Consider the following 246646-nt stretch of genomic DNA (forward strand, 5'->3'; position numbering starts at 1 on the left):
TTTATATCTTTATATCCTAATTCTTAAGCCTTCCAAGTTTACCATTCCTACTAAATATGATAAATTAGTCAGTGTTCCTGCTGTGTATATGTTTAGTTTAGTTCTGTGTCTTTGTTCCTCTATTTAGTTATTGCTTCTCATTTCCTGACATTGCTTCTCACTGTGCCATTTATCTCTTGTCCAGTCTGTTTGGTTTTACTTCCTCCCCTGCTTCTTTGTGTTGTCTGCACCTGTGTTACTTTGCCCCAGCTGTCTGCACTTCCCTCCTACCTTATGTGCATAAGCCGTCTGCTGGTTAATTACAGAACAATCACCTACTAAAGAAGTACAGGTGAATGAGCTTGTCCCTTACTGCCTCGCTTCAAACCAAGACATTCTGCTCGAAAAGCTAGTTGAGCTCAATGCAATGATGCAATTCATTTGTTGTCAAAATGAGTTTTCATCTGCAGCTCCTCACACTGTCGAGGGCCCAGATGTCCCCTCTGCTCACTCCATCTCCTCCACACAGAGCCCTCTGAAACAGCTCTGCCTTCACCTGAAATCTTCGCCGCTGAGCTGGAAAAAGTTCAAGGTTTTTTAACGAATGTATGTTAGTTTCCAAGCAGCTTCACTGAACGTGTGAACCTCAGATTTTGCTAAACTAACCTATAACCTATACAATCTCTTGACAGGCAGAATCCTACAATGAGCACAGGTTGTCATAAACTCAAATTCTGAGTTGTCGTATGCCAAATTTATTAACAAAGGGTGTGTTTTTTAAAACACCTACTTTGATGTAACTGCTCACTGCATGTACAATTTGCTGCAGCAAAAGCAAATTGTGGTGGATTATTCAGTGGACTGAAGGGTGGAAGGAAAAAACACTTGTGATGCTTTCTTCCATGGCCTGAGTAACCTGCAAAACATTTACCTGTTGCCCTTGATTAGCTTGTTTCTTTGTATGTCAGGCTTGATGACAACCTCCGAGAACTGCTGCTCCCAAGCCGCTTCCTTAAGAGCAACGAGCCAGTAGAGACCACCCGGTGGATGCCTTTAATTGTCTATGTTAGCTAGATATATTGCTAAGATTTGCAACTGATAACAAATGAGTGTTCTATGTCTTGTGTTTATTATTATTATTACTTACTATTAGTTACTGTTGCCTTTCTATCATATCAAAGCAATTTGACTATTCTCCTCTGACCTCGGGCATCAATAAGGCCCAGAGAACTACTATTCAGTGAATATTTTTTCTTTACTTTGGTGATTCTCTGTAAACCTGAAAGAAATCCCAGTTTCTGAAATATTTAGACCATTTAGCACCAGCAACCATGACACACTGAAAGTCACTTAAATCACCTTCCCTCCCATTACGGAGCTTGGTGTGAACTTCAGCAGGTGGTTTTGATGTAAAACATTTCTTAAAATGTATTTTCACTTTTGTTACATTTTAGATACCAAATGTAGATTAGTAATGTGTGAATATGGGAGTGCCAATTTCAGGAAAAATGAAATTAAACAGACTGTAAAATACACATAAAAGTGAAAATTTCCCTCTTGAAGGGAAAACTAGTTTATCTCTTTTTGGTACTTTGGATTTACATGTCAGTTAATACTGCTGCTAAAATCAATAAACACCACTTAATTCAACAGTACAAAATGCAAAATAAACATTTATTGAACATGGTGCAAAAAACTAAAAACAAAAGGAAAACAAAGTGTAGGTATCCAACTGCTCCAGCACATGACGGAACATTCGTCACATCATTATGGCTGGAACCTACAGGACCCTGTCCAAAATATGGAAGCTCCTCTTTCACACACTTGAGGAACATAATATTCCTCCTCTGGATGCTCTATGGTCTTCAAGGAGATTAGTAATCCACAATTTTTCCATCATTTCAGCTGCAACACTACCTGCAAGACATGAAGACCATTAAATCATTACGACTGGGTTGGGGACTTTGTGTCAACTTTGTTTTCCCTGTGCCTGGGTGCGTTCTTCTTGGTTTGTCACACAGGCCAAAGACAAGCGTGTTACGTTAACTAATGATCCTAAACTGGCAGTAGATGTGAATGTGAACACAAACTGACCACATGTCGAGGGTGTATCTGGCCTTGTGAGCTGTGTGAGGCTCTAGCCCTCTCGTGACACTGAATTCGATCAAGCAGTTAAGGAAATGGATGAAAGAATGGAAGTGCAAATATTTACTGTTTGCACAATAACTTTGGAAATAATTTCACACCCAAGATACTTGCATATGTTTAAATAGATGCTGCAAAGGGCTATACTACCATATGCACTCCTAAGAAAAGTGTATATAGTAGTGTTATAGTAGTGTGTATATATCTCTAATGCATTTAATATGTTTTACCTTATTAGCAGACTCTAATGAACTGATGAGCATGCCTAGCTCATCTCTGTTCATCTCCAAAGTGACAGGCCGGAGGACTCCATTTTCTCGCACATCTAGACTGAGACTGAGCAGAGGCGTGTGGAGAGATGATATCTTATCACTGGACAGAGCTAACTGAAGGAATAGACGAGAAAAACAACATAGAAGAGATGAAATGTCTGTGCTTACAAGGAAATCTGACAATGAGTATGATCTTTGTCAAACCGATGCTACCAGAATAAACAACAATATTAAGAATTCAGCTCACTGACTCATGCGGCTGTCTTTGACCAATCAGTGGGATAAAAATTGCCTTCTACAAACACGAATGAAACATGAGCTACAAATGATCCCAGTGTTGCTGACAGGTCGACAGGCCACTGTGCTCTGCCAATGTTTGTTTAGAATTATTTTTGCTTGCCTGAATTTGTGATTGCATAAAATTATCCATATAATCCCTTATCAGTAAAGTTTTATATGGTGGTAGTGATGAACATGAACAACTATCTGGAAAGGTTAAGATTTCATATTATCATTTGAAATAGTGATAACCACCTCTGCGGGAAAAAAAACTTCTGATTTCTATATGATCGAAAACCTCAAAGCAAAACTACTAAAGTTTGGACACACCTACTCAATCAAAACTAAGATGTCAAAACTACAAAATAAAGATAAAACATTTAGCTAATTTATTTAAAACGTAATATTTCAGATTCTAGATGACCCGGTTCACGAGGCTGGGTTTTTTCAGTAACTAAAACATGTTAAGTTTTAGAGCCTCTGCCATTCTCAGTGTAGTTAAGGCCATCACTTGTGTTTTGTAGAGGGAGTGTTGGTACACATCACTAACAACAACTACTACAGAAACCCATGACTACACTACCAGTAACATGTTTGTTGGAATTTAACAAATATTTTATACAATCTGTAGAAGAATTAATGCAAAATTTCAGCTTCCCAGTTGTAACTATTAAAAATAGCCCTATTGATTCATCAGACTCATTTTTTATTGAAGAGGTTAATGAAGCAGAGGTCACAGAGGCTATTAAGAAATTATCAGATTCTAGGGCAAAGAATATTTATTGCTTGGATACTTGTTTTATTAAAAAATATAGAGATTTCTAGACAAAACCATTGACACATCTTATAAATTTATCAATAAGAAATAGGACGTTCCCAACTGACTGGAAAAGGGCTGCAGTTACTCCGGTCTTTAAAGGAGGCGAGCGTGATTTGATATGTAATTATCGTCCAATTTCCATACTGCCTGTTCTTTTGAAGGTGCTTGAGAAGGTTGTGGCAGCACAGTTAATTGATTACTTAGAGACTAATCAACTGCTTCATCCAATGCAGTTTGGTTTTAGACCAAAATTTTCCACAGAAATGGCAAATTGCTGTTTTGTTGAAAATATTAAGTGTAATCTGGATAATGGTAGTGTTGTGGGTGCAGTGTTCAACCATGACATACTTCTTTCTAAGTTGATAAAATTTGACTTTTCAAAGAAAGCAGTTGACTGGTTTGAGTCCTATCTCCACAAAAGAGAGCAGTGTGTGAGGGTTGATAAAGAAAAGTCGTCCATGTTGGAAAACAGAATGGGTATTCTCCAAGGATCTGTTCTTGGCCCGTTGCTGTTTAGTTTGTTTATAAATGATTTGCCTACCAGCTGCCCAAAAGCCAACTGCCAACTTTATGCAGATGATGAAGTTATACACGTACCAGCTAAGTCACCTGGTGAAGCAGCAGACACCTTAACGGTACATCTAAATGGTGTCCAGCAATGGCTGGAACAAAATCATCTCGTACTGAATTAAAAAAAAAAACAAAACAGTTTCTATGTGTTTTTCGATTAGGAAACGAAGTTCATCTGATGATTTTAAAATCAACCCAGGGAACGAAGAAATAAAGGAGGTCAAAGATTTTAAGTTTTTTGGAATAATTTTAGATTCACATCTTAAATTTGACAAGCATGTAAAGAAGATCTCTAAGACGGTCAACGCTAATCTGAATTGTTTTAAGTTAATTCGGCACTATATACCCACTTCAGCAGCTCAGTTATTCATGCATTCTATGATATTTTCGCATTTTTCATATTGTATGACAGTTTGGACCCAAGCAGCACCATCTACACTTCAGCCTGTGGTGTCCTTATATAATCAAACCTTAAAAATAATGGATAAAAAAATCGGTTCGGTGGCATCATTGTCACATTTTAAAGAAATATAATCTACTTAGTTTTAATCATTGGTGTTATCTTAAATTAGTTTTTAAATGTATAAATAGGATGGCCCCAGAGTGTCTCAGTAGATACATTCAGAGACAAGACAGTAATCGTGTTACTAGGAGTAAGGTGAACGGCAACTGCAAGATATTATATCGCAGATCTACATTCGGTCAGTCAGCTTTTTCTATAAAAGGCATCTGTGGAGCACACTTCCAACCGATATCAAACTGATTACAGACATTAAAGGATCTAAAGTGTGGTTAAAGGGAAACCAAAGTTGTAGTCATTTTATCTGATGATTTTAATTTTATTTTAAATTATTGTCTATCAATTGTAATTGTATTTATGATGTAATTTGGTTTTATGAAAATATGTTTTATTGTAATATGTATTTATTTAGATTGTGAGCCCAACAAGGGACAATTGTTGTAAATTAGCAGTAGCTATAAACCTGTGTGCGGTACATCAGTCTCATGTCTTGCACTTGAACTATGTTTAACTGCACTGTCCCTTTTAAATAAACAAATTCAAAACTATGAATGAACACATATGGAAATATGTAGTAATCAAAAAAAGTGTGAAATAACTCAAAACATGTTTTATATTTTAGACTGAGAAGCAGTTAAAGCTGAACGAGTCTCCTCCTCCTCTACTGCGTAGTACTCACAGGAATCAGACTTTTTAAACAGAGAGCTGATTCCAGACATTCCTGTGCTGGGAGTGCCAGGTCGAGATCCACAGCTGTAAATATTCAGATGCTTTTGCTTCTTTTCATTCAGTTTTGAATGTTAAGCTACGATGTGATATTTAAATTAGAACGATATCTGCAGTAAACAGTAAGTCAGTTTCACTAGCTGGCACCACATCCTGGCTAACGATGGGCGATGAGGAAGTGTGACTGGTGCTGTGGTTTGGGGAAGGCCTCGAAGGGGACTGGCGACGGCTCTCGGGCCGGGCAGATCCCCATGTACTAATGAGAAATGAATGAAGGAAAGGAAGAGAGGAGAAGACAGGGAAAAATGGGGGGGCAGGGTGGGGCATGAAAATGAGAACAGCAGGTATTGGAGAAGGGGGGCTTTTATAGCCTGAGGCCGGAGGGGGCGTGAAGGAGGAGTGGTCCCGCTCCTGAAATTCAGATGATATCTCCACTACATGCTGAAAAATAACGAGTCACCTTAAGTTGCCAATCAAAGTCCTGCAGAGTAGCAGAGGAGATGGAGTTGGTTCTGTCCAGCAGGGCGCAGCGGATCTCCTCTTCTCTTGCTCTGAGCACACTCAACACAACCTCAGCTTGGCTGCTGCTCACATCTGACAACTGGGACAGCACCTGCACACAATCGGCCAGAGAAGACCTGAAAATCTCACCTAAAAGAACCCCACTCACCATGCATCGAGCTGGACTGTACCTATTATTAAAAGTAAAGACAATTTCTTCCTATATTAAACTAGGGTCACGCTGATGGTTGAAACCAAACATTTAAAGTCTCCGTTTCATAAAAGCTGACTCGTGACATGTAACATTTGTAAAATCTGAACAGAATCAGCTGTTTAAAATAGATTAGTTCTGACATAGTGCTTGTCTAACCTACATGAGCTTTACAATGCTTTATACAACATGCTTCAATTTCATATTCACCTTTCTCGCTTTTGATCCAGTGACTGCATCAGAGAGAGCAACTTGGGGTTCAGCACCTTCCCCAAGGATACTTTAGCACGTAGACTGAAGCAGCCAATCACCAACCTTCTCTACTTCCTGACTACAGCTCACTCCCACACCTGCTATTCCCACCTGGTCATTCGTCATGTTTTTTTAGCAGCAACTTTGATCACAAATGGCTGTATTATCATGCTGGATGGATGGTAATGCTGAGTGAATGACCAATCGACTGCATGCACCAAACTGTGGCTAGTTTGTTCAGTCCCTATGTACTCAGAAAATATCATTGCACCAGAAACCACACACTCCAGTTCATATCCTTTCCAACCTGTTTCACTTTCTCACCACTTCATCAGAGATGTTGTTGACCACTGCCAAACGGAACAGAGCTGTCAGCGAGTCCAGCAGCTGCAGCCACTCCTGCAGGCTCCAGGTGGCGCTGTAATCCCCCCTGTGAGGAGGCTCCCGCCCACACAGACTATCCACCACCCTGTGGCACAGCTAAACACAAGGAAATACTGTGAGGATCCTAGTTTGGCGCTTGGTAGTGCGACACATGAAACATTCTACTAGGCCTATTCATTTACATATTTGACATTATTGTGTTGTTCTTTTGACTGCTTCCCTGTAGGGGTTGCCGCAGGAGATCATGTGCCTCGGTTTCACCCCATCCCTAACCTAATCCTATCCTCTGAGGTCTTTCTGTTTGGTAGTGTGTCATCAGTCACAGTAAGTAGGAAGGATGGAAATGCCCTTCATTTTCTTTGCACTAATAAACACTGCCATCTGTAAGCTGCAATCACCAACGAGTTTTATTTTTTTATATTCAGACATATCATCATTATTGCAAATTTCTTTGAAATATTGCGATATGATTTTGTGGCTATATTGCCAACCCTTATATAACAACCCTCATGTAATAATAATAATAATATTACTTTGTACTTTCTTACTTTGAGCCTGCACTTTTTCCACTTTTACTTTAAAGTAAAAACGTTGTTCAAGTACTTTAGGTGTTACTGAGTGTTTTTTCACCCAGGCATCTGCACTTCTGCTGAAGTAAAGAAAGTTTGTACTTTTGTCACCTCTGGTGATGACGAGCCAAAAACATTAACAGCACCAAAGAGCCTCCTCTGTTCCTCTCAGCACGGATGCAAATGAGTCTAAAGTTGCACTTCCCCACAAATATAATTTGACACCTTATCACCAGCTACATCAGTCATGTGACTTTTCCTCCAGCAATCCACCCACGGGCTTTCACCCTTTGTGCTTGATACACGCATCAACGCTTCGGTATCATCTGACCCATCACTACTCAAAGCGCTCTTCACACAAACACATTTTTTCCTACGACCAACCCTTTGATCAGTATATGACAGATGTCGTGCCAAGGTAGGTCGCTTCCCCGGCGTCGGGAGCGCGCGCTGGACAGGGAGCGCGGATGCAGTTGACTTCGCCTCCATTGGAAGTTTTACGTTAGTGAAACAGTGAAAGATGAGTGTCGCTGCGTTACCGTTACGTTTGTGGGTTACAACTGAAAATAACACATTTATTGTGTTCACGTGTTATCGGAAAACATATTTCAGCTGATAATTATTTGTTTCCTCCTGTAACTTTACTGTATAAAGAGCTAAAACCTTCAAAATTTCAGGAGTAGTCAGTCATTATAAGAAGTGTTTGTGAACAGAAAATCAAGAATGAGGGACACTGTTTGCCCGACATTTGGACAGCCCGGCGCGTGCTCCCGACGGAGGGGGACCACATTGTGTCGGGGATACCTACCTTGTCACGACACCTGTCTCTAATTCCTAAGCTGCAGCCACCCCATTATTAGTATGGTGCTAGAGGTATAGATGCTCATTCAGATAACACGATGTAGCGAGAACATTCAGAAGCAATATGTGGGCAATGGATGGGCTGCTAAACAAATGCCTTCGCTGAAATATCGGAGCTCTCATGGAGAAATCTAAAACATATCTTAGTATTTACCGAGGTAAAATCGCCCGTGGCTCTGGTGGACATTTAGAAAACTAAATCACGTTTCACGACTTACTTTTCGGCAGTCCTTGTTAGCTAATGCACTCAGTAAAACCACCATGTTTTCAGTTAGTTCCGCCATCAGCACTACTGATCAGCTGATGTCAGTCACGTGACTTACATGGTTGCGTTCAGAACGCTTCGGGGAAAATAAACCCAAACATCGCAATCGCCTCCAAAGAGTTCAAGCAAATAGTTAATAGACAGAAAACCCAGGAGAAATGTTTTATACGGATAAATATCAAGAGTAAAACTGTCACATTGATGACAGCCTAATAATGTAGTGTAGCCGCGACTGCTGAAAATGTGGAAACATTTTCAGGGAATAGCTGCAAATGTGAATTCCCACAGTACTTCCGTCAGATCATTTGGATGAAAAAACGGACACCCCCTGGTTCATAGATTAAAGATGGTTCGCAGACTATTTCAGTTAAAGCTACTAACATGCTCCTGCCATTGAAGACAATATGACATTTGTGCCTTTGCATTGGGAATTCGGTTGGACGACACTCCGCTGTAGAGCGAAAGGTTTCGTGGCTGAGCGACTATTTCTCACATCCTGCTTTGTTTCTCGGTACTGTCTGTCGACGATGTGACCGAATCTACAGGCTGCATTTACTGCTGGTAGTAACTTAAAATTGGGCGGCGTGAGGAAATAAACAGCAGGTACGTGTTTTCTGTCGATAACTGCTGGAGAAAAATGTCTGTTTTTCAGATAGAGGCGTGAACGCACTCGGGGACTTTGTCCATTCATTACAGTAGCAACAATATAAGCAACGAACAACTGTAGGCCTCTAAGTTGCTGGACGGAGACACTTTCTTTTGTAGTTGGCTGAGTATCGATACTTCGTGTAATCGCTTAACACAGCTTGAGTGTACAGCTGATTGTGGTAGCTTAAAGCTGTTTCCACAACTTCGAGTATGGAGTCGTTTAAAGTCTTTACAGTCTCTTTCACTTCTAAGCAGAGGCAGACATTGATACACCCGGGGCTTAGCCTTAAATGGTAGTATGCATGTGTGATGGGGGGATTAATGAAAAGAAAATAAAGATTAATTGGCTGTGTTTTGAGTTTTCTTCAAAAAAGAATGACTTCATATAGGGAAAAATATATATCACATGTGCAGGACACCTTAAACTAGTTTTTTAATTAAGCAGCAAGGCAGAACAAAGTCAGGCCTGCATCAAGACACGAGGACTAAACCCCAATTCAACCAGACCCAGAACTGATCCGGAATTAAAACAGGACTACAACAGTTCAAAATCAGGACTACTGAGGACTTAACCAAGACAGAACCAGAATCAGAACTAGATGATAGTAGCACTAAAAATCATCATAGACCTGCACTACACTTATTTTTTTAATTCTACCAAAGTACAATATTTAGATTGAGAAAAGTTTATATAATTATTTATCCTTGTTGTGCAAACAAGCCTGCAGAACTTAATAAATGTAGAATTTGAAAAATAACAAACCTAAAAAGAAACACTAGGTACGAGATACATGAGGACCTATGATACGGTGATACTTTTGGTAAACGACCATTTGACTAACATGTGTGTCTCACCTGCTCTTGTTCCATCTGTGTTCCTCTCTCTCTCTGTGCTGACAATCAAGCCAATCACCAACATCATCAAATATACAGTTGAAACCAGATATTTACTCTTCAGATAAAAACACTTTAATTGTAACATCAAATCAGACTAAATGTTTATTTTTTAGATAAATATAAAAAACATATTTGTTAACTTTAAGAGTAAAGAGAGAAACTATCTGTATTTCTTAATTGCAAATGGCACCAAATTGTATTCAAACTTGAGCCACACTTATGGAGCTCCACGATTCTTTTCCTGGTGTTTTGGTTGACATCTCTTGATTTTCCCATGTCACAGAAACAGGCTCTGTGTTTTGCCTTATATGCATCCACAGCTGTGCCACCAATTTACTCACATGGACTCTACTAACCTATCAGAAGCTTCTTCAGCTCAGGATGGAATCGTCTGCAGTTTTCTTATTAATTAACAATAAACTTAGTGTATATGTACTCCTAAATTTGATGAAAGTGATAAAAATAGAAGCTCTGTCTCTCTTTATTCTGACATTTAACTAATTCAAAATATATTTCAATATTTATCTAAAACAAAAGTTTACTCTAAATTGATGTTTAACAGTAAAAAAAAAAGTTTTTATGTGTTTTCCATAAAGTGTATGTAAATATCTGGTTTCAACTGTGAATATACTGCTGTGTATTGAAGTTCCTCTTGTTTTGCATAGAAATATACTGAACAACATACAAAGCATAATATATAAAATAACATCTACCTGAGTTTTTTCTTTGAAAGAAGCTCCTTATGTCCATTCTTGTATATCAGTGCATTACTGAAACCGATTTATTTAGCCGTGGAGGGAAACAACTGAAAATATGAAATAAACACACATGTAAGCTAAGACTCTCTAAAGAAACAGCATTGTTGTTGTTCGGCTTTTCATTTCACCTTTTGTTGATTCACTTGAAGAGCAAGTAACGTGATATGGGTCAAGTGATCAGTTTGACATCAATCTTTTGTGATACACCGTCATATTTACATTATTTGTACAGTACGAATGATTTGCTTTGGTACCTGGTCAAACTTCAGCTCTCCTCTGTCTGCCTGGCTGCGTTTCTCCAACAGCGCACTCGCAGGCAGCAGCGGCCCCGCCCCCTCGCTCAGTCGCTTAGTGCCTGAGCTCGGATCATACCAATATCAGGGGGGATTTACGCACAGTCGTAAATTCCCACAGTGTGCACTATGTGCTTCGAATATTGTGTGTAGTTTTTGTTTTATACAGTTGTCAGCCAGGCATCCAACTATGAAAAAATTACTCTCCAAAAGACCCCGGGCTTCTGACAAAACAACCCGGGCTAAGTTGTGCAAACAGGCGTGGCTTAACGGTGCCGTGCAGTAAACGTTAGTTTTCTATTTGACGTGCTGTAAAGACTTAAATGGGGACTTAATTAATTTGTGGTGTAAAGGTTATTAGTCGTAAAACCGATGGTCATTAGGGTCAATTGTTTAAAACAATTACCACAACTCATGTTCTGGAAAGGCCGGAAACGGGTCAGTTATTTTTGCAGAAGTATTGTAGAAAAACCGCTGTATGGTTCGCACCAGGATGTGCACACCATAGTAAGCTGAAGCTTGATTTAGACTTCTGCGGGAAATCGACGTCCTAACTCCGTAACCGGAAACTGCTCCGTACACCGCAACCTTCCACGCCTTTAAAGTCATTTTTGTGTGCTGTGACCTGACGTGTAGCTACATTTCTGTGGAGGTGCATGTCAGGTCACGTAGAAGGTTGCAGTGTAGGGTTTAAATGAGTTACAGTTACAGTGAAAGTTACAACGTCAGAGTAATAATAACATGTGTGCCTTCTGTGCCTCACCGGCCTTTTGTTTTTCATTTGGCGTGTACAACAATGTACACGAGCAAAATGTGCCATAAAACCCTCATACAACAAATCAATTAAACTGAGCCCTTTTCAAAGTGATCAAACATTAAATTATTTTCAGGATTGTAACCATTTAAATGCCAGTTTTAATAAAAAGCAACTGTGCGAAAGAGGTGGAAAAACACCATAGCTCAACAGTGTTTCAATATCAGAATCTGACATTGTTTCAATGTCAACAGTATTAGAAAATATAACGTTGAATCAATTACAGGTTTCAACATTGATTCAACATCAAAACATGACGTTGTTTCAACATTAACAACGGGTGCAAGAGTGACGTTAGGTCAACGTCACACTTCAACGTTGATTCAATGATACAGCCTGATATTGACTCAACAGTGTTTCAATGTTTCCTTGCTATCTGGGATTTGAATTGTTAGTATTTTATTGAAAAAACTCACAAAATCCGAACTATTTTCCATATAATAAATAGTTTGGTGATGGGGTATTGGTGGCGACTAGAGTCTTGGACATGTCAAAGATGAGCAACACAATTAATTTGGTTGCATTACTATTTTTTTGTCTAGTGCTCTCCACACGTTTCTGGACAAAAATGCTCCATTCACTCCTGTTCAGTATAAAACCATGCATTCTGTCATGTCAGGGTTTCATTTCAAAGAAAAGTGGTGATATTTGACATTTTTACTGTGTTCCACCAGTTTCAATCATTTCCCCTGGTGGGCCAATGTATGACATTCTTGTATTTTTGCCAGTCATATTACGGAGCCGTGTGACCACCAGGGAGCCCCGAGAGTGATTTGGAAAGATTTATTGTGCAAACCACAACAACACTGATAACTTCAATAACAGAACCTGTGAAGTGTGAACAAATTTGATGGGCTTTGAATATGTGTGTGTTTGAGAGAAACAGATAAATGGATTGAGAGAGGATGTGTGTGTCTGTGTGTGAGTGTTTGTAGAAAAAATATTGCTATATGAGGATTTTATGGTAGATTTTGTGTGTGTACATTTTTCTTCAGGAAGGTGTGGAAAGGATGCAGAATTTAAGGATGACACAAGGATTAATAATAATAATTCACAATAATCCTTAACATGCCCGGATCATCCAGTTAACTTCAGTAATTAACTTTCTCCAAACCATATTTCAGACCCCATTCTTACAAGACTGCTCAAAGGAGTTCTACCATTAATTAATCCTTCAATCTTAAATATGACCTATTTATATCTATTAATGGGCAACATACCACAGACCATTCACTTAATAAGCCATAACTTTACCCAGCAGCCTTGGCCCAATAAATTCTTGAAAGAGTAGTTATAAAACAGCTTAATGATTATCTGCAGAGGTTTTAGAACTCATTAGAGTACAAAAAGCATTAGTGAATGTTAATATGATCTTATGGGCAAGAACAGTGGACTCATCTCTATGCTTATCTTGGTAGACCTCAGTACAGCATTTATTACTGTTGACCATCATATTTTATTACAGAGATCAGAGCATATTAAAGGTCATTAGCTAACGTGTTTGAATCATATTTGGCTAACAGATGGCTAATATCTAAACCAGTTTGTTCATGTAAAGGAGGAGTCTCCTCCAGACACTAAGTTTAATTATAGAGGGTGCTGCGCTAGGCCTAATTCCTAATAATGTACATTATACATGCTCCCCTTAGGCAGTATCATTCAAACGCATAGCACACATTTTCATTGCTATGCAGATGACACCCAGCTTTGTCTGGTGACACACACTGATTGAACTAGAAACATGTCTGAAACACATTAAGGCCTGGATGACGACCTGCTTATAAGAACTAACAATCTGTGATAAATGTTGAAGCAATAATGTGCAACTAAAAGCGTGCTTTTGAGGTGAGTCCACTTAGAAAATGAATAAAAACATTTCAATGTATTTAAAATGCATTAATAAGTAAATAAACACACATTTTCTTTGTCGGGGCAGCAGGCGCTCTGCTGCTGGTGGCAGCCCGGCTTCTTCACTTACAATCAGCCAAAGTCGCTCCTACAGTTACAGTGGGGCAAAAAAGTATTTAGTCAGCCACCGATTGTGCAAGTTCCCCCACTTAAAATGATGACAGAGGTCAGTAATTTGCACCAGAGGTACACTTCAACTGTGAGAGACAGAATGTGAAAAAAAAATCCATGAATTCACATGGTAGGATTTGTAAAGAATTTATTCGTAAATTAGGGTGGAAAATAAGTATTTGGTCACCTCAAACAAGGAAAATCTCTGGCTCTCACAGACCTGTAACGTCTTCTGTAAGAAGCTTTTCTGTCCCCCACTCGTTACCTGTATGAATGGCACCTGTTTGAACTCATCATCTGTATAAAAGACACCTGTCCACAGCCTCAAACAGTCAGACTCCAAACTCCGCCATGGCCAAGACCAAAGAGCTTTCGAAGGACACCAGGAAAAGTATTGTAGACCTGCACCAGACTGGGAAGAGTGAATCTACACTAGGCAAGCAGCTTGGTGTGAAAAAATCAACTGTGGGAGCAATCATCAGAAAATGGAAGACATACAAGACCACTGATAATCTCCCTCGATCTGGGGCTCCACGCAAGATCTCATCCCGTGGGGTCAAAATGATCATGAGAACGGTGAGCAAAGATCCCAGAACCATACGGGGGGACCTGGTGAATGACCTGCAGAGAGCTGGGACCAAAGTAACAAAGGTCACCATCAGTAACACACTACAACGGCAGGGAATCAAATCCCGCAGTGCCAGACGTGTTCCGCTGCTGAAGCCAGTGCATGTCCAGGCCCGTCTGAAGTTTGCCAGAGAGCACATGGATGATACAGCAGAGGATTGGGAGAATGTCATGTGGTCAGATGAAACCAAAGTAGAACTTTTTGGTATAAACTCAACTCGTCGTGTTTGGAGGAAGAAGAATACTGAGTTGCATCCCAAGAACACCATACCTACTGTGAAGCATGGGGGTGGAAACATCATGCTATGGGGCTGTTTTTCTGCCAAGGGGACAGGACGACTGATCCGTGTTAAGGACAGAATGAATGGGGCCATGTATCGTGAGATTTTGAGCCAAAACCTCCTTCCATCAGTGAGAACTTTGAAGATGAAACGAGGCTGGGTCTTCCAACATGACAATGATCCAAAACACACCGCCCGGGCAACAAAGGAGTGGCTCCGTAAGAAGCATTTGAAAGTCCTGGAGTGGCCTAGCCAGTCTCCAGACCTCAACCCCATAGAAAATCTGTGGCGGGAGTTGAAAGTCCGTGTTGCTCGGCGACAGCCCCAAAACATCACTGCTCTCGAGAAGATCTGCATGGAGGGATGGGCCAAAATACCAGCTACTGTGTGTGCAAACCTGGTAAAGACCTATAGTAAACGTTTGACCTCTGTTATTGCCAACAAAGGTTATGTTACAAAGTATTGAGTTGTATTTTTGTTATTGACCAAATACTTATTTTCCACCCTGATTTACGAATAAATTCTTTACAAATCCTACCATGTGGATTCATGGATTTTTTTTTTTCACATTCTGTCTCTCACAGTTGAAGTGTACCTCTGGTGCAAATTACTGACCTCTGTCATCATTTTAGGTGGGGGAACTTGCACAATCGGTGGCTGACTAAATACTTTTTTGCCCCACTGTAACCTCTGGAGTAGCTTGCACATCATCTTGCTGTACATTGTCTCAACAACTTTTTCAGTGTTTTCCTGAATTGGCTGAACCAAAAAAAGAGAGAAAAAAAATTATATTGCATATTTGTTTGTTTGTGTTTTCATTTTTCGCTATCATTGCGAACCCTCCTTCAGCTTGTTGTATTCGTTTTGTATCATTTTGCTGTTGTGAGGAGGAATGCTTCCAGCTTTACATCCAGGTACAGAGTGTAGATGTGCCAGTCATTCCACTCAAAAGTGTTATTTAATGTTTCATACTTTTTTATACAGCAAATGGGGAACTGAGATCCTCTGCTGTTGGCAATAAATCTGCCATTCAGATGTGCTACTAGCATGTCAGGCCTCCTCTTAGATGCTCAGAGTTTCCGTGTATTTCCAAACTGACATTGTATCATCATGAAACATAAGGGGAACTTCTTTAATGGCAGGATTCTCGTGGTTTCACATTACTGGCATTGTGCTTTTACCCCATTGATAAGAAATACAGTTTTCCTTTATCATCTATATTTTTACTCAGTCAATATGTGAACGTCTGTATTTATCAACACAATACACTCAAAATTGACTTCATCTGGTTATCATGCATAAGAAACCTAAAATCTTTCTATTGCTTTCTTTTTGCCTGCTCCACTTTCCTCACACAAAGACAGTTTGTGTACACACACACACACACACACACACACACACACACACACACACACACACACACACACACAGGTTTGAATGGTTTAAACATCAGAATTATTAAATTCTAACGCTTATATTCTTATTCAGTTTTACTGAGTCTTGATTAGATTCCTGATTTGATTAAAGCAGGATTAACTATCAGTAGAAACTCACACAGTCACAGCACTCTGTGTTACGTTACATCCACAAAATCTGGATTTGATCAGAATCAGAATACTTTAATAATCCCTAAGGAAATGATGCGGGTTACAGTGGCTCCAAGACAACAACAGTAACACACTAAACAAATTAAACAATACAATATATTACAAAGTTTAGAGCTATTTCTTATATTTTGTAATATATATATATATATATATATATATATATATATATATATATATATATATATATAAACCAGTAGATCAATATAAATATCAAGAATATTACATAGGCAATTGACATTTAACTCTAATCTGTAAAATAATAATTTTGTCGTTTCTCCTTCTAGGATGGTGACTTTGTAAAAGATCATCGTGAAGCACACAGAAGCCAAAGGCCATAAAAAGCCTGGCCTCGGTACCCTCACAGCCTACCTAGCACATCTGCTGCATAGATGGAGCGGCTGCGCTGGGTGCAGCAATGCTGTCGGCAGCTGCTAGCAGGAGACTCAAGGCGGGGTTGGTACTCTGATGGGCTGTCCAACAGCAGCTTGCTGAACACCCACAGCCCTCGGGGGAGGGTCTGTGGGAAGCAGAGGACGGTATTTCCCCGCAATGGGCGTCACCAACAGGATTATGAACGTGTATCCAGAAACTACAAAAGCAATGCAATCTCCACTACCAAATACACCTTCCTGACTTTCATTCCCATGAATCTGTTCGAGCAGTTTCACAGGTCAAACCTGACAGTTATTTTATTTTTCAAACCTATTATTGAGAGCTGGTCTTAACCAAAGGTTTTCAAGTAATTGCCACTGAAGTAATTATATATATATTTATATACACACACACGTGTGTGTGTGTGTGTGTGTACGTATATGTGAGAACCTGAAGATGACCATTTTTGCTTATCAGCACTGTACTTTTCATTTCTTTGATTTCCTGACTTTTAACAATTTTAGTTACTACAGAGGATGAATTCAAATTCTTTACAATTTGAGATTTAGATAATGTTGAACTTCTGAGAGGCTCACCTCTTTGTTAGCTGTGTGATATGTTTTGTCTATTACACATCTTTTCAATGTAGTCTTTGTGGATTAAATTGAGTCAACTGTTGTTGGTGCTATATAAATAAAATTGAATGAAACTGAACTGAATTGATAGGTAAACTGGATTAACAGAAGATCCGTACTGGTTATCCAGTACACCACATCCATCATAACTGGTCACCACTCATTTGGCTTCACTACTGCAGTGACTATATTTCGTTACTTCCATGTACTAATTTGCTCTTCTCTCTGTAGGGTTGCAAACCTCTATTTCCTGTTCTTGACATTGCTAAACTGGGTGCCAGTGGTTGAAGCCTTTCAGAAGGAAATTACTATGATTCCTCTGCTGGTGGTTCTCATAATTATCGCCATCAAAGATGCCCTGGAAGACTTCAGACGCTACTTGTTTGACAAGAAGGTTAACAACAATGTAGTTCGAGTATTCTGTGGGTAAGTGAACCTTTTAGTTTAAGGACCAGTTCATCAGGAAATGCAATTTTCTTACTTGCATTAATATAGATAAGAATAATCCGTGGACTAGAATAGAATAGGCCTTTGTCATTGTACATTTACAGCGAAATAGTGGGTGCCCCACACCAGCTGTGCTGGAATAAAATATAAATAGCAATCAGGAGAAATCTTTACAATCAAGAGGGATATGTGAGGCACACATTAGAGAAAAAGTTGCATACTGCTTGGAAGTAGTGCAACAAAAAGGAGTCCTTATGTGAGCGGCCTGAGTGATGAGGGTAGCTCAGATCATCAGGATTCAGATTGGTGAGATGAGTGGGCAGGGGTGGGGAGTGGGGGGATAGTGTTTGGTAACCAGAGGAAGAAGCTGTTAGTGAGTCTGGAGCTATGGGACGTGATTGACCTGAGGCGCCGACCGGAGTCCAGCAGATCAAACAGGTGGTGGGCGGGGTGTGAGGGTCGCCTGTGATGGCGCTGGTTTTCCTGAGACAAGAGGAGCTGGCGATGGCCTCAGTTGTGGCTCCTGCGTAACATCCAGGCACCCTAGGAGGAGAGCACGCTCTCTCCACTGAAGAGCCGTAGAAAGCCAGCAGCAGCTCCTGGTCCAGGTTACTCCTCCTCAGGACACGGAGGAAGTGCAGCCACTGCTGGGTCTTCTTTACCAGGGCGATGGTGTTTGTGGGTCCACCTAAGCTCTGTGGAGATGTGGGTGCCCAGAATCCTGAAGGTGGAGACAGATTCCACCCGTTCTCTATTTATAATGACAGGAGCACAGATTGCAAAAGTACAGACTTTGTTTACTTAAGTAGAAGTACAGATACCTGTGTTAGAAAATACTCAGTAAAAGGTACTGATCAAACTTCTTTACTCAAGTAAAAGTGAGTACAGGCTCTGAAATGTAGTCAAAGTAAGAAAGTAAAAAGTAGTTCCTTGAAGGACAATTCTTCTTTTAGTAAGTGAACTTTGTGCTATATTAATATAAAACAATATTAGCACATGAGAATACAAATATTATTCTAATCTAAATTCTAATTCTCATGCAAGCTTTAGTCTGTTGTGTAGGGAGAAACGTTTTGTCACTGATCCAGGTGACTTCTTCAGTCTCAGCTGACTGCAGCTTTCAATCTTATAAACAGTACATTTGCATAATGACTGAAACCAGCCCACTGAAGGAACAATGGGAATTATGCAAATTCTCATGACCACTGATCAATAACCATGAGTCCCATTCACAGAGAGTTGGGGAATGGCTGCAATCACAGCATTGTAAGATGGTGACAGATGTAGTAGTAGTAATAATAATAATAATAATGGATTGCATTTATATAGCGCTTTTCAGGGCCCTCAAAGCGCTTTACAATTCCACTATTCATTCACTCTCACATTCACACACTGGTGGAGGCAGCTGCAGTTGTAGCCACAGCTGCCCTGGGGCAGACTGACAGAAACGAGGCTGCCATATCGCGCCATCGGCCCCTCTGGCCAACACCAGTAGGGTAAAGTGTCTTGCCCAAGGACACAAAAACCACGACAGAGAGCCCGGGGATCGAACCGGCGACCTTCTGGTTACAGATGAGCTTACCAACCCCCTGAGCCACGGTCGCCTCGATTCAGAGATGGTCTTTCCCTTTTCATGTAAATGGCCTCCTTGACTCCTCCCTGTCCAGGATGTTACATCCTCATCATTGAAAGAGTGTCCACTGGCCTGTAGGTGTAAACAGACTGCAGAGTCCTGGCCTGACGAGGTGGCTCTTCTGTGTTGTGCCATCCTCTTAGCCAGAGGTTGTTTGGTTTCCCCGATGTATAAATCCTGGCAATCCTCCTGCACTTAACAGCGTACACTATGTTACTCTGTTTGTGTTGGGGGACCCGATCCTTGGGGTGGACCAATTTTTGGTGCAGTGTGATTTGGGGTTTAAAAACCACAGAGACCCGGTGTTTAGAAAAAAATGTGCATCTCAACTGCTCCGATACTCCTGACACGTACGGGATCACTACAGGTTTTCTCTTGGGCAGCGGTTGTCCTTCTCTCCCTGATCATCTGCAGCTTTCTTTAGGAGCCTTCCCAGCTTTGACAAAAGTCCAGCTGGGATAACCACATTTACTCAGGGCCTTCTTGATGTTCTTCTGCCTCCCTGGCTGCTGTGTCAGTGGGGATGGTGTTCGCTCTGTGTCGTAGCGTCCTGATGACACCCAGTTTGTGCTCCAGTGGATGATGAGAGTCAAACCTTAAATACTGATCCGTATGTGTAGGTTTACGGTACACGTCAGTTTTAGATGTCCCCCATTACTGATGGAAATCTCACAGTCTAAGAAGGCTAACCTGCCACTTTTCATATCCTCCCTTTGATGTCTTGGTCCACCAAGTTAATGTGATCAGTGAATTGTGCAAATGTACTGTTTATAACATTGGGGAAACCTGCAGTCAGCTGAGACTGAAGAAGTCACTTGGATGAGTGACGAAACGTCCCATTGACGTATCAGTCTTTACTTTGAATTCTCTGCATTATTGCAAACTAACCTGTTTTTCCTGCACAAAACTTCTGAGTACTTTCATGCAACATTTCAATAACACAAGTTTGTATATTTTGGTATGCAGGACATTTCACAATATGAAAAATGATCAAAACAGATAATAAACAAATCCCACGTATGATCCATCTCTGAGTGAAGTTAGCGCTCTTTCTTTTCTCTCCCTGTCAAATACAGCAACTGGACCTTTACCTAGCAACACACTGTGCGACAAAAACTGCAGACAGTTTGTGTGTTTGCTGATGTTTGTTGAGCTGATAGAAACGGTGAATTTAAAATGACCTGACACTTAAAAAAAACATCACTCCCCTCATACTTCTTCCTCTTCTATCCCGCTAGCTAGATTTTGTAGTTCCGCAAACACAACAGGACACCTGCACTCATTCTGGCCCTCTAACTCCAGGGTATAAACGCTGTAAGTGATGCAGCTGAACCAAAAGTAACCAGTCTGTTTTGAAGTAGAAAGTACAGATATTTGTTTCAAAATGTAGGCAGTAAAAGTAAAAAGTTAGCAGAAAAAAGTAAAGTACAGATGGCTCAAAATTTTATGTACATACAGTAACCAAGTATTTATACTTTGTTACTTCCCACCTGTCTGTGCCTCCTGAAGTCCATTATGCGTTCTTTTGTTTTAAGGACATTCAGCTATACTAAATGAATGAACTTGTTAAAGTGCTGCCTGTAAAGGTGTGAGCTGGGCAGGAAGTGAAGCTTTCTGTATTCTAATCCCCATCTGGTCAAGCCTTCCTGTGTGGAGTTTGCATGTTTGCTCTGCCCACAATCAGCTGTTTTTGCAGCAGTATTAATTTTCTGTGCAAATCTTATAAAGCTAAGCAGTGACAGTGCTCAAGCCCTCTGACTGCTTTCTTAAGCCTGTGCTCATGGCAACCATAGCATTCATCGCTGAAAGCTTTCACTGCACTGTCATCAGTCAAATGAAGACATGCTCAGTCTCTTATATAACCAAGGTGTGAAAAAGCTGAGCCTGGCTCTCAGTCACAATATACATTTAAAAAATAGATGGTTTCTGTAACCTCTGCCAATGGGGACATGGGTGCTGCCAGTGACTGCACTGTAGATTTCACATTTTACAGTCAAACATGGAAAAACAATATAAAACTCCTTCTGCTCAGTGGACAAGGACTCATCTGATCTTAAGGGGACTGTCAGGAAACAATCTTTGCTTTGTGACTCTGCTGTCTGATGTATCTGATCTGTGTTTTCTGGCAGTTGTAAAACTTGAACTTTGAGTTTCTTTACAGCATTGCTTCCCTTTAGAGGAGTGGCAGTGAATTCTGTAAGACTGTCAGCTGTCTTTTGATCATTCCCACCTTGCCTTCCACAGCTGTGATAGGTATGATTAGGAAAAGGAAAACAGTTCTACAGCAGGATGAGTAAGAAGAAAGAACAGAATAAAAGTTGAAGGAGAATATTTTTCAGATTAGAGCTGTATGCAGTCATGGAAAATTAGGGCTTTACGATTAGGGACAAATTGACAAACATTATCGGCTGGAACAGTGGACTCATGAACAGCACGGAGCAACCATCCTGCCCTCATGCTACCAAGGAGCACCACCGGATGAAGAGGACCGTGGTACCTTCCTTCACAGAGAATGAGGAACTGAAGGAGCTCCTACAGCTGTATAAAAGCAACAAGATCCGGACAACAAAGTATTCCTTTCTGTCCTTTCTGCCCAAGAATGTTTTTGAGCAGCTCCACCGATTCGCTAACGTCTACTTCATTTTCCTTGCTGCACTAAACTTTGTCCCTGTTGTGGAAGCCTTTCAGCCAGAGATCGCTCTGGTTCCTATTGTACTGGTGCTGTCATTAACAGCTCTGAAGGATATCTGCGAAGACTACCGCAGGTTTAAGACTGATTGTTTGATCAATGGGCTTCTGTGTCGTGTTTACAGCAGGTAGGGTCAATTTTATTATAATGGCCCTGAATATACTGGTCCCTTTAAAGATGGTATGTTTTGTCATGTCAAGCACTTCAGTCACTTAGCTGTAATATATTCGTAGGTAATATAGTATTAATTTCTTTTACAGTTCCTATGGTCACGGATGAACCTTGAAATATCACAGCATTGGCTAAAAACATGTACATATCAACTATATTGTAGTCTACAGGGAAATTATGCATTAGTGTATTTCACCCTGCTCTGTGCTGTTAAACCAGATGTGGTCAAAGGTGGGTCAAGACTTCCACTAAAGCAGGTTCCACAAAACAGGAACTGACAAGTCCAACAACTCTTTGGATGTTTAACTTTTCAGAAATATTCATAAGTAACTTCTAACAATGTAACTTATATTTGACAAAAAACACGACAGAGGGTTTTACAGAAAGCAGCGTTTACAGTAATCACAAATAAACTCAACTTTGTTACTCACTTCTGCTGATTACTAAGTACTAATACTAATTTTCAAGTATTTGCACTTTACTTGAGTATTTATTTTTCTGACAACTTTTTACTTTCACTCCCCACATTTCTACACAAGTATCTGTACTTTCTACTCCTCACACTTACAAAACAAGTCATTACTTTAAGTTCAGCTGTATCATTTATAGTTTATACTCAGGGCTTAAAGTGGGCCGATAGTGTTGTAGTCAGAAGTACTCGTCTAAAAAAAAGAAAAAAGTTGTGATTGCTGCACTTCAGCATCTAGCCCCACAGAAGAAGAGTGAGCTTGGAGGGAGCAACATTTTGTTTTTTGTTTTTTAACTGTTAGAACATTTCAAATGCAACATTTCTAATATTAGCTCAACATCACCAAACGACGAATTGTCTGTGTGCAGTTTGCTGCACAGTGTGTTGCTAGCTAAAGGTCTAGCTGCTGTATTTCTAAGGAGAGAAGAGGGATTACTTCACTAACAGATGGACAAAGTTGCAAGAAAGACATTGGAGGAAAGAAGAGAGATCAGATTTAAAGCTAACGGCTGCTCAGTGACAATTAATAAACCGCAGATTTAAAGAGTGCATGTAAAATAATCATTTTTCATTACACATATATATTAGGGGTGCAACGATACACAAAATTCACGGTTCGGTACTTTGGTGTAACAGTTCGATATCTTTTCGATTAAAAAAAAAAAATGTTCATGCCTTTTTAATTTGTCATTTATTAAAATTATAAATATATATTTTAACTCATAAGTACAGTTTTTAAATTTAATGTTGCTGAAACAAAAAAATAATGAGAAAAAAAATCGGATCGAGAAATCACTCGTCTTTGGAAAAGAGAGTTTATTACAGAGAAATGTCTCTTTCCAAAATAAAAGCTATGCTATAGGCTTCTTCTGGGCTATATTCTCAGCAGCATATTAAACATATCAGGTCCCCATAAGGAGAATCATGTGCTAACGGCTGTCTAAATGACTCTGGTAAAGTTTGCAGCATGCGTGCTTGTTGTTTTTGTCTGCTTCCACTTGTCTTTGCACTAGGATGATGTCGGCGTAAATGTGCAGTCATATTCGTTGTGTTTCCACTAGTGCTGTCAGCATTAATCTTGTTAAAATGACATTAACGCCATAACGCCGCAAATCTCCGTTAACAAGTTATTGCCCTGTGCGTGGGGCTGGACGGCGTCAACACGTTAACGAGCTAACTGCGCTAACGCACTAGTTTCCAAGAATTGAGCATTGCGTGGCACATCCGACATACTGTTTTACTTTTGTCCATGACGCGCTTACCATCAGGGTCATACGTCACATGAAAACCAAAATAGTTCCAAACGCCAGATCTGAATGAGATTCTGTGCAGCCTAGACACAGTAGTCGAACGCAGATCCACTGAGCACTCACAGACAGCATCGTCAGAAGAAAAGTTGATAAAATAAAATTATTTTTGTATTGTTCGATACATTTGCGTACCGAATCGAAAGCACTGTATCGAACGGTTCAATGGTGTGTTGTGTTTAGAACACCCCTCCTGACTTGACTGACAGTTTGGCAGAACTGCTTTAAGCCAACCAAAAAGTCTTCTGCCATCATCTGGCCGAAGGTTTTTGCCAGAGATGCTCTCTTGCTTGGCCTGCTGGTACCTGTCAGCAGGGTGCTGGAGCCTCTGGGTGTTCATTGGCACTTCTTCTTTAATCTCCGGTGTCCACCACCTGGTTCTGGGATTACAGCCACAAGAGGTGCCAACAAACTTATGTTTTCTTTGATTGATACTTAATTCTCTCTCTCTCTCTCTCTCTCTTTGTCCCATAGCACACAGAAATCCTACGTTGACCAGTGCTGGAAAAATGTTCAAGTTGGGGACTTTGTTCATTTGTCCTGTAATGAAATTATCCCAGCTGACATGTTGCTGCTGTATTCCTCTGACCCTCATGGAGTTTGTTACATTGAAACTGCCAACCTAGATGGGGAGACCAACCTGAAACAGAGACAAGTCGTTTCAGACTTCCCACTGCAGGTAATACATTTGACACGTCTGACAGATTGTTGTTTTTTTTGGTGAAATTTTTTTTTAAATAACTGAAAAACCGTAGAAGGTGTCACAGTTTGGCAGAGGCAGACTGTATGGAGTGATGTAGAAGACCCAAAATGCAGACAAAATGGAACAAAACTTGAATTAACAACAAGCCGTTTAATGAGGCTGGTAAAAAAGGTACAAACAAAGGGCAAGGCAAACTGAAATAAAACTAACATTAACCTAATCTGGGAGAACTAAACAAACAACATGAAAAACCTGGACATGAAACCTCGAAACATGCCGTGAATAACAGACAACCTGACAAAGAATGAACCGAAACACACAGACTAAATACACACAAGGGTGATTAGGGGAAGTGGAAACACATGGGGAAACAGCTGACACTAACGAGACAAAGGAAGCAAAGCTGACTACACTGACGTAGGACATGGACCTTCAAAATAAAAGAGGAAACATGAGACGCAGACATGACAATACAAACTTGACAACATTAGACAAACAGCATGAAACACAAAGGGCAAAGGGAGGCTAAAACACAGGGGTAGAAGACTCAAGGGGAATGAACAAATGAACTTAGATAACCTAATGAACTTAAACATAAACATAAAAAGAAAAACGAAAAGTCAAAATGCTGGGTCAGAAGACCCAGGATCGTGACAAAAGGTGGTTTTGTAGGCACACTCATGCTGCTCAGTTTGGTGTGACAACAATGTCTGCAGGACAAATGGTGTGGGGGAAATTCAGCCTAAAGGGAAGAGAGGTTGGTCTCTCCATTCAAAGTCAATGTGACTCTATCAATAGAAAAAGTGGAACATTTCAGAAAATCAAATTTCAACAGTCTGAATAGAAGCTCGCAGCACACAAAGGAGCTGTTGCTTTGCAGCAATGCCACTAATAAGAGGGACTCTTACACAACAGTGTATGCTAGTCTTTTCTTTTGTGTGTTTGTGTCTTTGCTTACTTGACTTTCTACATGTATTTATTTGCATGTTTGATAGAAAGTGTCTGTGTTGCAGGGAGAAGAGTTCACTCCTGAGAGTTTCCACAGTCGTATTGAGTGTGAGAACCCCAACAATGACCTCAGCAGGTTTAGAGGTTACATGTGAGTCTCTTTTCATTTGAGTGTTTTAACACATTTGTTTATTTGTCTGTTTGGAGTTGATGTCACCTTGTCGTGGAAACACGGTGACGATCAAAAATAGACTTTTGTCAGCTGCCTGGATGGATTATTTAGGAACACGTTGTACGGCAAATATTTTAATTTGACAAGTGAGTGTCTTTTTTTATTATTTGATGTCAGCCCTTTTTACTTTTCCCGGAGTCAATATCCATGTCTCAGGGTTTCCTCAGACCGCCTTTTAGTTTCCAGTTCAAGTGGTCAGAATGAGCACTGCTCATAGAGAGGCTGGTATTCACTGTATTGCCAACTGTTTTTGTCTTTGTATGAGTTTGTATTTTGTTTCACAGGGAGCACTCAAATGGGGTTCGTGTAGGCCTCCATAGTGGCAACCTGTTGCTCAGGAGCTGCACCATACGCAACACTGAAACGGTGGTAGGCATCGTAGTCTATGCTGGTAAGCTTGCAGTTTTATTTTGTCACATCTGAACATTAACAGTTACACTGGCTTTTTTCCAAAGTTTAAAACAAATTACATCCATAAAAGAAATGGAATTTCTTTTCATAAGAAAAACTGAAAATGTTGTTTCAACACAACATTTTACTTGTTAATTTGCGCATATTGGCCTCTTACTTTGTTTTTGGTTTTTTTCCCCATATATTTTTATTGAAATATTTATAGTACAATACAAACAAATGCTGAACACCCTCACATTCACACACCCATCCATACATCAAACCTGCCTACATCACATTCAAATGTAGAAATGAGCATCGTTCTCACAGTAATACAAAAATACAATGGGTTAGGATGGACAACATTTTCCCTTCCTTCCCTTCTTCTTCTTTCCCTTCTTTTTCATAAATGTCCTTCATCTCCACTCCCTAAAATATCCATATATGGCTTCCACATATTCACAAAGTCCAAGTGTTTGCCCTTGGCAATATATGTTAGTCTTTCCAGGCCTAGAGAGACTGCAATTTCCTTCTTCCAGAGTCCCATGGAGGGAGCATCCATACTCTTCCAACATAGCGCAATGGCTTGAAGTAGTCCATAGTCCAGTAATTTAGTTTTTTTCCCTGATTGCCTAAATTCCCTTGGATATATTCCAAGTACACAGAGTTTTCCTTTTAAAGGGATTTTTACCTTAAACACTTCAGACAGATATTTGATAACATCTTTTTAGGACACTCCCATAGACAATGAAGAAGAGTTCCTTTTTCAACTAAACATTTAGTACAGATCCGGAATATCATTGGACATATGATGAAGCTTGACAGGTGTTATATAGGTTCTCATGAGAAATTTATATTGCAGTAGTTTAAAGCGTGTGTTTTGTTTGTTTTTGTGCTTTTAAGCAAGCCTGGTTCCAGTCGTTTTCATCTATGTCCTCTTGGATCTCGCTTCTCCAAGCATCCAGCTTATCTGCTGCTGAGTCTTTGGAGGAAAGCATCAGTAAATTATAATATACAGAGAGAAAACCTTTCCCTTTTGTATTCTTAATGCATGCCTCCTCTATTTTTGTCAATGGTGGAAGTTCAGCAATCCTTTGCAGTTTTGATGACAAATAGTTTTTCAATTGTAAATATTTAAAAAAGTGCTTTGGGGGTATTAAATATTTTTTACATAACTGATCAAATGTGAGCAGCATGCCGTCTGCATATAGGTCTTTCATTTTTTGAATGCCTTTATTTTTCCAAATTTTAAATCCTCCATCACTTTTACCTGGTGTGTACTTTCAGCCACAGGAGACCAATAATACACAACCAATTGGCTGCAACAGTATACAGGAACATCTGCACCTCGTATGCACTAAATTTCCCACTGAGAGTCAACACCAAAGGTAGTTGAGAACAACAGGGCTAAGGTCCTGACGATGGAAAAACTGGAGAAGTGTGGCTCAAGCAGATTTCGAGATATCATAAACTCTTTTTATTTGAAAAACTTGTATCTTTAGTTATAGTAAGTTATGTGGTAAAAGCAGTTTAGCTATCTCTTTTACTTGAACCTTATGTGCTCGAAGTCATACTAAACAGAACATTAAGTTATGCTCATTCTAAATGGAGAATTTCCCACTTACAAGTTGTTATCCATGAGACTGCAGTTTCGATATCAGATCCGTCCCTGGCTCATCACATTCAGCTTTAAAACACCAAGACTGGGACAGAGAAAACGTCCAGCTCGAGGCTTTATATGGGAACCGTACTAGTGCCTCCATCTGTCTTTTCATACTTATTGTCCATGGTAACCCCACGCCCAGGAATCATCACTGTTTATTACTTTGTGAAATATAAATATATAAATAGGGTTAGGGTCAACGTTCTGTTGATCTGTATTCTTAAACTGTTCCAGGAAAAGACAATTATAAATAGCCACTGTTCATAATAAGTCTCATCTTGGCATCTCGATGCCACACATGATCAAAGAAAAGCCAGAGACCAGAAAATCTTTGCCAAAGATTTGGCTAAAATGTCCACTTGTAATGACTCGATTCAATTTTGACTGTTGGAAGTTGCTCTGTCTTGTAGAGTAAAAGGAAGTGAAGACATTTACAGTTGTGTGAAAAAATGTTTGCCCGAGTTCCTGTTTTGTTTTGTTTTTTTACATGTTTTTTACACTTGAATGGACATGTTTATTATTATGGGGAAAAAATCCAAACCCACATGGCCCTGTGTAAAAACCTACAGTAATAACTGTAAGGCCTGATTACAGCCATGCCCGTTCTCAATCAAGAAATCGCTTAAATAGGACCTGCCTGACAAAGTGTAGTAGACCAAAAGCTCCTCAAAACGTCCTTATTAATGGTTTTTAAAAACACAAATTACCTGATTTCCCACTTTAGAATTTCATGAATTTTAGTTAATAAAAAGCTGCCATGTCTCAATATTAAAAACTATTTACAGCAAAAACAATGTTATTAGTTGTACATACTTATCACTTATTACTTTGCAGAGTTTGACCAAAGCGACTGAGGAAGCTGCGTTAAAAGATTTAGAGGCTGTAAAACATGTTGACTCGTGTATGAATAAAGAGTGCTGTTCCCGTCTTGCTTATGTAGTTTCAACAGATAAAGTCTTCATAGATGGCTGTGTTCTTCTCTTGTTATGGACTCAGGTCATGAGACTAAAGCCATGATGAACAACAGCGGGCCGAGGTATAAGCGCAGTAAGCTGGAGAAACACCTGAATACAGACATCCTTTGGTGTGTGGTCCTACTCTTCGTTATGTGCCTGACTGCTGCTATAGGTCTGTACTGACACTGCTGTATCACAGCTCTCACTTGACAACAGCTTTGACTGGTCACAGTATTCTTCTGATGGAAACTTTGTAATAGTGCACATTGTATGTTGCCGATAAGAGCAGCGAGGAATGGCCAGTAAGGATTTCATTTGTGTTCAGGCCACGGCCTCTGGATGAACAGCTTTAAAGAATCCATCTTCCAGGTCGATACTGAGACGCCTCCTGCCCTGGCTGGATTCTATATATTCTGGACTATGGTCATTGTTTTGCAGGTATGTTAACTTCAGACTTGGGCCTCTCATTTGCTGCTAGTGTGGTCTTTTCTAGGATAACCAAAACAATTTTAAAATGACACAAACTTGATGGTGTAAAATCACAGGAACCTGTGCTTGAATTTTTTAGAAGGATTAATGCTTTTTGTTCAACAGGTGCTGATCCCAATTTCTCTATACGTGTCCATTGAGATTGTGAAACTAGGCCAGATCTACTTCATCCACAACGACCTATCCTTGTACAACAAACAGCTGGACTCTAGGATCCAGTGCCGTGCTCTCAACATTACCGAGGACCTCGGTCAGATTCAGTACCTGTTCTCTGATAAAACAGGAACGCTGACAGAAAATAAGATGGTGTTTCGCCGCTGCAGTATCTTTGGAGTTGAATATCCTCATGAGGAAAATGGTAGAAACCGCTATTATTGCTAGAATGCTTTGAATTTCATTGACTTCTGTTGTTAACATATTTTCAGCATTGAAGGGAATTCTGTAATTACAGTAGGAATGCAGCTAGGACGATGAGTGCTTACACAACAGCATTTATACAGACAAGATGTTCACCTTGTCTTTAGTGCCTTAAACTTTTGTACAATGTTGTCATTGTCTAGAATTTCGTTGTCACTCAATATCACAAACTAAACTTCTTCATGAAATTCCACAGACACAAAGGAGTAAAACAAAGAACACCATGAAGCAAAAACATTTTCATCTGAATGTTTTTGCTTCTCCGTAGTGTATTTGTTTTTGATCATTATCCCTCTGTGAAAACCACCTTACTGTCGTAGAGGACTGTGTGTCTTGGAGCTGTGTTGTCAGGGGCTTTGTTTTCTGTAAGGTCTCACTAGGCAAAGTTGTCCTGGGTGAAGGCCAGGTGAAAAGCAATTCAGTGACTCCTGTGAAATGAAGAAAACCAAGCAATCAGTTCACGCTGGCCAGGATACAGTTGCCACACCCCCACCCTGAGGCCAAGTTTGGGTTGGGGGCCCAGGGAGAGTGCCTGGTAGGCGGCCTTTAGCCTGTGGGGCCCGGTCAGGTGTAGCCTGAGGAAACAACAAGGGTCTGTCTATCCCCCCGGCCTGCTGCCTGGTTTTCCCAGAGGACAAGAGGGTTGCTTTCCGGCACCCTTGGGTTGTTGAATGGGAGTGGACTGTCAAGCTGAAGGAGTTTTATTCAGCTTGGTTAGCCTGTGAGACTCTGGAGGCAGCTAACAATTAAAAGCAGGCCAGGTTTGGCAATGGCTGAAATTGCTGAGCTCAGGTGTGGGAGTTCACCTCAAAGCAATTCTTTGAGGTGACTAAGGAGGCGAAAGCAGTGCTCTGCTCAAATACGCATAATGCAGTTAAGGTTCAGTTAACTTCAGCTGAGGATATAGTCAGGCAGTGGAAAGACGAGTTTGAACATATCCTCCGTCCCACAGACAACCTTCTATAGAAGAAACAGACTTTGGGGACTAGGGGTCTATGCAAGGATACTGGAGAAGAGAGGCTGTCCATTACTCTAACTTCAGATTCAGGGCAACAGTCGGTTTATGTCCTGCTTGTAGAACACTAGACCAGACCTTTATCCTCTCAAAGGTATTTAGTAGGAGTTACACTTTGTGGTCCTAGAGAAAGCATATGACCATGTCCTGTGGAAAGTGCTGTGGGTATATGGGGAATCCCACTCCCCTAATGCACCTTCCACATGCGTACAATCACACTGAGAACTTGGTCTACATTGCTGGTAATATTTCTGACTTGTTGTGGGTTTTTGGACTTCACCATTGATTGAGTTGATCATTTTTATCAGTGAGGGGAGGTAGACCCAAGACACACTGGAGATTATCTCTCTCAGCCGACCTGGAAAAGCCTTGACATTCTGAGGAGCTGGAGGAGTTGTTGGTTTATAAGCTACTCCCCCTAGTGGCCGGGATGGATGGATGGATATTCATTAATAATTTATTGGCAATTTCAGTTAAGCATTAAATAGAGCTCTTCTTCTAATTTAATGACATACGTCAAGTTTCAGTCTGCTGCTGTTGCTCCATGGTCTGTGCTCTATTGTTGTTTAATACAATGAAAGAAAGAGGGTCTAAATGGTATCAGCAGAGATTTGAAGCACTTTGAGGTGACAGTTGTTTTTTGGCACTATAATGAAACTAAACTAAACTAAAAAAAAACAAACTTAATTTAATTAAATTAACATCAAAATGCTTAAACTGGAGGAGAATAACATCCAGTAAATAAAACATTCTGACATCTGATCATAAATGTATAAAGATTTATTAGATTTTAGACAATACAGCACACATTATCCTTAAACTACAGGCATGCTAATGACAGCCTGCATGGTATCATTGCTGATGTGTTGTTATGTTTGTCAGCTCGAAGGCTTGAGGTGTACGAATCAGAAAACACCGAGACGGCTGTTTGCTCTGTGACTCTGAAGTCAGGCTACAGTGGGAAATCTCTGAGCTGTCGCTCTCTCAGCTGCAACCGCAGCTCTGTGTCTCTTCACACGCTTACTGCTGAGCCAATGGAGGAGGATCAACTGTCGGGTCACGTCCAGCCCAGGACCGGCGCCTTCTGCAGCCGCATGGTCAGATTCTCTCACACACATCAGACATCATGTTTGATGCAAAATTGCATTCTTTGTATTGTTAAAATAATACTCATGTTAAAAGATGTTTTTATAAAACAAACATTTTGTAATTTTATAATTTATGGACCCTGGGGTATATAATCTGAGGCCATGTCTACTCCAAACACAATACCGTCTGAACAAATCTAGTCAGTCCTTTTTTAACTGTGACGTTATCAAAACTTTGAAATGGCACATGTTGAGACTTGTGTTACAGTAATACAAAGTAGTTACTGTTTACTATAACAACCACACACTGGCACACTGCTTAACCAGGTGCGTGAGGATCCCCTAGGCCGGCTATTTTGGGCAAGTTTTGGGGTTCAATACCCAACGACACCAACATTCTCTGCTATCACAGAGAAGACAAACACCTTACAAATGTGGTGACAGTAGTGCATGTGGTCAAACAGTGTTGTTACCTGAAATGACTTCTAATTAAAAGATGAGCGTCATCACAAGTCAAACTGGTGGAATTTCTTGCCTGGTCAATGTATATGAGACAATCTCCTTATGCTGCAAGCCTAACTCATGGTCATGGTCCAGATAAGAGATTAGCAGGTATGACATCATCACCGTCTGACTAATCACTTACCAGAAAATGTCTAAATCTAATGTCTTTGTGTTATATAATCTACAAAATCTGGATCCTTAGCTTTATTCCTTAAATTCTTTTTTCCTATTGGCTGCAGTTTTATTCTTCTGTCGGTATTAATATACAATTCTAGGATTGGACACCTATTTGTACTTGTTGACCTAAAATACAATAAAACATAGTCTAGTCCTATCTTTGTGCTTATATTACTTCTTTACTTTCAAACTCTTGAAAAAACACCACAAGTCTGTCCTTTAAACATTCTTTTAATGAAATACTGATCGCATCACATCCTGTTTGTGAAAGACAAATATTACATTTTGATAAGTCTGTTACATAGGAAGGAAAGCTGGCAAAGGTGCTGACTGTCTTCAGATAGACTTTAATCTACACCATCTGTAGCTGTTATGCTGCTGCAGTTAAAACAGCGCAGAGTGTTTAACTGCTTTTTGCCGATAGAACAGTTTATCTTCATTTGTAAATTCAGTTGCTCTGCTGTCAGGACATCCGTCCATGTCTTGTGATTGGTCAGATGTTGGAAGTGGCAGTTCTTTAATTTGAATGTGGGAGAATCCCTGAGTAAATATGTAATAATCAGCTCTGTGTGATCATTTCTCCTGACTGCAAATATTACTGTAAGTGAATCCTGATAATCAAAAGATTCCCTCGGTATGCTGACTTCACTTCATAGTTACGGTTTCAAAAGCAGACAGTTCAACATTTATGGAATGCACATCAAAAACTCGGCTTGAAGACCTTATAAAAAGTTGGTTTTATTAATTACTGGTAAATATAGTGCTGTTTTTGCCCCCTTTTTGAATTCTTAGTTTTTTGCATATTTCTCACACTACATTTTGCATGTAGTGAACTCCACTGCTTTGACATATTATTCCTATTGTTGGCATGTTGGGTAAGCACCTGCTGCTCCTGTATTCAGGCAAAGGAGGTGGTACCAGACCCCGCACTTGGCAGGAAGCTGAACTGGCTGACAAATCACTCCTCATCCGAGACTCCATCCAGCATGGAACTCACCTACATAACTGACTTCTTCCTGGCTCTGGCCATCTGTAACAGTGTGGTGGTTTCTTCGCCCAACCAGCCTCGACATGTGGTGAGTAAATAACACATAAAAGATGTTTCCAACATTTGTTTTGATTTACAATGAAATGACTTACATGGTTTTGTTGGAACAATTTGCTCTTTTGTCTGTACTGACGAGCCTATTTAAACATTTTGCTTAGTTTAGTCTGTAGAGTGATCTCGTTCAGTGTGATGTTTAGAGGTCTTCGTAATCTTTAGAATATCAGTGAGAAAAGACTTGATATTTCCTGATTTGGATTAAAATGTTGTTCAGACATTTTGGATAGAAAAACAAATGTGTCAGGACTGTGATGATAAAAGAGAACTGATTCCCAGTAGTTCAGTTCCTTGACATTGTTGTCTGCCTGCCTATTGAATCCGTTTATCCATTCCACTTGCACTTGTGCTACAATCAGCTGATTTCAGATTGTATGCTAGAGGAGGAAAACAGTGGCACGGTCTACAGTGTAGATATAGACATGATAATAAAGTGGAAACTGCATCCACGACAGAAACAACTGCATTACGCTGCTAACACAACTTCAGCTCTTTACAAGTCCCTGCACAGACAGCACAGACTAAACCTAAGCTAGCCAAGAACCCAGATTTATGTTAAAGCTGAACAAACACCAACAGTCAAGCTGCCAGACCCTGGTGTTAAACAGGTAATAAAGGTAATAAATGGATGAGCAGTCAGGCTGCAGCCTTGGTTTCCAACTGTTCATGTTTCTACAGTAGAATCACTGTGGCAGTTAGAGGCTCGTTGTCCTGTTTTCATCTTTGCTTTGTGCTGCCGGCGTTGTGTTCATATCTAAATACCAGTGGTTTTACATCAGGACTTGTCAAATATAAACAATATTGACAATATTTAAAATGTACCAAAGTAAAGTGATTTCTCTCTTTCATGTCAAACAGCGCTGCCATAAAGCTCCTCGCCTGTCGATTAGTATGTGTATCCATCATTAACATTACTGTCATCTTGTGGCTGCAGTTACTTATACAGCGCCAAATCACAACAGCAGTCGCCTCAAGGGGCTTAATATTGTAACATAAAGACCAATAATCCAGAGAAAGCCCAACAATCAGACGACCCCTATGAGCAAGCACTTTGGCGACTGTGGGGAGGAAAAACTCCATTTTAACAGGAAGAAGCTGAAGGCTGTGGCTCTGACCATGTCTGGTCTATAATAAAACAGGGAAGTTGAGCAGGTGCAGGGTCAGCAGCACTTTTATCTTTTTTCATCTTTGTTCTGTAAAAGTCACTGCATGCCACTGCTAAGAGAAAGATAATATGTGTGTCCTGCATGTATATATGAGACAATGCGTTTCACCATTTTATGGAAAAATGCAAAAATAATGTTACAAGTAGTGTAACAGATTACTTACATCCCTTTTAAGAAAGGTGTTCTGCGTAATACATTATGTTTTTGAGTAATGACCCAAACACTGACCATAACAAACATTTGACGATACTACATGCAGTTAATATTCACGGATGTAAAGTCTTTGATACGCTGCTTACAGATGATGGTGACCCTCAAACAGAGACAGCGAGAACTGATAAGGAATCAAAATATATAAGTTACATCAATAATGGAATGATAACTCTGAGTAATGTGTTGATTTGACTGAAGACGAGTCTGGACATGACTTCAGAGTCCAGACTCAAAGTAGTTCAACATGATTTTTTTGACTCCAGACGATCGGACGTGTTCTGACAATACGGCACGCTGAAATATGTTTGCATATTAAAATAGTCCTTACTCTCTCTTAATCATCATATAAATAACTTAAAAAGCCTAAATGCCTAAAAATGTAAAGGTTGAACATGATTTTGAACATGAAAATCACGAGACATGATTTTCCACTTTACATCACCACAATATCTATTATTGAGTCTAATGGATATTTATTCCTCGTCCGTTGACACAAAATACTCCACAGTAACAAAGCTGTAGCTGGTTTTCACTTTGTGCAGAGATTCGACTAATGGGAAAGATTCTGGCTTGATTCATTTACATTTTAATTAAAAATACAGTAAAGTGTTCAGTAGTGTAAAAATTCAAAGAATAATTTCAGGGGAAACCGTCTTGACTTTTTTAGCACGAGTTCCCTTCCAGAAGCTGACTCTATGTTTTCTTGTTCCTACAGATACCTGAAGAACGGACACCTCTAAAGTCTCTGGAAGAAGTTAAGTTGATGTTTCAGCGTTTCAGTTTCTCTCCCTTCTCCGCTCTCTCCCCTTCCCAAATCAAAGGCAGCCCTCACAGCTTAAAAAGCAGGCTATTTATTAGGGGGAAGACAGGCTCGCTCACTCTCTCCACTCCCGTGAGCAACACCACAGACGTGTCAGGCTCAAGCCAGGAAAATGACTCTAAACCAGACTTATCTGCCAGAGAGGAGGAAGAACAAGATGTGGAGGACCAAGAGACAGAGGATGACTTAAAGGATACACAGACAAACCCTGATGAGGCAAGACAGAGCATGCAAGACCTGACCGATGAACTGGTGTATGAGGCAGAGAGTCCAGATGAGGCAGCTTTGGTCCATGCAGCACGAGCATACCGCTGTACCCTGAGGGATCGCTCTGCAGAGAGCCTGCTCGTGGATCTGCCAGGAATCGGCTCCCTGGCTATCCAGCTGCTCCACATCCTGCCCTTTGACTCCAACAGGAAAAGGATGTCCGTAGTGGTTCGCCACCCTCTGACGGGACAGGTGGTGGTTTTCACCAAGGGTGCGGACTCAGTCATCATGGACCTGGCTGAAAGCCCCACAGGTAATTAAAAGGAATATTTAAGATTGATTTCCTACTGATTGATGATTTTAGAACAAATGAAATTTATAATAAGAGCAATGTCTTTCATCAGTGTTCCTTTGTGTTTTATATGTGTGTTTGTTGTTCTCCGGTGCAGATCAGACGGAGGTATACAGTCACATCAAAGAAAAAACCCAAAAACATTTGGATGCTTATGCCAGAGAAGGCCTCCGCACACTCTGCATCGCTAAAAAGGTAACATCTCTGAGAAGTGAAATAAAATAGCTTTGTACAGAATGTCCATGAATACACTCTTTCACAATGTAGTATTTAATTTAATGGTTTCTCACTTTAGCTGGATGCAAAGATCTTTGATGCACTCCAGACAGCCATAAAATCAGTTTGAAGATTTAACACTTTCCTGATCTTTTGTCCTCAAGCTCCTGGTAAATTATCAAGGAAAGACATGATGGAGAACTGATAAAGCAAAAGAGAATTGCAGTGCTTAGAAATTCCAGTTAAACTTACTACACAGGTCACATGTGATGTTGAGATTTTTAACATGGATCCGCTCTTCTGAAACTGTGTTTTGGACGTGGACATGAGAATGCAAAAAAACATTGGATATGTTGCCCCGTGCATTCTTGTTGTTTGAAGCAGGTCACATAAAAGAGACTTGTGAAAAGGGAAGGTAAATGCTTTTAAATTTAGCATTTAAATTTGTTACTAATCTTGTCCAGTCATAATTTAATATCTGATCCTTCAGTGTAACTGAAGTTTTCATTTCAATTATATTTTATTTATACAGCACAGAATCGCAACAACAGTCGCCTCAAGGTGCTTTATATTGGAAGGTAGACCCTACAATAATAGATACAGAGAAAAACCCAACAATCATATGACTCCCTATGAGCAAGCACTTTGGCGACAGTGGGAAGGAAAAACTCCCTTTTAACAGGAAGAAACCTCCAGCAGAACCAGGCTCAGGGAGGGGCGGGGCCATCAGCTGTGATTGGTTGGGGTGAGAGAAGGAAGACAGGATAAAGACATGCTGTGGAAGAGAGACAGAGATTAACAACAGATATGATTCAATGCAGAGAGGTCTATTAACACATAGTGAGTGAGAAAGGTGACTGAAGAAGAAATACTCAATGCATCATGGGAATCCCCCGGCAGCCTACGTCTATTGCAGCATAACTAAGGGAGGATTCAGGGTCACCTGGTCCAGCCCTAACTATATGCTTTAGCAAAAAGGAAAGTTGCATGTATAATGTAAACAGAATTGGTCCTAGCACTGAACCCTGTAGAACTCCATAATTAACCTCAGTGTGTGAAGAGGACTCTCCATTTACATGTACAAACTGGAGTCTATTAGATAGATATGGTACAAACCACTGCAGCACAGTACCTGTAATACCTACAGCATGTTCTAATCGCTCTAATAGGATATTATGGTCGACAGTATCGAATGCTGCACTGAGGTCTAGCAGGACAAGCAGAGAGATGAGTCCACTGTCAGAGGCCATAAGAAGATCATTTGTAACCTTCACTAAAGCTGTTTCTGTGCTGTGATGAGCTCTGAAACCTGACTGAAACTCTTCAAATAAACCATTCCTCTGCAGATGATCCGTTAGCTGTTTGACAACTACTCTTTCAAGGATGTTTGATATGAAAGGAAGGTTGGAGATTGGTCTATAATTAGCTAAGACTGCTGGGTCTAGAGATGCTTTTTGAGTAAAGGTTTAACTACAGCTAGCTTGAAGGCCTGTGGTACATAGCTGATTATTAGCGATAGGTTGATCATATTTAAGATCGAAGAATTAATTAATGGCAGGACTTCTTTGAGCAGTTTTGTAGGAATGGGGTCTAAAAGACACGTTGATGGTTTAGAGGAAGTAATTATTGAAGTTAACTCAGAAAGATCAATTGGAGAAAAAGAGTCTAACTTAACATCAATGGTACTAAGAGTAGCTGTAGATAATATTACATCTGTGGGATGATTATTGGTCATTTTTTCTCTAATGATAAAAATGTTATTTGTGAAGAAGTTCATGAAGTCATTACTAGTTACCGTTAAAGGGATGGTTGGCTCAACAGAGCTCTGACTGTTTGTCAGCCTGGCTACAGAGCTGAAGAGAAACCTGGGGTTGTTCTTATTTTCTTCAGTCAGTGATGAATAGTAAGATGTTCTGGCTTTGCGGAGGGCTTTCTTATAAAGCAGCAAACTATTTCTCCAGGCTAAATGATCATCTTGTAATTTTTCTCTTGAAGTAAATATAACCAGGTTAAAATTTTCCTGTAACACTAATGATTTTAACTAAGCTAACACAAGACGAAGGCTAAGTTTATTTATATAGCACATTTAAAACAACACAGTTGACCAAATTGCTGTACATTCAGACTGTGTCACTGCACAGTCTGAAGAGGATGGAGGAGATTCCAGGAGACAAGCAGTTAATCTAGTAAAGCTGCACAGGGCCTCCTTGCACTAGCTGTTCCCTCGTGCAAGGAGGAACGGGATGATAGCACCGCCAGAGGCCTTAGAAACGAGCTCCAGCAGACCACTGGCGTGAAAATCTTTGACCCAACTGAACTGTCTGTCTCAACTGGAGCTTTGTGATTCTGTTCCCCACTGTTGCTTCTTGGTCTCATTTCCCATTCATATTGAAGGATCCCACAGTCAGTTTGAATACATGACAGACAGCCAACTACTGACTTTGTAGTTACTAATATTTGCTTGATCTGTTATTGATTACCTGCAGGTTCTGAAGGAGGATGAGTATGACTTGTGGCTGAAAGCACACATGCTGGCAGAGAGCAGCATAGAGAACAGAGAGGAGCTTCTTCTGGAGTCAGCTCAGAGGCTTGAGACCAACCTCACTCTGTTGGGTAGTCACTGCAGCTCAGACTTAAATCATTCGATATCAGAGCTGAAATACCAGCACTTAAAGCATATGCGTGTGTTTTCAGGTACCACAGGGATTGTAGACAGACTCCAGGAGGAGGTTCCAGAGACCATTGCTGCTCTTCAGAGGGCTGGGATTAAAGTTTGGGTTCTCACTGGAGACAAACAGGAAACAGCCATCAACATCGCTTATGCCTGCAAACTTCTATGTGCCAGTGACAAACTGCTGACAGCTAACTGTGGAAGCAAGGTCAGTGAGTGAAAAAATCTTTATTTTACTGTAGAGCATGTGCAAAAGGGTGTAAGGTCTTCTTCACACACTGTGCCCCTCTGCATTAGATGGAGGAGTTGTACAGGGAGATGGGTGCGTTTGGCTCATCTCAGTCTCTCACTAAACATGCTCCTGTGACTACCCAGCAGTCACACCATGACACCCCAAGTATGACGGATGGAGTGTTGAGTGCGAGAGAAACTGACCTGAAAGATAGGATCATGGTAAAGCTGGACCCTCCGTAGTGGGTTACCAAGAATATGTTAAGTACCCTCTGAAGGTCTACTAGAAGATGTAAATGCACCATAATGGAGAGTCCGTACTGCAACCATCACCAAAAAGAACCAGCTGATCTACACCACAGCAGCAGTGATCACGGAGATGCTTGGCTATATGATGAACAGCCCAAAGGAGCAGTGCAGTTCATGGAGAAGGAGTCGAGAGGCCAAGATCAAGGTAGCACGGAGGGAAGTTGAAAGTAGAAAGTTGAAGAAAGAGGTACCTAAGAGCTGCCCGTGCCTTGGAAACTCCCAAACAAAGACTTACAGCCTTGGCCAGCCACTTGAAGAAGCATACCACAGAGACAGAAGGCAGGAGAGTAAACCAGCTGTAGCTATACCAAGTGACAGCAACATCAGGAAGAAGGAAAACCAGAAGCTGGAGAAGTGCCACGGGCTGAGAGAAGAGCTCGAGAAGATGTTGAGGGTGAAGGTGACGGTGGTCCCCGTGGTAATCGGAGTACTCGGTGCGGTGACTCCCAAGCTAGGCGAGTGGCTCCAGCAGATCCCAGGAACAACATCGGAGATCTCTGTCCAGAAGAGCGCAGTCCTGAGAACAGCTAAGATACTGCGCAGGACCCTCAGGCAGAGGACCCGAGCTTGAAGGATAGACCACCCACAGGGCTAGAGGGAAACTTTTTATATGATTATTTTATTATTTTTATATATTTCAGTCATGAAACCCTCAAAAACCTTTCTTATAAATCCTGTCCACACTCTTATAAATGCTTATTAAAAAGTCATTTGTTCGTGTACACAGTGAATCAACTGTGCGTGAGATGAATGTAGTGTACAGCAAAGAAGAGCATTAGAGCATGTCCCCTTTCTTTTTGTTGGTGAGGAACATAGTGATGGATTGTTTCGTCTGGACAAGGTTTCTATAGACATTTGTAGACTCATCCATCGACCAGTACTTTTACCAGTGCTAATGAATGTGTTCTATTTTTATATATATTGTTATTCATTGTTTTAGGAAAGAAAATGCTTATTTTACTGCATAAAATAATAAAAATCTAAACAAATACAAGTACCAATACGCAGCAGAAACCGCTTTCTGCAACTTGGATAGTTAGTCAATCATTGGAGCTGCTGAAAGATTCGAATTACAGCAAGCTGTCCATGCCTGAGGGCTTGCTTAGTGATAGGTTTGTAGCATAAACCTATTCGCTGGAACGTTCAAGACAATTTACTACACAGCGAAAGCAAGACACGTGCAGCCTCAGGAGTAGGAGTGGGTTTAAAAACATCAATTTCCAGATTCAAATTTATTTTATATTGAATAAAGCGATATCGATTCATTAAATCCTGACATCGATTTTTAAATATAAATGTATTTTGCCAGAAACACCAGAATCTCAGCTTAAAGCTCACAAAACTATTTCAACAACCGCCAAACGGCTAAAAGAGCAAAAGAGCAGGTAAACAAATTCACAGTGAATTTCAACTTTTACATATTATGCCAAATTACAAAACGCTTAGCTGTGTCTCTAACAAAACCTCTGTAACGATGCTCTGCTTCACTTCACTGGGGGTTATCTACTATAAAAATCCAGCCCAGGAAAATCTCCTTCATATTTTTCTGTGTTTTATCTTCACTTTTTTTGACATAAATGTGCTGTGATGCTTGCACCTCTGGTGAAGTCTCACAAGACTGAGATGCTCTAGCGTGACCTTAAAAAGGCGGTTCATGCTCAGAAACCCTCCAGTGTCACTGAATTGCAACAATTCTGCAAAGACAAGTGGGCCAAAATTCCTCCACAGTGCTGTAAAAGACTCGTGGCCAGTTATTGTAAGTGCTTGATTGTAGTTGTTGCTGCTAAGGGTGGCCCAACCAGTTATTAGGTTTAGGGGGCATTCACTTTTTCACACAGAGCCATGTAGGTTTGGATTTTTCCCCCTTATTAAAAAACACCAACAATCAATCAAATCCAATAAAACACTGGGCAGGAGAAGCCATGTCTGAACTCACTCGCAGGAAGCAGCCCACCAATTTCATGAAAGAAACAGTTGCTTATAGTGACTGCAATAAATTCAGCTCCGCTCTGCTCAGGTACATAACGGTCCTTTCTTTTCCTTCAGGATGCTTGTGCAGCTTTATTTGAGGATCTCATACTGGAAGTCCAGGGTGGTGAGAGTTTGACTGCCCTTACTGGAAATGGGGAATCCATGTCCAGCAGCTTCATTCTGGTCATAGATGGCCGGACGCTGGGTTGGGCCTTGGAGGACGAATTGAGGAGCAACTTCCTGGAGCTGAGCCGGCGATGCAAGGCAGTGATCTGCTGCCGTTCCACTCCACTGCAGAAAAGCCAAGTGGTCCAGCTGATCCGGGACCATCTTGGTGTCATGACCCTGGCTGTGGGTAAGAACTCAGCCAACAGAAAAGCAGCTTGGAGCTGATTGTTTATTATTCCATAAAGACATTTCATAACCATTTCTGTTAAACATTTGAAATACAGATGATCTGTCATTGCATGAGTACTGTCAGCTTTATTTATCAAATCACTGCTTGAAATAATTTGACACGAACTAGTGGAAAACAATGCTGCTGTTTCAGGTGATGGAGCCAATGATGTAAGCATGATTCAGGTGGCTGATGTGGGCATTGGGATATCTGGACAGGAGGGAATGCAGGTATTAACAAAGAAAAAAATGACAATAATACTAGTAATAACAAAAAATACTGTCAAACCGAGGTCTTTACAGAATACTATGAAGCTACTGTTTGTTAGTATCGGTTTAATTCAGCCTCCCATCCAAGACTATGACAGAGAACTCTTTGAGAGCTGTAGCTTTCTGTGGTTATATTAGAATCAGTGTGATATTGCATTCGCCCGTATCATCTGGTTTCACTCACCAGCAGGCGCTAAATGAGGCTAATGCTTGCGTTTTTTCTTCTTCTTTTTTTCATTATTTTGCTCTGTGGTCATTTTTTGTTGTTTTAAATCTTTCTCCAGGCTGTGATGTCCAGTGACTTTGCTATTTCACGGTTTAAACACCTCAGCAAGCTGCTGCTGGTTCATGGCCACTGGTGTTACTCTCGTCTTGCAAACATGATTCAATACTTCATCTACAAGAATGTGGTAGGAGTCTTTTTTGACAGCTTTATAAAAAAGGTTATAAACGGCTTGACTGACGTTTTGAATTAAGGCGGGTGTTGAACTCACAGCAGTTACACTGTCATCCCTAAACTCACCTGCTCACAAGAAAACAACAGCAAATCATTGTTTTAGTCTTACAGCAGTTTTGTCTCTGTTATGTTGCTGCATCCAAATATTTGTTTCCGGTTTATTCTGCCTATTAAACTAACGACTACATTTAATAAGACTTAATATGACTTTGGAGGGTTCCTGTTGTGGGACAGTTCTTCTCCCCGGCCACTGAGTCCAGCTCTCACAGCATGTGTCAAATCTGTGCTGAGGTCAACACTAGTCTGACATACCCAAAACACCTCACACAGGTTTGAGGCACCCAGCAGCCTTCCTACTCTAGCTTGCAATGATGCAGAGGACTTGTTGATATTGAGCTTTGCCTGTGCAGAGATTAGTAATGACACCTTAAAGTAAGAAGGTTCCTGATTAGAAAGACAGCTGGGGGCCTTTTATATGTGGACTTTGCATGTTTTCCTTACGTGTGAGCCAAAAGGACACATTATTAGCATAAATCAAACATACGATCAATGAACAATCATTTATCATCATATCACTGAAAGGATAAAGAGCTGGTGCAGTGATTTACGACCACGACAAAGCCGTGGTTCTCTGTGTTAGCATGGAGCATGGTTGTTCACTGAGCTCCTTCCCTCCTCGCACCAAAGCTGCTCATGTTCTGCCTGAAACTAAAGAATCTCCCAGAAATGGCACTCATTCGTTACAAAACACAGAAGATTTTAGAGCAATTCGTTGTTCACACAAGGATAAAAAAAGTAATAAGTAAGGAAATTCCTCACTGCTGACTGTGTGTTTCTTACCTGCAGATGTATGTGAATCTGCTGTTCTGGTATCAGTTCTTCTGTGGTTTTTCTGGGAGTGTCATGACCAACTCCTGGGTGCTCATCCTCTTCAATCTAATCTTCACATCAGCTCCTCCGCTCATTTACGGCATTCTCAACCAAGATTTACCTGCTGACACTCTGATGGAGCTGCCCGAGCTCTACCAGGATGCACAAACTTCCAAGGTTACTGCAAACACATACATGCCACAGAAATGACATACAAACTATACAAAAGGCAGTTGCTGTTTAAGGATTTCATTTGTTTTTTCATTTTTGTCAAACATTTTCTAGAGTATGGTCATTGCTCCTAACAAATGTATTTTCTGAAACAGAGCAGCTTATGAACACAAAACCTTAGCGGACACAGTTAGCATCATGAAGTCTCAGCGGGTTTGCATCACGTCGATGAAAAAAGAAAACTGCTTAAATTATGAAAAGTTTATTGATCGCTACATTTATTTGGCTTTCAAAGTATTTTAAATTACTGAATGTAAACTGGTTCTGCACTTGCTATGATGAAACTCTAATACCTACTAATGTAGGCTTCACACTAACCGGGCTGCTAACTCATAATGTGCATACACATGATCACAACAGTCCTGTATAACAGTTAAACACATAAATTCACTTTAATTAATATGTCAACAGTTACATTTCTGCGATCATTTTATTATTTACACAGAAAGAGGAAACAGAAGATAGAAAATAGGGCACTATCATAGCCATACATGTGTACATTACATATAGTAGAAAAATCACAATGCACAAAAAGAAATGCATACCGACACCACCTGCTGGTTCATATGATCATGTCCCAACATATTTCTGTTGGTCCTTTTATCTGTGTCCTACCGCTGACCTCTGGCCTAGCTCATTACCTCATTATCGTTAAGCATGGGTCATTTGTTTTTCATTCAAGTGTTGTGGCCTGTGTTAGCCAAACAAGTATTGCATGTGTGACATCAGTAACACTCATATTTGTTTAGAAAGTGTAATAGATGATTGTGATGTCTTCACAGACGTTTGTTCCATACATGTTCTGGATCACGGTCCTGGATGCTTTTTACCAAAGCCTCGTTTGCTTTTTTGTGCCTTACTTTGTAAGTACACCATGCAAATCGTTACTTATCACATTCCTTCTATTTACATGCACGTGGGTCTGTCTGTCTTCTCCTCATGTTCTAAGATTTTCATGTGAGAGTATTTTAGGGGACTTTTTTCTGTTTTCACAGGCATACGCAGGATCAGATGTTGGGGTGCTGTCCTTTGGCTCACCGATCAACGCATCAGCACTTTTCATTATTCTGCTGCACCAAGTGATCGAGAGCAACACGCTGGTCAGACTCACCACCACCACTCAAAATCATTTATACTTCAGCTGGACTGTGTCTCAGCTACTTTGCCTTTACAATAACAAGTGTGTAGCTTAAAGGTTATGTGTGTTATATTAGGGGGTACAGCAGGGGTCTCAAACTCACGGCACAGGTCACCACTACTTGTTGACGTGAAGAAATCTAATGCAGTTTGTCCCTTGAAGATTTGTTTGCTGTTGTGTGCAATCTTAAAATAAATTCTTTAAATGATTTAATATGAAGGCAACATGAGCAGAGAGCACGAACATGCTGAGGGATTGGCTGTGTTAGTTCAGTGAGAGTCGCACACTAATGTGTACACTTATGTCTGCACTTTGATTTGTTACATACGAACAAAATTAGTGCTGCACGTGTCTGTCCGCAAAGAGAGGACCAATGTGTTTATCTGGTAGTTCAATGAAAGGCTTCAGTTAGTTAAGAGTGCGGAAAACGAATCTGCATTCACGTTTGCAGTTTGTTATACAATATTTGAAATTTAAAAAACAAAAGAAAAACTACACTTTTTGTTGTTTGTTTGTTTTTTGTACGACTTGAACACTAAAGTGGCCCTCACATGAGATGACAGTGGCAGCAGTGGCCCTCAGCTCATTTAGGTTTGAGACCTTTGGTGTAGAGCGTGAGGAAAAATGTAATCCAAGTCAGAACTGAAAATGGAAAGATTCAGGAGCAGCTCTCTCTCTTTAGTTGTGCTCTGGAGTTTTGAATCTTTTTCTTTTTTGCAGACATGGATTCATATGGTCGTGTTGGTACTCAGCTGCACTTCCTATTTTGGTTTTGTACTGCTCCTCAGTGGCTTCTGTGTGACCTGCAGCCCCCCTGTCAACCCTCTGGGGATTGAGTTACTCCAAATGTCCCACTCTCTTTTCTACATCACATGTGTTCTCACTACTGTGGCAGCTCTGTTACCCAGGTACGCGCACACACACACACACACTGCAAAAACTCATGTACAGGTAGTGTATTTCCTTTGGGGGCACTTCATAACTCATTAATAATAAAGAGCTTTACTCTAATGACACCTGGAGGTGCCAATGTCGTCATCACCGACACAGCTATACACTGAATTTGTTTTGTCACTCCAGTGGTTTCCATATTTCAATTAAACAATGTGGCAGAGTGGACTCAAACGCAGGACTCGCAGGCTGGTTGAGGATGTTTATTGTGAAGGCAGGATGAACAGGACATGAGACGACTGGCTGACTGAACATAATGCACACAGACAGAGGCGAACACAAGAAAACTGGAAGCACGTGGAAAATAAACAGAGACAAAGTACAAACTGAAAACACTGAGTCAACAGCCCAGGAAACCTGACATCACTTTCATTGCTAAAACATTACCCAGATATCCAGGATCGTTTTTAAATACAAATATTTTAATTTGTTTATAACCAGACATATGCTTCAGGTAAAATAGTGCTGGTTACCATGGTTTCCAGTGGTCTTTTGGAGTCTCCAATTTTCTATTTCTGGAAACACTAATTTTAATTGGACCAATCAAAATTAATACATAAATAAAATATTGCAGTATTTTTAAAGAAACATATTATAATAAGCTGCAGGCAACAGCACTTTAAGGGATCCTGTTAGGAAAAGGTTTAAGTATTAACCTTTAATTATATGGTTGTTTTAAAACTGAAATCATACAATTCCATGTAATATATATATGTGTAAATAGTAAACACCCCTACACACATAACTACAGTTGTAAACAAAAAAAAAAGATTCTCACAGGACTGGTTTTGGCAGTTTGTTGGTCTGGCACATTCAGGTGTGCACAGAAAACTCTGTGCGATGCTCGGGGAAAAGCCCGACAGCTAGATGCAGTTCACCTTTTAATATTAAAGTTCATTACAGTAAAATTAGGCAAAGACTGAAATAGGGCTACAACAATTCATTGAGTAATAAAATCACAAAAAATTCTTTGCTACAATGTTTCGTTTCACACGAGGCCCTGTAGTGTGTCGACGTGTTAAACGACACAACCGCGAGTGCTTTACCCGCATTTGCTACTAAAAACAGACCTGCACTATAAACGTTTTGACAACATGAAGCCCACACAGCCTTCAGTTTGAAACAGAAACGCTGCTAGCAGCCGCAGTGATGATGACTCTGGGACAGTTTAACATGGAGCCGGTGTTCTGAGAAACCATCCTACTCTGGCAAAACGTCCTACCCGTATTATAATTTGACGGTGACCTGCGACTAACCCTACCCCTAACCATAACCATAAAGAAGTATTCCGGATGGGTGAGAGAAAAAGAAGTTAATTCGGCGTTGGTTTTGTGCGCATGCGCCGTGTCTGCGCAGAAACATTGGGTAGGATGTTTTTCCTGGTAGGATGGATTCCCAGAATCCATCTGTTTACTGCGGAGCCCCTCTGATGACATGGTCCAAAAAATAAATATATTGAGGCCACAAAATACTATTTCAAGGGCATGAAATAGGTATAACGTGCGCACGAAATGCTAATTTGTGCCCATGAAACCGTGATCCTTCCCAGGCCCTTGCAGTTGGTTGACAATTAAAATCTATCCCGGCGTCCAGGTCCTACTTACGTCTGTAAAGCAACTGGGCTCTCGATGTCCTGTTTAAATGTCTCTCCGTAATAATGGTTCCTTGCATTGCAGGCTTTTCAGAATGCATTTGTAGTTCATTCCCAGCCTAAAATAAAACTCAATCATACCGTCTCTGTCCACGGTGCATAGGTTTAGCCTACTTATGCTTATGTCTCTACGCAGCTGTCCAGGAATTGTATCAATATGTTGTGCGCACGTTATCTATTTCGTTGCCACAAATGCGTAATTCGTTGCCACGTTATACCCAATTCATGGCCACAAAAAGTATTTCGTGGGCACGTTATACTATTTCGAGGGCACAAAGTAGAATTTTGTGGCCACAATTTATTTATTTTATGGACCATGTCATCAGAGGGGCTCCGTAGTTTACACACCACGAAGAGGCGGAGGCGTTACCGAGAAACCGAGCTCAGGTTGAGTGAAAGAAAACGTGTTTCTGGCGTCCAAAACAGGGGCACAGTTCCAGTGATGACCATTAAAACCTTTACTGGGAAAAATCTAGAGTGCAGAGTCCTTCATCAAAGCACCTGATCAACTCCAACGTGAAGAAAAACGAACTTTGTAGCTGCTCCATTCACACACAGAGAGTAATCTGCAGTAAGCCTCAGAAGTTATGCAGATGACCTATTAACTTAATAGGTCATTAAGTTAATAGGTCATCCAAAGAGTTAAAAGCCAGAGAATAAAAATAGGTTTTTAATCTGGACTTAAAAACGGCACTGATGTAGCCTGTCTAATGTGAAGAGGAAGATTGTTCCAAAGCAACGGGGCCACAGCAGAGGACGCCCGGTCTCCCCTGAGTTTCAGCCGTGACTTAGGGACTGAAAGCAGCAGCTGCTCAGCTGACCAGAGGCAACGAGTGGGAACATGAGGCTTTCAACAAATCGGACAAATAAGCGGGTGCCAAACCATTTAAAGATTTAAAAACCAATAAAAGAACTTTAAAACGGATCCTAAATTTGATTGGAAGCCGATGTAGAGAGGCCAAAACCGGAGTGATGCGGTCGAATTTCCATCTATCAGTTAAAAATCGAGCCGCAGCATTGTGCACTAATTGTAAGCGTGACAAAGTGGCCTGCTCCTATTAAAATGGAATTACAGTAATCCAGGCGTGATGTAATAAAAGCATGAATTACAGTTTCTAATGTTAAACATCGTGTTAATTCAGTTGCATTAGAATTTAAAAATAGAGCTTTTTTTCATAAGCAAAATTTTTTTTACACATGCCATTAAACTCGTTGTTGTTAGATTGGGCCAGGGCTGGCCTAGGACAAAAAATCGGCCCGGGCATTTTGACTAGAGACCGGCCCCCCAGGTATTACAGGAAAAGCCATAAAGACTTTGAATGAAAACAGACGCTGTTGTGACAGTGATGTACAGTCTTGTTGGTATATGTATGACTTCTATACATTTTACGTCAGATAAAAACTTTGTTCGCAAGATTCAGATAATTATTTAATAACAGCGAGACATTTTAAATGAGAATAAGAAAGAAAAGTATGTCTTTGTGCCCCCCTCTCCCTGTTAATGCCCTACCTGCCCCTCCGGCAAAACTTTGCTAGACCCACCCCTGCACAGTTACCAGCTGTCAGCTACTTAGAAAAGGATCCTGGTGTTATTTGTCTCTCAGAAACAGTTCATAACTTCCCTTCAACTCAGTCATGTCACCTAAAAGGTAAACCTGTTTCTCCATCACCTGTTCAGCTCTGATGATTCAGTAAGGACATCTCCTGGTTTCATCTTCATGTTTCCCTCTCACCACATATCCAAACCGACATCATGAGCAGCAGCTTTACAGCTGTGGCTCCAGCAAACATCAGCTGATACTAGAAATTAATATTAAATAAATTCTAACAACAGCTGATCAAGTTTAAACATGCTGCTGTTGTTTAACGCGACATCCGCTGGTTTCCTGTTTCTGGCGCAAAGTGATAAACAAACAAGAGAGAAAAGCCGATCAGCTGATCATTGATCAGTTTCATGATAAGTAGCAACAGGAGAGGGAGAGGATGAGAGAAGAAGAGGCAGCTGTGCAGCAAAGACACAGAATAACTCCAGCTTTGTGTCTTTTTCATTGTAGCTGAAGTCCGGGACAAACTGTTCCTTTTCACCTCAATAAGAAACGCGCAATATTTTCTCTGAATGAGGGACGATTCAGTTTTTTACAGGACGGTTGGCAACTCTACTAACTAACCTTATGAATAAAATAAAGTTCAACATCAGTAACATAGCAGCCACCCAGCTGTATAGAAACTCCATCATGCTAGCTAGTACCCAGTACAAAAAAGTCAGCACAACGAAAATAAACTCCACCTAAACTTGGTTTATATCTGACCCAGATAGACTGCAGGTCATAACTTCTTACCTGAAGTTCAGTTCACCTGACACTCGGACCGGCGGCTGCCTCGGGTCTCTCCTCCTCCTGCCTCCCCTTTCCCTCATCCACCTGCTGCCTCTGTGGAAGCTCCGCCATAGCCACCACCAAACAACTGAGTTATTTTTACATTTTACACATCTGCCAGCATCTGGACAATCCACCACATTTTATTGTTTATACCGTTACAAAAAAACAAACAAACAAAAAAACATCGGCCCATAAAAACGAAAAATCACCATCGGCCCAAATGCCCGGTATACCCGATGGCCAGTCCAGCTACGGGTTGAATACTTAAATATTATTTACATTACTTAATGTGTTCATCATCATTACATCTGTTTTCAGCAGCACAAAAACTTGCTCCCTAATTTGAAAGTTTTTCAGGCAGACAGAGCAAAGGTACATTTATCTTATTTGATTTGACCTTTGACAGTACATGAGATTATTTATATAATTTTGCATTTAAGAAAAAGTTTTCTTTAAAAATTTAATTGAAATATGGTACGTACATACAATCAAAGGGTTGAGGGGTTTTGACAGGTGTTGTATGCAGTTCAACTTTCTCTTTTGAATAGTTATTATTTCTCATTAATAAGACAAAAGTATTTCTTATCTGATTACTTGATTAAACAGTGGAATAATAAATGGATATCTTGATTACTAAAATAATTGATAGCTGCACCCCCTACTGGTGGTGCTGAGCAAGTGTGGCTTGCTTGTAAGAGTTTTCAGGAGAAAGTCTGCTCATGTAAAGAGAACAGCAGTATGGTTTAGGTTGCATCCGAGCAAACGAGAACAGTTTGTTATGTTGCAGCTACAGGACCTGGGCACTTTGCTGTCACTGACGCTGTGCAACAGGACAGTGACCTCAAGTAAATCAGCAACTCCACTGAAAAGAAAAGAAACATGGAACTGAAATTGAAATGCTGCGGTTGGATGTTGAGAGAGCGCTGCAGAAACAAATGCCTGGAAATCTCAACAACTGAAGAAACAAAGAGAAGAGTGCAGCAGAATTCCTCCCCAGTGATGATGACACAGACTGTTAAAGGACTTTTTATAAGCCACTGAATCATGAGTTGTACTCAGTTTTTCACAGGAGCACATAAAACTATTTTAATGTGACTTTATATGATTTAAAAACATACTTTACATAGTGTGTGTAGTAAGTAACATATGCATGATGCATGATTTTACACTGATAGCCAGAAGGCCACCTATTCTGTTTTTATTTATTGCATATACGTCCAAGCCCAGCTAACCAGCTGGATTTCATGGTTTTGGGGTTTCAGTAGGGGCTCAGCCCATTCACTCCGTCTAACACAAACATATTATATCCTCCTCACTTAGTAAGTCTGAGGGTAGGCTAAACTTCCCTTTGAACTGGAAGAAAACAAACGGCTGCATCAGGAGTTCGTTCCAACAGCGGACCAGGAGTGGACTACCTCGAACGGCCTGGTCTATTTGTTTAAAGAGAAGAAGAAGTAATAAAATGTCATATATTGTGCATATTTTGTTTGGAAGGGCCAAACTTCCTTCTTTTGGTCCGCGTTTTTAAAAAACCCAGAGGGGTTTTTTGGTGTGTGTGTTCCTAAAACTGACTGGAATGAAATGGGGGTTGATCAAACTTAGAGTGGGTTAGTTTTATTTTCCCTTATCAGTGAGTGAGAGTACCTTAAGGTGACGTGTTGTTGTGATGTGTTTTTGTCTTGAGTATAGTTCTTTACTCACAAACTAACTGAGCTGTTTTCAGTCAATGTTGAGGGTGTAAGGTTTGACGTTACTTAATTGTAAGGCAACAAACCTGTAACAGCACCATCATATATGTCAGGAGCCAGACTTGGCTGGCACTCCACAAGGAACCGCTTGCTTGTTAAAGTCTAATCATAATGTCACGTTACATATTGTTTTCTAAATTAGGACTTTTATCAGCATGAAGCAGAGTCTAAACCGAACCACTGCTTTAGAGTGAAGTCGTTAATAGAAAAAAAGGCGAAATCAATGAAGTTTGAAAATGTCACGTGCAGCCACAGCTCTAGAGGACTGACTGATGTGCTCTTCTCTACAGGCTGTTTTTTCAAGCTTTATGCAACACACTGCACCCATCTACAGTTTTGAAATCAGCTCACATGGATACAGTGGACTCTGAAAATTACCGCAGGAGAATGCAGCGCTGGAACATGACCCACTCCAAAACCAACAGGCGCTCGGCGGGTGCCGACAACGCTGGCCTGGAGCCCAGCTTAGCGTGAGAGCTACGCACATGCAGAGAGTTGCACTTGATACCTCTACTGATGCACAATCTCCCCTGAGAAAAGTATACCTGAAACTGAAGGAAAGGTTTCTGTTGATGTGCAGCACTGAAGTGTATATCACAGCCAGAACTGAAGTTTTGGTTCAATAAAAGACTTTGACTCCAAAGAACACTGAATATAACTGGCTGCGTTTTGTATGAATGAGAAGTATGTATCTGCGATTTTATGAATAAAGTATGTGGAAATAATCCATCCATGTGATTCATTCAGCGTCTGTTTAAAAATCACACCCAATGTTTATCTTTATATAATCTTTCTTGAACAAACGCACTGGTGTCGTGCTTGGGACGGGATTGGAGCTCACACACAGTTCATGTGTAAGCTGTGGTGACGCGTTATCTTGTATGTCAGTTGGATTCTGATGAGATTTGGCAGAGTGCGAGAATCCTGTGAACCTGTGCGGCACATCATTTGACGTAAGAAGTTAGGTGTGTAGGCAAAAAATGGCACCAAATTTGACCACGGTCTGGAAAAATTACTGACGGCTGCTTTTGCAGCAGAGCGTGAAGCATTTATCTGTCAAGACTTAATACTAGACCGTCCCGTTATTTTCTTATGATGCTCTAATCAGCATTCAACAAAGGCTCTAATTAACCTCTGTACTTGAATGACAGTAAGACAAACACTGATCAGTTTCTCAGGTTTGACTGATCAATACCAGCATAACTAAACTAGTAACTAACTGGCAAACCAGTGAGGATGAACACGAAATCAATATTTAAACATTTATTCTATTTTTTCGTCATAGCTTGCAGCTCCTTGTTTTTATGCTTTGGATTATGTTTGTAATGAATCCAACCAGGTTTTCATCTGTCCTGCAGTTTAAACAGAAGCCCTCGTTTAAAATCACAGTATTGATGTAAGTAATTGCTGTGCCACTAAATGAATAGATACACAACCTGGAAACAAAAAAATAGATTTACATGTTTCAAAACCAAATTTCAAAAACATATTAAGGATTTTTATCGTGAAGACTTGTCTGAACCAAACTGAATTTAACCAGATAAACACACACACACGCACAAACATAGTAACTTACATATAAAATGATATATAACTTATAAAAATAAAATATAAAACAAGCAAACACAGAAGTCAAAATAAGACATACATAAAACAATTATACTAAATAAGATTAAAAGGCAGATCCAGTTTAAATACGCACTCTCCTCTTCACCTCTCCTGTGCACATTGGATGGATTCAGGTATTTAAAGTTACCTGCCTTCACTACTTCTGCTCCTTGCATCTTCACTGCTACACCTGTTTGCCTCTCATTCACATACACGTATGCTGTCGTGCTTCTGACTCATTCCTCCTCTCTCATACCTCGACCTTGTCAGACTGTCTTCCTGCTCCCAAATCTCAAGCATCAAGGAGACAGCCTGTCTATCTACAAACAAGAGGGGCTCGGAGCCAATCGTTGATGTAATCTCACCTCCATCTCCATCTGTCCCTCATACTGCACATCGCACTGTCCCCACACGTCCGTATGTCCACAAAGAAGCCAGTATCTCCTCTGTGAATGCAACTATGCTCTAAAAGCTTAATCCTGCTCTCCTGAATCAGCTGACCTTTGGCCATGGCTTCTTGTGCATGTGCACTCACGTTGATTTCTGTGTGAGGACTTTAACTGTGATCATGTTTTTTCACATGGAGAACTTTTTACATTAATAGAATTCCACAGACATCAGTCTTCCTTGTGTTGCTCCTGCTAACCCTTCCCCCTGGCGTTCACAGATGACAGGAATTGAGTATAGTTTCTTAAGTTTGTTAAATTTACACATTCTGTTTTTGTTTTGTTTTGTTTTTTTACCTTCAATTTTACTGTAAATTTCAAATTTTTAATTTGTAAATTATGTAAATTTCTTGCTAGTTTAGTTTTATGTCTATGTTTAGTTTTTTATGGTCGGGCATTGCACAGCAACAAGCCTTTTATTGCATGTCGTGCTATGTATGATTGTGTATGTGACAAATAAATGAATGGCCATAAATCAATGACCTCCATTTCCACTGTGCTGTGACCTTTCAGAGCACCTCTGGTTTATCAGCTTCATCAGAAAGGAAGAGGATGAAAGAGACACAATGAAGTGATAAATATGATAGATGTTGAATTAAAGGAATGTCCATTACAAACAGCATGTTGAAAAGAAACAGAGAGGAGAGAAGAGGGTCTGAACATAACAGAAAAGAGATAGAAAAGATGTCTGCAAGAGAAAAAATACAATCAGCGGAAAGATGAGCAGAATAGTCGAGAGAAGCCAGAGAGTAAACGTAGGCTTTCTTGCAAGAGGGTGGAATAATCCATGTGTTTCAGTATAATTTAAATCCATTAAATTATGTTAACAACAATATCACATAAAAATATTATTAATAATATTACATTGTTATATGAGTAAATTAAAGTTACATTTGTAGAAATGCCACTTTTTCACATTTGATTGGCCCAATTTTGCTGATTAGCTGTCCTGTTTTATCTAAACACTTCTCAAAAATGTGGGACAGCTGATGTTTCAGTTGCTGTATGGCCTCAACAGATCAGAGCGACCTTCTGATATTCAAATTAGGCACCGAATGAGAAATGAAAAAGAAGGGACTTTGAAAGTGGCATGACTGTTGGTGCCATGCGGACTGGTCTGAGCGGTTTAGAAACGACTGTCATTTTTCTATGGTTTACATTGGATTGTAAAGAAAGAGAGAATATATTCAGTTGGTGGCAGTTCTCTGGGCAAAAATGCTTAGTTGATGCTAAGGGATGGGGAGAATGGACAGTTTGTTTCAAGCCCAAAGGAAGGCAACAGCTAACAAATATATGAATATATGAAATGAAAATAGGATTATTCAAGACCTTGTATGTGATGACAAGGGTTTTAAATTCAATTCTGGATTTGACAGGGAGCCAGTTCCTCACAGTTTTACTGGAGACTGGAGGAAGATAATGAAGAGGAGTCTCCATTTACATGAATAAAGTCTACAAAGTCAGAGTCTATTATATAGATATGATTCAACCCACTGCAGCACAGTACCATTAATATCTACAACATGCTATAATCACTGTAATAAAATATTATGGTCGACAGTATCGAACGCTGCGGTCTAGCAGGACAAGCACAGAGATGAGTCCACTGTCAGAGGCCATAAGAAGATCATTTGTAACCTTGTTGGTTGGATTTTAGACTTTTTAACTGACAGATCTCAGTGTGTGTGAGAGTAAACGGCTGTTTTTCCAATCAGCTGAATTCTTCCACTGGTTCACCACAGCGTTGTTTTCTCTCTCCCCTGCTATATATTTTGTACACTAATGACTGTCATAGTACACAGGCTGAAAGGCATTTCATTAAATATGCAGATGACACAGTCATTGTACGCGTCCTTCATGGTGAAGAGTATTCCCATGGACCTGCTGTGGATGAGTTTGCTTCTTGGTGTGATCAGTCCTTAAAGATCAAAACCTTACAAACTAAGGACATGGTAATTTACTTCAGGAAGCCCCCCTCCAACAGTAGTAAATGGTGCAGCCATTGAACTGGTGGATAGTCATAAGTATTTGGAGGTTGCTCTTGATAAGGCTCTGTCCTTTGAGTCACATTTTGACTCTACAGTGAAAAAGGTAAAACAACGATTGTACTTTTTAAGGAGATTTTAACGTTTCATCTCAGATGATTACCTTTTTTATAAAAGTTTTATTGAATCTGTTTTAATCAGCCCAGTGCTGAGGAAGGCAACCTCTGTCATGTCATGTTTAGACCATCCTCTCTTTAGAGACTTTCACCTGTTTCTCTCAGGTTGCTGGCATAAAGTGCCGCAGGGAAGACCAAGAGACATAGAGTGTCTTTTATACAGTGGGGCAAAAAAGTATTTAGTCAGCCACCGATTGTGCAAGTTCCCCCACCTAAAATGATGACAGAGGTCAGTAATTTGCACCAGAGGTACACTTCAACTGTGAGAGACAGAATGTGAAAAAAAAATCCATGAATCCACATGGTAGGATTTGTAAAGAATTTATTCGTAAATCAGGGTGGAAAATAAGTATTTGGTCAATAACAAAAATACAACTCAATACTTTGTAACATAACCTTTGTTGGCAATAACAGAGGTCAAATGTTTACTATAGGTCTTTACCAGGTTTGCACACACAGTAGCTGGTATTTTGGCCCATTCCTCCATGCAGATCTTCTCGAGAGCAGTGATGTTTTGGGGCTGTCGCCGAGCAACACGGACTTTCAACTCCCGCCACAGATTTTCTATGGGGTTGAGGTCTGGAGACTGGCTAGGCCACTCCAGGACTTTCAAATGCTTCTTACGGAGCCACTCCTTTGTTGCCCGGGCGGTGTGTTTTGGATCATTGTCATGTTGGAAGACCCAGCCTCGTTTCATCTTCAAAGTTCTCACTGATGGAAGGAGGTTTTGGCTCAAAATCTCACGATACATGGCCCCATTCATTCTGTCCTTAACACGGATCAGTCGTCCTGTCCCCTTGGCAGAAAAACAGCCCCATAGCATGATGTTTCCACCCCCATGCTTCACAGTAGGTATGGTGTTCTTGGGATGCATCTCAGTATTCTTCTTCCTCCAAACACGACAAGTTGAGTTTATACCAAAAAGTTCTACTTTGGTTTCATCTGACCACATGACATTCTCCCAATCCTCTGCTGTATCATCCATGTGCTCTCTGGCAAACTTCAGACGGGCCTGGACATGCACTGGCTTCAGCAGCGGAACACGTCTGGCACTGGGGGATTTGATTCCCTGCCGTTGTAGTGTGTTACTGATGGTGACCTTTGTTACTTTGGTCCCAGCTCTCTGCAGGTCATTCACCAGGTCCCCCCGTGTGGTTCTGGGATCTTTGCTCACCGTTCTCATGATCATTTTGACCCCACGGGATGAGATCTTGCGTGGAGCCCCAGATCGTGGGAGATTATCAGTGGTCTTGTATGTCTTCCATTTTCTGATGATTGCTCCCACAGTTGATCTTTTCACACCAAGCTGCTTGCCTATTGTAGATTCACTCTTCCCAGTCTGGTGCAGGTCTACAATACTTTTCCTGGTGTCCTTCGAAAGCTCTTTGGTCTTGGCCATGGCGGAGTTTGGAGTCTGACTGTTTGAGGCTGTGGACAGGTGTCTTTTATACAGATGATGAGTTCAAACAGGTGCCATTCATACAGGTAACGAGTGGGGGACAGAAAAGCTTCTTACAGAAGACGTTACAGGTCTGTGAGAGCCAGAGATTTTCCATGTTTGAGGTGACCAAATACTTATTTTCCACCCTAATTTACCAATAAATTCTTTACAAATCCTACCATGTGAATTCATGGATTTTTTTTTCACATTCTGTCTCTCACAGTTGAAGTGTACCTCTGGTGCAAATTACTGACCTCTGTCATCATTTTAAGTGGGGGAACTTGCACAATCGGTGGCTGACTAAATACTTTTTTGCCCCACTGTACCTGCTGCTATTGCTATCAATAACACTAACCCATAAGTGTTGTTGCCATCACTACTACACATTGCACTTTGTTGCTACAGATAAAATTTGGGATGTTCTTCCTCTTTTGCTTGTTTGGGGGTTTTGTGTTGTTCGGTGTGTGGACATACTGCAAATCAATTTCCCACCGGGGACAATAAAGTTTCCTTTAACGCTGACCTTCACTAAAAGTGTTTAGGTTTTGTGATGAGCTCTGAAACCTGACCCAAACTCTTCAAATAAACCATTCATCTACAGATGATCAGTTAGCTTACAACTGCTGTTTTAAGGATTTGGAAGATAAAAGGAAGGCTGGAGATTGGCCTACAATTAGTTAAAACAGCTGGGTCTTTTACGTTATGGTTCAACTAATACCAGCTTGAAGGCCTGTGGTACATGTCTGCTTAATAGAGATCATATTTAAGATTAAAACATTAATTAATTGAATGACTTCCTTTAGCAGTCTTGTAGGAATGAATGGATGCCTTTATTTTTTCAGTTGCAGTTGCCTGCATCTGAAATTGACCTTGCCGACCGTACATACAAATACACCAGGGGTCGGCAACCTTTCTGATGATGAGTGCCATCTAAAATTTCCTCAGAGGTCAGTGTGCCATATGACTGCATTAGCAATAAATGTAATAACGCTCTATATTAACAGTTACACACTATATAGAAGAACTTCATAGAATTATATTTGTTCGTAGATGCTGGCAAAAAAAGACACTTTTTATCCATAACACCAAATGAACTGTACAACAGCAAATGCAAATGCTATTTATGGTCTCCTCACAACAATGATAAGAAAAATAAACTGGGCCAATATGGCATGTTTGCTACAGTTTTTCTCCATTGGTTTGGCTCATTTCTTGAAACAGAAATTACATTCTCAAAATAACACGGACAAACCTCCAAACCTCTTGGCAAATGTTCACAACCGAATGGCATTTCTCATTCATTTTATCAAATGGCAAATGCCTTAGTACATGTCTCAGTTGTCTCAGTGCATCTTTGCAAATGATTAAGTACACGTAGCCTACAGTTATACAGTTAGCTTACATTTAGCACATTTTCCAAATGAATAGATCCTGTAGATCTGAACTGATTAGTTGATTCTCAGTCTAATGATCATTCCCTCCAAAACATGTCAGCATGATGTCATTGTATAAGTACTCGCATGCACAACTGTCTGTTCAATTGTCAAAATTGGTCAAGAACATAATACCATGAATACCATATATGAATTTCTTTGAATATTTGATAAATTGATGACAGTCATTGACAGTCAGGTGAAACTAGACTAACGAAGGCGGAGCGTCACACACAGGTGTGTTCCATGATTGTGTGCTGCCAAACACAGATATATAGAGCTTGACCAGAGCCAGTCCGAGGCTCTGAACATGGATAGACAAGGCCAAGCAAACGGACAAGGGGAAGTTCTTCCTCAAGGAAGAGGAGGAAGAAGAAGAAGAAGAAGAGGAGGAGGACTGAGAATGCGTGGTGGAGGAATAGGGCGAAGAGCCTGAGGAGCGCGAAGACACTGTGCTGTCCCGAATGAAATTCGGGCCACAATTATAGACCATGTCATAAACCATGGCCTCACAATGGCAGAGGCAGGTCGTCGAGTGCAGCCTAATGTGCCTCGCTCTACAGTCTCCTCCATCATCCAAACCTTTCGCAGGGAAAACAGGTATGTACTCTATGTAATCTATGATGGAGTTACATGCTGTATAGGACAGGGCACTGTGCGTGAGGCAAAGAATGTATAACTTACTGTAGAGATTTTGTGTGCATCTGCCTACAGTAGTAGGTCTATACTAGCAGGTGGAGAGGACTAGTGGAATGTTGTGATACTAAATATGACAAGAAATATATTGAACTAATTACTGTAAACTATGGAATTACATCATTTATACAGTTTAGAGTAGTATTCCAGTCACTGTGCAATGTTGCATTAGGATTGTGGTGAAGTTACTGTGAGTAAAACAATAACACAATTACACTGGTAACTTACTGTATTCTGTTCTTTGTGTAGGATTGGACAACAACCTCATGTGGGTGGCAGAGGACAACTGCTCAGTGAACAACAGGAAAGACAGATTTGTGGCATGGTGATGGCAAATAATGCCATCACACTGAGACCGATCCGTGATGCCATCCTTCAGGACAATCATATATTCCAGAATATAAACACAATAAGCACAAGTTATTCAGCAGTTCTTGGAGAGTGTTTGGGATATAATATGTCACATGTAACAATTCTGGATGATATCCAACAATTTTGAAGCAGAAATATTGTTTCAGTGACAAGTTATAGGTGGCAATCACTTTTTGGTAGGCTTAAAATGGCATATTATGGGTATTAATGATCCTTTAAAAGTTATTCAGCATTTCTTAGAGAGTGTTTGGGATATGATGTGCCACATATGATCCTTTTGGATGATACCCAACAAGTTTGAAGCAGAAATATTGTTTCAGTGACAAGATATAGGCCACAATCACTTTTTGGCAGGTTGAAAATTGCATATTATGGGTATTAATGGTCCTTTAAAAGTTATTCAACAGTCCTTAGAGACTGTTTGAGATATAATGTGTCACATATAACCCTTTTGGATGATACCCAACAAGTTTGATGCAGAAATATTGTTTCAGTGATAAGATATAGGCCACAATCACTTTTTGGCAGGTTGAAAATTGCATATTATCGGTGTTAATGTTATTTTAAAAGTTTTTCAGCCGTTCTAAGGGAATGTTTGGGCTCCTGTGTGTCACATTTAACTATTCTTGATGATACCCAACAAGTTTGAAGCCGAAACATTGTTTCAGTGACAAGATATAGTCCACAATCACTTTTTGGCAGGCTGAAAATGGCATATTATCAATGTTAATGTTCCTTTACAGGTTATCCAGCAGTTCTAAGGGACTGTTTGAGATGTAATATTTGACATATGACCCTTCTGAATGACATCCGCCAAGTTTGAAGCAGAAATATTGTTTCAGTGACAAGTTATAGGCCACAATCACTTTTTGGTAGCGCTAAAATGCCATGTTCTCAGTCGTTATTCTAAACAAACAAGAAAGAGTCATGGTGATACTGGCACAATAGGTCTTTATTGTTTTAACTACTATTCGACAGTCTTATAACAAATATGAACAACGAGAGTAGACATACTAAACCTGTAGGCATTAATTATTCCATCATGATGCGTGTAGTCATTCGTGACTGCGCTACACACTGAAAGCAACCTTCTGATAAGCGTCATAATTCGGTTACAAGAAACGTTAAAGCTCCATAAATGCATACCTTTGCCTAATAACAAAGGCATAAATGTGTTTGGTTTTTTTCCCCCCCACGTTATATCAGTTGCACAGAAGTAGCTGGCAACGCAAGTAATCCGGGCGCTGCAGCTTTAAGCAGCTGCGCGCGCTCCCGCGGATGGCAATCACTTTCTGGCAGACAATCACTTTTGGGCACAACACCGGCTGCTTCCAAATAGAGCACATTTCATTTATAATGTTGTAAATCCAAGTCCATTATGTATTCATGATTTGAATCCTGGGTTGTGTGAAATCTCAGAAATGCACCTTAGACAAAGTGAATCTGTGAACTAAGGTGTAGGTCTGTTAGGTTAAGTTGTGGTGATCCTCGAGTTGGTGGATTTGTGTTCATACTGGAGTGCAAAATTAAAACCAATGGAAGATGGACAAGAAAAGTTCAAAGCCATCAGGTGCTCAGTTTAGAAAAAATAGAAAAGAAGAGGAGTAGAAACGAGCAAAGATGCAGGTAAGCAGATGTGTCATTGGATAGGTCATCCTGAAACTATCAGAGTCAGAATACTTTATTAATCCCTAAGGAAATTATGTGGGTTACAGTTGCTCCAAGAAGAATTGGTAAAAATAGCAACAGTAACAGACTAAACTCCAAACAATACCTTATGTTACAGATTTTAATATTAATTAGTCAGTGTCAATTGTTGATTTGTCCTGTTCTCATTGTATGATAAATTATGATGGCTGTTTGGTAGCCGTTTGCATGTAATTGTCACGGCGAGGGATGGCCGGTACCGAATAGGACTCAGGTGCAGAAACCCAGAGCGGAGACAGTAGATGATTTAACAGTTTATTACAGTTAAGTGCAAGGGAAAAACGTGACAAAGACAGAAAATGACGAGACGTGGAGCCTTGGTGTGGCGTGCCTTGGTGTGGCGTGCCCTGGGGAACGTGGCTAGGGCGAGGGAACGAGGCCTGAGATGCGGAACGGGGCTGAGTGGGGAACAGTCACACTGAGGGAAGAGGATATAGGAGTTAGGCAGGTAGTGAAGGCAGCTCAGAAGTGGCCAGTATAAGAGCGGCAGTTCTTACTTGCAGTTAGGGACCTGGAGTGTTTGAGAGGGGGGTGATGAAGATCCAGGGGAGGCTGAGTGGCATGGAAAGCTGACCTGAGATCCGGGGCTCCAGATAGAGTGTGATGGCAGGAGGGCAGGCAGGTGAGGCGCAGAGGGATTTCCAGAATGATCACTAGGTATCCTGAGTCCGGAGGTGGAGTGTGAGCCAGGGTGGGTACAGCAACTGTAGTACAAGAGAGTCGTGTTTAACAGGATAAATCACAGCAAGAATTTAACGTACACGGCCTGTTACCAACATGTGTTGATGACGAACTGGCAGTGAATGAACATCGATGTGTGGTTTAAATCCCTCTGGCTTGATTGCCTGCAATAGGCTCCAGGTGTGCAGGAGCTGGAGTTGGCCCTGCCCAGGGGCGGATCCCAGGTCAGTTCAGGAGCCTAATGGAAACTCCAGCCACCCACCGTAGACCATGACAGTAATGCATACTCTCTCTCTTCATATGTGTGTGTGTGTTTCTCTGGTGAAATTCAGTGTGGTTCCAACAACAGTTTTATGTTCATTTACAATCCTTAATATGTTTTATGTGTGTGTGTGTTTGGGGGGGGGGGAGCGAGTGTTCGCCCGGGACGCCAAACAGGCTAGGACCGCCACTGAACACCACAGTCTGCTATGTCCATCCCTTTATCATCTTCTGATTGCTGGACAATTTCACAAACTTCAGACTATCTCTTTTTTTTTAATTTATATTTTTATTGAAGAGAAAAAAAAAGGACTTGTTACAATAAAGTGCATTGACATTATTTAGTCAAAAAAAGGATAAGAAAAAAACAAAACCCTTTTTCTTAGTCCTTTTGTTTTACATTCTGATAACAAAAAAAAAAATTAACTCATTGGCTTGACAGTGTGTTACATAATGCAGCATATTTAACTTATTTACAACGACTACATTAGGTACATATTATGAAGGTGAGGGTCAACCTGACATTGTACAATACATGGGAGATACACCAATTCAGGGCTGGTCTTACCTAAATTCAGGGCGGATGGGGGACACAAAGCTAATCCATTTATTCCATATTTTATAAAATTTGTCTTTTCGAATTTTTAAAAAGAATGTCAATTTTTCCATTTTAAATATTTCGAAAACCACATTAAACCAATCCTCAAGTGTTGGCGGAGTTGGATTTAACCACTTTCTGGTTATTGATTTTTTGCTGGCCGCTAATAGCGCTTGTAAGAGTTTTGTGTCCCCTCCCCGGACCGAGCCAGCAACCAAGCCCAAGTACAAATTTACAAAATTGATGTCAAATTTTATCTTAAAAACCTCACACAAAGTTTTATGGATTCCCAGCCAGTAATTTTTTAAGTTAGGGCAGTCCCAAAAGATATGATAATGATGTGCCTCTTCTGATCCACATCTTCTCCAGCATTCTGCTGTCCCATTTTTATATTTAGTTTGATGAGGGGTTTTGAAAAATATAATAATGTTCTTCCAACAGTGGTCTCTCCAAGATAAAAAACTTGTTGAGTACCAATGAAAGTTACAAATCCTCTCCCAGTTCTCGTTTGTTATACCCATCCCCGATTCCAATTCCCATTTAATCTTAACATTTTGAGTAGTATCCTTCTTTGCTTGAAGGAGCACATCATATAGTTTGGAGATTGCCTTTCTCAGAGAACGATCATATGCTAATTTAACTATCTTAAAAATTTCTGACTCAACCATATTTGGGTTTGGGATATTGCAGTGTTTATTAAAGTAATCCCTCATTTGAAGAAACCTGAAGAAATCTACTTGTCTTAAGCCATTTCTTATTTGTAAAGACTGGAAACTCTGTAGTGTCCCTTTATGTGTGAAGGAATGGAATGTTGTTAGTCCACTCTCTATCCAGGACTGAAATATATTATCACTTTCATTTGGTTTAAAATCTGTGTCATAAGCACACCATCTAAATACTTTTAGTATTCGTTCACTACCACATATTTTAGTCACTTTATTCCATATTTTTAAAGTGTGGCTAATCCATGGTCCTTTATCTTTTAAACGGTCTGCCAATTTTTTTATCCGCAATTGAGGCTTGTAGTTGGAATTTAGGGGTTGTATTGAATTCTATGGATTTCCACTTAGCTTTCAAATTCGGGTTACACCATTGCAGCAGGGGGATGACCTGAGATGCATAATAGTAGTATTGTAAGTATGGGAGCATTGCCCCCCCCTTTTGCCTTGCTTAACTGTAAATATCTAAATTTAATTCTCAGTTTTTTCCCATGCCAAATAAAGCGCGAAATCCATTTGTCCCATTCCCCAAACTGTGTTTGACTTACTTCAACAGGCAAAGTTCTAAATAAATAGAGGAGTCTTGGGAGTACGTTCATTTTCACTGCTAATATCCTTGAATTTAAATTTACGAAAGGCACCAGATTCCACCTATCTAAATCAAATTTTATGGCCTGTGACAAGGGACCATAATTTACTTGTGATAGATTAGAAATATTCTTAGTTAGAATTATTCCCAAGTATTTAAGTGTTTCAGCTTCCCAATTTATATTATAATTATCTCGTGAAGTGTTAGATGCTGTATAGTTAAGTGTTCTTCAGACTATCTCAAACTGATTTCTTGAACAAGGCAGTGAGTTCACTAAACGCAAATGGGGGTTCCACAATCGCCAGACCTCAAACCATTAACGCACTTTTGGGATGTGGGTGGAACAGGAGATTCCATCTTGGATGTGCAGGTGACAAATCTGCGGCAGCTGCACGGTGTCGATATAGACCAATATCCCTGAGGAGTATCTCGTGTGCCTAATTCAGCGGTTGGTGAGCGTGTGTATTTCCTGTAGGCGTGACTGATCTGAGCAGTTTTTACTTCTCTATTTGGCCGCTCCACTAGTTAGACCAACACCGAACTAAGGTTAACTGAAATCTGCTGGAGAGATGAGTTCTTTCAGTGATGCATCTTTCGAGGACTTGAGTGACGAGTTAGCGAGTCTTGGGTAAGGCCAGGTTGAGAATTATAAACACCTTTCACCTGTTGGAAAACATTAAACTGCTAACAGCGATACTTTACGCGATTCTTCACCAGCGCGCACCAATTTTATGAGCAGGATAAAAAGCAAGACCATAGCTTTATACGACTGTTGTTACACGGTAAAGTCCTTTTACAAAGAGCTAACTCGTTTATCTTTAGACCATATATTGTGACATGTTTCATCGTCTCTGTCTTGTGCTGTGTATTTTGTTAGGAATGACAGGATGTGCTTCTTAAATCAGTGTTTTGTGAAACAGTGTGAAATTGAAATCTACAAGAATTGTAACTTACTAACATAAATGATTGTCATATAACGTTTTCTAAAAGCAAAAATTAAACAGCTGAGTTCCGTGCTAACAGGTTGTTACGTAAGTTATGTGTACACTTCTAATTTACTTTGCACGAGGGGAATATTGTCAGTTGTAACATGCCGAAAACAAGTTCCAGTACCGACTCACTGTGCAGCCTATTAACACTTCGCTCAGCTATAAATTCTCTCCGTGTAATGTTTTGTGGAGTTTTCTGTTGTGTTCTGGTCCCTCCTGCACATATCAGACCCACTCAGGACAATATTTCCAATTCCAAAAGAAGCGCCATGACGCGTTTCAGAGATGTCCAGGACTGCCCGTTCCGCTCCTTAAAGCAGTTTGTTTGTTTGTTTGTTTGTTTGATTTACGGAAGTCGGGTGCCGACAAAATCGCTTCGATTTAAAGCCGCACAGAGCAAAACTGCGCCCGAGACTCAACTCCGAAAACACGCAGCTGGTATTTATATATACTGGCCTAATAACTTGTGACTCTATCATACCGATGGTATGTTCTAACGTTGTTGATACTTTGTTTTTTTGAGGAAGGACAAATATAATGTTCAACCACAGGATGCTGCACACATGGTGACTGAACTTTTAGTGTGCTTATATATTTCACGAATTGTTAGAGAAGCTTTCTGTAAACGCAACAAATTCCAAATCCACAATCCTCAGGATGTATCCACAGACTGCTCTGACAAATGAGGTCTTACTATAAATGCACTGAATAAAGTCAGCATGGAGTTTCTGGAACAGTCTTATATGATACCTCAATAACGCTGCAAACATCCATCTATCCATTCTCTTCCACTTATCCTTGTCAGGGAGGCAGATGGCTACCATAGAGAAACAGACATTCACTTAAACGCCCTTTAACATTTAACCACACTATCACACATCTTTAGACTGTGGGAGGAAGCCAGAGTACCCAGAGAGAACATGCAAACTCCACACAGAAAGGCTCTGGCCAGATGGTGCATTTAAACTCAGGACTGCCACTCTGCAAACAAGAAATAGAAAAACTTAATGTTCAGTGTGGAATTTAAACTGATAATTCTGCAGCTGGTTTTAAAATATGACCAGAACCTTTTGAATCTAGCGGTTTTTCTTGAGCTGTTGTCTTCAGCGATATTTTTAAACAGTCCCAGCAACTTTTAATGCAAATTAAGAACTTTCACATCCTTTTACCAGTTCCCTTTATATTTCCATACAGTCTGAGGTTCACAGTACTGCAGAGATGACCTTGAATCATAACATAAGCCTGTTCTTTCACGTAATTTTGCACAACAGTGTAAAAAGCATACAGGTACTGCATATGAGACAGAAGTCCCAGCAGTACACTTTCCTTATAAAAGTCAGCATTTTCATTCAGACCTGGTCTTCAGGAAAAACATTAGATGAAGCCCACGGCAGATTATTTAAATCTGCATTTTTTAGACCAGGATTAATTCCAGCTTCACTCTCTGTTAAAGTCATTGTCCAAAATCGTCACATTTTAACACTCACCAATGTCGCTTATGGTTGTGAAATGGAGAAATAACATTGCTGTACAGTGTCGTATGTAAAAGTTTCAGCATGTAACACTGAGCAAGCAGCTTTAGGTCCCAAATAAGTTTTTCCAAGTCTTTGTAAATTGAGCACAAGCTCAGATGATTACTGTGATTTGTCCATGCTGTTGTATAAAGACTGCTGTTGTTTCTGTTGAAATATTAGAAATCGATTTGACACAGAATGAACTGTAGCTAAAAGATGGGCCGCGTGTCAAAATGTAGATAAAAATTAGACCTTTCATATCATTTATCTAACAATGGTTTTATTTCGTATTTTAAAAATAAAAAAATCATATTACTATTGCCTTGAAGGTGGTACCACTATGACCTGTCTCGCCATGCTGCAGAGGCCCTTCTCTTGTCCAATGGGACGGATGGAAGTTACCTCCTGAGAAACAGTAATGAGGGATCAGACTGTTTCGCCCTGTCCGTTAGGTGAGTGAACGAGGGAAGTGCACCATGGGTTTGGAACCGTAACAGACAATCAGTGACAAAACAATGATGTCACAACAGATGCAGAGTTATCTTATCTGATTATAGCTTTATTTTTTGCTTTTAGTTAAATTTGCCTTGCTCCCCATGTCTTGTCTTGCACAGTTTGGTTTCTCACTGGTGTGTTTAGTAATAACAGAGTCACCAGATCCCCTTAATGTCGAGGTTAAAGGTTTAAGTTTTTCATTGTAGTTTTCACCAAGTATTCTAGTATTAGTCACACAAAGCGTGTGTGTGTGTGTGGACGGGTATTAACATCTTCATGGGGACCAAATATTGGTAGTTTACTGTACTTGTGGGGACAAACAGCCCTCATGGGGACCAAAATCCAGGTCCCCACGAGTTTGAAGGCATTTCTGAGACTCAAAATGTGGTTTTAGTGTCAGGGTTACAATTAGGTTATGGTTAGATTTAGAGTAAGGGTCAGGGTTAGGCATTCATTTTTGATGGTTAGGATTAGGGTAAGCGGCTAGGGAAAGCATTATGTCAATGAGATGTCCCCACAAGGATATAAATACACACACATGTGTGTGGGGAGAAAGACAGAGAGGTGATAGTGAACCACCTAGAAACACTTTGTTAAAAGCAAGTATGTGAATCTTAACAATGATGAAGAAAGGAAACACGTACTTGCTAAATTTTGAAGCTAAATATCTGCAGGTCTGTGGTTAGTGTACTTCTACTTGTGAATGACTTTTAAAGTGAAACATTTATGCTGTTTGTCATTTGACATAGGGCAAAGGATTCAGTGAAGCATTTTCAGGTGACACGAAATAGCAATGGCTATGTGTTTGGTTTTAATGAGTTTCCAACCCTTCAAGACTTTGTCAACCACTTTGCTAACCAACCTCTGCTGGGCAGCGACACAGGTATGCAGACCATGATCTTCATCAAAAAACATAATGCTAGCTATGATGCACACATAAAGACTGCATTAAAACACACCCAAGAAGTATACTGACAAACAGGAATGTACGTCCATCTTTATTTCTTCCGTGTTTTAAAGTCGGCTTGCCGGGCATATAACCAACCTTTGTCTCTTAACCAGGAACCCTCATTGTTTTGAAGTGTCCGTATCCATGGCGTGTGGAGGAGCCATCTATTTATGAATCTGTGCGAGTTCACACTGCCATACAGACAGGACGCACAGAAAATGATCTGGTAGCAAATGCACCTTCGGTACGACAACCATTGCAAACACCCATGTAGTCTCATGTGAGCAACATCTGACGAATTTCGTGGGAAGGGCTCTTTTTCGTCATAAATACAAGCTCGCAGCTCTCACATGTTTAAATATTAAGTAGTGTGCTCTGATGATGCCTAAACAATTCGTAAAGTCTTTTTTTTATTATGGAGACTTTTTTGTGCTCAAATGATCAGGCTTTGCAGTTGTGATAAGCACATTTGGATTCAACTAGCAACAACTGCAATAAGTTCAGATTTCTCCCTCAGTCTTTATGTACGGACAATGATTATCTGACCACAGCAACTTTTGGTGTGATAAACCTTTTTTATTTTCTAGGTGACCTATTACTCTGTATTGTACGTCACATTACTTTAAATAAATTCTAAATATGTTGCATTATTCGTAATGGGTATTCACACAAGTTATTTTAACTTAAAGATTATATAGCCAAGACTTATTCACAGCATGCAGCTTAAACTGGAATAAACCACAGTTATTCTTGAAATGTTTACAATTTAAAATGTACTTTCTATTTTTTCAGCTGGGGACAAAGGAAGGCTTCCTGGTGAAGCAAGGGGCAATTGTGAAGGTAACAGCAGTTGACATGCAAGAACAGTTACTTAACTGATTCTCATCACAAATACTTAGGAAATCTGTTTGTGTTTCGTTGCAGACAGAAATCTTATGTAACTGTGTGAAACAAGAATAATTCAGAAACATGGCTTCAGAGTTTGACATGAAGTAACATTGAAGTAATTGATTTGATTTTGATTTTATATATGCTGTCAATCTTTTCTGCAGAACTGGAAGCAAAGGTGGTTCACGCTCAACAGATATGAACTTAAATACTTCAAAGACAAAATGGTAAGTCTGCTCAGCTCAGTGGTGCGGTGGCTAGCACTGCCATCTTTCAGAAAGCTTATGTTTCCTCTCATAGTCCAAAGATGTACATCTTATTGGTGTATCTTCTCACTGATTCTAAACTGGTTCTGGTGTAAACTCAAAAGACACGACGTTGTAGCCTCAACACAAGCTTTTCATTTCCACACCACATTTTCCCGCACACACACACAAACCACAATTCACCGCAGGCTACCGCACTCTCGCGATATAACAGAAAATAACAAGTTAACAATCTCTCTCTTTCTTGTAAAATAAAGATATAAACATACAGGTTTAAAACATATGTGTATCTATCTATCTATCTATCTATCTATCTATCTATCTATCTATCTATCTATCTATCTATCTATCTATCTATCTATCTATCTATCTATCTATATACAAAAAACAACAACTTGTCAACATTGATGAACATTCAAGAAATTCAGATGTGCTTCACTTTAACTGAAGCATACTATAACTACACAAAATAAATAACAGTGTATTTTAATGCAAAAAAACAAAGGATCAGAGTATCCAGAGTCTAGTGCTTGTAGAAGGATTAAAGGTGAAACTCCCTTTTTTGTCAGACAATCAGCAAGTTGAGATTTGGAATCTGACCAACAAACCAACAAATTCAGACGGGTTTGTCTGATTTTGTTGGCTTGTATGAGCTCTTTAGTGCTGCTCATTTCTAGCCTCAGTCTCTTCTCTGTAAACTGCTTAGTGGACTTGAGTGCATCAAACAAGGAATGATTGTCAGTCACACAGATCAACAGAACAGCATTCAGACCAGTGTTACCAGTTGTAAGCTCAGAAAAACGTGCTGCCAGGAAGACTGCACTGTCTATTCCATCTGACATGGCAAGAGTTTCTCCTGCCAGTGTACTTCTGACCACACACCTGATTTTCTTAGCCTGCCAAAAGAGAGGACAAAACTTTCCCCCTTTACCCATAAGGACGATTAATGCCCCTCCTTGAGTACAGCCATCAGGAAGGTTACCAAAAGAAGCATCACTGAAAACAACCAATGCCAAATCCTCACTGTTACCCAAGTGCTGAAACTTAAGAGTTACTTTCTCTGCCTTAGGTTTACAGATAACTTTGTTCACTTGAATGGACTGCACAGTTACATCTTTAATATTAGATGCCAGGCTGCATGTGTCAAACATCACATCTGGCCTCGTTTGTTTGGTAACCCACAAAATCTGTCCTATTTTTGACCTGAGTTGCTCCCGTTCTGTTTCGCTTAAAGAAGCCTCCCTCTCCCTCTTCTCGTTTGGCTCTCGGCGAAGGCGGTCACACTTTTCTCCTCTCTTCTCCCTTATCTTCCCTGCTTAGCTTCTTATGTCCTTGTCTTGTCTTGTGTTTTTACTTTTCCCTGGAACACTCTCTCACTGTCGTTCTCTAAAACCTAAAAGAGAATTATGGATTTGATCAACTGGTCTCTGAATGCTATTGACACCCTTTTCTCAACGAGAAGTCTGGGCTCGGGAGAGCCCGAGTGTCCTGGAGGTACCTTCCCTGCCGGATACACGATGGACGGGTGGCAGAAATGGAGGATCATGTGCCTGGCGGGACTGTCGATCGAGGACGCTGAAGATATCTACCTATTCAAAACCATGATAACAGGGTTCTTGCTGATCGGAGCTGGCTTGGCCCTGACTTATCGGAGAATTAAGAAAGCCGAACCAGCTGTTCAAACCCCCACAAGACTGTCCGCTGGGATTGAAACAATGGGACGAGGCGCGACTTCTCAGAATGGGCTCACTGAGTGCAGCATGGATAAGATCTTGGAGAAGCTTACGGCTGCTGTGAATACTCAGAATAACCTCTGAGCGAATGACAAGACCACGGAGCGCAAGTTTGATAACATCATGGAGAAGCTCGCGGCTCTCCAACGGGAGATTGAGAGACCAGTGTTGGACTGTTAAGAACAGCTTTGAAGTTCCCATGAGTTGTTCGCACTAAAGAAAAACCACCATCATAATGTGCAGAGGAGTTTTTTTTGTTTCCTGTTCTCATACTGTCCTCCCAGGAGCCCAGCATGAGTAGAGGTCTCTTTTTTTCCTCTTGTACTTTCCTATTGTAGTGTATATTTCAGTGTTTTTCTGTAACGCTACCGACCTTTATCCCCATGTGATGTCTGTGTTGTGTGTGTAAGGTTGGGGGGGGGGTGTCCCATTTCACTGTAGGGCAACCTGCATGTGGCGAATAAAGCCTTGATTGATTGATTGATTGATTTACAGCCTGTGCTGCTTGTAACTGAACCGGTTGTATGTTGTCAATGTAAAGTTGGTTACGTTACGTCATTAACTGTACAAATGTCCATACCAACATTAAAAAGAAGCTGTCATGTTCTTCACGCCCCAATAGGAAGGTAGATTTCAGTACAGGAATGACATGAGTTGCAGAGTGACTTGAACTAGCCCAAAGGAAATGATCAACATGACATGCAAGCACTCCTGTAATCTCAGATTGTTCCTTTTGCCAATAAAACACTTCGGGATCAACCTATGATATTTTACCACCAGTGCTGAGCATAATGTCTTTGACCTTATTGTACCAATGAAGTGAAGCATCTGCAAGTCCATATACACACCTTTTAAATTTCCATAGAACATTGTCCTTGTCAGCCTTAGATGGGGGGCAAAGATAAATGTCTCTTTACAGCTCCATTCCCTGCAAAAAGGCAGATTTAATGTCCATTGAATTCACTTTCCACTTGTTTTGACATATCACAGCTAGCACCAGTCTGAGGGACTCAGATGCACATGTTGGACAGTCTTTTTGTAGTTCCTGAGTATTAACTTCTTCAAACCCGCATGCCACAAGTCGGGCCTTTGGGACAACACCATTAGTAGTTTCTTTGAGTGTACAGACTCATCTAGTAGACACACATTTTTGATCCGGGTCTTTCACTTCATCAAATGCACCATTACTTTGCCAGTTCTAAATCTCCTGTTTGGCAGCATCAAAGGAGATGTTTTTGTTATGAGTACATCTGCATCTCTGGTTTCAGGTTCAGTGCAAAGACCATCAACAAGTGACATGTCTACAGCTTTCTTTTCACCTTAACTACCATCAAGCTCAAGATATTGCACATTATACCCGTTTTTGTATTGCCCTTTGGCTTTCCCTGCTCTGCCTAATACTCTGGCTGTATGTTGAACGCTGTCGTCTGTGCTAGTAAGTGATCAAGTGACGTAATCAGCTGTCCTACCCTTAACTTTACATCTGCAGAGGAGACAGGATCAGTGTATGTAGAAGACTGTGTCATTGACATGTTACTGTAGTGTTAGTTTCCCTGTCACTAGTGATCTCTTCTTCCTCACTAATACTCTGTTCACCATCGGGTGCTTCTGTCTCATCATTTTCAACTGTGTCTTTGTTGTCAGTGTCAGCATCAGTAGTACTCTGCAGTATTTGTTTATCTCCACTCTGTGTATCCACTTTACCCAACCTTGACTGCTGTACTCTTACAAGAGTCCCACCATGTCTTACCAATACAACAGCTCCATCCTGCCCAATAATTACACCTGGACCCTTCCACTCTGTACAGTCGACTCATTTGTAGTATACTTTATCTCCTGCCTTATATTTGTCATCTGTTGGCCTAAGTTGCTTGCGTAGTGCCCTCCTGATCCTTTCTGAATACTCTGCCTCAGTAAATGCTTTCCTGGAAGCATGTAATGCTGATAAATGTTCAGCTACTCCTGCACTTACAGTTGTGCCCTCTAAGGCAGGTGGTTTTTCCATCAACACAGAAGGGAGGTTGGGGTTTTGGCCAAACACAAGTTGATGTGGACTATAACCATGTAGATTAAGCATACTGTTTTTAGCCATAAGTGCCCAGTCTAGCGCAGTGTGCCAGTCACATCTTCGTTCCTTTTTTATGTAGATCCATCGCTATACATGTCGCTATATATGTCTCATTATACTCAGAAGCCAGTGGCAGACCAACAGCAGACCTCGGCTTGGTTTTGCAGCCATACTGACTGCTCGACAATCTGGTCTCTCATTTCCATTTGTCAAAACTCTTCAGCTTCTTTCCGCTATACAGTGACTCTGTGAAATTACAACCTTTGAAGGTCCATTCAAGGAAGATCACCCTCCAGCAAAAAATCCTGACATGAAAACATGTGTCCTCTTTCTAGTTTCACTCCTGCCCGCTCTGATATCAGCCCTCAGGCCAGGCAAGCCTCTTGAAACTCGGGCTCATCTGTGAAGAGTAGGCCAGTCATGCACCTAAGAGTAGGCACAATCAGGAATCATTTTGAAGAACTTGAGTGTGAATGAGCAGGTTACTAACATAACCAATAATCACTACAATGTTAGACATTAGTCCTACATAACCTTCCTCCAAGTCTTTGACGATGCATGACTCTCATGTCATGACCCTACTCCCCACTCATCCTGTGCACCACCCTGATCTGTGGAGCTTGGGCCTTTTGGGCCTTAGTGGTGTGAAGAATGGGGCATGTGTGGCCCCACCACTGTGGGGCCCTCGTAGGGTAGCCTAGAGTGTGTACATTGTCGGCCTGTCTCCATTTAATGTGGGCACACACACTATGGGCTAGTGTTGCAACAACTTACTGAGCATTTAAAATATTTGATTATAAAAGATTCTTGACACAAATTCTTTGCTTTAATGCTTGGTTTAAGGCATGGCTCTATTCTTACCATGGAAACACGAGCGTTTCACCTACATTTGCCACAAAAACAAACCATTCATTATAAACGTATTTAGGAGCAGTCTGTGAATAACAAGCTTGACAACATTAAGCACACACAGCCTCCAGTTTAAAGGATGATAGAGTCTCCGGTGGCGTATCCTCAAGCACTTCACCCAATACCTCTAAGAAGGCCGGGTACTCACAGACGACAGTCACGACCCGTTCCCCAACCGAAACGCGCATGGAACAAACCCTCTTGTCGACCAGAAAAACTCCAATGTAAGGGCAGCAAGCCACAGGGGACACCCAGATATCCACCCCAGCCCACTGCCTTACACCAAGGGCAACTCCAGAGTGGAACAGAGTCCAATCCCTCCCCAGAAGACTGGTTCCAGAGTCCAAGCTGTGCATTGAGTTGTGCATGACTATATCACCACCTCTCAACCTCACACACTATCTCAGGCCACTTCTCTTAACTAAACGTCACCTCTTTCAGAGAGGTCATGTTTCATGTCCCAGTTCCTACCACACATTGCACCCAACCCCTACGATGCCACCTGTGGGTGGTGGGCCTACAGGAGGACCCCATATCTCTGGGGAAAAAAAGTTAATTATTCAGAAGCATGGACCTATATATTGATAAGAAATACATTAAAATATGTTAATAACATAAAAATCATCTGGAAAAAAAGGCTTGAGCAGTTTCTTTCCGAGCTCCTCAGACTACAATGACCTGAGTGATTGAGAACTTTCACAGGCGTATTCATAGGGAGAATTCAAAATATGAAGGTGGAGTGTTGGTAAAACGGCTGGTTATTGAGTCAACCAAGTGATTTCTCATAGATGTTTAACAGAAAGTGGTGTCTGAGCCTGCACCTGGTCAACTTGTCTGTTTTTTTAATACTTTTTTTTGTTGACTGGTCAGAGTTGCCATCCTTATGAAATAAAGACAACAATTTTTCCACACTCCACCTTTTCTACATTACAAATGTTGGCCAAGATGGTTAGCAAGAGGAAATTTGTCTGTTAGAATGATAAATCACAGAAACTCTTTTACTTGCTAATGCCTGCTGTGTAGTGAAAGCAGAGCCAGTGCCAACTTACTTCGCACACTGGTCTCCCTTCAGTTAATAGTGAAAGACCAGCGGTTTATCCACAATTTGTTTCTCACAAACCACCAGTGAAAAACTACTGGCCTCTTACTCATGCCCAGCTGAAGTCATTATCAGCGGGAGACAGAGACTACCATGAATTGGAGACGGCTACATGCACAGTTTGTCACGATCTGCGATGGCAGACCGTGTGCAGTGGAGATCAGTGGACCCAAATGCAGACAAACGAAATATGGAAACGGAAATAGATTATAACAAGAAGTGTGGCCGAAAACTAAACTAATCACAAAATCCTAAACTGGTAAAACTAAATACATGAAAACCAGGAACACTAGGAAATACATGAACACGTGAGATAAGGGAAGGTTAACAGATGATGACATGAACAGAAGGAGACTTACATACATATATGGGTAACGAAATAAGTAGAAACACAGCTGACACAAATGAACATGACGCCACAGGGGAAGCAAAACTAAACACGCTGAACACGGAACATGGGTTTGACAAAATAAATCATGAAACATAAGTGAGACGCAGACTGTGACAACGCGAGCTAGACCATACGACATGCAACGCACACATGAAACACATGAAATACCTACATTTTAAAATATTCAATTTATAATCAAAAACAAATGTGACTGACTGTAAATAATAATAAAGCTGAGAAAACATTTATAGATACGTGTTATTATCTATCTGTCTTATGTATGAAATATTTTGAGTTACATTTTTATTTTTGGCTGTTTTACTACAAGTGCGCTGTATATTTGAATAATACCTAGCCTATGTAATCCACTTTAAATGCTCTACTCTAGAACACCTGGCTAAAATCTAAGACAACTGGAAGTGAAGAACCTGTTCTCCTCTTCAGTTTGCCCTATCATAAACTCATCATATTCTGTGTTATGATTTATTTTTATTGTGTTTGACAAGGTTTGTGGCCTTGCTGCATGTGTCACAAAACGCATCTTCACTGTTTACATGACTCCGCTTACGATCAGCCAATATTGTCAACTGAATGAGCTGTGACACATTTCGTATATCCCTATGACAGGCGGAAGAAGAAGTAGTTCCTACAAATTGTTTATACTATTCCAAAAATATAGTTACTGTACTTTCTACCATGTTCCTGGTAATAATAAAGTCCAATTTTCCCCAAGTAACTAAAATATTGATATTTTAATATGAGACTATTCTAGAACACAAATATCTTGTACTGGAGGAATTGATATTTCAGTACTGAGCTGCACACCACTAAAAAATATTAGTGATATAAAGAATACACAATCTGCCCGACACCTAGCAATGCAGGCAGATGAGCGTATACACATCTTCTTTATTGAATTACACATTAAAACATAAAAAGCAGTAACAAAATGTAAACAAACACAGTAACCTGTATTACTGATGTAATGTAACATAGAAAGCTGTTTCGATGTACAGAAAATCCGGAGCTGGAATGAGTGCCAGAGGACATAGCTAGACTTTTACTGGAAGAGCTAAAAATAAATAGCAGCTGCAGTTAAAAATTGTCCTACAAAAATAAGGCTTTGCTACATTTATGTCAGGGAAGGGTTTTTTTTGTAATGTACCTGTTTATGTGCACAGTAAGTATGTAGTATCATTTTTCTGTTGCAGTGTGAGGAGCCCATTCGAACCTTAGATCTGAGGTCCTGCTCTGCAGTCCAGTTTGACTACTCTCAGGATAAAGTCAACTGTTTTTGGTAAGTGACCCAACAACAGATTTGAGGAACGTGCCTAACTAGAACAAAGAGAAAGTGATCATTTACTTTAAGGTGGATATTGGAAAGTTAACTGAAACACAACACAGCGTTTTGTAGATGTGGCCAACACATGAACTCTCACTGCCTTACCTCTCAGCCTGATTTGGTATAATTTTACCAAATTATTAACTTGAATTTTTGTCAGAACCCACACTCATATTCAGATATTGTTATTAATAATCATAATTAATAATCATTTTGGAGGATTTACAAGCTTTGAACTTTGGTTAAAATCTGGAACCCAAAATAAAAATATAACATTAGGAAAATATGGAGAAATCTCTGTATGGAAGGTACAAGGCAAAGTAGAAATTGCTGGCTAGGCTCAGTAACACTCGGAGCCACCACAAGTTAAAAAGTTGATTTAAGAGATACTGAGCCAAAATGGAAAGCACAAATTGTACCTGTGACAGTGAAAACTATTGCATGGTTATTTTAAAAAAAAAAAAAAAAAGGTGGGGGGGGGTCTAATGTGTTTTAGCAAAATGTCAAAATTACTTCTAAAGAATATTTAGCGTGAAAGAGTCCTAAATCTGTCCATCTACAGTTGAGAACACTCAGTTTATAAATAGGTATTATGAACAGACAAACATAAGGTTATAAAGAGGATCCTAGTTAAAAATGACTTCTCACAGAAGTATACGACGCCAAAGTTTTGAAATCCATGTTTGGATGCAGAGTGTGTTTCTGAGATGTTTGGGGCCAAATATTATAGCTTCAGTTTTCCATGATTTTCTTTATATTTTATTACCAAGCAGTCAGATTTGCTCGTAATTTCTGTGAATGGTTTTGAGGAGTAGTTCTCCAGGCTTTCTGGAGGTCTTTCAATGTTTTTGTTTGTCATTGGCTGCCATTTCAGTCATTTTCAGTCAGATCATTCTCAGGTGAATGTGTTTTTCTTCTTTTGTTTAACCACTTATCATGGACCTATCAATCACTCAAGCAAAAGGCAACTAATTCAACTAAGTCAGTGGGTGAACCAGTGTCCATAAAAGACAACAAAGAACCAGTTTTAAATCTCAAAGACCTTCAAGGAATTTGAAGCTTGTCACAGCAACACCTTATGTGTTTCTGTTTTTTTCAGTTGAATCTGTGAAAAATGCCAAATACAACATAGTTTGACAGTATAAAATAATATTTTTGCATAAACAATATCCAAAGACTCTATTGGCCTACATTTTAACATATGTTGGCATGGTGTGCAATAAAACAAGAAACTGGACAAGTGGGAGACAGTAGATCTAAAAACAACAAAAAACCCTGCAGCGGATGGTGTCATAGTCCTGGGTTTGATTAAAATCATTAAGATAGGTTGACTTGTGTTCTTGTGCTGTATTAGTTTTCTGTATTAGTTCATCTGGAGCTCTGTTTTCCTAGTGCCTCTGATTTTTCATTATTTATATTTCTAGCTTTTGATTTCTTGTATTTATTATGTGTGTCTACCCTTTTGTGTCAAGTATGTCCTGGGCCCTATTTCAGGAAGCCGGTTTAGTGCAAACTCTGAGTAAGTATACCCTGAGTTAACGAAAACTCTGGGTTTTCGGTTTCACAAAGCGAGTTTAGATCAATTCCGAGTGAGTTACTATGACGACACACTCCGTGAAGCTAACCTGCCCCCTAGCAGGTTTACTTCAACTAACCCTGACTTTCTCCGCCTCTTTGTCAGAAACCTGACTGTAGGAAGTGTCAGACATGGCGTGCCCCTTCCTTGAAGAGCCAGTAGATGTTGAAGCCCAAATTCTCCGCAGAGCTCTCCGCCGGGAGAGAGTGATTAGAGCGCGTTCAGACATTTTATCATTTCCTGATGATCTCCTGTGTGAACGTTACCGTTTTTCAGCACAATCTATAATTTATTTGGATAACATCCTCAGGCCTAATATTGCTCATGTGACACATCGCGGACATTCTCTCAGTTCTGTACATATTATTTGTATTGCACTTCGGTTTTTTGCAAACGGGAGCTTTCTGTATAATATTGGTGACGCTGAGCACGTTTCCAAGGCTACCGTCTGTCGGGCAGTCAGGAATGTTACAGTTGCACTGAAACGTCTCCTGTACTCGTTTGTGGTGTTCCCCGGTCACAGACCCACAAGATTTATCAAAGAGGGATTCCACAAAATTGCAGGTATCAGGATGAACGAAACTTAATTCATGATGTGGTGATACTTGAACTACTACTTAAATTTTACATTTATTCTCAGGGTTCCCAGGCGTGATTGGCTGTATAGATGGCACTCACATTCCAATCATTGCTCCTTCAGTAAATGAAAGAGACTATGTGAACAGGAAGTCTTTCCACAGCATTAATGTACAGGTACATAGTTCCCTGTAGCATTTCAAACTAACAAATTATTTCATTATAGTAATGGATGCTAATTTGTGTTCTCTGCACCGTGAAGATCATATGTGATGCTGCCAACATTATCACAAATGTGGAAGCCAACTGCTCAGCCTCTGTGAGTGGTGGTGGTGGAGGACCCCCACCTGTTTTTCGGGCCTCCGCTTTTTTTTCTGTTGGCTATAACGGGTCACATTTGAGCATACAGAGTAAGCAAATATGTACTTGTAATGTGCTCAGATAATTTCAATAAGTGCTTACAGAGGGGAAATTAATGTAGCCTCTAACTGCAATTGATTTACAAACAGACCAAGCACTATGGCTCATAATGCAATTACACCTTACCTGTTTGGACTATATTTTTATATTTCATTTTTACTTGCTGCCAGGAACGTTTGGGGCCTGTTGGGTTGCACCTGCGCTCAAATCACATCACAAAATCAAATGTATAAAATAAAAAATTAAAGAAAATATAATAAAATAACGTGTTAAATGGGTCAATGTTTATATTAACACTCACGCATTGACTCTGTCGGCTTTGTTTTGCCATGCATGCTCCCTTTCTTTTGCAGCTGAGGCTGTGTTACTTTTTTTCCGCAAAATTTGCATGTTATCGGCATATGCTGCCATCAGAATTTCGGCCTCAAGCGCTGTAAAATACATTGACCGCGCCTTCTTTCCCTCCGTCTCCATGGTGACTCGCTTAATCTGTGCTCCACTAATCAGGGCTTTATGTATCCTCGTGCGTGCGCTTAACTTGGGGTTAAAGCAACTCCGCGTTGACTGAACTAATTGTTATCAGCCTTTCTGGAACCGAATATTCCGAGTTGGACAGTTCGGGGTTACTCAACCCTGAGTATCGTTTTTCACTCTGAGTTTTCTAAACCGGCTTCCTGAAATAGGGCCCCGGTCTTTTCTCAGTGTTTTGTTATCTTTTTATGTCTGCATAGCTGTCTACATGCAAACTAATACATTTGAGTCAACATCCATCTTCAGCCCTTCCTTGCACAGTTTCTCCACATAATGAGCAATATGCATGTCATGACTGTGTGAATGGAGTTGTTTACTCTGACCCTGAATCCTCCCTTATTTATGCTGAAATCCAGTCTTTAACCTCCTAAGACCAGAACTCTTTTATTGCATGCGTTTTTAATTTCTCTTTGCCATTTGGGCTGATTGGGACCAGATGAATGTAAAATTGTTTTTTTTACCTGATTTTTGTTTCTGAGAAAAATGAGATCCACATATGATGACATTTGCTTTAAATTTTGATAGAAGAGAGGCAGTACAATGTCCTCAAAAATGGATATCAGGCCCTTGTAGAGCAAAATTTAGTATTTTGGTCTAGACAACCCAAAATGTGATGTCCACATATGTGGACGCCAGGTCCTAGGAGGTTAAGTGATGACGTGGTGAACCCTGCTTCGGGGTCCAAACTACTCTGCGTTTAATAAGGCTGTTGTTTTTTTTTTTTTTTTAACATGTTTTAATGCTTTGTATCTTGTTCTAATTAATGCGAACAAGCCCCTAAAAACAGTCAGTGGTCACTGTCGGCTTCTCTCGGTTTTTATTGCTGCTATTGATTTTAAAGCTCAGTTTTTAAAACAACACGATGTAACTACAGCCCAGCCCATGCAGCAATGTATTAATGACTAACCTTGTATTGTGGATGGATTATCTCAGAATCAGAATCAGAAAGGCTTTATTTATCCCCAAGGGGCAATTAACATACAACAGAGCAGCATGGTTTTAAAGATAAGGACAGGGCATAAACAGGCAGTAAGAGTGAGATAATAAACACACAGAATATACATTATATACACAGTTTCAAAACTACACAGTTTTAAAATTAAAGTGACTGAAAGATGAATAAATAACTGTAAGTGAGTAAAAGTGAGTAAAGTGTCGGCAGTATAAAAAGAGTGTAGTTTATGTTTCTGGTGTGGGAAATGTTCTTATCGGCTGGAGTTAAACAGCAGAGTGGGGAGAAGGTCATGATGCTTTCCAGGAAGGGATAGTAAAAAGTCATCATGATGGCTGTGCTGACTCCAAAGGAGTTGAGTTTCCTAAGCAGGTCTAGCCGTTGGTGGCACCTCCTAAGAATCTCCTCTGTGTTGGCAGAGAATCTCAGGAGGTTGTCAAAGATGGTTCCCAGGTATTTGTACTCCTCAACTCCCTCCACTGGCTTCCCGTGGATGATGGTGGTAACTGAAGCAGCCAGATCCCTCTGCTTACTGGAGAAGGTCACCACCATCTCTTTGGTTTTGCTCACGTTCAGTTCAAGTTTGGAGCTGTCACACCACTCTACAAACTCCTGCAGAGTGGGCCTGCTGGTGTTGGCCAGAAGGGCCAACACCAGCAGGCAGTAGGGTAAAGTGTCTTGCCCAAGGACACAACGACCAGGACAGAGAGAGCAGGGGGATTGAATCGGCAACCTTCCGGTTACAGATGAGCTTCCCAATCCCCTGAGCCACAGTCGCCCCCCACTTCATTTATGTTGGAAGTGATAGCAGAGCTGTACGTTTTAATTTTTCAGAAATCTCTCAGTCAGAACATGCTATATCATGCTTAGGTGGAAACTAGCGAGCTAACTTCTAACTCTGTTAAATGTAATAAAACCTGTTTTCATGGATGCCTGGATGTTAAACTTACTTGTTACACCTGATAAAGCAGCAACGCTGATCATTTTATTACAGATGAAAGAATTTATACAGTTTTTAACTCTCAGTGATGCCGCAGTGTTCGTTTGACTTTGGGACCTGAAGCGGTGTTTGGACCCAGACATGGCTAATAATGTCAGACTTAAAGACCGGCCAGGTCTAGGCTGCTGGGGGATTCCCATGATGCACTGAGTGTTTCTTCTTCACTCACCTTTCTTACTCACTATGTGTTTGTACACCACTCTGCATTTAATCATTAGTTATTATTTATCCCCGGCTCTCTTCCACTGCATGTCTTATTTCTGTCTTTGTCCCCTCAACCCCAACCAGTTACAGCAGATGGCCGCGCCCCTCCCTGAGCCTGGTTCTGCCACCTGTTTCCACTTGTTAAAAGGGAGTTTTTTGTCCCACTATTGCCAAATCGCTTAGAATGTAAAGTTCCTTGAAGCAGCTGTTGTTGTGATTTGGCACTACACAAATAAAACTGAATTGAACTGAATTGTAGTTTCTGTTAATCCTTCACTCCTTTTATTGGTTCCTTATTGTTTTGTTCTTTATCACCTCAGCTTTTTTTTTTTAGTTACAGATAACCTTAGTTCCCTTTTCTGTCCCCATTCTTTATTAGGTTCCCATCTCTGGGTCAGATATTTTCATGTTTATGTTACTTCCCATGTTTTTTGGGGTGGTTTTTGACACTTGTGTTTTGTTTCTAGTTATACTTCGTCTCTCTCATCCACCTTATTAGTTTCAGCTGTGTTTGTTCCCCCTTCCTTCATTATCTTGTGTGTATTTAAAACCTCGATCTCCTTGTCTTCTTTGTCACGATTAACAGCTTGTTTGCTGTTGTTTCCTGTTATCTGCTGTTTGTGATGATGTTGCATAGTAAATCATAGGATTTGAGAACTTTTTTCCCTTAAAAATCACAACAGTAGCAATTCTAGTAACTGAAATTGGAGTTGATGCATTTGAAGTTGGGGAAGTAAGAGTGGCCCAGGGAGAGAGCGATTTTGCAGCGGCCAATGAAAATATAGGCCAGTTTGAGGAGACAGCGCTCCCAAGGTGGTATATATAATGAGAACTTCCAGACAGGTTTTTAACAACTCTTAAGATTGCACAGCACTGAGGCTGAATGCTGGCAACAAGAATTGCTGAGAGGAGAATAGACTGCAGGCCTCACAGAATGCAATGCAGGAACTTTTACTCCAGCTATTACACAGGAGAGCTTCACGGTTTGGGATTGTGATGGGGTCGAAAGATAATGCTTCCTGAAATCAAAATGATTGAAGTTATGCATAAGCTTCATTTGTTGTCTGTTATGGTCGTACTGACAGTGTGCATGTGAGAATGGATGACTCATGACTGCAGAACAAATCAGCCTATCGGGACAAATAAAGTAACCTCAACATTACAAGCCAAATTTTATGATGGATATGAAAAAAATTACAAATTTTTTGCAAAGTGCTCAGCAGCTGTGAGACCTCTCTGTTTTCCCCCTGCAAAATTTTGTTTGCTACAAAGGCCATTGTGGAAAAATAATTGGGCAAGCCAACAACACATCTTTGGTCCATTAATTTGACCATTTTCCTGAAACATTTGTTGCATTAATTTGTTTAGTAGACACACTTCTTTGGCTGAATGGAATGCGATCATTTCAGTGTACCTTTTGAAGCTGGATAGTTACACAGGTTGCAATAATGATGCACTGTAACTTTAAAAATCCAGATCCAAATATGTGGCTTGTGCTGCTCCAGCTCTAGCAAAAAATAAACAAACAACAACAAAAAAAAGACTCATAGAGCACAACCCTGAACCTTAACTTTTACTTGACTTTACTTTTACTTTTCACCAAAATTAAATCAGCTCGAACTGTTATTTGTATCGACCACCACACAAAATTGAACATATCTTGAAAACTGTGGATGCTAGTCCTGCAAACAGACAAACAGACACAGCTGAGTACATACTCCCTTCAGGGGGAGAATAGCAGCACCAATCACACTTAAAATAAGCACGTTACAAGTTTTAAGCTGCAACTGTATCACTACACATTTTTATACCTTCAGCAGGCCTGCTTGTTTGTAACGTTACACTGACTTGCACTGCTGTTGTTGGGTTGCATTGTGAATGAATGTATTTACATTTGGTGTGGCTGTAGCTCAGGTGGTGGAGCAGGTCAGCTACCAACTGGAAGGTTGGTGGTTCAATCCTCTTCCAGTTTGCGTGTATGAATGCTAGATAGTAAGCGCTTAACAGCTTAGAAAAAGTGCTTGTGTGAGTGAATTAGTTATATAAAGTGCCTTGTCTTTTACTTCATCCTAGTTCATCCATTGTAGTAAATCTGGCCCTACAGGTCTTTTTTACTGTAAGATAGTGAGTCAGTCAGTTGAATGGGACCCCTCAACAGACAGAAGAAGATGGATGGATGTTTTTTCTTACATGTACATGCACAAACACACGCACACATGTACACAGTCACAAACGTCAGAATACAGGATGTTGTAAAACTCATCCTTCTGCTCTCTGTGTCCACAGTCTCGTGTTTCCAGATCGAACATTTTACCTTTGCGCTAAGACGGGTGTGGAGGCAGATGAGTGGATCAAGATCTTGAGGTGGAAACTGGTGAGTTTGTCCAAACTGCATGTTTTACATGAAGGAATGTTTTTGTCATCAACTAAAATAATTAAAATCAAACATTTTCTGAAAATGGGATATTGCAGTAGAAGGTTCAACATGTTGAGGGAACATTAATATTTATAAGGCTTAGGTCACGGCTCAGTGGAATTGGCTCTGAAGGAGGATTTGTACTTTAAGCGGTACCAGCATTGTGTGAAGTGTTGTAATAGCTTGTGTAACATTAGGCCACTTCCTTATTACTGACAAACTCAACATTTCTTCAACTCCAAGTTATTTAAATAGCCTTGAGACGATTGCACAGTGATCTGTTAAATGCAAGAAAGGGTTTTTATACCAGACAAAAAACAAGGAACAATCCTGATACTACTAGTATTACTAGAGAATACCTTAACTATATCTCTCTCATCATAAAGAAGAGCATTACAGCCAGTTACCAGTGAAAGTTTTTCAAACGGTTCAAGCACTGTGGTTGCAAAATTCCCCTGAAGCAGTGTACCAGTGACAGACTAATCTGTCTTAGTTGCACAACCCAGGCTTCAAAACCTGGTGAAAAGCCGTTGTTTCCTTTGCTATTTTTCATATTGGTCCATTTAACAGAGCCAACAAACACTGATAATTACTGTTATATTGCTGTTGTTGCCTCACTGTTTGGGAGAATTTACTGCTACTGCTGTTTTGTTCATAATGTATTCACTATTTGTGGACATTTGTGTGTAGTGTCAGTGTTGGTAAGTGTGATTATCCCCTTTTGTCATGGTTGTTTTAATTATGACAAAATATATTAAACCACACTTTGAATATATACTCTTAATTGACTATTTATAAAATACTATGAAAGTTCCATACATGTAGAGATGCAGGGTGTATCTGCATATATATTAAAAAGGAGACAACTATTCATAACGTAACATGAGTTCAGAGGGGGAAAGTATTTCTGGAGTGTTTGCCGGAGCGTACAGTCATATGAAAAGAAAGTTATGTAAGACGCTATGTGGTCCTTTGAAAAATGAAGAATACTTAAGAATAATTATTTCAGAGTATTGCTGCTAACAGTGGTTCAATAAGCTACTGAATCACATGGTCTTTTCCACAGGACTCTACACAATCCTGTGAAAACGTTTTTCACAGGATTGTACATACTGGAAAGTTTAAACAAGTGGTAAGAATTTATAATATAAAAACGCTGTTAAGCATAAGTAAGAGATTATTAAGTACTAAGTCTATCCTTTGAAAAGCTCCTTGGTATGTAATTTATAAATACAGATATAAAAGTTGATTCTTGATTAGAATCGTTTATAACTTGTTCATGGTATTGTTTAGAAGTAATTAATAAACAATTTAGATGTACATTGATACAGTGGGTTAAATAAGCACGTCACCAACTTTCAAAATAAACATATTTCTAAAGGTGCTTTTGACATGACATTCTCACCAGATGTCAGTAATAACCAATCCATTCCACACATGCAAAAAAATCAAACCATAGATATCCACAAATCAAATTATGTGTAATATTTAGAAATATCACAGGGAAACACATTTACTGAAATATATTTAATGCTTTGTACAAAAGCCTTTATGAGTGATGAAAGCTTCAACATGTCTTCAGTATGGAGTCATATGCATTGAGTGCATTTCTTATTGTTTTCTTTGATTTCTTTGATGATCATTCTTTTCACTTCTCTGACTGAAATCTTGTGGGAGCCCCTGGTCATGGTCTATCTATCTATCTATCTATCTATCTATCTATCTATCTATCGATCTATCGATCGATCGATCGATCGATCGATCTGTCTGTCTCTCTCTCTCTCTGGAAGTCCCACAGGATATTAGCTCGGTCATTTTAAACCACTCTAGGGGGCGTGTCTCATTTTGACCTTGGTACTTGCAAACCGTACTCAGCACAGATGTCCCTGTACACTATGCTGGCTGCTTGGTTATGGCATTTGATTTATGCCGTGCCTGCTAGCACCTTGCACCCTGCTGTTATGTGCTGAATTGTCTCCTGAGCATTTTACACAGCCTAAACATAAACATTTATAAATTACATACTGAGGAGTAATGTTTTTTAAACAATGAATTAAGCACTTACTGATACTGTACTAATGCTTAATCCCTTAATAGTTTGTCATTATTATACAGTGTTGGGTATAAAGTGTTAGCCAACAAGCTAAATTTGTAGGTAATCTTAAAATGAATAAACTTATCATTTAATGTTTCAAATTTTTGTGTCTTTTTAGTTTCATTTTGGTTTTTCTTTCAGTCCCAGATAAGAAAAGGCAGATGATGGCTGTCACTGGAGAAACAAGATGGAAGGAAGACCAACCTGCACTGAAGGACTGAGATCAACAGGATGCACAATAATGAACAACAGGACAAAGAGAAGGAAAACAATCACTGAGCTAATTTAAATTACAATTTGAATTGAATTAGCTAACCTGGATAGCAAGGTGTATCTATAGATTGTATGGGTTAATCACATACAGACCAATACCTGCTGATGGGTAACGCTAAAGAAAATAATAGAATTTCACTCAGATAACTGAATCTTGGAAGCTGTGTTTTCCATATCAGCAGTGTGGCTGTTCTCTACTGACATCTACCATCAACAAGTCATTTTCACCCACAGGACTGCCACTCAGAATATGTTCTCTTTTTATGATCATTATCTGTAATTCGTACAGACAGATGTGAGAAAAACTCCCAGTAGATCAGTAGTTTCTGAAATACTTTGACCAGTCTGTGTGGCACCATCATCCATACCACTTTCAGAGACACTTTAACCATTTTATTCCTTATTCTGATTGAACTCAGCTTGAATGTCAGCAGGTTGCTTTGATCGTGTCTGCATGTCTGAATGTATTGAGTTGCTGTCATGTGATTGGCATTTGTGTTAACAAGCAATTTAACTGGTGTACCTAATTTGTTTAGTACAATAATTTAATACGATATATTAAAACCACTTGAAAAGCCACAGTCTGTTCATTTAGTGTAAATTTCTTCTTAAATTAGATCAGTAAAAAGTCTGGAGTTCATTCTAAAGCAGGGATTATACATTCTGCATCTGTGAGTCTGCTTGGGACCTGGTAATGTAAATTTTGCTATCAGGCAGTGATTCCTCCTCAGAGAATTTACATTACAATGCTCCAACTATGCATGTTCCCCAGGTTGAGAATATCAAAGGAGTATAACAGGAATGTCAACTCAGCTATTGGGTCTCCAGCTGTCCATGTGTGTATTGGAGTAAAATCTAGTTTAAAGTTAACTCCCATCCATCCATATGTTAGAGCAGAGCAGGAGGCTCGTAGCAAAGGCCTGGCCAGTACAGGGCTCACAGGATGCTGGTGGCTCAGGTTCGACACGATCACGATGCTCATGCGTTCTGGTGTCCTCGAAGTCTCGGGCTGCAGAGGGTATACAGAGTTATTATGCAGTTTGATATAGAACAGTAGGAATGATTTCCTGCATTCTTTTTGGTAGTAGGGTCGAATCAGTGTAAGGTAAAAGTAGCTCTGCTGCCTCAGAAGTATGGAGTGGAGCAGGTGAGGTGGATTATCCATGATGGAAAGAAGTCTGTTTAGTGAGCTCCTATCCCTCACTGACTCAAACGCCTCCAAATTCTGACCAGTGATGGTTCCAGCCTTATGGATTAGTTTGTTCAATGTCAGGCGAGAGAAGCTGTTCCTTCATGGTAACATGGATTGAACTGCACCACCTTTCTTCAATAAATACTTCAATCCCTCCAGTCTTTTTCTTACCATTCATCTTGGCATCTCCGTCAACCCGAACACTGAAAAAGCTGAATTTATCCATCTTATTAGCCAAAGACCTCATGTTCCCCATGATGCCCAGTGAAACGGAGTTTACATGTCCTTCTCATTGCTTTAACTCTTGCTCCACCCGGCACCTGCAATGTCTCCTCTTGAGTTTCTGCTAGATGACCAGTCTGGCTCTGGACAGCAGCTTGTTTTGGAGAGCACTAGTAGCTGGTCCCAAGTGTATGTGAATACAGAGTGACCGCTTAGCATGAAAAAAACAAACTATTAAGAAAAACACAAAGTACCAGAAACTCCAGGAGCTGCTGCAGAAGTCTGCCAAGCACACAGTCGGTCAGAAAGCAACCCTAAATCCTTCTTTTTTTGCCTGCTCCTTTAGGGCCCTTCCTCTTCTCCTCCTGCCTGACAGCTCCATATTCAACATCCTTTGTCCAGGATATCAATTGTCCCTTCTTCTCAGGAAGGACAATCTACTAACCATATGTTACAAGGGTAACTGAACCTTGTGCTACATTAATATAATAATGAAGTAAAATTGACGATAGTACAAATATTACTCATATTCTAATGAAAGTACTCAGTCATCTGTTAAGTAGGAGACATGCAGCAAAAGATCATTTTTTAAAATAACTATTTTCTGTTGCCTGCATTTTAGAGGGGCCTTTGCCTCCACACATAAACAGTAAAATGAGTTACAGTAGGAGTCAGCAGGTTAGGGAACCATAAGTTCTGTACAGTGGCTCAGCTTAGAGAAAAGAATCGCAACTCACAGTCACTTCTCATAATAAGCTCCACTGGGTTTGCTTTGTGTGCAGGCTGCGATCAGCTGACCTGCTCCTCTTTGTGGATTTACACAACTGAATTTAAGAAGATGTTTGCAGTTGGCTGATGTCCATCCTCAACAAGAAGAACAACACTCTTGACTCCATTTGTATGTCACAGCTCCCACATCTGTTCGTACTTAAGGTGGCCCTCTGGAAGGGAAGGCTCCCTTGTCCATATACGGCAGACATCTAGGCGCCATGCACACTCCAAAGGTCACAGATCACACATATGTCAACACGTATGTTCACATATTATAACAACATTAAACTGTGTACATTAGACCTACTTTATGAATACCAGAACCATATGCTGAGCCTAGATTTGTGTTAATGTGGAGGTATCAGTACAGGTCGGGGTGCATGTCTCTGTCGATTCATCTGTGTGTGTGCTTGTATTTCAATTCAATTATGAGCAGCACTTTGGCAATAGTGGGAAGGAAAAACTCCCTTTTAACAGGAAGAAACCTCCAGCAGAACTCAGGGAGGGGCGGGGCCATCTGCTGCGACCGGTTGGGGTGAGAGAAGGAAGACAGGATAAAGACATGCTGTGGAAGAGAGACAGAGGTTAATAACAGATATGATTCAATGCAGAGAGGTCTATTAACACATAGTGAGTGAGAAAGGTGACTGGAAAGGAAAAACTCAATGCATCATGGGAATCCCCCGGCAGCCTACGTCTATTGCAGCATAACTAAGGGAGGATTCAGGGTCACCTGGTCCAGCCCTAACTATATGCTTTAGCAAAAAGGAAAGTTTGAAGCCTAATCTTAAAAGTAGAGATAGTTTCTGTCTCCTGAATCCAAACTGGAAGCTGGTTCCACAGAAGAGGGGCCTGAAAACTGAAGGCTCTGCCTCCCATTCTACTTTTAAATACTCTAGGAACAACAAGTAGGCCTGCAGAGCGAGAGCAAAGTGCTCTAATAGGGTGATATGGTACTACAAGGTCATTAAGATAAGATGGGGCCTGATTATTTAAGACCTTGTATGTGAGGAGCAGGATTTTGAATTCTGGATTTAACAGGAAGCCAATGAAGGGAAGCCAAAACAGGAGAAATCTGCTCTCTCTTTCTAGTCCCTGTCAGGACTCTTGCTGCAGCATTTTGGATTAGCTGAAGGCTTTTCAGTGAGTTTTTAGGACTTCCTGATAACAATGAATTACAGTCGTCCAGCCTGGAAGTAATAAATGCATGAACTAGTTTTTCAGCGTCACTCTGAGACAGGATATTTCTAATTTTAGAGATGTTGCACAAATGGAAGAACGCAGTCTTACATATTTGTTTAATATGTGCGTTGAAGGACATGTCCTGGTCAAAAATGACTCCAAGGTTCCTCACAGTGTTACTGGAGGCCAAGGTAATGCCATCCAGAGTAAGAATCTGGTTAGATACCATATTTCTGAGATTTTCAGGGCCGAGTACAATAACCTCAGTTTGATCTGAATTAAGAAGCAGAAAGTTAGCGGCCATCCAGGTCTTTATGTCTTTAAGACATTCCTGCAGTTTAACTCATTGGTGTGTGTTACCTGGCTTCATGGATAGATAGAGCTGGGTGTCATCTGCATAGCAGTGTAAATGTATGCTATGTCTTCTAATGATGCTGCCTAAGGGAAGCATGTATAATGTAAACAGAATTGGTCCTAGCACTGAACCCTGTGGAACTCCATAATTAACCTCAGTGTGTGAAGAGGACTCTCCATTTACATGTACAAACTGGAGTCTATTAGATAGATATGATACAAACCACTGCAGCACAGTACCTGTAATACCTACAGCATGTTCTAATCGCTCTAATAGGATATTATGGTCGACAGTATCGAATGCTGCACTGAGGTCTAGCAGGAGAAGCAGAGAGATGAGTCCACTGTCAGAGGCCATAAGAAGATCATTTGTAACCTTCACTAAAGCTGTTTCTGTGCTGTGCTGAGCTCTGAAACCTGACTGAAACTCTTCCAATAAGCCATTCCTCTGCAGATGATCTGTTAGCTGTTTGACAACTACTCTTTCAAGGATGTTTGATATGAAAGGAAGGTTGGAGATTGGCCTATAATTAGCTAAGACTGCTGGGTCTAGAGATGCTTTTTGAGTAAAGGTTTAACTACAGCCAGCTTGAAGGCCTGTGGTACATAGCTGATTATTAGAGATAGGTTGATCGTATTTAAGATCGAAGCATTAATTAATGGCAGGACTTCTTTGAGCAGTTTTGTAGGAATGGGGTCTAAAAGACACGTTGATGGTTTAGAGGAAGTAATTATTGAAGTTAACTCAGAAAGATCAATTGGAGAAAAAGAGTCTAACTTAACATCAATGGTACTAAAAGTAGCTGTAGATGATATTACATCTGTGGGATGTGTTATGTTTACATACACTGCTAAGATGGTGAAGGGTTGCTTCACAGGGGGACTGAATATGAACATATACTCAGTTACCAGTAGGGGGCTCTGTGACTGATAGTGATAGAAGGATAGAAGAAGAAAAGAGTATTGTGGTATGTTTTGGATGGCTAACTACTGCTGAATACACGGTCAATTATAAACCAAGCTCCATCTCCGTTCTTCTGTCTAAACACCACAAATTGGTGACGAGGATGAGTGCATCAGTTCCGAGTCCACCATCTTTTCTTCCACATGTGGGTGAGCTGCGGATTCCATTTACTACATGGCGGAAAATATTCGACAATTACATGCTAGTAATCAATGCCACGGGAGACGCATGGCCGGATGCTAGGAAACGCGCTGTTTTGCTACACTGCTTGGGCCCGGAGGGACAGCGGTTATTCTACACGTTACCGGAGCAAGGTGATACATATGCTGACGCCATGAGCGCACTTTGTGCCGAAAGTGAATGTCGTGGCGTGCCGTCATACATTCAGACAGCGTATTCAACGAGCGGATGAGACTGTTTCTCAGTATGTGGTGGCTCTGAGAGCGTCAGCTTCATCTTGTAACTTTGGACAAATGGAAAGTGAAATGACAAGAGATCAGTTAATCTCCAATGCTCATCTCAGCGCTGTGAAAGACAAACTGTTACTGGAGGATGATCTCACACTGGATGAGGCTCTAACTATTGCAGGCCAGGTGGAAGCAGCAGTCAGAAACGCTACTCTACTCCACTCCCGGCTCGTTTCCGACCGCGCCAGTTCAGACAGTCGATGTGGCAAATTCTCACTCTCACCAGAAGAGAGGACCTCGCCCTGCTAAAGGCTGCACTCCGGACCAGCGCAAACGGGGAGGTTCAAAGCAGCAGCAGCGGAAGTGCTTCAGGTGTGGTTCTCACAAGCAGTTAGCTAATGATAATAACTGCCCGGCTGCTTCTTCAAAATGCAACAACTGCGGGAAAAAGGGACATTTTGCCAAGGTATGTAAGTCGTCAGTCAGTGAAGTGAGAGAAGTAGTGGGTCCAGAATTGGCAGTACTTTGCGTGCAAGATGCTAAAATGTTGGCAGCTATTCAAGATAAGCTTACCTGCACTGTCGACATTGAAACTGTACAAGGTAATTCTCAGACGGTAGAGCTGATAGTAGACACTGGAGCTTCTGTGTCTATTCTGCCAGAAACTATCTACAGACAGTATTTTGCAGGCTGTTCACTGGTGCGACCTAAAGTCAAGCTAGTTACTTATGCTAAAGATGAGTTAGCTGTGATGGGTTGTCTGCCCGCATCAGTTGCGCTGCATGCACAGAATAAAAAAGTTCCTGCTTCCTTCTACATTGTCAAAGCTGGTTCCCCGCTATTAGGCCTCGACCTCATTAGAGCACTGAACGTCTGCATCGTCGGAGGCAAAGTGGACCGCATTCAGGATGAAACTGCAGATGAGCCGGATTCTACTAACCAGAAGTCTGCTGTATACAATGTTGATCCTATTTCACCAGCTCAACTTGGATGTGTTAAAGGGTTCATCCATAAAGTACAGGTAAACAACAATGTGCAGCCTGTACGTCAAAAGCTGAGACGCCTGCCATTAAGTGTACGTACAGAGGTGTCAGCAGAACTCTCTCGCTTACTCAAAGCTGGCATAATTGAAAGGATCGATGCAGCTGAGTGGGTGAGTCCTCTGGTCGTGGCCCGGAAGCGCAAAAGGGAGTTGAGACTGTGAACCCAATAAGAGTATCATTGCTGACTGCCATCCTCTTCCTCATATGGAGGATCTGTTTTCTGAGTTGGCGGGTGCCACTCACTACAGCCAGATTGACCTGAGCTCAGCATACCACCAATTACCTTTGCATCCGGAGAGCCACAAGCTGACTGCTTTCATCACTCATGAGGCACTGTTCCAGTTCACACGTGTTCCATTTGCCCTAGCATCAGCACCTTCGGCTTTCCAGAAAATGATGCAAACGGTCCTGAAAGATCTGCCTGGTGTTTGCAACTACTTGGATGACATCATCATCTATGGAACATCAAAGGAGGTGCATGATACACGCCTGCAAGCTGTTCTCCAATGTCTCAGAGATGTCAGCCTGCAGATTAATACTGGGAAAAGTTCCTTCTGCCAGTCACACATTACATTCCTGGGCCATGTAATCTCAAAGGAAGGCCTACGTCCAAGCCAACATCACCTTACTGCTATTGCTGAGGCTCCTGCTCCAAAGGATATGGCTGCATTGCGCTCGTTCCTGGGTTTGTCATCCTGGTTCAGTAAATTTATTCCAGATTATGCTACACTGGTGGAGCCACTGCGACAGCTGCTGAAGACAGACATGAGGGTTGAACTCCAGTGGAATGAGGCAGCACACGAGAGCTTCAGTAACCTGAAAAAACTCCTTCTGAAAAGTCCTGCACTTGCCGTCTATGACCCTGACTTACCTGCTTTTATCACCACAGACGCATCAGACTACGGGCTAGGCGCTGTGTTGACGCAGTTACATCCAGATCAAGTGGAACGGGTTGTGGCGTTCGCCTCCCGAACTCTGTCTCCTGCTGAAAGAAAGTACTCCACCACAGAAAAGGAAGCGTTAGCCTGTGTCTGGGCGGTGGAAAGATGGCGTACATATGTATGGGGCCGCAGATTCACGCTTCGTACTGACCACCAAGCTCTTACTACCCTTCTCAGCACCAAGGGTATGAACAGAGTGGGCATGAGAATCGCCAAGTGGATCATCATCATGGCCTTGCCATATTGGTCCATTTGATTGACCTTTATTATAATTATGTATTTATTTTATTTTCGTTTTTTAAAGACGGGACAGACATGACTGGGGGATAGGACAGGGAGAAAGAATGAAAGAAAGAGAGGGAGAGAAAGGGGGGAAGAAAAAAAAACAAAGAACAAACAAACAAACAAACAAACAAAACACCTGGGTCACCTGTATGGAGATAAAAAACCAGAAGAGAAAACAAACAACAAAGAGCAACATAATAAAAACAACACCATCACAATAAACTAGCTAACAGTAGATAACAGTAGATACTTTTTTAATTTTACCTGTTGAGAATGAAAAAAGAAAACAAGCAGAAGAAAACGAGAGCAATAGAATAAACAACATCACGATGATATATGGGAATATAACAGTAAATACTAAATATTAAACATTATTGTGCAGCACGTAATATCGACAGCGCACAGTGTGCTTTGAGGTAGGAGCCAAAAAGGGTGTAGTTTGTGTGTGTGAGCACCCGTGTGTACACCTGTGAGCATGAACGCGCTCGTTTTTAAAAGGTTCCTTCATGTAATGATCTGCTAGAGGGTGTGGGGGGGCCACAGCCCCGTCCACCAGGGCATGAAGCAGGTATGGAGGAGATCAAAACTCCAGACATCCAGAGGCCCCCAGAACACAACAGACCAAGGAAGACTAACAGAGGGGCAGCCGCGCCACTATCTCAGAAAGAGCTGAGGAGAGTCCCAGATGAGGGGTCACTCAGCAGCTGCGGAGCAGAAGCCAGGGGGAGTTGCAGTGACACGCCCGTGAGCTCCGCCGGCAGCCAGCTGTGCCAGAGTGACCGAGCCCCAGGCCGAGAGGCCGGGGACACCCCACCTCCGAAGTGGCCCGAGCGAGCCCCAGGTTCCAGGCCCCGATAAGCAGCCACCAAGGAGTGAGCCGGTGTGTACCTGGACGCCCATCCCCGGACACAAAGAACCACCAACACACCGACACCTGAGGGAGTCCGCCACTGGCAGGGGAGTGGTGGGGGAGATAGGCCTCCATACCTTGGAGGACCTGGGATGTCCCCAGAGAGGTAGCGTCTGATACCCGACCTGACATATGGACACAGACAAACAGGCACACACAGATACAAACATCCATTCTGCCGAGCAGAGAATGCTGAGCTGCCGCAGGCTGGTAAAGAGGTTGAAAACAGCACAAGAGAGACTCCTAAAAAACCTTCTGTTCCTAACAGACCGAGACAGTTATCAGCTTGGACCAAGGATTATGTAATGAAGTAGTTAAAAAAAGAAAAGAAAAGTGGGAAAATAACACACTTGAGCTGTTGGATGGTAATGTTAATAATAATAATAATAATAATAATAATAATAATAATAAATTTTATTTATGAGCGCCTTTCAAGTCACCCAAGGACACTTTACAATAGGATAAAACACTTAGTAAAACAATGGCAGAATAAGAACAATAAAACAAAAGCACAAGATAAAATGAACAAACAGTGTGTTCACAGTGAATATGCATATTTGAACAGATGAGTTTTGAGTTGGGATTTAAACTGGGGGAGAGAACCAGTGTTTCTTATTTCTGAGGGTAGGCAGTTCCACAGCCTGGGAGCAGAGCAGCTGAAAGCTCTGCTTCCCATGGTGGTGAGGCGGAAGGAAGGTACAGCAAGCTGGATAGAAGAAGAAGATCGAAGTGAACGGGCAGAACAAGTGGTGGTTAACAGGTCAGAAAGGTAAGGAGGAGCGAGGTTATGAATGGCCTTGAAGGTGAGCAGAAGAAGTTTGAATATTATCCGGAATTTCACAGGGAGCCAGTGAAGTTCCTGAAGAACAGGTGATGTGCTGGCAGGAGGGGTTCTAGTGATAATGCGAGCAGCAGAGTTCTGAACCAGTTGAAGCTTATGGAGGGACTTTTGGCGGAGACCATGCAGAAGAGAATGGCAGTAGAAAATACGGGAGGTAACAAGACTGTGGACAAGAATGGACGTAGACTGGGTGGAAAGAGAAGGAAGCAATATGTTAATGTTACGTGGATGGAAGTAGGCAGAATGGGTGAGATTATTGATGTGAGATTTATAGGAAAGTGAACTGGCCTGGATGACACCAAGGCTCTTAACCTGAGGAGAAGGGAAAACTGTGGAGTTATCGATGGTGAGTGAGAAATGGTTCGCCTTTAATGTTAAGTTCCATACTGCTAGTTCTGAGGTCCAAGTATAATAGATGATTGATTTACTATGATTTATTTGTGAAGTTTTGTGACTTAAGGTTGTTAAGTTACTACAGTAACCTTAACTGTACAAGTATTCATTATAAAGGACGATTTAGGCACCATGACAAGATGGGTATGTTGAGATCACAGGTATAGTTCAAACACCCAGTAGTGTTATAAGTGAAATAGGTTCAGCAAGCAGTGTTGAAAATGCTGTCTGGTTGCAAAGTCTACTACTGATAATGTTATGTGCAAATAGTAATGTTACCATGCTAAGTAAGTAATAATGAGGTAGTAGAATTCTGTGAGAATGAGGAGAGATGTTATGTTTACATACACTGAAGGGTTGATGGTGAAGGGTTGCTTTACGGGGGGACTGAATATGAACATACTCAGTTACCAGTAGGGGGCTCTGTGACTGATAGTGATAGAAGGATAGAAGAAGAAAAGAGTATTGTGGTATGTTTTGGATGGCTAACTACTGCTGAATACACGTTCCATTATAAACCAAGCTCCGTCTCCATTCTTCTGTCTAAACACCACAGGATGATTATTAGTAATTTTTTCTCTAATGATAAAAGTGTTATTTGTGAAGAAGTTCATGAAGTCATTACTAGGTAACATTAAAGGGATGGTTGGCTCAACAGAGCTCTGACTGTTTGTCAGCCTGGCTACAGAGCTGAAGAGAAACCTGGGGTTGTTCTTATTTTCTTCAATCAGTGATGAATAGTAAGATGTTCTGGCTTTGCGGAGGGCTTTCTTATAAAGCAGCAAACTATTTCTCCAGGCTAAATGATGATCCTCTAAATTTGTGACACGCCATTTCCTCTCCAGCTTACGAGTCATCTGCTTTAGGCTACGTGTTTGAGAATTATACCACGGAGTCAGGTACTTCTGATTAGAGACCTTAGTTTTCACTGGAGCTACAGTATCCAGAGTCGTACGTAGTGAGGAGGTGAAATTATTAACAAGATAATCGACCTCTGTTGGGGTAGCGTTCAGGTAGCTGCTCTGCTCTGTGTTGGTACAGGGCATTGAAGATGATAACAGTGGGTGGATTATATTCTTAAACTTAGTTACAGCGCTTTCAGAAAGACATCTACTGTGATGAAGTCTACTCTCCACCACTGTGTAATCAATTATTGTAAATGTAAATGTTATCAGGAAATGATCAGACATGAGAGGGTTTTCAGGAAACCTTTTAACATATGTTAAAACAAGATCTAGAGTGTGATTAAAGTGGTGGGTGGGTTCTTTTACATTTTGAGAGAAGCCAATTGAGTCTAATAACAGATTAAATGCCATGTTGAGGCTGTCATTTTTAGCATCTACATGGATGTTAAAATCACCCACAATAATTATTTTATCTGAGCTCAGAACTAAATTAGATATAAAGTCTGAGAAATCAGACAGAAACTCTGTGTAAGGCCCAGGTGGACGATAGATGATAACAAGTAAGACTGGTTTCTGAGTTTCACAGCTGGGGTGGACAATGTTAAGCATCAGGCTTTCAAATGAATTAAAAGTCTGTCTTGGTCTTTCATTAATTAATAGGCTGGTGTGAAAAATTGCTGCCACACCGCCCCCTTGGCCTGTGCTTCGAGGTTTCTGGTAGTTAGAATGACTCGGGGGTGTTGATTCATTTAAACTAACATAATAATCCTGCTGCAACCAGGTTTCTGTAAGGCAGAGTAAATCAATTTGGTGATCAATTATTAAGTCATGTACTAACAGAGACTTGGAGGAGAGAGACCTAATATTTAATAATCCACATTTCACTGTTTTACTCTTTGGTTCAGATGTGGATACTGTATTGTTCTTTCTTTGTGATTGTTTATGTTTAAGTTTTTTGTTGCTGGTTTTTAGTTTGTTTTTTGTCTGTTTGGGAGCTGACACAGTCTCTATGGAGATGGGTTTTTGGGGGGGTAGCAGGAGGAGAGAAGCTGCAGAGAGGCGTGTAAGACTGCAACTCTGCTTCCTGGTCCCAACTCTGGATAGTCATATTTGTGTGTCGTTATGTGCAACTATATATTTTATTATATCTATGGATGATACATGTGTATATGCTGTGTGTATATGTGTATTTATACAATTAAAAAATATGTACACATATATATGTATTTATATGTGTGTGAAAGAAAAGCACACACATATAAAAAGAAAAGTTGTCAGAAAAATAAATACTCAAGTACAGTACAGATATCTGACAATTCTACTTAAGTACAGTAACAAAGTACTTGTACTTTGAAATGTGATTACTTCTGTTCTTGATGCAGTTTTTTATTTTACATATGGATATTACTTTTAACAAAGTAATAGTAAAAGTAATACGTCCACACTGTAGACTGCACCACTACTTTTCTCCTCCTCCTTTTTCTCCTCCAGTTGAGCTACTGGGAACAGCACTCTACAAGAACCGGATTTCGATTCCCAAACGTGACATCAGATAGAAAGACCGTCAGGCTGCAGCATATGAAAAATGACTCTAACTATTTAGTGTTTAATTGCCTGTCATTTTATTTAGTGAAGCTTTACTGAAGGTGCTGGAACACTGGGTTGTTCTGGCCAACTTTAACCACTGCATATATGATTGTGTGATGTTACATTGTTCAGGGAAACAGCAAAAAAGCAAGAGCTGCATGTCAGACTTGACAGGCCTCTTTGGGCATGTTGAATTTTAAGGTTCATCCCAGTACAAGTAGAAAAAGACTCAACAGTCATGGCTTATTAAAGACGTGCCATGAACATGGCAGTAATTTTCAGCAAAAACCAAACATGGGACACAAACAGTGGTACAATGGTGATTTGTTTTGCTACTGGATGACCTCGCCCTGCATGGCAAAGTATCCTTGAGCAAGGTACTGAACCCTGAGTTACTCCTGATGTATTTATTGAAGTGTGATTACTCAATAGTAAGGACAGAGACTAAGAAAAAAATGCTTGTATGAATGTGTGTGAGTGAGACATGCTGTATAACAGTCCTTTGAACGCTCATGTAGAGAAAGAAAGTGCTATGCAAGAACAGGACGAGTTTAAAAAAATGTCTTGATATATAAAGCCTTAGAAGTGAAAGAGCATGTAGTTAGTTAGCATGCAGAGCAGACAAAGTTACCCTGTGCATGTTGCAGGTGTCACAGCTGCTGTCTTCCATATTCAAAGATTGTGCCAACCTAACCCAGCGGTTTATCTGAATGTACACTCTCAGCTGTTGCCTTAAACATGTTTACACAATACAATTCAACATCATCATTCACACAAAGACACTTTAAAGTGATTGTCATGGTGATTCTACCGTAGAAAGATGAGCAGATAGAAATAGAGGCTGCACCCTGACTGCTCATCCCTTTGTTATCTGTTGAAGTTCAGCAGCGGCTGACTTTTTCACAGGTCAGCATCCACTCAGCTTTAACATCACTCTGTGAAGGAAATCTCCGTCCCGGGTTTCTCCGTGGATCGGGTTTCCTCCGAGGCGTGATCACCGATAAGCAGAGTTTTGTCCTTTCCTTATAAGACTCCTAATTATTCAAAGTAACGCTCAGGTATGCCGTTCAGCGGGTTAGTTACAGCGCCGGGAGTAGCTTGGGAGAACAAAGTGATACATAGACTGTTTCAGGTTGCTCTCCCACAATCAACTCAAAGGTTTATTCAGTATACAACAGTTTATATAGAAGAAAAAAAGGTTCGTGTGTCAGCATGTTCTCAGTTCAAACCGGTACAGACCAAATAAGGAAACGTCTTCCTGCCTTCTGAGCAAAGAAGTATCCTTTGTGTAGTTTATCAGTTCAGCTACAATTTATGATCATCCCAGCAAAATACACTCCTAGACATAGAATACAGAGTTCTTCATTAGTGAATTCTGAAACAAACCACCTGGCCTTTAACAAGCTCTTTTCTAGGAGATAAAGAAGGGAGGATGGGAGTAAGGAAGTGATCTCTGTGGTGTTTTCAACCTTGAGGTACCATCCTGTGATTCTTACACATTAATTCTTGGGTCAGAGAGAAAGAGAAAAACAACTAGTAAATGGGCCTTATTGAGTAACAGTTTTCCTGTATAATATCACTACAAAACAATATCCTGTAAATGCTACCATGGTATCAAAATATCACAACAGTTCCCTCCTTTTATCATGAAATGATAACATAGTATAAAGACAGAATGTAATAACATAATCTAAAGACAAATCATAAATGTGAAACAAATCATAAATGTAACTAGTCCTTCGAGTAAGCTTAATATCAAAAATTCTGAGAGCGTATACATGGTATCACACAACAGACAATAATTATCAAAAACATGCGGCAACGGTTACAAAGGCTACAATTAGTTCCTTCCATTTTCCAAACGTGTCCTGTAGCCACTTATCTAGCCACTGACCGTGGCCTGTATTGGCAATTAGTTCTATCTTCAATGCTTCAAGTCTATTCATAGCTTGTGTGAATGAACCGTTAGGGGCGGTATTATTGGGAATGAAAGTACAGCATACATCAACGGTTACTAGACCACAGGTACCGGTCCAATTAACAGGTAAGGCTAGTCTAAGAGTATTGTTGCACAACCAATAACCGTTAGGGATTTCTCTAGTTAGGCGCGTGACCATGTGTGATTTAACTAACTCCCCCCAGTCAGTATCATTTAATACACCTTCTGGGGGAACAATGATCGATTCTCCGCTCGAACTTGAACTGTGTGTGTGTTCCTCCAGATATGATAAAACTTCAGCCACAGAGACAGCTAGCCATGTCTCATTACAGCGTGCACCTGGGGAGTCAGAGAAAAATGTATAGTTATCCTTTGTATAATCTATGTGTGTGTCTGGGCCAGTTAACTTTAGTCTGCGCAGACATATCATACTAGTATTAAAATGGAAAGGGATCCGTCCTAGGGGTAGTGAGGGCTTTAACCTAGTCTTAGGGCGTTTCATTGGGGCGCAGGTCCCTGCCGTGTCATTAGATAACTTCAATAATTCGCCTAATGGAGTCTCAGGGTTAGTTGGTGTGTGTGTGTGTCTAAGTAAGCAGTCGAGAGGGCTCAGAGTCAACTGTAAAGTGTCTTTAAGGAGAGCATTATCTCCGCCGATTTTCTCTAGTCCCTCAGTGAGGGGGAAACCGGATATGGGGTATCCTACTATTACCTGTTCTGGATTACCTTTTGAACAGACATAACAATTACTGTTTCCTAAATCACGAGCGGCTGTTCTGGCATTTTCATACCAGGAGTTAACTCCTGCTCTAGAGGGCGCATAAAATGGTTTATTAGTTGCATCTATGTTGCTATTTACTGATTGTGAGGAGCGTATTAAGTAGGTGTCTCGCAAAATAGAGCATGAGGTATTGTCAGCAAAATACGACCTGCAAAAATGTGAACATGGTTGCAGTCTACAATACAAAATAGTAAAAAAAAATCCTAAAGTTAATGCGATAGATATGATAAATAACCTAAATATATAAGACAATATATAAGAAAAACAGTTCTTCAGTCGTCTCCTGGCCTGGTCCCAGGTTCGAGAGACATATAATGAGCGCCGTGTGATGACAATGGGCATTTCATTTTCTCCATTATCAGGATGGAATGAGTCTAGCTTTATCAGATTAGACATCCTGTGGTACTCTCGGCTTTCTGTTCCTGCTGGATGTTTGAGTACCTTGTTGTTGTTCAGGTGAAGCATCAAAGAGCTCTCTGAGTCTTGGCTGTTTCAGGCGTTGTGTGTTAATCAGTGATTGCGTGTGTGTAGGTGGATTGGATCCGGGCGTTGGCTCGCCGGAGATGTCATCTACCCGTGTGTATTTATTTGTTCTAGTTCCCGGCGCTGGCCCGCCTGAGTCGTCGTCTGCTTGATCCGACGCCTGAGATGGTCTGGTTGGGCTGGTCTTAACCCTGCTGGCATGAATCCACTGAGGTTGTCCGTCTGTGAGGATGCTGGTTCTTCGTCACTGCCAGTACAGTCTGGGGGCTGGAAAACGCGCGGCCTCCCTGAGTGTCCTTGGTTTTAGCGACTTCACCAACACCGCGTCTCCTTGTCTCCACTGGTGGAACTGTGGAGGGGAAAGGCTGAGAGAGACAAACTTTCTGATAGTTACTATTCAGTGTTTCTACCAGATTGTGAACATAGTCGGACAATGCAGTATCTACATCACCTTCTACTAGCGGTGCCCCTCTGGAAGCTGACCATGGTGTTGGAAATAGTCTTATTTCAAATGGAGATAATTTGGTTACTGCAGATGGAGTCATAATGTATGAAATGGAAAATCTGGTTGTGGTAAATGCTGATGTTTCGCTTTTGGTCTCCCTACATTAGTTCGTGCACATGTTAGACAGGTTGCTAATATGCTTGTTACTGCATGCGATGTTTTCTCAATTACAAATCTTGATTTTATTGCCCCTATTACCCCTCTTTGTCCGACATGACTCACACAGTGAAAATGTCGGACAAGGACTGGCATCAGGGAATATGGGAGGGCAATCAAACCCTCAAAATTTTGTATAGGCCATCTCTGTCATCTAAGGTACAGTCATTATCCTCCCAATAGGTGTAATCACATGCAGAGGCTTGCTCTTGTATAAAGTTTAAATCAACATTTGTTTTTAAATAGTCTGGGAGTGTAACAAGTGGCAGCTGTAGGGGCACAGATAATACTTCCTGCGGAGGTGGGAGCTGTGATGCAGCTGCAGCCTTGGCTGTCACGTCTGCTAAGGCATTACCTGTTGCTTCGTCTGTGTCAGCTGTACTGTGTCCTTTCGTTTTTACAACTGCAACGGCCGATGGTAGCTGTATAGCCTGAAAAAGTCTTTGAACAAAATCAGAATTTAGCAATTGATTTTCCATCAGCAGATCTAAATCCTCTTTGTCTCCACAATGTGCCAAAGTCATGTACGACGCCAAATGCATAGCGGCTGTCTGTATAAATTGTCACACGCCTATCCAAATGGAGCTCAGAGGCGCGTATTAAAGCCATGAGCTCTGCTTTTTGTGCTGAGTGAAATGGTAATGAGTGAGCCTCTAGTATGATGTCAGGCAATGTTACCACTGAATAGCCTCAAAGAAATGAGTTGTCATTCGGCCTTGAACAGGACCTGTCCACATAAACCGTGGCTGAGTCTGGGATAGGTGTTTGTTCTAAATCTGGACGTGGTGCTGTGGATTCCTGTATACGTGTCATGCAGTCATGAACATCAAGCCTGTCTGAGCCATCCTGTCGGTCATAACAACACAGCATAGGATCAATAAATGTTCTGGCGAATCAGGTGTGCTGCTCGCTTTTATAGTGAGATTTGCATATGTTGTGTAGTTATATTTGCTAGAATGGTCGTGACCTGGTGATTGGTGTGTAGAATAGTGTCATGTGAGAGTGTAAGCTTCTCGCAGTCCCTTATCATGATAGAGCAAGCTGCTACTGCCCTCAGGCAGGCCGGCATTCCCTGAACAATCCACAGGCAGCACCTTTGAGTGGCGGAGGTCAGCACTCCCTTTAATGTATTGAAAGAGGCAGTCATTTCTGTGGATCACAGTATTCGAGGAGGCTTGTCTTTTTTACAACAGTCACGCAGAATGTGGTCATGAAAAGAACAGTCTGGTATCCACTGTCTGCAATAGTTCACCATGCCTAGGAAGGACAACATTTCCTTCTGTGTAGTGGGCCGAGGGACGGAGGTCACAGCTTTGACCCTGTCTGCAGTCATGGAACGTTTTCCGTGAGACAGTGTGAATCCCAAATATTGAACAGAAGTCTGACAGTACTGCATTTTCTTTGCTGATGCTTTGTGGCCAGTCTGTTGGAGGTGCTGGAGAAGCATGTGTGTAGCAGTTTGACATAGTTCCTCACTCGGAGCACAGAGGAGGAGGTCATCCAGTACAGCCCTCCAGAGGAGTGAAGCTGTCCAGGGTAGCACGGACCACTATTGAGAAAGCAGCAGAGCTGTCTACCATGCCTTGGGGCAAACGAGTCCAAGTGTACTGCTTATTTCTATGTGTGAATGCAAATAACGGCTGTGTGTCTTCATGCACAGGTACTGAGAAAAAGGCGGAACACAGGTCCACCACGGTAAAATGTATAGCTGTGGATGGAATAGATGTCAGTATGCTGGGAACGTCTGAGAGGTGGCAGAGGCATAATGACTGCATTAATTTGCCTTAAGTCTTGTATGAAACGCCATACGCCAGGTTTGTTAGGCTTTGGCACAGGATTGACAGGAGTGTGGGCTTTATTGCTCCTATAGTCAATAAATCTCCTATGATGACATCTAGGGCTGAGGCTTTTTCGGCAGAAATGGGACATTGCTTGACATATACTGGCTTGTTGTTTTTCAGCTGTGCGTGATAAGGTGTGCAGTCAATAAATCACTGGTGTGAGCAGTTATCATGTTGTTGAACAGTGTGAGAGAGACAAAAGTGTGGCTCCCAGTCATGGGATTACCTGGTAGTGGCGTCTGTACACGTTTTTTTTTTTTTGGCACAGTGTGTGACATGGAGTACCGGACAAAAAGGATGTTGAGTTCATTCTCTGCTGAGGCGTCCAGCTGACACAGAGGCTGTTCCTTCTCCATCATGTCGGTGCATAGCAAAGAAAAAACATAAGCTGTTATCAGTGTCAGCAAACATTTCACCCTTTGTGTTAAATGAAATACACAAATTCATTTTTGCTCTGGGTGTCTGCGGCTGCTGGAAAACTGAGCTAAATTTGCACCTCTAGCTTGTCTACCTTGTGCTGCTTAAGGCTGCTTAGATGTGGAGCCAGTATTGCGTGCTTCCCGTTGTTGCCAGTTACCTTGACTGGAAGAGCTCTGCTGACGCCTAGTGGCAGGAACTGGTCCTGTGTTTTGTGGTTGAGACCTACAGTGGGGCAAAAAAGTATTTAGTCAGCCACCGCTTGTGCAAGTTCCCCCACTTAAAATGATGACAGAGGTCAGTAATTTGCACCAGAGGTACACTTCAACTGTGAGAGACAGAATGTGAAAAAAAAATCCATGAATCCACATGGTAGGATTTGTAAAGAATTTATTCGTAAATCAGGGTGGAAAATAAGTATTTGGTCACCTCAAACAAGGAAAATCTCTGGCTCTCACAGACCTGTAATGTCTTCTGTAAGAAGCTTTTCTGTCCCCCACTCGTTACCTGTATGAATGGCACCTGTTTGAACTCATCATCTGTATAAAAGACACCTGTCCACAGCCTCAAACAGTCAGACTCCAAACTCCGCCATGGCCAAGACCAAAGAGCTTTCGAAGGACACCAGGAAAAGTATTGTAGACCTGCACCAGACTGGAAAGAGTGAATCTACAATAGGCAAGCAGCTTGGTGTGAAAAAATCAACTGTGGGAGCAATCATCAGAAAATGGAAGACATACAAGACCACTGATAATCTCCCTCGATCTGGGGCTCCACACAAGATCTCATCCCGTGGGGTCAAAATGATCATGAGAACGGTGAGCAAAGATCCCAGAACCACACGGGGGGACCTGGTGAATGTCCTGCAGAGAGCTGGGACCAAAGTAACAAAGGTCACCATCAGTAACACACTACAACGGCAGGGAATCAAATCCCGCAGTGCCAGACGTGTTCCGCTGCTGAAGCCAGTGCATGTCCAGGCCCGTCTGAAGTTTGCCAGAGAGCACATGGATGATACAGCAGAGGATTGGGAGAATGTCATGTGGTCAGACGAAACCAAAGTAGAACTTTTTGGTATAAACTCAACTCGTCGTGTTTGGAGGAAGAAGAATACTGAGTTGCATCCCAAGAACACCATACCTACTGTGAAGCATGGGGGTGGAAACATCATGCTATGGGGCTGTTTTTCTGCCAAGGGGACAGGACGACTGATCACGGATCAGTCGTCCTGTCCCCTTGTGATAAAAACCTCCTAGTGATAAAAACCTCCTTTATTGTAATTCATGCTACTGCTGGGATTAAATTATTTGAAGTGCCTCAATTCTGCCATATAACCATATAGTGTAGTATTAACTGGACACGGCCCTAAAAAATAAAGGCATTAGAGAAGTGTCCCTGGAAGTCAAACGCTGCAGACTCACTCACACTTGCCTGGGAAAAAGTAGATAAGACGGGACCATCTCTGGTGGAAAGTTACTGACACACTGTTGTTTAGACTAGAGTGAGAGAGCTTCTGTAATAAAACTGTCAGGGGCGCACCAGCATTTTGAGATCTGCGGCAACGTGTTGTGCAGGACGCATCTCCCTCCTAGATGTAATAAAGAGTTAAATGGTCTACTGAGCAGTGTTTTGTCTTCCATCGGATGCCTCGGAGGAATCAAAGGAACTCGGTGAAGTGTTGATATTTAACACTACACAAAATCATCAAGCAAATGACAATTAAATGACAGAAAAGTTTTTACTACAGAAATTTCTGTTTTTTTCACGACTACAGTTTAAAAAACGAAAGGAAAAAACTGTGCTGTGTGGGCAATGAGCTGTCAGGGCTTTTACACGTTTATTTCTTACGATTTAAGCACAAAGAGCTGTGCCAACAGATTTCTGTCTTTGTCACAGCAGCTTTTTCTTTATCATGTAGAAAAACAGTTAAATATGTCACTTCTTTACACAGTAAGGGGAGTTTCACTGGTCTGGCATACAGTGGGCTGTATGTGGCCCGCTATGTAAAATGAGTATAAATCTTCATGGTCTGAGAGATGTAGCCCACAAGAATGATTGAGGAATCAGGGCTGGACTGGGAGGAAATCGGCCCTGGCAGTTTTGGTCTAGGTGGCCGATCACGATCGCTCCAGAAAAAGACAGAAATATATAAAAAATAAAATAACATAACATACAGTGGTGTGAAAAAGTGATCACATTTAAATATTACACAACAACACAAGTCAACACAAAATGCACTTTCTAAATGAAAGTGTTTATTATTAAGATAAATTAACTGTGGCGTGTCACAGACCAGAAGATCCTCCAAAGCCAGACATCATGCCAGCATCCTAAGAAATTCAGAAACGAATGAATTGAGATCTGTCAGTGTGGACAGGGTTATAAAGCCATGTCTAAAGCTATGGGACTCCACCAAACCACAGTGAGAGCCATTATCCACAAATGGAAAACATGGAACAGAGGTGAACCTTCCTCGGAGCGGCCGGGCATCCAGCCACGACGCATCCAAGAGGTCACCAAACAGCCCAGAACAAAGAGCTGCACGACTCACTCGCCTCAGTAAAGGTTCGTCACAAAGGGGAAGTAACAAAGTACAAATACTTTGTACTCTACTGTACTAAAGTAGAACTTTCAGATATCTGTGCTTTACTGGAGTATTTTTTACTTTTCCTCATTACATTTTAAACAAATAACTGTACTTTGGACTTCTTACATTTTGTTTTTACTTTTGGTTTAACAAATTTGCAGGGGGTTATTGTTTCTGTCACTCTGAGCGTACAGTCCTCTTTGAAATAATCACCAGGTCTGGAGTGTGGGGCCTCCCTGCTGCTGCGGAGTTGGGGCGGTCTGCCTCCCCCCACCGCAGGGAAAAGGGTAACACCACCTGGGTCTGGGTGCAGTTCCCCCCTCCTGGGGCAAGGGTACCTAGACCCGGTTTGTAGAGTACGCTTGGGGAGTGTGATCGTGTGTACAGCGTCTCTTTATGTCTGTCTCCACGTTGGTTGAGTGTGGAGTAAGTGCATATGAGAGCATGAGGGTGGGAATGGATGTTTGTGTCTGTGTGTGCCTGTATGTCTGTGTCTATATGTCAGGTTGGGTATCAGACGCCACCTCTCTGGGGACATCTCAGGCCCTCCAAGGTTTGGAGGCCTATCTCCCCCCACCACCACTTCCACTGCCAGTGGCGGACTCCCTCAGACATCGGTGCGTTGGTGGTTCTTTGTGTCCGGGGATGGGCGTCCAGGTACACACCGGCTCACTCCTTGGCGGCCGCTTATCGGGGCCTGGAGCCTGGGGCTCGCTCGGGCCACTTCGGAGGTGGGGTGCCCCCGGCCTCTCGGCCTGGGGCTCGGTCACTCTGGCACGGCTGGCTGCCGGCGGAGCTCACGGGCGCGTCACTGCAACTCCCCCTGGCTTCTGCTCCGCGGCTGCTGAGTGAGCCCTCATCTGGGACTCTCCTCAGCTCTTACTGGGACAGTGGCGCGGCTGCCCCTCTGTTGGTCTTCCTTGGTCTCTTGTGTTCTGGGGGCCTCTGGATGTCTGGAGTTTTGATCTCCTCCATACCTGCTTCATGCCCTGGAGGACGGGGCTGTGGCCCCCCCACACCCTCTAGCAGATCATTACATGAAGGAACCTTTTAAAAAAACAAGCGCGTCCATGCTCACAGGTGTACACACGGGTGATCACACCCACAAACTACACCCTTTTTGGCTCCTACCTCAAAGCACACTGTGTTCTGTTGATCTTATGTGCTGCACAATAATGTTTAATATTTAGTATTTACTGTCATATTCCCATATATCATTGTGATGTTGTTTATTCTATTACTCTTGTTCTCTTCTGCTTGTTTTCTTTTTTCTTTCTCAGCAGGTGATCCAGGTGATTGATATATGCATTTTTTTTCTTTTTTTTTTCTTCTGCCCGTTCTGTTGGTTTTTGTCTTTTGCCCTTCTCCCCCGTCCCTCTTCTCAGCTGTTTCTCTTTCCCTCTTTCTTTCTCCCCTTCTTTCCCCCAGTCAAGTCTGTCCCGTATTCAGTAAGTGAAAATAAAATAAACAATAAAAGGTGAATCAAATGGACCATTATGGCAAGGCTGGGATGGTCAATTTGGTAAAGTAAATCCGTTGGGCATCTTTCTTTGCCTTTAGACAATAATTCTGATGGCAAAAGAGCCAAACGGGACAGGCAAAAAAAAAAAAAAAAAAAGAAATAATCACCAGGGGACGCTACATACAAAGAGATGACGTGTGCCACAGTAGCAGGTCCAAGTGGGCCATCTAATGAGCCGTACAGAAGACGATCAAGCATAAAGGGAGTAACATGTTGTGGCAGGTAATTTCAAACGCAACGTTTCTATCAGCTCAACAAACATCAGCAAACACACAAGCTGTTTTTGTGTAGTTTCTCTCACAGTGTGTTGCTAGCTAAAGGTCCAGCTGCTGTATTTCACAGGGACAGAAACGAGTTTGAAATAACTTCACGCAGAGATGGAGAAAGAATACAGGACAGGAAGAGGAGAGCTTATATTTAAAGGTAAGGACTGCTCAGTGGCATTTGATATAAACTGAAAGCTTACATGGAAGTCTTCATGTTCTCATATTGTGAAACACGCTGTAAAGCAAACTAACGGTGTTACTTAAAGAGCACATGAAAGTCCTCTGCAGGTTAGTGCAGGATAATCAGGTTCGTTTACAGTAAAGAACTGTGTGCGACTGATGCTCAATGGCTGTGGTGCTCGTGGTCTGTTACATCAAGTGTAACAGAGATGAATATGAATTTCAGCTGGTGATGCTTAAATGTAGAAAAAAGATGGTGTAACAGTGACCTGTCAGTGTAGAGGGTGGAAATCAGCCAGGACAGAAATACCTGCTTACATCTTGTTGATTTCAGTTTCCAGAGGTGTGGACTCGAGTCACATGACTTGGACTCGAGTCAGACTCGAGTCATTAATTTTATGACTTTAGACTTGACTTGAAAAAATGTTCTAAGACTTGTGACTTGACTTGGACTTTTACACCAATGACTTGGGACTTGAATTGGACTTGAACCGGTTTACTTGAAAAGACTTGATATTTTACCCCAAATATAAAATTTAACATGCATATTATATAGAGATTGAAAATGTGACGTCATTCACGGGTAGAACCGCAAAGGATTCTGGGAACTCGTGGCAAGCGGTACTAGCGCACGCAGGCTTTCAATTAAAATCAGTTATACAGCGATAAAAAGAAACACAAAAATGTCAAGAAGCTGTTGTATTATTAACTGCAATAGCCGGTCGCATGACAGCCACGGGAAGCCGACGGGTAAAGAGATCGGTTGTTATCGGATTACGTCGTTGAAGAGAAATTGTTCGAGCCATGTTTCCGAAGTAACAAAGAGGCGACGGGTGGCCTGGATTGCAGCCATTCAAAGACCAAATATAACGTCCCAGAACACTCCAGCTCACAGGTTAGTCTGCTCCAAGCATTTCCACACAGGTCAGTCTTCTGTTGTAGTTAATACGTCATTTTCATAACATAATTGGTGATATAGGTTACAAGCAAGTCTGGCGCTGAACAGAAATTGTCGCGCTATGCTCCTTTATTTATTGTGCATAAATAGTGAATTGTCCTGACACAATATTGTGTTTCGCTTCTGTTATTATGGTACATTGACAAAAACATATACTTTTATTCACAGGGTAAAACAGTTGTTTTGTATCACCAATCGCCCAGTGCGATTACAACATACAATATTATTGTCACTGCTACATTTCTGTGATGCTACCAGAAATTATTTCCACTGCTAATTAATTACCGTTGAGCTCAAAGGTCCTAAACGGTTAACGAATGTGTATTTATGACGACGATTTGTGAGACTGGTAAACTTATGATACGTACGATGGTCTTTACTTTCTACACGGTGCATTTCAAGGTCCTGTACCCATCCGTCGGTAAACTGTACCTGGGCTTGTTGCAGTGACCGGAAGTTACTAAACTTCATGAGTGTATGCACTCACAAGAACCGTATAATTATAAATATGCTACGATGAGATAGCTGACTTCATCTAACTAGCAAATGTTTTCCAGGCTACGTTGGTGATGCAGGTTTTTTTTTTAAATGATATTTTTTAAAAAAATATCATTTATTTATGTATGATATTTTTGTCATGCGATTTTAAAGCCGGTCCTACAAGCGCATCCAAGAATAACATGCAGCTTATCTCAGAACTGTCGGTGAAAATTATTCTTGGAGCTAGGTTTAATTGAGCTGCATTTTAAAGAGGTGCAATTTCACAATTTGTGTATATTTTCTAAGTTCACTATTTTGTCATGTGTTGAGAAAAACACAGATTTAAAAATTACATGGTCTAATATTTACATTTAGCATATAACTGCAACATGCTTTTTTTTTCGTTTTTTTTTTTAAAGACTCGAAAGGACTTGAAATTCAAAATTTCAGACTTGTGACTTTACTTGGACTTTTACACCAGTGACTTGAGACTCGACTCTGACTTGCCTGACATTACTTGAGACTTGACTTGAGACTTGAGGATAAAGACTTGAGACTTACTTGAGACTTGCAAAACAATGACTTGGTCCCACCTCTGTCAGTTTCTACAAAGAGCCACTGCAGCTGATTTTAGGTTCCCCCACCTGCTAAATCACACTGTGAGATGAAAACCTTGCTGAGCAAAAGGAACAAAGGCTGCGCTCAGTTCTGCCAGAAAGCATCGCAATGATCCCCAAAACTTTTGGGAAAATACTCTGTGGCCTGTTGAACTGTCTCTGCTGCTCGTCTGCAGAAGTGACGAGTATCTCAGCCTTCCACACAGTGAGCCTTTTCTCTTCATTCAGATTGTATCATGGACTTAAGATCTGTTGTTTGATCTTTTCCTTCCACCTCTCCTGGTTTATTTCTCACTGATCTCACTTGCTGCAGTGACTACAATAAAAACATCCTGTTTGTGGAACAGCACGTGTGTCTGATCACTCTGCACTGCACGCTCAATACAAATCTCACTGCCAGTACGGACCTCAGTCGCAAAGAGAAAACCTCAACACATAACATACACAATACATGAATCCCAGCTGTCATAATGTGCACCAAAAAGGGATTAATACTGTTTTTTCTGTCCTTGCAGCGCTTTCTGTCACCTAGAGCCAGTTAATGTCTCCAGATCAGCCCTAAAGAAGTGCTGATCTTTGAAAATGAATCCACTGTGAGTGAGTGGACAAATGTCATTGTTTTTAAGCCCCACAGATACAATCATAGTCTAACTGTACAATGCAATGTAGTCCAAATAATCCAGCACATATACAGCAGTTAAGAGACAGAGGGGTCAGTGAGCAGGGACCTTTCAAAATGCTACATTTTAGGTTTTATCTTTGGCAGAATCACACTCTTACTTTTCTGTGTTCGTGAATTTGAAGTGAAATTAAAGCTAATTAGAGCTTAATGGCATGAAAGTGGAAAGTGCTAAAAATACAGAATTATCCTTTCAAGTGAATCTAAATATTTTCCTTCCTCTGTCTAAAAGAAGCTTCATCTCCTCTCTCTGTTTATACCAACTCTACTGTCTGACTGGCTTCTGGAGACTCAGATTTGAAGTTTGCCAAACAGAAAAATTGATATTGTTCACTGAATGTTTTCTAACAGTAAACATTTTTCTAACATTTGTTTCCAGTTTCTGTCTTTCCATGTGTTGTCCCGTAATCTGAACTGGAACCCAATGAAGCAGAGTGTAATCACCTCCTACGAGCCATCCTGTCACAGTGAGTGGAAGCTACAGTATCATATACTGGCTCTTTGTCATTTACAACGTGAGCTATTCATGGTGGCCTAAAACAAACTGTGTGCATGCTCTTGTTGTTAAAGGGAATCATCCTGCAAAGCCACAAGTCAGCGTCACCTCTGTTTCCTGCTTGTCCAAAGTGAACCGTGATGAAAAGATCAAGTCATACAGAAGTGAAGCAGCAGGATCAGTCATGGACGCACGAGTTTGTTTGTTTTGTGGCACCACAAGGGAGCCTGGAGTGACTGGAGCTCCACTGGATCATCACCAGTAGGAAGAAAAAAAAAACAACCACGTGGAACATTTTTGTAGAATCGTTGCAAATTTTCCAGCACACACTGGATGTGATCTGGGAATGCAGTTTCTTGCAACGTGTACTCAGATATTTATGCAATACTTATTTAAGAATGCTGTTTGTTGACTTCAGCTCAGCATTCAGTACAGTCATTCCCTCCAAGCTGATCACCAAACTTGTGGATTTTGGACTCAGCAACTCCAGGCGACCGTGGTTCAGGGGATTGGGAAGCTCATCTATAACCGGAAGGTTGCCGGTTTGATCCCCCTGGTCGTTGTGTCCTTGGGCAAGACGCTATATAAATGCAATCCATTATTATTATTATTATCTGTACCTGGCTCATGGACGTTCTGACCAACAGACCCCAGCATGTTAGGTCAGGCCATAACTGCTCTACCACCATCACACTCAACACTGGCACTCCACAGGGCTGTGTGCTGAGCCCGTTCCTCTATGACTGCAGACCTCGGTCCGGATCCAACTCCATCATCCAGTCTGCAGATGACACCGCGGTGACTGTCTCATCAGAGACAATGATGAGTCTGCTACTGGGAAGAGTAAAGCACCTAGCTGTGTGGTGCTGACAATAACCTGCTCCTGAATACCAGCAAAACCAAAGAGCTCATTGTGGACTTCAGGAGGGAGAACAGAGACCCCCATGTCCCCATCTACATAAATGGCACAGCTGTTGAACGGGTCTCCAGCTTCAAGTTCTTGGGGACCCACATCTCTGAGAATCTCACCTGATAAACTAACACCTCCAGCCTGGTCAAGAAGGCCCATCAGCGCCTCTTTTTCTTGAGGACACTGAAGAAGAACCACCTGTCTGCTGACATACTGGTTAACTTCTACCACTATGTGATAGAGAGCATCCTGACCAACTGTGTCACAGTGTGGTATGGGAACTGTTGCTGGCCACAAGGCACTGGTTGGGCAGTTTTCACCACAGGGACTCCACTTCCTGCCATTGAGAATGTCCACAAGAAGAGATGTCTATGCCGAGCACGCATCATTCTCAGGGACTCCTCTCATCCTGCCAATAAACTCTTCCAGCTCCTCTCCTCCAGAAGGTGCTACAGGAGCCTTCAGACTAAAGCCAGCAGGTTTAGGAAGAGCTCCTCCCTCACAGCTGTCACCCTACTGAACTCAGCCCCCGCTGAGCCTTTCCGTCCACACTCACTGATCCCTTCTACACTCCTCCTCCCAGTGACCATGATCATTTCATTCTCAACATTCACCACATGCTCACATTGGTAACTGCTATAGTTTTACGACACTGACAGAGTCTCTGTTATAGTGCCTACACTGTTCACTGTTACAGGCTGTTCAGAGAGCTACGCTTCCACTGCTGTAGATATATTCATAGCACTCTGTGGATCTGTTTACCTCACACCGATACATCTGCATATATGTAGCACATCTGTATATTTGTTCACAGTACACCTGTATATCTGCCCATCTGTACAGCAATACAGAACATCTGTATGCTACACCATCTGTATGTCTGTACATATGTATACAACAGTACATCTGTATATCTGCTCTCTACTGAACTTATACATGATCTGCTCTTATTGCACTTACTGATTTGTGTGTGTAAAAAAGATTTGTGTGTGGACTTATTCAAAAAATACGTGTGAAAGTCTGCACTAAACTTTCAAGTTACAAGTACGAATTTTGACCCTATTTTTCTTCCTCTCATCTGATTGGCCAATGTCATGTCAATCACAAATTTAACTATCCAATCAGAGAACACGATTGCGTGTCCCACGAAAATTTGGAAGCAGATTCGTCCAGAATTGCTGTGCGTTGCTGACCTACAGCAGACAAGAGCTTCTGGACATCTGGACTCACAACTCCAACAGTTTTATCGCCGATCTCCGACTCATCCCAGAGATCTCCAGAACACCGGAGGCTGCCCACTCTCCCCGGCCGGGCGGAAGTGCACGCAGACGGCGCCGAGATCGTAAACAAAGGCGAGGTAGGCGCGGAGGGCTACGGGCTAAGCTAAAGCTAACACCACACCGGCTGCCTTTACCCAGTATTTTTCTCGCCAATGTCCGTTCTCTGGCAAACAAAATGGATGAGATACGGCTCTCCATCACTAACAACAGACGGATTATGGACTCAAATGTCATGTTTTTCACCGAAACATGGCTGAACAACAGCTGCCCGGACAATGCTATCGAGTTAGCAGGACGCCACACACACCGAGCCGACAGGCTAGCAGATGACTCCGGCAAGACCAGAGGTGGAGGTTTGTGCATTTATATTAACAATGCTTGGTGCATGAACTCCACTACTACTGAGAGTCACTGCTCACCTAATGCGGAGTTTTTAATGGTCAAATGCAGACCTTATTATCTCCCCAGAGAACTCACTTCTATCATACTCACTGCCGTGTATATACCCCCCGACGCTAATGCTAGGTTGGCCATGAAAGAACTTTCTGCAGCCATTAACAAACACCAGAATAAACACCCCGAGGCTGCTTTTATTGTTGCTGGCGACTTCAACCACACCAACTTAAAGACAGTCCTCCCCAGATTCCACCAACATGTCTCCTGCCACACCAGAGGAGACAAGACTTTAGACCATGTGTATTCCAACCTGGCTGGAGCCTACAAAGCCACACCCCTCCCCCACATTGGACAATCGGACCATCTCTCCCTGTTCCTCACACCTCGGTATTCACCACTCATCCAACGTGTGAAACCTGCTGTGAGGACAATTAAAGTGTGGCCAGAGGGGACAGACGCAGTGCTCCAGGACAGATTTAAAAACACAGACTGGAATATGTTCACCCACACAGACCTGGACCAGTACGCCTCATCTGTACTGGATTACATCTCCAAAACCACAGACAGTGTCACCACCCAGAAACGGATCACCATGTACCCCAACCAGAAGCCTTGGATGAACCGGGATGTTCGTCTCCTCCTGAAGGCCCGCAACACTGCCTTTAGGTCAGGAGATGCACACGCCTACAGTACAGCCAGGGCTAATCTAAAGAAGGGCATCAAAAAAGCCAAACACCATTACAAAAAGAAGGTAGAAGAACACTTCTCCAACTCCAACCCCCGACGCATGTGGCAAGGACTCCAGACCATCACAGACTACAGGACCACCAAACCCTCCCCCGCATCCTCTGATGTCTCCTTCCTCAACGAGCTCAACAACTTTTATGCTCGTTTTGAGCGAGGGAACCCCACAACCACAACCAAAGCAGACATGACGCCAGACCACCAACCTCTGACTCTCTCCCCCACCGATGTAGGAGCGGTGCTGAGCAGGATCAATGTCCACAAGGCTGCAGGCCCTGATGGCATCCCCGGGCGTGTTCTCAGAGCGTGTTCTGGGGAGCTTGCAGGAGTGCTCACAGACATATTCAATCTGTCCTTGGCCCACGCTGTGGTACCGGCCTGCTTCAAATCCACCTCCATCGTCCCGATACCCAAAAACTCCAACCCATCTTGCCTCAATGATTACCGCCCAGTAGCACTCACCCCCATCATCACTAAGTGCTTAGAGCGACTGGTCCTAGCACACTTCAAATCCTGTCTCCCCCCCACCCTGGACCCCCACCAATTCGCATACCGCCAGAACAGGAGCACAGAGGATGCAGTCTCCATCGCAATGCACTCTGTCCTCTCACACCTGGACAACAACAACACCTACGCCAGAATGCTGTTTATAGACTTCAGTTCAGCATTCAATACAATCCACCCCTCACAACTCATCAGGAAACTGACAGACCTGGGCATCAGTTCCCTCATCTGCAAATGGTTACTGGACTTCCTGACCAACCGCCCCCAACATGTCCGGCTGGATAACCACTGCTCATCTACCATCACAATGAACACCGGTGTACCACAAGGCTGTGTGATGAGCCCTTTCCTCTACTCCCTCTTCACCCACGACTGCAGACCTGCTGATGGTTCCAACACCATCATTAAGTTTGCAGATGACACCACGGTGATTGGCCTCATCAGTGACAACGATGAGGCCGCCTACAGGGAAGAGGTGGATCGTCTGGCTGAGTGGTGCGACACAAACAACCTGCTGCTTAACACCGAGAAGACCAAGGAGCTCATCGTGGACTACAGGAGGAATGCTGACCCACATCCACCCATCCACATTAAGGGGACGGCTGTGGAGCGTGTGAGCAGCTTCAAGTTCCTGGGAGTCTACATCTCCGAGGATCTCACCTGGACGACCAACTGCAACTGCTCCAAGCTGGTCAAGAAGGCTCACCAGCGCCTCTTCTTCTTGAGGACTCTGAGGAAGAACCACCTGTCCTAGACATCCTGGACTATAAACTATCGCTGCACCATCGAGAGCATCCTGACCAACTGTATAACAGTCTGGTACGGGAACTGCTCTGCCTCGGACCGGAAGGCGTTGCAGAGGGTCGTGAAAACTGCCCAGCGCATCGCTGGAGCACCACTTCCTGCCATAAAAGACATCTACAGGAAGCGGTGTCTGAAAAGGGCTGGGAAAATCATCAAAGACCCCAGTCACCCATCGCATGGACTCTTCACCCTCCTGCCCTCTGGGAGGCGCCACAGGAGCCTCCGGACTAAGACCACCAGGTACCGGAACAGCTTCTTCCCCACAGCTGTCAGACTCCTGAACTCTGCCTCCTGACATCTGACCCACGTTAAACTCATGGACTGAACATACACACACCCACAACCACCTACACACACACACACACACAATGGACAACTGTACCCTCAAACACACAATAATAACATGGACTGAACCACCACTCACAACCACTAGCACTAGCACCTCTGTAGAAACTATCTACACCCTCACTTATCTTAACTGCACTACTGTATAGCTCTGTGTAAATAATCATTCTGTACATTCGATAATCTTTAATCCTACAACTGTTTACAACTTGCATAGTTCCCATTTCTGTATAGCTGTATATCTCAGATTCTGTAAAGTTATTTATTTCATATTCTGTATAGTTTTTCATATTTATATCCTGTTCATATCCTGTACATAGCTTGTACTCACTACAGCCTGTACATACTTATAGTTATAGAATATTCACAACATACTTCATACCGTGTACATTATAACATACCATAATAGACCCATTTCTGTAATATACTCACATATCTATATTATTGCTAATATATATTGTAATATATCTATATAACTAAAGCACTTCTGGATGGATGCAAACTGCATTTCGTTGCCCTGTACCTGTGCTTGTGCAATGACAATAAAGTTGAATTCTATTCTATTCTATTCTATTCTATTCTATTGTATGGCGAAAACGTGTGAAACGGGCATCAGTGTACCGTCTGGCACGTTTGGCTCGCGAATAAAACCACGCGCGTCAGTTTTTGTGTTGCATTTTGTGCATACGCGCGTTTCGCGTCTACCGCTCGAGTTGGAAAAATCTGAACTCCAGCGTCCAATCGCACCGCGACAACCAATCAGGAGCCTGGTGACGTGGCTCTGACCTAGGTCAAAGGGGCAGATCCAGCCAAAGCCCTTCATTCTTCATTCAGTATGGAGGAAAAGCTTATCACTGCCGTGGACCCTAGCAATCAGTCGTTGTCTGATGAGGCAGCAGCTCTCCAGGGCAGAAACAATGTTATTTTTCTCCTCCTTCTCCCTGAGGCTCTTCCACTCCAAGCTGGGTTCTTTTTATTCCTGTCTCTCTGTAAATAGTTACATTTTATATATTTATGTTTAATGTTTTTGTTACTGAATTTATATATTTTTTCCAATAAACATTTGTAATGACTAATGTCTCAGTTCTACTACACAGCAAATATTATACTAATGACAAAACATTCTAATACAGTGGGAGGCAAAAGGTTGGGCAACCTGTGAAAAGTCATTATTTTCCTGTACAAATCGTTGGTTGTCACAATAAAAATTGTCAGTTAAATATATCATACAGGAGACACACACAGTGATATTTGAGAAGTGAAATGAAGTTCACTGGATTTACAGAAAGCGTGCAATAACTGTTTAAACAAAATCAAGCAGGTGCATAAATTGGCAACACAAAAAAAGAGAAATGAAATGAATATTTAGTGTATATATCAATGTGTGTGTCTCCTATATGATATATGCAAGTGACATTTTTTACTGTAACAGCGATTCATACAGGAAAATAATGACTATTAATAAGGTTGCCCAAACGGTTGCATCACACTGGTTATAGGAACATAGTGAAGACAAGTTATTTAGAGAGTAAAAAGAGGTTATCTTATTTTGGAGTAGAGCTGCATTTATTAAGAAAATTTTAAAAAGACAGGAACACTCTTTAGAGGTTTGTGGGTGGCTCTTAAAAGAGCCGTTGTGGGGAAGTCACTCAGACTTCAAACAGGCTACTCCTTTGGTTGCCAAGACACGGCTCCCTCTGCCGAGAAGTGAGCCATGAACTTCTCCCTCACCAGGACAGCCTCTCTGGAGGAGTTGTTTGCTGCTACACGACCCAGGCCTTGCAACGGCTCCACCACAGCAGGTGCCCTCTCTCGTTCAAACAGCGCAGAAAATTGTGGAGAACACACGTTGCCTTCACGCACTTCTCCGCAATTTCAGGACAGAGCTCCATGGAGTGCAGATACAACCTCTACTGTGAGGGAGAGAGGGAAGTTCCAGCGCTCCTGGAATCCCTCTGTGATGGAGCGCCAGTCTGCAGTTGAAGGCACAGCCATGAAGTCGTCCACTAGACAGTCCCAGATGGACGTCGCTACCTGGGGGGTGATCTGGCTCACCGTGGACACACCAGCTCGAAAACTGAATGTGATGGTCCTGAAGGAGTCCCCAGTGGCAAGGAACCTGGACAAAATGCTGCAGTTACAAAATACATTATTCAAATTCCAAAATACTTTTGTGATGTCAGATTTAAATTACAAAACATAAATCTTACATAAAACCTTTTGTAATTATAAGGATAATTACATGATATATATTAGATATAATCTAAAACAGTCTGCTGGGATTATATACAAATATTCAACTATCCCAGAATTAAACCAGGTCTAAATAAAAAGAAAGGAGTGAGTATCACTACAAAGATTAACCCACAGTGGTCCTCATACCACAGTTTGATATCAGCAAACACCGAGAGCATACACTGATATGACACCACAGCCATGCTATCATTCAAACACTGATAACAGCATAAATCGAATTAAATCGGGACTTGATGAGACCTTCTGAGTATCACTAGAAATATTATAAACAGTCGTCTCCGTACCACAGTTTGCTATCAGTAAACACCGACAGCATTCATTGATAGCATAGCACATCCATGTTAGCACAGGTATCAATAATGGACTACCGTATTAAACACTAACCTCAAGCAGGTGGACAGGCGCTCTGCAGGTGGGATTGAGCGTCTGTAGTAGGGACAGCAGGTCCTCAAACTGGGCGAGTGAAAGACGGTGGTATTGCTGGAATCGGCCGTCATCCAGGCGCAGCTCCTGGAGCAAATGGTGAAACTCACCAAACTGCTCACGCCTCTGGAGGACCTGATGGACCCAGGTACGGCGAGGACGTCCTTTACGCCGCTGCTCTGCTCCTTTTTGGCTCCTACCTTAAAGCACACTGTGCGCTGTCGATCTTATGTGCTGCACAATAATGTTTAACATTTAGTATTTACTGTTATATTCCCATAGATCATCATGATGTTGTTTATTTTATTGCTCTAGTCTTCTTCTGCTTGTTTTCTTTTTTCTTTCTCAACAGGTGATCCAGGAAAAAAAAAAAAGACCCAGACGTATTAGCCAGAGGTCCCTTTACTACGGTTCGGAGCCGCGACCTGTTTTCTATACGAGATTGCTGCAAAAAGTGCAGCCTTACCTGATGTGCACCTACTGTTACTCATTTATATTAAGATTTAAACATCTGGTTGGTGTTGGTGTGGAGAGCAACCTTCAGTAATAGTAATAAATCACACAACAATAGGACGTTCATGTAGTTGTGAAGTATTCAGAATATGTTACTTCTATAATCTTTGGTGGAATACATTTTAAAATTAACACTGTCAACAGGTTAGCACCTCATACCACAGTGCAGCAAAGCAGTCTCATGAGCGCTGGGAAGGAGGAGCCCAGAGCCCAAAACAGACAGTGCAGGAGATGACAAGGTTAGTAACTGTATGGTGAAAATTATACTTTTAGTTATCTTGTTAGTTATCTACAAAATCTGCTTCTCACATATAGGGCATTTCCAAGCTTTTTTTTCAAAACTTCTTCCCTTTCTTTCATCACAGCTGTCCTGTGCCAGATGTTCTGCTGACCCACAGTGAGAGGCATCATTTCAGAAACACCAGGAGGACTAAAACTCATCGCCGGGATCAAGCAGGGCTCGTGATCTTCACCAGCAGCTCCCTCACAAGAAGGATAAACCCAGCATTTCATGAACACTGATGGAGACCTTTGCTTTGTGTAATGTTAGAAGTAGCAAAAAAAAAAATTCTGGCACAACTTCACCTGCTTCCAAGGTGCATGGAGAGGATAAAAGAATTCACAAAGCAGGAACTCCAGCAACACTTGAGGGAAGATGAACAACTTTAATAATAGACCAACGCGTTTCGGCTTGTGGCCCTGATGGAGGCCACAAGCCGAAACGCGTTGGTCTATTATTAAAGTTGTTCATCTTCCCTCAAGTGTTAGAAGTACTCAGATAATCCTCCGAGGGTCTGGACTTTTACATAATATCATAGCTTTAAGTCCTGTAGAAAGTAAAATATACGTTGTGCTCACTGGTTACTCTGGTATGAATGACTCTGAATTACTTTATGATAAATAACACACTATTGTCAAAAACAGTGAAAGAATTCCAGATCAAGTTTTTAGTTCAAATACAAGTAACAACCTTTGAGTTTAATCAGGTTTAATTTAATTGTGTCAGAGAAAACATCACGTGCTCTTCATGTAGCTGAGTACATTCAGTGTTTAAAACAGAAGTTGTGCAGGTCTGAGATCAGCAGCTTTCTGAAACACCAAACTGAGGTCCTGTTAATGCTGATGTACAGTGACACAGTTACAGGGGTGATTAATCCTTTTGACTTTGTGTCTTTAAATTTATCAATAAAACAGCTGCAGCTTTCACTGACAGCACATGTGGTACTTTAACCTTTGTACTGTTTTCTTCAGTTAATTTTGGAGTTACTACAAAGAGTGAAGACATAGGATGATCTGTCTGCTGTCACTGGGTGGTGCTGAGCTCTGAATCTGAGGACAGCTCCTGTAATCACAAACAGAACAGAATCATCACAAACTGAAATATAAAGTTTATCTCAAATCTGAAATAGAGCTGATCCTTCTCTGTCCTCACACACTCTGGATCTGAAGTTGTTCAGTCCTACAGTTCTGCCGACAGCTGTTTATTTTTTATTTGTTTTAAAGGCCTTATATACTAACACATTTTCTAATATCATGTTTACCTTTGAGTTGTTGATGCTTTATAAATGGACATCTGCAAAGATGAGATGATGGAGCAGGTTTCAGTCGAGGTTCAGTCTGCTGCTGCATCCTGGTCACAACATACAGAGGTGTTATCAGCTCAGTATTGAACAAGAAATATTAATGTTTCAAATTATTTGTCCTAAAGGATGCAAGCTGTGACTTTGTGAACATAACTCATTAAAAATAATTTGGACAGTTTTTTAACCTGAATATTTGTAACAAACTCAGTAAAAAAAAAAAAAAAAAAAAAAAAAAAAAAAAGCTAAAAAAATAATCAGGGGAAGAAATTAACATTTTAACTTAAGCTGACAAGCGGAAGTAGTTGATTTCAGTACATAAGTATCGGGCTTTGCTATTTAATCCGTAGCTATTGACTAATGAGGGGTTACTGAAGTGCCAGCTTTTTAAAAGTTGGCGTTAATGTCCTTCCACATGTGGAAAGCGACAGAAAACATGCTGCTGTTTGCACATATTTAATAATCAGCTCTGCACAGGAGCAGAAGCAGAGTCCAGCCTGTTGCTCTTACAGTATAATACTCATAATAAAAGTACCGTGGTTAGTCACTGAGCAGCCCGGTGCGTTTCTCTTGGTTTCTTTAGTCAGGGTAAATTCATTCACCTGCACGGGTTAGCTAAACGACCTTTACAAAACAAGTTTCCCCGACAGCCGAGTGCTCACCTGACACACAAATCCTGATTTACAAGTACAAAATATTTATGAGCACAATTTGAGCCCATATACTCTCTCTACCACAGCTGCCTTTGAACTTGCCTGGGCCAGGTCTGAGTCCAGCTTTGCTACTCCAGCCAGGTCACATGACACAGGGGTTTGCTATGTCAGCAGGCAGGTCAGTGGAGCCCTCTGGTGATGGATATATGGCAGTGAAACAGGAGGAGGCCTGAGAACAGACAGCAGGCTTAACTAGCAGGACAAAGTAGCATGTAGTACTTGAAGGAGTCATCACAGCCAATCAGCTCTCAGGAAGATGGAACATCACATAAATATTTCTCTTCTTTGATTTTCATCAATGTATTTCCTTTGATAGATTTTCTGTCAACACTTCTGCTTGATTAGAAGCTCATAGGCAGTTCCTGTCACTCTACAATAAAACAATGTAAAGGCTGCGCTCTCTGCCCTCCCACTAGCTGACACAAGTAAACTGTGCTAAGATGCCCTACATGGACTAAGGTTCTTGGCCACACACATATAGATTTGCTTGGCTGTAGAAATCAATGCCATGAAGCTCCCAGCGCACATTTTTGATGCTTCTGTCTGTGGCAGAGCAGGTTTGGAGCTCTGCAGAGCCTTGGTGACTTTTACTGACTATGCACCCCTACCCATTTATTATGAACTACCAGCACAACGGTTTGTGCTTTTTTCTATAATACACATGTATGATTTAGATTTGTACTTATGTGGCAGCTATTTACTGACCTGACAAAGTTATTTTCCATGAAAAATAAAAGTGGTGAAATTCTCAAAAAATGAATGAGACGTGCATGTAATTTGACATATTTTGTTGTTTTGTGTGTGTGTTTGTCTGTGTGAAGTTTTGATGTGTATGTGAAAAACACAATTTTGAAAACACTGGAAAAAGACCTCAAGACATGTTTTCCTTTACTTTCTATGCAAACAAAAATCCCCACCAAGGCTTTTCAGTGTGAAATTTAGTGTATAGAAAATACCTGTGCCAGGTTGTCACCATCTAGTGGTGAACATGGCCTCACCACTACATCAGGTGAGCTTTTCACTGTGCACAGTGACACAAAAGTCATTTAACAATTTTAAAAAATGCATTTTCAAAGCAATGTTACAGATTCAGTAAGAACTGAAGTTTATCATAATCCTTCAAGTTTCACTCAGTAACAGCAGCTTTTTAATATTATTGGCTATATTTTAGAGTCACATTTATATGAAATGTCAAACAATCACAGAGTGACACTGAACTAAACAATCAATGCCATGTGAGTTGTTCTTGTTTGTTCTTTATATTGGATTTGTTGTAAGCAGCGGGAGTAAAAGCTAAAGAAAAAATAGTAAAGATATGAATGAATCTCTGCTCTTACAGCTTTTATTGTTCCATAATGTCTCCTTTGAAACTGTCCTCTTGCTCGTCTCTTGGATGCTCACCTCTTCTTCACCTTTCCTGTTCCTTTCACCAAACTGCTGCACTCTCGTTCTCTGCTCTCGCCTCCTCTTCTGGTTATAATTAGAATGCAGTCAGCATGTGCCAAACAAACTCCCCCCAAATCTATCATGTTTGATATGATGATGACGTTTTTAACATCTTATTTATGCACTTGTTGGGTGGGAAAGAGTAAACAAAGATGGGGCATAGAAGCAGAACTGATACGTGTGGAGGGACAGTAACTGCGTGTGTATATGTAAGCATTTAAACACTGCAGAGAGTCAAATTAACAGTAACACTATTTTGTCTAAGTCCGCCATTGTAGAAATTCATTTCACCGAAACAATAACATGGCACACAATGTGACAATAAACGTATAAACACAAATTCTTACCTCACAGGAGAATAAATAATGAGTATTTTAAGGCTACTGCATATATAGATGTCACTGCTGGCCCACATAAGCTAGCTCTGAGACCCGCCAGAGTTTACGCCACAGTTGACTGTCGCGAAAGAGTCGTAAATCACCGGCATTGTAAAACTTAAAATGATTCCAGGGCATGTTGGGTGGACCTCTGCGCATAATCACATGTGTGTGCAAACATTTCCATGTCTGGATATCTTGGAATTTGGTTTCTGTGGGGGAGTTTATCTCTGGATGTGTGCAAATGTATGTGCATTCATGTGTGCTTGCGTTGAGATCTGAGGTTGGCTGGTAGGGTGGACCTCTGCGCATAATCACATGTGTGTGCAAACATTTCCATGTCTGGATTTCTTGGAATTTGGTTTTTTTCGGGGAGTTTATCTGTGGATGTGTGCAAATGTATGTGCATTCATGTGTGCTTGCGTGGAGATCTGAGGTTGGCTGGTAGGGTGGACCTCTGCGCATAATCACATGTATGTGCAAGCATTGCCACGGCTGGATTTCTTGGAATTTCTGAGGGGGAGTTTATCTCTGGATGTGTGTAAAACACTTCTAGCCAATCATTTTACGTTTCCGAGGATAGTAGGCGGGTCCAGGTACGTACGCTCTTTTAGAGCAGAGCTACAGATTAAAAATGCCCAAGGCGAAGCGGTCAAAAGTCTGGCTGTACTTCACAGCAAAATATGCAAACTCAGCAGCCTGCAACAAGTGCTTTAAGCTGATACTGTGATACTGTCAAAGGAGGTAACACCTCAAATCCGATGAAACACCTGGCGACGCATAGCAGGTTTTTTTAAAAGCCAAGAAATGCGCTGTATTTGATAGCTTGCTGCGAGACCCCACACCGAGCGCATCTACTGCAGGTGTGGTGCCTGTTATCAGACCTAGAGTTAGCAACATCCCCAAAAACACGAAGAGGAGAGTCCTGGCCCCTAGTCCTGCCAGTGTAGCAGAAATGATGACGGATGATGATGGCAGCAGCAGCCGTTCTTCTCTGCGTGAGTAGCTTAATGTTGTTTGTGTGTAATTTACGTTGAGTAGGCTGACCACGTTATTACATTAATGCAGGTAAGGTGAACTAGCAAACATCATCATAGCTACATGCGGCTGTCTTCTTGTTTGATGGCAGATACTCCCTTCACCCTGGCCAAAAAGGCTAAAATGACCAAAGAAAAAGAGGGAAACGGCTAAACATGAGAGGTTTTTGGACAAAGTTTGTGTTTTTTCCATTGTTTAAGCACTGCTTCCAGCCAAGAGTGATACCATATATGCCCCATAGCTGCAGAAAAGGCTAACATTGATATCTTTTTACAAAAACCAGCTGAACATGAGAGGTTTTTGGACCAATTTTGTGTTCTTCATTCTTTAAGCACTGGTTTGAGCACCGTTTGCGCACCGGCACCGTTTCAAAAGTACCGATTTGGCACCGGTATCGGATAAAACCTAAACGATACCCATCCCTAGTTAGGGGGTTAGGGTTAGGGGAAGGGGACTGAGCCTGCCACCTCTGTGAGGCAGGAAATGCACGGGCCATCCCTCCCGAAGGAAACCCACCCTGCTGGTTGTCACGATTACGGGAAAGCCTCTGCCTTTTTCCGTATCGGACGACGGTCCAATCTGCTGAGGCCATCCGGTCCTCAGTCTTTGGCTAATGTTTGCGTTTGTGTTGTTGTGTTTTATGTTTTGTATATTGTTGTAGTTCTTGTGATGTGGGTTCGCCTTTGTTATCTAAATATAACTCTTAAGTGAGCTTTTATGAGGTGAGATACAAATGAAGAAAATGAAAGGGAAAAAAAGGAAAAAGAATAAAGAAAAATTAAAACAAAAGCTTTATTTAATTAATTAAAAGCGTTCAAAAAATAGTGTGCCGTTCGCGCAACGTTTCGACCCCTCAAGGGTCTTCTTCAGGCGCTTGGCACACAAAAAAACTGCTGCGAAAATGTGGCTGTAATGCACAGTGATGCGGCTGGTAAGAGATGTTCACTCGTCAATGCTTCAAATCCGAATGAACCCCTGGCTGACTCCACCTCCCTTTATACCCTTCTGTCTGTGAATGTTTTTTGTTTTGTCAATCCCTTTCCAATTCTCCTTTTGTAAAATTTGTATTAACCTTCTGTATGTGAACCTTTATAACCATTACCATTAAATATGAACTGTAAACATTGTACAATAAACTTTTTAATATTTAATATTTTTAACTGTATTTGTTTTTTGAAAAATGATGTCATGAAATAACTGTTTTTTAACTGTTTTACCATACTATATTCCTTTTTTAACACTGATGTTTATGCCCTGTCCCATGAAACTGTTTTTTCAGAAAATATTATTCTGAATACACTGTTTTTAATGTTTTACGTGATTCCACGTTTTTTTAATCTAAATATAAATTTTTATCTCTGTGAAGGTTCTCAGTCATCCAGGTCATCGTAGTCAAAGGAGCTTGCAAAGAAAAGCGTCTGGACTTCTTTAAGTTACTTGAAGACGTTTCACCTCTCATCCGAGAAGCTTCTTCAGTTCTAAGGTCAAATGGTGGAGAGTCCCAGATATAAACCTAGTGGGAGTTTCCCCCCACAGAGGGAATTTTTTATCCACTAAAACGAGGTTTCAATCGATTTTTGTAATGTAGAGAATATCTATGTCCAATTGTAATTTACTGTAAACATTAGGATGAGGGTTTTGTGTTATGGCCCCCAGGGTAAGATTAGAATTAGGATGGGGGAGGGGGGTATGGTTAGGGTTAGGGGGTTTAGATGGGGGAGCTCAAGTTGGGAGGTTGGCCACCAAAGGTGGCCAAACTCCATGCACAGACCACACCTGTTCCCATCCCGGGCCCCCACGTCACTCACGGATTGCTCTCCAGGAGGGAAGTGTCCTCTCTTATCCCAAATAAAGGGGTTTGAAAGTGGGCTTAGAGAACCCAGAGGTTAGGTTTAGGGCCGGAAGATAGGGGATGAAGTTAGGGCCCAATGTTCAATCAGGGCTCTAGGCGGTTAGGTTTAGGGCTGGAATGAAATCCCTGCATGGGGTTAAAAGAGGTTAAGGTTAGGGAAGGCTTCAGGGCCAGGAGTTTATAATGGGATGGCCATAAAAGGGCCTATACAAATAAAAAATGAAGAAACAAGGAGAAAAGTAAACAGGAGGGGAAAATTCCCTTAAATGGAGTTACAGCACCCTCTAGTGGGTTATATTGGGGTTAAACTCTCACAAAATGGCATCTGAAGCCTCCCTCAAGCACAGAAGTACATAAAATCAGTCACTCAAATTGGTTTCATGGAGATGCTCCATTAACATGATCATTCCAATGATCCAACATGTGTTCTGCAGTCTTGTCCGTCCAGCGAAGATTGTCCGATTCTGTGCTGAACTTATCAGCAGGTAGAGCAGGTATGTGCTCCTTTAAACCTGTAATAAAATTGTTTATGTGTAATAATGTGTCTTGTTCTGTTTTGGGAAGGGCAGAAGAACAGTTAATCACTGGAATATAAATGTCAGCTTGGGGGAATTTGTCTTGTGCCGACCTCAGCGTTCTTCTCAGCTCCCTTGTTGGTACATTTTTATCCCTCTGACACCTGTTATTCAGGCTGAAGGAGAGAACCAGCTTCTCCACCGATGTGTCACTGTCTGCTTTATCCAGAAGGATCTCTGCATGGCCCCATTTGGCTCCTAGGAAGCTGCCAATTTGGACTCCCTCCGCAACATAAGGAGGAATCAAGCCCACATTGGTCTCTCCAATGATCACCGATGCTTCCTTTGTGTGCAGTCTCCACTCGAGCTTTTTCTTTGTGCTTGGATGTCTCGTCGGGGTGCATATCTGTTGTCCAACTGAAGCTGTGTTGGTCTTCTTGGGGGTGGATTCCCCCTGTATGAGGTCCATCGCCTCCATGTTCTGTTGTAGCTGAATGGCGGGAGAAGATTTCCCCTCAGAAGAAGCCCCATGAAGTGCTGTAGGGATTCTCCTCACCCTCTGGTCTCTCGGTGCCACTTGATTGGGCCCTGGTTCCTGTAGATGCACAGGAGGAGTGGCAGGTCTCAGATCGCCGTCTCTTCCCTCCTCCGTCTTACTGGAGAGTGACAGTTCACCTCCAATCGGGTCAGACGTCGTAGCAGTGGAGATCTGAGGTTGGCTGGTAGGGTGGACCTCTGCGCATAATCACATGTGTGTGCAAACATTTCCACGTTTGGATTTCTTGGAATGTGGATAGCAGGTGCGGTGTTAGCTGTGGGTGGAGCATGAAAGGAACGATGGAGGGAAGACATAATAATAATCCATTTTATTTGAAAGCGCCTTTCAGTCTAGCAGGGGGGACTATGCGCTTACCTGCTGCTCTCTGGCAGGTAGCTCCATGCCGTCTTGCGTTTTAAATGCACCTTAGAACACACATGCATCAACACTACAATGAGCGGGTGGAGGGAGGTTTGGAGTCTTCTCTCACCCCCATTCTCTGTGGCCTGCTGGAGCGGGGGGGCTAGGAGGAGGAGTTGGCCGTCCGACTGCGGTCTGGAGTGTGGGGCCTCCCTGCTGCTGCGGAGTCGGGGCGGTCTGCTTCTCCCCACCACAGGGAAAAGGGTAACACCACCTGGGTCTGGGTGCAGTTCCCCCCTCCAGGGGCAAGGGTACCTAGACCCGGTTCGTAGAGTACGCTTGGGGAGTGTGATCGTGTGTACAGCGTCTCTTTATGTCTCCATGTTGGTTGAGTGTGGAGTAAGTGCATATGAGAGCATGAGGGTGGGAATGGATGTTTGTATCTGTGTGTGCCTGTTTGTCTGTGTCTATATGTCAGGTTGGGTATCAGGCGCCACCTCTCTGGGGACATCTCAGGCCCTCCAAGGTTTGGAGGCCTATCTCCCCCCACCACCACTTCCACTGCCAGTGGCGGACTCCCTCAGACATCGGTGCGTTGGTGGTTCTTTGTGTCCGGGGATGGGCGTCCAGGTACACACCGGCTCACTCCTTGGCGGCCGCTTATCGGGGCCTGGAGCCTGGGGCTCGCTCGGGCCACTTCGGAGGTGGGGTGCCTCTCGGCCTCTCGGCCTGGGGCTCGGTCACTCAGGCACAGCTGGCTGCCGGCGGAGCTCACGGGCGCGTCACTGCAACTCCCCCTGGCTTCTGCTCCGTGGCTGCTGAGTGAGCCCTCATCTGGGACTCTCCTCAGCTCTTTCTGGGACAGTGGCGCGGCTGCCCCTCTGTTGGTCATCCTTGGTCTGTTGTGTTCTGGGGGGCCTCTGGATGTCTGGAGTTTTGATCTCCTCCATACCTGCTTCATGCCCTGGAGGACGGGGCTGTGGCCCCCCCCCCACACCCTCTAGCAGATCATTACATGAAGGAACCTTTTAAAAAAAACAAGTGCGTCCATGCTCACAGGTGTACACACGGGTGATCACACCCACAAACTACACCCTTTTTGGCTCCTACCTCAAAGCACACTGTGTTCTGTTGATCTTATGTGCTGCACAATAATGTTTAATATTTAGTATTTACTGTCATATTCCCATATATCATTGTGATGTTGTTTATTCTATTACTCTTGTTCTCTTCTGCTTGTTTTCTTTTTTCTTTCTCAACAGGTGATCGAGGTGATCGATAGATGCATTTTTTTCTTTTTTTTTTTTCTGCTCATTCTGTTGGTTTTTGTTTTTTGTCCTTCTCCCCCGTCCCTCTTCTCAGCTGTTTCTCTTTCCCTCTTTCTTTCTCCCTTTCTTTCCCCCAGTCAAGTCTGTCCCGTATTCAGCAAGTGAAAATAAAATAAAAAATAAAAGGTGAATCAAATGGACCATTATGGCAAGGCTGGGATGGTCAATTTGGTAAAGTAAATCCGTTGGGCATCTTTCTTTGCCTTTAGACAACAATTCTGATGGCAAAAGAGCCAAACGGGACAGGCAAAAAAAAAAAAAAAAGAAAAGAAAAAAAAAGAAAGCGCCTTTCAGAACACTCAAGGACACTGTACATGGCAGAATAATAAAAACAGAATAATGTATTCATATAATGAATACATATCCATCTGTTGGTGTTTTTCTGTTATGAGTAATGTGCAGTTTACATCATATACAAAAAACACCAATAGAGAATAGGCAAAAGGCAACCGATCCAAGCTCAGTAAAGTGAAAGGTGATCAATGTACTACAAAAAGAGAAGAAAGTGATTTTTGAGCACCTTTCATGTCTATACCAGTTGGTGGCGCTAATGCACCACTTTGTGGTTTGCCAGCCACCAAAAATCAAGAAGAAGAAGTAATCACGTGATTATGTTTTTTTAATCTGCCTTTCCAGATCCCGAGGGTTATGTTTTTGTTTTAAAGTCGTTCAAAGGTTTGTCATTTCGTTTGAGATTTTAATGTGTATTTCCAATTTGCCTGTTTAGTTATTTTTATTATTTGTTTTTAGTTTAATAAGGAGATGTTAACTCGCGCATTTATATTATCGCTGTATTATCTGGGAAACCGCTCATATGGCTGTGTGTTTTATTTGACATAAAAGAATGTGAAGTTCCGACGACGTACTCAGTGTGAACAACTATCATTACAGTCATCTCCCTGCAGTCTCGATACCTCGATAGCTGCCATGGCCGATGTAAGTATGAGACGTCTGTCATTCTTCTTGAGTTCCCGTCTCCAAAATGGAGAAGCAGGAAAAAACGTATCGCTGATAATTCCTATTAAAAAAGGGACACGTGAAGTAGTGTTCGAGATTAAAAGCGCTCTCAAAAGTAAGCACTTATTTACTTGTTTATTTTATTTTGATCTCTTTATTTTTGGGCGTGTCGGAGATTAATGAAGCGGCTTCATGTGCCCTTATCATGATGTCGAGGCGACCACTGCGGAGTGTATTTCGGTTTGTTGCGCTGCCTCCGGAGCTGGGTGGAAAGCATAAGTGTACGATTGTTTGTTTTTTAATTGACGTTCCAGCACAGAAACTCGGAGACGTGCAGATATACAGAGAAAGAGAGATGTTGGAAGAGTGTTTTTTTTAAAAAAAACAAGAAGAACTCTTCCGGCTTCCGGTTTTGACCTCTTCCCTTCCTGTATCAGCGCTTATGTGGCGATTGTCTGAGCGGCGACGCCTATCGTTCAGGAGAATATGCAGTGCTGCCATAACAGCAGGTATTAATACAAGGCAGTTTCGCAGTGCTGAAATATGCAAGTCCGTACTTCGCAAGTTCACATGCAAGTCTGGATTTCGCAAGACCCGGGAGGAAGCTAGACCAGGAAGAAAACGCAAATTTTATTTCAAAATATTATACATGTATGCACAGCTCACGCTGCTTATTGAACAGAAACAAACGTGTCCGATGTCAGAATGCTTTTATTTTTATTTTAATAGACACTCAAAAGTTAAAATAGACAGCTAGTGTTTGGAAGAGAATTGAAAAAATATATTAAAAAAAACAAAACATAATTTGATCATCACTGGTGCAATCTTCAGGATCTTCACGTATCAACATGCTGTTTCTGCTCCCAGTGGGATTAAAATATTTATAATGTTAGATTTAATTCAGAGTCAGCTGTTAAAATAAAAACAGCACATTTTCACATCCAGGGATAAGGACTGGTGAAATATTCAGTTCAGTATACTGACAGCTCTCCAAGTAAGACTTTGAAATAAAACGACCCAGTTATGAAGATTAACTTATATTCTCGGCCAAACCGATTTGCTCAGGAACAAATAAAACACTGTAATAAGTTTTGGAAATGATGTGCGTCCTCACCAGCTGTAGTGAACCTTGACTACAGCTGGTGAGGACGAAAATGAAATGACAGACGAAAATGTCAGAGCAAAAATGACATTTGGAAAAATGTCAGAGCACTTTTGCAAATATGTGATGTCTTGATAAATCGAGCGATATTTGAAGTTTACGCATCTACATCCTGAAAATATTGTAAGAGTTAATTTTGTTCCACAGAAATGGTAACATCTCAAACGTTACGTACACTTCTAGCAACTTTCCTCCACCATTGCTGCTTATAAGTTTCGAACAAACAGAATTCTGGGATACTTGGCTTCACCAAGTCCAGATAAGTCACCGGACACACGAGTGACCAGGCTGCAGTGTACGCGCTGTAATGCTCGCTTTGCTCACTGCTGCACCCATGGTTCGCAGAAACTTGTATTTATACCAGTCATTACTGTGCAGGAAGCCACTGCAGTATTCTAGACAATAGGCGTCGCCGCCCAGACAGTATCACCAGATAAGGTGGTCAAGACTTTGTCAAGTGTGCTTTTTTTTCCCACAGACTCAAGTTTTCAATCTCCCTCTGTATATCTGTGTGTCTCTGCAGTGGCCTCAGCGCCAAGATACAAATATTGAAAGGTCATAACCAGCTGATGCCCCGCAAAAATTGTGTCACAGCTGACATCAAAATCACAGTGCGACACCAGCGATGTGTCAACTATAATAGCACTGTCACACAGACTAGCTGTAACACATACTTGTTGTACGCTGCCTCCATCTGACAACAGAGCTCACTGCAGCCAGCTGGGCTGTCCCTGGAGTGGAGCGGACAGCAAACGTGCTCCCTCTACTGGACGATGAAGTATGGTTTGTTAGCTCTGACCAACTATCTAACCTTTTTTTTTTTTTTTTATAAATGTAAAATTATTTGCAGGATTTGAAGAGATATCTTTACAAACAGTTGCAAAGGTGCGTATCATTAAAGTAACAAAATCTTCAATGTTACAGTCGACACTATCAGGATGTTCAGTGTTTAATGAGGAAGTTTTGTTGTTTGTCTCCTTCAGCATTGAAGGTCTTCATGCTATTGTGGTCACTGATAGGGATGGTGTCCCGGTTATTAAAGGTAAGAAACATTCTGAATGGCTGGTTATTGCTGGTCTCACTGCTGTCATGTGGAAAACTGTAAAATCCATGAGAGCAAAAGTAACAGAAGAGAAACTTGGTAGTAGAATTAAAGTGTATTTGAATAGAGCCTAAAACCAGTTTTCACATTGGCCTGATAGGAGTAGCTGCTCCTGAAGGTGGAAGTCAGCCAGGCGGGAAGTCCACGAGCTATCAGTTAGTCTGTGAATCGCTCAGACTCGCATACTATTGCACAGAACATCAGAGCAGAGAGCACACTTGACTTACTTTGTTTGGCATAAGATGTTTTTTCTTTAAAAAAAAAAAAAGGATTTTTGTATTTTACTAAATATATTAAGGTGTTTTATAGTAATTTAGAGAAAAATGTAACCAGTTGCTCTTTAGTGGAGAAAAAAGCAAATAAGTTGCATCATAAATATACTGAATTATGCAGGTTTGGGCAGTATTTGAAATAGGGCTGCCACGATTACGTCGACTATCAAAATTGTCGACGACTGATTTAATAGTCGACGCGTCGTTTGAAGCTTTGTAAGATCCCAAAAGACGCAGGAATAAGTAGCAGGATTTAAGAGTGTAATAACGGACTGAAACAGAAGATGGCAGCACTGCATGTACAAGGATGCCAGCTGCCTTTAAACCCCGAAGAAGAAGCTGTGTCCCAGAATTCATAGCGCGGCCCATCGCGGCCCTGCTCAGTTTCCAACAATGGCGGCAGCTAGTTAGTTTTAATATTGCTCTTATTATTCTTTCTGGGTCACAAAATAAACGTTTAACATGTTTTCAGGCGAGAATGTAGCTGTGTAAACCTCAAATATCTGCTCAGTTTATCAAGACACCACATATTTTCAAAAGCGCTCCGACGTTTTCGGAGACGTCTGTTACCCACTCGCTCGATAGCTAGCCGGGGGCTAGGCTCACTAGAGCCGGTGAAAACAGCGGTCTCCCGGCAAATCGTTTTCAAACCCATCGCCGTCTTTCGCTACTCAGGTTAAACATGATATGTAAGGTACTTAGATAACTTAAAAATGTTGTTGTTTGGCTTTTTTCAGTGTTTTATTTGTTCCTGAGTAAATCGGTTTGGCAGATGGCTGAGTTTATTAAACTCAACTGAAACAATCTGCAAATTTTATTAAAATTTAATAAAGTATCATCTTGTCTTTATTTTTAGTTAGCGCATACCTTAAACACTTAAAGCTGTAAGCTAATGATAGTTATATAAGAGCAGATGCATGCTTGTGCAATAAGCTGTAGTTTTACGTTGAATGGATACATGATCTGACTAGTCGACTAATCGCAAAAATAATCGCCGAATAGTCGACTATCAAAATAATCGTTTGTGGCAGCCCTAATTTGAAACAAATGTCAGCAGACATTCCTTATGTGGAGAGTGTTTTATCCCTACATCCCTGACATCGTTGCTGTATCCTTGCAGTTGCCAACGACAATGCCCCAGTTCATGCTTTGAGACCTGGCTTCCTGTCTACGTTTGCTCTGGCCACTGATCAGGGCAGCAAACTGGGCCTTTCTAAGAACAAGAGCATCATCTGCTATTATAACGCCTACCAGGTCAGACCCCTTCTTTCCACCAATCAGTAGTTTGGTATATTTGTCATACCATAGTCTAGCTCCAAAAATGTCATATATTCTATATTTGTTACACAGAAAGTGAAATATTTCAAGCCTTTATTTTATTTTTCACCATTGTTAAATTATTATATTAAGTTATTGCTATAATGAAAGCAAACAGCATATTCATTTATACGCACAGTACCTGTTTTAGGGTCCTTTGCCCCAAATTACTGCATCAGTGTGGCATACAAGCATAAGGTCAGGTTGTTTTGATGATGGTCTTCAGCTCTTCTGCATGTCAGAAGTGGAGGGGCTAAAATTTTAGATATGAATTTCAAGCCCTGACCTCTACCCAAGTTTAATGTCATTATTTCAGTTTGTTCTAAGGTCAGGATGAGTATGGATTGACCAACTCAGGTTTGGTAAAGTATATCTAGTTTATTTAACTTTTTTTTAATATAACATTTAATGTTTCTGGATTGAACAGATTGTGCAGTTCAATCGGCTACCACTGGTCATCAGCTTCATTGCCGGCAACACTGCCAACACAGGTAAAGTTTGAGCCAGCGTTCAGCAGAGTGTCATGCCATTTAGATGTCATATGAAGAGTCAGTAGTTGTCAATATAAAATCAGCATTACAAGTGAAATTTAACCAAATCACAGGATATTCGATTCTATTTAGACTCAGACTGTCAGAAATATTATAATTCTGATCATTTACCAGGATATATATATATATATATATATATATATATATATATATATATATTTATTTATTTATTAGGGGTGCAACGATACACAAAATTCACGGTTTGGTTCGATACTTTGGTGTCACGGTTCGATATTTTTTCGATACAAAAAAATGTTCATGCCTTTTTAATTTGTCATTTATTAAAATTATAAATATATATTTTAACTCAAAAGTACAGTTTTTTAAATTTAACCCTAACCCTTGTGGGTGTTTTTTATTTTGACAGCGAATGCGCACCTGCGGACCACTTATGTGCAGCCCTGGTTATTTAGCTCGTCATATTGCAGCCACAGAAATTCTTTTGTCCATGAAACCATAAAGCTGCACTTTCTTTTTGCCTTATAGTCTGATTTGTCATAACTTCTCCGTTTTGTGGTAAGCTTTTCTTTGGCTGTCACTTCTTCACCCTGACCTGTCTTATTTGGCTCAGCAGAACTAAAATATATATCTGTCTGTGAAGGTTCTCAGTCATCCAGGTCATCGTAGTCAAATATATATCCTGCTGCTTTTACACACACACACACACATAACGGTCAGCGATTCTCTGCGCGATCAACCTCTCACATGTTTAAGCTTGCTGCGGGAGATTTCTCTTGTCATGTTTGCATAGTAAGCTAACGATTGATAAGATGATGTCAGAGGAATTGGTGCACAAATTATCATCACTCACAGATCAGTGCTGTCGCTCTCTATACACAGTTCGCGTGATTGCAAAGTGAAAGCAAAAAAACAAGTGCAAATTCAAACGCGATTTCAATATGTCACATATTGACAGTGGCTCACCGATGCCAATGACATAATTACCCAGCTACATTTCTGAAAGAATGCAAAAGCATTGACATATATTTTTCCTTCCTACAATAGCCCGACGGGCAGGGAAGAGATAGATTTTGGTAGCCCGACTGAAAAAATCGCTAGCTCCAGGAAGTCGGGCTAGCGATATTGCGAGCCCTGTATCTGATTGAGGAATCACTCATCTTTGGAAAAGAGAGTTTATTACAGAGAAATGGCTCTTTCCAAAATAAAAGCTATACTATCCGCTTGTTCTGGGCTATATTCTCAGCAGCATAAGGAGAGTCATGTGCTAACAGCTGTCTAAATGACTCGGCTAAAGTTAGTAGCATGCTTGTTGTTTTTGTCTTTGCACTAGGATGATGTCGGCGTAAATGTGCAGTCATATTCGTTGTGTTCCCACTAGTGCTTTCAGGTTAATCTCGTTGAAATGACCTTAACGCCACAACACGGCAAATCTTCGTTAACGAGCTACCGCCGATCGCCCCATGCATGGGGCTAGACGGCCAACACGTTAACGAGCTAACTGCGCTAACACACTAGTTCCCACCCATGTAATTGAGCATTGCGTGGCACATCCAACATACTGTTTTACTTTAGTCCATGACTCGCTTACCTTCAGGGTCATACGTCACATGAAAACCAAAATAATTCCAAACGCCAGATCTGAATGAGGGTGGGGGAGGTTCAATTTGCCATGTTGCCAGGAGAGCTTAACTTCTGTCTTGCTAGCTTGCCCTGCACTCTTCCTTCTGACGATGCTGTCTGTGTTGAGCGCTCAGTGGATCTGCGCTCGACAGTGCAGCCTAGGCGGAGTAGTCGAACGCAGATTCACTGAGCGCTCAACACAGACAGCATCGTCAGAAGGAAAGTTGATAAAATAAATTACAAATTTTGTATTGTTCGATACATATGCGTACCGAACCGAAAGCACTGTATCGAACGGTTCAATATCGATACGAATATCGTTGCACCCCAAATATATATATATATATATATATATATATATACAGCAAGACAGAAGCTAAGCTGTTGCAACATGGCAAATTGAACCTCCCCCACCCTCATTCAGATCTGGCCTTTGGAACTATTTTGGTTTTCATGTGACGTATGACCCTGAAGGTAAGCGCGTCATGGACTAAAGTAAAACAGTATGTTGGATGTGCCACGCAATGCTCAATTACAGTGGTGGGAACTAGTGCGTTAGCGCAGTTAGCTTGTTAACGTGTTGGCCGTCCAGCCCCACGCACGGGGCGATCCGCGGTAGCTCGTTAACGGAGATTTGCCGTGTTGTGGCGTTAACGTCATTTCAGATTAACGCAGACAGCACTAGTGGGAACACAACGAATATGACTGCACATTTACGCCGACATCATCCTAGTGCAAAGACAAGTGGAAGCAGACAAAAACAACAAGCACGCATGCTACAAACTTTACCCGAGTCATTTAGACAGCCGTTAGCACATGATTCTCCTTATGGGGACCTGATATGTTTAATATGCTGCTGAGAATATGGCCCAGAAGAAGCGTATAGTATAGCTTTTATTTTGGAAAGAGACATTTCTCTGTAATAAACTCTCTTTTCCAAAGATGAGTGATTCCTCAATCAGATTAATTTTTTTATTACTTTGTTGTTTCAGCAACATTAAATTTAAAAACTGTACTTTTGAGTTAAAATATATATTTATAATTTTAATAAATGACAGATTAAAAAAGCATGAAAAATTTTTTTTGTATCGAAAAAATATTGAACCGTGACACCAAAGTATCGAACCGAACCATGAATTTTGTGTATCGTTGCACCCCTAATATCTATGTGTGTGTGTGTGTGTGTGTGTGTGTGTGTGTACTGCACAGTTACAGCCGTCAGCTGCGTAGAAAAAGATCCTGGTCTAGAAAGTAATATTAAATAAATTCTAACAACAGCTTATCGAGCTTAAACGTGCTGCTGTTGTTCAGCTGCTGGTTTCCTCTTTCTGGTGCAAAATGGGCCAAAAACAAAGAAGAGAGACGGACTCACGACAGAAAAGCCGATCAGCTGATCATTGATCAGTTTCACGATTGAAGTAGCAGCAGGAGAGAGAGAGAAGAGGCAGTCGCTCCATATATCGGTTGTTAAGCTTAACGCTGGAATGCTTTACAAACATTCAGAGATGAACTTACACACTTGCTTTACTTCTCTCTGGGATCACTTCCTCGGAGATGAAATGCTGGTTTGGTAGCGAGGCTCCAAATACACACAGCCGCTCTATCACGTGAGCACACTGCTCCAACGTGCTACGGTTATGAGCCGAGTTACACCGTGTCGCCAGTTTTGTGAGGTGCTTTTTTAATATTTAATGGATCGGATTACACTTTTTATTTTTTTATTTTTTTATTTTTTTATTTCTCATTTACACACACACACACACACACACACACACACACACACACACACACACACACACACACACACACACACACACACACACAGACAGTACCTGAGGATAAACTACAGAAAAACATGAAGATTTGGGAAGTGGTGTAGTAGTTAGTAGATGCCCAATGAGCAAATGTGACCGAAATGATGGAGTTTGAGATGCTGTGACAAACGTGACACTTGCAAGATTATCTGTGAAGAGAACGGGCCTGGTGGTAGGGTTGGGCGATATGTAAACATTTTCCAACTGACAATCGTCAATCCAAATATTGACGATGGGCGATATATTCACGCATGCGCAGACTTTTTGATGGGCGGCGCAATGTAATCATGCACGGACTGATTTGCGCGTTTACAACACAGAAGTCCAAACATGGACAAAGTAATTTCCCCCCAAAATTAGGGCTGCGAGCTTTAATGTGGTCATCGCGATTAACACGATTAAAATTTTGAACGCGCTCAACCCGTCTGGAGCGCAGAATGAACAAACGTTGGACAAACTGCAGACGTAGCATTTGGGCGCACTCTGAGGAATGATAATAAACCTCATAAATATTATGTGTTTGTACTCACTGTGTGTTGTGAGTTCTTCTCCTTACATGTATGTCATATTTGTTGAGTCACAGTACAACACTGTCCTTGTGTGTCCTCAGGTCTGATAATGAGCCTGGAGAAAGAGCTGGCTTCACTAATAGAGGAGCTGAGGCAGGTGGTGGAAGTGACTTAAAGCTGTGACATATCAGCTGCACAGTCACATGATCTGCATCACATCCTGCTCACTTTCATGCTCTCAGTGCTTTTGCATTCATGTCTTTAACAGATCTAACTAAATATAAGACCTGTGCATATCTTGCTGTGTTTTCTGTACACCTTTGTGCCATTAATGGATATTTCTTGTAGAATTTCTTGTCTGATTAAATCTGTAATTATAAGCATTTAAAAATGTTGTTTTTGGTTGGATGGGGGAATTGCCAATAAAAATAATACAACTAAGGTTAAATTTTACTTGTATTTTATTTTATTACTTATTGGAATTTAACTTTTTTTTTTTCTTTTTTTTTTTTTGGGAGGGTCTTGCTTTAAGCATTTCATCATATTAGTCATGTACTGCTGTAACAGTGCTGTATGTATGAAGGGAAAATGATTCCGAGAATATTTAGATGTGATTTATATAATTTGAAAATGTAAATATGGTATTTAAAAAATATTAACCAGTATTTTTAGAGATAACAAGTTAACATTTAATTAACAGATTCAGGTTTACATTTTCATTGAAATGATGTTCGTCTGCCACTTTTTTGCTGAGATTGTTGTCCAAGTCTCTGGAACTCAAGTGTTCAAACGGTAAAAATTTGTTAAAAGGTATCATTACGAAGGAGCTTATGGAGAAAAAAATGGTAAAAACAATTGGATGTACAAAAAAGTGTGGATGAATAAGAACCATAAAAGATTATTCCAAACAGTCCTGACCTGCCACAATATGAAACAGGAAAGTACCGCAGTGTAATCCATTTATTTCAACAAAGTAACTGTATTCTAAATACCACCTTTTTAAACGGTAACTGTAACAGAATACAGTTACTCATATTTTGTATTTTAAATACGTAACGGCGGTACATGTACTCCGTTACTCCCAGACACTGGTCATGTGCATATGGTCTTTTCAAGCTCAGACAGCTGGTTTATTGTTTAGGTCTTAGAAGTTCTAATTTGCTTTTTTTTGAGTTTGTTCAGTTTCCCAGTGACCTGTTGAATGACTTAAGTGTAGGGAGACTGGAATTTCTAAATGTCTTTCCTGTATCTGTATGTGGGGCATCCAAGTTTTCTTTTTAAAAATAACCTTGCTTTAGATAAATGACCTTGCTTCAGCTCTTTTTCCTTATCAGAACTCCATAAAGTCATCCTCTGAGATGAAACCGATGTTTCTGGAGATCCAGTAATGGGAACCTTAGGAGAATACATTTGACTAATGATAAAACTTAAACTTCTTCTTGTGATCTCTATGGCTACGTTCACACTGCAGGCGAAAACGCATCAAATCCGACTTTTTTGACCCTGCGCGACCCATATCTGATCATGGTCTGACAGTGTGAACGGCACAAATCCAATATTTTCAAATCTGATCTGGTTCACTTTCGTATGTGGTACTGAATCCGATACATATCTGATGTTTTAGAAAGCGACTGCTGTTTGAATGGTCATGTCGCATTAAATCCGTCTTTGACACAAGACAGACGCCAATTATCAGCGCCCGGGAAGACACCGTGAACGCTTCCTGGCCATCCAGTGTAGATGTTAGTGAAACTGTTGGGAAGACAACGTTGGAGAAACGTGAACATTTTATTTGTACTGTATAATCTGCAGATTCTGACAGAAATGTGCAACTATCCTTTGAAGCACCGCTCCTCGCTAAAACAGCAATGAGGATCATTATTAGGCCATATGTAAATAACAAAATAACTTTATAACTTAAAGCAAAATTGGGAAACGTAAAGTCCGAAACAAGTCTTTATATTAAGGCCAGCAGTCAAACAATACTGTTTGGTCTTTGTCTAAACAGAGCGCGTTGTGTGGGAAGTCTTCTTTTGCGCATGCGGGCCGCTTTGAGGGTTCACACTAGAGGACGTTTGCTGTCACATTTTATTTGTAGTGTAAACAAGCAGACAAAAAAATCGGAATCGAGCATTAAGATTAAATAAAATCAAACCTATATCCATAGGTGGGATGTGTTTAAAAAAAGATCTTACTCATAGAGAAGAGCAGAATATTTAAAAACTAATATTTGGAAGGATTTTGCTGGGAACAGGCTGCTGGCATTTTGGCTGAGGGCTGTGATGTATCAGTGGGAACAGAATGTGAGGGTTGAAGGCAAATGGAATCGGTGGGTAAGGAGCTGCTTGCAGGGAGTGGACTGAACTGGATCTTCATGGACCTCATTATAACTGTGATGTGAAAGACTTAGGATAAAAAACTGTCATGCTGGTGTAACAGTGTTTATGTTGTGTGTGATTACACTTGCCATGTTAACACGTGTATTTGTGTATTGTGATGTTTATTGGCTCAATGGCACCCTCTCTCATAAACGGTGCATAAATGCCACTAGCAGCGTTAAAACATTGCCAGGTTACGAGGGCGAGCCTGAGGTGGGCTTTAGATCACAGCACTGTGCATGATCAATAGACATCTGTATTTGTGTGGCCACAACATGGAGCATATGACCACTATAAATTGTCTGAGAAGAGAAGAAGAGAACTGTTGCAAATGTGAAGTGCTAAAATAGTCACATAATAGTATTGTACACTGGCTAGCTTAGCTAGCAAGCTGTGCTACTAGAACATGTTAATCCTTTTGTAGTGTCCTGTGTTTGAGCCACCTGTAACGAGCCAACCTGCCTGACCAGCACTTATGCCGTTCTCATCCAGATAATAAACAGATTCACTAAAGGATAAGAAAGTCTCATGGTAAATGGCCTGCATTTGTATAGCGCACTGACAGAGGCGAGGCTGCCGGACACTGGCGCCACCGGGCCCTCTGACCACCACCAGTAGGCAAACATGGGGTTAGTATCTTGCCCAGGGATATTTGGCATACAGTCAGGAGGCAGCCTGGGATCAAACCACCGACCTTCTGATTAGTGGCTGACCTGCTCTGACACCTGAGCTACAGCCACCCCAATGCATCTTTTACTACACAACGCAAAGTCAAGTTAATTTTTAGACCAGTTAGTTACAGCAAAGTGTAATTAAGTTTTGTTACACTGGTGCCGTGAGCCTTGATTCTGAACCCAGTGAGAGGACCCTGAAGTGTTGGAGGCGTCGACTGTTGTCTGGAGAGGCTGTGCAGCGGGAGTTTCTCAGGTTGCTTGTCTCTTTGTTTCAATACTACTCCACAGACTGTGCAGGTTAAATAAAGTTTCACAGTCCTGGGGTGGTGCCAGGGCGCTGTGCCTCCTTTCGTCACAAGGTGGCAGCGTCCCCTGACACGTGGCTGATTTTATAGTCAAAGTATTTTTTTATTTCATCTGTTTTCAGTTTAGATATTATTGGGTGGTGATCTTGCATAATGCCTATTAACAGCAGTTCAGTGATACTTGCCCTTGAAACTAGTTTCTACAAACTAGAGCTGCCGATTACACTGGCTCTGTTAATATCATATATACACTGGAAGTGTTTGCATCATCTGTAATGTACAGCCTACTGGAGTTAACTTGTGTGACTGGTAAAATAGTAAAATATAAAATGCTAATCATTTACAGATTTTCTGTTATTTAGAACATAAACATCATATCTGCACCAAAGATTATTGGAAACATTTAAATATGTTATATTTCTGTGTACTTTACACATTTAGGCGTTTGTTCGCAGGTAACAGGAAGCACACATGGCCAAGTTAGAACCACAGAGATATCTGCTGGAAACCTCCATGACAGCAGCAACGGCAGGCAGTATGGACAAACATAACATTACTGTTATCTACATCCCCCTTTTCTTTCTTTTTTTTTTCTTTTAGTTTTGGACCTCTTAGGCAAACCCAAATCAAACAACACCACTATTATGGAAGAACTTATCAGGTTATGGATTACACAAAAATAAAGGTTCATACGTCGAATGAAATTCATGGTAATCATTGTCATAAATGCAACAAATATGCAACAACATAATGGGAGAGAAAACACATTTCAAAACAGAAAATACAGCATCAGTGTGCTTTTAACCCAGGTATTTACTATTTGGTTTAGACACTACCAGATCTGGTTCGGTGGAAGTTGTCATCAGAGCGTACTTGGCATTTTTTAGGTGTGTTCATTTTACCCTGCGTTTTTCTGTCCTTGATCACTTGTTCGGACTGTTTTGTGCCACGTTGTGGTGGGTCGAGTTGAACTTGAATCGTTTCATGTTTGTGCTTTATCGGGTTCAGTTTCATCCACTTGTGGAATTGTGTTCAGTTCATTTTGTGCTGTAGCGAGCTTTTCCGGTTGAGGCTCGCTCACAGGCAGAAGATGTTGTTTGTTGCGCCTGTCTTCCTTTCCGTCCAACTCAACTACATAAGAGCGAGGTTTAGCACATACCTTACTTACAACTCCAATCTTGTCATGTCCGCTCTGTGTTTGTAATCTCACCACCTGCTTTGGTGTTAATGGACTGAGCAGCGAGCTGGACTTGTCATAGTGCTGTTGAGTTGAGTAGTTGAGTTTTGATAGTAGTTGTCACTTTTGCTGTTGGTGTTAACAGTTTTTTGCACACAGGAAGGATTGACCGTGTTCGCCTTGATAGAAGCCTCCGTGCTGGTGAGCCAAGAATGTTGTCTCGTGGCGTGTTGCGTAGATGTAACAGGTTCAAATAGAAATCAGTTCCATCTCTTTGTGATTTTTCAAGGAGTCTTTTAGCACAGCTCTTTCACTGAGTCCATTTGACTGAGGAAACTCAGGGCTGCTTGTGACATGTACAAACTCCCAGTGTGTGGCAAACTCACGAAAGGTCTGGCTGGTGAACTGGGTGCCATTGTCTGAGTACAGTTTCTGTGGTATCCCATGTACTAAGAAGTGGCATTTGAGTGTGGTAATGACTGAGGCAGATGTTAGGTTTTCAAGTTGATCTATTTCAAACCATCCAGAATACGAATCCACGAGCACAAGGTAGTGGCAGTTGTCCCATTCGAATATGTCTGTGCCTGTGATGGACCAGGGAAGATCAGGAATTTGGTGTAGTTTCAGGGGTTGTTTTTGTTGGTGAGGCTTTAGACTGTTGCAAATGCTGCATGATTTGACTTTGTTCTCAATGTCAGAGTTTATTGTCAACCAGAACACACTGTCCCTCGCTCTCCTTTTTGTAGACTCCATGCCTGGATGTCCCTTGTGTAGTTCCTGTAGATAGGTTTCATGTGGTGATGCTGGAACGATGGCTCTGTTGCCTTTCATAATGGCATTGTTGTTGATGATTAGTTCATCGTGGTAGCTGAAGAATGGTTTGATTTCTATAGGTACACTACTCACTTGTTTTGGTCCACCCCTGCTGGACGTAACAACCAAGTGTCTGTAGAGTAGCGTCCTTCGAGGTGTGTTCGGCAAGCTCTTGTAGGCGTCTTGGTGAGATGAGCTGAAGTGACATTACCTCGAAGTCGCGCCCCTCTTCCTTTAGAGGTTGTTCATCCAGCGTTGGTGTGCGAGAGAGTGTGTCTGCGACGTAAAAGTGTTTGTCTTTCTTGTATACGAGAGTCAAGTTGAACTTTTGTAATCGTAGCATCATGCGCTGTAGCCGTGCCGGAACTGTGTGGAAAGGATTGTTTTGGATTGTGACCAAAGGCTGGTGGTCAGTTTCAATCACCACTGGCTTTCTGTAGATGTCATAAAACCTGTAACATGTGAACACTACAGCTAGTAACTTCTTCTCTATCTGAGCGTACCTTCTCTCTGTTGGAGTTAAAGTTCTTGATGCATACGCCACAGGTTTGTCGTTCTGAAGGCATGCAGCTCCTAGACCATGCTGAGAAGCATCACATGTGAGAGTCACTGTTTTGTGCATGTCATAGTATTGTAGTGCTGGTGGGCTGGTGAGGCACGCTTTAAGTTTGTTGAAAGCATCCTGCTAATGTTGAGTCCAGCTCCACACCACATCCTTGTGAAGCAGCTGACAAAGTGGTGCTGACAGTTCACTTAAGTTCGGGATGAACTTTCCCAGTTAATTGATAATTCCCAGGAAACGTTGGAGAGACGTCTTGTCCTCTGGTGGTGGCATTTCATTGATCGCAGTGATTTTAGTTGGATCTGCTTTTAGTCCTTCATCAGTGAATATGTGTCCAGTCTGAGTTTTACCTGTCTGGCCAGCTCCAGGACTTTTTTCAAATTTTTGTCATGCTCCTCTATTCCTTTTCCTCCCACTAGGATGTCGTCCACAATCACTGCGCATGGATATCCCGTGAATATCTGTTCCATGGTTCTCTGGAAGACTTCAGAAGCGGTGTTGATACCAAAGGGCATTCTTTAAGAATTTGAATCTGCCGAAAGGTGTTGCAAATGTAGTGAGAAGAGATGAGGCAGGATCTAGTTTGATTTGCCAGAAGGAGCTCTTTGCATCCAGAATCGAGAAGATGGTTGCTCCAGACATCTGAGCAGCTACTTCCTCCACAGTTCGCATGGGATGGTGAGGTCGCATTAGTGCCTTGTTTCAGATCCCTTCGATCAATGCAGATACGAACATCATCGCAGGGCTCTAGACTAACTTTTTGCCATGGGCGTACCGGTACGCCTAACTTTAAAAAGTTAGGCATACCGGCACAAAAGTTAGGAGTACACAAATTTTATAATAATTTATATAATATAATGTATTTTTCTGGATACACTGTGCTTTTTCAGCATTCAAAGATTGATGACACCGTGTCAGAGCACTGGCTATGAATTTCAGAAGGATCAGGCCTTAACTTAACAGAAAAGTTAGCATAGTTCTTTTCCTATTACAGCTACATCCACTTCTGTCGTGCCTAGGCTGCTCACTAGGGCTGGGTATCATCACTGATTTCTATAATCCATTCGATTCCAGTTTTCAAAGTCCCGATTCGATTCAACTTAGCCTCAGACAGTCAGAAATATTATAATTCTGATCATTTATCAGCACTGACTTCTTCAGAATTGTGAACATCACAGCAGATGCCTTTGTGTGAAAGTAACTGAGAATAAAACACAGAAAAACATGAAGGAGATTTTCCCTGGTCTGGCTTTTTATAGCAGATAACCTTAAAAATATTCTACAATGTTCTGCATATAAAGTTTAAATTTCTTCAGTATTGAATAACAGAAAAAATAGGCTTTCTTGTCCAAGGTCATTTAAGTGAAAAAAAAGAAAAGAAAAAGACAGCAGCCACAGCGCTGTAAACAACGGTAGACTGGTGGGTAATAAGCGACTGAATAATACAGAAAACAGAGATTGGAGACGGGAAACTGTTCTTGAAGTATAGAGAGAAATAGAGAGAGAGCTAGCTGTGCATGAAGTATGATTTTAATAGTCGTGGAAGCAAAACAGCAAAATTCATGACGACATTGATCAAATGTGAAGCGCAGTTTGCTGCTTCTTTTGCTGCTGGCTCAGTGAATTTTGGTTGGAGAGAGACAAAACCTGCAGCTCAGAATCAGCGCAAAAAGACGTAAACACAGCGCGGACCAGACGCATCAGAACCGCTAAGCTCCGACAGCATGTCCGTCTACGGGCCGTCGGGTGAGAAAGCCGAGAAAGACAAAGCTGATTCTGATGCGTCGCGTCCGTTCTGTGTTTATGTCTTTGTGTGGAGTCCGTGTACCTGCTCTCATTTGCTGTTTGGTTGTTGTTGAAATGGTTTTGTGAGCTTTAATCTGAGAATCTGGCGTTTCTGGCAAAACACAGTTATATTTAAAAGTCGATTCAGGATTTAATGAATTGATATCGCTTTATTCAAGCTACTCACCTCCCACTTCCACCTGCACTTTCAACTGGACCATGGCCAATCAGAGAGGTCCCGCCCCTTACTATCTCTGATTGGTTTAGTCCATGATAGGGGCAAAATATGTGTCTGTTGTTGACCACAGGGAAGGTTGCAGATTTTTTTTTTTTTTTTTTTTTTTTGCTACCCGAACAGTTGGTCGCACAGGTGCAACCAAATTTTTTTTTTTAGTTGCACCACTGAAAAATTTGGTCGCATTTGCGACCAAATTGGTCGCACTCTAGAGCCCTGCATCGGTATTCTTTTTGTGTGTTGCGACCATGTTGGATACCCATTCTGTGGGCTCCTCCACTGGTTCAATTACTCCCAAGGCCTGCATTCTTTGGAGTTCCTCTTTAACCTTTTCTGTATGGGAACAGGAACGCGCCTTGGAGTGTTGACGACAGGTGACACGTTTGGAGTGAGTTTCATTGAGTAGGTCACAGGTAAGTCACCGACTTCATCTTTAAACAAGTCTGTGTATTCGTGAAACACTTTCTGTGCTAGTGTCTCATCCTGATCTATGTCAACATGGTAGACTTCCTTGCTGAAACTAACTAGTTTAATTTGCACGCTGTCCTTTAATCCGATAATGGATTGCACATCGTGTTTTACAACTTGGAATTGCAGGTCATATTGTGGTGGACCACTAGAGGGCTCCACTCACACCCAGTGTTGAGGAAGTGTGTTGCTGTGTTTTGTGGCGCGATGTGTTCAGTTGAAGTGTGGAGAGGAATAAAAAAGGAGTGAGAACTAACAGCTCCGTGTCGTCCATGCTTACCTCCACATTGGTGACCCCTGACTTGAGCATGCTACGGGCCGATGATAATGCAGACTCCGCTATGGATGCATCAGCGGCCGCCGGTCCTCCGCCCCCTGCTGCAGCTACGTTTGCTGTGGCGCTAAAACTGCCGGACTTTTGGCTCTACGATCCCCCGTTGTGGTTCGTGCACGTGGAGGCTCAATTCGCCCTTCGCGGCATCTCGGCTGACGACACGAAGTATCACCATGTGGTGGCCTCGCTTGACCCGCTGGCCACCCGTCGCGCAATGACCCTCCCCCGGGACCCACCCGCCCAAGGGAAATACGCCGCCCTTAAAGAGCTGCTTCTTCGGCTCTAGGCCCTCTCCGATGCAGAACGAACCGAAAAGCTTCTCACCCTGTCAGGCCTGGGTGCCAGTACGGCTTTCGAGCTCATGGAGAACATGCTGTCGTTGCTCGGGCCGGATGACGGGGGATTCCTCTTTGCTCGCCTCTTCCTCCACCAACTGCTGGCTGCCGTGAGAGCTATCCTCGCCAACTCCCCGGTTCTTGGCTGCGAAGGATTATTGCTCCCTGGCTGAAGAAGCGGATCACATTCTTCTGGCTAGCTGCACTTTCGACGTCCACGCCCTGGCTACGGACCCGCCGCCGGCACCTTCCACGTCTCCACCTGCCTCCCCCATAGCATCCGCCCCTTTGCTGATGGCAGGGATTGCTATACGGCGGCACCGCGGAAAGAGCATCTGTTTCTACCATCAGCGTTTTGTCACCAGAGCGCGTCGCTGCTTGCCGCCCTGCGCGAAACTGTCCGGAAGAGTTTGCAGCCATGGAGCGCCTTGGCATTGTACAGCGCTCAAACAGTGCATGGGCCTCTCCGCTTCACATGGTGCCCAAATCGGACGGTCGGTGGTGGCCATGCGCGTTTAAATAATGCCACGGATAATGACCGTTACCCCATCCCCCACATGCAGGATTTTTCCGCCAATCTCGCTGGGACCTCGATTTTTTCTAAAATTGACTTGGTGCGGGGGTATCACCAGGTTCCCGTGCGCGCCCAAGACGTTCCTAAAACCACTGTCATTACCCCCTTCGGCTTGTTCGAGTTTTTGCGCATGCCATTTGGCCTGAAAGGTGCCGTCCAGACCTTTCAGCGGCTGATGGACTCCGTTTTGCGTGGGCTGCCGTTCGTTTTTGTTTACCTGGACGATATATTGGTAGCCAGCTGCTCGGCGAACCAGCATGAGTCCCATCTGCGCCAGGTTTTCCAGCGTTTGGCAGCGCACGGCGTGATCATCAACCCTTCCAAGTGCCAGTTTGGGTTGCCTGTTCTGGATTCCCTCGGGCACCGCATTTCCGCTGAAGGTGTGGTTCCGTTGCCCGACAGAGTCCAGGCCGTTTTGGTTTTTCCGCGTCCTACGTCGGTCAAGGCGTTGCAGGAGTTCTTAGGGATGATCAATTTTTAACATTACTTTTATCTACAGTTACTTTTAGCTAACATTAGCTAAAGCCATAAAGTTAACCAAAACCAAAATAAGTATTCTTATGCGCAAAGCTGTCAGTTACAAATTGAGTCATAGAAAAGTTCTGCAATTCACAGACATGTCATCTCGCTGAAGTTTCAGAAATTTGCCTTCTTGAAAACAGGACATAACACTGCCATCTCGCAGACATCAAAAATACACTTGACAATGATAGCAGCTACAGCATTCCCTCTAGTGACACGAGTATGAGACAACAAAATTAAATGAGTTTTATTTTAATTCCACTGTTTTACTTTTAGGCTTATCAAATAAAATAAGATAACAGTTTGTCTTTTGTTTTTTTTAAACAAACAAATAAATAAACAGGAAAGGGTTCATTTTACAATTATAATTTTCAACAGATATGGCTCATTTCCAGATTTTTGTGTTTCTCCATTCTAAAAATAAAAAGGGCTGAAATGCAGCAAGCTGTAGATCTCTGTCTATGTTTAATATTTCTTGAGGGCCCTATAAATTAATATAAAGCGCCTTGAGGCGACTGTTGTTGTGATTTGGGGCTGTATAAATAAAATTGAATTGAATTGAATAAAATATGATCGTCTGCTGGTGTTAATGCTTTTGATTTTCCTTTTATTTTGCTATCTTTACTGTTCATGCTGAAATAGTGTATGGATGCTTGGTGCAAACTAAAAAGCCATTAATAAATGAAGAAACAAGGATTAACAATGTAACATCTCATGAGTTCATGCAAACCTTTGCTAGTCCTTGAGGAGATTTCCAACTAATTGGACTGCTTGCATTTCAAGACAGATCATTGTAACGTGTTGATAGCAAGATCAGATATAAAGAGAAGCTAACAGCTTCTGCCCACTGGGGAGTAGGGAACATTTGACCACAGAGTAAATAAAGTGAATGGCATGAGGTAGGGATGTAGCATGGACTTTTAACCCCTCGGGGCTTCTATTTTAGAGATCTGGTCTGTCAGAGGACTGGCCATCCACAGCTGTGTTTTCACTGGTTTTGTCCTGAAGGCCACATGGAGAGGCTTAAATGATCAACACATAGAGACACATACATACATCTGAGCAGGGACAAACCACAAAATAAAACAGGATGCAGTGATGTATATTGGAACCAGTCAGTTTATAAAGCTTGAAGAATCTACTCCTAACATCTTTTGCAAAACACAATGTTTGCACTAATTTTTGACTCTGTTTTCAAATGTGCTTTATGGTGCCTGATCACAAATGTTCAAAATGCTTTGGCTCTTCAAGATGATTAAACCAGGACACCCCCGCCCCGACTATTTGCAACATCAGACTAGTTGTGCGTTTGGTGACAAAAATTCTTTACGGCAGATGCAAACAAAAAGCCATAATGTTCAAATATTTTCCAGTTTTAAAAAATACTCAAAACTTTATCTGCCAAAAAGTACATCAACGAGAAAGAACTTTGCTAGGTACAAATATACATATGATTGTATATGATCGTGTGTATGCATGCATATATGTACTTACTTGCATGTGTGAGTGTATATATGTAGATATTATAGTATAAATATATAGGATTGTTTTATAAAACATAGGATAAAACTGTCATGTGTCTGTTTTCCCAGCTTTCTGAATTTTTGGACTTTCTAATTGAGTTATTTAAATAATATGAGATTCCTGGTTTGAATTCTTTTGTGTTCCTCTTTTCTTCATATCTTTTTGTATTTTGTCCTTTCATGTGTCTGTTCTCCCCCAGTTCTTTCTCTTCCTGTTTCCTTTGTCCCTTCCCTGTCTTTTGTCCTTTTTCCCTAAGTCTGGAGTCTCTGGGTCCAAACTTGTTAATAATGCAGCTCGAGTTATGACAACAAAATTATACATGTACAGTAATACTGTGTAAAAGTCTTGAGCCACCCGTCACGTTTTTGTTTTGCTAGGAAAATATGAAACAGTTTCAGCAGTTTATTGAAACATTTCCAAGCATACCTGCAAACACAGTATATAAGGCAAAAATAAAATCAGCTGTGGCTGGGGCTGCCAGTATCAATTCCACTGTGAGTAACACCATTTTGTTTTTCAATGAATCGCTTTGAGTTGAATGGGCTAACCACTGAGACAGATTTTTTTAGCTCATAAGGACATTACTTTAAGTGGCTGTTTAGTTTCTTTGTCCCGTGTTTCAGAGTCAGCAAATTTCATTTATGCTCCATGTGTCTTGTTTGAGCCAGTACTCGAGTCACCCAAGCAGGTAAAAATGCAGAATGTCTGGCAGCCAGAGAATACTGAGACTGTCAGCCACGTTGGTCCTATGGACTGTTTAGTTTTTCAGCCAACTTACCTGGACATTGGTAAACCTGCTCCTGAACCTGAAATTCCTTGTGTTGCACAGCTAGGGCCACATCAGTGACTGCCTTTTCGGGTTCTCAGCAAGCAAATTTGAAGGGCAACAGGGTGACAGCCTTCATTGTTAAGCTGGCTAAGAAACTTGGACTGGGTGCCTCGGAGCTGTTTGATCAGGTCGAGTTTTGTCTCCCACACCCATATGTGTTCGAACCTGTTCACTGTGCTTTGGAGCCAATTTCTGTGGAAACTGTTCATGCTGCATCCCTAGAGACTGTTTTTGGCATTGCTTCATCCCCGTGTTGCTTCCCACAGGCATACGTAGACTCTGCCTGTGTAAATATACCTGTTTTGGACTATGTAAAGGCTGCTTCTGCTCCTCTGTTTGTCTCTGCCCCAGGGCAGCAGTGCTCCTGCCTTTCCCTGGACCCGTACCAGTGCCTTGGGTGAGGGTGTCTGGGGCTCCGCTCATTCTTGCACCCGTATCTGTTTCTCCGGTGGGAATAACGGACGCCCAGCCATTGCCTGTCCCTGTCCCGGCTCCCAGGGTGAGGGCAGCCGGGACCCAGCGTACTCCTGCACCCGTACCTACCCCTCGGGTCGGGGTGGCTGTCATCCGGTCGCGCTTTAAATTGTACAGTAGATCGTACAATAATAGATACAGAGAAAAACCCAACAATCATATGACCCCCTATGAGCAAGCACATGGCGACAGTGGGAAGGAAAAACTCCCTTTTAACAGGAGGAAACCTCCGGCAGAACCAGGCTCAGGGAGGGGCGGGGCCATCTGCTGCGACCAGTTGGGGTGAGAGAAGGAAGACAGGATAAAGACATGCTGTGGAAGAGAGACAGAGATTAATAACAGATATGATTCAATGCAGAGAGGTCTGTTAACACATAGAGTGAGAAAGGTGACTGGAAAGGAAAAACCCAGTGCATCATGGGAATCCCCCGGCAGCCTACGTCTATTGCAGCACAACTAAGGGAGGATTCAGGGTCACCTGGTCCAGCCCTAACTATATGCTTTAGCAAAAAGGAAAGTTTGAAGCCTAATCTTGAAAGTAGAGATAGTGTCTGTCTACTAAATCCAAACTGGAAGCTGGTTCCACAGAAGAGGGGCCTGAAAACTGAAGGCTCTCCCTCCCATTCTACTTTTAAATACTCTAGGAACAACAAGTAAGCCTGCAGTGCGAAGTGCTCTAATAGGGTGATATGGTACTACAAGGTCATTAAGATAAGATGGGGCCTGATTATTTAAGACCTTGTATGTGAGGAGCAGGATTTTGAATTCTGGATTTAACAGGGAGCCAATGAAGGGAAGCCAAAACAGGAGAAATCTGCTCTCTCTTTCTAGTCCCTGTCAGGACTCTTGCTGTAGCATTTTGGATTAACTGAAGGCTTTCCAGGGAGTTTTTAGGACACCCTGCATTGGAGGACATATCCTGGTCAAAAATGACTCCAAGGTTCCTCACAGTGTTACTGGAGGCCAAGGTAATGCCATCCAGAGGAAGAATCTGGTTAGATACCATATTTCTAAGATTTTCAGGGCCGAGTACAATAGCCTCAGTTTGATCTGAATTAAGGAGTGTACAGTCGAGTCTTAATAGCTTACTTACAACTGGACTACACTGCCCATGAGGCTACATTCTTTAGGGCTATGCCTGTAACACTCAGCCTATTCCCTTCATATTAAATAATTTTTTGAGCAATAAATTTAAAAAACATTTCTTCACGTCATTATGCGGAGTAGGGGTGACATGGGCCGCAAGATTGAGACACAGACATTAGAGCCTCTCCCACCGGTGTGGAATTACCAAAAATAGATAGGGCATAGCCTAACATATGAAACCAGAAAAGACTGCCATGTAATCCCTTTATTTCAACAAAGTAATTGTATTCTGAATACCACCTTTTTAAACGGTAACTGTAACAGAATACAGTTACTCATATTTTGTATTTTAAATATGTAATGGCGGTACATGTACTCCGTTACTCCCCAACACTGAGGGTCTGGCAGTGGTTGCCTAATGTGATTACCGTGATGGGTCCTGTTTGGTGGGTTATGGTGACAAACACCTGGTTGTTCAGGGTGGTGGCAGGTATGAACAAATCTGGAGGGATCAGGGGAAGGTGCAACTTGTTGACTAGTTTGTGTCAATCAGATTTTGCTCAGCTCCAGAGTCTACTAAATGGTTGCTAGAAGCAATAACTGGGACTTGGAAGAGACCAGGGATCTGCCCATATATCACCAGGTCTACCAGTGGGCGGAGCCTTTTGGCAGTACCAGGCAAGAGGTGGAAAGAGGTTCTTGAAGTGGCACAGGAATTGGGGATAAGCAAAAGAAAACGCAGTAGGGTTTGTGGCTGGAGCTGCTTTTAGCGGCACTGCCCTCAGAGATGGGGTGAGACCCAACTCACTAGAGAAAGTTTCTGAATAGATACAGTTGCTTGAGAAATAGATAAGCAAATAGATGATTTAGTAATGTTGCATATGCCATGTCTGAAAATTAATTGCTAGGACTAATGATGACTAATAATGACTGTAATTAAATGGCCTTATTTCACCTTGTTCTTACAAAATGCCTGTTACTTGAAAAAATGTTCTCAAAAGTAATGAAAAAGTAAAATTAATATGAAATTAAGACATTACTTGTTGTTATTTCTGCCCATACATGCTTTAACAGGTAAGATAACTATGCCACTCTGTAAAGTTGTAGTACATAGTGGCAATGTAACTGTAAGAGTGCTATGAAAATGTGTTCAAGGTAAATCTGAAATTTCATGTGTTGATTTATTTCAGCATATTGCTTTTGAACCCATGATCAAAGCAGTCATTACATTGAGCTTGTCCTGGTTAAGTAAATTTCTGTTAACAAATGTTGACTTTTTTTTCAGTGAAACTCAAACATGAAACAAGTGAAGTGTGAGTGGCTGTCCACACCTTGTTGGGGCCTTTCTACTATGACTGCTAGTGACTCAGCTGGGAATAAGTTGATCAATCATACACTGAAAAGGTATTTCTCAAGCAGAGCTAAGAGGTCAGGGTGTGTGCCGGGCTCTTTGAATTTTTTTCAATCACAGAGTAAAATGGGCTGTGAGATACAATGAGGGAAATTTACTTTCGTAGTGTTTGAGCATTCAGCCCAAAAAAGTAATATGGTTGTTAAGCAGGTATTTACTCTGAATGTCATTACCTTTTTGGAGTGGTTGTAGCTAAGGAGGAGCATGTTATTTACTAATTAGAAATCCTTGGCTGCTCCAGTGTCCATGCCAATATCCTTGGGTAATACACTAACCCCCAAGTTGCTCTCCAAGGCATCCTGATGGATGCCTTGGACTGTGAATGTTAGAGAGAAAGCAGGTAGGCAAAGACCAAAGTGCTTGTCTTACTGGGTTTGAATGCCAGAATGAGACATGTCGTATAAAATGCTTTGAGTGTTCAGGTGGAGTAGAAAAGGTACAATTATTTTGGGACTTTTTTTCAGCTTTATTTGACAGATTCATGTGGAAAAGGGCCACTCTCAGCTATATGACATGTAGGCGCCTGCTCAACACGCTGCCCTAAACTGGCACCCATGGAGGTACCATTTACCTTGGCCAACAGCAGCTTCTTGAAGATCCTGGGAGCCATTTATTCAGGATATGTCCTTCAATGTGCACATTATATACTGTAAATAAAAAATTATACCTTATAATGTATGTCTTAGTTTTGTTCAGCAACCAAATCACGTGTTGTGACTAATGAGTTAATATAATAATATGAGTTAATATATCTATTGTTCTGGACTAGAATAATGATGTAAGAATTAAGATTGACAGTGTGGGAAAGCAGTAGTCGTAAAGAACAGAAAAGCAGTCAAACACCAAGGAAAGAAGGCACAAGGAGAGATTACAGATCTTCCTTATTGAACTTACACTTAAGCTTAATTTCTTATGTGTTGTAATGTATTTTATACAGTGAAATTCTGGACACCACAGCTGGCAGTATTTTATCATAAAGTTAGATTTTACAGTAATATACCATATATCTTACATTTCGACCGCGTTTTTCACTGTGAAGAACTGTAATTAATTTTGCATATCTTTAACATAGCTGGAAAGCTGCAGCCGGGTGTGTTGGAGTGTTCATTAACCAGAAATAAAGAAAGGTGTAACAATCTGGTCGGGTCTGCCATGGGTCTGTTACATTGTTCTTTTTAACCCTCTCAGGCTCAACTTAAACTTTTTGTTGCTAATGCACAACCAAGTCCTGCAGTGGTACTTCTGAGTAAAAAAAACCTCATAAAATATGTATGTGGGGTAATCAGGTTGTTAGTTTTTAACTGTTGCAAATCGGCAACGCCTGCCTCAAGAGGGTTAAATGTACATTAAGAATTTTGTAGTGATTGGTCTTGGATAGTTCCCAGGTGGCTGGAACTTTGGGACCCTGTTCTTTGCTCATGCCAGGATGGGCAGCCTCTGCTGGGGTGGCTGTCCATTGCCTCTGGTTCTCTGGAGCTGTTGCCCTCTGGCTGTGACTGCTTTATCTGGGACCGCCCTCCTTCTTCTGCTGGGGTGGGCACACGGTTGTCATCAACATGTGCAGCCTTGGGTCTTCAGTACTCTTGGGGGCTGCAGATGTCTCCCGGGTCTTTCTGTATGCTTGTGGGTCCGAGTTATTGCAGCTTCTCACACTCATCATCAAATATGATTAGTGAGAAAGACACATATACAAGGCACTGACATACACACACACACACACACACACACACACACATCATAACAAGATTGTTGATTTGTGTATCTGTATTTTTTCATATGTTTATGTCACGGGTGTAAGCTTAGAAGGGAACCCCTTCTATAACGGGGAGAGCAGCAGGGGGTGATCACGGAAACAGAAGACGTATTACCCGGTTAAAATAGTAAATAAAACATAAATACACTTTATTTACAACACTAAAATACCCTGATCAGGGGAGAGGAAAAATAAAAACATAAAACTCAGCACAATTAAAATATAATGGTGCTCAGTCCATGAGCTAAGTCCCAAAGTTCCCAGTCAGCCTCCGCCACACTTCCCGGTGTCATGCCAAACTAGGTATCCCCGACAGAATTTGATTCCCTGCGTCGGGAGCATGCACTCGAAATCATGGACAAACAGTATCCCACATTCATGATTTTCAGTTCATAAACACTTCTTATAATGACTAACTACTCCATAAATGTTGGAGATGTTAGCTGTTTATACAGTAAAGTTACAGTGGGATACGAATAATATCAGGCTGATCCCCCGGCGCAATTTGTTCCCCCTGTCCAAAGACGTATTACTCCTGAAATTTTGGAGGTTTAGCTCAGTACAGTTCTGTACAGTTACAGAATGATACAAATAATGATCAGTCAAAATGTCATTGGTTTATTTAAATAATCCCGTCTAATGTTGTGCCACGGTCCCAACGCAGGGGAAACTAATTCTGTCGGGGATACATAATTTGGCACGACAACGGCGTCTCCTCTCGCTGCCCTTCAGGTGTCTCTAATCAAGCATCAAGTGGAGGAAGGCGGAAGGGAGGGGCTTCTCCCCAAACACAAACAATATATACAAAAACATGCAACACTACAACATGCTCTAACAAAAATAAACACTGACACAGCAACACATGCAAAGGAAAAAAATAAAAAGAAGGAACATCTCCCATCCCCTGGATGACATTTATCTTCCATGTGCTGTTTGCTTTTGTTTCTTCCTACAGGTGTAGCTATTGTTGCACCATTGTGCATTTCTACTGGTGCTCTTTTTTAAAATTTCCTGTGTCAGCTTTGGCATTATTACATTACAAGTTTAATTACAACTATAGAATGTGTGATTGCTGATAGCTGAATGTTTTGAACTGAAATGTAATAATTTCTGAATCTTAAGTTAAAAAATGTCAAATTAGCCGAATCATTCACCTGAAAGCCAAAGTACAGAACTGTTGAAAGCTGAAGTTCACACAGAAGAAGTTTAAAAGTTGTAGCGTTCCTGAAAATCTTTAGAAAAATCTCTACATTAGAAAAAGATAACAAATGACAAAAGAAAATTTTGAATCAGAAAAGATCTGAATTAATGTGGAAACCTCATATTCTTTAAATCCCTTGAAGAGTGAAAGTATGAGTTTTACATTTCTAAACTCAAGAATCTTAAAATCTTAAAAGAAAAAACCGAATATCTGCTGTGTGTGTGTGAGAGTGGGTTTTCTTGTGTGCACGTGTATGTCTCTGTGTGTGTCCACATGTGTGCATTTGTGGGTTTATTTTCAGACTAACTGTGTGTTAGTGTGGAGATAAACTATACAGAGTTAGATGAGTTGAAATGTGGGAGAATCTGCTACAGACAGGTAAATGGTTTCCGTTCTAATCATCCCGTCAGAAAAGAGGATTCTAAAAGTCTGACTCCAACTGCCCAGGTTTGAACCACCCGTCTGCTGAAGACATATCCTCCAATGAAAAATAAGCAAGAAGTTAACAGGCCAATCAGAATGCTCTATCCGGTTGGCCTCCAGTAAATGCTAACAGACTGTTTCTCTGTAGCAAATCCCTGTCAAATTCACCTTGATGCACCTGTTGAAAAACTGTAAATCCAAAACCGTAATTCCTATAGAAGACATTTTTGAACTGTGACAATCCCGAGGATTTGTTCTACACAACAGTGTGTTTTTAATGTTCCCGGTGTCAAAGTACAATGGGTTGGTTACAAGGTGCTAACGCCACTTGGATTTACACAGTCCAAAAAGTTTACATCTTTTAACTTTGAGAGACGCGTTGTTGGAAAGATACATTTTTGAGAGTAAAAAGATGCCTGTGGAACAAACACTGTTGAAAGAGAAGTTTTTAAGATGAATCTTTTGGTTTCTGCCACTGTGTTAGTTGGCCCTCAATCTAAGTTTCATCCCATAGACACCCATTATAAACTCTGAAACGGGTGAAAAAAAAGCATGAAACTTAAACTGAAACTGAAGAAAACATATGAAAGCTATTGAAAAGATAAATACAAGCTGAATAGTTCAATGGCTTGGCTTCATTTTAAAGTTTGAATGGTGTCTTTAGGTGAATGTATGTGGAAGTAGTTGGAGTTGAAAGAGGATTTGAAGGGTCTCCCCATTGAAATACAATGAAAAACACAACCATGAGGAGCCTATAGAGGATTTATAGAGCCTGTTATGGAAAACAAAATATGCTAGGCAAAATTGCGCATTCAGATCGTATTTCTGATTGCAAAAGCTGCCACACAGTGTTTTTTGTCAAAGCATGTCATGTTATCAACAATTTATTGGTTTAATAATGAATGGAGCTTGAAATTGGGTGTTTGTGATATGAAGAGAATGTTTTTGTATGGTGGAAACACAACTTTCAGCTGCCAATTTTCAAACAATGCTTATTTGTCAAAAATATGCTGCTGGAAAACACCTTTCATGCTTTTGGCATATTTTGGGATTGTTTGCTGCCAGAGTGGGACAAGGAGGCTTTTGTTTATAGATACCTCTTTCTTTAAATTCTAGATAGAGACATAAGATAATGACACAGCCAGACAGCAGACAGAATGGTGAACAGTGCATATATGTTAGAGTCAACATTAAAGACTAAATACTATATGTTTATTGCACAGCTAGTGTAGTACATATACTGCAAGTACAAGTCTATTTACCATTTACCTGATTACCACTACATTTTTTTTTTACTGCAACAGTAATGGGTGTCTTGGGTGGTACCCCAGCCTCCGGTGAGGTAGGATGCCCGTTTCCTCTGGTTATCTGGGGCTCTTGCACTTTGGCTGTGAATGCTCCAAGTGGGGCCTCCCTCCTTCTTCCGGAGTGGGCATGCAGTTGTCGTCAAAGGAGCTTGCAAAGAAAAGCGTCTGGACTTCTTTAAGTTACTTGAAGACGTTTCACCTCTCATCCGAGAAGCTTCTTCAGTTCTAAGGTCAAATGGTGGAGAGTCCCAGATTTAAACCTAGTGGGAGTTTCCCCCCCAAAGAGGGACAAAAGGACCCCCTGATGATCCTCTAATCGCCTGAGCCAAGGTGTGAAATCGGGTGTGGGTCCCAATCAGCCAGAGTTTCGGGTGAGTTCATTGTGAAACCTGGCCCCACCTTATGTAGCCGGTGTATCAGAAAAACTCAGGAGAGTTTTCTCCAAGCCCGACATCCCAGTGTATTTCAGACCCAGCAACACGCTCAGACAAAAACTGGTTCACCCGAAAGACAAAACGCCAAAACACAGACTTAACAATGTGGTGTATGCTGTACAGTGCAGCGAGGAATGCCCAGACCTCTACATTGGAGAGACCAAACAGCCACTTCACAAGCGCATGGCACAACACAGAAGAGCCACCTCCACAGGACAAGACTCAGCAGTCCATCTGCATCTTAAGGATAAAGGTCACTCTTTCGAGGATGCCAATGTTCACATTTTGGACAGAGAGGACAGATGGTTTGAAAGAGGAGTGAAAGAAGCCATCTATGTCCACTGTGAGCGACCATCTTTGAACAGAGGCGGTGGTTTACGACACCAACTCTCTGCCATCTATAATCCAGTTTTGAGATCCCTTCCCAGACGCCTTAACGCCCACTCACATCCTGGGCCATCTGACCTCAGGAATTCGCATGATAAGGTGGGGCCGGGTTTCACAATGAACTCACCCGAAACTCTGGCTGATTGGGACCCACGCCCAGTTTCACACCTTGGCTCAGGCGATTAGAGGATCATCAGGGGGTCCTTTTGTCCCTCTGTAGTGGAATACTCCCACTAGGTTTATATCTGGGACTCTCCACCATTTGACCTTAGAACTGAAGAAGCTTCTCGGATGAGAGGTGAAACGTCTTCAAGTAACTTAAAGAAGTCCAGACGCTTTTCTTTGCAAGCTCCTTTGACTACGATGACCTGGATGACTGAGAACCTTCACAGACATGCAGTTGTCGTTGAGATGTGAAGATGCTGGAGGTTTCTTCCTGTTAAAAGGGGCCTTCAGTACTCTTGGAGGCTGTGAACAGCCAACATATATGCCTCTGGTCAACCCATTATCACGGCAAATCGTGTAATAGACACTCTGGTTCACTGTGCGGATGTCACACCGCCTCTCCTAAGTGTAAAAGTAAAAAGTGTGAAAATGTAAAAAGTATGCTCCCGATTTATTTATTTAATTTTTTTGAATATTTGTCATACTTCTGTGTTTCAGAAAATCAAACCAAGTGTTAAACAAAGACAACCCGAGTGAATAGAAAATGCAAAAGTCCTCCAAACCTACCTGGCCCTGTGTGAAGAAATAATTGCCCTCCAACCCTAATAACTGCTTAACTGGTTTTTGATTACAGGCAATGAGTTTTTTTTTTTTTATATTGCTGTGGATAATTTTTGGCCCATCTTCTTTTCAGAATTTCAAAAATTCTGCCGCATTGTTTTTTTTGAGTTTTACTGTGTTTTTTAGCTATACAGAAGTGAACTTGTGGGTGTGTTTTGGATCATTGTCCTGCTGCATAAACAGAATGCTGTTGAACTTTAGGGCATGACAGTAGAGATTTTCTGGTAGCGACAAAATTCATTGTTGGATCAGTCTTCCAAGTCTTCCAGGCCCTGAAGCAGCAAAGTAGTCCCAGACCATCACACCATTATGTTTGGCTTCTGGTATTTTTTTATATATTTTTTTCTATTCAATTCAATTTAATTCAATTTTATTTATACAGCGACCCTACAATAATTCATACAGAGAAAAACCCAACAATCAAATGACCCCCTATGATCAAGCACTTTGGCAACAGTGGTAAAACTCCCTTTTAACAGGAAGAAACCTCTGGCAGAACCAGGCTCAGGGAGGGGCGGGGCCGTCAGCTTTTAATGAAAAGCTGTGTTAGTTTTCCGCCACGTGATCATTGAATCATTACTGGCTCTCTTTCACAGTATCCACTCACCCCCCTGAGCCTGGTTCTGCTGGAGGTTTCTTCCTGTTAAAAGGGAGTTTTTCCTTACCACTGTCAGCAACGCAGCAAGCTTTGGGGTTTTCTATGTTTTCTTTGTATTATTGTAGTCTTTACCTTCCAATATAAAGCGCCTTGAGGCAATTGTTGCTGTCATTTGGTGCTACATAAATAAAACTGAATTGACAATTGAATGTTTAATCTTATAAACTAGATATGTTGTAAGTAAATCAACATTACTTACTACTTATTTACTAAATTCATATAGTAATAGAATAATTATTAGCATGTATAAATGTATACATATATAAATTTATATTTAGATATGTAAATTTAAATGGGAAGAAGATGATTCATATGCATGCTGAATGTGTTTGTAGAGTAACCGTTTACACTGGGTCTCTGGCCGTTATTATCATTCGTTGTGTTGTACCCGTTGTGGGGAGCCTACATGTTTAGTCATGCATATATCCCTCGGAATACAAGCTGGATGAAAAACAGGTTTTAACACTGCTCTGAGGGAACATGTACAGATGTTTGTTATTGTAAGATTTGCCATTGTCAGACAGCTCTTCAAATTCATGCCTTAAACTTTCTGACTACATAGGTGTGTATAGCCTGCCAGACACTGGCCAATTAAAAACAACATATTTTCTCACACTAACTCATTTTTGAATGCTACTCCTCACTTGCAGCCATGGGAAGGAAGGAGTAGCAGTCAAAAGTGAAATAGCATCCACCCATTTCATGGCTTTATATTTTTTGCCACTTGTGGCAGTAGCAGAGGGCAGTTGTCTCCACAGAGATCTAAATAAATGAAATCTTTTATACCAACACTTCAGCCATGGTGTTAGCCAATTCATGTGATTTACAAATACATTTATTAACAATGGACCTGACAAACTTGTATACGCTGACTTTTAATTTAATTAATTCATCCATCCTACAAAAGGCAGGATACACAGAGTCTGTCCCAGGGCACTAACACTCTAGTCAAATAAAATTAAGCATTATAAATTTCATTTATTCGTGTAAACCCAGTTGGACAGCAGTTAAGATAACAAAGGTAGGAGGGAAGAAATGTTTTACCTTTTATAACAGTTTGTGAATGCACTGAATAGTTACAGTATGGTGCCTTTCTACTCAGTTGAGCACTCAAAACATTCTCATTCATCCATTCGCACACACATTCATGCAGCACGTTTATCTTAAGGTGCTTAGGTATAGAAAAAAAAGCACGAGGACAGCGATAAGCTAGCAGACGCAAGAGAACATGCTAGCACTGCAAGCTTGGACCTTATTCTATGAGAATTAAGGGAATTCAGAAGTGATAATTGTGCACAACTGAATGAAATCAAAGAGAAAATAAACAAAACCAATAAGAGAGTGGAAGAGGTAGAAGAAAGAATTGTGGATGTTGAAACTCAAGTACAAGCTAATGAGGAAGCAGTAACAGAGATGCTCAAACTGCATATTGAGATGGATGCCAAGCTAACAGACCACGGGCTATCATCGCCAACATGTCTAGTTACAGAATGAAAGAAGAAATATTGAAGTTGACCTGGCAGAAGCGTGGATTTCACTACCGAGGCAAGACAGTTTAGTTGGATCACGACTATGCACCAGAGGTTTTAAAGCAGCGAAGGGAATATGCAGATGTGAAAAGACAAGAAAATCTGATTCCAAACTCTTTTTCCAGCAAAGATGAAAGTCCTTTATCCCGAGGGAACAGTGTTGTACGGCTTGGTGGAGGAGGCGACAGGTGACATGGTAAAGAGGGAATTCCCGGTGACGATCGCCAAATGCCCGGAGACCCTTTTGGAACAGATCCGACGTTTATCGTGGCGCATAGAAAGGAAAACACGGAGCCAAGTAAATAGGGCTTTGGAGCGTGATGTCACGGGAGGGGGCGTGGTCAGGATTTTTGGTTGAGACGCCATGTTTCTGGGCCAAACAAAGCGCTAGCGAAAGAGGAGCGAAAGCACACGGATAACACCAGCTATGGTTCGTACTTGCTGTGTGGTCGGTTGTAATGTTAGATCGCACGACCGGCAAGGGAATAAGGTTGAAAATGGTTTATCTTTTCATTCTTTCCCCACCTGGAAGCAACATGAGGCAGCTCATGTAGCGGATGTTACCAAAAAAAGGCGTCTAGCCTGGATAGCAGCTGTGAGACGGGCTGATATCCAGTTCTCTTCCATCTCCAAATATCTGTCGGTGCTCCAGACAGTTTCATTCCAGTAAGTTCTAAACATGTTCATATCACTCTTTATAGCCTATTAGTTTTATTTGCGATGCACTCTGAGCTCATAGCAAATTAAAACAAACATCCTAATGAGTGGTTTTGCAGAACTACCTTCTATTTATAGAGTTGTTAATTATTTGGCATTATTGCAGCAAACCAGCCTATGAAATGGATGAAACACATCGTGACTGCGCTACACAAGGGCTGCTCCAAAATCCCTGCTTCAAACAAACCACCATGCCAATCAGATTACTTCTTCCATGTGAGGGTGAAGAGGTGACCCTTCTGGATAAAAACATGAAGGTTTGCTGCGTTTTGGTGGACAATGTGGTAGCAAAACCAGGGGAAAAGGAAACTTGCTCTTGTTAAATACTCTTAAAAGTCTTGTGCCGTATATATAGCAGTAATTTTTCAAAAGAAACAGTAAATTAAGTAGTGTTAATAGTGGGTGATATTATGGAAACGCTATCATGATTTTGTGTAAACATTTTTTCATCTGTAAACTATAAATGATATGGATTCTACACTGTAACTGATGTGATGTTCTATAAAGTGGTTTTAATAATTAAAAAAAAGGCAAAAATGTTTTTGTTTCTTTATTTAACTTTTGAACAGTGTTACTTAGTAAGTACATATTCAGTAAATGCAAATTATTTACATGGCAATGCACTTCTGGCATAAATCTAGACCTCCTAGATAAAAAAAAATGATGGTTCATTACCACAACCCACAGCTTTACTGTGTTCCAGCAGTGTATCCAGTAACGGTGACAATTCCTCCACAGTAGCAGGTGGGATTTTTCTTTTTTGAGGACGGTTTCTTTTCCCTGTCACTACGGATGGTCTGTTTATGTTTTGATTGAGAGCCTTTTTTTGGGCAGCTGAAGAGGAGAAGTCTATCTTATGGCCAACCTCTGGCTGTATCTTGGTCATATTACCCAGCAAAACCCAGTATGCAGGTTCATCTGTAACAGTCCTTGTGCCACGGATCCGCACTGTTGCTTCTACTTTAAACAGAAGAGCAGCGACACGGGTGCAGGTCTCCACGACTCCGGCCATACAGCTGCAGTGGGCGGCTTCAACCTTCCCTGTGATGCTCACAATGACCCATGGCTGCAATGCTGGTTCATTCAGTCTTTGAGAGTGCAGGACCTGAAACACACACAGACAAAGTTAATTTAAAGACAAGAACTTTAATGAACCAAGGCCGACACAAACGTGTTTTATCTACTTTCAAAACCATTTATCACAAATGTAACAAAGAACGTGTTTAGAAAGTTTGCACATACATGTAATTTTTCATTTGTTTAATGTATCCATCTATAGAACGCCACCTGTTATATTCTAAATCTGCCTGTTCTCTTTCGGAAAAATGAACCTAAAGTATGTAATGCAAGGATGTAATCACTTTCAAGATGGAAAAGTTCGACTTTAAGTAACAATTATGGACACCTAATATGATAAGGAGATTCTGCAGGTCATTAATCAATGTATAAAACTAAAATAAAATGTAGTGACACAGCACAAACACGGAAGCAAAATGTGTAATTAGAATTATTTATAATAAATATGAATAAATCATTGCAATTTCTTTAACCATAGAGAATAACTAAATCCTTCAGGACAGTGTCACATCAATGCACTGAACTCACTATGTTATCCCTCTAACAGCCTCCACATGTTCTCACTGTAATTTCCTCCTCATGAATGAAGTTATGCTTGCACTAATCTGAATGTTCGGGGGGAAATCAAACGCATTTTACTCGCAGTACTCAAACTGACTTACCTTTGTTTGAATGACGAGGTACTCACAACGTGGAGACTTAAAAATAGCCAAATCTTGTACCCATCCTTGGTGAACTGGATGTGTGCCTCCAGAGATTTATAATTGTGAAACTGGTTCACCTTGTACACGCTGACTCCACAGACAAGGTACGAAAATATATCAGGCTACGTCAACAGCGGTACGTCTCCGGGGTTTCTACTCCACTGCCGTATTTCATACGGGTCCACATTTCCAACGCACGCTATTATCTGCAAGTACCGTCTCTTTGCATCCAGACGCAATCTGTCTGCCCTTTTTCTTTTAAACTGCTTTTAAGCATATTTCTAGCAACCGTCCTTCCAACACAGTGTGTTTGTTTTGATTTGTGGCCCACAATATGGCGCCTCTCTCCCACAATACCTCAGCTCCAAAGCCCTATAAAGACCAGACCCAAGATTATAAGGAAAGTCTCCCAGGATTTAGATGTCAAGAGCAAGAATGAGTGGGACACAGAGAGACTGAGGAGTAAAGGGGATTGGTGGTGAGTTTATTTAAATAAAAACATGTCCTCTGAAGAAACTAGCCATGTACACTGGTAAAGATATCTTATTTTGAAATTATAGACTGTAGTGGCAATCTAGAAATTAAAAATATGCGGATGTTTTATCTATGCTATTAATAGAATGAACATTAGCCGGCTGGCAAAGGAAGGCCCTGTCTCACATTGAGGTGAGAGAGGCCCCCCCTCGAAGCCCTCTTCTTCATCGGGGCTTACTTAGGGTCATATTGGAGACCCCACAGTTGGAAGTCAATTTTTTCTTTATCATTATTTTTTTCTTTGATCAAATAATGTTTATTTTTGTAGCTGTTGTCTTTTACCGCTTTAATGTTAATATTAATGTTTGCTTATGTATGTTTAGGGAGCGATCTGATTGTACCAGGTGTTGCTATTTTTTATAATATCCAGACAGTAAGGGTATGCTTAAGGATAAGGTAAAAATCATATCATATCATGTAAATGGCCTGTTGAACCCAATTAAATGTAATAAAATTTTAGCTAAAAGAAAGGAAAGACCAAGCACAAATAGTGTTTCTACAGGAAACCCATCTGGACTGTAAGGAAGGATTTAAACCTGCCACCAAAATGTAATAATTGGAAATTAAATTCATTCTTACTGAATGATCCTCACTTCAAATAACTAATTAAGAAAGAGATTTACTTCTACATGGAAACTAATGACAAAGGTGAGGTGCCTCCTCCTATTGTGTGGGATGCTTTAAAAGCTGTCCTGAGAAGGAAAATTATAGCAATATCCTCTTATAAGAAGAAGATGAGAAGTAAGAAATTAGAAGAGTTACAAAATAAGTCAGAAGAATTAGAGAAAAAGCATAAAATAAAAACAACACAAGATATATTGGAGGAAATCATGAAAACAAGAAATGAAATAAATGATTTGACTACACATGAAATAAAAAAAAATCAAATGTTTCATAAACAAAGGTATTATGAAGGAGGATCTAAAGCAATGAATGTCTTAGCCTGGAAACTTAAAAAGAAAATAGCACATAATACAGTCCACAAAATTAAACATCCAGTGACAAATTAATAAAAAATTAATTATTAGAAGTTCAGGGTGCATTTGAAACATTTTATAATGTTTATGCTAATAAGATTGAAATGGACAGTTTATTAGACTCTCTCGATTTACCAGTATTGAATGAAGAACAGAATAAAACTTTGATTGAGGATATAACGGAAAAGGAAGTAAGAATAGCAATAAGTAAAGTTAAAATAAATATATCCCCAGGATCAGATGGATATACGGCAGAATGGTACAAGGAGCTAAAAGAAGAATTAATACCAGTGATGCTTCCCACACTGAATCAGGTCCTAAAGAAGGCTCAAGTACCTCCTAGCTGGAAAGAAGCAATTATCTCTGCCATCCCAAAAGAAAATAAGGATAAATTAGAATGTGGGTCATATAGACCAATATCTGTTCTTAATACAGTATATTAGCTGTTTACATCTATCATGGCTAGATGATTAGAAAAGCTCTTACCTAGACTAATACATAATGATCAGACAGGTTTTATTCGAGAGCGTCAAATACAAGATAATGTACGACGGACATTACAAATTATTAACCATATTCAAAAGAATAAAATAGAAGCAATGGTAATCAGTATCGATGCAGAAAACACATTTGATTCGGTTAACTGGAGCTTTCTTTACTGAGTCTTACACAGATTTGGTTTGCATGTAATTATAATTAAGACAATGCAGGCACTTTATGATAACCCTACGGCAAGGATTAAAATTAATGGCTACCTATCAAATAGTATTAAGCAGGAAAGAGGAACAAGGCAGGGCCGTGTGTGTTCACCATTATTATTCGCGTTATATTTGGAACCATTGGCACAATATATAAGGCAAAACAAAGAAATAAAGGGCATTAATATCCATGAGAAGAAGCACAAGTTAGCCAGCTATGCAGATGATATTTTAATATATTTGGGTCAACCAGCAAACTCTCTACCTAAATTAATACAATTATTTGAATACTTTGGTTGACTATCAGGATATAAAGTCAATATGAGTAAAACACAATTGCTTAATAATAATAATCATAATAATAATGCATTTTATTTGAGGGCACCTTTCAGAAACCCAAGGTCACCTTACAAAACACAAAATTAATAAAAGGAACAGTAGTCATAAAATACATAAAATAAAATACAAGTATTTTTAAGTACAACTATATTCCATCAGAAGAAATTAAAAATAAGTACCAATTAGCATGGCAAACAGAGTACTTTAAATATCTGGGAGTCATAATACCTAAGGATCTTACAGAACTATTAGAACGAAATTACTCACCAATACAAAAGAAAATTAAGGAAGATATAGAGAGATGGAATTTAATTCCATATTTAAGTTTATATTCGAGAATAGATTCAATTAAAATTAATATACTACCCAAATTATTATATCTATTTCAAACATTACCAATAGAAATAAACCAGAAACAATTTAATGAATGGGACACAATTTTGTCAAGATACATGTGGCAAGGAAAAAGGCCCCGAATTAGATTTAAAACCTTACAACTCAATAAAGGAAAAGGGGGTGGGGCCTACCTTCTCTTAGGGATTATTATTAAGCAGCACAATTAAGGCCTATGATGGTGGTGTGATCCTTCATATGACGCTCAATGGAAAGTCTTTGAGGAGGGTCTGACCTCCATTCCCATACAAGCTATTATAGCAGACAGCAGCCTGCAAGGTTTAATAAAAACTATTGAAAATCCATGGATCAAGCTGACTTTTAAAATTTGGGAAACAGTAATAAAAGAATATAAACTAGAAGAGGATGTAGCAGTTCTTAAGTGGTGTGCATATGACACACATTTTGCTCCAAATAAATTTGACACCAGATTCAAAGATAGGACAAATAAAGGATTAACAGCTTTATGTATGGTAATGGAGGAAGGCAGACTAATTTGTTTTGATAAAATGAAAGAAAATTATTCATTAGAAACACAGGAAGCTAAGGCTGAATTAAGTAAACAGCTGCTAGACTTGTTTAAAAGGGCATACAGTTCAAATAAAGATAGAGGCATTATCTCTGGCCTTTATAAAGGATTAACGAATATGAAATCACACTGGACCCTATATATTAAAACAAAATGGGAAATGGAGGGAGGAAAAGAGATAAAGGAGGACGAGTGGACAACAATATGGAGATACCAATGGAAATGTAGCAGCTCACAGAGCTGGAGGGAATTTGGGTGGAAATGCCTGATAAGATATTTTATTACACCTCACCAAAAATCTCACTATGAACCCTCCCGCTTGCTGGAGAAATTGTGGAAATACAAATGCAAATCACTATCATATTTTCTGGGACTGTCATGTTAAACTTATTGGAAGGGAATACATGCAGCAATACAAGAGATATTTGGAAGTTATTTACCTTTGGAAAGCAAAACTCTATTTTTTGGACTTATGCCAGAAGGATGGACAAATAACAATAAATATTTGTTTAATATTTTACTGGCTGCAGGCAAAGAAGCCCTCACAAAAAAATGGCTTTCTTCTGAGAGTCCAACTATGAACATGTGGATGGACATCACAATGGACATTTGCAGGATGGAGAACATGACAGCAGATGTGAACTACATGAAGGACCGGTTTGTATCACGATGGAGGAAATGGATGGACTGTATAAAAAAACGCAGGCCAGATTTTGATTTTGACTTTGTTAACTAGTAGAAGACTAGAGGATACATTAGTTATATTAATGGTAATAAAAACTCACTCCCTACATGTTTTTTTTCTCTTTCTGTTTTCTTTTTTTTCCTTTACCCTTTTGTATATTTTTGTTGTTAAAAAAAAGAAAAGAAAAATGCATGTCGTAACAAATTGTTGAAGTTGATGGTACTGTACAGTGATTCCTAAATGTTAATTTAAAAAAAAAAAAGAAAAAAAGGAAAGAAAACAGCCATGCAATTTAAAAAAAAGCATGTAAGAATGTGTGTGAATGGGTTAATGAAGCTTATATCAACAAAGTTTTTTAATGCTCAGTACGAGTCCATTTACCATTTATCAATGCCTAAGTGCTTTCGACATGGATACTTGAGCATGCAGAATTCAACCTTCAAACTGGTCGATGTCTCATTCTAACATCTGCCCCTTTAAACTGTAGATAATGCTGTTATACTTGATGAGAGACTGAGAGGATACTAAAGTAATTGCATTTAGTGTCACATTTATTATTCTCTTTAGCTTTCAAGAAGAAGCCTGCAAGTTGTGCATTTGCATTTAATGCTTGCATTTTATCTTTTCTATTTATTTAATTTTTTCTCTTATTCATCAAATGAGAGAAAACAAATGTAAATGTTTGACAGTGAAACTATCTTGATTTAGACAACATCCTTTTGCAATCAGAAACCACATGCACATGCATGGGATATTTTATCAGGTCTGACAAGTAAGGGAAGAATAGCCACTGCTCTGATTCATGTGATGGGATTTTTACTTTGAAGAATCTCCTGTATATGAGTGGAGTGCACTCCCCTTCTGCACCACATGCAGCCCATGTTGTGCCATCTTTGCTCTACAAAAGTTCATGTAGACCACAACACCCAGGTGAGGATGCTTGCAAGACTGCGATGCAGTCATTATATCTTGGCGGCTGTCTCCAGAATTTGGCATCAGAAGCTGAGGTCAAAGCTTTTGTAGATAAACTGCTCCTGCTCCTGGCAGACGGAGGTTTTGAGTCAATGGGCCAGTAGTCAGCCCTCCATCACCAGCCACCTTCCCGCTGAGCCTTAATCTCACAGCAAAAAGACTTTGCCATAAGTTCCACCCTGTTAATTACCCAAAATTGACTGCATGCAATTTACAAGGTTTTAGCAAGTCAGCATGAGCAGCTTGGCCATATTGTGCTAACATCATTCTTCAGCAGATATATGCATCATAAAAAGAGTGGGATGAGCCCTGACTCCAAAAGGACCTCCTCCAGGCTTGGAAGGAATGAGGGTGGTTACTTCCTGACCTGCAAAACACTTTTGTTGCCCATTGCTACACCTGCTCTGACATGGATGCAAGCATTTGTAATTGTGATGTGTATATGCATCAGACTTGCCTCGAGTTTTGCAAGGCCCTGTGTGTTACTAGGCAGTCTTGCTCAACACGCCTTTGCAGTGTTTCATGGATGGCTCGATTTCATTGTTACTGAACCCAAAAAGCAAACATTATTTTATTTTGTTTATTTATAAAGTGTGTTTGGTAACTGACGAGGAACTGGGCAGGCAGAAACTACTGGCTGTACCGAGGACCTGAGAGGATCTGTGAACAGGGAGAATAGGCGTTAGTACTAGTGCAACACATCTGTACTTGCCCTAAAGCTTTAACGCTAACTGTTATGCAGGTATTCAGAAACAAGTGTGCAGCAGACTTTACCAAAGCCTATTCACATTAAAATGTAAGTGGAATAGATTACTGCATACACAAAGTACCTCTGAAACTGGCTTCACAACCACTGACATAATAAGGTGACAATCAGGCCTGCTCTACTACTAACCTGCTACCAGTCAGCTTATCGCCCCAGTAATAAATCTTATTCACACAATCTACAAACATTTAGCTTTTTTCCTTAACAATAAGTATCACAGCAGTTGATCTAATATCTTGCTAGAGAAAGTGTGAAGGAACAGCATATGTACTCAAAACACGACTTAAAGGCTAAGTCACTGGAGGAGTTGTTAATGCCTGGCAGATAAAATTCTTAACCTGCACCAGGTGTCTGCCACACACCACACCCCAACATCCCTGTGGGGCATTCAATGACAATGAAACAATCGCCAAGCTCATACCCTAATGAATAGCCTGGGTTATACTGGTAAGTGGGGAGCTGGAGAATGGCTGCTGAGATAACTGCGTCTGTTTGCCTTACTTGGCATCCAGTGGGTGAAGATGGATCCCAAGTAAGGGAAGGGTTGCTGTCAGAGGGCAGGCTGGGTTTTTAAGCCAAGTGTGTAGATAGCAGTGGAGCGTCCATATGGAGCAATGGAAATGCATCCACAATGAAGTTTGTGCAGATCAACACACTTGTGAATTCGGCCTGATTCCTTTTAGAGTAAGACACAAGCTTGACCATAGGCTAAGTCGGCTGAATGTGCTCAAATGGCACACATAGATGCTTTGAGGCAGGGTGGATACAGGAGACCCAGTGAACAACCAAGTCTGCTGTGCAGGGTTGTGAGTTGTGGGTTAAGATCTCCACGGTGCAAGAAATTTACTCGTTGCACTAGCAGCATGGTCTGTGTATAGCACTAAAACTTTTTTTAGTGCTATTTTTTGTTTTTGCATTGCCTGCATGTTGCTGTACCCGCTGGACAGTTAGATGCATTGGCTAAATGAACATGTGGACAGGAGTTACAGGCATTACAGATGTTTAACAAAATGTTGCAAAACACCTGTCTGACAGTTTTAGAGGCAGAAAACAGGTGGAAATGGCACATGTGCCGTTGTTAGGGTTACAAAAGTAACAAAATCTTGTTGCCAATTTTGTAGTGTTTGTGTAAGAACCTAAGCGTGAGTGGAGTATAACAACCCATACTTTATTAGTCACATTGCAGAACTCTGTAACACGTACCCAAGGGCGTAGATTTGGTTTTGGCGTTGGTGGGGACAGATGATTCAACCACCGAACCCTGCCCTGTTTGTTTTTTTTCCTTTTCGTCTTTGCTTCTTGATAAAAAAAAGGAGAAATATACTTGCCTACATGTGCTATTCTACATGCTTTTAAACCATTTAAAATTACAATTCATAGTTTTATATGTGAATTATATAATGTTAAGTTACTATTAAACAAATGACTGACTAAGTATTTTATACTTTAGTTTACTTCAACCATATTCCATACAAAAATAAATATAGCTTAAAATACAGTCATGAGAATAAAATAATATGACTTTAAGGACTTAACAACATTACTTCAGTTATAGTACACCAACATCTCTTACGCATTAGCACCAAGGAAACACTGAATGACCTGCTGGTTTTTGTCCATAAAGCTACTCATCTAAGATGACCACAAAGTAACAGATCTCTCAGCAAAATTATGCAACATTTTAGGCACTATTGCCCCTGATCAAGTCAGTGAACTGGTATGTTTTACTCTAAACACTACTGTTACAGCAACAGACATGGACTACTGGTGTCCCACACAACAACTCAATGTCCACTATGTGAAGGAGCCAAACACATGTCTGCTCCTCTCGTTAACTGAGATAAACTGCTGGCATATTTGTTTTACATCTATACTGTCCAGTCTCTCCTGGTGGACATGGTAACTCGTTATTCATGGTTACATACAATTTTAGACTGATGTGGGCCAAAGCCTAAAACGATGTGCCGGGAGTTTGCTGTTCTCCCAGGTTCAGATATTTGAAGTTTGCACAGCTACATTCTCGCCTGAAAATTTTTTAAAAGTTTATTTTGCGACCCAGAAAGAGTAACAAGAGGGGCACTGAAATTCGGGATTGTCCGAGAAAAACGGGAGGGTTGGCATGTATTACCTTGCATAGCCTGTAACGTTATTATGATGGACAGATTTTATGAGTGAACTTGACTTTAAGTGACTGACAGGTTTCTTTGAAAAATACTTTCTTATATCCAGGTTCTTTTTGCTGCCATCCTCCTCTCCTCCTCGCAGCGTAGCCTTGCCGCTGCTAAAACTAAACAGGGCTCCCTGAGAGGCACAGCCAATCACATTGGCCATATTTGTCACATGATATAGGACTCCAGTAGAGAACGTAATTTAACTCTTTCTGCACCGCTGGGTGAATGAGACGTTGACAGATCGTTTTTTTTATTTTGTTTTTTTTTTATTTCTTTCGGTTTTGTTTTTCTTTACTCGAAGAGATCAAAGTATTGGTGGGGACTTGTCCCTTCCGTCCATGCCAAATCTACGCCCTTGCACGTACCATACACACAAAGTCCATCCTATCTTGCTTACACACAATACATCCTAGCTAGTTATTTCAAAATAAATAAAAGTGTTCAAAAAAAAAGCACAGGACAAAGCAGTTTTCTACATGCAACATGCCTCATTCACACCTAAGTGCTGCTTTCTATTTAACATTTACAGACATTCACACTCATGCACTCATACATACACATACATTTCAGAGCAACCGTGGGGTCAGTATCTTGCCCAAGGGTACTTTGGTATGCAGACTAGAACAGACAGCAAACTTCCAACCTGCTCTATCTCCTAAGCTGCAGTAAATTGCTAATTATATAGACTTCAATAGAGGTAAAAGTAGGTGCAGAGTATTCAAACAAGCATATAGTTGATAATGGTAGTCACAGATTATTTAACTAATGATTAATAATATTTCTGAGCAGTTTGAGAAAACACAGGAAAACCACTTTACGTTGTTGATGGGGCATTGTTGATAAGGGGTTCAGCATCTACAATATCGAAGAAACAAAATGCAAACTACATTAAAAGAACATCTGGAAAATGGTCTAATAAGTAAGAATTTAAATTATTGTTTGAAAAATCTTAGGATATCTTATATGTCTGCACCAGAAACCGACCTCAAAAGGTAAGATTTTGAACAGGTATAGGCCCAAATCTACAGTAGAGCATTCAACACATAATTAACATCTACAATGGAAGAGGAAATGGGAGAAATGCCACTGAAAATTAGGAACGTAAAACTTATGTTATACTATAAATACTGGGTGCACCTTCAAGGCAATATTAGTGCTAATTCTGCAAAGAGTATTTTACAGGAATGCTGGGAACATAACCAAACCAGTTATTATAGTGGGTGGATAGGAAAGGTGCAAACTGCAGGTCTGACACATTTGAAAATAAGCCTGACTGTCTCATTGTCAGTCCTACCTCCCTGGAGATTTTTTATTTCTTACGTCTGCAGGAGAAGTTAAAAGGAAAATCAAAAAGAATATCAGCGACTGGGCAGACAGGGGTTGCTTTTACAAGTTTCATTCAATATGCAGAAGGAATGATAAGAAGAGAAGAACAGATTTGTCAGTATAATGGCAAGTGGAATTAAAGTGGAATTAAAGTGGAATTAAATGGAATAATGTTTGCTTTACAGTGGGTGAAAGAAAATAACAAAACATAGTTTCATCATAGCTTCTGATAGCTTATTTGCACTCTCAAGTCTGGAAAATATTCACATAAATTATGTCGTATGTGTATTTTTTTTATCAGATTTTCCAGATGCTTTTGGAATTCCATAATTTAGGAATGTCATTACGTTGAAGGGAATGAAAAGGTAGACAAAAAGAGGAAATTACAGGAAATTAACATGAAAATATTACTAAGCAAAGCAGAGGTTAAAATGATTAAGAATTATATTTTGAATATTTGACAGGAATATTGGGACACAGCTGGCACAAGAAGACATCTGTACAGTACTCAAAAGTAAGTAGGTCTGAAGGGAATGCAGAGCAAAAACCCAAAGGAAGACTGAGAATAGGACATATGGGATTAAATCATACACTCCACAGTTTATGTAAAACACAAGCATGTACTAATATACTATAATAAGTATGAGAGAGAAGAGAATTCATGGCTCTGGAAGAGCAATTGAAATTGTACAAGAACGACAACAAAGAGTAAAGGGCCAAATTTACTAATGTTGCATTTGCATGACTGGGTCATGAACTCATTTCTTATTCTATTCTTTTCTAATTAGTAAATGTGGCCCTTAGTTTGTGACTTTCCTCTAAATTAATAATATGAAGATTAGGCATGGATTATTCAACTGATTTCGCCTGTATTTAGAAAACAGCACAACTTTTGCAAAACTAACCACACTTATCAGCGCTCACATGCTATTTTGCCCCGATGTGTAAATCTGGCCCTAAAGGAGGAACTAATTCAAGGAAACTAATAAAAAGAGAGACAAGCTACACTTAAAAACTCAATCCAGACTGAAAAAGAGGACTTAAATAAAACATGAACTAAAATGCTCAAAATACAAATATACCTAAAAATCTGAACCTCATCTAAGCAAAAATAAACTAAGAGGACAGAGTATCAATGAAACCAAATGCCTGCAGATGACAAAGAAAAACATGACACAAAAGGAAACAGTGGAGGTTAAAATAATAAACAAGAGCACAAAGAATCAAATCTAAATAACGAAGTGTATAAGCACTAACAGTAACTAGATTTCTAAAACAACAAAAACAAAACTCAAAAGACAGGAATGATAATCCAATAATAATGAACCCAACTGAAAACGCTCAAATACAAAACTTATAGTTCTGGGGAGAAAGCCAGGGAGCATAACAATAGATAAATTATAAATCTTCATCTGCAAGCATCCAAAAAAATTACCTGTCATTATGACACCAATGATGTTATCAGCAGTGAAAACAGTTGGGTGTGTGTGTTTTCAGTTGGCTTCTCTCCGGAGAACATTCCATTGCAGTGAAACAGCGTAACCACAATACAACTTCTGTTCTTGAGATGAAACAAAAGAGGTTAGTGCTGTCTGCCTCTCTTTCAGAGAGGGTGAATTGCCAAAGGCAAATACTCGTGGCAAATATGTGGCTGATACACAATTATTGTTTATAGAAGCATATAGCTATAGTTTATAGAACATATAGTTTTCAGCTATTTTACTTTCTACTGCAGTGAGAGGTGTAAGGGAGTTTGGTATAGATTAAAAAAAAATATAAAAGCTAAGGTCACAGTAAAGTTACTAAAATCTTAATAGCATGACAAATACCAACAAATGCATGTGACAACTTTATATTAGTATATTGGTAAAGCTGTGGCTCACATGGACCATGATTGTGTTGTTTACCAATTGGAAGGTCCGTGATCGATCTCAGCGATTGTAGCTCTAATTTTTAGCTCCAACCAAATGGCTGAATTCCTCACCCTATCTCCACCCTACCCTTTGGAGAAACCTAATATCCGCCGCTTGTATCCTCATTCTTTCGGTCACTACCCAGAGCTCATGGCCATAGGGGAGGTAACTTGGTGAACCAACACATCAAAGGGAGGATATGAAAAGTGGCAGGTTAGCCTTCATAGACTGTGAGATTTCTATCAGTAATGGGGGACATCTAAAAGCTGACGTGTACAGTAAACCTACACATACAGGTCAGTATTTAAGGTTTGACTCTCATCATCCACTGGAGCATAAACTGGGTGTCACCAGGACGCTACAACACAGAGCGAACACCATCCCCACAGACACAGTGGCCAGAGAAGCAGAAGAACATCAAGAAGGCCCTGAGTAAATGTGGTTATCCCAGCTGGACTTTTGTCAAAGCTGGGAAGGCACCTAAAGAAAGCTCCAGCCGATCCAGGAGAGAAGGACAACCTCTGACTAAGCGAAAACCTGTAGTGATCACTTATGTGTCAGAACAGTTAAGATGCATTTTCTCTAAACACTGTATCTCTGGGGCTTTTAAACCCCAAAACACACTGTGTCACAAATTGGTCCACCCCAAAAATCAGGTCCCCCATCACAAACAGAGTAATATAATGCTGTGTTTCCCAACCTTTTGGGGCCACAGCACATATTTCACATTTGAAAAATCACACGGCACACCACAAAACAAAAACATCACAAAAACCATATTGATAAATTTGCCCGGTGCACCAGGCATAGCATTCAATTGGTTCAGTTCGGCCCCAGTATATCTTTTTTACTTCCTTCTGACCATTACTCATGCTAGGGCCTTCATCTGAGTAGAAATTTTCTCCAGGACCCAGGTCAGACTGACTACTTTTTCTTTTCAAATATTTATCTATTGCTATTACTCGCTGCATCATCTCTCTCGCAGCATGACTGTTATGCAATTTATTCTCTGTCTTCTTCTGTTTTACTGGCAGTTGGCAACCCGTTTAGTTAGAGCAGGTAGTTGTACTAACCTCTAGTGGAAGAGAATGTAATTGTTCTGCCAGTCACCCATCTTACAATGCTGTGACTGCAGCCATTCCCCAACTCTCTGTGAATGGTGCTTATAGACATTGATCCATTATCAATGATCAATGGTCACTGATCAAAGGTCTTTGATCAGTGGTTGTTGGTCAATGGTCGTGACAATTTACATATTAATGATCAAGAAAGTCAGTGGTGCCAGTTTCAGTCATTTTGCAAAGGCACTGTTTATAAGGTTGGGGAAACCTGCAGTCAACTGAGACTGAAGAAGTCACTTGGATGCATAGCTGGACTGGCCATCGGGCATACCGGGCATTTGCCCAGTGGGCCGCTGGCGATTTTTTGTTTTTATGGGCCGATGGATTTTTTTATTTTTTTTTTAGGAAGGGTATATATAATGAAAGGTGTTGGATTGGCCAATTGGTCATGATCGACTCTGGGCTGGACCAATTACAGCCGAGGAGGCTGGATGCACCCTCCCCCTTGTTTAGCAATCACGTGATTTTCGCGCATTGCATGCCGGGAACTCGTGGCAAAACAATCCAAGTACCGCATCAAATGCAAGCGTTTGCAGCACCGGAAAACGTTCATTCTCCGGTTCCAATACCTTCTTGTTTTTTCTATGCCGCACAAAAAAGGAATGTACAAAACAAAAGGAGAACAATGCCGGTCCATAAAAAGACAGACTCGACGAAAAGACAAAGAAAAGATACGAAGAAAAAATCAAATGAGTGAAAGGGTCAGACCCTTACGAGCACACAGAGGGACAAAAGACGTCAGCGTGCTGCCCAACTTTCACCACGCTCAGATTTATAATTATATGGTTCTTGGAGTGAGTGCATACACTCATGAAGTTTAGTAACTTCAGGTCACTGCAACAAGCCCAGGTACAGTTTACTGACGGATGGGTACAGGACCTTGAAATGCACCGTGTAGAACGACAGACCATCGTACGAGCAAAGGTAAGTTTACCAGTCTCACAAATCGTCGTCATAAATACACATTCGTTAACCGTTTATTAATAGGACCTTTGAGCTCAACGGTAATTAATTAGTAGTGGAAATAATTTCTGGTAGCATTACAGAAATGTGGCAGTGACAATAATATTGTATGTTGTAATCTAGTGATACAAAACAACTGTTTTACCCTGTGAATAAAAGTATATGTTTTTGTCAATGTACCATGGTAATAACAGAAGCGAAACGCAATATTGTGTCAGGACAATTCACTATTTATGCACAATAAATAAAGGAGCATAGCGCGGCAATTTCTGTTCAGCGCCAGACTTGCTTGTAACCTATAACCTATAAGAAAAATGACATATTAACTACTACAAAACTCTGACCTTTGTGGGAATGCTTGGAGCAGACTAACATGTGAGCTGGAGTGTTCCGAGACGTTATATTTGGTATATCCAGACCATCCGTCGGCTCTTACTTCGGAAACATGGCTTAAAAAATTTCTCTTCAACGACGTAATCCGATAAAAACCGATCTCTTTACCCATCGGCTTCCCGTGGCTGTCATGCGACCGGCTATTGCAGTTAATAATACAACAGCTTCTTGGCATTTTTTGGGTTTCTTTTTATCGCTGTGTAACTGAGTTCAATTGAACGCCTGCGTGCGCTAGTAGCTCTTGCCACAAGTTCCCAGAATCCTTTGCGGTTTTACCCCTGAATGACGTCACATTTTCAATCTTTATCCTGGTGGGCCGGTCTCTAGTAAAAATGCCCGGGCCGATTTTTTGTCCCAGTCCAGCCCTGCTTGGATGAGTGACAAAATGTTTCTCCCACTGAAAACAATTTCCCTCCCTGGATGATTGAACATGCATCAAGACATTTTAACTACCTAAAGCTGGTATGTGAGTATGACCAAATGGAACGAAACTGTCATGGTCCAGGTGAGCTACAATGTTTTTCCAATGCCCTCCCTGTGTTCTCTGGTATCCGCCCTGGGTGGAGCTCTCATCAAACACCTGCTCACCTCACCTGTTCCTGATCCACAAGCAATCAGCAGACAGTATTGAGATCAGCATCCTCATCTCTCCTTTGCCAGTTCGTCAACCAACCGCATGTTGGTAACGGGCCACCTCGTTTCATGTACCTTGTGAAAGACACTTACTTACCTGATCTTCTCTGTGCTTCTAGTTGCCACGTTTTCTCTGTCACTCAACTACCCACAGATCAGGATTTTCTGGACACTGATCTCCACCACAGATCTCTTGTTGCCATACACATCACCACTCTGGTTTGCATCATTCATCATCTCCATCTGCCTGGCCTCCTGCCACTGTCTCTTGTGGATCATTGGAAAACAAGGTTGGAATCATTCCCCTCACTCTCCAGTCAAAGGAGCTCACCTGGCCATTTACCTCCCCTGAGATGTTTGACCTACTTGTTTTATGTCACACCAGTAAAATACAAAGTGTCCTCAGTGACCAGAAGAGAGAATGATGTCACATCGAGGATGTAGACACTTGGGTGAAAAAATTTGTCTGATAACTCACCCAAGCAAAGAAAAGCATCCTTGCAAAAGAGTTAAACTTTGCTGTGATGCTGGGACAAATCCCAGCAGTAGATTCTGATTACAGCCACAGAAACAGCAATTCAAAACAACAACAACATTGCAGATGTTGAAGCAGAGAAACTGCAAAGTTTTGGCCTGTTTCAGCAATGCAAAGCCCACAACATCCAACATCAGCATGGAGGAGAGGAAGGCACTGAAATCGCTTTGGAAGGCACTGAGTATTGACAACATTATCATCCTTCCGGCAGACAAGCAGGGTTTTGCTAAACAGAGAAAGACTATCATGAGAAACTGTTGTCACTGCTCAGTGACAAAAGTACTTATGAGCCAATGAAATGAGAACCAGGTAGTGATAGACTGTCTGAAGCAGTTAGAACAAGACAAATACATTGACTGGCTATACCCAGGAGAAGCTACGCTAAGTATGTATGGTTAACCAAAGATACATAAACAGGGTGCACCTTTAAGATCAGTTGTCTGAAGGACGGAAGTGAGAGGTAGGTGACGGGAAAAGGTAAGCGACCCATGTTGTAGGTGACGTCAGACGCCAGAGATTTGGCGGAAAAAAAGCGAATGGTAGTGTTAACAAAGTTTCTTTAAGCTTCAGTATTGCCAAATAAACTAACAAATTGTCATATAAACTAACAACATCTGTCCTATCATCTCTAACACCCTGGAGGACAACGGGTAGAGTTTAGACGCTCTCCAAGATTACATCGACCGGTGCTTCCAAGATTTAGTAATGAAGAAGGCTCAGAGTGCATCTTCCCTGGCCAAAAGACACACCGTCATCGAAGAGATGTCGCCCAGCAGACTCCACTGGCAACATTGCCTGCCGGTGTTGTGCCAAAAAGTGATTTCCAATGTTTCTGTGTATTCTTTATGTATAATATCTTTACATATGTTGGTAAATAGACTTCGGCGAACAGGGTTTACAAAGGGGTTATATATAGAATTAAAAAATTATCTGTTTTTCAAGTATCTTTATAACTTTGTGTTATTGTACTTACATTATAACCAATCCGGTCCTTTACCCCCACTTAAAACATTTTTACTGAACTATTGTAATATTTGCTGCCATTTCTGCTGTCCTCTTGGCCAACTCACTCTTACAAAAGACATTTTAATGTTAATGAGAATTTTTTCACTGCATAAATAAAGGTTATATAAAAGTCCAAAAATTCATTGATGTGTGCAAAAAATGTATTTCAGTGTTTGCTAACCTCCCCTTTAGTGTGCTTGTTGGGCAAATTGGATGATGCCACTACAGAACCTAATACAGTCCACATGGTTTTTACTGCCCTTTGCATTGCTAAGAAAATGGTCCTCATGAACTGGAAAAATAAAAATAATCTTAATTCTAGCCAGTATAGAAACCAACTAATAGATCACATTAGTCTCGAGACAGCCTCTGCCACCACATTAGATGAATCCCTCTGGGCTCCTTTGATGGGTTCCATCACCTAGCGGGGGTGGGGGGTCATGGTTTGGTCCTGCCTTCGCCATTGTGGTTGATGTGGAGGTTAGGGATGGGTATCGTTTAGGTTTTATCCAATACCAGTACCAAACCGGTACTTTTGAAACGGTGCCGGTGCTTAAACGGTGCTCAAACCGGTGCTTAAAGAATGGAGAACACAAAATTGGTCCAAAAACCTCTCATGTTCAGCTGTTTTTTTGCAAAAAGATATCAATGTTAGCCTTTTCTGCAGCTATAGGGCATATATGGTATCACTCTTGGATGGAAGCAGTGCTTAAACAATGGAAAAAACACAAACTTTGTCTAAAAACCTCTCATGTTTAACTGTTTTCCACTTTTTCTTTGGTCATTTTAGCCTTTTTGGCCAGGGTGAAGGGAGTATCTGCCATCAAACAAGAAGACAGCCGCATGCAACTACGAGGGTGTTTGCTAGTTCACCTTACATGCATTAATGTAATAATGTGGTTAGCCTACTCAACGTAAATTACACACGAACAACATTAAGGTACTCACGCAGAGAAGAACGGCTGCTGCTGCCATCATCATCCGTCATCATTTCTGCTACACTGGCAGAGCTAGGGGCCAGGACTCTCCTCTTCGGGTTTTTGGGGGATGTTGCTAACTCCGGGTCTGATAACAGGCAACCCACCCACAGTAGATGTGCTCGGTGAGAGGTCTCGCAGCAAGCTATCAAATACGGCGCATTTCTCGGGTTTTAAAAAAACGCTATGCATCGCCAGGTGTTTCATCAGATTTGAGGTGTTACCTCCTTTGCACAGTATCACAGTGTCACCTTAAAGCACTTGTTGCTGCTGAGTTTGCATATTTTGCTGTGAAGTACAGACAGACTTTTGACCGCTTCGCCTTGGGCATTTTTAATCTGTAGCTCTGCTCTAAAAGAGCATACGTACAGTGGGGCAAAAAAGTATTTAGTCAGCCACCGATTGCGCAAGTTCCCCCACTTAAAATGATGACAGAGGTCAGTAATTTGCACCAGAGGTACACTTCAACTGTGAGAGACAGAATGTGAAAAAAAAATCCATGAATTCACATGGTAGGATTTGTAAAGAATTTATTGGTAAATTAGGGTGGAAAATAAGTATTTGGTCACCTCAAACAAGGAAAATCTCTGGCTCTCACAGACCTGTAACGTCTTCTGTAAGAAGCTTTTCTGTCCCCCACTCGTTACCTGTATGAATGACACCTGTTTGAACTCATCATCTGTATAAAAGACACCTGTCCACAGCCTCAAACAGTCAGACTCCAAACTCCGCCATGGCCAAGACCAAAAGCTTTCGAAGGACACCAGGAAAAGTATTGTAGACCTGCACCAGACTGGGAAGAGTGAATCTACAATAGGCAAGCAGCTTGGTGTGAAAAAAATCAACTGTGGGAGCAATCATCAGAAAATGGAAGACATACAAGACCACTGATAATCTCCCTCGATCTGGGGCTCCACGCAAGATCTCATCCCGTGGGGTCAAAATGATCATGAGAACGGTGAGCAAAGATCCCAGAACCACACGGGGGGACCTGGTGAATGACCTGCAGAGAGCTGGGACCAAAGTAACAAAGGTCACCATCAGTAACACACTACAATGGCAGGGAATCAAATCCCGCAGTGCCAGACGTGTTCCGCTGCTGAAGCCAGTGCATGTCCAGGCCCGTCTGAAGTTTGCCAGAGAGCACATGGATGATACAGCAGAGGATTGGGAGAATGTCATGTGGTCAGATGAAACCAAAGTCGAACTTTTTGGTATAAACTCAACTCGTCGTGTTTGGAGGAAGAAGAATACTGAGTTGCATCCCAAGAACACCATACCTACTGTGAAGCATGGGGGTGGAAACATCATGCTATGGGGCTGTTTTTCTGCCAAGGGGACAGGACGACTGATCCGTGTTAAGGACAGAATGAATGGGGCCATGTATCGTGAGATTTTGAGCCAAAACCTCCTTCCATCAGTGAGAACTTTGAAGATGAAACGAGGCTGGGTCTTCCAACATGACAATGATCCAAAACACACCGCCCGGGCAACAAAGGAGTGGCTCCGTAAGAAGCATTTGAAAGTCCTGGAGTGGCCTAGCCAGTCTCCAGACCTCAACCCCATAGAAAATCTGTGGCGGGAGTTGAAAGTCCGTGTTGCTCGGCGACAGCCCCAAAACATCACTGCTCTTGAGAAGATCTGCATGGAGGAATGGGCCAAAATACCAGCTACTGTGTGTGCAAACCTGGTAAAGACCTATAGTAAACGTTTGACCTCTGTTATTGCCAACAAAGGTTATGTTAGAAAGTATTGAGTTGTATTTTTGTTATTGACCAAATACTTATTTTCCACCCTAATTCACGAATAAATTCTTTACAAATCCTACCATGTGGATTCATGGATTTTTTTTTTCACATTCTGTCTCTCACAGTTGAAGTGTACCTCTGGTGCAAATTACTGACCTCTGTCATCATTTTAGGTGGGGGAACTTGCACAATCGGTGGCTGACTAAATACTTTTTTGCCCCACTGTACCTGGGCCCGCCTACTATCCTCGGAAATGTAAAATGATTGGCTAGAATCTAGCTGAGATGTGATACGTATCACATCTCAGGAAAAAAAAGCACTGAAATAAAGCACCGAAATGTGCGCTGCTTTTCGGCCTGGTTACTACCGTTTATGTCAGAACCGGATACCAGTACCCATCCCTAGTCGAGGTAGGGACAGGCTTAGGGCGTCTGGAGAATCCCTAGGGACGTTATCCCTGGAGGGCTTAACCCCGGGGTTGTGGTCATAACCTGGTTAGTGGCTCTGGTTGCTCTTAGAGGGTGTTCACCTTGTGGATGCGTGCAGCAGGGCTGGGGGAGGGTCTGTGCTGGCGGACGTAGGTTACTGGCCTGGTAGCCTGGCTGCCCCTGAGTGGATCCGGGGCAGGCGTGGGGGCTTGGGGTTCGGGGGTGTTTCGCCTCCATGCTAGGGCTCTGGCTGGGCCCTGGGGGCTTAGGTCCTTGTTGGTGTGTCGCCGAGGTTGTGGGCGGGTGGGTGCATGGGGGCTCAGCCCTGGCGCAGGGGGCCTCTGGCGTATCGGCCTAACTAGGGGGCTCTTCAACTGACAGGGAGTTTGTTCCATCCTTGCAGGAGTCCACTCTGCAGGTGGGGGAGAATCATAGGAGAGGTGGAGAATAAACTTAACCTGGGTGTCTACTGTCTTGTGCAGTCTGGGAGATGATTGAATGTTAGGGTGGGTACAGTTTCCTCTGCGGTGGGGTCGGGTGGGCTGCCCCGGGTCCTGTGGGGCTGGGCGGTCCTGCTGCCGTAGGCCCCAATCTGGATGAGCCTGGGCTCTCTTGCCTTGGTGGGTGCCGAAGGACGGGGGTGCCTACTGGGGTCAGCGGGGGAGCTTCCCCCGGGGAGGGGCATCTTGCTCCTCCCTTCTTTTCCTCCCCATCCCCGGCTGCCTCCCTCTTCCCGCTCCAACACACCCCTCCACACAAGTGGGGCCTTGGGGTGCTGGTGTATATTTGTATATGTGTGCATGAGGGTGGGAATGCATGTTTGCGTCTCTGTGTGTCTGTTTGTTTGAGTTTATATGTCAGGTCGGGTCTTACACTCCACCTCTCTGGGAACTCCCAGGCCCTCCAAAGGCCTATCTCCCCTCACCACACTCCCTGCCGGTGACTGATGCCCTCAGGGGTCGGTGCGTTGGTGGTTCTTCGTGTCCGGGGCTGGGCGCTCAGGTATGTACCAGCTCACTCCCGGTGACTACTTGGTGGGGCCTGGTGCCTGTTGCCTCTTCCGGGACAAAGGGGCCCTCGGGCCTCCAGCCTCTGGGCCTGCAGCTTGGTTCACTCTGGCACAGCTGGCTGCCGGCAGAGCCGGCGGGCACGCCACTGCAACCCCCTCTGGCTTCTGCTCCGTGGCTACTGGCTCTTCCCAGGAGGGTGGCACGGATGCCCCTCCGGTGGTCCTCCTTGGGCTCTCGCACTCTGGATGTCTGTAGCCTGGATCTCCTCCATGCCTGCTTCATGCCCTGGGGGACAGGGCTATGGCTCTCTACATCATCTAGCAGACCATTACATGGGGAAACCTTTTGAATACAAGCGTGCTGATCCACACAGGTGTGCACACGGGTGTTCACTGTTCATAGACATAAACTACACCTTTATTGGTGCTATTTCCAAGCACATTGTGTGCTGTTCGTCTTACGTGCTGCACAACAACATTCAATATTTAGTATTTACTGCTGTTTACACTTAGCTAGATTAATGTGATGGTGTTGTGTTTAGTATGTTGCTCTGGTTTTTTTTGCTTGTTTTCTCTTCTTTTTCTCTCAGCAGGTGATCCAGGAGATTTTTTTCTCTCTTGTTTCTCTTTTTAAGTTTCCTTTCTCACTGTCCCTCTTCCCTTCTGTTTTTCTTTTCCTTCATCTTTCTTTCTCCTTTTCCTATCCCTCAGTCATGTCTGTCCCGTCTGTAACAACTGAAAATAAAATAAAATAAATAATAACAACAAAGGTTGATCAAATGGACCAATACGGCAAGGCCGTGATGATCCATTTGGCAAAGTAAATCCATTGGGTCTCCTTGTTGGTCTTCAGACAACAATTCTGACGGCTAAAGAACCAAATGGGACAGGCAAAAAAAAAAAAAAAAAAAAAAAGATCAGTTGTCTGTATGATCAACTCGGTCACCTATAACATTTCAAGTTTCTGGCTTTGATCCTCAACCTGTTGGTAGGCAGGTCTGAACACCACATTCAGAACACCTTGGACTTTGTTGAGAAGGTGAGAGATGTCTCAATGATGGTTTTAGTGTGCTCTGTAATGTCTGTTCTTTTACCATTGCTGGTATGGATTCCAAAAAAAAAAAAAAGTGTGTGCGTATGTACAGTGGGGCAAAAAAGTATTTAGTCAGCCACCGATTGTGCAAGTTCCCCCACCTAAAATGATGACAGAGGTCAGTAATTTGCACCAGAGGTACACTTCAACTGTGAGAGACAGAATGTGAAAAAAAAATCCATGAATTCACATGGTAGGATTTGTAAAGAATTTATTCGTAAATTAGGGTGGAAAATAAGTATTTGGTCAATAACAAAAATACAACTCAATACTTTGTAACATAACCTTTGTTGGCAATAACAGAGGTCAAACGTTTACTATAGGTCTTTACCAGGTTTGCACACACAGTAGCTGGTATTTTGGCCCATTCCTCCATGCAGATCTTCTCAAGAGCAGTGATGTTTTGGGGCTGTCGCCGAGCAACACGGACTTTCAACTCCCGCCACAGATTTTCTATGGGGTTGAGGTCTGGAGACTGGCTAGGCCACTCCAGGACTTTCAAATGCTTCTTACGGAGCCACTCCTTTGTTGCCCGGGCGGTGTGTTTTGGATCATTGTCATGTTGGAAGACCCAGCCTCGTTTCATCTTCAAAGTTCTCACTGATGGAAGGAGGTTTTGGCTCAAAATCTCACGATACGTGGCCCCATTCATTCTGTCCTTAACACGGATCAGTCGTCCTGTCCCCTTGGCAGAAAAACAGCCCCATAGCATGATGTTTCCACCCCCATGCTTCACAGTAGGTATGGTGTTCTTGGGATGCAACTCAGTATTCTTCTTCCTCCAAACACGACGAGTTGAGTTTATACCAAAAAGTTCTACTTTGGTTTCATCTGACCACATGACATTCTCCCAATCCTCTGCTGTATCATCCATGTGCTCTCTGGCAAACTTCAGACGGGCCTGGACATGCACTGGCTTCAGCAGCGGAACACGTCTGGCACTGCGGGATTTGATTCCCTGCCGTTGTAGTGTGTTACTGATGGTGACCTTTGTTACTTTGGTCCCAGCTCTCTGCAGGTCATTCACCAGGTCCCCCCGTGTGGTTCTGGGATCTTTGCTCACCGTTCTCATGATCATTTTGACCCCACGGGATGAGATCTTGCGTGGAGCCCCAGATCGAGGGAGATTATCAGTGGTCTTGTATGTCTTCCATTTTCTGATGATTGCTCCCACAGTTGACTTTTTTCACACCAAGCTGCTTGCCTATTGTAGATTCACTCTTCCCAGTCTGGTGCAGGTCTACAATACTTTTCCTGGTGTCCTTCGAAAGCTCTTTGGTCTTGGCCATGGCGGAGTTTGGAGTCTGACTGTTTGAGGCTGTGGACAGGTGTCTTTTATACAGATGATGAGTTCAAACAGGTGCCATTCATACAGGTAACGAGTGGGGGACAGAAAAGCTTCTTACAGAAGACGTTACAGGTCTGTGAGAGCCAGAGATTTTCCTTGTTTGAGGTGACCAAATACTTATTTTCCACCCTAATTTACCAATAAATTCTTTACAAATCCTACCATGTGGATTCATGGATTTTTTTTTCACATTCTGTCTCTCACAGTTGAAGTGTACCTCTGGTGCAAATTACTGACCTCTGTCATCATTTTAAGTGGGGGAACTTGCACAATCGGTGGCTGACTAAATACTTTTTTGCCCCACTGTATGTACATATATGTACATGTGTGTGTAGATATATATGTATGTATGTATATGTATGTGTGTTTGTCACTATGTAATTATTATTGCCTGTTACCTGTGGTAACGCAATTTATAATTAATATATATTCTGTATTCAGTTATGAAGGTTCTATTTGTTGTTTGCGAGCTGCCGTTGAGATGCTTGCATGTGCCCGGGGCTGTTGATGGTTTGTTTGGTTGCAACGATGGGCGTAGCTGCGGGAAGCTTATTGTTTTTTGTTGATGAGTGAGTATAGGGGTGGGATTTAATAAGTTTTCTTCGTCCCACTCCTTTTCAGGTAATTTTTGTTTTTTTGTTTGGTGCACTTTGTGTCCAATATATGTATTTTTGTTGTGCCTGAAATGAACAAATAAATAATAATAATAATAATAATAATGTCATTATGAAGGCAGATAAAAGAATGGTCTCTTACAATGTTACACCTCTCTTCACTTGTGTCCCAGTTTTTGAAACAGTGGCAATAGTTCAATAATAATAATAAAAAATAACTTTATTTATAAGGTGCTTTCAAACAAAGTGCTATACAGCTATTTGAAACCAAAAAGATAAATAAATCAAAGCGATACATAGTAATACAAGTAAAAAACACAATACAAGTTAAAAATAATAAGAATTTGAAAACTAAAAGGCATAGAATTAAGACATGTAGGATAGGGTGAACAAATAGGTCTTCAACTTAGTTTTAAAGACCACCACAGAGCATGCCTGCCTAATATCTTGAGGGAGGTTGTTCCACAATAATGGGGCACGAAAAGAAAACTGATAAGGTTTCCGAAAGAGACTCAGGCGCAGGCCAGGGTATTCCTTTAAGTGAAGAACAGTGAGTTTATTTACAGTGAACACAATCACCAAGTGGCTATATACAACGTGCAGGGGGGAAAGGGGTCCGGGTCGCCAGGGTCCGTGGGAAACAGGGTTAGGGGAAAAGGTGCTAAACACTTTCTGTACAAAAGCTCCTCCTCCTCCTCCTCCTCAGTCACTCCTCTCAGAATCCGGTTCTAAAAACGATCTAAACACAAAAGGTGAGGTTAGCGGGATAATAACAAAGGGCTTTCAAGATTCAGGTTGGCAGATACACAAGCTTGACTGACGCTGATAGCTCAACAATCCAGCGAAGAGTAGCGCAGACTCGTCATCTTAAGTAGTGCAATAATCAGCTGGGATCAGCGGCCGGTGCGGTGATGAGAGCAGGTGTGTGGGCCAGCAGCGGGAGCCCACAATGAGCGTCACCCGGGGAGAGAGAGAGAGAGAGAGCGAGAGGGGGAGAGAGGAAAAAACCACAAACATATTGCCTAATAGAGGGTCGGCCAACGAGGCACAGGGACCATGACAAAAACTCACGCTCTCCGATAGTGTTTTTTCTGGCTCTAGGAACTTTTAGAAGGCCAGAGCCCTGAGATCAGAGAGCATGTGTTCGAACATAAAGGTGCAAAAGGTCAGAGAGGTATGAAATTGCCAATCTATTTAATGCCTTGGTGAGCAGCAGGACCTGAAAAGTCTGCTTGAACCTGACAAGGTAGCCAATGAAGAGATTTCAGTACAGGGGTAATGTGCTCAAATTTCCCAGTTTTCATTAAAATGCAAGCAGCTGCATTTTGCACCATCTGTAAACCTCTAAAACTTTTCTTTGGTAGCCCAGAAAGAAGAGCATTACAATAATCAATACGTGAAGACACAAATGCATGGACAAGAACCTCTGCAGTGTCACTTGACAAAACTGATTTTGGCTATTTTGTAAGAGTGGGATTGCTCTTGGAACTCTGTCTTCATTCCACATATCTCACATACAATTTTACCCCAGGGATCCAGTCCCGGCACAAACAGACTAATATAGTGTGCGCTGTTAAGTGCCAAGATTGCCATGACTTAGACAACACTGTAGATGAAGCTGTAGACAGTGTATTACTTAAAAGAGCCACTCAGCAGTGCCATCTGTACCAGCAGATATTACATTTTCTGCTATGACTAATATCTTCAGCTTGGAGTTGAAGCAGCAAGAAAACCAGCTTCACCACAGATGGGACAAATGGGTGATCCACTCCCAGCGATCCTGAGCCCCCTACAGCCATTAAAAGTATCCCATGCTGGACAAGTCTAAAATTAAGCAAAAACACTTGCAAATACAAGTAGTAGGGCTCAAAGCTTTCCACCACTCTGCCACTGGTTGTGTGGTTTACACTGCATTGTTTATTCATAACTTTAAGAAATTGAAGTTCACCCTGTTTAGCTTCAGGTCGTGATACTCCTCAGGAACAACAGAGAGATCAATGACCTCTGCCGTCGGCTCAGTAGTGGTGGCCGGCGGAAAAGCCAAGGCAGAACGTAAACAGTGCAAAAAGCAGTGGCTACCCCAACTCTCCACACGGCAGGCTGCCCAGTTAATGTGCGGGTTATGGTGCTTGAACCAAAGGAAACCGAGAATGGGCGACTCAGCAGAGGAAAAAACAATAAAACTGGAGATGCTCATGGTGATTTCCAGAAATGATAAGGGACATGGGTTCAGTCTGGAGAGTGACCGAAGGAAGCAACTGCCCATTGAGGGCAGTGACGGACACGGGAACGTCCAATGGCCGCAATTGAATGCCGAGAAAGTGCACAAGGTCACAGTCACTCAGATTCTGTTCAGCACCGGGATCTAAAAGTGCCGGAGTGGATCTGGTGGAGATCTGGTAGGTTTGTGAATGACAGCGGAAAGTAGCATGCAGAGGGACCGGGAGGGAGGGGAAATGTCACCCATAAGTACCCCCACAGTTGACAGTGGGGGTACTCTGCAGTTTGCCTACCGGGCAAACAGGTTGGTGGATGATGCAGTGAACATGGGACTGCATTACATCCTGCAACACCTCGACCACCCGGGAACTTATGCCAGGGTCCTGTTTGTGGACTTTAGTTCGGCTTTTAACACCATTGTGCCTGAACTTCTCTCCTCCAAACTCTCCCAGCTCAGCGTGTCACCAGCTACCTGTCAGTGGATCACCAGCTTCCTGACAGACAGGAAGCAGCAAGTGAGGCTGGGGGAGATCACCTCTGAAACTCGGTCCCTCAGTATTGGTGCCCCTCAAGTTTGTGTCCTCTCACCACTACTGTTCTCCCTCTACACTAACGACTGCACCTCCAAGAACTCGGCTGCTAAACTCCTAAAGTTTGCAGATGACACCACTGTCATTGGCCTCATTCAAGATGGTGATGAGTCTGCATACCGGCAGGAAGTTGAGCGGCTGGTACTCTGGTGTAGTCAGCACAATCTGGAGCTGAACACTCTTAAGACTGTAGAGATGACAGTGGACTTCAGGAGACATCTCTCAACTCTGATCCCCCTCACCATATCAGACAGCCCTGTGTCGACTGTGAAGATCTTCAAGTTCCTGGGTACCACCATCTCCCAGGACCTGAAGTGGGAGACCAACATCAACTTCATCCTCAAAAAGACCCAGCAGAGGATGTACTTCCTGAGACAACTGGGGAAGTACAGTCTTCCACAGGAGCTGCTGATCCAGTTCTACACTGCGGTCATTGAGTCTGTCCTGTGCTCCTCCATCACAGTCTGGTATGGATGCAGCCACTAAACAGGACAGGAGCAGACTGCAGCGGACTGTACGGGCAGCAGAAAGTATCATCGGCACCCCCCTGCCCTCCATCCAGGATCTGTACCTCTCAAGAACCAGGAAACGGGCAGAGAAAATCATCACAGACCCCTCACACCCTGGACACAGACTTTTTGATCTGCTGCCCTCTGGCAGACGGTACAGAAGCCTGCAGACCAGGACCACCCGACACAGGAACAGTTTCTTTCCCCTCGCCATCTCCCTTCTTAACAGTTGACCTGTCACACTGCTCCCACTGCCAGACTGCAGCTGCACCTTATGTACATTCTGTAGTATTCATTCCACCTCATTCATTTCTGTATTTTATGTATATAAGTTTAGATTCGTTATTTATAGTTGGTTTACACAGCTTTGTGTATGTATGTGTAATGTATATATAGACACGTGTGTGTGTGTGTGTGTGTGTGTGTGTGTGTGTGTGTGTGTGTGATTTACATTGCTGTGCTTGAGAGCCACCATCTACCGGAACCAAATTCCTTGTATGTGTCTGCACATATACTTGGCCAATAAACACGATTCTGATTCTGATCAGCTGATCATTGATCAGTTTCAGCAGGAGAGGGAGGGGGAAGAATGAGAGAAGAAGAGACAGCTGCAGCGTAAAGACAGAATAACTCCAGCTTTGTGTCTTTTTCCATTCTAGCTGAAGTACAGGACAAACTGTGTTCCTACTCAGCTCAACACGAAAAATACGAAATATTTTCTCTGAATACAGGACAATTGGCAACTCTACTAACTAACCTTATGAATAAAATACAGTTCACTATCAGTAACATCATAGCACCCACCCAGCAGTATAGAAACTCTGTCATGCTAGCTAGTACGCAGTACGAGTTATTGTAACTGACGGTAAAAAGTCAGCACAGCACTAGAGCCTCAAAAACCTTCAGTTCATCGCAAGTCGCAAGCTCATCCTTCATGTGTTCGTTTAAACCATTAATAAATGCCCAGCCCAGCGCATTCTCAGCCCAACCTGTCTCAGCGGCTTTAACGCGAAGGTTGATAGAGAATTCGGCCATCGACTGGCTGCCCTGATGTAGCTGCCGCATGACTTCGTCAGTGTGCAGATGTAACATATGTGTTAAATACTTGTGAATTTCACCCAAAACACTTTTTTTTTTGGATTAAATATGTCATTTTGCATCTCAATCTCCTACCTGTGTGATCTGAGTCTGTGTGCGTTCGTGTGTGTGCGCGCTGCGTGATGACGTAGGCGCGTGCATGTGTGCCCCGGACACAGCTCCTTTCAGCATGGCCGGAGGAGAGGTGTACTGGCAGTCGCGTGACACACACAGATCAGACACATATTTCTGTGTTGCAGATGTGCAGTAAACAGCCAAAGACCCAGTACTGTCTCCTGCCTCTTACTTTCACGCCAGAACACAACGCAAGAACAACAGGCGTAACACTTGAACGGGTTACACAGAGGATGATGGCAGGAGAGAGAGAGGGAGAGAGAGAAAGACAATAACAAAACATAATCACCGCCGATCATCTTCAGGCTGGCCTGCGGGGAGGTGAAAGTACCCCCAAAGTACCCTGGAAGAAGGGCACAGAGGACTGGAGAGACAGGGTTTGATTTGTGAACATGAAACACATTATGGATCCACATGTTGCACAGCAGCTTAATCCGACAGACACTAGATTGACTAGAGTTTCCACAATGAAGTTAAGGGTGAGTTTCTTAGATTTGGCTCGGACAGTTAAGCTAAACTGAAGGGTCAAGATGGCGCCTGTGTTTGGCTGTGCCGCTGCCTTTGTCCGTGTGTTTGTTTATTTTATATGCTATGCAAGTGTTTTTGTTAGTTTTTTCTGGTGTCACCTCCCTTTGGATTTATGATCGTCATGCGTTGCTCACAATCAAATGGATAGCTTTCAGAGTCAACGAAACAAGGCTGTTTTCCTACTGCCGTTAGAGCGCGACGCTGCACCCGGTTTACCTCCACTCTTGCCAGTTAGCTCATTTTTGCTTCAGAGGCCTCGTCGGAGAAAGCAGGGGAAGCAAGCCGGCCTTCACGTCCTACTCCGTCGTCTTCGGAAAGAGATGGACCTTCGGGGGCTCTATTCCTGGGTTGCTACCGGTGAGATTCGCCTGAGAATTGTCGGATCTGGATTAATTCCCCCTGCTACAAGTCTTTTGAGATGCTTATGATAAAAATTAGAAGAGAACAGCCCATATACGGCATTTTAATTTATCGTCCACCTGGGTCTGCTGCAGCTTTTCTGTCAGACCTACAAGAATCTTTAACTTCCACTATTAAAATGGGCATGTTATCATTGTTGGAGATTTCAACATTAATGTGGATGACTCAACAAACAGTAACACTAAGGGGTTCCTGAGCATTATGGACTCTTTCAACTTTGTTCAGCATGTAGCAGGGCCTACTCATACGGCTGGGCACACTCTGGACTTGGTCTTCACCTATGGCATAGGTGTCAAACTCTGGCCCGCGGGCCAAATTTGGCCCGCAGCCTAATTACATTTGGCCCGCGAAGCCATACCAAATTACTATTAGAGCTGGCCTACTGGTATTATACAGCTAATATATATATATTGTTTAGTATTAAGCTTTGCTTGTTCCATATTCAGTTTTTCAGCAAAGCTTGTTTGAGTCCATAAGAAAAGATTCATTCTTATATCTGGAGGAAGATTTTTTTTTTTCAATAAATATTAACGTTAGCCCGCGACTTTGTTCCATTTTGAATTTTGGCCCACTGTGTATTTGAGTTTGACACCCCTGACCTATGGTGTTTCCCTTGACCACTTGAATTTAAATGAAGTTGTTTTTAGCGACCATAAGTCAGTCTCTTTTACTGTATCTGTTAATTCAGAGTACCATCCTCAAGGTTCTATTAGGCGCAGGCGCTTTATTGACGATTCTATAATTTCTGAGTTTTCCTCTCTTTTTAATTTTAAAAGTTCTTCTAATGAGGTTGAGCTTTCAACTAATTATTTTAATGAACACTGTCTTGCCATTCTAAATCAGGTTGCTCCTTTCAAAACCAGTTATTGCTCTGTTAGTTCCCACACACCATGGTTAAATAATCAGACTCGTGGTCTTCGACGCTCCTATCGAAAAGCAAAGCGTCTGTGGAAGTCCACTGGTCTGATTGTCCATTGTGAGCACTTTAAAGAACTACTTTACCTATATAATGAGTCAGTCAAAGAGGCCAGATCCTCTTACTTCAATAATCTTATAAATCGTCATAAAAATAATTCAAGAATTCTATTTGATACCATCAACAGTATTGTTTCTCCTCCAATCCAGCATGCTCTGTTACTTTCTGATGAAGATTTTAATACTTTCTGTAAGGAAGAGGACTCCCTTACTGCATTTATTTATATTATATGTATAGCACTTTAGAGCACACCTTTCACTTTATTAAAAGCACCTTATCAAGCACTTTATTTAGCATTGCACTTTAAGCATGGATTTGCACACAAGAAGTTTAAATATTTATTGACTATTTATTGGGAATTTTAAAATCAGTTGGTAGCCTTATTTCAGATCCTGCACAGCTGCTCCTCGTCAAGGAATGTGGTGGTTGTCTGTCAGGAGAGAAGAATGGTGATTGAGATTGTGATTAAGGTTTACCAGTAAGGAAAACTAATGCAAAAGTGTGTGTGAAATCTAGGGATAAAAGTGGTGCAAATAAGTGTTTGTAAGTTAATGATTACTCACCTTTCTTGCCTGTGTCCTCTTCAAGGTGTTTGGGCAAATGTTTCCCCGGGGGTCCAGACACCATTTAAAGGTTCCGGGAGAGACCATTGGTAAAGAGAGTGTGGTGAATCTTTTTGTGCTTGGGTTTCTGGGTTTTTATAATATTGGGTTTGGTGTAACATTAAAGTGTGAAGTATTTATTAATATGTAAATGTGAAAATGTATTTATGTATTTATTTATTCTTATTGATATATTGTATACTGTGGTGGAAGGTTGGGATTTAAGAATTTACCTGAGAGTGGAATAATGGTTTAGTCTGTGACAGCTGAACATATTTAAGGCTGCCAGTTTGTGCTGTGAAGAAGCTCGACAAGTTAATTGTTTTAAGGAGAGCCATATAGCAAATAAATACTTTGTTCCACTACACTTGCCTTGGTCTGTCTCACTGTGTTTCCAGCCGCTAAGGGCTGCCCTGTTACACTTTCCTTAATTACTTTGTAAATAAGGTGATGGACTTGAGATCCAAAATTTCCTCAAGTGCTACCCCTTATGAAGATACCCCTTGCTGTCTTGGATCATTTACCTCCTTTTCCTCACACTTAATGACTTAATTATAGTTTTAGGTAAAATTAAATCCTCATCATGCTCTGTAGATATATTACCTCCCTCTTTCCTGTCCGGGTCTATCACCAGCATTGGTCCCACATTACTATCCATCATTAATAGTTCACTGAGGCAAGGCTGTGCTCCATCTTATTTTAAACAGGATGAGGTAACGCCTGATCCTACCTCCACTAGTAATTACCGATCTATTTCAAAATGGCCATTTTTAAGTAAATTACTTGAAAAAAATGTTGAAAATCAGTTCAGGTCTCTATTATGTAAATTACACATTCTTGACACTTTTCAGTCTGTCTTTCAAAAGTAGCACTCTACAGAGACCGCTCTCTTAAAAGTCTATAATGATCTATTAATGGCATCTGATGCAGGAATTGTTCTGTGATCATTTTGCTTGATCTTAGCGCAGCCTTTGACACCATCGACCACAAAATCCTACTTAACAGGCTCAAGGTTTTGGCTGGTGTATCTGGCTCTGCCCTAGACTGGTTTTCTTCCTATTTATCAGACAGGACCTTTTCTGTTAGGACTGATAGGTTCTCCTCTGACACTGCTGCCCTGACCTGTGGGGTCCCACAGGGTTCAGTTTTAGGTCTATTATTATTTTCTTTTTATATGCTTCCTTTAGCTGGTATCATTCAAACTTTTAGTGACCTGTCTTATCATTTTTATGCTGATGACATTCAGCTCCATATGTCCTTTAAGCCTCATCAGCTGGATAGGCTGTCCACCCTAGTCCAGTGCTTAACCCAGATTTCTGATTGGCTTTCAAGCAACTACCTCGTTCTAAATGGTAACAATGATCATAGCTCCTCCTGAGCTACATTCTAAAATTAGTAAGGTTCTTGCCTCTTTCTGTCCATCTGTCAAGTCAAATATTCGAAATCCTGGAGTAATATTTGACTCTTCTCTGGGCCTTGACTCTCATGTAAAATCTTTGTCTCGTTCTTGTTTCTATCATTTAAGAAACATCTCTAAACTGCGACATATGGTTTCTTCAGCTGAACTGGAAAAACTCATTCATGCATTTGTGTCATCACGCTTAGATTACTGTAATTCCCTGTTTACTAGCTTGGATAAATCATCTCTCTCTCGTCCCCAGGCAATACAAAACGCAGCAGCCAGACTACTAACTCGTACTACCAAGCGTGTTCACATTACTCCCATCTTATATTCTTTATATTGGCAACCTTTCTAAGATGAATTGTGGTCACAGTAAAAGCCCTCACTGGCCATCCAACGGCGATGCCGTTCCTCTGGAATTGACCGAGAGCTTCCCAGCTGCACGGGCTGCTCACTGCTCCCATAATCCTCCATTTCTCGATCACTTCCACCTCAAGCTGCGCCCCCACTGGTGGTTGTTTCTCCGTGGACCTGAGGCTCATGGGAGGTGTAGTTCCATGTCCCGCGGTGCACTCATAAACAGTCATCCACCTTGATACATGGTGATATAAAACCACCCAAAGAAGCAGGCACATCTCTTGTAACCTGCTCATACTTTAACTCAACACATATGTTATTCAAAAGAGTGCTTTCCAATGCTTCCTGTCCCCAACCGGTCTCCTCAGCCAGAATCCAGATATTGACGGAATAATCCGCCATGCTCCGTTTTCCTTGTTTTAAATTCAATAACCGGTGGACGGCAGTGGTGGCACCAGAACCTTTGTTAAACACACTCCTGAATTTAGAAAGGAACTCAAGGTAAGCCACATCACTCTCATACGTCCTTCATTCCTGCCAGAATTGTAGAGAGAGCTGAGTCAAAAACACAGCACCTGTGTGTAACTCACCCGAAAAGCGTTCTGGGGTGGGTAGCGGCTGCTCAGGGGGCTCTGAAGGGACTGGTGGTGGTGGAAAAAAGAGCTGTGGAGCCGGGGATTTCGGGGCTTGAGGCTGTGGAGAAGGAGTTTGTGATGGTGTGCTTACCAGAGGTGCTGGGCAAGAGCACCTCTGGTTACGGCCCCTGGCCTCGCAGGAAGTGGGCCAGGCTTCCTGTAGGGGAATTCAAGTGTGCCAGCGCTCACAGATGCTTAGCTGCCTGGGGACCCGTGTCCCCAGGTAGCTAAGCATGCAGATCAGAGTGTGCCAGTTCTCACAGACCATTGGCTGCTGGGGAATCCTCGGTGCTCAGCGGACCAATGATGTAGCTGTCAGCATTCACCCGCAACTACAAAAGGCTGGGGATTCTTCACTCGAGGGGGACTCTTTGTTTTGAAGAGACTGTGTTGGCTGTCCCTCCTGCCTCTGCCTTTGTTCCTCTGTCTATGTGTCGCTGCCCTTATGATTAGTGTTCTTTGTATTTGAACGTGTTATTTGAACATGTGAGAGCACTTTGGCTTTATTTACTTGCCTAGTGAGTTGCTTCACTAACGGTTTTCAGTTTCAGTAATAAACCTTGTGTTTTTTAATCTGACCCTCCTGGCTTTGGGCTCGTGTATGTTACCTCCCTCCCCCGTCGCCTAGCAGAGCTGGGTCGTAACAGAGTCAGAGTTGCCAGTTCGTGGTTGACATCCTGCAGCATTTGCTCATGCTGCTCCAGCAGGGCTTCCTGAGTGGTGAGTGTCCGTTAAACTGGATAAGAGTCAATTTTGTCAGGATCGTTCTGTCACGATAAAAAGGGGACCCAAGCACAATGCTTAGAACTAGAACAAAAAAATGAATTCAATTATTAGAAGCCGCCCATGCTGCTCACAACGGCTTGACAAAGCTAAAACTAAAATTAAATAATACAAGAAAACACAATTTGGATGCAAAGGCTATGTTTGGTGTTATGATTCAGTGTTATCAGTGCTTGTTTTTTATGTGACTCCTCCAACCAGGGGATGGCTGTTGGTTTTTCCTTTTCTCCTAGGGGGTGGACACCTGGGTGTGTATATATATATATATATATAATGTATTACGGGTGCAGTGATACACAAAATTCACGGTTCGGTTCGGTACTTTGGTGTCACGGTTCGATATTTTTTCGATACAAAAAAAATGTTCATGCCTTTTTAATTTGTCATTTATTAAAATTATAAATATATATTTTAACTCAAAAGTACAGTTTTTAAATTTAATGTTGCTGAAACAACAAAGTAATAAAAAAATAAATATATCTGATCGAGAAATCACTCATCTTTGGAAAAGAGAGTTTATTACAGAGAAATGGCTCTTTCAAAATAAAAGCTATACTATATGCTTCTTCTGGGCTATATTCTCAGCAGCATATTAAACATATCAGGTCCCCATAAGGAGAATCATGTGCTAACGGCTGTCTAAATGACTCGGGTAAAGTTTGTAGCATGCTGCTTGTTGTTTCTGTCTGCTTCCACTTGTCTTTGCACTAGGATGATATCGGAGTAAATGTGCAGTCATATTCGTTGTGTTCCCACTAGTGCTGTCAGCGATAATCTCGTTGAAATGACGTTAACGCCACAACACGGCAAATCTCCGTTAACGAGCTTCCACGGATCGCCCCGTGCGTGGGGCTAGACGGCCAACACGTTAACGAGCTAACTGCGCTAACACACTAGTTCCCACCATGTAATTGAGCATTGTGTGGCACATCCAACATACTGTTTTACTTTAGTCCATGAAGCGCTTACGTTCAGGGTTCACATGAAAACCAAAATAGTTCCAAACGCCAGATCTGAATGAGGGTGGGGGAGGTTCAATTTGCCATGTTGCAAGGAGAGCTTAACTTCTGTCTCGCTAGCTTGCCCTGCGCTCAGTGAATCTGCGTTCAACTACACCTAGGCTGCACTGTCGAGCGCAGATCCACTGAGCTCTCAACACAGACAGCATCGTCAGAAGGAAAGTTGATAAAATAAATTAAAAATTTTGTATTGTTCGATACATATGCGTACCGAACCGAAAGCACTGTATCGAACGGCTCAATATCGATACAAGTATCGTAGCACCCCTAATATGTATATATATATATATATATATATATATATATGTGTGTGTGTGTGTGTGTGTGTGTATGTATGTATGTATCACTGTGATGGCATTTATATGGTTTTACATACAGACAACAGGCTCTTCTGCCGTGGTCTCATTTTGTCAATTACCAATGATGAAGGAGCGCCATAACATTCAGTGGGAGCACTCTGCATTGTTGGCAGTTGGCTTGGCAGATCAAGCACAAGTTCCAAAGATTGGAAGTGAGAATGTGTTGAAAGCACAGTGTTTGCCCTAAATATATATGTTTAAAGTGATATTGCCCAAAATTCCAATAACAGTCACCTTAAGGCACCTAATATTGTAAGGTAGACACCTTCTAATAATACAAAGAAACCTCAACAATCAAACAACCTCCTATGAGAGAGCACTCTGGCTACATTAGGACGTAAAAAACTCTTAACAGGAAGCAATCTCCAGTGAAACCAGGCTCAGGGAGGGGCTGCTATCTGTCACAACCAGTTGGGGGTAAGTGCTCCTTAGGAGAGCAAAGCAAAAGTCAGTATTGACACTGTGATTGGTGAAAGATTTGGAGTAAACAACCTTGTGAAAGTCCAATACACAGTCCAATTACAAAGTTTTTCAAGAGAATGGTTCAAGCTCAATAATACCAAACACTGAAGAATAGGGCAGAAGAACACAGCTTCCACTTGGGAAATTGTTGGTGGGTGAGAACCTATGAAAATGCTTTGGAAATATTTTTTTTCTTTTAAAGATGACCAACGCTAAACAGAAGACTAGTGTAGTACTATGTACTGTTGATATCAGTGTTTTAGCACATACACGTGTGAAAAGAGAACTTAATAATAAACACTATGAATGGCTTATTTGTTCTACAGCTTGTTTGCTGACTCTGTCCTTCCTCTTGTGCGGCCCTCATCTTCCTTTCCCATCCAGCCAAGACTCATCCTGTGCTGGCCAGGGAGTAGTCAAAGCAGCTTTGCCCTGATACTCTTTTTACCAAATGATTTCTCTGGACAGGAGTGCAAGATTGGAGGGTAAGAGGTTCATACACCAAACAGTAAGCTGCAAGGGAAGGATATACTGCAGAGGTGGCTGAAGGCCTCCTCCAGCCCCAAAGACAGTGTTGTGAGTCAGCATGAAGAAAGCAGTTCACCCGCACAAGATGGGCCTCTTGGAAAAAAGAAAAAAAAAAACTCCCACAATGAAATGTTTTCTCTAAAAACTCTGAGACACTTGAGAGAAGTTTTCACCCCAAGATGCAACACAATGCACGTCCCTGTGCTTCCTCCCCCTCGGCTCAGCAAGCAGTGGCTAAAGGGAACTCCACGACCTGAGAAGATGGTGGGTGGTGGACAGTGGAGGTGCAGTAAAGCATAGGAAGAGCATATCCAGAATCTTTTGGTTGCTGCCAATGTTAACATATACCGGTGGATTCAGTATCAAAGTTTCTAGTATTTGGCTTCACAAAAAAAAAAAAAAAACCCTACAAAAAAAGGCACTACAAAAACACAAGTGAAGGAGTTCCCTGCTGGCGATTCAAATAGAAGATGTTTAATTATGAACATCTGGGAAATCAAACTTTTCACCAGACTCCCCCCTGTGCTTAAACTCTTTCATGCAAATATCTTCAACATTGTCATCTCCTTCTCTGAAGAGCAATGTTTTCCTATTTCAGCTTAATTGACTTAAATGTAGTTAAGAGAAGGGGGGCCACATTTGACAGACCACATTGTACAATTTTGAATAAACAGCCAGAATAACAAAAACATGCTGTTTAATTTAATCTTCCAAAATTTTTATCATCTCGAAACGTGTTTTTGTTACTTGGTTAGGAATGGAGTGGTAAAGGCTGTGTAATATTAATAGAAATACACAGAACACTTAGTAAGAGCACATTATATTGCCTGGTCAGCAGCCAGAAGGTAGGATTGGTTATAAAATCTAATAGCATGTCTGCAAACATAGCCAAGTTCTCTGCTCTGAAAACACTTTTCAGCAGCATTTCTTTCTTAAATGTGTACATTTACTTAGGTTCTGTTTACAATGTTCACATTTTATGTTGGCTCAAACAAAATGGTGCAGTTAAATGTTTTTCTTTTTTACAATTCCTAAATTTACAATAACAATGCTTTTTTTAAAAGTATTACATAGTGCTATACTTAATTAATTGTGTTAATCATTAATTATTAATTGCATTTTTCAGTAATGCAGTACAAGAATGAGTTACTGTATGAGTTTCTGTTATCACATCACAATTACAGTTTTATAATTTTGTCGTTATGTATATTACAACGTTCTAGAAGCATAGAAATAAAAAAGGGAGACAGGGAGTAGGACAGTGGTGGTGGGGTCTACTAATTTTGAGGAGTTGTGATATGTGTTTTTATGTTTCTATTACAAAAGGATGGTAAAGTGCAAATTGCGTCCAGGTCATAAACAGCTGCATATTGGTAGATAATTATTTAACATTTTTAACTTGAATTTATTTTAATTTAGGAAAGAAAGAAAGATAGAGATTGTTTAATCTCTTAACTGCTTCTCACAGATTCCCATATTCTGCTGTGTTCTTATGTCCTGGGGTGACCAAACAGCTCTTGCACAGCAGCCACAGGTGGATTCTTCTACCCTGCAGCTCCGAGCTATGCTCAGCCAAACATAACAGCTGTCAGGCCCATGGGGTCCATGTCAAATAGCTTCTTTGGAGAGTGCAGTGAGGTCTGAGGGATCATTTTCTTCTTTTTATCTGTAGTGCTTGGTGTTAAGAATGTGGCTGCTGTGTCCTGCATAAGCACATTCCTTTCTGAATGCCTCATTTCCATGTTAACATCTCAGTATAACAAAGGAATTCCTTTATACTGTCATAAATATATTTTGTTTATTTCTTGAAGCCCTAACATTGTATTTTAAAATTAAAAAGACATTAAAAAGTCAATAGGAGAGATGTTAGCTGATTAAACAAGTCTTAAATGTAATAAATTCTGTTTTCATGGATGCCTGGATGTTAAACTTAATTGTTACACCTGGTAAAGCAGCAACACTGATCATTTTATTAAAGATGAAAGAATTTAGACAGTTTTTAACTCTCAGTGATTCTGCAGTGTCCATTTGAGTTTGGGACCTGAAAATGGCTAATGATGTCAGACTTAAAGGCCGGGTTGCATTAATCTATTACTTAATTATCCACACTTAACAACTCTTGCACCTAATCCATAATAAATGTATGATAGAAAAATGTTATAGAACCAAAACATTGCAATTATACTTACAGTTTTTATACTTGAATACCTCTACAATGCAACAACTGGTACATGTGTTATTATTACCTGTGCTCCTTTTAATCCAGCTGGTGAGGGATCCACTGCCTTTAGCAGCCTCACACAGGTCCTTTTGTCACTGTTTCCTCCTCATGTCCTTACGAGACATGTCTGGGCAATGTTATATCATCAGTAATAATTTAAAAAAAATCTATACACATAAAGCACACACACACACAGACTCGCACATACAGTGACATTTTAAATAATAAAAAAATTAAGTAATACATTTAAAATAATGTATTTATGATGATTCAACTTGTTTGACTATCTACTCTGTGCAGGCAGAAAGCTTATTAAATGTTTAAACTGTAGAGATGATAATAATTTTGCTGCTATAAAATCAGCATTTTGTCATATTGTAAATGTAACTCTAACATAATCTGTTTCTTAATGTATTTTCTTTAAAATGTGTTTTTTGAATATTGTAATTGCAATAATTATGTGCATATGCATATTAGAAAAATAAGCCCTCCAGAACAGCAGGGAAAAGCCCTGTAACTTACTTTAAAATGGAATATGTTCCCTAAAGCGGTGGACAGAGCTACACACTCATGACACCCTTACCCTTAGCTAACGGCTAATGACCAGCACTACTTATGCAGTTGCACACACTGTATCAAATGCACACATTTGTATCAATGTGTCTGTTGCCACAAGATCACTTACAAACATGTACATAATAACCTAATACTCCTGTGTGCTGTAGACTATAGTGTACACTGTACACCCTACTTGATGGTTTTTGTGGCATCAGTCTGACTCTCCCATTTAATCTGTGTTTCTCAGTAACCACTCTGCACCGCCAGGCAGCCAAAAATGTGCATGCTCTTTGCAAGCTCCCGGCTCATAACCAGCGCCCTCTGTCATCAAGGGTGATCATTGGTTAATGATCATCATGTGACTCATGCAAGCCAGATCCTTTTATTTAGCAAAATTGTGATTAATAAATCATAACCCAAATTTAGTGAGTTATTATTTATTTGTCATTTCTAGTCTCATATCTCTTGGAGATATATTTTTTATATTCTCACACAGGTGCACACACGGGTGCTCAGAGACACAAACTACACCTTTCTTGGCTGCTACCTCAAAGCACATTGTGCGTTGTCGGTCTTGCATCCTGCACAATAACATTCATTATTTAGTATTTACTGTTATTTACTGTTAGCTAGATTATTGCGATGGTGGAACAATGCGGTTTTCGTCCTGGTCACAGAACACTGGATCAGCTCTTTATCCTCTCAAGGATACTTGAGGGCGCGTGGGATTTTGCCCAACCAGTCTACATGTGTTTTGTGGACTTGGAGAAGGCATTCGACCGTGTCCCTCGGGGTGTCCTGTGGGAGGTGTTGCGGGAGTATGGGGTGTCATCACCCCCACCCGAGTATATATATATATATACTCGGGTGGGGGTGATGATATCTCCCCCCTGACCTGGCGTCCTGACTCCTCCTTGCCGTAGCATTTGTGTTGTACCTCGTCAATCTCTAGCTGTGAGAGCAGTCCCTTCTTTCGAATGTTGGAACACTGAGCTACTAGTTGTTTCGCCGTCATTGTGGATGTTGGGTATCGAAGAATCCATAGGTCCCTCATCCTATTCATGTAGCCCCTTCCGCCGGGGTTACTTGCGTAGTAGCATTCCAACAACGCCCTGTTGTTGGAGGGAGGTTAGCCAACTAACGGAGTTGCAGAAAGGTGCAACAAAGAAGGTGCATAAGAAATACAGCAAGCTGTCCATACCTGAGGCCTTGGAAACTGCCAAGCAAAGACTCACAGCCTTGGCCAGCCGCTTGAGGAGGTACACCAGAGAGATAGAAGGCAGGAGAATAAACCAGCTGTTCTCCACAGAACCATGAAAGGTGTACTCTCAGTGGCAAGGGAACAATAATAATAAGAGAACAGCACCACCAAGGCTGGAGACGGAGCAATACTGGAAGAGCATATGGGAGAAGGACGCAACCCATAACGGCAATGCTCAGTGGCTGGTGGATCTGAGGGCAGACCACAGCGACCTCCCTGAACAGGGTCCAGTAACCATCACAGTGGCAGATATCCAAGAAAGGGTCTCCAGTATGAAGAGTTGGACAGCACCAGGGCCCGACATGGTTCACGCCTACTGGCTAAAGAAGCTGACTGCACTCCACGAGCGTCTGGCAGCACAAATGAACCAGCTGCTAGTTAACGAGAGACACCCGGAATGGCTAACCGAAGGTCGGACGGTCCTGATCCCCAAGGACCCCAAGAAGGGACCGGTCCCCTCCAACTACCAACCAATAACCTGCCTCAGTAGTACATGGAAGCTCCTGTCAGGCATCATATCGGCTAAGATGAACAGGCACATGGGTCAATACATGAGCGGGACACAGAAAGGAATTGGCAAGAATACCAGAGGCGCAAAACACCAGCTACTGGTAGACAGAACAGTCAGCCGAGACTGCAAGACCAGACTGACCAACCTGTGCACTGCCTGGATTGATTACAAGAAGGCCTATGACTCAATGCCCCACAGCTGGATACTGGAATGCCTAGAATTGTACAAGATCAATGGGACCCTAAGAGCCTTCATCAGGAACTCAATGGGGATGTGGCGTACAACACTAGAGGCCAATTCCAAGCCCATAGCACAAGTAACCATCAAGTGCGGGATCTACCAAGGAGATGCTCTGTCCCCACTGCTGTTCTGCATAGGCCTGAACCCCCTCAGTGAGATCATTAACAAGACTGGCTACGGATACCGACTACGGAACGGAGCAGTTGTCAGCCACCTCCTGTACATGGATGACATCAAGCTGTATGCCAAGAGTGAACGAGACATCGATTCACTGATCCACACTACCAGGCTATACAGCAATGACATTGGAATGTCGTTCGGACTGGAGAAGTATAGTCGGATGGTAACAAAGAGAGGGAAGGTAGTCAGAACTGAGGGGATTGAACTACCAGAAGGCAACATTGCAGACATAGAGGACAGTTACAAGTACCTGGGGATCCCGCAGGCGAATGGGAACAATGAAGAGGCCGCTAGAAAAGCTGCAACCACCAAGTACCTGCAGAGGGCCAGGCAAGTCCTGAGGAGTCAGCTGAATGGTAAGAACAAGATCCGGGCCATCAACACGTACGCCCTGCCCGTGATCAGGTACCCTGCTGGGGTAATAGGCTGGCCAAAGGAGGAGATAGAAGCCACTGACATAAAGACAAGAAAGCTCCTTACCATGCATGGAGGGTTTCACCCCAAGTCCAGCACCCTGAGGCTGTATGCTAAGCGGAAGGAAGGGGGCCGGGGACTGGTGAGTGTCAGCACCACAGTCCAGGATGAGACAACAAACATCCAAGAATACATTGGGAAGATGGCCCCAACTGACCGAGTGCTCAGTGAATACCTCAGGCAGCAGAAACCCAAGAAAGAGGAGGGAGACGAGGAACCATCATGGAAGGACAGGCCCCTGCACGGTATGTACCACCGGCAGATAGAGGAGGTGGCTGATATCCAGAAATCCTACCAGTGGCTGGACAAAGCTGGACTGAAAGACAGCACAGAGGCACTAATCATGGCAGCACAAGAACAAGCTCTGAGTACAAGATCCATAGAGGCTGGGGTCTATCACACCAGGCAAGACCCCAGGTGCAGGCTGTGTAAAGATGCCCCAGAGACAATCCAGCACATAACAGCAGGGTGCAAGATGCTAGCAGGCAAGGCATACATGGAACGCCATAACCAAGTGGCCGGCATAGTGTACAGGAACATCTGTGCCGATTATAACCTGGAAGTCCCGAGGTCAAAATGGGAGATGCCCCCAAGGGTGGTGGAGAATGACCGAGCTAGGATCCTGTGGGACTTCCAGATACAGACGGACAAAATGGTGGTGGCTAACCAACTGGACATAGTGGTGGTAGACAAACAGAAGAAGACGGCCGTAGTGATCGATGTAGCGGTTCCAAATGACAGCAATATCAGGAAGAAGGAACACGAGAAGCTGGAGAAATACCAAGGGCTCAGAGAAGAGCTCGAGAGGATGTGGAGGGTGAAGGTGACGGTGGTCCCCGTGGTAATCGGAGCACTAGGTGCGGTGACTCCCAAGCTAGGCGAGTGGCTCCAGCAGATCCCGGGAATAACATCGGAGATCTCTGTCCAGAAGAGCGCAGTCCTGGGAACAGCTAAGATACTGCGCAGGACCCTCAAGCTCCCAGGCCTCTGGTAGAGGACCCGAGCTTGAAGGATAAACCGCCCGCAGGGGCGTGCTGGGTGTTTTTTTTTTATACATATATACACACACACACACATATATATATATATATATATATATATATATATATATATATATATATATATATATAGTAACGGAATACATGTACTGCCGTTACGTATTTAAAATACAAAATATGAGTAACTGTATTCCGTTACAGTTACCGTTTTAAAAGGTGGTATTCAGAATACAGTTACTTTGTTGAAATAAATGGATTACACTGCGGTATTTTCCTGTTTCATATTGTCGCGGGTCAGGACTGTTTGGTTTTGTTTGACAGCTACGTTCTGTAGTTCCAGGTGGCAGCGTTACGGTTGCCATGGTTACAGGGTGACGCTCTCTCTCTGCGTGTTTCCTGGGTGAGAGAGTGCCTTTTTGTTGTTGTTGTGCTAAGCTAACAGGCAGAATGCTACAGGTATAGCTCTAAAGAATGTAGCCTGATGGGCAGTGTAGTCCGTGCTGCTGGGAGAATGGACTGCCATACCCGTTATGTTTCTGTGAACGCGAGGAGGGAGAAAAAGGCGAGTGGAAAAGTATGAGTTGTCATCAAGCAAAAATGGGAGCTGGAAGCATGTAAATATAATAATAACCACTGCAGCCAAGAAGAGTGCCTGACGAGCCCAGTTGTAAGTAAGCTATTAAGACTCGACTGTACACTGTGTTCGTGTTTTCCTCCGAAACAATAAGTTCCGTTGGAGCAGCCTTTCAACGCCTCTCTCTGTCTCTCGCAGGCAAAGTTGACCCACACAACAAAGTAAAGCTATTTTTCGGCTACGAGCCCGACACGAACCCAACGTATTAGTCAGAGGTCCCTTTACTACGGGTTCGGAGCCGCGGACCTTCAGTCACAGTAATAAATCACAGCAATAGTACATTCAGGTAGTTGTAAACAGCATGATAATATATTAAGTAATCCAAAGTATTCAGAATACATTACTCTCATTGAGTAACGGAACGGAATACGTTACAGAATACATTTTGGGGCATGTATTCTGTAATCTGTAATGGAATACATTTTAAAAGTAACCTTCCCAACACTGTACATATATACATATATGTATACTCTTATAAATGCACCATGGGGGGCATTTCGGTACGCTGTGTACAGTGTTTATTGTTATATTGACAATAAACACCTTGAATCTTGAATCTAATAGTTAAATGTTATTGTTGAGGGGCACTGGCAGGACTCCATACAGACACACATTAAAAAAAATAAAAAAATGCCTCATGAAAAGGGCACTTTGATCACCCAAGAGGAAATGGGGAAGGTGCCCCCCCCCCCCGTGCAACTTGTTTGCTCTGAGATCTCCTTTCAGCTGAACATACTGACACATATCCCCTAGGAGGTGGCCAGTGGGCATCTGAGGTGAGGTGTTCATCATTTATGCTGCTGATATATCCATGAAATCTTTACTTTGAGCACGATCCACAGTTTCTGACCATAACTGAAGGTAGGAGTGTAGATTGCTCAGTACAGGTCAGAAGCTTGACTTTCATGGCAGTATTTTTGGAAAATTACTTTTTTAAATAACTTTTCTTAAACTGGGAAACGTGTGAAAATTGCTGTGGATCTACTGAAATACTATTTTATAGTTTGACTCCACAGAAACAAAAAGTTTTCACTGTTGTCCATGATTTACAAAATTTTAAATTATGCTTTCCCCTCAAAATATAACCTCCCTTCTTGTGTATATTTCCTGGTAAGAGTGTATTTTCATGATTTATATAGTATTTGTGGACTGTGACATTTAATTAGGTCCACAAATTTTAACAAATCAGTATTCCATCTCAAATGAGCAAATTTTTAGAGCATTTCCTGCTCCAATTGATATCCAATTTGCATAAAAAAAAATTATGTCCAAACTTTGACCATGTATATTGATTTTTGCATAATTATTTTTGAAAAATGGTCTGTCGACCAACTTTCAGGCTTTTTACACATTGAAACCTGAGGCAATGCTTGCACATCAATATCTTTAAGAACTATAAACGTAAAAGGCTGAAAATGTCACTAGTCTTTCTTTCCACTAAAATTAACCAGAAACTGTAATTTGGGACGTATACATTAAAAAGTGTGGATATTTACTATTTTAAAAAATTAACTGCACTCCATGAGTGCCTGGCAGCACAAATGAACCAGCCGATAATGGATGAAACACACTGAGAATGGCTAACTGGCCCAGAAGGGACTTGGCATAAACATGAGGGTGGCAAAACACTAGCTATTGGTAGATAGAGCAGTCATTCGAGACTGCAAGATAAGACTGACCAACCTGTGTGTAACCAAGGTTATTATGGTTTTAAATTGTATTTTTACATTTGAAAATTGCCCCTAAATGAGTGTGAGTAGTTACAGTTTCATTGCTGTTATTATTTTGTACTTTATTTTGGTGTATTGTTCCTTATTGTTCCTCAAATTTACTAGAGGCACCCCAAAAATTGTAAACAAGGCACCACTCGCTGGTGAAAAAAAGAGCAGCAAAGAGCGAGCAGGAGATTGTACATGCGTGAGCATAAAAAAAGCCCTGAGTGAGGGAAAGACAATAATTCACAGAGCAAGTTGGGAACAGATGCATCACTATCAGTAATCTTGCATGGTCTCTCTTTTTGACACAGAAAAGAGTTACACCACCAATTAGGAGCTGGAGATTTAATACATTGTTACTTAAAGAAAAAGATTTAATTAATTATTTCAAAAAGGAGTGGGCACTGAATTTAGGAAGTACCCCAACCAATCACAGCAGATGGCCCCGCCCCTCCCTGAGCCTGGTTCTGCCGGAGGTTTCTTCCTGTTAAAAGGGAGTTTTTCCTTCCCACTGTCCCCAAAGTGCTTGCTCATAGGGGGTCATATGATTGTTGGGTATTTTCTCTGTGTTTCATTGTAGGGTCTACCTTACAATATAAAGCACCTTGAGGCGACTGCTGTTGGGATTTGGCGCTTTTTTTCCTCATGCAAATCTTTTATCTGTTTATCTATTAATTTCTATTTGTGTTATTTTGTGTATTACATTATAGGAGGATTGTTGCAATTCGCTGTCCTGAAATGCTTCTTAAAAGAAGTACAGGTCAAGGCTTACAGATCCCAGTCTTGAAACTGTACTCAGAGTTACATCTGTCAGAGTAAATGTGGCTTAGCTAAGTGAGTAGAAGAACTGACAAGGATCTGGCAAGAAATAAAGCACAAATGGACTCAGGGCTGATTTGCTTATTGAATGAGTGTTACAATAATTTCTTTAAAAGGAAGCAAAACATTTTATTTTTGCTGAAGGAGTATATGTTTACATTTGCTTACAAATGTATACTTCTGTTTTGAGCTTCTTTTTTAAAAGTTTTTATGAAGACAGTACAAGCAGAAGACCTGTCAGTTACACAGCTCACTGCGTTTTGTACATTTTTGTTGTAACTTTGAGAAAATATCAACAGAAAAGACAAATATGATGAGTGATTGGCATATTTATAAAGAAAACCATTTGAAATGTGTGCATATGTGCCTGCACTTTTATTTTGTTAAATAATAGTAAAAGAAAATAATGAAGAAAATAATACTAAAAGTAGGGTTATATGTCTGGCCAGAAAGTAAGTACAAATTTATATATTTGTTATTTCATTTCTTCATTTCTTCAATTAGTTTTTTAAAAGTTGGTAAAGATAGATAGACACAGATATTTAGGGTAGATTGGGATAGATTTTAGATTTTGAGTCCTAGAGCATCATTCAGCAACAATTCAGCAATATATGATACGTGAACACCAGTTTCTTAAAATGGGACAATATGCAATGTCATACATAGCATCATTTTCAGTCCCAAGCAACCAATTGGAAGTGATTTTCATCAAGACTTGCTTTTACCCTTCAAATCTGCTCTGATACAGTATTAGAATTGTTGGGGGGGTTTCCTCTTTATACCCTTTGGGGCCAGTTCTGCTGGCTCTGTAAATGTCAGCTCATTGTGTATCCATCCTGCCACCTCCGACTCAACTACCGGTTGGAAGCCATAAATGTGTCAGTCGCCTAGAGCAGCATCTATTGCGTGTAGTACCATTTACCAGCCTCACGCCCACTGCTAGCCCTTCCGAAATGTTTTGGTTTAGACAGTAGCAGTGAATGATATTTCCACCTAGCCTAGGGGACACAAAGATAAAGCCAAGGCCAGATGTAAAGTAAAATTTTACTCATACAAGGCACGTCATGTACTATACTACATGTACTGTTTTCAGTCAGATAGGGATTGTTGTGCACTGAGTGCAGAGAATATGTATAGGCTAAAAAAAAATCAGTTTGCTTGTAGAACCTCGAAATTTCAAGTTCAACAATCATGAATTCACACCTACAAATGTCATTATTCTCTTGAACAAAAATAATAATAATTTAGGCCTTTGGCTATCAATGACCTTTGATTGGGCAGTTAGCTTTCTTCATCGTGATACTAAACTAGCAATTTACACTTGTTTATTACAAACATTCAAGCTGTTATTTGAGTACTTGATTGAGTGGAGTAGAAAACAAGTAGACAACACAGCTGAGCTCTGGTACACACACAACTACCAGATTCAACTTCTTTACTGGAGACAAAATTACAAGTAAACAATCTGTGAAAGTAAACCTGCTAGAGAGGGTCGAGTTGCTATTATCTTCTTTTGAAAAAATGGGTGACAGTAAAGAGCTGAATTGTCCAGAAGAGAGCTTCCTGGGTTACACTTAAGAGTGATACAAATCCTGCACCAGGAATGCTAGCAAGCAAGCAAGCAATTTATTTATATAGCACTTTCAGATCAGCCCCAAGCTGAACACAAAGTGCTGTACACTTGACATGCCAGAAAATATACATTAAACAAGTTAAAAAAAAGAAAAAGAAATAATATAAAATAGAGGAAAATATTTTTAAAAAAAGATGATAATTAAAATAACATTTAAAACAATAGAATTGGCACAAATAGCAAAGACAATAATAAAATAGTATAAAATGATAATTAGAATTACATTTAAAACAATAAAATCAGGGTCTGACTGTGTCATAAGCCAAGGAGTAAAAAGGGTTTTAAGACGTGTTTTAAAAGTGGACAGTGAAGGGGCCTCTCTAATGTGCTGGGGAAGATTGTTCCAAAGATTAGGAGCAGCAATAGAGAAGGCCCCGCCCCCTCTGAGCTCTCTCTTGGACCTGGGTACCTCCAGGAGCAGCTTGTCAGCTGACCTGAGAGACCTGGGGGGTGAGTAAGGATGCAGAAGCTCAAAGAGGTAAATTGGGGTAAGACTGTTTAAGCATTTAAAAACAAACATGAGAATTTTAAAATGAACTCTAAGATATACAGGCAGCCAATGGAGTGAAGCAAGGATGGAAGTTATGTGCTCTCTTTTGCGAGTTCTGGTTAAAAGTCATGCAGCAGCATTTTGGACCAGCTGCAGACGAGAGAGAAGACACCGTCTAACTCCACAATACAATGCATTACAGTAATCTAAACGAGATGAAATAAAAGCATGGATTACTGTTTCAAAATGCGGCTGAGATAAAATAGGTCTTGTCTTTGCCAAGCGCCTTAAATAATAAAAACTGGACTTGACAGTAGCCCTAATTTGACTGTCTAATTTAAAATCACTGTCCATCTTAAAACCCAGGTTTGTAACAACAGATTTAAAATACTCTGCCAGGGGTCCCAAATCAATAGCGAAGGGTTCACAAGGTCCGCTAGGACCAAACAGAATCACCTCAGTTTTGCTTGAATTACAACTTAGAAAGTTTAGGGACATCCAAGATTTAATGTCTTCTAGACATGCTAGAAGTGGCTTAATAGAGAAGGCATCTGTCACGGTCCCCGTGTCTCTCTGGTTGGCCCACGCTGGCTACAGGTTTTGTTGTTGTTAGTTTTGGTTTTTTGTCTCTCCTCCTCCTCTCTGCCTGGGTGGAGCTCATTACGGGCTCTCACTCTTGGCCCACGCACCCCTGTGGATGGTGTCCACCTGCGGCTGATCTGGCTGATTTCCCCAGCTGCTATTTAAGGCAGTGGCACAGAGCAGCTCACCGCTGGAACGTCGAACCACCTGAGTTCGTGCTCGCGGCATATTCAAAGAAGAATCGCTTACATGTGTTTAATGTTGTGGAACTAACCTTGACCTTCTGTCTGTAGATTCTGGACCAAATCCCGGACCTGTCCAAGTGGGGCAGTGTGTGGAGTGTTGGAGCGAGTGCTTATTTACAATAGGTGATCCCTATTGTAAATAAATCCCCTTTTTGTTTCCTTGAAAGAACTGTCTGCGCGTGGGTCCATTCAGTAGCCATGACAGCATCGTTCTGCTTCAGAGGCAGATAAATCTGACAGTCGTCAGCATAGCAGTGGAAGGATATTCCATGCCTTCTGAGGATGGTTCCCAGGGGCTGTAAATATAATGAAAAAAGCAGAGGCCCTAAAATTGAGCCCTGCGGGACCCCAAACTGAAAAGTGGCAGAGGAGGACTCATATCCTAAAAAGTTAACACTAAAAGTTCTGTTAGAAAGATAAGACCTAAACCATTTCAAAGCAGTACCATGAATTCCTGCAAGATGGTGCAAGCGAGACAGTAAAATGTTGTGGTCTACAGTGTCAAAAGCAGCTGTTAGGTCAAGAAGGACAAGAACAACGTGATTACCAGAATCACAGGTAAGGAAGTTATCTTTAAAAACCTTTAAGACTGCTGACTCAGTGCTATGAAAGTTTTTAAAATCTGATTGGAAGACCTCTGGGATACCATTCTCGTTTAAAAAAATCCATCAATTGGCAGTGTACAATTTTCTCTAAGAGTTTAGACATAAAAGACAACTTGGAGAGAGGCCTGTAGTTAGCCAATACAGTGTGGTCCAGAGCAGGTTTCTTAAGCAAGGGTTGTACTACTGCATGCTTAAAATTAGCAGTGACTACACCAGATATTAAACTGCTGTTTATAACAGTAAGAACAGCCTGGCCTATGCTAGGAAAAATCTCCTTAAAAAATTGGTTCATTTGGGGAACCAGAGAGCCTCAGGTGGCCAACCACATCCTCTAAATAAGAAAGAGTCACAGGCTCAAACTGGTTAAAAACAGCAGGGCAAGGGATCAAGACAGAGGGGTCGGACTCAGGGGAAGAAATGAGAGCCCACGTGGTTGCAACCTTGTCAATGAAAAAACACATAAAATCATTAGACAGTTTACAGTGGGGCAAAAAAGTATTTAGTCAGCCACCGATTGTGCAAGTTCCCCCACCTAAAATGATGACAGAGGTCAGTAATTTGCACCAGAGGTACACTTCAACTGTGAGAGACAGAATGTGAAAAAAAAATCCATGAATTCACATGGTAGGATTTGTAAAGAATTTATTCGTAAATCAGGGTGGAAAATAAGTATTTGGTCAATAACAAAAATACAACTCAATACTTTGTAACATAACCTTTGTTGGCAATAACAGAGGTCAAACGTTTACTATAGGTCTTTACCAGGTTTGCACACACAGTAGCTGGTATTTTGGCCCATTCCTCCATGCAGATCTTCTCGAGAGCAGTGATGTTTTGGGGCTGTCGCCGAGCAACACGGACTTTCAACTCCCGCCACACATTTTCTATGGGGTTGAGGTCTGGAGACTGGCTAGGCCACTCCAGGACTTTCAAATGCTTCTTACGGAGCCACTCCTTTGTTGCCCGGGCGGTGTGTTTTGGATCATTGTCATGTTGGAAGACCCAGCCTCGTTTCATCTTCAAAGTTCTCACTGATGGAAGGAGGTTTTGGCTCAAAATCTCACGATACATGGCCCCATTCATTCTGTCCTTAACACGGATCAGTCGTCCTGTCCCCTTGGCAGGAAAACAGCCCCATAGCATGATGTTTCCACCCCCATGCTTCACAGTAGGTATGGTGTTCTTGGGATGCAACTCAGTATTCTTCTTCCTCCAAACACGACGAGTTGAGTTTATACCAAAAAGTTCTACTTTGGTTTCATCTGACCACATGACATTCTCCCAATCCTCTGCTGTATCATCCATGTGCTCTCTGGCAAACTTCAGACGGGCCTGGACATGCACTGGCTTCAGCAGCGGAACACGTCTGGCACTGCGGGATTTGATTCCCTGCCGTTGTAGTGTGTTACTGATGGTGACCTTTGTTACTTTGGTCCCAGCTCTCTGCAGGTCATTCACCAGGTCCCCCCGTGTGGTTCTGGGATCTTTGCTCACCGTTCTCATGATCATTTTGACCCCACGGGATGAGATCTTGCGTGGAGCCCCAGATCGAGGGAGATTATCGGTGGTCTTGTATGTCTTCCATTTTCTGATGATTGCTCCCACAGTTGATTTTTTCACACCAAGCTGCTTGCCTATTGTAGATTCACTCTTCCCAGTCTGGTGCAGGTCTACAATACTTTTCCTGGTGTCCTTCGAAAGCTCTTTGGTCTTGGCCATGGCGGCGTTTGGAGTCTGACTGTTTGAGGCTGTGGACAGGTGTCTTTTATACAGATGATGAGTTCAAACAGGTGCCATTCATACAGGTAACGAGTGGGGGACAGAAAAGCTTCTTACAGAAGACGTTACAGGTCTGTGAGGGCCAGAGATTTTCCTTGTTTGAGGTGACCAAATACTTATTTTCCACCCTAATTTACCAATAAATTCTTTACAAATCCTACCATGTGGATTCATGGATTTTTTTTTCACATTCTGTCTCTCACAGTTGAAGTGTACCTCTGGTGCAAATTACTGACCTCTGTCATCATTTTAAGTGGGGGAACTTGCACAATCGGTGGCTGACTAAATACTTTTTTGCCCCACTGTATGAGAGCCCTCCAAACAGCCACTTTGTCGAGCATTTAAGACTAAGTCAATAGATTTAAATAACACACGTGGATTGTGACTGTTGGATGAAATGATCTTAGAGAAATATTTTCTTTTAGCCTCTTTGACCGTATCCTGATAGAGGCGCCAGCAGTCCTTCAGAATTTGAAGAGACACCTGCAGTTTGTCCCTCTTCCATCTGCATTCAGCTCTACGACACTCCCCCCTCACAGCCCGAGTGGTGTCGTTAAACCAAGGGTCAGTTTCAGCCTTGGGCTTCCTGGTTATTAATGGTGCCACAGAGTCCAGAATGGTTAGGCAATAATGCTGATTATGAAATACCAAAGAAGATACTGTGATGCACATTGCTCATCCCTGTTCAAAATATAATGCCTTGTTGCCTTAATGTGGAATATCATTAGCTACACAAGCAGTAGAAACCGTCATACAGTTTAGGGATTTTAAACGTTAAACTGTAAAGTCCCAGGAACAAGCCTTCCTGCAGGAAAGTATGCAACTCAAGTAACATACTTAACATAACATTCATGCAAGAACATAACTGAGAAAGAAACAGTGTACTAAAAATTGATTACACTAAGGGACAAGTTCACTTACCACCCCAATTGATAAACCTCCCTTAGTGTTAAAAAGTTACTGTTTTTTAAAAAAAAATGTGAATGAAAGGAATATCACATGCTTGTAAATTACACAAAATTTAATGCATTTGATTTAGTGGTGAGGGGTTAGAGCTAGATTTGGGTTAAGCATAGCCATAACTCTTAGCCCTGCTACTTGGAGAGTTTTTGTATTTATTCACTTATTGGCCACTTTATCAGGTAAACCAAAGTTAATGCAAATATCTTTTCTATCAAATGGCAGCAACTTAATGCATCTAGACCGTCTTGATGCTCAATCATCCAGGTAAGTAAATCCCAAAAGGTTGCTTCTGTTCATCTGGACATAGTGCTACGTCCAGATGAACAGAATCAACCGTTTGGAAATGCATCTAGACATTGCCAAGATAACCTGAAGTTCAAACCCAGTGTCAGAATAATGAAGAAAAGTAATTTAAATCACGTTGAAGGTGACATGATTGTTGGTGCCAGATGGGCAGTATTTCCGAAACTAAAAAAGACCTGGATAAGCAGTAGGAGATGGATGGATGGATATTTACAGCACAAGTGGTTAATGACCATTGTAGGTTGTTATAGGTTATGTGGGAAAAAACAGATGCATAATTTATTCGATTATTTCAGACAAACATCAGCCTTCATGACGTATTTAAAGGGTTTTTTAGGGGACACAACATCAAAATATTAAAGCTAGTAAAACTAACTCTGCATGCTAGCTCCAAAAATATGGCCAAGCAGTTCAACAAAAGCAACTGAAAACAATTAAAGCCAAAGGAAAAGTCATATAGATCAAAAAAAGTTATAGATCAGAATAGTCATAAGCCTGCTCTCACATTTCCATGTAATTCAAGCTGTTCTTCACTTTGGCCAATATCTGTAATGTAGAGGAGTTAAAGTGTGGTGTGAAGCAGCTGTTAGTGTGTTAACAAGGAAAGCCTTCACGGAGGGATTTAGGCCATAAGAGCAAATCATCATCCAATATGCTGTCGTTACCACACCATTGATAATCACAGTAAACAATGTCACAGAGTGCTCAAGTCTTTTAATTCATCTGTTTTTTGGTTGTTGTTTTTTTTTTAACTTTGTTTCAGTTTCAGTTTCAATTTTATTTCTATAGCACACTGAAAAGACCAAGGTACAGTGGCTAAGAGAATATTGGGAGCAACAACACCATGAAGTCCAACGAACACACCAGACAGGTCAGGGATAAAGTTACTGAGAAATTTAAAGCAGGCTTAGGCTGCAAAAAGATTTCCCAAGCCTTGAACATCCCACAGAGCACTGTTCAAGCCATCATTCAGAAATGAAAGGAGTATGACACAACTGTAAACCTACCAAGACAAGGCCGTCCACCTAAACTCACAGGCCCAACAAGGAGAGCACTGATCAGAAATGCAGCCAAGAGGCCCATGGTGACTCTGGACGAGCTGCAGAGATCTACAGCTCAGGTGGGGGAATCTGTCCATAGGACAGCTATTAGTCATGCACTGCACAAAGTTGGCCTTTATGGAAGAGTGGCAAGAAGAAATCATTCAAGTGCAGACAGCTGCTGCTTCTTTCCAATTTTTGCTTGTTTCTTCATTTTTTCTTCCAAAGTGTTTGCATGTAATTCTGACTCCCTGTCTACATACTCTACATACCTGGCCTGTACCCCTACGTCGTCGGATTGCCACACTCCTGGACCTCTTTCGTTCTTTCACCTCATCTTTTATGTTAGTCTGTCTTTGCATGTGATTGGCCTCACAGTGTACCTGTAAAAATACAATCTCTTCCCTCCCTGCATGACAGTGCTGAGCGGCTGAAGATTCGGCTCAGATCCCCCCTCAGTGGGCGTTGTTAGGATCATCTTCTTTGCTCTTCTCCGGAGCCTCAGAAGGCTAAAAAGTGTATCGCACTCTATCACAGGGCTAACACAGAAAGACACAGAGATAACTATTCAAACCAAGCACCATTTTAGAAATACCAGTTAGTGTAAGAAGGATGTCTTTGAGCTGTAAGAGAACTACGGGGACCCCAGAGCAAACTGCTTCTTTCTTTATGTTGATCTAAACTGGAACACAATGAATTTGCCCACTAGCGTCTGTTGAGCTATGATGATAAGAAAAACCTATTTGTCCTATGTGTGGACCAATGCTTCTCACCACTTTCTCAATACTGTTGTTAAGGTAATCATGAGGAAACTCAGCTCATGATGTGACCTCTTTGTAGTGTCCCTTCTGCGCCAAGTTCAACAACCCAGTCACGTACACAATCTCCTGCCATTTCAAGCTGCCCAGCTGTGTGTGTATCCCTGTGTACTCAGAGAGCTGATGACAAACTGATGAGTTCCTGATTAAAAGAGAAATGATGAGCAACGTGCTGGCCATCCGCTTAGCTTTTCTCTTTCCCATGGATGAGCAGCTTTCTTCCTGCATGACGCACTAAAGTAACACTACTGACAAAAAGACACACATGGATTTCAACACACTCTGTAAGTGTTGAGCAAATCAAGGTCACTCAGTCAAATTGTTTTTAAGCTAAATGATTGCTTAGTATAACCAAAACATTACCCAGCTGACATTTTGACACTGAATAACTGTAAGCTGGTGGTCTTGTTACAAATACTTCTAAATTTAAAGCAGTGTCAAAATTGAGAATGTAAGTTCACCACTGATTTGACATAGCTGTGAATATGGACCTGGAGGCTCTTAGACTCTCAAGCAAAGGAAAGCTTGTTTTCAATAAATATTTCATATTTTCCTTTTTTGATTAGAATATATGAAGTAAAATATCCATGAGAAAAAAGTAAGAACACAAATTCTGCATGCTCCGGTGGCAGCTTGAACTCTACAGTAAACACGTTGGAGCTTATTTCTCAGCTTATTTTTCATCCCAGCTGAACAGGAAAGTGTTCCCATTATCGATGACATCAGGGAGCAGACACAACGGTTTTGACAGTTTGACACGTTAAGTTCACCATGCAACAAATGAGACATAACTTACACATAGATAAACATAATTGGCGTACAAATATTGTGTATATAAAAAAGAAACATGGTCCCGTGAGAGGGATATGTGTGTGTGTATATATACATATGTGTATATATACACACACACATATACATACATATATATATATATATATATATATATATATATATATATATATGTATGTATATGTGTGTGTGTGTGTATATATATATATACACACAAGTTAGTTCTCAGTCAAATGTAACTGTATTTAAAAAAGAAACATTTGACTCTTTTCATTGCAATAATTTGATTGACATTTATTGCTTTGTATTACTGGAATCCTATTGTACGTTGAAACATCGTCCATGTTTATCTGTCTACACTTCAGTTGTTGTTATAGTACCATTACCAGTTACGACCTGGGAAATAATGCTTCTGTTTCTATGCTCACTGCTGAGGTCTTTAATAATCAGGTTGTGTCTTATCGTCAGGATTCGGGAGAATGGCACCTTCTCTACTTTTAGCATTAAGCTTCAAACTTTCCTTTTTGCTAAAGCATATACTTAGGGCTGGATCAGGTGACCCTGAATCTTCCAATGCTTCTGGGGGCTTCTGTGATGCACTGGATGTTTCTTCTTCACTCACCTTTTCCACTCACTGTATGTTTATACACCACTTGCATTTAATCATTTAGGAATGACTGCAATTCTGTGACCGGTGGACTCAAAGGCAGGATAAATTAACAAAAAGTGAGCTATTTATTTGGCCAATAACTGGGTACAAAAGGCAAAACATGAAAGATAAATGAAACATCAAACACAAAACTTTAGCCAGACCCCTGGTGGGACAGTCAGTGGGACAGCCAGGGCGTTGTGTGTCGGCATCAAGGCAAGAGACCTTGGACAAAATAGGACAGACAGTTGTACCCAGCATCGGAGCAAATACCCATTCCGGAGTGAAGCTGCAGGTCTCTGTCTGTCAATCTAGCTTCCACCATCGAGAGCCAAGCTTTCGAATGTGTGAAGCTGATGGCGGTGGCGGCAGAGAGCAGGCGTACTTGGTCATAAAATCAAGTACGCCTGACTCATAAAATCAGTTCCTTCTCTGGAGGTTGGAGTGAAGAAGAGACAGCCATAGAACATTGCAGTTGAGGTTTGTATTGTATATCTTCTAGGTCCATTGTTGCTCAGAGCGTACTGTCACAGGTGGACTACGACAAGTTAGAGGACCCAAACACAGATGTGCGGAGGGTATGAAAGGCAGAGGAAGAACAAAGGGTGACTCGGTCAATATATAGATTAGGGGTGATTAGGGAAGTGGAGACGGCTGGGGAACACAGCAGGAACAAAATAGACATAATGAGACAGGGGAAGCAAAACTGAACATAATGCCCATGAGACAAGGTACTATCAACAACAACAACAAAAAAAGACAAGACATAACTGTTTCCTGACAGAGATAGAATACAGACAAAATACAATCCAGACAAAAAGGTGAATAAAGATGGAGCCATGACTGACTGGCACAGGAGACGCTGATGAAAAGACACAGAGATGGGACTGTGATAGACTAGACACATAAGGGTACTAACACAATCACCAAGTACTCGAAATATAGATATTAAATATGATATTTCTTAAATTCAAAAGAACAAATCATTAGTCCACAAAAGAGACTAAAACACTGGACCATGGCATGTCTTTTAGCTTGTCTTCCTCCCCTCAACCTCAAACAGTTGTCACAGATGGCTGCCCTGCTTTGGTCCAAAGTTTCTTCCTGTTAAAACTAAGTTTTTCCTTCCCACAGTCACCAAGTTCTTCCAAATAGGGGATTGTCTGATTGTTGGGGTTTTCTCTGTATTGTTGTTGCGGTAACCAGGAGGAAAATCAACCTGAACCTGAGATTTGACTAACGGACAGGATCTCCCCTCTTTGGGTCTCTTCCATAGACTTTTCTGGAGATGCTGAGAAGTATGATTTCCCTGCAGATGAAGAACATCCTCTGATCCACCTTCTTAAAAAGGGAACCAGCACCCCAGTCTGACATGGAGAGAGCCCATCCCAGACCTCCATGCAATGTGGTAGAGACATGTCAACTTGGACAGCCTTAAGGAATTTGTGGTGAATCTCATCCATGCCCAGGGACCCAAAAACTCAGGACTTGTTTAACTACATCAGTGACCTCACCTCCAGTAATGGACAAGTCTTCCCCCCAGCTCCAGATTCTGCAGACGTCTTGTGTATTGTATGTATGCGCTCAACATGTTGTATTTTTGTGGAAATTTTGTCCTAAAAAATGCACATTGAAAATAATGACGTCAACATCAAGTGATGATGAGCTGGTCCTGATGTTTCTAAACAAGAAAAAAAGAAACTGAGGTTCTGGGTTCATTCATTCACCCATCTATTCCTGCAGCACAAGGGAGAATTTCATGGTTTCTAGGAGTTGAATCTGTGTCACTACTACCATGCTCGTATATATTTCAGGGGTGCAGTTCGAGCTCCTGTTGACAGAGTTGGCACAACATCTGAGGAGGCAGAGAAATAATTTCAGAGAGTTTATTGACCCGGAGCAATGTTTAGCAGTCTGTCTGAGGTAAAATAGTAGTATTTTATTATTTCCATATCACTGTATATTCAGCATGAGTGCGTGTTTTTATCTACAAGCACACTTGTTGCCAAAAGCAGTGGTTGATTGGTCAGAACTGGTTATTCAGATCCAAAAACACGAGCTTGGTTAAAAAATTTTCTTTTGAAAATTCCTCCAGCAAAATCATGTTGTTGGTGTGAAAACATTTTAACACACAAAATATTTGCATAGATGTTACGCATCTGGTGTGGAAAAGTCTTAACTGAAAGTCTTGTTCGATCGTCTCACCAAACTCCCACACAGAAGTTTTTGCTTCATCTACTGCCAAGGCCAAGTCCTCTTGGCCTGCCAGCTGCCTCTGGAAACCCGCAGATTAACCAAGCTCAACGGGTATCCTCCTTCAGGCTCTGGTGTCCACCATCTGGTCCAGGAATTACCACTAGCACCAATGACCTTCCAGCTGAAACCCCCTCTATTGTCGAGGCCACAACAGCTTCCTCAATAGTAAATGCACAGAATATGGTCCACTCTGACTCAGTGCCCACAGCCTCTTTCAGAATGCTACGGTGTCTGCATTTGGGTACACTGGGCTTCTAGTAACTAATTTCCTTCTGCCACATGATCCAGTTCACCACTAGGTGGTGATTAGTTGGCAGCTCCGATCTTTTCACCCATGTCCAGGACATACAGCTACAGATCTGATGGTATGATTACAAAATCAATCGTCAGCCTGAACATGTGGATATTTAAGTCTTCAGTAGGACAATGAAGTTCCCAGATAGAGCACCTCCAGCATCCAAGATAGCTGTTTACTCAAGATTCATTCCCTAACCTCAAGGCAAAGTGACAATGACTTCCATGTTGGGCAGAAGATGAAGCTTATCTACATGTTCAAATTTCTAGATGGAATCTGTAATGAAAGCGATGTTTGCAGGTGGATAAATGCTTTCATCAAACAGATCATCTTTAAGTACACACTATTTTTGAGTTTTGTGCATATATTCACTTTTAATAATAATATACACTGTACTGTAAATGAGACCTCTCATTACTCATTACTGTCATTTTCATTGTTGTGAGTTTCAAACCATGGTGGATTGATCTAAATGTAGCTTCTTGTGACCATCTTAACTAACTTCTTAACAAATAGAATATTATTTGACTTCACACAAACTTGCACACGTGGCCATCAATTTACGCTAAAATGTTTATTTAAAATGATTATTCATTTTGAAAATAAATTTAAGACATCAAGAGATAAATGTAAATAATCAGGTTAAAGTGCAAAAATATGTTTTGATATAATATTTCTGTAAAAAAATAGCATGGGAATGTGATATTCAACGGGAGATAAATTTGTTTCTACACATCCACTGGTTTCTCTTCCAAGTCAGGCTTGATAAGTAAGAATACATTTATCCACTACTCCGTTATTTCTGTAAGAAATGGTTGGTGAAATGTTTCTTTCTTAAACATTATCTTAAGTTCTGAGATTAAAGTCTTTGGGGGGGGGGGTTGTTTTGGGTTTTTTTTACTCATGTTTTCTTTGGTCTTCGTTCAGTGCCCTGGTCCCTGTAGAGTGAATCACTTGATCTTGGCTGGCTTCAGTTCCTTGATCTGCATGTGTAATGTTTTGTGGACGGCCAGAGTCCTGGACTGACAGAAGCCCTTTCCACACTCCTGACATTTAAAGGGCTTTTCTTTAGAATGGATGTACCTGCAGAGGGGAACACAACACTCCAGCAAGTCAGTGTTTACCAAAAAATTATGTCAAATTTCAGATCATTATTTAAAAGGCAATAATTGTCTGGTTTTATCATCCTTTCATTATTACCCAGCAAGAAAAAGCACACAGGCTTAGTTTACAGACAGTCTTCAAGTGATTAACAAGATTTATGGAGCCTGTGTACTCATTAAAAGTGCCATTATCACAATCTGACTTTTTAGCTTAAGGCTTATAGCTTATCTGCTTAAAAGGAGTTTCAGCAGCTTTTGTGAAGTTGTCTGATGTATTACAAATGTAATGCAATGCACAGAAGTCAGTGATATTCACTGACTACTGTGCACGAACACACCCACAAACTTTAGTTAGAAGACTTTAGTTTAGAAGAAGAATTGTGTAGATATGAGATGTTTTTGTTCATCCAGACAAAGATTGTTAGGATTAGCATGATTTTTGCATAGTGGCAGTGAAAATACTAAACTTAGCACAAAAAGTTATGGAAATTTGTGTTTGGTCTATTATTTCTTTGTTGTAACAATGCTTAAATTTTATACCATTGTAAAACGGTTTTATTTGCCAGTTCTTCACTGCCAATGCCAAACAGCTTATTCTGCTTCTGACTCTTCTGGTACCAGGTGCTGACAATCAGGTGCCATTGGTGTGATATAGGACAACTTCAACCTAATGTTCCACAAAACCAAGTGGCAGCATTATTTGGAGTGAGGCAGTAAAGGCAGCCTTGGCCAAGTTTCACATAAAGAAGATTGTCAAAGACAGGCCACTAAGTGAGCATCTCAAGAAGTAAATACCACAAGAAGACAGTTTTCTCATCCTATCAGCACTTAGGAACCATAAATAGTCTTCTACAGTCTACAGTCAATATGGGCAACGGCTCTGTCCCTAGAAAACACGCAGTCCATCTCCTGTATCACAGGGCTGCCAAGAGGCCTGCTATGAGAACTCTTCACCATGGTGTCGGCAACATCAGGAACCTAGAACTTGAACATGTGGAGGTACATTATGTTCAGTGATGAGTTCAGATTCTGCCTATGGCAGCTGGCTCTCAGGGTAGCACAATAAGCTGTTTGGCATTGGCAGAGAAGGTTTGGCAAGTTTTTCATGGGCACAACCCACATTCTCAACTTTGCTGCTCAACCCACAAATGCATTTTGCTTACAAATGTGGCCCCATTTAAAGGGAAATAACTTGGCTTTCGGGTGGTAAACGATTTATTACCAAGAAACATGTTACATGTTACAACAAACACAAACTTCCTTACCTGTTGCGTTAACTTTATGAATAGAAAAACTGGGATTTACAGTGGGGCAAAAAAGTATTTAGTCAGCCACCGATTGTGCAAGTTCCCCCACCTAAAATGATGACAGAGGTCAGTAATTTGCACCAGAGGTACACTTCAACTGTGAGAGACAGAATGTGAAAAAAAAATCCATGAATCCACATGGTAGGATTTGTAAAGAATTTATTCGTAAATCAGGGTGGAAAATAAGTATTTGGTCAATAACAAAAATACAACTCAATACTTTGTAACATAACCTTTGTTGGCAATAACAGAGGTCAAACGTTTACTATAGGTCTTTACCAGGTTTGCACACACAGTAGCTGGTATTTTGGCCCATTCCTCCATGCAGATCTTCTCGAGAGCAGTGATGTTTTGGGGCTGTCGCCGAGCAACACGGACTTTCAACTCCCGCCACAGATTTTCTATGGGGTTGAGGTCTGGAGACTGGCTAGGCCACTCCAGGACTTTCAAATGCTTCTTACGGAGCCACTCCTTTGTTGCCCGGGCGGTGTGTTTTGGATCATTGTCATGTTGGAAGACCCAGCCTCGTTTCATCTTCAAAGTTCTCACTGATGGAAGGAGGTTTTGGCTCAAAATCTCACGATACATGGCCCCATTCATTCTGTCCTTAACACGGATCAGTCGTCCTGTCCCCTTGGCAGAAAAACAGCCCCATAGCATGATGTTTCCACCCCCATGCTTCACAGTAGGTATGGTGTTCTTGGGATGCAACTCAGTATTCTTCTTCCTCCAAACACGACGAGTTGAGTTTATACCAAAAAGTTCTACTTTGGTTTCATCTGACCACATGACATTCTCCCAATCCTCTGCTGTATCATCCATGTGCTCTCTGGCAAACTTCAGACGGGCCTGGACATGCACTGGCTTCAGCAGCGGAACACGTCTGGCACTGCGGGATTTGATTCCCTGCCGTTGTAGTGTGTTACTGATGGTGACCTTTGTTACTTTGGTCCCAGCTCTCTGCAGGTCATTCACCAGGTCCCCCCGTGTGGTTCTGGGATCTTTGCTCACCGTTCTCATGATCATTTTGACCCCACGGGATGAGATCTTGCGTGGAGCCCCAGATCGAGGGAGATTATCAGTGGTCTTGTATGTCTTCCATTTTCTGATGATTGCTCCCACAGTTGATTTTTTCACACCAAGCTGCTTGCCTATTGTAGATTCACTCTTCCCAGTCTGGTGCAGGTCTACAATACTTTTCCTGGTGTCCTTCGAAAGCTCTTTGGTCTTGGCCATGGCGGAGTTTGGAGTCTGACTGTTTGAGGCTGTGGACAGGTGTCTTTTATACAGATGATGAGTTCAAACAGGTGCCATTCATACAGGTAACGAGTGGGGGACAGAAAAGCTTCTTACAGAAGACGTTACAGGTCTGTGAGAGCCAGAGATTTTCCTTGTTTGAGGTGACCAAATACTTATTTTCCACCCTAATTTACGAATAAATTCTTTACAAATCCTACCATGTGGATTCATGGATTTTTTTTTCACATTATGTCTCTCACAGTTGAAGTGTACCTCTGGTGCAAATTACTGACCTCTGTCATCATTTTAGGTGGGGGAACTTGCACAATCGGTGGCTGACTAAATACTTTTTTGCCCCACTGTATGTTAATGTGAACAAAATTTGAGTGGAAACTAATTCCATTGTGTTGAACTGGTTTGATAAAGTTGGATAAACCAGCATCTCACCTGTGGTCCCTGAGGTGATCCTGTCTCCTGAAGGCCTTGTGACAGATATCACATGTATATGGCCTCTCATCTGTGTGTGTCCTCTCGTGGATCAAAAGGTTGTAGGATTTGGTAAAATGTCGGGCACAGAACTTGCAGACAAATTCTTTCTTGGTCTTTGAAGGCAGTCGGCCTCGACTAGACTTGCGCTCTGGTGAAGTAAGTTTGGTCACATCAAGCATGCATCCCAGGCTGGCTGCGGTCAGGTGTGGAGATGATGCCTGCGCTGCAGAAGCACTAGTGCTCACTGTCATGCTCAGGTCCTCCACCTCTAACTGATCCTCTTTGGTTGCTGCTGCTGCCAGGTTGGCAAAGTCAAAGCGAGGCTTGTTTTTGAAGGTCTGTAGCAACCCTGCCGAGTCTTGCTTAGGTGGCAGAAGGTGAGGGAAAATGGGGATGGATGCCATACAGGAAATCTGGGAAGGCAGCTTAGAGATGGTGCAGCGGGGCAGGGCAAAAGCTGGGTACCCCAGGGTCCACTGGTGAAGGTGGACGGCATGCAGGGCGCTAAAGCTGTAGATGCTGTGAAAATGATCTGCAGGCAGCTGAAGACCTGTTGAACTCTGGATGAGGGAACAGTTGGCCAACTGAAGTGATGGGTGGAGAGGAACTGGTGCTGGCAGAGTCTTGCTCCCCATGTCTGCTAAATCAAATCCAGCAGGCTGTCTAATTGAGACAAAAAATATTAGCTGATGAAAATATCAAACTTCAACTGAGCTACAGTTGTTTCTTTATAAACATTTATTTATTAAATTCATCAAATAAAAACTCTGTTAATAAAAAGAAATGATTAAAAAAAGAATGTACTTGAATGTAATGCAAAGAGCATAAATTATTGGCCAAAAGTTTGTTGGCTAAAGTACATCATAGTTTTCAAAATACATTTCACCAAAAACATCAAAGAAAAAAAGTAAAATAATAACAAAAGTTCATTGTAGAACCAGTGTTAGTATGCACACACACACACACACACACACACACACACACACACACTGAAAGCTCATGCACATGTGGTTGGGTGTTTCTTGTTACCTTCCCAGGTACATGCCTGGGGGTGTTGAGGCCAAGGAAACAGAATGACAGCATTCAACCAGAGAAATACCTGTGAGCTATTAAATCAGGTTTGATCAGCTGGAATAACAATAGACAATAATGCATCTTTGTCTGAGGCAGACGCTGATGGACACAAGCCATTGGAACTTCAAGTCCCATTGTCTGAATGAACAAAACCCACAAACCACTCCTCACCTCTTCGTCTCAAACTGCTTGTTTAAATAAGGCTCTTTTACTCAAGTGCCTTTCACTTAGATTTGAATTTTTACAAATATGTATAGTTTGTATATTTTTCACTTCACTATAAGTTTTGTGTTGCTACAGTAACTGTAGTAGTTACAATTACAGTTACTACCATAAATATACAATGTTTCAAACTGAATATTTAATTCCAAAAATGAAAACTAACCAAAAGATATTATTTTGATACATACAAAGTTAATCAGCTGTTATTAGTGGTTAAAAACCATTAACACATTGGTCAACAACATCAAAATGCTGCTTACTCATGAAATGCTGCTTACTTCATTTGTAACAATACGCATTAGCATTTTTTGATATTTAATCATTCAGTCTTTGCATTCAACAACAACACTTACATCGTACAATATACTATATCATCAAATATTAACGTTTAAAATCCTAAAAATTTGAAAGTCAGATCAACATTAAGTTATCATTATGTTCTTTGAATGCTCATTACTCACATATTAATGCTAGAGCGATGTATCACAAATGAAGATTTGTGGGAAATATATTTGAACCACTGTTATTTGGAGAAAAATAGAATTTGACTGTAATAAGGACAACACATTTGTTTTAGAAATATGCATGAAGGATCATTTGTAAAAAGCCAGACAACCTTTGCATTTCATTATATATCTAGAATGAACTTTTTGAGTCTGCATAGTTAGTTTTATAGTTTATAATTATTGGCCATTTTCAGTCCGGTGGTTGGAAATAGCAGTTGTGCAGTTTATAATAAAGAAGCTAAATGCAAAGTTGACAGATAAATAAATTTAAATAAAAATATAGAAAGCCTTAACTGCAAACCTGAAGCTACTCATCCAGGTAGTTGCAGTGAGGACCAGTGAAGCTCAAACAGCCCCCTGGGGTCTGCTCCTTTCTGATCATGTAGCAGAAGTAATTGATTTTTACATAGGAGGTAATTAGAGAAGATACATGCTATGCTGCTAAGCCTTTCCACACCTTTAACCCTTGCTGTCTGCATATCACAAGATTCCAATCTAAACACCCACCAGCCTGATTCAGCCCCTCAGGGGTCTCTGTTGTGAACATTGGAATTTCACATTTACCTATTTAAGAAGAATAACTAGTTAGTAGTATTACACATGCCAAAGAAAAGAGACTTTACAAAACAGAATTTTAATAGATTAATGAATAGATGAATTAACAGACATATAATGAAACAAACATATATTGTGAAATAGTCACAAATTAATACTAATACTAACTGCTGTGAAACTTCCTTGTTCTTTTACTAATAGTAATGTTATGAAGCTCGTTGATTTTAAATGCAGCTCAAAATGTATAAAGTATATTTCTTATGAACTATGCAAAATATTAAACTTTCTATTTCAAATGTGAGTAACATTGTCCAAAACCGAAGCACTGAAGTAATAAAAACGTGTTAACTTAAGTAAAGAAACAGGTTTATTTTTACAATGCAGTGTAGACTACAAACCTAATATTTTTATTTTTACCTCAGTGAAATATCTAAGACTTGTTATGGTCTGGAAACTGATATGTAATCTAGACTTTCAGGCCCTCACTGCTTGTTGTGCTGTGTTTGCACAGCGTACGCAGACCTCAGAACAGTCATTTCTCACAGTGATGCTGTATTTGCTGCTTTATTTAGACAATGTTTGGGCTCTAAGGTCATTTAGTGGATAATGAAATGTCGATTAAAAAAAACATACTGTTTTGGCCGTCACTCTTTCCACAGACCAATTATGCAATGCATATACTCTACATTTCCTGACCCAGGTGACCGTGAGCAGTATCAGTTATTAGTTAGTTGCCATCATAGCCCTGCGAATGTACCCATTTCATCTTTAAGAAAATAGGTTCACTTTGTTTCCTTTTTCTTTGTGTAATTATGTGCTAATGTTTGCTAAAATTTTATCTGTGCACTTTCTTCGTTACTTCTTTATTTACAGGCAAAGATAATCGGTAAAAACAACCTGCACTACTAACAGAATTAAAAATAAACTTGTGAGTCTCGATGCATATATTGTACATATTGTATTCAAATTAAGATTTATTTTATTGTAATAGGCAAAGGTATAACAAATTGCATGACTGAAGTGGAAACAATTGTTTTTAGGGCACCACAAATGTAAGTTTTTAAGGGCAAACTGTGTTTTTATCTATTGGCATTAATTTGTAAAATATGTGTTATAAATTAGGCTATATTTAATGCAAAAATAAGTTTTTTTGAAAATGGGCAATAATGACAATGGCAACTTAGATGACTCGAAATAATTATTGGAAAAACAGAAAATGAGCAATGACATGACATTTTAAACAATGTTTGCAATAACTGTAGCCTAATTTAATTTTTAATTTAAAAAATGAATGTGAAACTTTTTTTCCATTCAGCATCTGGATGGTCATTATCGTTTTTATGTTTAATTAAAACAACAACGTGAAACAAAGACTTACCAATGAAATAAAAAGTTGTAAAATGCTGTCCTTGCGTCACAACCTTATGCGGCCTTGTTTTATCGGTGTGGATGCGTCACTGGTATGGTCGCATGTGCCTCCGTGCTCCTGTTTTCCTCCAGTGTGACTTCAGTGACGAGGCTGAGCTGAACAGGAGGCGCGCTGTGGTGGTGTACTTGTTATGCTGAGACGCTTATTCCAACTGCCTCTTTATTGCAGCGCAGCCTCCGACACCTAGGCACGTCACACAAGCATGCCCATATACAACGCAGCAGGCAAAGAACATTGCTAGTATATATCGATCACTGAACAGTTCCTGTAGGTGTGTTTCACGTTAGTGCGCCATCGGCATGGCTATGTGGAGCGTGCATAACACATTTCATAGATAATTAAATTAAAAGTGTAGTCAAACTTCCAGTGAACAAAATCTGCCACCTGGTGGCAAATGCTTTTGCAAAAAAAAAAAAAAAAAAACACCATAAAAGTGGATTTATGAGGAAGGAAAAACTGAGATTTGCATAAAGCTGAATATCTTGGCATAGTATTTCATAAGAAATGGTTACATGTCATGGATAAATAAATAACAAACTTCCTACTTCCTACTTTCAGAAAGAAAGTAGATTAACCACTGTATGAACCAATCTGCTGTGTCCTTGTAGAGCTGGAAAGACTTTGTTTTTGAAAACAGATTTTCAAAAATATAACTGGCTTAATGTTGCCACGGGCATCGATAATGTTTTATTAATTCAGGCTTTCATGTTGTTTGGGGTCCTAGTTGGTGCTGGGTTCAAACAGAAGGAGATGGTTAGAGAAAAGTAGAAAGAAGACAAAACATAATGAAATTAGAGCTATCTTTCTCTTGTTGTCACTGTCTGTAATCTTGATAATTTATTTTATTTTTTAAATGGATGTAACGGTCTTATGGCACTAAACTTCGTGTATTTTAACACTTGTGTTGAGTCATAGCCAGGGGGTCTATACAAATGTGTAATTTCATGACTATATGAAACAATACAGGGAGGTTGTTTACGGAGACCAAAACACTGTTGACTCATTGTGGAAGTATTTGTGGTTAAAGCTGCTTTTGATTTGTGCAGAATTAACACTGCGTGCAGGTGCCCTTGTGTGCGTTCCCAAACACATGTACATTTTCAGGCTGGCTGTAGCTCAAGAGGTAGAGTGAGTCTACTAATTGGGAGGCTGCTGGCTGCTCTAGAACCATAAGTTGCACTCCAATGCATCCATTGTAATATGAATGTGTGTGAATGACAGAAAAAACTTCTTGCATGAGTGGGTGAATGAGATATATGAAGTGCTTTGAGTGCTGCAGTAGGGTAGAAAAGTGCTATTTCTGTCACAGTTAAATTTCAGGGTTATCAGTCAATCCAGTTATCCAGGATTTATTTTACCTGCTTTGGTGCAAATGAAAGTGACAACTATACTAAGCATTTTGTCCTATTAATGTCAGCATTAACTGTGGGGTTATTCACTGTTAAAGTAACTTGCTCCAGAGCAGGTTAAGTTTAGAAATCAACAGCCATGAAGTCAGCACCTATTGACCAATCAGTTCCCCAGGGTCACAGTTCCTGGAAGATACCTCAAACCTCAGTGCACACATGTTAAAGGGGTTTTTCAGTGGTTTCTAATGCTTTTGTGTTTTGTGATAACCATCAGTAACAAATATAAAATATTTTCCTTGATTTTTTTTTCCCTTTCAGGTGCACACAATGTTATTTTTCTATGAGCATGGTGACTTTACATCAACTGTGCACATAGTCTAAGCCTACATTTAAATTCTGTTTTTACACTTATTCTTTTCTTCCTTTCAGACCGTTAGACACCAGTTTCTTCACTGACTTCAGATGAGTTTATTAATCTTGTCAAGAAAAACAAAGATATCTTATTTTGAACTCACTTTGTAGCACATGGACAAGGTGCAACGGAGAAACAACAAAGAGACAACCACAAAAAGGGCATGAATTTGTAGGTGGAGGCCACAGACCACAGACTCTTTCCTTATTGCTTCTGATCTGACTTTATTTTTCTCTAGTTTTACTTTTTGCCTGCATCTTTGTCCCTAGCATGTGTGGTATGTTCTCCATATTCAGGTTGCACAAATAATCTGTAGTGTAAAGAAGATTCCAGGAAATAGGCAGTTATGTGAGGAGAGTTAGACAGAGCTCCACAGCAGGACCAGGATCTGCTCCTTTGTGTGAGAAAGAACAGGAGGAACAATGCAAGAGTCCTACAAAATGACTTCGACCAGTCGAGTCATGTGCCTGCGTCAGACCAAACTGCCAGAAACAGATTTAATGACAGTTGCATGAGGACTTGACATCCTGTAGTGGTAAATTTGCACATTTGTCATTTTTGTTTAATTAGTTTATTTGTTGAATAGGGACAATGTACATGATTAAACATTGCTGTAAATGCACCAGAGTTAGCAACAGGCAAATTTAGTCACTTTTAGATCTTAAAAGAAATGGTAAATGGTAAATGGCCTGTATTTATATAGCGCTTTACTAGTCCCTAAGGACCCCAAAGCGCTTTACATATCCAGTCATCCACCCATTCACATACACATTCACGCACAGGTGATAGCAGCTACATTGTAGCCACAGCCACCCTGGGGCGCACTGACAGAGGCGAGGCTGCCGGACACTGGCGCCACCGGGCCCTCTGACCACCACCAGTAGGCAACGGGTGAAGTGTCTTGCCCAAGGACAACGACCGAGACTGTCCAAGCCGGGGCTCGAACCGGCAACCTAAAAACAATATACAATAGCAACATTTTAAAAACAAAAGGTAGAAAAAAGAGAAAAGGTAAAGAAGACATTAGAAAACCCATACCAAAGGAAAGCAATATGGCACTAGGAGAATAAAACCAAATCAGTATTGACAAATTATACTACAACCTTTCTTTCAACTGACTTTTGAAAATATTATATGCAGTGGTTCTGTCAGGACAAGCAAGGTTTTGTCAAATCTAGAAATAGACATAAATTAAAATGTACCAAAGAAAGGTCATCTCTGCTGGCATACAGCTCCTCACCTGTCAATTAGTTGCATTAAGCCTTTACATTACTGCCATCTTGTGGCCATTGTCGCTGAAAGCGGTGCTTACTTCAGTCTCAGAGAAAACTGTAGTCCTCTCTGTCTCTGACGGAGCGTCCATCTCCCGTCAGGACTGATTGGAGCAGGGCAAGCGAGAGAGGCCAGCAGCTTGCTTCTGGTGGTTTGGCACATTGTTAATAACCCGCTGGTCTGTGACTTCATTTAATGTATAACTTTTCGACATAGATTTTTTGTTTCAAATAAAGCAAAATAATTGCGATGGCACATACTGCTCCAATAAGCTGAGAGGGTATTACAACAAGTTAAATTTTAAAGTTTAAACAAGTATTATCATGTATTATCTGTATACGCAGTCACATTGTGACACTTAAGTTTACTAGCTGGGACCACATCCTCAGTAACGATGAGCGATGAAGGATGAGGAACTGTGAACTGGTGCTGCGGTTTGGGGAAGGCTTCGAAGGGGACTGGAGACAGCTCCCGGGCCGGGCAGATCCCCATGTACTAACTAGAAGTGAATGAAGGAAAGGAAGAGAGGAGAAGAGGAGAAGAGAAGGAAAAAGGGGGGAAGGGGGGACATGAAAATGAGAACAGCATTTCTCAGCTTGAGGCCAGAAGGGGTGTGAATGAGGATTGGTCCCGCTCCTGAAATTCAGATGATATCTCCACTTGATTAAGTCAATAGTAATCTGGTCATCTGTCAGAGATCATAAATCATCAGTGTGCTGTAAGAAGAAAATGGACAGATTATACAGATGTGCAGTACTGCTTCAATTCAGTTCAATTTGGTTTTATTTATACAGCGCCAAATCACAACAACAGGCGCAGAAACAGAAAAACGCCCTTTTAACGAGAAGAAACCTCCGGCAGAACCAGGCTCAGGGAGGGGCGGGGCCATCTGCTGCGATTGGTTGGGGGTGAGAAAAGGAAGACAGGATAAAGACATGCTGTGGAAGAGAGACAGAGATTAATAACAAGTATGATTCAGCAGAGAGGTCTGTTAACACATAGTGAGTTAGAAAGGTGACTGGAAAGGAAAAACTCAATGCATCATGGGAATCCCCCCGGCAGCCTACGTCTATTGCAGCATAACTAAGGGAGGATTCAAGGTCACCTGGTCCAGCCCTAACTATATGCTTTAGCAAAAAGGAAAGTTTGAAGCCTAATCTTGAAAGTAGAGATAGTGTCTGTCTCCTGAATCCAAACTGGAAGCTGGTTCCACAGAAGAGGGGCCTGAAAACTGAAGGCTCTGCCTCCCATTCTACTTTTAAATACTCTAGGAACAACAAGTAGGCCTGCAGAGCGAGAGCGAAGTGCTCTAATAGGGTGATATGGTACTACAAGGTCATTAAGATAAGATGGGGCCTGATTATTTAAGACCTTGTATGTGAGGAGCAGGATTTTGAATTCAATTCTGGATTTAACAGGAAGCCAATGAAGGGAAGCCAAAACAGGAGAAATCTGCTCTCTCTTTCTAGTCCCTGTCAGGACTCTTGCTGCAGCATTTTGGATTAACTGAAAGCTTTTCCCTGGTCAAAAATGACTCCAAGGTTCCTCACAGCGTTACTGGAGGCCAAGGTAATGCCATCCAGAGTAAGAATCTGCTTAGATATCATATTTCTAAGGTTTTCAGGGCCGAGTACAATAACCTCAGTTTTATCTGAATTTAGAAGCAGAAAGTTAGCAGCCATCCAGGTCTTTATGTCTTTAAGACATTCCTGCAGTTTAACTCATTGGTGTGTGTTATCTGGCTTCATGGACAGATAGAGCTGGGTGTCATCTGCATAGCAGTGTAAATGTATACTATGTCTTCTAATGATGCTGCCTAAGGGAAGCATGTATAATGTAAACAGAATTGGTCCTAGCACTGAACCCTGTAGAACTCCATAATTAATAGGGGTGGGTTTTTATAATCGATTTATCGATTAAAATCGATTCTGGCTTGGATAACGTAAAATCGATTCATTAAAATCCTGAATCGATTTTTTAATATTAATTTATTTTGCCCGAAATGCCAGAATCTCAGGTGAAAGATCACAAAATTTCAACAACCACCAAACAGCTAAGACAGTAAATGAGAGCAGGTACACGGCTTCTGCACAAAGACGTAAACACACAGCGCGGACCCGCGGATCAGAATCAGTGAGATGTCGCCTTTCTCAGCTGACAGTCGGGGCTGAAAGCCGACAGCTCGCTGATTCTGATCCGCGGGTCCGCGCTTTGTGTTCACGCCCTTTTTGCGCTGATCATATGGCTGTTAGTTTTATCTCTCTCCAAACAATATTGACCGAACCAGCAGCAAAAGAAGATCCAAACTACGCTTCACATAAACATCGTCATGAATTCCCTCTGACTTTTGCTGACTTTTCAGGATAAAAATCACACTTCATGCACAGCTCTCTCTCTCTCTCTCTTTTCTGCATTATTCGCTTGCTTGTTACGCACAAGTCTACCGTTGTTTACAGCACTGTCGGTTGACGGTTTTTTTTCCCTTTTACTTACTTCCGAAAAGTAAACCTCATTTCTGCCGTTCAATATTGAACAAATTTAAAATTTTTAAAATTAAGCAAAATGCAAAACGCTTAGCCGTGTCTCTAATAAAACCGCTGTAACTTCAGAGGTAATGTTCATGTGTTGTTTAATGGTTTTCTTTCGTTTTTGATGTACTGCAGATTATTTTTATAAAATCCCAGGCCAGGAAAATCACCTTCATGTTTTTCTGTGTTTTATCTTCAGCTACTTTGACACAAAGGCCTCTGCTGTGATGCTCACACCTTTGATAAAGTCTTGCGTGTGTCAGCTTCTTTTTAATAGATACAAAAATATGTAAATGTACTGATCTGAATTATAATATTTCTGACTGTCAAAATTTCCCAGATTCAAATCGAATCGAATCGAATTAAATCGAATCGTGGATCGAATCGATTCGGGACCTTGTGAATCGGAATTGAATCGATTCTAGAAATCAGTGACGATACCCAGCCCTAATAATTAACCTCAGTGTGTGAAGAGGACTCTCCATTTACATGCACAAATTGTAGTCTATTAGATAGATATGATACAAACCACTGCAGCGCAGTACCTGTAATACCTACAGCATGTTCTAATCGCTCTAATAGGATATTATGGTCGACAGTATCGAACGCTGCACTGAGGTCTAGCAGGACAAGCACAGAGATGAGTCCACTGTCAGAGGCCATAAGAAGATCATTTGTAACCTTCACTAAAGCGGTTTCTGTGCTGTGATGAGCTCTGAAACCTGACTGAAACTCTTCCAATAAGCCATTCCTCTGCAGATGATCTGTTAGCTGTTTGACAACTACTCTTTCAAGGATGTTTGATATAAAGGAAGGTTGGAGATTGGCCTATAATTAGCTAAGACTGCTGGGTCTAGAGATGCTTTTCGAGTAAAGGTTTAACTACAGCCAGCTTGAAGGCCTGTGGTACATAGCTGATTATTAGAGATAGGTTGATCATATTTAAGATCGAATAAGACTCCAACTGACTATCCAGTTATATACATTAGCCAGATACATAGGCTGGGCTGGATGGTTCCCTGGCCTAAGATGGGTGATGGGTGTATGTGGCGGGGTGTGGTGAGTGGCTTGGCTGCAGGGTGGATTGCGCAGTGAGTTAAGGGGACAGTTCCAGGGGAGTTTGTTTAACGTGGCTGGTGGTTGTTGTCATGCCCATCCCTTATTTCAGTAGTGTGCCAGGACCTCGAGGTGTGTGGAGTTGGTGAAATGACGGCAAGCTGACTAGACATAGAGGACTGGAAAGAATCAGCCTGAGGGATCTTGACAATGTAAATAAAGCAAACTCACATTGTGAACACAAACATTGTGTGGTGTGTGGGGTCCCCAAGAGCACTTGGGATGTCTGTAGCTCAGTGATTAGAGCAGTGCATCCACAGCTCACAAGGTTGGTGGTTTGATTGCTGGCTGCTCCGGTCTGCAGGCTGGGCAACCCAAAGTTGCTTTCTGATGCATTTATCAGACCACAATGGTGTGTGATTGGTAGATAGAAAACACTTAAGCATAGAAGAAACAGGTTGTGTGAATCAGGCATGTTGTATAAAGTGCTTTGAGTCCTCCATGAGAGATAAAAAGTGTTAAGACTCGGTCCATTTTCAGTTACTCATCGTGTTACATGCCCATTTATTTTGTGGTTTTACAGAGCTAAGGAGTTAGGGATAGCACTCGTCTGTAATCTCACAGTTCGTGGTTCGATACCTGGCTGCTCTTCGATACATCCATCAGAGTGTGAGAATGGGCGACCGTGGCTCAGGGGGTTGGGAAGCGCATCTGTAACCGGAAGGTTGCCGGTTTGTTCCCTGGGCTCTCTGTCCTGGTCGTTGTGTCCTTGGGCAAGACTTCACCTACCGCCTACTGGTGTTGGCCAGAGGGGCCGATGGCGCAATATGGCAGCCTCGCTTCTGCCGCAGGGCAGCTGTAGCTACAACTGTAGCTGCCTCCACCAGTGTGTAAATGTGAGAGTGAATAAATAGTGGAATTGTAAAGCACTTTGGGTGCCTTGAAAAGCGCTATATAAATGCAATCCATTAATGTTAGAAAGCACTTAGGTAGAGCATGGGAAAAAACAACTTGTGTGAATGAGGTACACTGTGATTTAAGTGCAACATAAAAAACCTAACCCAGCTTTTCCAAAAACTGCAGACCTTTTGTTGTTCAGTTTGAACATTCCTTATTATTTGTTGTATGAGGTCACCAGACATTAGTTTTTAGTAGCCATAGACACCTTTTGCTACCCCATGAATTAACTTAAAACAATTAAAGTGAAGTAATGTTTGACGAAGAATGCTTCTGGTTTTGAAGTACATGAAGAAAAACACCAGTTTACTGCATTTCATTCCACTGTTTACTCCTCGTGATGAGAGTGGGAACAATGTGGAGAAACATGGCAGGGGGCTGAAACCAGATCCCCTTTTACAACCACTTGCAAAACAACTTCTCTCTATAATGTAGTGTTGATCAGAGCCCTGCTGAGCCAGCAAGCTGCAGAGGCATCTTTAATTGTTGCAGGTGGTCTGGTTCAGGGAACACAGCTGTGACGCTTAGGGATCTTCAAATAAAACTCCAAAGCATGCATATGTGAATGGGTACATAAACAACAGAACTGGGTCCAACACAGCTGTGTGTGAGATTGCTGTGCCAGGGTTCACAGTCTGAGTTAACAGCATGGCTTCCTTTTGCCTTGTGTCAGTGATTATGAGTGTGGCAAAAGCCACCGCGGATTCAAAAGCACACTTATCAGTTCTCTACAAGTGTTTTTTATTTAAACCAACTCGGAATCTGAAGGACTGGAATTGTTCAAAAAGTCCTACAAAACCACCAAGTAAGGAGATTACAATTGAAATACTGATACGTGGATTGTAAGTGCTTTCAGTGGTAACTAAGGCAGTCTTAAGAACACTGCAAATCACAGTCTTTGTATGTAAGAACGAGTGAATCAGCTGCAGGTGTAGGTTGATAGGCTGGGAAATAGGAAAGTTCATGCTGGAAGCCTTGAGAGTAGCAGCGTTCCTGGCCAGAAGAAACAGAAAGAAAGTGCTTTCTGAGATACTCGACTTTTACTATCATTAAATGGATAAAAACGAATTATCAGATATTCTTTATAAATTAGCTTCAGGTTTTATTCTAAAGGTAAATAGATTATCAAATCACAATGAACTAGGCTTCATTAAAAATGTCCATTACTGTATACACTACAGGTCAAAAGTTTGGACAGGCTTCTTATTTTATGGTTTTTCCTTATTTTTACTATTTTCTACATTGTAGGTACACACTGAAGACATTAAATATATGACACAAGATATGAGGAATTATGTGGCAAAGAAAAATGGATAAAAATGTCTTATATTTCAGATTCCTGTAAGCAGCCGCCCTTTGCTTTGTTGACAGCGTTGCAAACCCTCAGCCTTCTCTCAGTGAGCTTCATGATGTCGTCACCTGAGATGGATGCCCTTCACAGGTGTGCCTGTCAGAGTTCGTTTGTGGAATTTCTTGCTCTTTTAATGGGGTTGGGACCATCAGTTGTGTTGTGCAGAAGTCAGGTTGGTACACAGATGACAGCCATATTTGACAACTGGGCAGGGATAGCGCAGTAGGTAGAATGGTCACCCCATGATCGGAAGGTTGGGGGTTCGAATCTACTGAACGGCTACCCTGAGGTACCCCTGAGCAAGGTACTGTCCCTACACACTGCTCCCTGGGCGCCTGCTTAGTGGCTGACCACTGCTTCGCTGAGTGAATGGGTCAAATGCAGAGAGAGTAATTTCCCCATGGGGAAGTACACATTATTATTGTTGTTAGAATTCATATCAAGTAAGAACCAATCAGCTAAGTAAAGAGAAACAACAGTCCATCATTACTCTAAGAACTGAAGGTCAGTCAGTCTGGAAAATGGCTCAAATTTTTTATGTGTGTCCGCAAGTGCAGTTGCAACAAACCATCAAGCGCTACCATGAATGACGACCGCCCCAGGAAGGGAAGACCAAGAGTCACCTCTGCTACTGAAGATAAATTCATCCGAGTCACCAGACTCGGAAAACCATTTCAGGTGACGACCTCATGAAGCTCATCTTGAGAATGCCGAGAGTGTGCAAAGCAATAATCAAAGCAGAGGGGTGGTTATTTTGAAGAATCTGAAATATAAAACGTTTTGAGATAATTCACACTTTTTTGTTTACAACATAATTCCACATGTGTTCTTTCATAGTTTGGGTGCCAGTGAGAATCTACAATGTAAATAGTCACGAAAGTAAAGAAAAACCATTAAATGAGAAGATATGTCCAAACTTTGGACTGGTAGTGTACGTCTTGTGGTAGCAGGTAAAGTCAATAAGAAATATTTGCCATGCTTTTTCAGTCACTGTTCAAGACAGCAATGACTGTCATAACAATCATAATAACAAACACACATATATATATATATATATATTTAAATCTATAAAAGCTTTTGAATAGATGACAGTTTGTATTTCATAAGTTTAAATGAATAAACGGTTCTAGGGTTAGCTGTAGCTAACTATATCAGACATTAACACAAACAAGAACAATAACTGAATGAATAAATTATAAACACTGGGCAGTTCAATGACTCATCATCAGTGACCACCAAAAAGAATTCCTGGTTGATTTACATAAATAAGTAATTTTTTCAGATTCTTGTGTCAAAAAACTAGTCTAAACTTTTATTATTATTATTATTATTATTATTATTATTATTATTATTATTAACCTTATTTATAAGGTTAAAGTAACTAACTAAATTGAGTATTTTATTGGTTTGTTGTTTTTTTTTGGGGGGGGGGGGGGGGATTGAGCTGTACCTAATTTAGTTAATGCTATCCAGTGTTTAAAGCATTTTTTTGGTTTAATTGCAATACTCTCCTGTAATTAGTTATTAAGGAGCTGAACATTCAAATTTTAAAAGCAATTCAGAAAACGATGAGTGTGTTGGGAAAGACTTTGTGGGGTTTTTTTTTTTACAACATTATAACATTACTAACACACAACAATATATCCACTTAGACAGTTCTTCCTGTATATGGTGTCACTTAATTTCTTAGCTTAGGTATTTCATATCTGTTTCTGAACTATACAGTGGGGCAAAAAAGTATTTAGTCAGCCACCGATTGTGCAAGTTCCCCCACCTAAAATGATGACAGAGGTCAGTAATTTGCACCAGAGGTACACTTCAACTGTGAGAGACAGAATGTGAAAGAAAAATCCATGAATTCACATGGTAGGATTTGTAAAGAATTTATTCGTAAATCAGGGTGGAAAATAAGTATTTGGTCACCTCAAACAAGGAAAATCTCTGGCTCTCACAGACCTGTAACGTCTTCTGTAAGAAGCTTTTCTGTCCCCCACTCGTTACCTGTATGAATGGCACCTGTTTGAACTCATCATCTGTATAAAAGACACCTGTCCACAGCCACAAACAGTCAGACTCCAAACACCGCCATGGCCAAGACCAAAGAGCTTTCGAAGGACGCCAGGAAAAGTATTGTAGACCTGCACCAGACTGGGAAGAGTGAATCTACAATAGGCAAGCAGCTTGGTGTGAAAAAATCAACTGTGGGAGCAATCATCAGAAAATGGAAGACATACAAGACCACTGATAATCTCCCTCGATCTGGGGCTCCACGCAAGATCTCATCCCGTGGGGTCAAAATGATCATGAGAACGGTGAGCAAAGATCCCAGAACCACACGGGGGGACCTGGTGAATGACCTGCAGAGAGCTGGGACCAAAGTAACAAAGGTCACCATCAGTAACACACTACAACGGCAGGGAATCAAATCCCGCAGTGCCAGACGTGTTCCGCTGCTGAAGCCAGTGTATGTCCAGGCCCGTCTGAAGTTTGCCAGAGAGCACATGGATGATACAGCAGAGGATTGGGAGAATGTCATGTGGTCAGATGAAACCAAAGTAGAACTTTTTGGTATAAACTCAACTCGTCGTGTTTGGAGGAAGAAGAATACTGAGTTGCATCCCAAGAACACCATACCTACTGTGAAGCATGGGGGTGGAAACATCATGCTATGGGGCTGTTTTTCTGCCAAGGGGACAGGACGACTGATCCATGTTAAGGACAGAATGAATGGGGCCATGTATCGTGAGATTTTGAGCCAAAGCCTCCTTCCATCAGTGAGAACTTTGAAGATGAAACGAGGCTGGGTCTTCCAACATGACAATGGTCCAAAACACACCGCCCGGGCAACAAAGGAGTGGCTCCGTAAGAAGCATTTGAAAGTCCTGGAGTGGCCTAGCCAGTCTCCAGACCTCAACCCCATAGAAAATCTGTGGCGGGAGTTGAAAGTCCGTGTTGCTCGGCGACAGCCCCAAAACATCACTGCTCTCGAGAAGATCTGCATGGAGGAATGGGCCAAAATACCAGCTACTGTGTGTGCAAACCTGGTAAAGACCTATAGTAAACGTTTGACCTCTGTTATTGCCAACAAAGGTTATGTTACAAAGTATTGAGTTGTATTTTTGTTATTGACCAAATACTTATTTTCCACCCTGATTTACGAATAAATTCTTTACAAATCCTACCATGTGGATTCATGGATTTTTTTTTCACATTCTGTCTCTCACAGTTGAAGTGTACCTCTGGTGCAAATTACCAGTGTTGGGATTCCGTTACGTTACTCAATGACAGTAACGTATTCTGAATACTTTGGATTACTTAATATATTATCATGCTTTTTACAACAACATGAATGTACTATTGCTGTGTGATTTATTACTATTACTGAAGGTCCGCGACTCCGAACTGTAGTAAAGGGACCTCTGACTAATACGGCGGGGTCCCTGTCGGCTCGTAGCCGAAAAATAGCTTTACTTTGTTGTGTGGGTCAACTTTTCTTGCGAGAGACAGAGAGAGGCGTTGAAAGGCTGCTCCAAAGGAACTTATTGTTTCGGAGGAAAACACGAACACGGTGTACAGTCCAGTCTTAATAGCTTACTTATAACTGGGCTCGTCAGGCACTCTTCTTGGCTGCAGTGGTTATTATTATATTTACATGCTTCCAGCTCCCGTTTTTCCTCGATGACAACTCGTACCTTTCCACTCCCCTTTTTCTCCCTCCCTCGCTCACAGACCCATAACGTGTATGGCAGTCCATTCTCCCTGCAGCACGGACTACACTGCCCATGATGCTACATTCTTTAGAGCTATGCTTGTAGCATTCTGCCTGTTAGCTTAGCACAACAACAACAACGAAAAGGCGCTCTCTCACCCAGGAAACACACAGTCGCAGAGAGAGAGAGCGTCGCCCTGTAACCATGGCAACCGTAACGCTGCCGCCTGGAACAACAGAACGTAGCTGTCAAACAAAACCCAAACAGTCCTGACCCGCGACAATATGAAACAGGAAAGTACCGCAGTGTAATCCATTTATTTCAACAAAGTAACTGTATTCTGAATACCACCTTTTTAAACGGTAACTGTAACGGAATACAGTTACTCATATTTTGTATTTTAAATACGTAACGGCAGTACATGTATTCCGTTACTCCCCAACACTGCAAATTACTGACCTCTGTCATCATTTTAGGTGGGGGAACTTGCACAATCGGTGGCTGACTAAATACTTTTTTGCCCCACTGTATTTTGAGCTCTAGTTTCAGAGTGCATCTGGATAAAAACATCCATCAAAGTCCAGGAACTCGCTATGTAATAAGCTACTCTACTAATAAATTGGAACAAACAAATACACAAGCTGACGTAAATACAATGAAAAGAACAACTAACAGATGGTATGGTGCTGCAGAGGTCACCACAGTTCACAGCAAGAAGCTTCCTGCTTCAAACCCAGAGTCCCCTCTGTGAGGGGTTTGCATGTTCTTCTTGTGCCTGTGCAGGTTTACAAATGACAAAAAGTGAATTATAGTTATTATGTGAACTGTGGTTCACAAGTGCTTTGTGGTGAGTGATACTAGAAATGTGTTACAAAAATGCCTAATTCTTATTTTTTGTGTATACTATCTTAGTAAATGTAAGACTATCCCTACCATATTACCATATATGATATATGATAGTACTCTATTCCTGGATAGGAAAAGTGCATAGCTAAAAAAAATCTTTCATACAATACTGTATCTTAAGATAAGATAACTCTTTATTGTCATTGCACAGTCATACATAGTACAATAGTACAATGAAATTGGAAAACTGTCCTACGTTGGCACTACATATAACACAACATGACCCGATACGACACATCACAACGCAACACAAACAACACAACACAGTATAATAACTTAGTAATAACAAAGAAGAATACGTGTGCAGCTTTATAAGTGAGGTACCAATGCATTTGGCTTGCTTGTTGCCATATTTAGTAAAGCCATTTATAAATGAACAAAAAACAAGCTGAAGATCAGAGATGACTAGATTGGTATTCCATAGTGTATCTTTAAAAAAAGCAAACCAC

General features: G+C 41.4%; 5 protein-coding genes and 3 long non-coding RNA genes across 15 annotated transcripts; 5 read left to right on the plus strand and 3 right to left on the minus strand.

Annotated features, from left to right (window-relative positions):
* Positions 1–1634: 1634 nt before the first annotated feature.
* commd8 (COMM domain containing 8) lies at positions 1635–8422 on the minus strand. 2 transcript variants are annotated; one of them, XM_040049159.1, is made up of 5 exons: positions 8308–8422; positions 6600–6755; positions 5772–5924; positions 2355–2510; positions 1635–1896 (listed from the first exon to the last, which is right to left on the minus strand). In XM_040049159.1, the coding sequence occupies exons 1-5, from the start codon at positions 8371–8373 to the stop codon at positions 1876–1878; spliced, it is 552 nt and encodes a 183-aa protein (XP_039905093.1). In that variant the 5' UTR covers positions 8374–8422; the 3' UTR covers positions 1635–1875. The 2 variants fall into 2 exon arrangements, with proteins under 2 accessions (XP_039905093.1, XP_039905094.1); XM_040049160.1 differs by lacking the exon at positions 8308–8422 and adding an exon at positions 8244–8291.
* atp10d (ATPase phospholipid transporting 10D) lies at positions 8386–52680 on the plus strand. Of its 3 annotated transcripts, XM_040049131.1 has the most exons (23): positions 8386–8957; positions 16583–16968; positions 17537–17731; positions 24496–24700; positions 25738–25823; positions 26189–26295; positions 28954–29085; positions 29239–29351; positions 29508–29760; positions 31717–31931; positions 33506–33679; positions 35800–36424; positions 36561–36658; positions 39166–39292; positions 39374–39558; positions 41937–42216; positions 42412–42488; positions 42812–42937; positions 43831–44031; positions 44868–44948; positions 45081–45185; positions 45944–46131; positions 52242–52680. In XM_040049131.1, exons 2-23 carry the CDS (start codon positions 16688–16690, stop codon positions 52423–52425), a joined length of 4038 nt encoding a protein of 1345 aa, XP_039905065.1. In that variant the 5' UTR covers positions 8386–8957; positions 16583–16687; the 3' UTR covers positions 52426–52680. The 3 variants fall into 3 exon arrangements, with proteins under 3 accessions (XP_039905065.1, XP_039905063.1, XP_039905066.1); XM_040049129.1 differs by having other exon boundaries at positions 39166–39558; XM_040049132.1 differs by lacking the exon at positions 52242–52680 and adding an exon at positions 50991–51310 and having other exon boundaries at positions 39166–39558.
* A 12465-nt stretch (positions 52681–65145) lies between these two features.
* Positions 65146–87930, plus strand: dapp1 (dual adaptor of phosphotyrosine and 3-phosphoinositides). Its single transcript, XM_040049156.1, has 9 exons — positions 65146–65291; positions 67496–67618; positions 68411–68544; positions 68724–68854; positions 69403–69450; positions 69663–69725; positions 77176–77261; positions 84852–84939; positions 87218–87930. The coding sequence occupies exons 1-9, from the start codon at positions 65233–65235 to the stop codon at positions 87239–87241; spliced, it is 756 nt and encodes a 251-aa protein (XP_039905090.1). The 5' UTR covers positions 65146–65232; the 3' UTR covers positions 87242–87930.
* A 16184-nt stretch (positions 87931–104114) lies between these two features.
* On the plus strand, positions 104115–105487 carry LOC120744649. Its single transcript, XR_005698419.1, has 2 exons — positions 104115–104935; positions 105129–105487. It is a non-coding gene; the product is annotated as an uncharacterized LOC120744649 (long non-coding RNA).
* Positions 105488–106733: 1246 nt separating this feature from the next.
* LOC120744654 lies at positions 106734–110355 on the plus strand. Its single transcript, XR_005698424.1, has 3 exons — positions 106734–108271; positions 109688–109799; positions 109920–110355. It is a non-coding gene; the product is annotated as an uncharacterized LOC120744654 (long non-coding RNA).
* A 13472-nt stretch (positions 110356–123827) lies between these two features.
* Positions 123828–126084, minus strand: LOC120744647. The gene is made up of 3 exons (XR_005698417.1): positions 125123–126084; positions 124678–124742; positions 123828–123890 (listed from the first exon to the last, which is right to left on the minus strand). It is a non-coding gene; the product is annotated as an uncharacterized LOC120744647 (long non-coding RNA).
* A 5703-nt stretch (positions 126085–131787) lies between these two features.
* lamtor3 (late endosomal/lysosomal adaptor, MAPK and MTOR activator 3) lies at positions 131788–140888 on the plus strand. Of its 3 annotated transcripts, none has more exons than XM_040049162.1 (7): positions 131788–131850; positions 132019–132111; positions 134145–134179; positions 134278–134336; positions 135789–135922; positions 136413–136476; positions 140542–140888. In XM_040049162.1, the coding sequence occupies exons 2-7, from the start codon at positions 132103–132105 to the stop codon at positions 140613–140615; spliced, it is 375 nt and encodes a 124-aa protein (XP_039905096.1). In that variant the 5' UTR covers positions 131788–131850; positions 132019–132102; the 3' UTR covers positions 140616–140888. The 3 variants fall into 3 exon arrangements, with proteins under 3 accessions (XP_039905096.1, XP_039905098.1, XP_039905097.1); XM_040049164.1 differs by having other exon boundaries at positions 132067–132111; XM_040049163.1 differs by having other exon boundaries at positions 131833–131851; positions 132028–132111.
* Positions 140889–225553: 84665 nt separating this feature from the next.
* osr1 (odd-skipped related transcription factor 1) lies at positions 225554–232855 on the minus strand. Of its 3 annotated transcripts, none has more exons than XM_040049155.1 (3): positions 232606–232851; positions 228829–229529; positions 225554–225815 (listed from the first exon to the last, which is right to left on the minus strand). In XM_040049155.1, exons 2-3 carry the CDS (start codon positions 229503–229505, stop codon positions 225683–225685), a joined length of 810 nt encoding a protein of 269 aa, XP_039905089.1. In that variant the 5' UTR covers positions 229506–229529; positions 232606–232851; the 3' UTR covers positions 225554–225682. The 3 variants fall into 3 exon arrangements, 2 of the variants coding, with proteins under 2 accessions (XP_039905089.1, XP_039905088.1); XM_040049154.1 differs by having other exon boundaries at positions 228829–229533; positions 232606–232849; XR_005698414.1 differs by lacking the exon at positions 225554–225815 and adding an exon at positions 225833–227139 and having other exon boundaries at positions 228746–229533; positions 232606–232855.
* Between the last annotated feature and the right edge of the window lie 13791 nt (positions 232856–246646).

The sequence above is a fragment of the Simochromis diagramma genome, unplaced genomic scaffold (assembly GCF_900408965.1).
Source record: "Simochromis diagramma unplaced genomic scaffold, fSimDia1.1 OVJJ01000426.1, whole genome shotgun sequence".
Taxonomy (NCBI): domain Eukaryota; kingdom Metazoa; phylum Chordata; class Actinopteri; order Cichliformes; family Cichlidae; genus Simochromis; species Simochromis diagramma.

Excerpts from the sequence above, each read along its gene's own strand:
- dapp1 (XM_040049156.1), top strand. The coding sequence starts at position 65,233 with ATGAGTTCTTTCAGTGATGCATCTTTCGAGGACTTGAGTGACGAGTTA. Across the intron at positions 68,855-69,402 it reads TGGTAGCAAATGCACCTTCG|CTGGGGACAAAGGAAGGCTT; the intron begins GTACGACAACCA and ends CTATTTTTTCAG. Across the intron at positions 84,940-87,217 it reads AGATCTTGAGGTGGAAACTG|TCCCAGATAAGAAAAGGCAG; the intron begins GTGAGTTTGTCC and ends TTTTTCTTTCAG.
- atp10d (XM_040049129.1), top strand. The coding sequence starts at position 16,688 with ATGGAGCGGCTGCGCTGGGTGCAGCAATGCTGTCGGCAGCTGCTAGCA. Across the intron at positions 33,680-35,799 it reads CCAACCAGCCTCGACATGTG|ATACCTGAAGAACGGACACC; the intron begins GTGAGTAAATAA and ends TTGTTCCTACAG. Across the intron at positions 46,132-52,241 it reads GTGGCAGCTCTGTTACCCAG|GCTGTTTTTTCAAGCTTTAT; the intron begins GTACGCGCACAC and ends TCTTCTCTACAG.
- lamtor3 (XM_040049162.1), top strand. Across the intron at positions 134,180-134,277 it reads CTTTACAAACAGTTGCAAAG|CATTGAAGGTCTTCATGCTA; the intron begins GTGCGTATCATT and ends TGTCTCCTTCAG. Across the intron at positions 136,477-140,541 it reads CGGCAACACTGCCAACACAG|GTCTGATAATGAGCCTGGAG; the intron begins GTAAAGTTTGAG and ends GTGTGTCCTCAG.
- commd8 (XM_040049159.1), bottom strand. The coding sequence starts at position 8,373 with ATGGCGGAACTAACTGAAAACATGGTGGTTTTACTGAGTGCATTAGCT. Across the intron at positions 5,925-6,599 it reads ACAACATCTCTGATGAAGTG|GTGCTGTCCCAGTTGTCAGA; the intron begins GTGAGAAAGTGA and ends GATTGTGTGCAG. Across the intron at positions 1,897-2,354 it reads CATTAGAGTCTGCTAATAAG|GTAGTGTTGCAGCTGAAATG; the intron begins GTAAAACATATT and ends CATGTCTTGCAG.
- osr1 (XM_040049155.1), bottom strand. The coding sequence starts at position 229,505 with ATGGGGAGCAAGACTCTGCCAGCACCAGTTCCTCTCCACCCATCACTT. Across the intron at positions 225,816-228,828 it reads GATCACCTCAGGGACCACAG|GTACATCCATTCTAAAGAAA; the intron begins GTGAGATGCTGG and ends TCCCCTCTGCAG.